The sequence below is a fragment of the Scomber scombrus genome, chromosome 1 (assembly GCF_963691925.1).
Source record: "Scomber scombrus chromosome 1, fScoSco1.1, whole genome shotgun sequence".
In the NCBI taxonomy this organism is placed as follows: domain Eukaryota; kingdom Metazoa; phylum Chordata; class Actinopteri; order Scombriformes; family Scombridae; genus Scomber; species Scomber scombrus.
In genome coordinates, this window is record NC_084970.1 from 28912876 (window position 1) to 29146134 (window position 233259).

At 37.8% G+C, this 233259-nt stretch overlaps 6 protein-coding genes across 8 annotated transcripts; 3 read left to right on the top strand and 3 right to left on the bottom strand.

The window, feature by feature from the left end:
* The first annotated feature begins 28166 nt into the window (after positions 1-28166).
* On the top strand, positions 28167-80689 carry itga11a (integrin, alpha 11a). Its single transcript, XM_062425119.1, has 30 exons — positions 28167-28189; positions 36688-36822; positions 49039-49151; positions 49636-49727; positions 50006-50120; positions 50267-50394; positions 50598-50746; positions 50849-50993; positions 51557-51722; positions 52421-52491; positions 54474-54618; positions 55551-55699; positions 59332-59475; positions 63475-63678; positions 64516-64646; positions 65966-66132; positions 68024-68163; positions 68933-69043; positions 69180-69265; positions 69407-69617; positions 69786-69884; positions 74172-74248; positions 74552-74635; positions 74940-75030; positions 75129-75246; positions 75871-75950; positions 76038-76148; positions 76326-76421; positions 77423-77536; positions 79389-80689. Exons 1-30 carry the CDS (start codon positions 28167-28169, stop codon positions 79464-79466), a joined length of 3573 nt encoding a protein of 1190 aa, XP_062281103.1. The 3' UTR covers positions 79467-80689.
* Positions 80690-85125: 4436 nt separating this feature from the next.
* LOC133978115 (relaxin-3 receptor 1-like) lies at positions 85126-86271 on the bottom strand. The gene has a single exon (XM_062416472.1). The coding sequence runs from the start codon at positions 86269-86271 to the stop codon at positions 85126-85128; it is 1146 nt and encodes a 381-aa protein (XP_062272456.1).
* A 1898-nt stretch (positions 86272-88169) lies between these two features.
* Positions 88170-170822, top strand: LOC133978106 (A disintegrin and metalloproteinase with thrombospondin motifs 7). The gene is made up of 24 exons (XM_062416460.1): positions 88170-88290; positions 90968-91335; positions 101637-101820; positions 103479-103678; positions 108716-108799; positions 111500-111624; positions 112632-112781; positions 113764-113907; positions 123685-123829; positions 131950-132042; positions 132709-132854; positions 135887-136056; positions 136166-136299; positions 137379-137499; positions 138242-138486; positions 138897-139041; positions 143146-143272; positions 147187-147400; positions 148373-150130; positions 150551-150703; positions 151947-152120; positions 153399-153545; positions 155412-155574; positions 170492-170822. The coding sequence occupies exons 1-24, from the start codon at positions 88170-88172 to the stop codon at positions 170635-170637; spliced, it is 5457 nt and encodes a 1818-aa protein (XP_062272444.1). The 3' UTR covers positions 170638-170822.
* Positions 170823-175373: 4551 nt separating this feature from the next.
* calml4a (calmodulin-like 4a) lies at positions 175374-180669 on the bottom strand. The gene is made up of 5 exons (XM_062416956.1): positions 180619-180669; positions 180482-180512; positions 179960-180100; positions 178834-179022; positions 175374-176220 (listed from the first exon to the last, which is right to left on the bottom strand). Exons 1-5 carry the CDS (start codon positions 180619-180621, stop codon positions 176123-176125), a joined length of 462 nt encoding a protein of 153 aa, XP_062272940.1. The 5' UTR covers positions 180622-180669; the 3' UTR covers positions 175374-176122.
* A 908-nt stretch (positions 180670-181577) lies between these two features.
* LOC133978125 (ceroid-lipofuscinosis neuronal protein 6-like) lies at positions 181578-198073 on the bottom strand. 2 transcript variants are annotated; one of them, XM_062416483.1, is made up of 8 exons: positions 198009-198073; positions 192517-192631; positions 192303-192401; positions 189392-189580; positions 185229-185284; positions 183713-183835; positions 182389-182674; positions 181578-182297 (listed from the first exon to the last, which is right to left on the bottom strand). In XM_062416483.1, exons 1-7 carry the CDS (start codon positions 198071-198073, stop codon positions 182404-182406), a joined length of 918 nt encoding a protein of 305 aa, XP_062272467.1. In that variant the 3' UTR covers positions 181578-182297; positions 182389-182403. The 2 variants fall into 2 exon arrangements, with proteins under 2 accessions (XP_062272467.1, XP_062272474.1); XM_062416490.1 differs by having other exon boundaries at positions 181578-182300.
* Positions 198074-202788: 4715 nt separating this feature from the next.
* chrna7a (cholinergic receptor, nicotinic, alpha 7a (neuronal)) lies at positions 202789-230523 on the top strand. 2 transcript variants are annotated; one of them, XM_062425132.1, is made up of 10 exons: positions 202789-202911; positions 209177-209316; positions 210330-210374; positions 211000-211109; positions 212880-212959; positions 216779-216946; positions 217412-217606; positions 220934-221020; positions 221249-221358; positions 229422-230523. In XM_062425132.1, the coding sequence occupies exons 1-10, from the start codon at positions 202857-202859 to the stop codon at positions 229857-229859; spliced, it is 1428 nt and encodes a 475-aa protein (XP_062281116.1). In that variant the 5' UTR covers positions 202789-202856; the 3' UTR covers positions 229860-230523. The 2 variants fall into 2 exon arrangements, with proteins under 2 accessions (XP_062281116.1, XP_062281124.1); XM_062425140.1 differs by lacking the exons at positions 202789-202911; positions 209177-209316 and having other exon boundaries at positions 210341-210400.
* The last annotated feature ends 2736 nt before the right edge of the window (positions 230524-233259 follow it).

The window sequence follows — 233259 nt, forward strand, 5'->3', positions numbered from 1 at the left end:
CTCCCCATCTTGGTCACTTCTCTCCTCCTTGAGCGTTCCTCTGTCCTTCTCCCAACCCCCTTCCCCAGTCCTGGCACACTGCTGTTTCTGTGGTATCCAACCAAAAACAACTGGACCATTGCTTTCCAATCAAGGGCGAATTCAAAAGAACAGTCCAAATGGTCTGTACAACTTTTTTTAAAGCCAGCAGCTTGCCAGTTTGCTTCATGGCACATCTGAATAGTTTGATACATGCTCAGAAATTGGTTTGAATATGAAGCAGAATTCAGTCCCTCTGTGCCTTTATTATCCAAAGTCTCTGACTGGAGGTTGTTTGGCAGACGGAGGGCTTGGTGACCTCAGCCTTCTGGAGAGGTCAGTTTTTTCTACAGAGAAGTCCCGCTGCGGTCATTATGCCTCTCCCTTGAGTCCTATGGACTGAGAGCAAAACTAAAACAGACAGGAAGGTAACTCAGGGCAACGATCAATGCTAAAGCTAGCCTCTGTTGCCCCCTGTGCTGTCGGAGGACACTGAAGTGGGTTTTTATTGAAAAAACTGAAGGCTGCGGCTGACTGTATGGGTTTCGTCTTCCTACTTTTATGTAAGACAGCAGCTGTGACCTGAAGGGTTTCATTCAGCTACTCTGAGATGAAGTCGAATAGCCCTGAGAATGTAGACACTCACATTCACATAGTTTTAGGTCAAAAGATGGTATAAATGCACACTTCTTTTGCTGGTATCACAAGATCTCTAATACACTGTACTGATTTAGTAGTAATCGAAGTTTTCCACCCACCTACACATAATGTGCCTGCCAACTCACATTTGTGCCCTCCCAACCATGTCCACACACTCATACACACACAGACAAACATGCAATCACAAAGCAGATGAGAACAGAGTGTCCAGATATAGTAATAATAATCCCATGCTGTGTCCCTGATGTGCTAGCTGTGTTGGCAGTTTTCTGCTACACCACTGAGAGCAGCATGCTGTATGCAGCAATAAGCATCGCATGCAAAACACACATTATCTTATTTCCATTTCTACTCATTTCACATTACAGCAAAAGGATTCGGACTATCAATATTCATCGGATTAGCAATGGTAAAGCTCATTACTATCAGCAGCATTACCATACAATGATAAGGCAGCTTTGATAAACATAAAGTAAGACAAATTTACTGTACTACTGCTTACTTGAGCTACCACCTTAAGTCTGAAGTGTTGCATGGTTGTAATTTTCGGAGATAACAAAATTAATAATAAATCACTACAGTATACTTTTAATATTGTTCAGCAGTGTGTAAACATAATGTGATTTGTTGGGATTAAGCATGCACCACCAGTTTGGCCTTCTAAGAAAAGAAGAACAAAACAGATTTTCTGTGCCTATGTTTTATGGTTTCAGAAAACAAGTATAGACAAAATAAATATTCATCCTGTTCCTCCATCTCCTTAGCATTCCCTCAGCAGCAAGTCTTTGTCCCAGCACTGTGGCAGCATATCCTGTTTTATTTGGCATAGCTACAAACAGAATACTCTTTCTGCTCATAAACCTACACACTATAATAACATTATCAAGCAATTTAATGAAGAAGGTTTTAACAAATCACATTACATTTTCAATTTCAGGTATTAGGATATTTGGTAGTGGTATACAGTCCTGGATAAACCTCCAGGCCCAAAAAAATAATTGCCAGTAGACCAAAGTGTCTGTCTTAAAAAGCTAAAGAGCTTATGTTCTTGTCCCACAGACGACTCAACCCAGTAATAGTGTGTTTGAAAGCAAAGACCATGGACTTAAACATGCATTGACCTATTTTCAATGTCAGCATTTTGTCACAGAATAAATGTTTGTCTGTGGATCTGTTTATAGACAGTGAGAAACTAATTTCTATTCTCTTCCTAAGCATTTCCCAATTGTATGTATTGGTGGTTGGCAGGATCTTTTCAAGTCCCACAGAATAGTATGTTTCTATGACTTTCCAAGGCAGGCGACTTGGACAAGTACTTGTACCTTCTACCATCTGCATATGTTGAGGTTTACATTCATCACTGTTGACAATTATTCTAATTAGTAATGTGTGCACATCTGCTTGTCTGCTGGGCAAAAATAACTCTTGGATACATCTGTTTACTGAGAGGACAATAGAATATGTTAAGTTGCCAGTTTGAGACTAATGCAGTCGAAGACAACAGCCCATTTATTTAGGTTAGAATATTCATTGTTTGTTGAAACTGCCCGTTTTACAAAGCCTGTTCAAGGTGGGAATGCTACGTCTTTATTCCACCTCGCTGTTCTGTATAAAAGGTAGACTTGCCAATGGGGGGCCCAGAGCAGCTCTACCAATAACCTGGCTACGGATGTAGTTACAGAGCTGGATCAACGTCTGTGTAAAAGGGGCAGCCAGCATGGTGGGACAGGGAGCTGACGCTGTTGTGTTAACATGTCACGCCTTGTTGGCATGCTATGTAAAAGCTCACTCAGGGGCAGCATTATGCCGAATTAGTTTGGTTCAGTGTAAAAAAGCAAAGGCAGCTTAATGACGGATCTTCTTTACAGCTATAATTCGGGATATTTGTATAAAGAGCCATTGGAGCGGTGTTGATACATCATTATGGGCATCTTGGAAGTGGTAGTTTTTGGTGCTGTTATTTTGTGTAAGTCTACCCTCATTGACAGAGGTTAAACAAAATACTAGAAACACCTCTCAAAAGAGACAAACACCAAGAATTCATTTGTATGTAGGATGCACAGTATGTCCTGAATTACTGGGACACTCGAACAGAGTAGAGTCATTATTAATATTGTTTCCTACACTTTTTCCTACTATGACAAATCAGAAATGTCTGGGGTGAAAAACTCCTATTAAACTTTTATTTGAGTGTGCAGATCTTCAAAGTGGTAATACTCCTCTTATAAATGTACTAGTATGGTGTTTAGTTCAGTGAAAGTTCTTAGTCAACACAAACACTACATGAACATTAGTCTTCATTAAAAACACAATACATCAATGTCAAACTTACAGAAATGTAAAGCTTTGAGGTTTGGCCAGGTATTACAGATCTTGGTCTGATACATAGTAGGTAATGCAAAAGACTGTCTCTCCAGAATATTTGTCAGTCTGTATTTGTGTGCTGAGGGGTAGAGGTCTGTTTAGCAACGTCAGCATCTGAGCTCTTGTCCTTTTTCCCTCCCAAGGTGACTTCTCTGCTGTTGGCAGGCAGAGCTGTGAAAACAGCTCCCTAGACACTCTCTCTCCCTGCTTCTCCCACACACCGATCATCTTTTAGATAACACTGGGAAATGTGCTCTCATACCTTTTATTTATTTATTTTTACAGATGTCAAAGCACATTTTTGTCTTCCTTTTGTCTTCAATCCTTCCTCTGATTCTCATTTCCAAAATGGCAGATGAGAATAAAAATGCAATCAAAATTTAAAAAAACAAAACAAAACATGGTATTCATGTATTCATTAATATTTTCCTCGCTGCTTTTGGCCTTGTCTACAGTCAAAATTAGGCTTTGGCTCAATGCCAACGCTTGAGCACCTGACCTTTTCCTCTTTCAGTTCTCGTAGTGGAGAATGCCTACCTACGCAGCAGCACACACACCTCCCACACAATCCCTTTCATACACAGGCAGGAAAATTGTAGTTTCAGAGCAATCGTCTGTGAATTGTATGACTCTGTATTAGAGACTAATTGCCGGAATGAAATAAAAGACACCTTTCTGAATTACGATAACTTTGTGTGGAACTTACAAGTAATGATCATAATTGTTAGTAAATAGGCCATTGTCCTGTATCTACAGTAGGTCAGCTATTTTGGTCCAAGTTAATTCTCTTCATGGGAGTAGGTGTGCTAATTTCCTCTATGTCTCTTCCTGCCTCTCTGTCTCTCTCTCTCTTTCTCTGTCTTTCTCTCACTCACACCTCTTTTTCTGTTAATTAATTAAGAGGATTCAAGCGGCTGCCGCAGCCTTAAGCATAGACAGCAGTCACCAATATACACTTGGATGCACACAAACACCCACCCAAGCGGACTGACCAACCTACTTTAAGATCAGCTTGTGACTGCTACACACACATACACAAACACTTATTCAAACACATTTGTTGTTGTCACTGACTGACAATCACTCCCTGGAGACTTACCAAAACCATAACCATATGATTTACCCTTATCCTTACACTTAAGTTTAACCAAACACTAAATCTTAACCCAACAGTTAAGTGGTTTGCCTAATGGTGACCAGATTTTCATCCACAATGAAGGGACTAGTCCCAATGATGCAACACTTTTAACAGACTTTTGTTCCTAAAATTGGACTCAATCACAGAGTAGATATTGACATTGCTAAATCCGACACACTCAGATTGTGTTTTCCATGTGAACTATTGAGAAATCCAGTGTAAGCCAGCATTTGCATATTTCAATGGTTATCTTTCTGTTGATTGGTATTATAAACGACAGATGATTTCTTGCTGCAGCTTCTAGCATTGAAATAAAAAAGACAGTGTGGACCTGCTTATCAGCTTTATATTCTCTGTGATACAAAACATTTTAAGAAACCAAACATGTCAAATATCACACAAACACAATGGTTCTCAAAATGTGCATATGTACAGTACAATAAGTGAGTTTTAAAGGGAGCCTTTTATAAGACCTTAGCACAAAAAAAAAAACTGTTCAGATGCCAGGCCTGATATTTAATTTCTTCTATGAATAACAAGTAGTATATATTGATTAAGCAGATAAAAGGCAAATAATACAACAGCTAGAACAATCTGGTAAGTTCAGAAAATCACTTTACTGTAATGGAGCCTTTAAAACCAGGAAAAAACATACTAGTACCATATCATATTATAATATTCAAAATCCATTACAATATCTAGTCTCATAATATCAATATATTATCCAGCCACTAATACCAAGTCTCATTTTAATGAAGTTTGTACAGATGGACAGACAGAGAGAACAACTTCTTCCTTCCTCATGCCCAGAATGAATTGTTGCCAGCCTGTAGTACAGCGCAGATTAGATGCTGTAATCACAGAATAACATTTTGGTCTCATCATAACACTGTTTTTTTTAACAGGAAGACATTCATACTAACACACATGAACACACGTCCTCAGGCAGCAGCATCATGATAACCTTGCTCTACCCGGCAACTCTAACACTACTCTCAAAAACTCATCTTCACTCCTACACTAACAAAAATGCACACACACATGAATAATGTCTTGAATAACCTTCAGAGACTCCTCTAATTCCGAGCGTAAATCATGGGTGACATCCTGAAAGTTGTTACCCATCCAAAGCGGTCTTACCTTTGTGACAGTCATGCAGAATCAGTGGGTGAGGAGCAGGCCAGTGTCCCCTTCAAGCATAAAGCAACGCCGCAGGAGTGGCAGAGTGATGAGGAGGAGAGGAGGGCAGCTCTGCTGAATATGCAGAGAGAGAGAAAAGAGGAGGGGACAGACAGGTTAGTGTGTCTGGCTCAGTAAGTACAGAAATGGCTGATTGCTGCTGCAGTGAAGTAATGGCTGGCAGTCAGCGTGCCGGTTGGTTACTACAACAGGGAAAAGCTCCCCGCTAGGATACACCCCTCTTTCCTCTCTCACCACACGCACACACACGGACACACACACACTGGTGATGCACACAAGTCTGTCTGCTCTACTCTCTCTCTCTCTTCCTCTTGCTGTCTCTCTCTCTCTCTCTCTATCTCTCTCTCTCTCTCTCTCTTCCTCTTGCTGTCTCTTTCTCTCTATATGATTAGTGATGGGCTAATACAGCTTATTGATGAGCCGGCAGGGCTGCAGGAGGAGGCGGGGAGCAGTGCTGCCTGGGACAGGAGAAGAGAGGACTGCAGAAACCGAGAGGAAGGAGGGAGGGAGGGAGGGAGGGAGGGAGGGAGGGAGGGAGGGAGGGAGGGAGGGAGTTGGACGCTGTGCCGCAGTCTGCTGCTCAGGCATAGAGCTAGCTGCACGTCATCTGGTGTATATGACTGTGTGTGTGTGTGCAAATGACACAGGCATTGATGAGAGATGACATGAACACATTTGATTTTTGCACCACACATTCAAAATTTAAAAGTTAGAAATCTGTACTTATAAAGACACTCTTTGAGCCCGTTTATCTTCTTAGCCTTTACCAAATCCCGACATGTATGCTTTATCGGTAACTCTGACCTAGAGTCAGACGAAACTTCAATATTGTTGTTTATTGACTGTTAGTGTAATTAATTTGTGATATGATCATATTGTGTTATTCGGATTCTGATTCCAATGAAAATGCAATCAAAAGTGAACACATTTAGTTATTAGAATCTGTGTTGAAAACAGTTAATTACAATAAACATAAGTTTGATTTAATGTTTAATACATTTGCCAAACTGTCAGCCCTAGGTACAGTATACCCAAAATTTAATGCTAATGCTAATTGTAGTTGTGCACTCACATCCTCTTAATTTTTGAGGACTTTTATTACTTTTTTTTTGTTTTGTAAGGACACGAGTGTAGTAGCACAGAAGCAGCCGCCCACCCTCACAGAGTAACACATCTTTGTCATACTAATTGTCTAAATCGAGGGATGCTAGAGACAGGCCAAGATTCCAGTTCAGTTACCATGGTTTAACTTCCCATTGCTGTGTGAGACTCTTCTGTAGTGGCTACAACCCACAATACTGGCTTTGTTTTGTGCATCTACATGTACATGTTTGAGTGTGTGTGTTTATGTGCGTGTGCACGTGAACTGTAAGTGTCTGTACTCTCCAATAGTATAGAGACAGTCATTAAGACAAAAACACTGAATGACAAGACAAACGATCATTACTATTTTCTCTTTTTATTCACAATCACCCACGCTGTCATTCAGTGGTCACTATGCTCTTCAGTCTCAGTCTTTAGGAGTGTCATCTGAGCCTCCACTCTCAGCATTTCCTGTCTGGAACAATAGTATTTCCTGTGTCTGTGTGCATGTTAGGGGTGGAGGGACAGGGTCTTCAAAATCTGTATTAGAAACTTTCTATAATACAATACTCTCACTGAAGTCGGGCTATAGTAAAACTCAGTATGTCTTATTGCTTACAATATCTGAAATGCTATTCTCATAGGCCATACTTCATTGTAGGTTATACCCATCATAAGAGATTCATGTGTTTGTGTCCTACGATAAGTGAACTGACGAACTTAGAAGCGCTTTCTTCTCTCAAGCCTTTTCATTTGAACTTCAAACCACATTCAGTCATAAGTTGGTCATTTCTATAATCTGAATATGATCTAGTGTGAAACTTACGTGTCGTGCCATGGCATTAATAGAAGTTCAACTCTTCAGAGTCTTGAAAGTACGTAATCTTTCCAATTTACACCATTGCAGAGATGTGGGAGTAAAAAGACCTCATCTGCTGGGTGGAGGTGGCAAATAGAGGGACCTGCAGACACTGAGGAGCCAACATGTCTCATACGTTCCACCAGAGGTCTGAGTGCTCCTGTGGTGGGAGGAGAAAACATTTTTTATTTGTATTTGCAGTAAAAGTCAATATGCATGGATGTCAACACTATTCATTTTATAAGATAAAATAATGTAGACAAAATAAGTCACTGTCTGGCTTAGCTGTATGCCTAACAGCCACGGTTCCCTTCTGTTCCAGTAAATGATGGAAAGTCTGTTTTGCATTATGAATTTCATTTCCTTATTGTTTACTATTCAGAGCCCTGACAGCTTTGTGACCTGGGGCAATCCACCATTATTAACAGTTTGCCGCCCTCTTGTGTTGAGATCATATTATTACCTCCAAATTGTTTGGCTCAAACACAACCAATGTATTTGACTTTTAAATATTTAATGACTTATTTTGAACTAGAGTTGTAAATTAAAGGGTGCATACATGTTCTATAATTGTGGATTTTTCAAATGAATTAATTATTCATGAGCTGTAAGTTTCAATTCTACAAAATAAAGAGGTAAAACAAAATTACTCTCTATGGAACCCAGGAACAAGTATAGTATAATGTGGAGTCTATTAAATAAAAAAGCAAAATATTGTCATCATTATATTAGGCTATTTATACATCAAATATAACAACAATCAAAGGAAATGCATTAGTACACAGACACATTTCATGAAAACAATAAGTTAGAGAAAAACATTGATGGAAAACTGATCTCAAGAAAACCCGACCTTTGCAGTTTTCTAATAAAATGGCTAAAGACAATTTCCATCCATTTGGAACATGATAACTTAAACTTTACCAGGAAAATAAGCTTTGTACCAAGTTAATGTGTAGCTACTAAATGTGTACTAAGGGATATGCTGATTAACAAAATAATATAAATAGCCAACATGAGCAGTAAGATGCCTCATTAACATTCATTTGGATATAAAACTAAAATAATAATTAGAGAAGAATTATTAAGTCAACTAAATAATCTAAAAATAGCTGTAAGACTGTAAGTCTACATAAATATATTTATACAGCTGCCACCTTTTTTAATCAATAATTTGTAGCCACGTTTTTATAGACCAACATATCAATTAGTCAGTTCATTGAAAACCATAATCTCCATGACATCGTGGTAATACTAGGGCTAACACTAGCCAATCACATTGCGTGACAGTGGCAATGTCATAACAAAATTCTCCAGGTGCATGGCGTGGTTTCTGTCTAAAGGACACTTGGCGAAAATTGACAATTGACTTTCCATAAATTAGCCTTGACGGGTTAACGTTTAGAAAATGTTCCTGTAGGTTGTTTGACCATAATGGAAGACATTTATAGACTCTGCTTGAATTTTATGGACGCTAACAAGCAACTCTACTGTCTAGAAAGATGGAGACCGGAAGTGACATTTATCCTGGTGATGTTGATGACAAGTGCCACATGTACAAAACATATGGAGATATCTTCAAAGCAGAGGTATGTGTTGTCAAAAGACATGCACTGTGTTTTTTCCTGTTTAGGTTCAACTTTAAAGGTTGGTTCAACTTTAGCTCTCTAATATAATCAGATATAATTACAGAAGAAGAAGGGCCAACAACACAATCTGACATTCAATATGCTTTTAATTTATCAAGCTTGCAAAAAGAAAAAAAAAGCTAAGATTTTAAATGGTATTCATTTTTAATTTTTCCTAGATTTTTGGGATTAGTAGGAGTAAGTACAACAACTAAGCATTGTCTTTGAACAGGAAGTCATTTTTGAAAAAAATAATGTCCTCATATTTTACTGTAGGCTTTAACATAATCCACCAGTGTATAAAACTATTTCCTGACATTTCCCTTTGCACGAATGATAATACAATCCCAATGTCCTCAAATTAGTACTTCCTGATTAGCCATGGCCGTATAGCTACCATTGAGGACACCGAGGTCATGTCCTCGGTATTTTTTTCTTGAAGTTTTGTTTAATTGTGAAGTGAAAATAGCCGACGAGACAATTATCCTTGCATCAACGGACTGTCATGTGACACGTACTTGAAGATTCCGCTGTCATGTCAAAACGAAAGTATCCGGCTATAGCCAGCGGTGGAGTGAAGCCTTGAAATCGCCAGAAATATGTTGTCTACATTTGTGAATGGGACTTGACCCGATTTTGCAAACTGTTCATTCATTGGATGAGCCCTTTTCTCCCTTTCCCAGCAGGCCGTGCTCCATTCCACATTTTAAGAACAAACAAAGAAAATAATATATTGCAGTTATAATTTTTAAATATACAACCATGGAAGTTGTAGAATACTGAAATAGGAGTTGATTTAAGTTGCACAATTGGAAATGATAAGAAAGAATTGGACCACAAGAATGACCATGACTGAGAAATGCACAGCAAGAAAGCAGTATAAAAACATTATGGATAAAGCCAAACAGTCATATAAATTGTGGTCTTATTTTTGACCTCGGTATTTGAAAAATCCTGGCTACGGCCTTGGATACGGTTTTGTACTTGGTCCACTTTTGTCTGGGGATCAGCTTTTGATTGACTTGGTCAAGATGCCTCGTTTTGACACTGATTAATGTATTGTGCTTTTGCTACCACTAGGTGGCACAAAAAAGTGTGTACGAGCCATAGACTGTATATAAAAACAGGACGAACAGGACAACAGGTCAAAGTTAAGCAGAATTAAGTATACGGTCCAGAAAACCTAAAATGTAATGTCCCCATGAAGACTCAGGTTCACAGGAGGTTATATCAACTTTGCTGTAAGGTTTAATGACATCGCCTACCATAAATACATTCATTTTTATATTTCAGCAAATCATACATCAGTCAAGCATGAGCTGTTTATAATCATAACAGGATTGAGGGGATATGATTAACATTTTCATAAATTAGGTGACAGAAAAAAACACAATTTTTTTGTTCAAACAAATTTGCTTTACCCATGACTCCCCTGTTAAATCTGAAAGTATTTAATTGTCTATGTGTGCATTTCATATCTTAACTTGCACTTAAAGCTGCATAAACTCACTCAAACCATTTCTATCTTAAATTTTTCCGAAAAGTGAAATTCAAAGATTCATTGAGTTTTTTCCAGGTACCATCTGAGGAATCAGACAGTTAAGGGCAGTTCAGGTTTTGCCTTAAGTTGAACTATCCATATTTACACATTTATGAAGATTATTTCCTGTTATCACTTAATTCTCAGGCTGGCTTAGCACTCCTTCGCACACAAACAAGGCTACAACTGAAAGCCTGTAATTATCTGTTTATAATGGCTGTCAAAACATCACTGACTTTGTTATGGTGATTTATTGGATTCAAGAAATAATCAAGCAGAACTGTATTGAATAAAAAACATGAATTTTATGTTGAACTGCATTTTTAAAAATTAACTCCAGCAAAGGCAAGACACTTCACAATTACCACTTTTCCCTTCCCCATGTATAACTTGTACACAGGAAAATACATACAGAAAAATAGCTCTAAACAATAGGCTGTGCTGTTCATGCCTTTTTGCACAGTTCTGCTAAAACTGATCTATCGTTCTGTTTTAAAAACCTGAAATCTGTCCCTCTAAATCTTTACCTACACTTGTAATAGCACTCTCCACAGCTGATTCATCCTAAAACTGCAGCAGTCAGATATTTTTGGGAGCAGTAAGATGTGCAATTATATGTCTGGAAGCTTTGACATCTGCCAATTGACCTTACTGTCTCTAATATATTTTTTTACATGGATTTGCTCCATTGTTTTATTAATCCTGATGATTAGTACTACAGTGGAATCCCTATTGACTAATTTTTTCACTGTCTAAAATGGGAGCCAGCAATATGTTGTAAGGCATTGTTTAGTACATCTATACTCAGCAGACTGTTACAAAAGACAAAACAGATTCCTCTAATGTAACCATCCACTGTACCACTGACTCTTTGACAAGGATGTGCAAACCACCAGAAAAGTTAAGAAACTTACCTAGGAACCCTGAGCTTTGGCCCCTTGACTGACTCACATTCAGAAACCACATTATAATAACAGTAAATGGAGTGACTTATCTTGCAGACTATAGGCTGCTTGCATATGCACTTTAAAAACCGCAAAGTAAAAACAATTCTGCACTTGAGATTAAGCTGAAAAACAGGCCTGTTACGTCCCATGCAGCATCACAGAAACTGACCAATTTAACTGTACCATTATTTAGTGGGTAATTGGTTGACATTAAATGTCCCACCTAAAATAAGAGAAAACAATAGCCCTGAGTACACAAAACATAACTATTACTATCTTACTATCCTAATTTGTCATAATTAGAAAAATGAATGAATATGTTTTGGTTTGCTGTACTATCTTTAAATCCAGATATTCTTGAATTTGCCTTTATGGGCAGAGGCGATAAGCCCAAACTACAAGTCTGCTGGTGTACTGGTAGTGGAAATCACTAGAAATCCAAAACACACAACTTTTACAACAAGCCATTAACTGCTGTTTTAAAACATTGAGCTTTTCACCAAATTCAAATTAAAAACAACAAAATATGTCCTTGACTGAAGCCTATCCACAGGTGACGCTGTGTCTCCATGTCCTGGAACACTCAGGCATACTTACAACCACATTGCTCTTTTGCTCTGTCACAAATTCTAGTATTTCTATTTTATTTTTCTGTTTTGTTGGACAGCTGACAGTAGAGGGAGAATGAGATAATGAAGAAGAATGACGAGGGGAGAAGGGAGACGATGATGCACAACAAAGGTATGTGATTAGATTTGAATCCAGATCTACAGTATATGGCATGAACCACAACCAACTCGATCACCAGAATGGCCAAGTTTTTATTTATAGTAATGAGAAGTCCCCCCTCCCACCCCACCTCTCCTCTCTCTCTTCCACCCTGACTCAGCCCCCCCACCACCACCATCAGATCCTTTAACACTGGCTTACCACCGCATGATTTCCCCTCACAGAAATTGTTGCTCTAGTGGAACATTTAATGTACAGGGGCTCAAATTCCGGCTTCCCCAGTGCACAGCACAGTGTTCCAGCCAGCCACAGTCTGCACACAAACCACTTCCTCTATCTGAAGAACAGTGAGGAAAAAGAAGAAGAAGAAGAGAGGAGGGAGACAAGTAAGACCATGAAAAAATGGATAAAGGCAAGCAAAGTAGCTGAGAAGAGGTTGACAGAAATAGGAAGTGTGAGAGCAAGTGGGAGTGTTTGAGGGTCAGGTCAATCAGTTTTGTGTATTTTTTAGAAGAGGAGACTCCAGCACCCTTGCAAGTGTGTGCCTCTTTGGGTAGGGAACACATAACTCAACCATGAGTAGACAATTCCACAATTTATCCACTCACGCACGTATCGCTCTAGTCTTGCCTTCTTTTTAAGTCATTTTCCACTGTTTTTTAATTCGTCTAAGTCCCCTCTCCAGCTACGTTTCCCATCCCAGAGCCTCTCATCTGCTCTATTTTTTCACCTGCCGGCCATTGGGGCAGATTTATGAAGTCCTCTGTTGGAAAAAAAGCCTCCATCCCTCTTAGCCCCCACTGGACCCTCTCACACCGACACCCATGTCGGTGTGAGAGATGCTTCTGAACTTAATGCTGTTATATTGTTGTTTTAATTTTTAAAATATTGCATAACCTTTTTCATTGCTTTTGTAATGGCCTTGGTAACCCTGTGTTGTTGAGTTATACATAGTTAGATAAAGGTAATAGATAATGCAATTTAGATGTTTTAAGGAGGGGCATATACCAATGAAGTGGGGTTTAGTGTTGTTCCCATATGGAAAGGACCCAAACTGCCACACACGTACAGTATACATTCCTTCTTTATTTCTCTCTTTTTCACTCTATATCTGTTACTCTCCTTCTCTCAAAACAACACACTCACATTAAGTCAATGACAGCAGTACAAAGGCTTAACATGTGGTAGCACTTAAGCAGACCTTTGCAATCCAATAGACCTGAAATTAAGAAAAAATTACAGGAAATATAGCAAACAACTTCTTTGCAAATACGACAGGAGTAAGAGATAACCTTTGCTCCATATGCCTCATCAAGGTCTTATACAAGTATTCCCCGATTGTATGACATTACTAGAGGCTCGAAAGTTTTAAAAAAACAAAACACTGCTACCCTTCTCCATTTCACTCATTTTCTCTTTACAGCCAAGGGCTATATATTTGGCTCTAATAAAAGTCAGTAAGCAAGGCAACACACATTCTAAACTTATAATGCCCTGAGGATCATTCACTGAACTGATTGAGTGAGTCAGATTGGCTGACACTGTACATTTAAATATTCCTTTGGTCAGCTCTGTCCCCACCGATGAGTATTAAGTGCCTTTTATGTTCATTTGGTTTCCATTTGGGGCAAAATAGTTTGGTGCCACCCTGGAACTTGACACATATCCGACTTGTTTCTTTATATTTTATGGCTTTGCTGTGCCATAAAGGTGATGAGGCTGGGATATTTAGTCCATAGTCATTAAGATATTAAACTCATCCATGTGTAAAGACATAAAATGGATAAAATATGTGTTTTATTAATAGTCACCCTTGATTAATGATTTTGCGATCATGTAAATAATTCCTCTATATGATAGCTTCAGTGAAATCACCCTAACAGATTCAATTACTACCACAACTTGGATGAAAGATTTTCACAGTCCCACTTAAATTCTCCCTTTCTGTCCTCTTTTAGATCAAACACAAATTATGGAGCAGACTTGGTCTTTTTCGTTCTTTTTTCTAATTATGGTCATCTGAGCAAGATCTTTCAATCCCCCATTGAGACGATAGTATAACAAAAACAGACGTGTGCATTTGGTTGTGTGGTCTTCCTATCTCAAAAGCAGCAAGGACGGACAGGCTAGCCCTTAGTCAAGTGCTAAGTCCAATGCTCTTTATTCAATTAGCGCGGCTCCTGTCGTTGCTTACACAGCTTGTTGGAGAGCCTGAAGTTTTCACTCCCAGGCTTAGCACTAACAGGCCAGGGTTTATCATAAAAGCGATGGAATGCTATTGAACCCTCAGAACCAGAATTCTGCATCTCTGCTAGTGTGCTGCCAAAAGTGAAAGCAAAGACGCATGAATCATGTTTGCAAATGGCCACAAAGTCAGGTCAATTATTTGAAAACTCAAGTATGTCCAAATGTCTGATTGTACAAGATCTACTCCTGGGTGGTTCATATCAAATTTTTCTCTATGATCCTCAAGAACTGAGTGATTTGTCAAGATTTTTAAAATTTGTGTCTTCTCTTTGACTCCTTCTGTTTTCTGCTCAGTTGTTGCATTGTTTATAACAGACATACAGCTTGAATCCTAACTGCTTGGGATTGATTACATTCCAACTTTCTTCTTGATTGTGCCTGGTAATCAAACTTGGATTGCATGCAAAGGCTAATTAGTGCCAGCCGCCGGAAACCAGTGGCATATTTCTACCACATGGAACAAGTGACATAGTGTTGTTAAGTCCATACATTTTCCGTGATTGATTGTGACATGAATCAATTAAGATGTAATAACACACTGAGGTATTTGATCATATCAAAAACTCTTGGTAGGCATACATTCTTTTTCAAACTTCAGGTTTCTGTGAATTGATGGCTACAACAAAGATTTCTAAAACTCAAAAGTGTTTTTTGTCATCATGACTAAAATATCTGCAATTTGCTTTGCTTTATGAGTGTGTAGACAGAATTCTCTCTTGCTTCAGTATGTAGCAGCTAATATCTCATGCACAGTCACAACTGTGTGGCAACAGCTGGTGTTAAGAACAATACTTGAAGCTGTGAGAGAAAATATAACCACACTAATTAGGTGAGAGGCCTGCATTTATTTCTGGTTTGAAGACCAACACAATTATTTAACTGTTTAAATCTCTGTTCCCGGTCTGTGAAGGGCTTGCAAAATGCTGACTTTATTTGCATTTAAGATCTATTTGTTGGATCATGCTGTCATACAGGCAAACAACCTGATAAACTGTAAAAATGAGAGAATCCATATTTTTAAGTTATCTAAAGCAAATGAGTAGAGATATGAAGGCAGAACTGAAGTCTATCTAAAGTCATTACAGATACAGATCGACTTGGTGCTCATAAACTGTTTAACTGGACGGGGCTCCAGCTGTCAAAATCCACAGGGGGCATATTTACCCGTGCCTGGCAGAGGAAAGACGCCCAGCATGCGGAGACACTGCACAGTTCTGGATCTTGCTCCTGGACTTGTGCTGCCCTCATACAGTAAATCACAGAGCAGTAGGGGTCGTTGAAAAAAGTTTAAAAGTCTGAGTTGGTATTTCCAGCTAAACATTCTCATTCCTGGACACCAGCTGTTTGGCAGAGGTAAATGGGGCACCAGCCAGCTATATATTTTGGTGGTTTTTGGTAAAGGAATCTATGTTTAGTTTGCAGTGTGTCTAGCATATTTGGCAAAACGCTGCTGTATCTAAGACTGTTCAAATACTGCTAATAGTGGCAAAGCTTCAGAAGGGTTTCATTTTTATGATCTAGGACACACGCAATAGACTTTGTGAGCATCAGCAAATCTTTTCCCAAGCTTGAATTCAAAGCTTTCAGAGTTTTGTTTGTACTCATTCAAAACAAAATCTGACTTGTGTCATTTCCACTGAACACAGTATCCATTGACTATTATTAAATATAGCCAGGGATGTGTAATTTCTAAAATGTTATGTGTCGACTTTGGGACAGTTCACATAACTGTGATTGCTTTCCAATGCAACATGAAGTATAGCCAGTGTGCAGTCACCCCATCATGTTTGTTTACATGTGGTCTGCAGTCCTATATGACCCATTTAGGAAACAAATATTTCACATTCATTGGGAAACTAAAATGCATGCATGTTAGACACTTATCCAGAACTGGGTCATGGTGGCATTAGGCCAAGTAAGGAAACCCAGACATCCTTCACCAGGGCAATGCCCTCCAGCTCCGCCTGGGGTATCTCAAGGCACTCCCAGGCCAAAAAGAGATAAGTAGTCCCTCCAGTGTGTTCTGGGTCTGACCCTGGGTCTCCTCCCAGTTAGACGTTACGTGCCTCAGCTGGCTCCTTTCAGTGCAAAGGAGCAGCAGTTCTACTCTGAGCTTCCCCCAGATAAAAATAAAATAAAATAAAATAAAATAAAATAAAATAAAATAAAATAAAATAAAATAAAATAAAATAAAATAAAATAAAATAAAATAAAATAAAATAAAAATAAAAATAAAAATGATGATAATTGTATTGATATAGCACCTATCATACAAGAAATGCAGCTCAGAGTGCTTACCATCAGTTACAACACAAACCTTGTCACCATAGGTCAGGGTTGGAACTTAAACTGACTGGTTAATGGTTAATTGAGAGCTTTGACTTCTGGCTCAGCTTTTTCTTCACCACAATGGTCCGGTACAACACTCACATTACTGCTGCTGATGCTGCACCAATCTGTTTCTTTCTGTGTTTCTTTATATACAAAACTATCAATCGTGTCTTCATAGTTAAAAATGTATAAAACTAGTTTGTTCTTGAGAGCATGTAATGGCCAGAGACACTATTAATACCTGATTTATTTCACATTGTGCTATCATGTATACTAAGTATAAATAAAAAATAAAAATTAATGAATCCAGGGTGTAGTGTGAGAGCAGTGATCTTCTTTTCAGAAATGCCATGTTCACACTCAAACAAGATGTTAAGCACTACCACAGTCTGGGCTGTTGGCCCCTTAGCATCTGCACTCAGTGTTTTGGTAACATTTAAATTTTTATTTAAAATTCTCCCTTGTGTCCAGGGGCCTTTGACAATGGGGGCCTTGGCTGACCTAAGGGCAAGGCCCTTGGTGGTAAGAGGCCCCTGGCACCAGACCAATAGGCTTAGTCAGTTATTCATCCCCCCTGGTACATGCCACAAATACCTATTTCACAATATATATAAAAAAATTGAACATTCCTATGTTTTATGTCCAAAATGTTGTCCCCCACATTCATTCATGTCCCTTTAAAATTGTTGTAGAATCATAATTTAGCTAACCATCAATCATTAACTGCTATCATTGTCCCATTCATATTATAATCTGTATCACAAATATAATTTATTTTAATTTTAATCTATGCACGGAGAGCATTTTAGTTTATGCTGAGTTTTCATCAAGGCCTCCACTCTAATCTTGGCAGATGCCTTAAAGCACAATGTACAGAACAAACTATAACTGGATTAGAACAGATTTAGAGTAGACACCTTCTGCTTGCCAAATTAAATAGCTTTTGAAAATACAAACATAGTTACAGAAACTGAATCTGTCTTCTCCTGACCAAATTAACTGCCAACTCTGGTCTAAAAACAAACAGAAAGTTAAAACTCTTGTAGGAACAGTAGCAGCCTGGGTGTAAAACAACAGAAAATACCAACACACATAATCTTTGCCTTTGGAAATACCACACCACAAGATGTGTTGTATTAACCATTGATGTGTTGTCATAAGGATTTTATTTAATAGTCTGTGAGAGGGACTTAACTTGGTGTTTGAGTGGTCAACCTGCAACAGATAATTGCATATAAGCTTTGTGAAACCTAATAATTACAAGCAGAAAATTGTAGACAGTTTGGTTTTCCACTGAGATCCAAAAGGACAAAAAAGCCTAGTACAATCTTTCCATCTGTCTCACAATGAATGCAAATGCAAACGCAATGAAACAGGAGTGTGTGTTCTTCCATGATGAAGACATGACAGAGGCAGAAGTTTATGTTAGACCACAGGATGGTATGACCTAATTCTCTGTACGAGAACTTATGAGTTGTGAGCTGCCTGATTGGATATAGGAATGTGGTGAGTGACTGTAATTCATTTTTGATATATTTTTTGTATGTAGACCCTGGAAAGCAACTACAATAATGTGGCTTCTAAATGAATTGTTTTAATATCTGTCTCACACTCATCACTATGTTGTATTCATTATTAAGAAGCAGCCTAGGAAAGAAATCGTTACTGACATATAGCACATTACTATGTCCATGGAAGTAATATCATATGGGCAGCAAGGCTTTGTGTTTAAGCTGGGTGTCGAGAGACATGGCTTTGCCTTGAATCTGGATGTGTGAGCTTTGCGGCGTTCCTTTGTCGTCCATCTTGTTGCATGCGGCTTTAGTTTCCACATTACTCTATTTCCCACTATTGCTACTGGCACAACTCAACCTGTGCATTACTCTGCCAGAGATCTGGAAAAGTTAGAATGACTCACTCAAGCTCAGACAGAAACATTTACTTCTCTCATTTTCTGTATGTGGCTCTTTAATATGTTCATTTTTACTATATAGTGGGATTTTCCATAGGCATTCAACTACTAATAAGATTGTATCAGTTACTAAGTAAGTTTTTATCTTTGGGAAATTCACTACTACAGAACTCAACAGTGTGCTAGTAAGCCAAGTGAAGTTGGATATTGGTGAAAAACCCCATAGCTTTGAACCATTGGTAGATTCATGGTTCCTGTGATTATAGTTTCCCTCTCGAACTCCCTAAAATAATTTGGACCTCCATGGTGGGTCCAGTAGCAAATTTTGATGACTGAAGTAACATGCCAAATCTCTTAAATGCTGAGGAACATCCTCTGAGAATAGTGAAAGTTCCTAATAACAGTGCTGTTGATACTTCAGCCAAAGTTTTTGTTCTTCAATTTTCGTGTCAATGGCTTAAGTACGGTGATGCCGTCAGGGTTTTGGACACAAATGGAGAAAACTTTAGTCCTTTCCAACAAATACAGATTCATTGTAGTCTCAATACACATTAAGGATTGTGGGATTTGGGTGAATATTCATGGCAGGAAAGTTAAAGGTGCCTTTGAAGGTGATTTTTTGACCACTAGATGGCAGAACAACCCCTTAATAGACTGATAAAATTGATTAGCCTAAAGCTGCTCTGAATGTTTTTTCGCATTATCACCATCTTACAAAGTTGTATTGTCCAAAGGGTTTACCAACAGTTTGCTACTTAAACATTAAACAAACAGGGAAAAACATTACATCCATCTGAAATGTTTCTGTCCAATAATCACTCACCTTTTCCCTGGTTTGATCTCGACCAATTCTTTCAATGCCCCAAATTGTTCCCCATCCATTCAGTAACTTTATATACATTTTGGTGCTGCTCAGTTGTATACAGTCGGTACGTCAGACAGTTGTTTTGATATGGCGTCCAACTGATATTGAGGTGAGCAACATAGACTTATACTATGTTGGGTTTTTTTTCAACTCAATAATTAACATATTTGTCAGGAAATTCAGGTGCAGTGAGAAGATTTGCATTGGTGTATTGTGAATCAGTGGTAGGGATGTGTGATTAAAACCGAATAACCAAATAATTGTTCGCAGGGACTAACCTCAACCTTTGTGTCTTTTTTTTTCATTGAAAAACTTTTGAAGAATTGAATTGAGAATTGAATTGAGCTGTACAGCTATTGGAGAGGAATTTTCAATTTCAGCCACTGGGAGGAGCTCTAAACTTCTGTAAACCACCTCCACCTTGTGTTTAAGTTAAGCTTGATGCGAGTGAATTTTATTCCTGCCCATGGCTACTTTGACTTGGTAATAAGTTAACCTGCTAGCTAGCTGACTGGAGGGAATATGATGCACATTAAGCCACACAAAAGTCCAGTGTGGCAAACTTTAAGAAAGTAAAGGATAATCTGTCAGGTGTGGAATATGTGGAACAAAGTTGAGCTATCATGGTTCCACATAGACAATGCTGACTCATCTGAAAAAGCATCCATCTGCTGTGACGGCTACTGAGGGAGACGGACCTAACAGCAATCACCAAACTAATTTGTCAACATTCGTAACAGCTACTCGTAAGTGTGACAAAAGTCACAATGAGAAAACTAACATTATGTCTCTCATGGCTAACATGATTGTAAAGGATATGCTCATGCACATCCCTTGTCAGTGTTCTCTGTCAGGAGTGAAATTGCCTTTAAAAGACCCTTAAGTTGCCAACTCTGTGGCCACAAGATGCAAGCTCCACATATTCTCAAACTGAATAGTGGTGACAAGGGAAAGCCTTAAATTCGCTGTAGAAGTGTAGTCAATACATTTTAGGAGATCATATTTATCCAAAGATATGGTTCACCAAGAGAAAGTGCCCAAAGCTCAGAATCATGTCTGCACGTCTGTTCTAGGCTAAGTGAACTTGTTTATGGTAACTTTTTGTCTTCTATAAACAAATAATAAGGCAAAGAAAATAAATGATGGGTGTATGGAACTCTTGGTCAGGTGTGTATTTTTCAGCCAGGTCTGCGCATCTACCCCACAGTTTTTAGAAGCTCAGCATATAACCCCATTTCCGATTTTCAGTTCCAAAAAGATACCACAGTGTCTTGCACATAATGATATGTGGGATATATTACACATTTCCATTTCAGCTTAGCTATGGGTAGACAGTCTTTGAAGCTCACAGTCATGGATCCGAGTTTGAGTTTACATCTATGATAGACTGCTCTAAATTCCATCTTTAGAAAACATTTGCAGAACAAATAGAGCAGAGAAAGAGTTACGGTTCATTCCACACACACGCAAACATGCTCACAGAACCTTATGTTTATTTACTCTAAACAGTATCATCTTGCTTATAGGTGGAGTATACACATCATTTTCCTACAACAGAGGAATTGTCCCAATCCAAATGCATACTCATAAGATACAGTAACAGCAAAAATGACTGCTAGATACACTATAACCCTAAGAAGTAATTAAGAAAACACAGTCGGCATTCTGTAGAGTAGCAGTATTTCAGCATGGTGGCCTAAAAAACACTGAATTCCTCCCAGCCTGCATTCTGTCACTCAAGTTCCCCTTATCCAAATCCACTCGCATTGCTTTGATTTGTATTGCCTCAACATTGGTCGACCATCTCCTCTCATTCCTGAAAGATGATTTCATTCATTTGGTGAAACAAAAGTCTTGGTTTTAAATCTGAAGCCATAATTAAAATAATCAATGATATCATTTAACAGTATTTTTTAATTGTAAGACAGAACTAGTAACCTTTCCAGCAGTTGAAAATAATGAGGTACTTTTAATCAAGTCCTTAAATTAAGTACACTTACTTGAGTATTTACATTTTGTTAGACTTTATATTGTTACTTCACAAGATTTCAAAGGGAAACACCATTTTCTGTACTTCACCACAGTTACCTGAAAAAACTAATTACTATCAAGCATACAAACAATATCCAGCATATTGTATTGTTATAGACTTCCAGTAATACTCTGTCATGTATGTAGTTGCAAAAATTAGCTCTACTGGCAGAAGCTACAACATTAATGGATTGATTTGATTTTTTGTTACTATAATTATATTTTAGTACATCATTTACTTTTTATTTTAAGATTTGAATGCCAGATGTATAGTATTTAATTACTTAAGTAACAGATGTGATTCCTATTGCTGGGCATTTGTCCAGTTTGCCTACGTTCACATTAAAAAGAGTGAATAGCCATATCAGAATACAAACATGTTAGCCTGTAATATTAAACTGACAAACCATTCACTTTTTCTGTGTGGTTAATAGAAGGTCTTGTTTGGTTCATGTATTTTACAGCACATAATGTTTGACAGACAGCTCTGCAAGAGCTTCCTGTAGATGACCGCCCACTTTCTCCAGGTTAATGCTTTATGCAGGGCTACTCGCTGGAACTCACAGCATATGATATCGGTCCAAAAGCAAGCTGCTGGAACAGCAGCATGTTTCAAAAAGCTCCTTGGAGGACTTTGTGTGTGTGCTGTATTGCTATAAAAGCATTGTTTTATCCTACCCCTGCCTTACTTGGCTGTGATTTGTGGAAAGTGACATCTCCACGGACAATAAGCTTCCGCACAAAGAGTTGAATGTTTGAAGAAGGGTTTCCAAGAAATATTATAGACAGCAAGAAGAGAACTAGAGATGACTTCAGACAGCAGGGTATGGGACTGTGAGCAGGAAGTCTGAATATAGAACATCTGGTATCAGTAGATGGCAGTCTTCTCACCAAGATCTGAGAATCTGAATCTGCCCTCCCAACTGGATAATCTTTTATGATTAAGAGAGTGATCACTCCTTATTGTTTTGTTGCTTCAGATCCCATGCACTTCTCAGGAAGTCACTCCTCTTGAGACAGACATGGATATGGTTTTCACTCTTCACAACAAAAGCCTTTTTGCATACTTGGCTTTGAAATCGAAAATCGACTGCATAGCATTAATTACTGCTGGTTTGGATTTATTATTTGCATTCATATTTTTGTACAGCTAAAACTGAAGGTGGCTTTTTTCTTTATTTTGCAATTGTATTACATTTGTGCTATTTGAGTTGTTGTGATTGATACACAGCACCATGCATCAATGGTGGACTGACCATTAGCCCGAAGGCCCATTATTCCAAAACCCCAGTAGTCAGAAAAATGTCCCATTGGACCAAAAGCCCACAAGACCAATGATCCATTATCCTGAAAACAAACGCCCACTGGTCCAAAGGCACATTACTCCGAAAATACTCACTCTGGAGTTACTGGAGTTCAGTGGCGGTCGGCCCTGTCCATGGTGCTGGTGCTGGCGGAAGGCGGTGGATGCACTGCCATTATTAGGCTAGCTTTGTTGTCTTTTGCCCTTAATATCTTAGTGTATATTGATGTGGGTAAGTGTTAGTATGTTTTTTGTGGAGCAACAGGCCCAGCAGTGGGCTCCTGTTTTGTTTTCAGGATAACAGGCTGTCAGACTAATGGGCTTTTGGTCCAATGGGACATTTTTCAAACTATTGGGGTTTCAGAATAATGGACCATCGGACCAATGGCTCCACCCACTTTTTCTGCATTTTACAGTTTGCAGTTGTTTGCAAACAAATTACAAATTTATAACCTGGGAAAGTGACAATGGTTGTGTATGTCAGTCTGCGTTGATGTTTTTTTCTACTTCATAGTGGAAAAAACTTTATTAAGACAGTTTTAAGGGTTTTCAAACTCATGTGGTTTAGTCTGGTTGAATCGGACCCCTTTGTACAATTCACTTGGGCAGTTCTGAATAATAATCATACTCAGGTATAGACAAAAAACTGCACTAAGATCCTTTAGAAGGGGTCTTGGTATGGTCTCAAATTAATTCAGCAGCGGTGTGTTTGTAGTGGATACGTGATCAGGCCTTGATTTGACTCAGCAAGAAATATTCTCTCTTTATTCACAGTGCGCATGGCATATATGTGGATGAGCTAAATCAAGAGTTTCTAGCAGGTAAGCAGAGAATGAATGCATACTAAATGAATTTAGACAGACAGGACCTTTTTCAGAACCCTTTTGGTTTGTTTACATTATTGCTCCCTTCCCAGCCACATCTAAACGATGAAAGAACCATCTCACATGATGCATTTTGGTTTCCTTGATTGTTTTTCTGTGTGAAAAGAAACCGAACCGAAGGGAAAGTGCAACTTATCCACTGATTGTGACCAAAGCAAACAAACTATAGGTTTGAAAATCACCCTAAAGACCTACTAATCTGTCTTGAAAACTTTAATTAGCATGCACCCTGGGTTACAGTGAAAAATGTGGTGTCTCCCAGTTGTCAAAATGCAACTTCAAAAGGTGTGTCTACCCAGGGATAAATAAGATTCCAGATACACTGAATAACTTTAAACACATTTTTTAAAGAAGTACAGTTAGATTTACTGTAAATATAGCCTGCAGAACTGTCACGGGCCTTCAAAAACCTGCATCTTTCAACTCCTACATTAGCTGTTGAACTAATGCTTTAAGTGATGATGCCTTGAAAAGAAGCAGTTCAGACGCAGTTGAGCAAAGTCCCCAAAGACCAGGCTTGGAGGTCTCAAACTTGACAACATTATAATGGGTGATAGATACTAAGTCTCAACATGAGGCACGCACCCAGCCTGAACTCAGATGTGGGTTAGCTATTTGCTTCTTTTCGTCTGATCCCAGAGGACTTGTCCTGTGTCTGAGTAAAGCTCCCGTTCTAGCCTGAGGAGACAGCAATATATCGCACACAAACAGATAATCTGGGGGTGATTGAGGTAATTGCTTGCAGTTGTGGCATGGTGTTGAAGAGGGCCCTGAATAGGTGAGGTAACTGTGGTTCCTGTTCAGTATTGATTTCAGGCTGCACTTCACAGCAGGGCTCTGTATAGCTTATATGGTTAAGAGAAGGGAAAAAGAATAAGATTTCAAAACCTAATTTTTCACACTCCGTTTAGTTCCCTTTTGGTCCCCTTCCCCCCAGTTCCCTATTCCTCCCAGTGAACTAAATATCTACATGGCAATTTCGGTTTGCAGTAAAGCATTGGGAAGAATTGCTCACTACCCCCCTCTGGTCTTGAAACACTGACAAATAGAGCCCCCCTCTTTAAACTGCACTGGCACACTGCCTTCATTCAGAGCACCAGACCTTAATCTTAATTGTAGGTTCCTCTCCAATATGTCATTTGTCTTGCAAGCTGACAGCGGGAGATTCTTGAGGTATGAGCTTGTACCCACAATACTGGTTAAAACAATTCTTGTTATGAAACTTTTTCGTGTTTATGGAGAAGTTTTCATGTTTTAATGATTGCCAAACCCCTATAACTTCTTGATTTCCCCACCAATTTGGAAATGTTTTATTCTCCTGGAGTTTGATGGGCAATGAATGCTGCCTTTTAAAATGTCTCTTGTCTTGTTAGTCTGCTTGAGGAAACCAATGCTTGTGATGTAACCGTAATCTTGCTTTTCCTTTAGGGAGGTATGTCAGCAGGGGGAGCAACATAATGTCAATGTCATGCCGATGCTTTCACAGTTTTTACAGAGGAAAAGTCGTAACATCAAATACAGACATTTATCTCGCCATGGAAAATCACATACTGTACTTTCAACCCACCTTATTCTATAACTCAATTCAAGAAGCCTGACCACTGATATTTACATCAGCAGTGCTATGTGGACGTATGCAGGCACCAGCAGTAGGTACAGAACTTAATTTCCTGACTAGAAAGAAGAAACAAGGGAGCCAGCAGTCTACAGAGTAGAGAAGTGATGAGGGGGGAAAAACCCAATGAGTTTTTAAGCACCCTTAATGAAAGCAAGTCTTGATTCTTTTTATTTTTTTGAAGGCTCAGTATCCTAAGCTGTTTAAGCACAAACACAGGCTTGATTTGTGTGATCTGTGGTTACTCTGTTGAAAAGAAAAAAAAGTGACTGCGATTGCAAACCAAGAGGAAGAGCCTGTTATAGCCACAGATGTGTTTTTCTCCATTTGACAGATTTTCAGATAGACAGCTGCTCACAGGCTGGATATAAGATCTGTATTTTTGACAAACTGACTGTGGATTATTTCCGTGATGAGTTTCACAGGCACTTCAGAGTCTCCGTTTGACTCCCTGTCTGCTCAGGATATGTGTTGTACTTGTTGAAAGATGTGCAAGGCACTTATTTTTGAAGGCTACTTCTCTCCAACTTCATTCATCACTTTGCCTCCTGGCTAATACATGATATTTTCCTATTGTGTCCTGTCATTTTAAAACGTAAGAAGCAAGACCTTCCTAGTTCACTACGTCCAATCAACTAAGCCACTTATCCTATAGAATCTATTGTATAGATTCTATAGGATAAGTGGCTTAGTTGACTTTTTAATAGTGATTGGCTGCTGAGTGGCAGCCAATTACTATTAAAAAATTTCCCCTGGATAATCAGAATCAAATCTGTCATGTCAGCAGGATTATTACAGAAAACTCTCAGTAATAAGTGACAGGATAAGTGGCAGGATTGGTTTTCTCACAGAAGAGGCAGCTGAGTGCAACCTATTTAATCAACAAATTACAAAATAAATATACATTCAACTTTAATAAGGAAACTGTTTTCTAAAATAACTTGGTGCAAATCATAAAGACAGCAAAACGAGTTTGAGTCTCTCCTGAAATGTAAATTCATCATCTTCCCTTGAAATAAATGTGGGATGCTGTATACTAAATTTTAAATTAGATTGCCATTACAGACATTGATATATTGACAATATGTGGTATATGTCAGTAGAATATTATGTAAAGATATACATTTTTTTCCCCAGAAATCCAAGTTGGACTCGTCTGCTGCTTTCAGTTAAAGATAGATAGTGGGGTGCCAATGTGATCAGATATTTGGCTGTTAATGGAAGTCATCACAATTCCAATTGTTATTGGGAACAATATTTTTATCGTTTTTGTTATTTTAAATTATATTTTTACTGAATTTGTTCTTTTTTTTTTTGAAGATGGTTAATTTTCATACAATATTCCATTCATAGCAGAAGATCAATAAATAGCCTATATCCATAAAATAAAGAACACCGATATTGACAATACAAGCAGTAATACCACTACTGGTAAGAGTAGCACTGTTGTTATAGTATTAATAGTGATGTAATACACACAAAATGATTATATTTATAATTAAGTTTAATATTAAATAACTCAGATTTGCGCTTGCATAAGTGGCACATTTCAAATATGAAACTAATTTTATTAGATTACTACACTGTCTCATATATTGCGGTATCATCCAAATATTACTGTGAGACTCTATGAGTTTAATATGCAAACACAGATGTTGATGTATTTTATTCCATTACACTGTAGTCTCTCCACCAAAGTAAAAATCATTTTCCAAACCAGTGTGTGAAAAAGAGAAAAGATGGGCATTAATGTGACACACAGTGGTTAAGTACAGAATTAGGAGATTTACCGGGTGACCACAAATGGATTTCAGGAAAGTTAATGTACACAAACGATGTCTTGTTACGTAAGTGGGATCATTATACGTTCTGTAGTTAGGACTGGATGGTTCAACTGCAAGGGTATGAGGTAACATACGAACCCCACATTTGCGTTCCACTGTTAATACGCGGGTTAGTTTGTGGTTGTGCCATGATGATAGCATTTGTGGTGCATAGCTTGAGTCTGACAAGACGTTTTAGGTTTGTAATGAGAAAACATTTGGCGGTGCTCCTTATCTACTGTATATTTCTTCAGATTCCTTGGTATCTTATGAAATTTAGGCATCTGCCCTTTCTATTCATGAGCCAGTAGGTTCAGTAATTATGTCCCATTTCTGTCAGAAGACTAATATTTATGTCTTGTTAAACTGATAAAATCATACATTAATCAGTTAAAGGATAATTTTCATGATACATAAAGTGTAAAATTCAACCCGCAAGATCCTCTTTACGTAAACTTTGGGATTTTCTGTTCAGTGAGGTCACAATTTCAGAGAATATGTTTAGGTGTCTAACCACTGTTAACAATGTGGCTTTATTTAATCAATTTCTATTGAATTTGTTCAACATTAACACAGTGTTTTTATAATCTGTTGATGAAATGATGTTCACTCCCATCTTAACAAATCAACATCATCATTTAAGTGGATCATCAAGAATATCCACTACAGAACTGTTTATTACAAAAAAACTTTGCCTAAGATAAGCCACTTTAAGGTATTCATGCAGTTAAAATGAGTTGAAGAAGTTTGCCAGATACAGAGTATTCCTGCATGCTGTGTCAGAGTGGACCTCCTTCTTCTCCTGCCACAGTCCCCTCCTACTTCCCCAAGATATAGGCAGCGCTTTAACTAGGAGTTTGAGTCAATCACAGTGGGATCTTTAACTGTGCCTGCCACTGGGTCTCTTAGCCTCAGCCCACCACACACACACACACTCACAGCAGTCATCACACACACTCAAACTCATGCACGCTTGCACCGGCAAACATATGGAGTACTACTGCTTCCTTCTGTTCTGGATATGCAGCCAGCAGTTAGGTAAGTGAAAGGTGTTTAAGCGTGTGTGTTTTTGAGGATGTGTTTATGTGTGTGTGTGCATCTTCGCATGTTGGTGTTATGCCGACTTTTGAATTTGACCATCTGTCTTTCTGCTTGATGTTTTGCAGTATAATAATGGCACTCTAATTGTTAGTTGTAACTTTGACCAGTTCCAACAGCTGGAAACTTTGAGACTGATGCTTTTAAAAGGTCGGCATAAATGGCTGGACTCAAGCACTTTCACAAAGCTACATTTGATAACTTCATAGAAAATTCGTTTGTTAATATTTAAAGAATTGGTCATCTGAATTTGCAGACATCTTCAGTACTTGGAGGAACAGCAATATCAAATGAATGAATGGCTGCTGAATGACATCATAGCTTGAAACCTTGACCCGTTATCATGGCAAGAGACAGGAAGGCAGAGCTTGGTGGCTGTACTGAATGATATGTTGTCTACTTCAGGTCTACAGAGGTGCTCTGTGTCTCATTGGGAGCAGGCATGTCGTCTGAAATGAATGTTGATGCTATCTTTTCACAGTCAAGTTTCCAGTGACTGTAGAGATGTTGGGGCTCAGCCAGAACTTTGGTCAATTACCAGTGAAATCACTGTAGCAGTGCCACATCTCAACAGGGCAAGATAGGAAGAGATAGAGAGGCAACAAAAGGAATAAAAAGCATTTATATGTATTTTGTTCAGTATGGGTCACATAAATTAATTTGCAAGTCAAACTTCAGTAGACATTTAAGCACTCGGTGCAGCTGAGATCTCTAAATGGTTCAGCTTTGAGTTCAGTATACTGTGAACTGTAACCACATTGTATAAACCCACTGTGTTGGCCTAACTTTCCATATAATACTCTGTATGTGGTCACCATAGATGTGTGTGAGCATTATTTTTTGCCAGGTTTTGCAACAATGAAGCATTATTCGCTACTTTTCTTTTAAGCTTCGTCTCTCCAATGTCAATCCTGAAGTCAAACCCTTGAGCTCTCCAAGACTGGAATTTTTAAAAACGTTTTCTTTTTTTTTCTCAATTTCAATATTTAGTTAATAATGCAAAAATAAAGCGTGACAGAGAGGAAATCTATTTTGTAAATATTTGGTTTGATCAAGGAATTAGTTGGAATCACTGACCTTATATCTGGAGTCTGAGAAAGACGTGATGTGGTGGGAGATGTTTTGACAGACACATAAGAGGGAGGATGTGTTTGAGTCTAGTGTTTATAGATTCCTAGAACTTATGATTTCTGTCAGATAACTTTAAGTATGGCCATCTCATTTCCACATACATAGCAAGCAAGAGGAAACAGAGCTGTCAGTTCTCAGCAATTGCAATTACTAGCTTGCTCTGTAGTATCCTTTGAATTTTCTCCTTTTAATAGATGTTCATCATGACCATTCTGTACAAGGATGGTCAAGTTGCCCCTAAGAATTGCCACAACAGCCTCCATGCTGATTTAGAAAGAGAAGAGACCCCTGTCTCCAGTATTTGTGCTTAGCAACATGGCCGTAGCTACCATTGAGGACACCGAGGTCATGTCCTCGGTATTTTTTTCTTGAAGTTTTGTTTCATTGTGAAGTGAAAATAGCCGACGAGACAATTATCCTTGCATCAACGGACCGTCACGTGACACGTACTTGCAGATACCGCTGCCATGTAAAAACGAAAGTAGTCGGCTATAGCCAGCGGTGGAGTGATGTCCCAACTTGTTTCCAATTTAACTGTTTTCCTTACCGAACAGCTCCAGCTGTGTTGCGCTTCCGTCAGCAGATTCTTCACAAATTCACAAATAAACACAGCATATTACTAGAGATTTTTAAGTCGCTGTTATATAGTGCTCACTTCCAGAAAAAATATTCGCTGCAGTATATGTGAACTGCCACTTGAAAATCACCAGATATATGTTGTCTACTTTTGTGAATTGGACTTGACCCGATTTTGCAAACTGTTCATTCATTGGATGAGCCCTTTTCTCCCTTTCCCAGCAGGCCGTGCTCCATTCCACATTTTAAGAACAAACAAAGAAAATAATATAATGCACTTATAATTTTTAAACATACAACCATGGAAGTTGTAGAATACTGAAATAGGAGTTGATTTAAGTTGCAAAATTGGAAGTGATGAGAAAAAACTGGACCACAAAAGTGACCATGACTGAGAAATGCACAGCAAGAAAGCGTTATAAATACATCATGGATTACAGTACACTTATATAAGTCGTGGTCTTAGTTTTGACCTCGGTATTTGAAAAATCCTAGCTACGGCCTTGCTTAGCAAAGCTAACTAGCTGTTGGCTTATAGCCTTATATTTAATGGACAGGCATGAGTGATTGATCTTCTCAACTAACTCTCAGCCAGCAACTCCAAGCGCATTTCCCATGGTTTTTGTTGAACCATACTTTTAAGAGGCACCTATTGAAATAAATAAAATCCCAGGGCTGTCATACAAAAGCACTAATTTGTAGAGTAATTGCTCCAATAACAAGAACCAATTTTTAGAGGTTTGAACCTTCCTCCTGGGACCTTAAGTGATTCCAGGTATTAACTGTACCTCTGCCAGCAAATCTGGGAGGAGGTTATGTTTCACACCTATGTGTTTTTATTTGTGATTGATTAAACTTGACCCTAGAATCAGTTTGGTATTGATCATAATGTGGGATTCCTTCATGTTGGTGGCATTTGTGCTATGTCAACTGCCTACTAATTGTGTCTGTGACAAGACTTCACTTTCAAAAGTCAGTCCTGCCTGTTGGCATTTAGTTAGACTAAATATATGGGTAGCAACAGATGTCCTGGGGCTGTTAGATTGTCTCCTTGAAATGATTTATTAAAGTGATTTATTGTTTTTATTACTGTGTTTTCAAAAATTATATTTATATTAATCAAGACAAGTTTTGTTTTACAACATTTATTAAATGTATTGGCTGTTGAGGTTTTAGTGTTACAGTTAGTTAATAATACCCTGACCAAAGGCAATTAATGCTTTGCCTCTGAATCAGTCGTCCTCATGTTATTTCTGTAATACCAAACTTATCGTTCACAAATTCCATGCCGATATCTTGACTTTGACATGTAATTGTATGTGGTTGCTGGTTGCAAGTGATACTGTATGGCACTGCCATAGAGATTCAGTTTGAATGCCTGGAGAGTCTTTTGGTGGCTTTGAGGGTTAACAGCTTGGTAAGCAGTGCCCAGTTGGCTGTTGTGTATGGGAAACATCTGGATTTAGATACCTCTTGCCTCCCAGAGTATTTACGTTGGCGTGAGATTATAGTGATATGAGGTGCCAAAATGTTTGAAAGTATATTGTCCACTGTTAAGTATCTTTACAGAGAAAACCATTGTAATGGAAACCCACAATGGATCTATGGAAAAACAGAACACTCAGATGCTTTTCAGATTTATTGTGGAGATCCTAGTCTGTTCTTATATTTTTAAAACTCATGCTACTGGATCCATAACACTAATCAGATGTAGTCATGATGCCATGCTTACACACTTGCATGGATATGGTGCCAGATTGGAAGTAATCATACACTAAAAACCAGAAAACAAATGGATATGTTTTCACAAATCCTGAACCATATTATGTTGCAGAAGAACTGCATCATGAGTACATGAGGATGCCTGTAAGTCAGCAGTTTGCACAGTGCACCCCTACTGCTGCCCTATGTCAGTGGGTCTGTGGTGAAGCTCCTGCAGCTTGGTATTGGGCCAAAGGCAGCAGCGGACTAATGTGGGTCGCACCGGCAGCCACTGGCCTGAGGTTTATTTATCTGGGCACGGAAGCCGGTACACAGGAAACCCAGCAAGACTCCGACCTTGCGTTAGAAGCTGCTGATATTGCTGGGAATATTAAATTGCTCTGCCACATTAGTAACTTGAAATGGAAACTGGATCATCTCCATTCTCATGCTTTCACCCTGACACTTTTCCCTGTCTCTGTCTTAGTTTTCACTCATTTCTTGATCAGACTTAAGCTCATCTGTGATTATATTTCAGGAAATTCATTTTCAACACCTAAAAGGCATCACTGCATTAAATCGGCTACAAAAAGTATTAATGCTTCAGTTGACTGATGAGAAAAACGTCCCCACTGCCCTCCATCTGTAAAATGATTTACGGTGCTACATATGGTGCCAAGAGTTACATCCTGATTTCTATTTATTTTTCATACAACTATCTTTTCACAACAATCTATTTTCAGTCACCCCTTTTATGATTCTACATAAACAGAAACTTTAGGAGGATGTTTGGTGGTAGGATCAAACAGCAGCTGAACATGTGAACCATTCATACAACAGGAAATGAGCAATGTGGAGAATGTGTCAATATTTACATGAAGAGTCTACATGGCAAAGATGGCCATTTATTTTAATGGAGGTTTTCATGGATCAGAACAAATGGCCTATAGTTGTGCCAATCAAGGTGTAATATACTCCGGGTCACTTGACAGACTTGATTCCTAAACATGACAACACAAGACTTATTTACAATGTGGCTGCCACTTAGAAAGTGTTCTGTGGTAAAATAGTGGGCTTGATGGTTTTAACACCGCTCACAGTCCCAAAACTGTCAACTTCACAAACTAAGGAATTCAGATATATTCAAATTTCTCAGGAACCACTTTTCTTTAAGGAATACAGCTGGTGTAAACATAATATCTCCTCTGCAGTTTACAATTGCACACCCAAGCAAAATATATCTCATCTGCTGTGTGACAAACTAAAGCTGAGTTGCAGCTGCAGTTTTATTCTACAATATTTAGTCTTTGGACACTAACAACTAGTAACTACAACTAACAACTGACAAGCAACATGTCAACGTTTTCATTAGATTTACTGAAATATGATTTAACTGCTTCTACAAAGTGTGGAATTATTATGTGGTTACAAAAACATAACTGTTCTTGAGTTGGAGGAGCACAATATGTTCTTGTTTACAATATTATTGTTAAGTGTACAGGAAGTTAATCTTGTACAAACCAGTCTAATGCCAAAAAAGTTCAACCATTAGTTATGTGGGTTACATTATCAACTTCTTAAAAATAGTATTTTGTCACCAGCTACTCTGCTATTTGTAAAAAAAAAAGTGATCCATCCAAATCCTCATCAGTCATTTTGTGAAGTGATACTTTCGGTGATATTTTCGGTGCAATGTGTTGTTCACTTTCACCTCAAGAGTTACATACTACATGAATGAATGACCCACTGATGTAGAACAGTAGAGAGGAAAATGCTATTTGCTCCTAAATGCAAATATATTTATTAGGGATGCTCGATATTGACTTTTCTGCCGATATCCGATATTCCGATATTGTCCGACTTTTAATTTCCGATACCGATATCACCCGATACCGATATTTGCAGGCTTTTTTACACCAAAACTATTAGGTAACAACATATCTCCTATTGTTGAATTAACACATTATGCCTAATTTTATTGTGAGGACCCACTGGATGCATACATAAATGCAACATGGCTTTCCAAATGTAAACACTGTCTGTGCAAAATAAGATAACAACTGACAACGAGGAGGTAAACCTTCTATTTGTGTGATCGTGTACATGGTGGTTGACGCTATGAACTTGTTAGCCACGGTTAGAGACCCACGAGTCTAGCGTGTTGTTGTTGTTAAATGTCATCAAGTGCGCGCCGGTAAACGTCCCATGCTGCGTTCATGCAGGCTCGGAAATGCTGAAGCCTACGGAACAAATATCGGTTATAAAAACCCGATACCGATATTTCCCGATATTACATTTTTAAGTAAATATCGGCCGATAATATCGGAGGGCCGATAATATCGGACATCCCTAATATTTATTGTAAATTATTTTGTAGAGAAATGATCAGGGAGCCTCCAAAGCAAAATCTTGCTGAGGGCCACCAAAAGCCTGAGACTGGTCCTGGATATGAAACCGAACCACTACACTGCAAAGCCTTGTATTTGACACATTTCTGAGCAGGGGTTCACCAATACACGATTAAATTACTTGCCCAACGCCTCCAACATTGTTTTTCTTGTTTTTTAATTTTTTTAAAAATATAAATAAAAATCTATTTAGTTCATTTCTGCATATGAGCACCCTCATTCATCAAATAAAAAATCTCTGATTTGTAAAGTATGAAGTGTGTTATCAATACTTAGACAATGGATAGTACAATTATAAACTAAAGTTTCTGCTTCGTGACTGTCTGCTGAAGCAGCAGAATCTCAGCACATAGTATCGGAGTGAGACATCTGTCCTCCCTCCTACTCTCTGCTGTAAACACACTTAGCTGTTACCGGTCAGATGCTCTCATGTCTCTCAGTGTCTCTTCACTGCACAATTGCCACACACTCAGCTATTCCTTAAAGGCACAACAATACTTAGTTTAGAAAAAATATTAAAATACTTTTTAAATCGCTGATACTTTGTCCGTGTGGGGGGTGAACTCTCGCCAGCCTTGCATTACACTGGCAGAAACCTTACACTGTGCCTGTGTCATCATGTTGACTTGGAGTTTTTATTTCTCCCAGAAAGCCAAAGTATTGTCTCCATCTAGCTGGCAGTGGCAAACCTTGATAGTTGTTGTTTTTCATGGAAAGCCAAGAACAGCAAGCAGCTCCTGTGAGGTGTGCTTAAAAGACTCAATTGTGACGTTGGGGAAATTTTTCGGACTTACAGTTCTTGGTATTACCAGACAGTTATGTAATGTGGGCAACTGTGGCTTTTTCGCAATATCTTGGCAATGCAGTTCAGTATTATTGGGATAAAAGTGAAAATATATACTATACTCACAATTAAAGGCATTACTGGAACAAAGCAAGAAGTTGTTCTTTGTGCACAACAGTTATACTGTATATGACAAGATTCTGACTATTTTGTGGTTTACACATTTTATATTATGATCCTGACTGGCACTATCACATACTTTTCTTGATTATGTACAACCATTCAGTTACAGAACTAAACCAATGTAAAATCATACTATTCACTCCTGTAGAACGTTTGTGAATTTGACCTCAGCTGTCATCTGATGTTGCTTAATTTGAATTTTACATGTTCAATTCTTCACCTACATTCAGCTGAATTTCCCCCAACAGAGAAAAAAAGGCTCACTTGACTTGACGTGACCCTAGAGCCTCACAGATGGGGAGAGAGCTGTGAGAGGGGATGTTTAGCGTGAGGACGAGGGATTGAATAAGCCCCACTGTGTATGGACAAGAGCCGCAGAGATGTAAGAAGGGGGAGTTTGTGGTGGTTAAAACCAGAAGCCTTTGTGCTCTCAGCTCAGCTGTGTGACAGAAACTGTGGAAAACACATGGTTTTTAAGGAATAATCTGCTTCAAAACTCCTTTAAAACCAAACCATGTGTCTCATTTAGCATTAAGTAAGCTTTATTTTCTCTCATACTTGATTTTTTTTAATGTATTTTTGTCCCCAATCAGAGTAGATTTTGACATGATCCTTGACTTTACAGTAGCAGCACTGATCAGAAATGCTTATGAAAGGTTTGGCAACTGGAGAAAACAAAGATCAGCAGTAGATTAAGTAGAAGAGAGAGATGGATCGAGAGGAAGTCTAAGTGGTAGACGATTACGTTTTTTCCCCTTCTCCTGTGCCAAAAGGAAAATCTCAGCACCTCAGTGTCCTCACACAATACAAAACTCTTCTGATGGAAAGTTAAAAGCCAAATGATGCTGTCAGCATTCATAAGCTGTATTTGGTATCTTGGTGATGTGCAAAATCCGAAAAACACCTTCTCTGATTGGTATGTTAATTAAAAGCAGACATTCTCTGGTATGGCTACCACTTGCTAAGCTGTCAAAGGATATGACAGACAGTTAAGCACACAGTTGGGAAAACACATTTGCTTTGATCACAGGTCTCATACCACCTTTTGTTTTTTTCTTGTCCCGCATCTTTTCTGGTTAGACTTCACATTAACTGCAACAATAAAACCTTGATGTCCTTGTTGAGTCTCTTTACCAGTCTTATAATTGCATTTGCAAGGTATTAGGTGCAGTTTTTTGTAGCTCCTGTGTTCTTATTGGAATGAAGCATAGTCTAAATATGTGGTCACATTGATCCTACGTTGTTTAACCAATCCTCAGCTATGAATGTGTAAGAAATGTCTGCAAGATGACTGTCAGTCAAACTTGTCAATAACAGACAGCTCAGCTGGTCTGCATATACAATTTATAACTGTCTCCTGTCTGTGTTTAGAGTGGAACAGGGAGTTAAACAGACACAAGACAGAGGAGGGATTATTTTAAGGATGAGTAAGGATGTCTTGTTGCACTTAGGCCAGATGTTACTGTCTAGTCAACCAATGAAAATCAATCAATGAAGATGTTCCATTCAGATACTAAAATGAGTTACTGAAAGCCAGAATTTTTGTGATTTGGCTAATATTACTGACCTCTGTACTTTGTCAAACTGATGGTAGAAGTATTAAGATCTTCTGCAGCCTCAATTGACAAGAATTGTCTTTTCTTTTCTAGGATTCCATGACTGCTTCAATATCGACACAAAAAGACACAGGATCATCAAAGGTCCGAAACAAGCCCAGTTTGGATACACTGTTCAGCAACATGTGGCTGCTGGGGGAGAAAAATGGTAAGTGGCTTATATGAAACATACACTACTTTTATGCAAAGTATTCAAAGACTCTGATGTTTTGCACCTGCCTACAGTGTGTGTTTTTGTAAAAACAGCTGAACTAATACTAACTAATGACATACATAATTCTAAATAAATTATTTTGAAGATCACTCATGGTCATGAATCTGACATCATTATAGGTCATATAAGCAAATTATTATCATTTTCAAGATAGTCAATCTATCATCCAACCTCAAATTGAATTCTCTGTGCAGGAGCTCTAGTGAAATTATGTGGAAGTCAAGTATCACTTGGATCTAATTTGCATTTTAGTTTTTCAGCAACTGGAATAACAATTGTTGTATTGACATGTTTATGGCTTCTTGCACCATGGTGACAACTTCTATTGCAGTGCTAAACTATTATCATCTATATTTATGAAGTAAGATATCAGTATGTTATATTGTAATGCATATTTTTAGTTTCTGTAAAACAGCCAGAATTTAACCAGGTGATCTATGGCTGAGATTGAGAGGTCAAGTACATAACAATTGTAAAACACAGTACTGACATGCTACAGTGCTGACAGACTGTCTGACTTGGCAATTAGACTATGGGATGTCTAAATGTTTTCCCCAGAAAGACAATGATCTACTGTACGTCTCCTGTGGTGTGTAAAGTTTCCTCCCATTAATTTGTGCTTGCAAAACAATCTGTAGTCCTGAGCTGGATATCACATTCATCATATTACCTCATAGCACAACCTGAATCCTGATGCACACTATTATTAGTCCAACTGGCACCGTGCGGTAGCCAAAAGTAGCTTCTGGCATCCCCAAAATGTCTATTGGCAAGCATTGTGGTGGCATAATGCCGAGTTTCAGCTGTGCCTCTGTGTGTGTGTGTGTGTGTGTGTGTGTGTGTGTGTGTGTGTGTGTGTGTGTGTGTGTGTGTGTGTGTGTGTGTGTGTGTGTGTGTGTGTGTGTGTGTGTGTGTGTGTGTAAATCATTAGTTCTCATTGTACACAGTATATTTATTAAATGTCTGTTTTTCACTTGTGACATCAATGGCGTCCAAACTGGCTTCACCAGAAAAATGATAGCATTGGTTGTTTGTTTAAATGCTTAACTAAAGATGAAAAAGTTCCATAAACTTAAAGGTATTAAGTTGAATCAGCAACCTCACATTATGAAATGTCACTGAGTTTAAAGATATAAGATATGTGACGATGTGTACCACGTGGTGCCGGGGAACTGAACCAGCCAAAGATGAATCAGGACAAGAATGTAGTTTTAGGCAAAACATTTCACTTTAATAAGTTGTGTGATGGAACTTTGGAGAACACAAAAGTAATCTGTGCAGTTTTTGTCGCAGTTGTTTTAAAAAACATAATTTAGGTAGTTGAGTGAAGTCTCAGGAGAACAGTAATTTAACTCATCATTTCAAGTTAAAAGAATTCCAGTCTTGAGGGTAGTAAGTAAAAAGGCCATTACTAAATACTGGCTTCAGCATTTAGTAACCCACTGCTGGCCTTTTTGTCCATTTTTTTTCAATTTGTTGTTGGACTTGTTTAATTGGACATTATTCCCTTAAACCTGCAGGGTGGAACTTTTAAATGAACATCTGTTACGTTCAAGCCCTTGCCAAACAATGATCATTAAGCTTATCACTGCCAGGGAAATCCCTCTGTATTTCACAGTATACAAGGTTTTTAAATCTGGGGTTGGTGACGACATTCCCACACTGACCAGATGAAAGCCTTCTGCACATGCTCTATGTACACAGCATGTCCACTACAGACTTCAATGCCCGAAAGGCTAACTTCCAGTTCCTCTGCTAATTTAAATGGGGATAAAGTAATTTAGTCTTGCAGTTCTTCTCAGCTTTCCAAATGTTAGTGGACTGAGTGATTGTGATGTTCAAAACAGTTTATTTTACAGTTGCAACAGTAGCAACAGAGTAGGCTACGAAGGAGCCTATGACATGAGCGTTTGTTAGCTGTTTTTATAATTACTCTCACTGCCAGAAGGGGGAGACAAAAGTCGCACACCCAAGCTTTTAAATAATCGTGCTATGGTATAATACTAATTCTTACACTGCTGCACTGGTAATACTATAGCAGCAGTGTTTATGGAGTAAACACCATACAGGGCTTACTGTCTCATGCTGATTATTTTTTACTATTCTTCCTGGCAAGTTATCCATCCTTCATCACCCTTAGGTAGCTTGGGATATGAGGCCTATCCTGCTGTATGTGTGGGAATAGAGAGGAAGTATTGTATTTGTATACCATGAGCTTCCAATGAAATCACTATATTCTGCTTAATGATAACATCTAAGATCACAGTTTCTGTCAGTAATCTCAAAGCTGATTAAAGAGCTGAGTGTATGCATGTGTGTGAATGAATGTTGTATTTTATGTTTGTGTGGACATTTAAGCCAGTTGTTACTCGTCAGTGGGCTGTTTTAGGGTTAACCTTAGAATCAGGCATAGCTTCAGTTTGCAGTAAGGGTTTGGCCTTTGGTGGTTAAAGGATTATAATTATTGTAATTATTTTGTTGTGAACAACAAACAGATCCTACTGACAAGTGTAGCCTGTGTAACCAAAGCCTGATATGGCTTATTCCTCTGTGCTGTAGATGTCCATTCAAAAAGTATTAAAAACACATCAATATTGCACTGGATGACCTCATTACAATGAACATGGGAACTGTAATTTATTTTTCAGTCAATCCCATAAACACCATGCAGCTGTCATAAATACTCACTAATAGTTCCCAATAAAAAGCACAATCTATTGTGACTGAGTAGCATTTGGCAAAAACTTCAGTTCCAGCAATTTTAGTTAATATTTAAGCCATTTAACAACGTACAAGTATACATTTGTGGTCTGTTTTTAAAGGTCTTGAATAGGTTTGGGGCTGGGAGCCACACACAGAGTTGGGAAGTCAGAGAGTATCAAGACGCAGCCCAATACATTTTTGGTTTTGGTCTTGTCATGGGATTTGGTAACAATAAGAAAAAAAAATTGAAAATCATCCATATCCCTACTGTCTTAAAGATTAGGAACTAAGTTCTTAGTTCACAGGAAGGGACAGTTACGTACTTGGACAGTGAAATGACACACTTGGTTTGTGAGTTGCCAGCTCACAAAATTTAAAACCTTCCTTTGTCACAGGACACTCATGTCAGTGACAATGTTGATTATGCAGTCAGGTCCAATTTCCATTTCTGCCAGAATTGAAAAGGTCTGATGAGGCTGACATCTGTGGAATAAAGCTCACCAGAGACACTGCTGCAACTGAGGTAAATGTCTGAGAACGAGGTGAAAACATTTACAGTGGAAGAATAGTGCAGCACACACTCAACGTACAGCCAAATGAAGCTGCAGGGATTGGGATTTTGGCATCTTTATTGAGTGTTCATACATCTTATATAAAAGTGTCTTTATTCAAGTAATAAAATAGTTGTATGATGGTGGAAAGTCTTCTACATTAATGATGCAATAAAAGCAAACACTTCTTCAAATGTGTCCTATATATGTGACATATTTAAAAAATATTACATAATCTTATATTATTATTGTGACCATAGTCTATATTGGCTGATTGTACCTACTATGACCAATTTCACTCCTTGGCTTCTACTTGTCTGTCTGCTCTGCAGATGGGTTAGTCATCCTCTGGATTTAGTTTAAAAGTGACTGTTTAGTCAGTGCAACAGAGTGCGTAGGTGTGGGTTTGTGAACACAGCTGCATGCGCATACTCAAGCAAGGCTCTGTATATTTGTGTGTGAGTCTGGGTGAGTGTGTGTCAGTCTGACAGCTCTCAGCTGGAGCAAAGAATGCTGCAGGATTTGAGGGGAGGTGAAAACACTTTATTATTGAATGTGAAAGAATTATTAAAAATAATAAAAAATAATGTCATTTTCAAATGAGTCTTAATTAGTTTTCATCTATACTGTATTTCTCTACTTTCAGTATTGATACTCTAAACAGACCAAAGCTCGGGGATGGTTGTATCCATTTCCTATTACGGTACACAGTCAGGGGTAGTTTGGCTAAAGTTTGTGAACATTCGCCTTATACCAGACAGTGGTAGTGTACTCCAATATTTTCTCATTTGAGTTATTATATATTATACTATTAATTGTAAAGGATGCACTGATATCTAAGCAGCATTTTTTAGCTCTTTAGGAAGTACTAACTTTAACTGTAATGCATATTTATAATTTACTCATATGTTTTTATGTAAAATTTTAATCTGCAGAGAGGGAAAAGTACAGGAACATTTAATTTCGCTTAATACCAAACATTAATTATAGATCCACTTCATCATAAACATTAAAGGCGGCAGTGTTACTTGAACTTGTATTGCACTTGTCTTACCATCACGTTCCCAGCCCTCAGAGTGCAGAGGAGAGGGCCGGGCTGTATGGTGCTCACACTCGTGGTCAGTTGGGGAGCAGCCCAGTGCTGCTGAAAGGCCAGGATGATGCCAGGATGTGGCAGGTGGTAGGATTTTGGAAAGTCTGGCTTGCCTTTCCTTGGTTCTGCCTGTGGTCTCTTCCCGGTAAAGGGGAGTTTTTCCTTGCTGCTGTCGCCAAGTGCTTGCTCATGGGGGAATGTTAGGTCTCTGTAAAATAAAGGGTACGGTCTAGACTTAGATAACCTGTGTTGTGATTTGACGCTATATAAATATTCAGTTGAATTGAACTGAATACTGATTCCTTTTCACTTCAACCACATTAAGTAATGTAATGATCTTCATGTTACATTGTTATGTACCCAGACTGGACCTATAAAAGTGAGAAGCTGGTAGAAATGAGTGTGTGGGATTTAGGCTGGACCAAATGTAGGAGTGGGGATGCAGGCTTTCCAGACTCTGACGTTCCAAAGCACACCGGGGCCCCAACCCGCTGCTTCTTATAAAGCGCTGTTTCCACGGCAACCCCAACTGATGCATAGCCTTGACGATCTGGTGTAGTGTTCAAGTTTTATTAAAATATATTTTCAGAGTAGGTGAAAACCTAAACAATCCAAACAATGGGATAACAAGAGGAAGTCAGACACCAGGTAATTTTTCTCTGCATCCTCTGATCCACTGGTGTTTTCAGTTTTCCTGATACTCCTAACCACACAAAAACCCAATCCGCTTTATCCAGTCATCAATCCAGTCGCTTTCAAGTTGATTGTGATTTATAAAGGGAAAATGTGCAAGCACATTTTTATATATCTGATTATTATTTTGTGCACGTGGTTTTCGGCTTTTGTGTGTTCATACAATTTTGTTACACATCCTATTCACTGTTTTAGACCTTTTCAATTCCACACATGTCATTTTCATGTTCATTAACTTGAAGGCTTGTGAAGGTTTTTTTTAATTTTTTCCTTAAGGTAAATGTGCTGATGGGGCAATTAGGGCAGAATCAGCAGTTCTTTTGTTTCAAAAGGATCAAAATGCATCTTTGAAGAGTCAGACTGCAAGTCTGTAGAAGAACATGTGCACACCAAGTGTCAGTATTTGTGCTGATTGGGTGGATTTGTGTTCACCCCAAGAGGACCTTTAAAAGTCTGCTTGTACAGTATATACTTATACTCTATACTTAGACTTTATAAATTAAGCTGTTTTTTGGTGATACACCTCTTTCAGTAAATTGCACTGGACATCATAAGTTGTCAATGACCATTTATGCCTTTTAACTTTCTAACCTCCTCTTTCCCCTCAAGTGGTTTCACCTCAACTGAGCTTTCAAGAGAATTTAAATTGTCACAATTACTGACGTTGCCTGTGAGCATCTGTGCCAAACTGCAGCGCTGTCAACTTTTCCAGAGTTGTGTGATTTCTCCAAACCCTCAGCCCTGTGTTTGAATAGGAACAGAATCACAGCTGGAAAGTGACGCTGTAAAAAAGTTTTTTATGACCCGAACCTGAAATAAGACAGGCATGCAGCTGAATTCAAAAGCCTTTCTTTGAAGACTAAATTAAGAAACTAGTGCTTATTGATTTAAGTGTGCTTGGACAAGTCGTTTACAGGCTCTTTCATGTATCTTAGATATTGAGACAGTATGTGGAAAAGAAAACTTATCTGACTTTTTCACTTCATATAAAGACAGTAAGCATGTGGTTTAAAAAAACACATTTTGTGAGATTTGAATACATTACATCATCATTCTTGACTTGAGATACATCAAGAGATTTAGACATCTTTGTCAGGTCAGTTGACAGTTTCTGTCTGCTGGTGGAGCTACCAAGTTGAGGAAAGGTCAGCATGTCAAGAATGTGTCATTTCCTCACATGTCTCCCCAGTATTCTGGTGCTCTAAACACTCTGCCAGAGTAGACCCTCAATGGAGACTTGAGGAGAGGCCATATCACCTCCAACTGGAAAAGAGCATGGGTCTTTAAACTGACGGGATACACAGACCAATATACTTGAGCCATGCACCTCAGAAGCCTCCCACTCTCTATTTCCACTGTTTATTTTTCTACACTTGTACCAGGTCTCCTCAGGAGACCTGACCTTTACTCCTCAGCTCAGTTACGAGTTGCACACCGCAGAGAACTGCAGGGAGTCTGTGAAGTCTTTCACCACTGGCCTTAAATAGGGTTCTCTTTATTTCGCTAATTTGCAAAGCTGCAAAGAAAAATGTTTTTACCCCTCCTGAGTGAGGTAGGAAAACATAATTTGGTCTATTGAATTTTAGTTTAGACACAACACTCACAATCATATGATTGTAATGTCTATGTTACGGGCTTTAAATCGAGTTTCTAAATGCAAAGGAGATGCCTCTTTTAGGACTGAGGAAAAACGCAGAAAAAATTACAGAAAAACAAGATGCTAACAGCTCTGTAAGACTGTACTTGATCTTAATGCTAACATCAGCATAAAATGTTCATAATGACAATGTTAGCATGCTGATGTTTACCATGTTCACCATCTTAGTAAAGGATGTTATCATACTAACATTTGCTAATTAACATTACATATAAAGTGAAGCTGAGGCTTCACTAGTTTTGAAGATATTTGGTCAAAAAACGAAATATTGGACAACTTTTGGAAATTTTACCTGATAAAGTCATTCCATGGAAGGTTAAGGGATCACCAAATTCAACTCAGTTCATTCTAAGGGGGACATGAAGGTGTGCAGCTAATTTCATGGTAATCCCTTCATTAGTTATTGAGATGTTTCAGTATAAAACAAAAATGTCAATGTCACACTGGCACTAAAGGAAAAAGGTTTCGCCCTTTGGGAACCATGAATGTCTGCACCCAATTTCATGGCAATCATTCCAGTTATTGAGATATTTCAGTCTGGACAAAAGTGGTCGAATGCCTAACTAACCAACAGACCAGCATTGCTCTTCTGCTTTTCCTACAGCCAAGCTGCTATCGTAGCTAAAATATATCTTAAACAGAAGCTCGATGTTCATGCTGAAAAAGGCCAACATGCTTTGTGGGACAGTAAATTAAAGCAACTAGCATATACTTGCATCATCTAAGTCATCTATTTGCCCTGTCACTGCCTGGTCAATACATCAAGTGAAACAGACATGCTAAGTAGATGTCTTTAGAAAATGATTGTGTGACTGTTGCATTTCCTTCGATTTATGAGGCAGCATTAACATTAGAGCACATATCCAGTTAATGCAGACAAATGGAATGTGATGAGCAAGCGTGACATCGGAGTAGCACACTCATGTTTGGGACGAGGGATGTGGTTTCACAGCGTATACATCTCCTGCTTCCAAATATGAAAAACATTATCACATTAATGACAGCCTGGGCTTAGAGATGGCGCTTCCTCAAACCCCAAAATCCTGTATTCCCCAGTAACCATGGTGGAAAATGTCCACGGATTCATTTTGGGTCAAGTTATTTCTTTCAGTGTCATTACCATTCTTGAAGTGATGATGCGCCGGGCCTGGCATTTGACCCTAATGAGCTCTGGAACATGATTGTTTGAACAGCTTCTGGTGAAATTCAGGAGTACCCAAGGCAGGCGTCCAAGTCGAAGGCAACAATGGTCCCTTTTCATCAAGGTAGCCATATCCTGACCTGAACTTGTGCTGCAGTGTCTCCTTTTGCCAAAGCACAGCAATAACTGAAGTAATAATCATGATATTAATAGCTATGAAAATATGAGCACGGTTGGAGCCTCTGCGGTGAAAATGATTTCCAGAGTCTGTGAGACTTTAAAGTTGGCTTCAAGAGCAATAACATTGCAGCTAACTTCCATATGACACACTCTTTGATGTGCAGTGATGGACTGTTTGAACAACATTTCCCCTTGTCCTCAGTTGCTGCTGTAAAATGTCAAATCATTACTGGTACTTCATTTTCTTTGTATGTGCCCTGAATATAACATACATCACAACTGTGCTAAAAGAAATTCCTGAATAAAGATGGCAGGCCACGTCACTGAACATGAAATCTGGGCCTTGGAAACAGTTGAAAAAACAAACTGACCACAAAGTCTGCCCCGTAGCATTTGATTGTATCACACAATCTTCCTCAACAGATGAAGTTTGCCCCAGTTTAACTTTTTAACCAGTAAAATTTTATGTATCCCTGAAATTGTAGGTAGCATCTCATCTCCTGGGTCAATCCAAAACAATCAAGTCTAGAAGTGTAAAAGCAATATAACCCGGACACCTTTGATTTCCACTGAAATCATATTATGTCATGCTAACCTCACATAACATTAAAGGAGGCTTTAAGTACACGCCTTTCCAACTAAATGTTACTAAACGTGTTGTCTTGGGAATTTGGAGCTGTTTAAAATCTCAGGGGATCCTGAGCCTGACCTAGAAATTCAAAAGCTGAAGATTTGTCTTTCTTTTATTGTTTGACTTTGACCTAGAAGTCTACACGGGGGAGGGGGGGTCGGCCGTGGTCTGCTTTTGCTATAAAGTGGTGTCAAGTGCCTTTCCTTTGGGGAACCACTGAACTGCAAGTTTCTCCGTTGCCAACTGCTTTCTCTGTGATTTTCACTTGGACTGCTCAGTTGTTTGAATTCATTGTTGACTTACAGCACTGTATTTATTGAAGCTTTTCCAGGAATGTGATTAGTTTAAGATACAGCTTGGCATTGAGCAGGTATTTGTTACTGAACATCATATTAAAAGCATAGAAAAATTCAGTTATAAAAAGACTATGCAGGGTTGAATGTTTCAAGTCGGGACACTTCAGTATCCTTATTGTCAATAACTATTCATCCTTACTATAGCACAGTTCACAATAATTTGACAACACTCAAATTAATTGAACCATCAGTTCACACACAAAAAAAGGATTGTAGTCCATTATTGTCTATGGAGGTTACTACGACCACTATAACTATGTCGGAGTAATCAAATATGTTGACACAATGATGGAGTTCATTTCATTAGTGAGGAAGCAGCGTAATTATGTGTACATCACACGTAGGTGCAAAACTTTTGAAACAGTTGACCTGATCCAAAAAGGATCAAACGCTGCCCATGCAAGGAAATTGTGGTTTGGAGTCAGTGTTCAGGCATGACTCTGTTCATCAATAATTTCACTATTACTGTCAGTAATAAGATTAGTACTGTGACTGATGTGTCAAAGACTAAAATATGAGTGGCTGAATCAAACCATTATGCATGAATCAGTTCTTCTATCTTCTCACAGACGCCATCTGAACACAACTTTTGCCCCATGAACGTTCAGCTCTGTGTTCTTTATACTGTAGTTTCTTCAGTCATTGAATGAGCACTCACTGCTGGTCCCTCATCATTTTTTTCTGAGGCGATTGGACATTTAACCTTGTGACTAGTGTCCTGGAGCTTTCCATTGTATCACACAATATTCGTCAACAAATGGAGCTTGACCTAGATTACATCTTTAATCAATACAACTTTCCGTATCCATGCAGCTTTATGCAGCAGCTTGTCTCCCAGGACAACAAATACAAACTGAATAAAATGACAAAGTTAAGGACAATCAACGATATCCTCAGGACACCTTTGACTTCCACTGAAATTGCACCGATCCAAAATCCACAGAAAAATCTGAATATGTCATGCTAATCTCACGTCACTTTTAGGGAGGCTCTGAGTACATGCCTTTCCAACTAAATGTTATCAGACTGTTTTCTTGGGAGTTTGGAGCCGTTTAAAATCTCAGGGGATCCTTAGCCTGACCTTGGAATCCAAAAGCTAAAGATTTTTCTACTAATTTACTATTTACCTTAAATTCATTTGAACTTACTCTGCTGTGTTATTATTGATTGTGGGGTTATATATTTTTTAAATGCCTGCCAGTATTATTGTATTTATGCAGGGTTAATACATGTGGATTGTACCTATATTTCTTCCATTTGAAACTTCCCCATTGAGCTAAGTGCAATCTGTCTGGTTCAAGTTATCTTTTGAGATATGTGAAATCCTGAGGCGAATGGACATTCAACCTTGTGATTCTACTACAGTCGCAAGATGTAGAAATGCTGATAAACAAACAGACATCACAAGACATAGGATGAAACCCTAAAGGTCTTTCATGACTGAGAATACAGAAATTATCAGTGATAAATGATAGCTGTAATCCTATTTGAGAACACAAAGAGTTCTTATCTCTGAAATTCTTTTGAATTATAGCTCCCTTTAAGGCCTTTATCCCCCTCATCACTCCAGAAGTAAATACTCCAGACTTTTTTTAAGATATTCCATCACATCAAGTCATCTAAAAACCTTTTAGTGACATTTATAAGACCACAATGACCCCTCAAAGGAAACCCACTGTGAAGTCAAGTGCAGGACTGCCTCCTCGCAGAGACGACGTCATGTGAAAAGAATGTCCAGCACTCCACACAGCTCTTTGAGGAAATCTGAACGCGATCCTATAGTGGTCTATGACCAAAAGATTCCTCCTGTTACATTTTATTGATCTGACAGCTTATATAACTATAACTATAATAGTTATTCCCCACTGAGCATTGCAACATGGATAGTTAGGACCACAGTTTAGAGCAAGGAATACAAGTCTGTTTTAAATTTTGATGGTAAAAGTGACTAAGAACACATATCCCTCTTGAACAATCACTATTAAGGTGCCCTTGTTTAGGGCCCTAAACGTAGCACCAACAAATAGTCATATATAACTATGCTACATTATAAGTGACATACATTGACCAAGTGGTTCTAATTGCCGAAACGTAACCACACTGTAACAATACATTAGTACCCATGGAAATATTGTAGAAATAAGCAGTTGTAATAATTTGGCACATTAGTAGTGAAATGATCAGGATACGTATTATATATTATGTTCTATTAGATACACAAACATTATTAAATGCCCTAATATTTTGTTAAAATATCACAATTTTTCAAGTCTGCCCTAAAACAATTGTCAGGTACCCAAATTAACACTAAAGCAGGTTCTGCTCGCTGTAATCATTCATCCTGTTCATACTGACTATTAAGAGATCCCTTATAATTCCCATAATGAACTTTCAATGTAAGTAATGGGGGACCAAATCTACAGCCATTCTTGCTTGTAAAAATGTATTTAAAAGTTTATTTGACCCTAATATGAAGCTTCAGTGGTCCAATTAGTCAATCAAGACAATATATTTCAAAGTTATAGTCTTTTTAGTGACAAATTCCCTCTTTTTGTTACTATCCCTCCACCGCAGCTCAACAGAGAAACACTGTCTGTCGCGACGAGAGGGATTTATATTCTACAAACTAAAACTCTAGAGGATATCCACTTTGACCTACTCAAATAGCTTAAGTGTTATACTATTTTTAGATAAAGTTTTAAATACATTTTTGCTAAAAACGAGGAGTGTGGATTTTGTCCCCCATCACTTACATTGTAAGTACATTTAGAAGTTGTGTTTTAAGACAGACTTGAAAACTAAAAACAGATGATTGATGAGATGACTCACAGGAGATTGCTGGTTATTCTGGTCATACTGTGTGCGAATCTGTGGAACTGTTTATGAAAGTCAGGCCAAGGACTGCTGAACATGATTAAGCATGCTTAGTTTACTTCCCTGGATAAATAAATGGTTAAAAATCTTCCAGGTGACTGTGTTGTTAGTGCAGGTGTTTTGTGTGGGTCACTGATGTTAATAGTCACAGTCATATTCCCTCAGAAAATTAGATACCAGGCAAAGAATTTCTCTTAAATTGAAGAAAACTTATTGTAATCTTGCTATTTTGCTCTGTCGATTCTGACTTTTGGATATTGTGTTTTTACAGGTTATTAGTGGGGGCTCCATATGAAATGAATGGTCCCTACCAGACTGGGGATGTATATAAATGTTCACTGAGCAAACGAACCAATGGAAATGGTTGCTCCAAGCTTAACCTAGGTATAGTATCCCACAACACCATTCAATAATTACTGCAAAATCACAACATAGACTACTGTACAAATGCATGTATAGTTGTTTTGATGTCTGCATGCTTTTCTATGTGTGTCTCAGCAAGCATGATGGTGGCATGTGTGAGACAGAAGTGGGTACCATACCAATCATTCCACATTTTACTGTTTTTTTAATGGGTGATGTACATTTCCACGTGTGCGTCGTACCACACACCTCACCGCACACTTCTTCATACCGGTTGCACATGTGTTGTGCCGGTTAGTTGGGCACATGAAGTTTTATCGAGTAAACGTTTCGATCTGTGGATGTAGACGCTGCTTTGGCTGGCCAGACAGCAATAACAAACCACCAAGTCCCAGATGGTGGAAGTTCTGTTTGGTCTCTGAAGGATAGAGCTCGTATTCATGTGTATACGAGTATATATGAACAACATCCAAGATCATCTCAGTGACATTCATTTTCCCTTAAGGAAGGATATCTCTGACCAATGTATCAGAGCGGAAGGACAAGATGAGGCTGGGAATGACGCTCACATCTAACCCTAAAGACAACAGCTTTGTGGTGAGAACATTTAAAAACTCATTGGATTTATCTTCTTTGGATTTAATAAACAGTAATAGTCTGTTCCTGCAGAAGTTAAGAACACATTCAGTAAAATAGCAATGGTCAAAATGGAAAATAAGACAATCCCACAAGATTGTTTTTTGATTACATGGTTGTCATGCTGCAGCTCTCCCTGTGGAAGTTCTCTGAGAGCATGAACTTAACTTTTTTGGATTCACAGTAATATAATGAGGTTGATAATGTTGCTTGTATAAATGCTCTCTTTTATATTGTAGGCTTGTGGGCCACTATGGTCCTACGAGTGTGGCAGCTCTTACTACAGCACTGGCATATGCTCCAGAGTCAATGCAAGCTTCAAGTTCTCCAGAACGATTGCACCCGCTTTTCAAAGTAAGCTTTAAAGTTTATTTCCTGTTTGAGAAAAAAATAATAATCATGGAGCTTTTAGTCACAGCAGGAGATTATTTACTCATTTATAATCGTCTGCTTTCTCCATTCTCTCTCATGATCATTTATCATCTCTGAATGTTTTTCAGGATGTGAGACATACATGGACATAGTGATTGTTCTGGATGGCTCAAACTCCATCTACCCTTGGTATGAAGTGCAGGCTTTTCTCATTAACATTCTTCAGAAGTTCTACATTGGACCAGGTCAAATACAGGTGTGTAAGATAAGAAAGAAGGGAATTCTAAAAAAAAGAAACATTTGGTAATGTTCCTTCACATGTTCCATCTGAATACTCAGCAAATTCTTTTGCAGGTTCATTTGGTTTTTGTTGTCTACTGTGCTCTGACTCTTTCATGTATAATCGTCACTTAAGTGTAGCTGTACCCATTGTGGTTATTATCGCTGTTTATCTTCCAGGTTGGAGTTGTTCAGTACGGTGAGAAGGTGGTCCATGAGTTCAAACTCAGCGACTACAAGTCAGTTGAGGAAGTGGTGAAGAGAGCGCACAATATCAACCAGCGTGGCGGAGAGGAGACCAACACAGCTCTTGGTATAAACGTAGCACGGTATGATATCTCCAGCCACATATCTGCACATGAGCATCATAACTCCACTGCTCCTCTGTTCTGTAATGTACTTTACTGAACATATATTGCATGTTATTGCAGTTCACAAGCTTTTAAACAAGGAGGTCGGCGTGGTGCCAAGAAAGTGATGATTGTGATAACTGACGGAGAGTCACATGACAGTCCAGATCTCCAGCAAGCCATTGAGGACAGTGAGAAGGATGGCATCACCCGTTATGCCATTGCTGTGAGTCTGCTAGATATATTATTCACCTGGGTTAGGGCTCACACTTTATACTTTATACACTTTAACTAAGTTTGCAGATGGCTACTAAATTTCCAGTGCAGCATTAAAACACCATAAACATTAATGAGGTGACCTCATGGAGTACAGTTGAAGCAGGTCTCCCAACAGCTAAGTTAAGAATGGAGCCAAAAACACTGTGAGAATTCCAACCATAAGCTCAGTGGAAGTGCAGTTAAAGGTGTAAATGGTCTGCTCCAGACCACATGATTCTTTGGTTTGTGCCACTGCTGGTGCTAGCAAATGACATACTTGACTCCATCCAGTGGCTTTAGTTGGCTATGAGCATCTAGGCAAAAACTCTGAAGTCATTTGGTTGCAAACCAACTGGAATCAGTTAAAGCTATGGCATTAGTGTAAAAAAAACAAAAAACCTCTAAAATGTTGTCAAAGAGTGCTAATTTTAACCTGTTAGAGGGTTATTAACATGCCAAAGCTAATGAAATTGGCCCCTCCTCATCCAGCTCACTCAGGAACCAACATATTGTTTACTCTTGTCTTCACAGGTCCTCGGCTACTACAACCGTAGAGGAATCAACCCTGAGGCGTTCCTTAATGAAATCAAATACATTGCCAGCGACCCGGATGACAAACACTTCTTTAATGTAACAGATGAGACAGCGCTGAAGGATATCGTGGATGCACTTGGAGAGCGCATCTTCAGTTTGGAAGGTGTTGCAAGGAATTAATTTTATTGAAGAAAAATTGTAACTGCTCCCACTGCTACTGTACATTAACATGACATTACATTTACTTTACTTTTACATGAAAAGATTTTTATCTTATTATCATTTTCATATTTTAACTTTAACCAAATGGGTTTCCATTGAATGCAACAAACATGAATAAGCTTTGATAATCTTAAAAATGCATGGTGGTCACTAGAACTAGAACAATTAACTTATTAATCGATTACACACAAACTATGTCTACTGTGCAGAATATTTAATAATCAGTTAAGGTAATTATAAAGCAACAATGCCAAATATTAGCTTGTCCCACCTGGTTTCAAATGTGGGGATTTACTGCTTTTCTCTGTTGTATATCATTTAAATTGAATACCTTTGAGCTTTGGACTTTTGGTTTGACAAAATTAGACATTTAAATACGTCACTTTGAGCTCTTAGAAATTCTGCTGGGCCGTTTTCTAGTCCTTTTCTCATGTTTTATACATTACTATTACATACGTTTTATTTATTACACAGTTAATCAAATGTAGAGATGAAATGATCATGACAGTGATCATTAATTGCTTTAAAAGTAGTGCTTAAAAAATGTCTCTTCTAAATATGAAACATTCACATTGTGACTCCAACTTAAGTGTCATGGCTCAGTGGTTCAGACTCTTACCGACTGTCTTGTTTACACAGGAACCAGTAAGAATGGGACAGCGTTTGGTCTCCAGATGTCTCAGGCTGGATTTTCCGCACACAACGTTGAGGTGAGCCTGACTTCTGCTACCACGTTATCTCATACCATCTGTCAACAACACACATTGTCTCAATTTCTAGCGCATCATAACTCCTCCCCAAAAACTACCATTTATCACTTTACAGTCCCCCCTGAGGTGCCTGCTGTGTGGGCCCCAGAGGTTTAGGTCATCCTGATTTAGGAGCCCATGACAGAAGAGACAGGCCTTTTTCCATTTCAACCATGCAGTGATGGGAAATAAGACACCACTTGTTCCCTAGGGAAACATATTAGAGAGGAGCTAAGACAGACTGAGACAGTTCTGCTGCAGAATACAGTGTTTTTTCTTTTACTTCCAAGAGGTTTATGATTGTATCTAAGAGCAGATAGTTGCAGGTGTGTTGGCTTTGAGGGTGACACAGCTGGAGGAGGAAGATAAGGCACATCTTTACTGTACCTGCTGTTCGTAACAATTAATTGATTTTCATTCCTCTCTCTCTGGCTCCATCCAGACATTTGGTTTTTGATTTTCCAGTTCCCCTTTCACTGTGTGATTTGTCAAGGGAGAAATAAATGTATCCCATTTATGATGAAAAATAAATATGCAGCAGAATTTGCAGCTGGGTGGCAGGAATGGCTGGAAATTTTGTCCACAAGGCCAGATTCCAGGGATGCTCAACAACACCAACCTGGGTGTTGAGAGTAGGATAAGTTTTTGGAAAGAATGTCAGGCTTTTAGAGTATAAAAACAGTCCTGAGGGCCCAGATGGTTTTGCTGAATGTGATTTGTGCCAACTCTGAAGGGTGCTTATGTCATATACTATCCAGACGTTTCATACATCTGCAAACAGAGCAATTTCTCCATCTGTAGTTTATTTCACTCACTGTAGCTAAACAATGCAAAAAAAATATCACTCTTAAAACTTCGCTCTGTGTTTGTTAAATTGTTACAGCTTATGGACTATTTGAGAAAATGATTCCCTTATTCTTCTTCAAGTACGATAAAGAGGTGACTTTCAAACCAAAGCGAGGCACATAGCAGTATAGCATATCTGTATGACCTACTGCAATAGAAATAGGTCACTGGTTGAGCTGTTTTGGGGTTTCATTCATTTGCCATGGAGACCATTTTGACCAAAACAGTTAACCACATAGGCATAGCGCTGCTGTCAGGGAGTGACGTATTGCAAACTTGGTGAGCACACAATTCCGTCTTTTAGGAAGGAATCGCAAGCCTTACAGCATATGCTCAAACACTGGAAAATGTGTTGTTGGCATATTGTGTACTGCAAAAGAAGAAAAAACTGAGCTCATTAAGTAGAGGTACCCTATAATTACAGTGTCAGAGATAAAAAAAAAAAAGTATGGTGAACCATGGAGGATAGAAAATACCTCCTCTCTCCCTCTTTGTGTCTACAGCTAATTACATATGCTGGTTTGTTTCCTTTGTTGAATGTCTAGTCATAAATACACAGTAATCAAGATTTAGCACGGATTTCATAATGAACTTCGAGGTGTTGTGTTGTAATTATGAACATTTTCTAGTGTAACTTTTGTGAGTCTACATGAAATAACTAATTCATGCATACAATCCAGCCAGTGGTTTTCAAAACCTAACTTTATAAGAAAAATCTCTTAAACACGGATGAGGAGATTTAAACAATTACTCTCTTATTGGGTTGTTACAAGAGCTTAACATGGGCCATCAATTTTGAAATATCTGAACATGTTCATGCTGTAGCAACATCTGCATAAAAGTGATCGGATGTGGTTAATTCAGTCCAAACATGTAGTTTGTGTTTATCACTGTTACCAGGATTAGGTTTTACCACACTATCATTAATCTGACTGAAACTACAGTAAAATGAGCCAAACACATACATAATGTTCTCCAAAATGATACGTTCCATGATTGTAGCATCATCATTATGCAATACAGCCAGTACAACCAGTTCATTCTCTATTACTCTATGTTCGTGAATGAAAATTAACTTTACTGCACTTTGCCTACAGGATGGGATTCTGGTGGGTGCTGTTGGGGCTTATGATTGGAACGGGGCAGTGCTGAAGGAAACACGCCAGGGGAAGGTGGTCCCTCCCAAGTCTTCCTACAGACTGGAGTTCCCTGAGGAGCTCAAAAACCATGGTGCCTACTTGGGTGAGTTATAGAGACATTTTTTTAATAGAGCGGAAAAATCAGAACTGGATTGTTATAGATGTGGTTAAAGAGAGGAGAACTGTACTGAAAGTTCTGAGTGTTTTGCTTGAAAACCTTTTAAGGACTTTCTCCCGTCATCACCCTTTAATATCTTTTTACATCCTCTTTTTTGGGTGTATGGCTGACCTAGTACAAGACCTGTGGTTTAGGACCAACTGTCCTAGCTGCAACCCATCTCTATAAAGTGCCCTACTGCTCCAGTGCTTCCCATCACATCCAGCACCATCTCACTTCACCACCACAGACCTCTGCTTTTACCATCAGTGGTTTTTCTCTGAGCTTATCCACCAGGCTGCCAATGCCGTTCTAGACTCAATAGTAATATGAGGTGGAAGCATAATTTTGGACAGGCACAGAGAAAGTTAAAGCTGGGGGAAAAAAGGGGGTATGAAGATGAGAGGCGAAGGTGGAAAAGTATACGGAGAGGGAGTGGAATTTTAAGTGGGGAAATACGAAATACAAGAAATAGAAGAAGAAATCTGAGAAACCTGAGAAACCAGAACATCCTGCTCTGGGAAACTGAATGCAGCTCATTGAGTTTTAACTCCTCAAATTGCAACATTTTACAATTTTTCCTTGAGTCATACAGATCACCACTAATGAAATTCAACCTAAATGTCAAAGTCATCACTCTAAGCACACGCCAACAGAGGAACAAACAGTATTGCCAGTGATTTAAAAAAAATCATTAGTACAATTTAACTACAGTACCAGTCAATCAATTCACTTAATCTACAGACTAATAGCCTATGAAATAAAGGATTACAAACATCACAAGTAATATCCTATATAGGTTACTCTTTAAATGTACTTTAGTGGGTTATTGTCTGTGAATAGCGGAAGAATTCATGTGTATGTTTTTATATGAACAGGTTATACCGTGACGTCAGTGGTGTCAGCCAGAAACGGCCGTCTACTTGTAGCAGGAGCTCCACGCTTTAACCACACTGGGAAAGTCATCATCTTCACCCTGAAGAACTCGGGCAACCTCACCATCCTTCACTCACTCAAAGGCCAGCAGGTAGCAACCAGCAATTTACTGACTTGTGAAAAAGTTTATTAGATATGCTTGTTACGCACTGACGCAGGCCTCATCTCAGCTTTGAAAGAATGCAGCAATACAACAAGGAATATATCATAAGACATTATTATATAATAGTACTCATATTACCGCTGATGAAAAACAGATAAATTAATAGCCCTAATTATTTATGCTATGAATTTAGCTGCATTTAGCAGGTTGTTCTGATGGTTTTTGCTTCTGGAAAAAGCAAGACAATCTCATTTAAACTTGCACAGTCTATGTGTCGCTTTCAGCCCATTAGCCTCTTGCATTGTAGCCTGCCACAGTTTTTTTTCTCCTTTTCATATAACTACCACAGGGTACCAGACCTATATCATTCAGAAACTGAAAAGTAAAATCTACTACGAGTAAGCAGCTAAACATAAATTCAACACTTACCCTTTTCATCATCTTACATAACGTGCATAAAAACCAGACCGTTACAACCGTGCCAGTATGCTTTCAGCCAAATGTTCAGATTAATCTCCTCTGATATTTTGGTACCCACTATTTCCTGTATAATTAACTTTTAGGGCACGAGTTTTATTCCAATTCTTTGTTTTTACAGATACTCCCAACAAACCAAATCAAATTCCTTTTCCACTCTCAAACTAATTACTATGGCTCTATTATTCCCCCACTATGGCTGTATTATTCCCCTTAAACACATGATCAATGACACCAGTCTAATATTATCTTGTGTCACGTACAGAGCCTGTTTGATCTGGATTCACTAGTCCTAGTATTACAGTATATATTCTAATCTTTTAGCCAATATTGAAGCATACCACTTATAGTCTATGTTGCGCTATTTCCTCCTTGGTAATCTCTGCCATTAAGGTTTTTTTTCTGTTCTTTGCCTATGGAGGGTAAATCTAGTGATTCTAGATATGTATTTATTTCCTGAGGGCTAGTTGTATTTGGTTCCTTATATCCTGTATGTCTCTGTTTTCATTTTCAAAAATGTGTTGGATATCCTCTATCTTATGGCATGCCTTTTTTTAGTTTTACGGTGCCAAATTTCATATATGGTGCTCTCTGCCTGTTTCTTCCTTAAACTTCATGCCAGAAGCTTCAGAGCCCTTGAGCCATAATATCTCTGCTTAGCGAATGTGACTTTTTTCTCTAATCCTTTCTCATATAGTTTATTTCCTTTTTGACATTTTTTATTTGATCTAATACATAGAGTTCCTTCCTTTCAATGTGTTCCATCTCTAAAACTTTCAGATTTTCTTGTAAATCAGACAGCTTTATATATCTTCCCTTTTTTCTATGTGATGTGAAGGCTATGAGCTTCCTTACGATCTTTGCAGCATCCCACAAAACACTTGGCGATACTTCTCCATTGCTGTTGTTACCCATATGATATTTTGGCACACATTCCTTGAATGTACTATCATTCAAGATACTTGTATTGAGTTGCCATAGCATGTTCTCTTCATATTGTCTAGATGCAGAGTTAAATAAACAGCTGAGTGGTATCTTTGACCCTTATCCTGCATCTTTGAGTCTGTGCCTGTTAAAGTGATAAGTGAAAAAACAGGAAGTTCTTGTATAAACTTGACTTGCTGCATAGGATACAAATTGTTTTTATGTTGGGTGGAAACCAACTGCTGTGTTACTGTGGGTTATTGTCCTACTGTTGAGAAAAACTCATAGTTTGGCTGGTGGTGGTGTTTGAAATCGTATTCCTTATCCCCGAAGAATTTTTCTAATCCGTGCTCCCGTCTTCCGTTTTGCTAGCATTTCTGCAAAGTAGATCGAAGTAGATTCTCCTGTCACTGTAGTAAATCCTTTACTTCTTCCATGCAGAGTGCAACCCCAGCTCTTTAGTTTTAAACTCTTGGTAAACTCTTAAGTATAGGACCACTGACCTGGGTTGCAACTTACTAGGTGGTTTTGGGCTGAGCACTTTGTGGCACCAGCGAGGAGTTCCTCTGATAACATTGTTGATAAATTGATGGATGTTGTTTTCCTTAGTTCCCTCTGGGATGCAATAAAAATGCATGTTGTTATACCTCCAGCGTGTTTCCAGGTCTGTTAGCTTCATCTGTAGACCTCTCCCTGGCTTGTAGTGGCTAGACTCATAGGTAAGTCTCTAAATGCTTCACTCATGGACTTCAGTAGGCAGAGATCTTCAATGTCTGGTGACATGAGTCTGACTAAGTGCCTCTTTGAAGTCTTCAGTCCACTCTTCGGTATTGGATCTTTGCCCCTTAGCCTCATCTACTCCATCAGTTGTACTTTCAAGATCAGTTACCATCTTGCCCAACTTCTGTTGAATTTCCTCTCTTATGTCAGCTGATTCGGTCTTGGAAATTGCCCACTTCAGACTTCATCTCTATGGCCATTGCTCTTATGTCTGCACAGATGGTGACGATGCTGCCTTCCATAACCCCACTTCTAGCTGTACATTAAACTCTCCATGTCCTCAGCCATGGCCCCCTCAGTCGCTATTTCATCACTCTTCTCCGCTCTCTCCCAGAATGCTTTTCCTTGCTGTTCTTGTATTTTTCCCCTTCCATTATTACTTAAGATAAAGTTTATAGGTTACTTGTATTTAAATTATTGGGGACTAAGTTCGATTGGGAGGGATTATTTATGCGGCCATGCACTTCAGCCTCTCTACCAGAAGTCTGAGAATTATTCCAATTCATGAACATATAAAATAAGACAAAATGGTTGGAAAAATTTTCATGACATGCAGTATTTTTCAGTGGAAAAGGATTTTACGTTTTGAAATGTAAGCTCAATAAAATGACTATTCCACTGCTACAGCCCAAATGACATAAACATGACACAGTGCACACACACAGTGTGATCTGACAGAAAGACTGATTCAATGTGTGTAATCTCGATTACTGTTTATGTTTGATTTAGTGATATAAATTATTATGGGGGGTGTTATATAACTCCAACATTAGGACAGTAAACTGCACGTCAAATCATCTGTTAGGCTTTAATATCACAATCTGAGTCTAAATTTATAAGCGATCATCATTTCAAGAGGATGTGGCGTTGTGTGTTAATGACCTCTACATTCATGGCTGGCAACTCTTCACAGGCTGCAAGCCTGAAGTGATCCTGCAGCAGCTTACATTGTACCTTGTCAGCAACAGCTCATCCAGAGCAGCAGATGTTTTTTTGCAGAAACCTTTCTTGATCTCTCAACTCATAAGAAAAGCGCTTTTATAGGCACATGTTTCTAATCTGAAAACCAATAGATGATGTTTCATCCAGTCTCTGATGCAGCCTCACTTTGTAAAGCTGCCACAGTCTAAGCATCTACTACCGTATCAGACCTCTGACCACTTGCATTTAAACAGTACAAGCCCACATTTGTTTACAATATTCAAGTTCAGACGCCACTCAAGCACAACAGTAAATCATCAAACCCAAACAACATGTGATTTAACAGACAGTGGGGAAGAAATCAGGAGTATCAAGTGACAAAGTAGCATTTGTTGTGGGATTTAAATTCATGAAATAAATGCACTCAAAATTGCACTCGTCAAAATGTTAAATGTTAGGGATTAAGATTAATAAATGTTGAAAATCTGTTTATGACATGCACATACATCTTTTTTTAGATTGGCTCCTACTATGGCAGTGAGATTGCACCTCTGGATATTGATGGAGACGGTGTGACTGATAACCTTTTGGTGGCAGCGCCCATGTTCTTCAATGGAGGCTTGGAGAAGGGAAAGGTCTACATCTACAGAGTGACAGAGCTGGTGGGTATAAACTCTACAACCTTTAACAAATACACAAAGGCAGGCCACATATTGTAAAGGTATTAATCAACCTTGGTCCAGGCAAATCTTTATTTTAGCGAACTGGCTGAACACCTGTTTAAACTCCAGACATTCCCAGTAATTTCTGAAACACCTCAGCAGAAGTGTTCTGTAATATACACAGAAGCAGACTCTGTTGCATTCCAGCTCCACAGTTAACACTCTGACATGCAGCAGGCAGACTTTTGATACATGAACTTGTCCAGATCAAATGTGAAGATCAAAACTTTGCCATGCCAGCGTGCAGACTTTATGTGATGTGTAGCATGAACTCAACAGGAAAGTATTCTACCCGTTCTAAACCCTTTTCCAGCAAGTCATTTGGAGGCGAGAACTTTCTTTAATAGAAGGAAATATCCCACTGTTCCAGGTCTGTCTTGCTCATTGGAATAATAAATGTCTTCAGCTGTTTTGAAGCCATTGATCAGGCACGTAGAAAGGTATTTAAATATCTAGTGTGTCCCAAACCACATCACAGGTGGTAGGCCATGCTTGCCAGTCAAAAACAAGTAGAAAGAAATCAGTCTGTGAATGTCATCACTAGGGCAACAGCGCCAAATGTGCAGAGTGATTAATGTTTATCATGTGGTTGATTTAGGTTGCTGTAGATGCTGCACGGGGATATCGTTCTGGAAAATAGTTTGAAAAATGTGTCACTGTGGTTATAGTGAATACTATAAATCCACAATGTGACTTTGCTAAGTTGACCACCAAAAAACTGCAAAAATGCACTTCCATTGGCACTGTTCATATGTGGTACTATGATTTTTTAGACATGCAAGTGGCATGGCCCAGGGATTAGCAATGTTGGCCAGTTGGTCAGTCCAAAGGTCAGTCGAGATTGAAATAACTCAACATCTACTGAATAGGTTTCTATTAAAGTTGGTACAGAATACATGGTTCCCAGGGTATGAATACTACTGACTTTGGTATAAAAATAGTTATTGATATTAGTGACTCATTTTTGGCAGTTAGACTCCATTAATGTGAAGCCTCTCATAAAGCATTTTTTGAAGATAGGAAAAAGGACAGGAGTCTAGTCTAGACACTGATAGTGGTGGAGTGAAGCCAGCAGGTTATGGACATCTTTGATCGAGTCTCCTTGGATATTACTGAGGTAATATTGGGAATGAGGAGGAGGTGGGTTATGTAGTAGTAGGTTTGGAAGACAGAATGGCAGATTTGCAGCAATATCAGGTATGGTGATGGAAATGTGAATGAAGGTATTTTGACAGTGTGAGAAATAGGAGGAAAAAACCCCACAGAGGAATAAAGACAGAACGCAAGGAAGAGGTCTTTTACGTTTGTTGAACTTTTGCCCAAGCTTCATATGGATTTATGTTACTAACAGTATGAATTTTAAAAACTTTGATGAGCTCCTGATGTTTCACCTAAAGCCATCACCAAGTCAAATTCGCAACTAGTTTAATGCTATGATGATTAATGACCTGCAAAACTAATGACATTCCCATCAAGTTCATCAATTTTCCTGTATCTCATTTATTTGTATCACTATGTTAGGATGCTTTTCCTTATCAAAAATGTATGGTATACCTGAGATGCAGACAAAACAAATGATGAAAATGATTGTAAGTATAGGATATGTAAATCTAATCAATGACACACGCTGATACTATTTTTCCTTCGAACTGTCGACTTAGACTAAAACGTAAAAAAAACTGCTCCAAAAACTCCAAATCTAAATAAACTTAGCTAAAATCTGGCAGCTAGTCAAAAATAAAATTCCATTCAGTGTCGAACACATATAGACGTTGCTCTTTAAACTTTCTCCTGAGACTCTGCAGGCTGGCTGTGACCCTTCATGGCCTCTGCACAAACCATATGTTTCAAATTTAAACACCACTGAATATATTTTTCCCCATTTCTCCATCAATCTCCCTCTTTGTCACATATGCACACATCAGGTAGCCGAGAAGTAAAAACTACCTTCCTAAATCAACTGCCTTCGCATTTATTCAACTGAAAAAACAGGTGATCTCATGTTTCGTCTGCTGACTCTAAATTATATTATGGACTGAAATGCCAAGTGGAGCAATGATATGCATGACTGCTGATCGACTCAGGTATTTGGCTCCAATTTGTCAGAATGCCTTCATTGAAAATGTTTCCAGTCAGTTAGTTGCTTTCAAAGACATCAACATTTTCCATCTGACACTTGCTAATAATAGAACTTCAAATAAATATAGTAAAGCTATACTGCATTCTTTAGTTCTTTTATGATCACGAGGTAGCATTCCTTGCTTTTTTGTTGACAGATACTTACGGATATTTGAGTTCAAACAGGCAGAATTAAAGGGTTATGTAGAAAACACAGTGCCTGATCCTAACATTATCTTTTGTTTGACCGAAAGAAAGATTAAAAAAAGACTTGTTTGTTACTTTTTCGCTGGATAAATTACAGCATGAGTAGCTGACTGAAGATGGTTTTGAGATAATTGAAACAACAAGCAGACCTGGATGGAGGGCTTAGAGAACAATATCTTCCTTGATCTCGTTAAAAGATGTCTAAATATATGGATGGCAGATCATTTGAAGAACAAATCAGCCCTTTGACTGAAAAACTGAGCTGTGCCAGAAGGCACAGATCAGCCTACTACTGCAGATAGGACACAGGGCTTTCTTTGACCAACGGATATGTGCTACTGTATTTTATAAATTGTCCTTTTTGACTTATGTGTCTGTTTCCAATAGAACTTCTGTTCTTGACAGCTTGTGTTGTGTTTGTGATTGTATTTATACTGTAGGAACAACATGTGCATACTGTAAAGGCTTTCTGTATCTTGCCTATGCATGTGCGTGTCACATTTCATGTGAAGTAAGATGGTGTTTGCATGCTGCATGGGATTTTCCATATATTGTCGTTATCTGTAATCTTTAACCCCTAAAGGGACACTTCAGAAAAAACACTTATGTGGAGTCTGATGGTTAGTCTGGCAGAGGTAAATGGAAGATGGGCGGAAGATGGTAAAAAAAAAAAAATGTATTGTCTGTTTTGTTGCAGTCACCTGATGTGACAGAGGTTAAAAGTTAAAAGGACATTTTTTAAAAGCATGAGTTAAGTTTGGCCAAAAGATGACATTGTTTTGATATGTTGATACAATGGAGCATTACACTTGGCACTCAACTTTACAAGTTTCTACTAAATATTGCTATATTGTTGTTGTTTTTTTTAATACTATGGGACATGGGAAATGACCATGCTGGATCACGTGACGAGTTAAAAAAATACATTTTTCAGATTGTTTAAATGAATCACAACAGAATTTGTGGTTGAAGTTTTGTTGAAAATCTGTTGAAAGAACATATTCAAGGATCCTACTGTATTTCCTTAACCCCATTGAAAAGCAGAGCAATTGTATGAGTACAATGTCATGCTAACATATATGCACTGTACATAAGCCAAAAAAACAGCATCCAGGTTGTAACATTTAATTTATAGTTCTCATGTCACTCATATACAGACGTACAGTGAGGGGGTCTAGGAGGAGAATCTAGTTCAGGAAATACATGAAAGTTTTTTTCTATCTCATGTTGTGGCCTTATAATGTTTTTGTTCACTGGCTGTTTGTTGCTGCTCAGTTTTTTGGGATGAGCAGCCAAATCTCCTGCACTGGGACTCCCCAGTCAACCTAATATGCATTCATCAACATCACTACCAAAGTATACAATCCCAAATTCTTGTGTCAAAACATTTCGACTATCCCCTATGGAGGGATTGTATTCAGATATTTATGAAGTAGGAACCAAAGGGAAAAACAAACACTCAGTATATATTTTGGCTATGTGTCCCATCATATTTGCATTAAATTGGTCATAAACATACATTAATAAGACATTCCCAAAAGTTAATAAAGGATAAATTCATGACTAAGACGACACAGGCTTTACAGTGACTAACAGTTTTCCTGTTTCTTTCAGAATCGTTTTATTCTTGAGGGCGCGTTGGAGATCCATAACGGCGGCCAGAACGCTCGCTTTGGTTCATCCCTCGCTCCCGTCCCGGATTTAAATGGTGACGGCTTCAATGACTTGGTGGTGGGAGCGCCGCTGGAAGACGATCACAAAGGAGCCATATATGTTTTCTTCAGTCAGCAGAACAGAATACTGCGCAAATACAAACAGGTAGGCTCAATGCAAAAGGTACAGTTAAAGGACCATGTCAAAATGTACTTACTATAACATTAATGCTAACTATTTTTCAAAGACTTGCTAAGTTTTTAAAAAACATTTTTCACTATCCATTTAGGCGTCTGTTTCAGTTCATGTCAGTATGTTAAACAAAAAATCAACTTACAGAGGCTTGAGCCTTGATTGACATAGGTATTCATCACAAAGAAGCATCTCTGCTTTACTGCCATATTTGTCGCCAGGGTTTGATATGCCTGCAGCATGCAATATTGTGAAATTTCTTTCCCTGAGCTCAAGTCTTAGATATTTCCCACAGGCAATTCGGCATACCATTGCGGAGCACAGAATTATAGTCTGCATGTTGAACTCCATTACCATGTAGACAAAATAAAACTTTAACAACCAAGAACACTGACAGAATTTTCGTAGAGCTGAATTACCTTTACTGAGCCAGTTTCAAGTTTTATTCCACCCATTTTATCCATTAACAGAGAGCAACAGCTGCATTAATCAATCTTAAGCTATAAACCATAAAATAGTTGCCAGTTGTATAAATAGAAATAGTGTAGTAGTAAGAATAGTGAGATGAGCTCACCACTGAAAGACCTCCAGTATATTTTAGTAAATGTTAGGAAATTTTCTAGGTGAATATCTTGGTTGTAAATTTAAAAATATGGTTCTCAATGCCAGTATTGTATTGCCAAAGATTGTTTTAACAATGTGTGTTAATTGCATTAATGACAGCTCTAATAATGTAACATTTCAAAATTTGTTGTAGTCTGCATTTACCTTCAGCTTGCTCTTACATTTGTTCGTCTGTCTCTGTTTCAGAGGATAGCAGCAGCAGACTTGGCCCCTGGCCTGCAGTACTTTGGCCGTAGTATCCATGGCGTGATGGACATGAATGATGATGGTTTAGTGGATCTGGCAGTAGGTTCCCTTGGTGCCGCTGTTCTCCTTTGGTTAGTATTTCACATTGTAAACTATTTCTCTAACCACACAGGCTCAGCTCTGGGCTGCTGTACTGTATGCATGCATTTTATAAGTTACTATAAGTAATTCCCTCTTATCGCTACTGTGATTAGTTCTCCTTTAACATTATAAAGTATAAAGCAGCTTGATAGTAATACCTCTTTAATGCAGAGCTCCTGCTTACAATAAAAAAAAGCTGTTAACTTCTCACCCTAGATATTCACAAATCACCTGAAAGTTTTGAGGAGGCAGAAATTTTAACCAATTAAGTTATATATTTAACTTGAACACAGACAATATTCAAGACATGTACAATGTCTTTTTACATTGTACACCACATTATTGCTTTTGTCTATATTGTACATATTATATATGACTCATTCTATTATATATATATATATATATATATACACTATTTAGTCTATTCTTACAGTATTTATCTAGTTATATCTGTAGGCTGTCACTATTATCATCTCAACCCAGATGCAGACAGGAGGAAAGCAGTTGGTAGGGAGCAAAACTGTTTTTATATCACCAAAGTAAAATGGCAGGCTAGAGGGGCTTAGGTGAGGGGAACTCTGGACACATGTGTGGCGATGGTCTCAGAATACTTGAATGGGGGAAAAAAAGAGTTAGACGGTGCAAACTGGAAGATTGGAAAACCTTTCATAATCTCTCACCTAAGAGGAGATTCAAAGCTTGAGTAGGTACTTTTCTACCATGAGTAGTACAACAATCTGGCACGGACTTGTAGTCTGTGCTGGTTTCTTATGGAGCTAGAGGGATTACTTGATTACAGGCAGGTGTTGTCTCAGGATGCACAGCAGGTTTGTGGAGAGCAGGAGAGAGGGAGAGAGGGAACGAACAGCACAACTCACCCACATAAAAGGCAGAAAATAAACAAAAATCCATTCACACAACAGGCAGGCTGGAGTAACAGAGGATTCGTGACATAGGCATTTGCTACTGTTGCATTATCTGATGGTAAATTGCATATCATTGCTCTTTTGCAACGGCAATAAAGTTTAATAAAAACTTAATTTAATTTCCTATTCCGGATAATCTTCAGACATAGTTGTCTTTTTATTTTGCCATCCTTTCCATGGACACCGATTGGAAAAAAGAAATGAAGTTTTTTGTAAACCTTTTTCGTAGTATAAACCTATTGTGTGCTGTAAGCTCACTTTAAGGTTGTAAAATCACAGTGTGAAATGAAAGTTACATAGAGAAAGCATCAGATTTTTTTAGAAATATTAAGTCTTGAGGGTTGTGAGTTGGATCCATCTTTAACACATTTATGCCCACACAGGTCACAGAGTGTTATCCGGATATATACCACTGTCCGGTTTGAGCCCAGTAAGATCAACATCTTTGTGAAGGACTGTCAGAGAGGTGGCAAAGACGTGACCTGTATGTCAGCCATTGTATGTTTCAACATCACTGCCAGGACAGCCATTCCTCCCACACAGGAAATTGGTAAGCCAGTGAAAATAATCCACTGTTGTGGAAGCATCTCAGAAAAAGTTTCCTCTTGTCTGTGGCTGATGTGAGGCATCTTTCCAAGATTAATAAAACCCCATTTCATCTATTGGAAAGCAGACCCTTTTACTTATTGCACACATTTTAAAATCTATAAATAGAACAAGACACTAAATATCCAGACATAATTCAGTCTTTTCATCTGGGATTAAATAAAAGCTTCCGACAAAAAGATGCTCACACTGCCAACTGTTCTATTGTCAAACCTTCAACAGGCCATTATTACTGATAGCTAAGATGCATTTTGGACTTGCAGCTGCAATATAGTTCAGCTTTTGTTTGGACTTTGGTACATGGTAGGAAGAAACATGGCTGTTTTTTTAGCTAGAAAAGGCATTCAGCCGTTTGAATGTATATCCTTCATGCCCTGGCTCAAACCAACATTTCAGCATGCGGCTTCCCGTAAAAGCTGTGATGGCTCCATCCATTCAGAGTGGCGCCAAAGCAAAACGTTTCTTTACTAGCATTAAGAGATTCTGATCTCACTGCTGTTTCTCTGCCAAAGCTAATCTTGCTGCCTCCAAAACTGGTATATCTGAGCCACTCCGGTGCTATCAAATGTTCATTTTATTATGTGAACGCTGGCTGGGATGTATCTACAAGTTTATCTCTGTTTTGTTCACTTTCCAAAAGATAATAGTTTCTGTGTAATTGTTGGTGTTGACAGCTCATAGACGACTCAATCCTGCAGAAGGGTTTTGTGCCACCGATAGCAGCCCACCTGCACACATGCACACAGTTTCTCCCCTCACAATTTGTTTTAAGAGACATGATGGCGGGGTCCAGTTTTACTTTGTATAGGGGGTGAGGAAGCAGAGGTGCAGGGGAGCATGTTCTTAGTTAACCTCTTGACCCTCTGACATCTTTATCAAATCTATTGGACGTGCCAAAACAGGGTTGAGGAGGAACAGAGGGACTTATCTTGTCTTCCATGGTTGCATAGAGTGGAACATGTTTATTTCATTTTCCTTTCATTGTCGTGTCTGGCCAGTAATGCGTGGCAGATGTACTAGTGTTTGTGAGCTCACTGTGGTCTGCTGTATAAAAGGGATCTATTTTTTCAGATTTTTTCTGAGTCAAGTTATAGGTATTTATGCAAATGTCTGTTTAGAGCATTTTAGAATGGTATTTAAACAAAATGATTCAACCAAATGATGCCCCTTTTTGCTCGCTGGATATCTTTCATATGTATTTAAGTGTAAAAAAGGATGACAAATGATGCTGTGTAGCCCAACAGCTCTTAAAGTAAGAAACCGTGAAAGTAGGAACTTCCATTGAATGTAGAGTTATCTAGTAACTACAAATGAACAGTTTATCTTATCCAAAAAGGAAAAAAAACTGCATTTTTGATTGATAACTGTAATTGGTGAAAAATGGAAAACAACTTCCTCTTTGGTGTCCATTATCTACCCAAATCTTTTTGAATACGGCATTATGATTACTGTCGCTCTTCTTGAATTCTCTAGTTGACCCCAAAACTGTATGCACATGTTCGGTCTCATTACATTTTTCCTCATGCCATGAAAACACGAGGCAGTAAATGGAAAGCTTCTCAAACAATGTGGCTTGGAAATGACTGAGTTGTGAAGCCAGAGGGTTTGGATACTTGTATATGTTGGTCACACATTTGTCATATGTTAAAAGTCAAGAGAATATTGCATTGCACAGCTACAGTGATGTCATTTACCATAGGTCGCCGCTGCCATTTGTCAATTAGTTTGCACTAAAATGAGTATAAGAATAGAAACCCATCTGTCTTACAAACATCTTAACCCAACAAGATCTTTTATGGTTTCACATAGGAATGTAATTTATTAACTCTTCTCAGGGATCAAATACAATGTCTCCATTGTGGAGCGACGTTTCAATCCTCGGGCCATAATGGACAACCCGAGCAAGCTGCAGTCTCAAAACCTGACCATTCTTCCTGGAGAACAAACCTGCGACCACATCTACTTCCACGTCATGGTGAGGCTCATTTATTCCAAAAAAAATGTGACATACACAGCCAAACCTTAACAAGAGCTTGCTTTTAATTTTATTTATTAATGTAATGCATTCCAGAGTTTTGAATATCATTAAAATGGTAGCATGGCTCAAAGATAGATAGATCAATAGATACTTTATTGTCTCCATGGGGGAAATTTTTCTTGGAGTTAGACCCATCAACACCAGCACACATAAGACAATAAACATACAAATGTACAATACAAAAGAAAACAATGCAAATAAAATCAAAATCATACCAATAGTGCAGAGTACAGTGCAGAAAAAATACAAACTAAAGCATCATTCTGTTAAGGTTTGTGTTAGGCCTATAGTACAGCTAGGACGGAAATGCCGAGGAATTCTCATTAGACTCTCTGGAAACCTTTAGTGTCATGTGAAGTGTTTTAGTTGTTTTTCTAATCTGATAAGAATATAATTCTGGCAGAATCACTGAATATTTTTGTGTAATAAACAAAAAGTGTCCAATGTTAAGATGATGAATTCCAGCGGAAAATACTTAAATCAGCTACCTCAGTCTCAACACATCAGCATTGCTGTCGATCATTCACATTGTTCAAAACCAACAAAGACTGAGATGAGAATCTTATAATCGTGTCTTCGGAGCGTTTCTGTTGTATGTACTTATATATATACAGTTTGAAAGCATAAAAACAACTTAAGGGTCATAGTTAAAGTGCTACAATAGAGTAAATACAGACTGATCTTTGTGTTTAATGTTTTATATTAGGAGACTACAGACTATGCGAGGCCCATAGTGTTTGCTGCACAAGTTGGGCTGCAGGATCCAAATCAGGGACCAGTTCTAGATGATAGCTGGCCAACTGTCGTAAGAACTGAGGTGAGAGTCGACTGACGGCTTATCGTGTCATTCTCACTCTAAAGTTATTGAAATGCGCCTACAATGCAATAAATACAATATGGAATGGAAGGTCTGGGTAGTTTCTTTCACTCATAAATCTTATCTCTTGCACTAGCTGCCCTTTTGGAACGGCTGCGATGAGGATGACCGTTGTATACCTGAACTAGCACTGCAAAGTATGACTGACCTGATGACTCGAAAGTAGGTACACACATACTTATCACAACACATAGCACACACAAGAGAATACACAGAAAACATTTAAACCCCAAGTAACCACTTAGCTCCTCTTTTTATTTATGATCTCCCTTTGTTTTCTCTTCCTCCCTCCCTGCCTCCTAGTCAGTTTTGTGCGCAGTCTGTACAGTCTCGAAGTGCTTTCTGCCGCAATGTAGACGAAGGAGAGATGGAGGGATCTCTGCGGGTTTTAGAGGGAAACAGGAGAAGGATGGTGGTGGACGTCCGATTGGAGAACAAAGGAGAAAATGCCTATAACACTTGGCTCAATATCACCTACTCACCCAATCTACGCTTCTCTAGCCTCATTGTCAAGGTATGAGAGAATTGTGAGACTCGTGAGGACAGATTTTTTTTCAAATTTTGTGAGAACATTTTATGTACAATACTTAAATTTAAGGAGTCTTAATTGGACCAGCAGACTGAGTTAAAAGCTGCATTAGCTGTAATAAAAATCCAAATTGTTGCTCTTCTTCTTGACCAGGACAACTCGGACATCAAGATAGAGTGTTACATTGAAGACAAACTGAGAAATGAGAAGATCTGCAATGTCAGCACTCCGTTTATGAGGGCCAAATCTCAGGTGAGAAGTGACAATGTGGATCACAGAGATATTTCACAAGAGAAAATGTATTTACAAGCCTAAAATATGATTGTGGAGTTAATCAGCTAATCAACAAAGGGAAACATCTAGACTTCAGTACATATGTTTTGCTTTTGTATTTATGTCCAAACATTAATGGATGGACTGGCAGATCATAAGGTTTTGCACTGACTCTGAAGCATTTTCTTTTATTTCATCTGACATTTTGTTCCTGGAAGGTTGCATTTTCTTTTGCAACAATTTAAAGTCCAAAAAGACCATATGGTTTTTGGGCAATAATAATCTTTTCTGTATTTATCCGACTAAATGGAAGCAGATGTTAAAGTTTATCTTTCCGACCATGAAAAAAATCAATCATATCTGAGTTTTGCTTGCACTTCTAACTAAAATAAAAAAATCTGTATTCAGTCTCACAGCCTGCATTGTGCTGCTTCTCAGCGCTTGAAAAAACATTGACGTGGACCATATTAGACCACAGGGGCCCAAAACACATGCTGCAGGCTTTAGATGACCATGACAGACCACACTGGTTAATGGAAGAACCACAAGCCAACCAGAGGAGCTCAGTTTAGTTCTGGTTTGTGTGATCCCTTCATTCTATAGTCTGACATAAAGATTTTCAGTGGCATTACTAAAAGTTGTCCTGTATTCAGGCTGCAAACTATAACTAATGCATATAGGAAGCAACCTTAATACCTTTACGATTCAATATATCATTATGACAGAAGTTTAAAATGCTTTCAGTGTCTTATCAAGTTAAAACAACACATCATAGATTAAGATTATTTACAGTCATGGCGTTTGGCCCACACAGAGCACAGTATGATGTGTTGTAGTTTTCCAGACCACTTAGATTGTTTTTCTTGAATAATCTCAAACCTGTAGACTCAAAGTTATTATACAGTCAGAGAAGGAAGTGTGAAATGAATGGATTTTTAATCAGAAAGATGATATGTTCTCATTGGCCAACAATTAAGAAGGCTGTATATTGACACAGTGCTGACATCTGTATGCACCTGTTATGTAAAATAAGATATTTAAAATACTGGTGTAGAACTGATATTTAAAGATTTAGTGGTGATACTTTGTTGTTTTTTTACTGTCAACAAATCCCCCACAAAGATGAATTGATTCAACTAACAAGTTAATGTCCTGTTTCGCCAAAGCCTACATATAGCATATTCCTCTGTGCCAAAGGCCTTCATTAAATCATCCTGCTGCTGTAGAAACTAACTAGAGCAATAAATCTGCAGCTGAAAATAGTTCCCAACAAATGCACTATTTACTCTTCGGTAATGTTTAATAAAAACTACAATGTTCAGCTGTTTTAGCCTATTTTTTTCTTTTTTAAAGAAAGTGTGTATTTATAGATTCATGTCTTCAGTAGGAACAAATTGGCTTGGAGCTGAGTGAGGAGACTGACTAACTCACTGTTGGTGTTTTGATGGCATTTCATTTATTGGCAACAAAAGGAAACATAAAATATCGCTAGCTGATCTCCTTTATGTCTTACTTGACAGTCCTCTAAATTGGTTTTTCATATGATAAAACCTAATGTTTACTTATTAGCAAGATACTCCATAGCCTTCCTCAGTGAAAGCTTTCCTAGGTTCATCACATGACCTACTTTAAGTATGAAACTTAAATCACCAGCTACATGGCCATATACCATTTACAACCACATGTTATGAGGTAATGATAGGCACAATTTCCATTAACTGTTGACAGCTGTAGGATATGGTCAAAAGCTAGTAAAGCCAGTAAGTGAACCTTTGAATGCATTATCACTGATGTGTGTTCCTGAGGTCAAGATTGAACCTCCACACTGAGGATTTTTCCTACTTAGTTTTCTGTAATGCAAGCTGTACCATAATACTGTTGTCTGAAAATGATTTTAAAGTGTTTTTAAAGCATATTCACACACATTAACTGCCCCTTATTAAGACATGAAAATCAGTAAAGTATCACCTTTTTTCCTCAATCTCATTCGATTATAATTACATTCTTAGTATCCATCTAAGTAAAAAGATAAATAGACCAGAGGAGCCTTCTTCTTTGGCCATTAAGAACATTTTCTCTCCCCTTTAGCCTAGTGCACCAGGTGAGACTGAGTGAAAGATACTGAAAGTTTCTCTTCTCATCTGTTACTGATTCTCACGTTCAATTCTGCTGTTTCTAAGCTTTTCCACAGGCTTGTAATGTCAGTGATATTTATGAGGGCCTGTGCTTTCCCGTGCATTTTACAGAAAGGTCTCTAGTTTTATTTTTAAGAGGGTGATGTTTGAATTAACTTTGATAGGGATGCAACTGATGGTACATTAAGTAGTTCAATTAAGATTTACTAAACAGAAAGCAGATTATAAATAAGCCATTTATCCCATTGATGTCTGAACAAATGTCTGCGCTGGTTTCCGTGCTGATACAAAGTCTGCTGACAAAGTCTGTGGGAATAAAGTACCGAAGGTGATTGAAAGAGTCTATGTAATGTCCTGACCACGTCATTATCACAAACAGCAGCCATCTCCTCGGCAACGACAACATCACCACATTTCTCTGTAATGCTCCCCAACAACTGAACCAAGAGGACTCTGGTCACCCTGTAAAACTCACTGAGTGATTCATACCCACTCATTCAGTCTGAACAGCGTCCAGAGCCACAAGGCTGATCTGCTCTGGTCGAAAGCCTTTTAAATATGTGGCACGGGGTTAAACAAGGCTGATTGTACACCGGTGCTGCTGCCAAACCAGCCCAAACCGCTGTTTTAGCTGAAGGGATATATGGACCTCAGGGCAAGCTTTTTAAAGTAGCCAGTTATCACTCTCGCTTTTACTTTTTACGGTTTCTTTTGACCTGTGGAAAACTAACATATACTACAGTATAAATTTGACTACCACAAAAAAAACATACTTTGTTTACAAGTTGATTGTAACAAATGTGGTTAGGGTTCTTGTGGATGTATGTAGAAATAACGATGGCTAGTTATTGCAATTAATTGTCTGAAGATTGACAGTGAATGTGGCTGAGGGACGGGGGCAGACGGCATCAACCCAGAGGAGGAAGAAAAGCTTCATGCTCTGCCTAAATTTCCATGTTCAACTATGCTGGCACACAAATTCCTCTAGCCACGGATCCATCATGTCTTCCAAACCCATACCACTTGCATGCGTGTGTGTGTTTGTGCATTTTTCTGTGTGTGTTTTCATTTAACTTTCTTCCTAATGAACATCATTTAGAGTCACCCAGTTCTTTTGAAAACAGGCTGGTAAAAAAAAAAAAAAAAGAGAGAGACATGAACTTTCTTTTCTAGGACAACCAACACAAAAGTGGACAGGGGTCATTTTTCATAGCTTGGACACCATAACATGAAAAGAGGTCATCGTTTATGTTTGTGCTATATCAGGGATGAGTCAGTCTATACGGAGGAGGGAAGCTACAGTAAACCTTGTAATGCATTCCTCGTTGGCCAGACGGAATCCGTCAGGATTTCATTATGGCATGAAGGACTGTAAACAACGCTCTGCTCTGCTGTGCTCAGTTTGCTTTCTGCTGCCAATCAACCCTCCTCTCCTCCCTCCTCCTCTCCTCTCTTTTCTTCTCCTCCCCTCTCCTTCCCTGCCTTTGCATGTAGACTTCGGTTCTCCCTCTGTTTTTGTTTAGGATTGCTCAATTGCTTCCATTTTCTCACAGCACTGGTTGCTTCCTCTGTTCCTCTCTGTCCTTTCTTCTCCTCCACCTCCCTGCTGATGTGTGTGTGTGTGTGTGTGTGTGTGTGTGTGTGTGTGTGTGTGTGTGTGTGTGTGTGTGTGTGTGTGTGTGTGTGTGTGTGTGTGTGCGTGTGAACATGTGTGTGTGTGTGTGAACATGTGTGTGTAGTCATGTTGATTTGTATTTAGGGCATTGTCCTAAAATAAGGGGAAATTCCCTGGCTCTCTTTAAGCAGTAGCAACTGTGCCGCAGTTTGCCTCCGGGTCAAAGCACAGGACTTATGGCAGGTTATTGCAGGCTTTACTCCTTAATCCATAATGCAGGACCTTTACTGTTGGAAAGGGGGTATACAGTAGCATATGGGGTCAAAAGAAGCTCTCGACCCATGTCTCAGTGTTCATGTCATAAAAATTTAGTGGTGATATACAGGTAATATTTGAAGACACGCTGGTTTTATCTTTCCCCTTTAATAAAGATTTGGTGTGTAAAAGATGAAATTATTTTACAGCCATGCAATTAATGAGTTATTATCTTCTAAACTTTATTGTTGTTTCCTATAGGTATCATTTCGTCTGGAGTTTGAGTTCAGCCGTACTGTCTTCTTAGAGCACGTCAGGATCATCTTGGAGGCCAGCAGGTGTGGAAACAAGTTTAAACCTTTATCTGTATTGTAAAAGTGTTCACATCTATTGTAAATAGGTTTTCTCACTGCATGTCAAGAGATCTGTCCCTAACTGTCATTATTATCCTTGTTAGTCTTAACAAGCAACATAGAAACCCCTGAAATAACAACCAAGCACCAGTTCTGCCTGGGAAAAAAAGAAGAACATGAACCTCTTGGCATCTCCTGAACCTCATTGAGAAATATTTGAACTGGCTTGTCCTTCTTATTTGAACTTCCTCTCATTCTTTGAATATTTTTGTCTTGTTCTGTTCACAGTGATGGCGAGGAAGTGAGCACAACTGACAATTTCAACGATATCTATTACTCACTGAGATATGAGGGGGACCTTCTATTCACGAGGTATGTCTTTTTGTTATAGCTTAACAAACAATGCATGCAGTTGCTGTACTGTATCACTTGTGGTGATTTTGGAAACCGTGAACTTGGGCATGCAAGCAGCTGGAACAAAGTAATTTAATGCCATCTGGGAAATGTTAAAAAAAGATAATTGTGGGAAAATAAGTTGCTGATAATGTAACTGAAATGGGGTTTTGTTATCATGTACTCCATTGCACAACAAATGAGCAAAGATAAAGCAAAGACAAGTGGAAGATAATTGCATCTAACTTATTACTTCTTCATTTTTTATTCTTTACTTCAAAAGGGATTCAAATCCGACTCGGTATGAGATCAAATCGGAATTGTCATTGGAGGAGCCGGGGATTATCGGTCCTCCTTTCAACTTCACTTTTCAGGTAAGAACTAACTGTATCATCACTGTGACTTTAATTTACTGCACAGTAAAACACAGCTGGGTAATAATTTACACAAGTTACTCCTTGCTGCCTCTCAGATCCAGAACCTTGGCTACTTTCCAGTAAAGGATCTGCAGCTCAACATTGAGATCCCAGAAATGACAAAAAATGGGAACCAGCTCCTGCAGATATCTGACTTTCATATTGACCAGGTGAGTGTCAGTGATTTAAAGTGAGTAAGTAACTAAGTTTTGAAAGAATGATAGGAGATTTTTCTTCAAGCTGTAAACCATAAAACAGACCCCTGCTAAATTCATTTCACTTGAGGCCACAGTTGTTGTTGGTCAGCTGAAGTCACATGAGCTCACCTTAAAGAGCTAGTTAGTGTAGTGTAAGCTAGTGTTACTGCTTGTAAAAGAGCTAGTATAGTAATTCTTGAACTCATCTAAATAGGACAGCTTTAGAGGTGTTGGTAGGCCTGTTTTTTTAGCTTTGGACAGAGGCAGGTTAGCCCCTCCGGATCTCATGTGGCGCCACTTCAAGTAGAAAATTGAGCCCCACAAGAGCAGCCCATTGTGGGGTGCATTACTAGCGTGAAATGCACGGCACGTGTGGCCCCCATAGTGTGGGGCCCAGGTGGTGCCCTAGCGGACAGCCCACACCCAGCCCAAAGTGTGACCCCGACTATTTAATGACACAAGATTGATATTTATCTTCTTGTATTTCCCAAAACATTTCAAATCCAGAACAGTATCAATGCTTGCTTTTGATTTAATTCCAACACACCTCAGACTGTTCATACTGACAGATACTTTTACTATCATGTCACACATCAGAGAGACGGAACACGCTGTTTACCTCCGCAGCATGTGGCACAGAGCCGAGCATCACCTGAGGACCTGTCACGCTTCTCCCGCTTGGTAAAGTACAAAGAAAGAAGCTTATTCCCAAAGCAATTTTTTAAAACACGTTCTAAGGTAACTTTTTTCCTGATTGTCTTCACACAGAACCGATCCAACACCTTAACTCTGCCAATCCAGTGCACTGTCAATGTGGCTTCCTACAGAGATATTGCCGTTAGAATCAGAGGAGCTCTACGAATAGATACCTTACACGCAGTGAGTATTAAATCCAAAATATGCATGTAGTGCAAATTTCCCCAGTTGTATAACAAGGCACATGTATTCAATCTCTTTGTTATTCTCCTTTGACCCTGTAGCAACAACATCTTTGTAGTATTTCAGCTGTGTGATATGCTTGCAAAAAATGACAGCATGTTGTGATTTCCTGTCCAGCTGAAGTTTAAAATCCTGGAGCTGGTAATCAGTGCATCGGTGGAGCTCCCCTCCTCCAGCCGCATGTTTCTACATGAAGAGAGGCCTGTCAGACATGTGAGTCAACAACAACTGATGCTATAAACTGCCTCTGCCCCGGGTTTGACCTGACTCAAATCTGAGCATCATCATTTGATCAGATTTAGGCCCTGCCTGATCCTTTTGTATCTTATCCATGTGTGAATACACAGTTTTTTGTTTAAGGAGCCCAGTCTTCAGAACTGATTCTAATGGGTTTATTCAGACAGTAAAAATATATCTAATGTTACTATTTTTATTTGTAAGACGTTAAACAAGAACATGTTTTGCTAGAGTTCCAACTTTGTGGTAAAATAGCAGTGGTTTCTAATTCAGTTTAGCACAGTATTGCACAACTGAAGCATTGCAGAGTCTCACAGTTAATGGTTGGTATTGGAGCACATGTGCTGTGTGGTGCTCAGGGACCGAAAGGACCAGCAGCACAACATGTAATGGTCTACTGTAATATACTAATCTTTGCTGCCATCTATTGGCCAGTACAAAGAGTCATACAGTGTCCTTTTTTGTGTTTTTGTTGATCAGTGCACACCAGGTGCTTTCAGATGAAGTAAGTAAATATAGATCTAAATATTTTGTGATTGTAAAAAAATGGAATGGATTTTGGATTTAATGTGATCCGGATGTCAGCATACCTGCATTGCCATTAGTGATTCATCATTCGTTTTCAGTCCTTTTTTAGACTAATTTAACAATTTTATTCTACTTATCTCTTGGAGTTTCATTACAAATTAAAATCAAAATGAGTGTCCATGTGCTGAGCATAACTATTGTAACAAACGTCTTTTTTTATCCAGTATAATCATCATAATTATTTCCTGTGAATGTCACCGTTGTGTTATCTTTAGTGTCTGTAGTCATTATAGACTATTATACAGTATACAATAGCACACTCAATTTATGTATCTATTATACACATTACACTGTCAAAGGTACAAAAAACTCTTTTAAACTGAATTCAGTGCGTATTTCAAAAATGAATTAGGTTTTATGGACTCATATCGTCTCATCTTGTTCAACAGATTATATTGGAGATCAGGAAGGAGGGAGATTACAGAATCCCGACCTGGATTATTGTTGGTAGCACGCTGGGAGGACTCTTATTGTTAGCCCTGCTCAGTCTGGCTCTATGGAAGGTAAGTCGTCATGCTGTTCACCATGCTGTGCACAATTATTAGTCATTAGGTAAAAAGAAAACAGGATCATTATATGTAATTACAGGAAGACCCACTTTATGTTCTTCTTGACCTGCAACCAATTGACTGTGTCTCTGTGCTGATGACTTTAGGTAGTAGAGTTGAGTAGGTAGTAGCATTTACCTTACTAATCATCTCTCTGCTACATTTGAAGTTATTTTAAGTTTTCATTGGTCTCATTTAAACATGAACTGTATAGGCACAGCAGTACCTTAGTGTAGGGCTACACTGCCATCCTCTGGTAGAGAATAAAATCATGCCTGTACACAGATTAAAGATTAAAACTCCCCAATCTGACTTTCACAATTTTCAGAAAATCCATTTGTCAAACATTTTTCTAACATTTGTCAAATGCCTTGAAAACTGCTCATATTGATAAAAACAGTTTTTACAATTTTATGACTACACCACATATCTTGAAAAGGGAATTTCGGCTAAACAATGTACAGAGAAAAACTGACAAAAAATGAAACATTTACTCCATGTGACTTTCCTATACGTGGACATGTTCTAGTTGGAGTACTAATGGTGTAATTATACTGACTATAGAGGCTCATTTTGAGGTAAAAGGTCAAACAGGTAATAAAGACAGCCTCACATTTATGGTCAACACAGGAGCCATTGAGTAAAACACAATCTCACTCCCCTCACACACACACACCCCGCACAGACACAGACACACACACACACACACACACACACACACACACACACACACACACACACACACACACACACACACACACACACACACACACACACGTTCACTCAGCTTTTGGCCATGTGTCACTTAGAAATTACTTTTTTGTGTCATGAACCGGTTCAGAGTCAGCGACAAAAAAGGAATCACTCATGAATAAGCTTCTAAAATAACATTTATTATCAACATTCATTCACTTCAGCTGTACAACAAGAGACCTACAAACAAAATTAACTCAAAGTAACAAGATAAAATATGCATGTTAAAAAGTATTTTATGTAGTCTGACCGGGGTTTATTTTGTAACATAGAAAGCCAGAACAGTTAACTTGAATGTACTCCAAAAACATTATATTAAAGGACTTTATTACATCATGGTGTAAACACAACTGTAGATCATTTTTCCAACCTGTTCCCACACTACCTCCAAAACTCTCCCATTTACATCACTGCTACCACAGATGGGCAAAAAAAAAGAATCAAAATAAATATAATATACAGATGTGTATTTTCTAAATATCTACGGATTTACACACACATACAGACATATAAACCCCTAATCTACATAGACCTATACTGTTTATTTAAAGATTTACAGTCTCTGCAGAGAAAAAAATCCCAAAGTAACCCTTTTTCTGTGGGTATGCATTAAGGTACACATGCACAACAGAAAGTATGTGTGTGTAAATATGTAAATGGCATGTCATCTTTCCTCTTAAAGCAAAGCAAAGCAAGTTTAATTGTGTTGCATCTTTTAAACACAGAGGAAGCTCAAAGTGCTTTACATAAGACAAATCTATTAAAGTATAATAACATGAATGAAAATTGACAAAAATAGTAGATAAAGAACACAGTTTATATGCTGTTGCAGTGTAGTGATTACTCTACCAAATTTAATCAAGTTAATTAATGTGCAATTGAAAAATGTAATGATTTGAAAGTGGTAAAAGATAACCATTTTATCAAGATGTTTCTTATCTGTTAAATTCAGTACCAAAAAGTTTGTTTTCTGAAGTTGTAAATGCTCTGAAATTCTCACAAATGTCATCATTTATTTATCTGTACTTGTTGTCTTAATTTCCCTTCTTTTCAGCTTGGCTTCTTCCGGAGACAGAAGCGGAGAGACGAGGACGAGCAAGAGGCAAACGGGAAAGTGGCAGAGGAGCGGTAACGCAGGCTGAGGGCCCCGATCAGACACCTTTTCCACAGGGGACCCGACACTCAGGGACCAACCCGCCTCCCCCTGTTCCCCAAGACCACAGTGGCACCGCGTAGACAGCTCCGCTTGATCGCTGAGGCAAGGCTTGTTCAGTGCACTGGATCTGCCCCACGCCACGACCCCCGGACCCCCCCGAGAGTCAGCACTGTCATATTCACTTAGCATTCCTGCACTGTTACGACATTAGGGCCTTCTTTGTCTATGTATTCCACTGCCCTTGATGTCGTCCCTTCACAGATCTCGGAGCTCTCGATTTCTCGGCTATGGGCTGGAGTTCTGGTGCTTTTTCTGGCCGCTTGAAAAGAAGATTAGAGGGAGCTTTGATCGATCTGTTCCAAGAATTTCAGGCTGCAATTCGCCTTTGAGGCATGCGTTAGCCAATCACTCTTTTGTCTCTTCCTGATGTGTATTTATTTAACTCTTATGATAAATTTTAAAATACATGAAAAACCTCAAGGGTGACTCGCCACCCAAAAGCTTACGCAAATGTAAAGATATTTTACTGTACATTGAATTCGATGTTTAAAAGATTTTATCTGCAACACGTTCAGTTGACTTGCATAATAATTTATGACAAAACAAAACTGAAAACTAAAGTCACCAGAGTACAAAGAAGATTCATGATGTTTTACTTTCAGAGACTTTTCTTGATCTTTTGCTACAGAGAAGAATCTTCTAAACATGCATCCTGCTCCTTGGAGTTCACTCTTTTTCTTTTGATATTTTCATCCTGGAAAACGTGAAGGATGATCTTTAAACATTTGATGCACTTTTACTTTGTACAAAATTAACTTGAATTTTGTAAATACTCAAGTACCTTTTTATACCCTTTCAAATATTATAATGGTTTTCAGTATTTCCACGTGGTTTATGGCATTACTTTGTAACATAAGCAACAAGGCAAAGGAAAACAAGTCAGCTTTGGGTTATTGAACTTGTTTTGAGACAGTTGCATGCCTTTTTAACATGCAATGCATCAGAACAAAAGGTTTGCATAAAATACTGCAGCCACCTGTTCAGGATATTTTTAACGAAGAAGAACTGTATCAAAATGATATTTAGATGCCATAAAAGTGAGTCCAGTAAACGCACATTGCTTACAGTGTGTCAACACCATCCTGGTGTTACCAATGAATGTCAGTTTGTACTGTTTGATAAGGTGTGAAGAGCTGTAATACGCCTACAAATAAAACATTGTATATGTCTACGAATGCAACACTTTTTAATGAAAAACCTGAATGATGAGTTTCACCTGCAGAAAGAAGGCCTGAAGAGGCACGAGTGCAACCGCGTTTGTGTCACTTAAAGGGTTACGTCAGCACTGCCACTCACAGTTTAAATCTTTAAAACCCTAGAAGTGAAAGGGAACTCTTGATCTTACATTTATAGTACTGCAACCAACACCATCCTTTTAGTAGACCCTCTCTGCCACAGCTTTTAAACTCCAAACCCCCAGTGTACACAGTATATGGTAAATGGCTGCATTTATATATCGCTTTTATTCCAGGGTGCTTTACAATGTTTCTGCTGCTCATTCACACTCACATTCAGGCACACAGATAGCAGCAAGCTACCACGCAATGTGCTGGCGGAACCATCGTGACCAATTTGGGGTTCAGTATCTTCCCTGAGGACACTTTGACATGTAGATATGAGTCAGGGGTCAAACGACAAGCTTATTAGTTGGACACTCCTGACTGAAAGAGTGAGAGAGAGGGCAAAATAGTTTTCTTTCATGTCTCCACTCCCACATACAACTAAAATAAAGTGGCTCTGCTGAATAAATGTGCATATTTACCTAAAAAAGACAGTTGCTCTTTGTGCACGATTTCTGTGATGTTCTGAATCTACCAGTGATTGGCAGTGTTTCTCTCATCACATTTTGCACAACTCCACTGCAAGCTGTAGAAAAATAATTAGGCAATTAGACTTGAATTTTCATTGAATTAGTGCATAGTTAAAAAGTGGATAATAAAGTTTCACTCAAAATTTGACAAAATAATTAAATCCAGGCTTTAGTAAAAAAAAAAAAAAAAAAAAAACTATACTGACTTGCTTGCCACATAGGTCCTGTCCTTATTTGAAAATCAGTTTATTATTTACAGCATCACAAAGAAAGAATTGCCTGAAAGCAGAAAGGTGATTTTGTAGCCACCCGCCAATCAAAGCTATTTAAACGACCAGTATGTAAGATTTAGGGGATCTACTGGAAATAATGGATTACAATATTGTATATTTTAATTAGTGTATAATCACCTGAGTATAAGAATCAAATGAGCCCTTTATATCCACATAGGGGATAGGTCATCTTCCACATGTTTGTACAGTAGCCCAGAACAGATAAACCAAACACCAGCTCTAGAGAGGAACCTTTGCGGACACCATATATTTTCCTGTATATATTGAATGGGAGGATTGAGAGTGAAGAGCATTCAGTTGAATGCAATCTGCAACATCACCACTAGAGGCCACTAAATCCTACACACTGGTCCTTTAAGAGCTAGAGGCTTTGTTGGGTCTGTGATGCCATCAATTACCTCTAAAAAATATAATCTTTCATCAAATGAGAATCATTGTAAGTGGTTGTTAGCAATGTTCCCTGACAAAACAAAAAACAAGTATGATAAATGCACACAGGCTCCCATGTGGGTTTGTATTTTGGTGGAAGTGCAATTTGTGTGGAGGTCTGATTAAGCCCACTGGCCACTGACAGTCCCACGGAAGAAACATATTGATCCCTGAGGGGGAAATTAGATTGTTGCACTCACAAAGACTGAAATTAAAGCAATTAATTCAAACATACAAAACACAGCAATTAATATAAAAAATTGTAAGGATATGTAAACATGCTCACGGAACAAATTGAACAAGGATGGGACGTACAGCATATAAAAGAGTATGAATTAATTTTTGTGCTCTGTTTGTTCAGAGATGTAATGCATAAAATGTAATGGTTTCTAGCTCCTGTAAATGTGGCTTCAAAGACATGAAATGTGTGTTGAATGTCACTCAAATGTGTTTGAAAATGAAATTAAGATAAACACAAATTGTTTAACCTAAATCAAACCAAAATGGAGCTGTAACTCAAATGACACACAAGATTTCTTCTATTTTTTTCTGCTGAGTGACGAAACCTTTGTAAACAGGAGTAATGCAGGACATACAGTTGCTGTGCAATAATTTATAAGGATTCTCACCATGACTATTTTGTAAATTAATTAGCATGAACAATTTCCTGATGTGTCATTGAAAGAAATACAGTAATGAAAATTCAGAATACCCCACTGTTTTAAGTTAGTAAAAATGCACTAACCATGCAGAGAAAAGACTGGAATACTTTCTCTAAGTTTAGTTGTGTGTACACAAATGTTTAAATGTTAAAATGTCACAAGTTAGTATAATCCTCCTTGTCTACATACTGTAAATTACATTAATCTGTTGCCAGAGCAATCAGACTTTCCCACCAGGGCAACTGGTATTCAACCCTCAAACCTTAAGTCTGTGTCTGTCACCCAAGAAACGGCTACTGCTGATGTAGCGGTGCAGCGTAAACAGGGTAACAAATGTCAGGGAGAGATCGTAGAGAAATGTTTTGAAGAAGGTTATACAGATGAGCATCACACTTTTGCAAATAAGACATCAACCTTTGATCCAATAATAAAATAAATAAAGTGTAGGGTGTCCACCACAATGTTTTAAAGGATAGGTTAAAACAAGTCATGCATCCAAATGAGCATTGAAAGAGGCTCCTCCAGTTCACACAGGCCATTAGAAGATCTTATAATGTAATGTAAGTGATGGAGGACAAAATCCACAATCCTCATTGTGTGCAGAGAAATAGATCCTTTAATGGTCAGTTTGAACAGCTTTATTACAGTAAGCAAAATCTGTTTTATTTTTGTTTTAAGACAAACTGTGAAGCTTTATTGTAGAGACTCAACACAGGCCTTTTAATCGTAGCCTTTTCCTCTATTAGTCATACTTCCGCTATATTAGAGGATATTTATTATGTGGTTCAAAAAATGTGATTGAATTTTCAAGCCACCAGGACATTTCATTTTGAATGAAGGTTGAACTTTATTGTAAGATTTAAATGCACGCCACCTCTTGTACAGCTGCTTTACTTTTTTGACATCAATATTTTAGCTCAAGGTCCCTTTTTCTGTTTTATTCCTGTAGCTTTCATATAAACCAGCAGTTTGAGTTTGAGCAAATTGCCCTTGTTGATCTGTGTTGAGAATTGTTTCGCTTTAGGTACTTTAGTATTATTGAAATCCACTGCAAATAAAAGGTGTTTTGAAGAGAGTATTAACCATAGTGGCTAAGGGTAAAGGCTTATTTCTGACATTTTGTGTTCACCACTGTACATTATCCCTGCAGCATCATGGACACAAAAATGAAGAGGGCCAAGAAAGAGGAAGAAAGGAAAGGAACAGACACTCACTGGCACATAAACCTTGTCTTAGCAGCCTGTAGCCAGGAGTCTCCTTCATCCTTGAGCTCGCCTGCGTTTTATTGGCAGAATCAACCCGAGGCAGACCTGAATCACTGCTAAATGCCAGGTCACAACTGGAACCTCTGCAGCCAGTATGAACCTCTCCACTAGCTGGGTTACCTGAGGAAGCTTGTGTGTAGAGCTGATGTTGAATATGAATTCTACATTAACAGAAGTGCGGGTGACACATGATGAAAAGGAGATGGTAAGTAAATGAACATAGACTCTCATAATTAATCCATTATTTGCATCCATCTGGGTGAGCAGTGTTTCTCAGTTTGTTTTTTGTTGCACAGGGCTGAAGTGTCAAACTTAATGAGAAATTGTTAAAATCCCCCCATATACTTTCAGAAATGCATCAGCTTAATCATTTTAGACCTTCCACATTCATGTTTTCAGTGATGAGAGAAACGTCCAGTTTATGTGACAATATATGAACTACACATGAGAATCCTCTATAATTGTATTACACCTACACGATGTCTACAGCCTAGGTTGGTGTTTAAAAGCAGGAAATAAAAGGGTTAAAAAACAAAACACTCAGTACCTCAGATAGAAAATGACTTTATTTACAGGTTTTACAAAATGTACAGTACATGAATAGAAAACACCATTGTGAGTCTATTTTAATCTCCACATCCATTGTAGTTGCTTTTACATGATATCATCCCACGATTATCTGGGAGTCTTCTGTAAGACGGCGCTCTAAAATGCAGCGTGTGACGGGGATGATTTTCTCCCGTGTCATATTTGACGCTGTCAGTCTTTTTTTCCTTCTCACGATCAAATCAAAGCAAGAGATACAATTAAACTAATATTACATTGGGCAATAGCTTGTAACTGCATTTCAAAAGAGAAAAGAAAGAAGAATACACGTTGGCTTATTCCTTCAACGGAATCAACAAGTCATTTTTGCAGAAATTAAATAAAAACTATACATTACACTTGCCATACATATCCAATGTCATGATGACAAACATTGTGTGTATCCGCCCATTGTGTGTATGCACGATGTGTTCAAATTTGGGACACTAGCGAAAGCATTACGCACGAGTAATGACAGTTACAGTTGGACAAGAAAGCAGCAGCTGTGGTCTATGTTACACCAGGCTGAAGTTATCGGGTGTATGGGATCATTTTGGAGCTTGATAAGCCTTTACGGTCTATAATGGACAGCTTGTACTCTCCATTGTCCATTATTTGGAGAGGCACGACTCCGTGAGTTTCTCCCTGCGTTACAGAGCGCGTCGCGCCTCCCTTGTTGGAGGATGGAGTGGAAACTCTCCAGAACAAACTGCTAAGCATCTTCCTGATCTCTGGCCTCATCAGGCAGTAAAGCACTGGGTTCAAGCAGCTGTTTGCATGCGCCAAACACACAGTAACAGGGAACACATACGTGTGCACCATGTAATATGACTTATCCCAGTTGACTGCGTTAAATTTGACCAAGACGCCCCAAAATGTGATGGCATGGTTTGGCATCCAGCAGAAGAAAAAAGACAAAACCACTATAGCGACAGATTTGGTGACTCTCGACCTCCGTTTCGGGTTGCTGCTGTCCATGCTCCTGCGTCTCACGAAGCGCAGAAGCATCAGATAGTTGACGGTGACTATAAGCATAGGGATGATAAAAGCTATCAAGATTTTCTGGATATGATAGAGGGCAAGCCAATCGTGCCCCTCTGGAAACTTGAGGAGGCAGAGTTTTTCTCCAGCGACCACAGTTACAGTGGAGAAGATAGTTGTCGGGGCTGTGGCGACGGTTGCAGCCACCCACAGCACCGCGCACACCAACTTCACACACCGTGACCTTCTGTGAGATTTTTTCTTCAAAGCAGAGGCAACAGATAAGTAACGAGTCACACTCATAGCAGTGAGAAAAAACACGCTGGCGTACATGTTCATCACGGTGACCGAGAGGATGATTTTGCACATGGCGTCTCCAAATGGCCAGCTGAAGTCCAGCGCGGTGTCCACAGCCCAGAAGGGTAGGGTCAGCACGAACTGGAAGTCCGTCACTGCCAAGTTAATGATGAAAAAATTGATGGTCGACCTCTTTCGTCCTTGTCGTAGCCTCATGAGGAAAAAGACGAGCAAGTTCCCCACTAAACCCACTGCGCAAACTACAGAGTACACCACAGAGATGAGTATCCTCAGGATGGGGGTGCCATCTGCCCCGACATCAATGTCTTCGAAACTGAATATCTCTTCACCGGGTGAACTTCGGTTCACTGCTCCACTGTGGTTAAATATTTCATCCATCTTTAAAGTTGAGAACTCGATTTCCTAATGTGCGCACAGGCTAGACCAAAGTGCAACCCAGATACCTCATGGCAAACTGTCCAAGCTTTTAATCCCCGTTCAATAAACAATCATGAATGTTCGACTTCATCACACCTCTGTTAATGAGAGCTGGCTCAGGTTCTGCTTTTATACAGGTGTGTCGCTCCGCTGCTGAGCCACGATTGGTCGGATGAGACGTGACAGACAGACTGGCCCACTCATATAAACACACATAAATCGTCTTGAATCCAGCAGCAAACCCAAGGTCTGGAATCTGGATTGTTGTTGGGGTTTCACAAGAATTTATGTTTATCTTCTCCAACCAGTCAACTCAGCCTGTGACGGAATGCACCATGCGTACAGCGTGCGTAAAATCCATCCAATGGAGTCCTTCATGACCTTTTATGATTATAATTAAATTAAAATATATTAATTAAGTTTTTACATCAAACATGGAGAAAAATGTGCTTATAACAAATAGAATATGTGGAGAAAGAATGAAACATTAAGAACAGACGACACAGGATTAAAAACGATTAAAAGTTGTTTTTTTAAGAAAGAAAGAAAGAAAGAACGAAAGAACGAAAGAAAGAAAGAAAGAAAGAAAAGAATACTGACTGTTTTTGAGTTACTTTCGAGTTACTTCAGACACAGGTCAACGTCGAGACAGATCAAGTAAACTACATTGTCATCCCTTTTACGCTGCTGTATTTATTTCAGTTTTGCAGTAAAATACAATTATTCTCTTCCATCTCTATTAGCATCATCACCAGGAACAGTGTGCATTTAAGCGTGGGTTATGGGTTAGGGGTTAGGTGAAAGTGTTGCACAAAAAAAAAAAATCAGGACTATTGTGACATGTCAGAATTGATGTGCATTTAAACTCATAGTGGATCCTCATGTATCACTCATGCATCTGTGGTCACAGTGCCTTCATTCTTCCACTAGAGGGGGCACTAAGCTTGGACAGATAAGGTAAAATAGAGACGTTCAGTGGACTGCCCATGTGGATGTTCTCAATAGACTTAATTCTACTTTTTGCTGTTTGATTTATAGTGTACAAACTAGGGCTACTAAATAAACAACTCTTAAAAAAAGAAAAGAAAAAAGAAATCAGTTAAAACAATCAAAGTTTACGACATTTAGATGACTGCATGCAGTTACAGTTTCCCCCAAAACAAATTCACATCAGGAATCTCACTGAACTTAATGTCCTCTAATAGTTTCTCCATGACTTTATGAAGGTTTTGTCTCACTGTCTCCACTGGAGAAGACTTGTCTATTTATTCAGTAAGCAGATATGTAGTAGTGCGCAAAACAAAACCTCTGATCTGTAATCATTTCTCTGACTCTGGGTGAAGGCAACAATATCAAAACTGGTCCTCATCTGACCCACTGAGACCCCAAAAGACCTCAGATTTGGATGCAACTGTCAATTGGATCGCAGCACCATATCCGATTTCTTGGAGTAGCATTCCCCTTTAAACCCCCAGTCCTACTGAAAGATAGCCCATTGTCTTAAGTCCACCCATCTGTGGGGGTGGCTCTGCGAAAGTTTGCAGGGGAAAGTTTTAAGCTGTCACTGGCTGTCGGGAGCAGACTGATGGAGGACAGACTGGACAGCTACTCGTAAGCAAACGTGAACACCGATATACAAACAAGCCAAAAAAGATTAAAAATGCAGCAAAAACGCCCCGTGGAGGCAGACTATGTTCAGGCCTAAATTGGAGAAGTTTTTTTGGGACTGTCACAGTTTAACCTGTCGCAACAAAGCGAAATGTGCTTCCAGCCCAAATGGAAATAATTTGAAATAACAATCGACGCGGTGCTAGAAAGGCATTAAATGTTTCTTAACTATAGGTTACCGTCCTGACAAAATGACCCGTTTTGACTGCGGGCTTCACGCTTTTGGACAAGGAGCTTCTCTCATTCACTTCTTCATCGCACTTCTGACGCTCCTGGAGAGCTTCAAAACGTTTGGATTATCACACGAACCAGGTTAGTCGTCTTTTACACATGTGAATTCACTGATTCATCAGTATTTTGCCACGTTCTCTGGTATTGTCTACTTTCATGTGCACGTTTGCTCCACAGCACATCTAATTCAGCCAGCAGCTCTCACTGTGGAGGGCAGGCCAGCTGTGACTTGTGTTTACTAAGGTTTGTGCTGACCATAGCAATTAAGTCCAAGGTTTTACAGCTTAGTCTTGGAGTTGGAAAGACCTTCTTTCCATTGTATCATCACAGGTTCAAGTCCCATCTTCCCTTCTGAAGTGCCTTTGAGCAAAGCGCACAATCTCAGTGCAGAGCTGCTGATGCTGACGCTGACCTCTGACCTCACCAGTGCAGGGCAGGAAACAGAATTTCAGTTTGGTAATGTCTAGGATGTGTTATTATTATTCTCATCATGGAGTTGGTTTCCATTCTAATAGAAGAACAGCTCATCAGCTGTCAGGCTCAGCTATCCTCACATCAGATGACTGATCCTGTCTTGTTTTGTATAATATACTCACCAGCCTCCACTCTCTGCACTTTCATCATCCCGGTCTTTTCTTTTAGTTCACGGCTTGGATGTTAAAAGTCAGGGCTCTCTTGAGATTAGAGAAACAAGCAGAGCAAGCAATCTGGATACACTCTGTTTCATCGGTATACATCAGCTGTGTGCACTTGAGAGAAAAATGAGTAGTATAGACAAGGATGTGTCACTGAGGGGGAGGCATTTGAGGGTTTTGGACAATTTGTTTGACAAAACAAGAAATTTGGTGACATCACTTTGTGCATATTTACTTTGAACTGACAATTCATTGATTAATTGAGAAAATATCCAGCAGATTAGTTGATAATGGAAATTATTGCTAGTTGCAACCCTGCTGATCACTGTGGCTTGGTTTTCTGAGGACCTCCTGACAGCCACCCCTAGTGATCCTAGACCCCACTTTGTGAAACACCTCCAAAGCCTAGCTCCTCATATCTACACAAAGCAGTTTGAAACGACTCCTCACACATGGAACTAGAAAGCTCTCAGCAGCACGTGCCTCCGTCAAGGCCACATAGTCCTCTTTGGTTAGTAAATATTTATAAATCTTTAAATGCCCGACCTGGATCTCCATGGAAAATACACACAATGAAAGCCAATCATGCTGATTGAATGATGGCAGCGATGTTCAGTGATTTGTTTTTTTGTTTGTTTTTTGCAATCAGTGAAATCCTTTTCAGGAATGCTACACTTTGTTGAAGGTTGACTTGTGTAAAATTTAAATAATTACAACTCATGGCCCCCTAACTAATAAACTGTAAAAGAAAACGTAAAAACCTTAAAACCTTGTCATACAGCTGTGTGAAATCGTTGTTTGCATTCTGCTCATAGTTGGTGATTGAGGTGAAGCTAATGACAGCATTATGGGGATTAAGGAGCAGGTCTTTGTGCATTGACAGATAACAGAAAGGCAGCGTGTCTGGAAATTATGATGCAACAAGGGTTGCTTAGTTATACTGGGAGCCATGTAAAATAAACAAGACAATATTGTAAAACAGCTTTTTTATGAACGTCTCATATTATTCTGATTTATTTATTTTTGTCAGATTCACTTTGGCCACATATGTTAATACTGTTTTCTTTATCTGCAAATATTATATTAATAGCCAAGGCAAGGCAAGGCAGCTTTATTTATATAGTGCATTTCATACCCAGGAGCAACTCAATGTGCTTTACATAACAGTAAGAACTGGTAACAAAGAACATAAAAACATACAATTTAAAAAATAAATAAATAAAACCCAATAAAAGTAAAAAAAACTGGAAACATTAAAACATACAATTTAAAAACAAGAAAGCCCCAAAATATAGAAAATAACATGGAAGATGAGGCCTAAAATTTTATTTGAATTTTATTAATTATTTTATTTAGCAATATTATAGAATATATTCCAGTTTTTGCATTCCGAATACATCGTAATGTTGGTTAAAAGGCAAAACTGTCCTACATTACATGTCCTACATTTTCCTGAGTCCCTGTTGCAACACCATCCTTTGTTCTTTCCACATATTTTGGTACTACACATGGTTCACAAATGTCACGTTAGTGAAAGACACATCACATTAAACTTTTTCCTCTGTGCGTGGGTGTACTGAATGTTTATACTAATAGAAAACGTGGATTCTTCAGCGTGACGAACTAAATAAAAAAGATGTGTAATGTTGCACAAAACTTAATCTCCTCTGAACTAAAACTGGAGATGAATGTATGGATTATAAACTGCTATAATTCCTCCTCCTAAAATACTTTTTTTCCCACACTCTTGCTCATAAAAGTGTATCTTTCTCACTCTGCCTTTCATGCTGCTGATTCAGCTATTTCAAATCGCAGGAAATTAAGTCTTTTTTTTCATCAGAGGGATGAGTTCCAACACTTATCAGTCCTGCTGCACATAAGACAAAAAAAGTTAAAAAAAAGGATAGAAGGCAAGAATCCAGTTTGAAGACATGTTTCTCTAACAGACACCATGTATGCTGCAGCTGTGTTCAAACATAAGAGTGACAGATGGGTTTGTTTAGATCTTCCCCAGTATTGTTTACTACTTTGCAGCCACTTTATTGTTTAATTTACCTCCTCTTTCCCATGATTTAGTAACCCATCTTCTTTTACATCTTTTCTTCCCACCATGGCTCTGGCAGAGAGGTTTTTGCGGGATCTGCCTATGTATGAAGTGGTTCATCCGAGCAGAGTGGATGCCAGAGGTCACTTCCTGTCCAACTTCCTGTCTCACCATGCTCGCCGTGTACAGCGTCGACAAGCCTCAGAGGAACCAGTGGACTTAGACCGTGTCTTCTACCAGTTGTGGCATGGCGGACACAGTCTGTACTTTAACCTCACTCTCAACCCACACCTGCTCGCTCCAGGCTTCCTGACGGAGAGGAGGTACGGTGGCCTGGATGGAGCCAAGATCCATCCTCCTGGATCTTCCCAGTGCCATTACTTAGGGGAAGTGTGGGATGAGAACAATGTTAAAGGGAATGCAGCCATAAGTACCTGTGATGGACTGGTGAGTGGATTATATACAAACCATTTGAAATTACTTTCTTCATCTCTGTTTGCAGTTGTATTCCAGTGCATTTAAAGTTGCATAGAAATGTGTCAGCTGCAACAGAGGGCTGCTTTTAAGGCTGAGTGAAGTGTGTTTAATGAGGAGTTATTACCAAAACTTTGCACACTGATCTTCAGACCCCAGATTTATTTGACAACTTAAGGTTCATGCTGCAAGCTATATGCCCTGGATGCATTTTTCACAAAACAGGTGCGTGTGAGTTTGCTGTTCAGAGTTCCCCCTCCCTTGCATAAAATCCCCTCCAGCCAAGAAATGTCTGACAATTCTTTGCAACTACAAATTTTCCCCCTGAAATTTGTGTCTTGAGGCACTGGAACATATACACACATATGTGAAAACACCTTGCTGTTGGCAGTGACGTTTATTGCACTTCCATAGTAACCATGTAATTGTGGCTGAAGAACAATATAATACTCCCAGCAGTACATCTGCACAAACACAGCAGGAATCCAAACTACAGTATAGTCCAAAACCTGCTCACCCGTATTCACAGACTGTTTGTTCAAAATGCAGTCAGCCATTTATGCTTTGCTCTGTGATGTGCGATCACGATGAAAAATATTTTTTAGACAGCTAATGCTTGGGCTCATTGGTGCATTTGAGATTTTTAAATTGACAACAGACCATTTTTAATCTTTGACAACGCACATAAATCATCACACATCACAGTGTCACAGTAATAAAGCACCAGATTATATCTGGTCCATGGCCATCAAAAGTTTTTCCATGCTGCATAAACACACATAAACTCTCCATTTCGTATTTTTTTTCTGAATTGGTAGATAGAGTATGCAGAATATGTAAATTATTTTGATCATCACTGAGTTTTTAAAAACCTAATACTCAATACAGATGGTTAGATGCAATGGAAGATCTCATTCCTAGATAAATCAAAACATCAGAATCCTGATGTCCAGATGAATCCTTTTACTTAAAAAATCTGAATATGATGCACAAAAATAATAATTTGACCAATCTGTTCAGCAAGAGTTTGAATGCAGAGATTTGTCTTCGCATTTAAAAAAAAAAAAAAACTAAAGTTAAGCAGCCCTTTTAAGCTGCCACAGCCCAGTGTGAGCAGCATTAGAGAATGCAAAAGTGTTCATAACAGACACAGTGATGTTCACGTTTATCTGACATTACATATAGTGTCTGCATGAACCAGTTTCACAGGCTTAATTTGAAAGGTTAAAGGATAGGATATAGATTCAGGCTTTTTAAACTTAGTACTTCTTAGTATTTCCTTAGGAAATGGGTCTTGGTCATTGTAATAATTTCTAGTCTCCACACGGACACTGAAGCTATTTCCTCAGAGTGTGACTACACTTTAAGAGATAAGGGACAAAATCTGCAGTCCTTGATCTGTGGAAAATTTGGCTGAAGCTATTATGAGGTGAACTTTGAGATATATTTTTCACAGAAAGAGGGCTGTGGGCCAGTGTTTTACAGTGTAGTCACGCTCCAGTGGAACAGCTTCAGTGTCAGTAAAGAGAGTTATAATTTGTTACAGTGACCAAGACCTATTTTCACATACATACGTGCACTTCAGTGTTGTATTCAGACAGCCTTGAAGAAAATCCAACCCTACCTTATCTTCTTAATAATTCATTTAATATTGATAATACTAATTTATGTTAGAAAGTAAAACCTTCCTGTGAGGCAACATTACAGATGAAATATTCACCTTTTCTGTTTACAGTCACTGTGCTTGACCATATTTAACTGTAAAGTGAACCCTGGTGCCAATTGTTGTTTTATTGCCCACTACACTTAAAGCAAATACACATTGCCTAACCGATTTAGCATTGCACTCCTAATGAATTATCAGACTTGTGATGGACAGTTATAAAAAAAGAACAGAATTGATGCAGCAGAGCCAGAAATTACATCTTTTTTTCTTTTTTTTGTCCATGCATTCTTGTTCCTTGTCAAAATCTGGCGGCTACATTACCCACAATGCAACTTTACTCAAGGCTCTTGACTGTAAAAATTCATGAGTGTTATGCTAGTATAGCGGTTAATGTAATCTTGAGCTGCTAGCCTCAAGCAGGGATGAGGAGTGGGCTACAGAGGTCTAGTAACTTCACCTCTTTCTAATGCCATGTTCCTAGATTTATAGTCTTTAACCCTGACTGACATCAATTTCACTTAGATCCCTCTAGGGCCACAAAAGGCTTTATACAACTTTTTTCTCACACGCAGTAGTACTCCACAAGCCCTGGATGTGTAAAATCATTTGAGTTCCCCTTTAAGAAGGAAAGGCACCATGAAGTGTTTGTTTGGGAAATGATCAGTAAAAAGTCTGTGCATGAATTCTGTTTTGCAATCTCTCACTTTTTTCCACAACAGTAAACCAGACATTGATATTATTAATTCAGTGGCTGCTTCCTAACACATTTTGTGCAGTCTTTGCTAAGCAATCTCAATCCTGTGAGGTATAGATTCAGTGAGAAGTTGGAAAGAAGCACTTGCTCAGCAGCGACGTCTCAGTACAAAGGAAACACAGCTCACTCTTGACACAATAAAGGAGATATGCATGGATTCATGTCGTTCAAGCCCTCTGCTTTGATTTGTCAGTCCACGATCTGGATGGTGGTCTTTGTTTTTTCACACTTTGTCCATGTAAACCTTGTTGATTCTTCGCATCATTTAAGTGTCAAATATTTTTATCTCAGCTGATATAAGTGGAACCAGACATAGTCTCCTGCTGCTGTAGTTCAACTATTTAAACATTTAATGTTTTATGTGCTCTGAAAGTCCTTCCTTTCTGATCACACATGTGTCTCTTCTTGGTTTTGGAAACTTCAACAAAACATTTTCACCAAAAAAAGCATCACTGACATCATACCTTTCCTTTTGAAATCTTTAAGCTGTAGCACAGCACACTAAACTTCCCAAACAAAAAGTCTGTTACTGAGAGACTGGAACCACCACATCTTGCACCAATTTATACCCAATTAAAGTCTTATAGATCACATGTTTTACCAAGTCTAATGTTTAGTTGAAAAGTAACTCAGTATCTTGACCCTGTTTGCATTCTGTATATTAAGCTGCAACTGCATGATTCACTTGAGTAGCTGGCTGTTGTACCAAGCAGGTTTGCATAACGAGGAGGTCGATCATCATTCGAACCACTGACTGTATATAAATACAGACGTTATGAAAGCTCCCCAAAAGTGAAGCCAAAACATCTCGATCGACCCCTAGTGGCTGGCTGCTGTATTGGTCATAAGTCCTGCCTCCTTCATGTTAGCAGATGGGACAGGAGCCAAACTGAAAAGTCAAAGTACATGTCAAATACATGTTTCCCAATGACGGTTTGTGTCGATTTAGGTAGTTCTTATCATGCAGATGTTTGTCCAAGTGCTCGTTTTTCTGATAAGTTTGTTTTTGGTCATTTGACAATATAAAAAGGGGCTGTGACATCAGGATGGACAGCTGTTCGCAAACCTCCCTCAGGTGATAGGACAGCTGAGGGGGCATGTCCTGTTATCCCAGTATGGCAGCTCCAGGAAAGGAGATATTTTGGCTTCACTTTTGCATAGAGACAGGAAGTGCGTCCATATTTCCGTATACCGCCAAGAATTAAAACTGTAGAATACAAGCATAATACACACTCAGTTTAACTCTCACCAGTTTTAAAAGACCAAAAGTAATTTGACCAATAAAGATAAACCTAATCAAAGTCATTCTTATTTCAAATTTGATTCAAAATCCTTTGCAGAGATTAACAGTCTGAAGTCTACAAAAGATCAAAAGACACATGGTATCCACATTAATGGTGTCCTGCCAGACCAGCAGTGCAGGCAGCTTCACGTTGTGCCTGTTTTGCTGACTTCTTTCCTTTATTTTAGTCTTTCAGCAAGTGAAACACATGATCAGTTGGATTGAAGTGAGGTGATCGACGTGGACAGTTCCTACCATTTTACTGTTTGGCCGTTAAAACACCTTGGCTGTTTTGGATTATTGTCCTAAAATTAGTATGTTTAGAGGTTACTCAAACACCCTTAAAGGGAGTCCACAGAGCCAAACCTATGAAAACTTTGTCACTGTCAACGTATTTAGAAACTGCACTGTAGAACATTTGCCAGCACTCTTGAAGATAATCCAGAGCTGTTTTGTCAAATTTAAGATGAGCATTAATGTTTTTTGTCGTCTGTAACTAATCACATTTTGCACTTGTACGTTTATGGTGTTAGAGCAATGAATACTGATGACAGATGAGAAGATAAAGGCCTGCAGATAATTTTTGTATTGTTTTTAGTGGGTTCTTTATGTCTCTTTATGATTGTATGTCCGACTGTTGGAGGCAATTAGGAAGAGATGAAATGTCCCCCTTTTTAAAATATTGTTTTGTGACCGTTGTGTCTGTTGGCCATCTTCATACGAAAAGCTGAAGAGAGGCAGTTTGCAATTTGGAGATGCTGGCTGTTGTATGAGATAAAGAAGCGTGATGAAGTGTTTGTGTTCATAACTAAAGCATGAGCACTAATCTCCAGTTTATTTATATTTTAAGTCATGATAAGTTATAAAAAATGTAATATTTGCTTGAAAACAATTGGTTATCTGTAATCCTTAGTGGGGACTGTCATGACCTGACACAAAATAACCAAATTAAAACAAATTAAATGCTGGTTTGGTACAATTAAACCAAAGGAGGTGATAACTAATTAAAGTATGGCATGTGGATGTCAGTGAAATCAGTAATATGTGTGAAGTTTTAACGATGTGAGCATTTAATGTGTGTGTGGGTGTGGGTGCAAAAAGCAAAAGAACTAATTAAATGCCCTAACAAACTAAACTAAAAGGAGATGTCTAAAAAGGGGAGAGCAAATAGAGAGAACGACGTGGCTTAAGTAACATCAGGACAAAGGGTCCAGTTGCACTAAGTAGTCACCTGCAGGGGAGAGGCACAGATTATAAACAGATACAAACTCCCAGATGACACCACAGGGGCTATCATAGGGACATTTACTGTGTACGTACTTATGTATATGTATATGTGCACAGGGATTTAGACCTAATTTATGTAGTAGAATATATTAAAACTCCATGAGTTAAAAAACTTCACATCAGTAACTTTATGTCTATTATTGTTCAATTAGTCATCATCAGTAATCATCAATGGTTTTCTTCTTCATTTGCATTAATAGTCTTAAAAGACACATTTTCTTGAATAAATGTGAGAGTGATTATAGACATATTCATGCACAGAATGAGAGGGAGTGTAAACACACAGCAGACACACACCCCTGTTAGTGGATCAGCATCCTCCCTTCACAGCTTTCTGTGACTGATTACAGACGAGGTTAGGAATCCACAGCTCATAGACCTAAATTGTTTTCCAAAGAAAATTCAGCCAAGTTTTTTTGTTCTGTCCTGTTGCAGTTTAAAATGCAGATGAAGTTCCCCAAAATAAGCATATTTGCATGGGAGCAACATATCTTTGTCAGGATGTACAGATCCTGAATCATACAGTGCAGTGTGTCATTAAGGCTTCTGCAAGTCTGCCAAGGAAACTGCAATATGTTAAATTAATATTTCTAATAATTATTAATAATTAGTCTGTGTTTTTTTATTGTCTTCAAAGTTATAATTAGAAAAATAATATTATTGTATGGCATTGGTAGTTATTTATGGATTGTATTTTTGTACTTTCTATTAAGTATGCAGCACTTCCAGGTATTAATACCTACACCCTGCTTTCATATAATGTTCTCCTAGACTTTGTTTTTTATAAAGTTGGCACAATAGCTGTCTATATGAGAGTGTACATGTTATCATATATTGGTAGGAAGTTGGAGCTGTTATTGTGAAAAGACACAAGAAGTGTTGTTGTCATTGAAGAAGTGTGTTGTAAACATGGCTGGAAAATACATTTTTTGCGTTTATGGAATATAGAGCTGCATTGATTAGTCGAATAATCAAGTGGTTGATTGAAAGAAAAATGAATCAATTTTAATAATCAATTATTCATTTTATTAATTTTCTTAATGAAAAATGACAAGCCTCTGAAATGTGAATTAGAAACTTATATTGTCATACATGATGGGAAAGTGAATATATTTGGGTTTGGGTGTCAAAGGACAAAACAAGAAATTTGAAGACGTCACCTCAGGCTTGAAGAAATTATAACATTTTCATTATTTTTTCATTATAATTTTTCTCTATTTCCTTCATGAACATTTAATTTTTATACCAAATTAAAACATGTAGTCAAATCCCAAAAAACCCTCCCCCTGCCATAGCTACATGTGGTCATTTTTAGATTGTTGGATAACATTTTATTTATGTTGAAATGTTATCAACGTTTAGTAAGACCCTACCACTACAAAAGAGTTGCAGTTTTGTTCTGTTTAGATTCCTTTTTTAAGTGGGACTTGACTTGACTTGACTTTGACTGAATGATTTTGGAAACAGCAACTTAATCCCACAGAACCGCTTTACATTTCTGGGTCTTTGTTGTGCAAATTCTCAGTATTGTATATTGAACATATCCAGCAGACACCTACCTGTGTTTCCTCTTAATCCAATCAGATTGCTAAATTGTATGGAAACATATTAGCAGCTATGTACCAAAACACCACACCTCCTATTTATTGTTTGTTCATGTGTGAAGCTTTTGATGTATGTGATGCACTACTACATCAGACAAAGACCCTCATCACGTTGTTAGTTTCCTACTGAGCATCAAGATTATTCATAATCAACCACGTACAAAGAAACATTGTAGCATTGTGCATTGTGCATTCTTTTTGAATTTGCATACTGTCTTTACAAACCAAAATTGTTTGATTTTCATGAAAACAAATTACACCGTATTCAAGCATCTGCAATTAGTACTGTCATTACATTTCAAGTGTCATTAAAGAGAAGCACTACATACATGTTGTCGTATAACAGAAGGCTAATATCTGACATCCTGTTGGGATGCACAGCTGCACTTTTGGTCCATACATGGACACGCACATGTGTGGACAAAACCGAAGTAGTACTTGTCTTATTCATCAAAGCGATCACTCTATCAACCAAAAAAGGTTGTTTTCACAGTCTAAATGTAAAAAAAACACACACAATCCAAAATGTCACGATATTTCTACTCTTTTTACGTGAAATATGGTGTAAATGAAATGTTTTTGGATTAAAAATAAGGGTTCCGCTAAAAAAAAAGTTTTGGCCAGTAATATCCAGGTAATACAAAGAGTTAGTATCAACCTGAAGCTTTGGTGTAGTGTTACTTTTCTGAACCACAAAAAAGTGCAGAAACTATTTTTTGCTGAAGATTTAGCTTAAATTTAAGCTGTATTTTATGTATGAGTACTTATAAATATGTATATTTCCATCAGAATATATTCCTTGAAGAGGTGGGCTGCCACATTGCTGCAGGGTTAGGGTCAGGCTAAAATTAAAATAACCTAAGAACTTAATGCAATACAATAAAATAAGTGCTCTACAGCTTTTTTTGATGACAATGGTGAAAAGGCAGCTTGACATTTACAGGTAGTTACAGAACACATAAAACTAACATAGCAAGCGTGACAGTAACTTAAAAAGGCAGAGGCAGTGCACGGCACATAATGGAAAACAACCTTGACAAGTCATTTTATGAACTGTGCACTGTCAGACACTTTGTAAGCCATCAAAAGAAAAGATCATTAATCAATCAATCAATCAACTTTATTTGTCACTGTACCGAAATACAACGAAATTACAGCAATCATCATCATCATTACCACCTGTTTGAGTAATTGAGTCAATTTTTAAGGAACAAATGTCAAAATTGTCAGATTCCAGCTTCTTTTACATTATCATCAGAATATTATCTGGTGTCTTTAGTCCTCTATGATAGTTAACCAAATATGTTATTTTTGGTCACATTTTAGGTTTTGGGAAAAGGTGATAAAGATTTTTCAAACATTGCTAAAGAACTAATTGAAAATAATAGATTCATTGATAATGAACAGTAAATGTCTTGTTTACATGTTACCCGGCTTATTGATGATCAAAGAAGGAATCATTTGAAGCAAATGATGAGAAAAAAAAGACATAAATTACTGTGGTATGTCAGGTTGTGCAAATACCACATGAGTACAAATCATTGGAAAAGAAAATCAGACAGTCTGTATCAATCAATCAAACGTTTTAATATAGCACCTTTCATACAGACTAGAGTAGTTCAAAGTGCTTAGCAACAGACAATCTGTAAGCCATTTAATGAAAAGATCATTACTCATGCTGTTTTTCACAGAATAAAAAGATACATTTACTAAAACAGCAAAAACAACAATTCAAAACAAGGCAAATAGAAAAAGACAGTAAACACATCTATTCCTACATGTATTTGGAAAGGTCCAGCTTATTTTACATTTTACGTTTACAGTTTTACATCTGAAGGGTCTGAGTTGTTTTCCTTCTCATAGCAGAGGTAAAGCAGGAGAGATGACACGTTGGTATTAAACACCAAGTCTTGTAGCTATATGAGCTACAGTTACATACATAGACTGAATGTCATTGGTTGCTGACACAAATCGCAGGATGTGAGCCTTGTCTGATTTCTGGTGTCTCCCATCTCTCAGGTTGTCTCTTCTTGGTGTCCTCTTGAGCCTCCCCGCCTGTGCACTTCCAGTTCACAGCCTGGCGCTGGTTTCAGTTAATTTAGGTTATTACATTCATACAGACAGAAACAAAGTAAAATAACTTAATAGATCAAGGCAAACTTTCAGTGGCGATCACAATTTGAACAAAAAGAGTTTGTTTCTTTACAGCAGCTGGTGTATCTGTTAGTCGATCCTACAGTACATAGCATTTTTAGAAGATGTTAATCCCAGTGTTTATAATTAATCATAATAATAAGTTTATTTGTACAGCTCCTTTCATACAAAGAAATGCAGCTCAAAGTGCTTCACAGGAAAATGACATAAAAACATATAAGAACTAACCCAAAACAGCATAGGATGGGAAATAAATTCCACCTGATAACATAAGTAGAAATAAGATCAAATAAAGTGAAAGTACAATGCATAAAATATGTGCTTCAGTGGTGGTAATTTGAGACTTAGTAAGTTAAAATTCAGAAAGTATTTTGCCCTGTGTGCACAATCCATAAATCGGCGCCATAAACTCCCTTTTCCCAACAGACACAGACTCACTGGTCTTGATCAAGTGAAATAAGCTTCTTTCAGCATCAGTTGCTCCATTAGAGGCAGTGTAAGGGCCCAGCTGAGGAGTGTGATTAATTACTAGGGATAAGCAGGAATGGGGGCTGCGCCTAAGCAATCTAAATGTGTGAGACTCTTTTCCCATTTGACTTTTCCCATGTGGTGCGCATATTGTCACACCAGCCCTGCTGTCTGGTCACTGGTGGGTCTCTGTGACTTTGAGACAGCTGAGGAAGAGGAAATAGGAGACTAAGGTTGGTGGGAATTAAATATAGGGCAAGGATGGACAACAAAAAAAGGAAAGAGCTAAAGGAATTTGGTTTTGGCACTGTGTCAACGCGGTACAGTAATTTTTGAGATATTTGACCCCCCCCCCCCCCCCCCCCCCCCCCCCCCCCCCCCTCGTCACAGCCGCACCCTGAACTACTGCTACTGTAGCTTCATGACTACCAGCAGGCACTTGACCCATTGAAGCTGAATTGCTCTGATGCCACTCGATGTCATCAATAGAAGAAATGTCAGCTGCAAACCCGGCTGTTTTCACTGTTTCACTGTAACTTGCTGATTTTGTTTTTGCATGCTCAGGAAAAGTCAGTATGAATATGAAATGTGTAAAACAGCTGAGACAAGCTACTGCATATTTTGTATGCAATTTTACAATTCAAAAAAATGTGGAGGAAAGATTTCTGTTTTGTGTTTTTTTGTATTAAACTAGCATATGTCATATTAATAACAGCTTGTCTGAGGACAGCAGATGGATTGGTAGGCTCAGCATGAAGCTAAGACAGCTGCAGAAGTGAAAACAGAGCTGCTTATTTTGATAATATATAATTTGAGATTTAAGATCAACCTGTATTGCCATAATTGAGAGGTTTCCGTCTGGGAATCCACTACCAGAAAATATCAGCTCCTTTAAAGGGACAGGCGCTTGTCGTTACATGCGCTTATGAAATATTAAACAGTTTTGGTAAAACAGTCCACATTTCAGCTCCTCTTGTGTTGATCCGAGAGTTAAAAAGAGTTAATGAAATACTTAAAGAAATGAAGAGAAAACTAACTTAAAGCTCTTCTTCTTCTCAGACAGGAATGTTCAAGTTGTCGGACGAAGAGTTTTTTATTCAGCCAATGGAAAAATCAAACCATGAGATATCTGCACCACAGGCACACGCCGTCTACAAACGGCATGCGTATCCCAGCTCCCGGAGTCCAAATGTGCTGCCCATCTCAGGGAAACAAGCTCTCAACGGTACCTGTGGAGTCACAAGTAAATACAATCCTCAAACACACACACAAATACAGTAGAAACGTTTTAAAATACCGGTTGCCATCTGTTTCTTGAAATTCCATAACAATATATATATAATTAGATAGCACAAAGGAGAATCATTCAGCATAAGTAGCCCACATTATGCCAAGTTTAATCCACTATAAGACTAGGCATACTTTGAGCTACTTAGGCTTATAGGGAACTGATCAGTGAATAATGAGAATGAAGCTGATGACTGATCACATTTTCTTTTCTTTGTCATGAGTTTGTCCCCAGATAATTATCTCCAGAGGTCAGAAGAATAAAAACATTCAAAGTTTTTAGTAGCTCATACATCAGCTGCTTCAGTTTCTGAGAAAGTTTAATTGGCCCTAAAAGAGAATTGAGCATTATAGAAAGATCAAGAAGATGTGCTTTGAGTTTGAATACATTATTAGAAATTTGCACAGTCATGTTAATTATGAAAAAATAATCTTTCCTGTCTCTTCCTGACATCAGTGCAGTGGTGTGTGTTTGACTTGTGGCAGTCTTAAGACTCTCAATGGACTGATCGGGCTCAGATATAGATCATCTTTATTTTTATGAGAACCAGCTGATGTGAAGAAAAGTTACAGAACAACAACCACTGCAGCATGAGTCATACAGTAGGTACAGAGAAGGTAGATAGGTGAGCTTAACCTCCATATATACAGCGTAGGTTAGCTCAGCATAAAGGCCATTTTCCAGCAAGATATTACAATAAAAAAGGAACAAAAGAAGAGCAACATGCAATAAACAAGGTATCAGCTCAGTCAAAGCAGTCACAGGAAGGCAGAGAGATGTATTGAAGGTACCGTGTTTTTAGGTTCCATGAGACCTCTGTAGGCTGTAATCATGGAGGATGTTGCACCTGTGAGTGTTTATCTGGTTAAAACAGACAATTAAACCATGCTTCATTGAGCTGGTAATCAAAATGCAGAAAGATTCTCCCACAAAGAGGTTGCTTTAATTTTTAAGCCACCTCCTAAATTATTTTCATTTATCATTTCTTATTTAAAGTTGCCCTCTACTCAAAAGTATGTTTTTCTTCTTGTTCCTCTAGTTTGATGTTTGAGCTTCACTGTGCAAAATAATTTATATACAGACTTTAATTCACCTCCTGAAAGTAGAAAGTTTCACTGTGCTCATTGAAAATCTGATTTCAGGGTGTGGGTTTACAAGCGTGATTACATCACAACTTGTTTGGAAGCTAATCATGCAACTTACACAAGTGTCATGTGGAAAGTTGAAGCCCCCAGTGCACAGAAACTGAGAATACACTTCTGAGTGAAGTAGGACACAGCTTGAGTCCCGAAGTTAAACTTTTAAAGTGACATATATTTGCATAATCATAGATTCTGAATTTTTTTAATGAGGGAGAAGGAATAGATGTCATTTTAAGGATTTCAGAGTGGTAATTATACTTTTTATGGACATTTCAGACACACATTAGTGTTCAAAGCAGAGTTAAAAAAAAAAAGTCTTAATGCATGTCCTGGGGGGTTTTAGGCCTCTATTTAGTCCACCAAGCAAGACAAAAGTAGATATACATAATCGAGCACATGTGGCATGTTAAAAGTCAAACCTGGTGTGCTACGTTGTTGTTCAGAATGTTTATTTCTATCTCCTAACTCCAGATTCCCATCAAAATTTTGAATACACCGAGAGACAGCGGGAGCAGTGGGAGCACCGTCAGCAGAGAAGGAAGAGGAGGATACATCCGCGTTCAGTCAGCAAAGAGAAGTGGGTGGAAACGCTGGTGGTGGCTGACCCAAAGATGGTGGAGTACCATGGGAGCAAAGCCGTGGAGAGCTATGTGCTTGCTGTCATGAACATTGTGAGTGTGTGACGTTCACGTTAACATAACAATCTCATGTATGACAATCTGTTTTGATTCTGGTTGAAGTGTAGTTTTTTTCGACACGTTTGATCCTCTCCAAGCTTTCACTAAAACACAGAAGAGTACAACATCTACACAATGACACTTACACAGTGTCTACATACGATGAGCAGCATAAGCAGAAAATTAGCAGCAGCAGCTCAAGTTCACTGTTTGCATGCACACAGGATGCATTTAGTATGGAGTGTAGCCAGGTAAAAATCAAGCATACTAAAATGTACTTGAAGGATATTGCAATATCAATAAGTACTTTTCAAAAACAGCATTTTGTTTGGCTGAAAAATATATTAAAAGTGTATTTTACTTTAAAGTGTAGCTTTTATTTTTTTAATTAGTTCTTCAGTGTAGTTGAAGAAGGTGCAATAAGCAATACTAATAAGGTGCTAATAAGCAACACAACTTTAAGTGCATATTATCGGATTCTTCCTAAGCACAAGACTAAACAATAGATACAAGTGTACACTTAGTCACTTTTTTAAAAGTATCCTTTAATCTGTTTAGATATAAACACAGTTAAGGTCTCCCATGTTTTGTCAGCACTCATAACCAAAAAAACAATCACTTTAGTTGCGTGTAAAAGAGAAGGTAAAAGACTGCAAAAAAATTTGTTTTGGGTCATGGTTACACATATATAGACAGTTGTATTAATTAAAAAAGTAGAAGAGTATCTCTTCTGTTAAACATGGCTAAAAACGCCCTGTTATTTGCTTTCTTGCCGAGAGTTGGACGAGAAGATGAATACCACTTTCATTAAACCAGGAGATGATTATCTTAGTTTTGCATAAAGACAGAAGCAGCAGGACACATCTAGTCTGACTCTTCCCAAAATAAAAAAGTATACAATTAGCAACACAACATGTTCCATCGCATTTGTTAACTCGACACAAAAAAACTAAAGTTGGATGTTACATGCTGGAACTATTTCTTGTCCAGATGCAGTGACTTCCTGGCATCCTGTCATAACATTGGGTTGCCAGGCAACTGTTTGTAAACGTTGGTAAGCTAGAGTGACACCAGTTTAAGGAGGATGACATTTTTTCAAATTTTTTCAGGTAATACTTTTGTCCCACTAACATATACACTTCAATATACATATACTTCATGTACATACACATATAGTTTTAGAAGAGTCTTCAGGTTGACATCTCCTTTAATTAATTAACTACTATTCATTAAAAACAGTTGGCTGTCAATTTTATTATGACACAAAGTGTATTTGTTCACCCCACTAAGAATCAGAAACATGATATGTGAAAATCACCTCATGTGTTTTGGATGATACTGATGTTTGAGATTAGATTATGTTTCAGTTTTTCCATCCTTGTGTCAGGTAACATAATGGATCTATTTAACTCTTCTAATCTTTCTTTTTTCAAGCACAGCTCCCTCTTCTTTTGTCAATCAATGTTATTATTACCTCCTAGTTTGGGGTTAAGTACACTGACTCCTTGCCTGTTATTGATTAGCACATAAGTGGGTTTTTCCAAAATACAGTATGTACAGCATACAGCAACTACTGAAAATACTGTCAGAGGACAGAATATCAGGAAAGGGAATTCACTGACAGAGAAGCTCACGGATTAACAGACAATAATACAAGGAGGAAGCTGCCATTATATCCCACATCCTCTTATGGTTCTTTTTTTGAGTCCTGCACACTCCAGCTTTGAACTCTGAAGTCCCAAACGATTATGTTTTGTGAAAACAATCTTCCACTGCATGAGGGGAAGCAACCTCTTACCCGTGTCCAAACAATAAGTAAGGGCATCATCTTCCTCAGCCACCAGCTGCTCCATTGTCTCATCGCTGACGCTGTATTGAAGTTGTCAGCTTCAGAAGAGGATCATGTTTTTTTCATTTTCATTCTGCTCTACTGTATGTTGATTTACACACACATGGGACAGCCAGGATAGTAAATCTCAGCAGAAACAAATGGAAGCCCTTTCCCAAAAATAACTCCTTTTACATGCTGATCTCTTGGTAATTTATTGTGTTTTCTCTGGGATTTTTATTACAGCTATATGTTAGAAGAAGCAGAACTATATTACATAAAGAAAGATGGAGTGTGAATTTAAAAAGCACATTTAATCCTAAGAACTAGGTGCAAGCAAGTGGGTTGACAGGAAATATGTACAATCAGCAGCACATTGTTGCAAAAAAAACCCCCATGAGCTTTAAATAGTCGCAGCTCTATTTTTATTCACACGAGAAACAATAGAGAAAAAAGAAACAAAACGAATGTTACTGAGAAGCTTTAAAAAGTTGTCGCGGAGCTGATTCAGCTACAATATGTGCACTACAAACTTCTGTGAATGAACACTAGTGTACTATGAGAAACAAGGACCACAAGAGGAGTTTTGATGAATTAGGTCTTTTATGTGTTTCAAAGCTTTTCAGTCTCAAGTGCCTCAGTTACACAACTTGCACAGAAGGTTTAGTGTGTTGATGGTTTGCCTGACATTAAGAAGAATGGAGTGAATGGAGTCTGACCAGTTAAAACGAGTGTTTCTTCTAGGACTCTGCGTCGTTATCATCATGAGTTATCATCAGACTCAAGTGGTTATTTATAAATACAAGCATTTTTATTGCCTAATGATGTGCTCTCTTGTGCTCCTTAGCATCAAACTGTTACAGTTCATCGAACTTAAAACATATTTCACTGAAAGTATTGCAGGATCATGTTGGCTTCAGTCAAGCAAAGAAGTCCCAAAGACATTTGTTGTGATTATTTTGTCGGTGTTCGAGACCCCTAAACTACCAGGACTTGCAGTAATCACTCCTCCTGTTCATACTGGCCATTTAAAGATCCTTCCCTAATCTGCTCTCAATGTGTAAGTGATGGCTGACAAAATGTACAGTCCTCGTTTTTGGGTAACAAATGGATTCCAAAACTGAAGCTAATATGAGGAACTCAACAAGTAACGTCTGAACTTGCCAAATCGAGTGGATATCTTCCAAAGGTTTAGTCTTTTTAGCACAAAATTGCCTCCCTTTGTTGATTTCCCTCCACTGCAGCTCAACAGGAAATATTTTTTTGTTGGCTGGATTAAGATCAGATTCTGCTTAAAGCTCATTGACAACTTTACAGACTTCCCTTTTCAAGCATCCTTATGCTGCAATTAGCAATTTATTTTGATTGTCAATTAATTTGCTGATTATTTTCTCAATTAATTATTTCGTCTATGAAGTGTCAAAAAATGTGAATAATTATAATTTCACATAGACAAGTGATTAATGTCTTCTTTTGTCTGAACTGTCCAAAATCCAGAGATATTCAGTTAACTATCATGTGTGACACAAAGTTTCAAATCCTCACATCCTAGATCAGACAACCAGCACATGTTTTGTATTTTACTTTTATAAAATGACTAAAACAATTATTAAATTATCAAAATAGTTGCCAGTTAATTTTTCTGACTTATTGCTTATTACTGTTAAGGTTTTTCCTCCAGCTCTACCCATGTCTTCCCTGTTTCAACTTTGTTTAGGGTTTCTGCGTTCTTTACTGCATTTCTTCTGATCAAATGCTGAATAAAAAATCATTTAAACCTGCTAGCTGTGCGCTCAGGAGTGAAAGAAGAGCGTGGGTTTTATTCCAATTTTCATGCTACATAATGAGAGGGCTGTTCCTACAGCATTTAATGAGACCTTTATGGTAAGGTATCAACAGAAGGAGCATGGTGCTGCTTTGAGAGACATCTCTGTTGAATTAATTAATAGTGATGCTCACCATCTTGCATCTCATCAGTGTGAAAGGTCTTCAGTGTTCATTTCTCAGTATGTTGACCTTGATCTTTCCCTGTTTCCCAGTAATCAACTCAGTACTGCTGTCTGCCCTTTATAAAGCACTCCTCTGCAGGTATAGTCACCCATGACATGTTGGCTTTAAAAAACTTAGTTAGTTAGTTTTCATTGAAATCTCTCAAAGACTCAGTGACTCAAACTTAAAGGTTAATTATGTACCATGTACTGACATTTTACAGATATATCATGGATTAAATTTACATAAAAACATAATAGATCAGTGTTCACCAACCTTGCTCTTGGTTTTTTCCTGCTTTATGTATCTCCCCTCTCTAACACATCTGATTTTGATTATTAACTTATTCTCAAACAGCCGAAGCTTGTCAAGGTTTTGATAACAAATGAATAATTAGAATCAGGTGGGTTAGAGTCGGGAGATACCTAAAACACCTCCAGGAGCCAGGTTGGTGAGTACTGTAATAGATTGTTAGCCCTTTAGGGGGTGCGTAGGCTGTTAAGTAAAAATTGGTCGAATAAAAGGGTACATTTAGAGAGAGGTTGCATTGTTATAAAAATGCTAGTTGAGCCATGTCTAATCTCTGCAGTCTGTTGTTGTTTCCTGTTTTCATCCCCAATAAATGGTCTGAATGACTCAGTTCATCTTGTCAATTGCTTGATGCATAAAACGAAATAATGACAGGACTCAGAATATCCAAATAGAGAACAAAATGTTTCTGAAAAGGAAATCATTTCATTCATTGTTTCTTTTTGAGAACATTTATAAATGTCTTTAAGCGTATGCACTGGCCCGGAAATGGAAATCCACTTGTCAAATAACTTACAAAGTCAGATTGGAGGGAAATAGCTCTGACATAATAGAAATGCAGCATTCTTTCTTTTCAAATATAAAAACCTAATTTAAGGTTCCGACTGTGAGGTTTTCTGCATTTAATTCCTGATCTCATAAGGAAGTTTTAAAATTAGTGTAATTTATAAATGTATTTTAGTCTTTGTAGTGGACTTATTATCTAAAGTGTACCACATGTAACTCATGGCAGACACTTACCTGCTTTTGGCTTCTCTATTTCATGGTCTAAAAATGTAGTACGAAGCTAATTATAAATCACCACCCTACAGGTTGTATACATTTTCTCATTATGATAATTTTGATAATTCTTAGATATCACACGACATCAGGATGTTTAATTTATTTATTTTATTGTGTTTCAGGTGGCAGGTCTCTACCAAGATGCAAGTATTGGAAATGCAATCAACATTGTAGTTGTTCGAGTCATCCTACTGGAGCAGGATGAGGTAAAATATTGTCCGTTTTTTAGTGGCATGGTAATGTGTGGTTTATTTTCAGAATCACTTAAACAAAAATGTGATGTGATGCAATGTAGAGTTGTTTGTTTGGATTGTGTGGAACATCTAATGCACATTTCAGAGTCTACATTAAACTCTACTGGAATATCTTTGCATAATTTACTGTTAAAAAAATCCTTGTTTGTCTTATACTGGCCCTTTATGCAGCCTGTCAGTTGAGCTTCTGAGTCTGTTTTTAATTCTTGTCTCTTGCCCAACTCCTGGAAGCTGCCCCTTAGCAGACTTCTGGCGGCTCGAGAGGCTATGTCAACAAACCATACAAGAAACTATATTAGTAGGATTCTTTTTATTGTCCTTTACTCGAAATGGAAACTCTCAAATACTTCCTTACATTTTCCAGCCCGAATCTGAACCAAAATATGCAAGTGGACAAAATGAACAATGCATGGAACAATCTTAGCAACAAAAGCCACAGAACAGACCATCATTTTTTGATATGTGCAAACAATCTGATGTCAGTTTGAGGAGAAAGTAGGGGTAACTTTGTAAATTAAGTGTGAAGAGCAGGCTGAAGCCCTGACTTTGACTTTTAGGGAGCATTTTTACATACGTTCATAGCAAGTTTTGGAACTTCAACATACAGTAGACATCATAATTGTAAAAAATAACAGAAAATTAAAGAAAGCATATGTTCACTTTAAATCCAATGCACCTCACATAGCCAAATGCTAAACTACATAGTAAAGCTGAAGCTGTTTTGTTCATTTGAGTTGCCTCCTCTGCTTCACTTGAGTGAAAAGCTAACATGACAAGCTAACGTTACTTTAACACAGTTGAGTTCTACTCAGCTGAATTTCACTAAGTCAACAAGAATCTTTAACTTTTGTCCACAATTTCTCCATCTGTGGAGTCGAAAATCAAAATGGCTTTTCTTTCTTCTCAGTTCTGGGTCCATTCAGCAGGTCTTGCTAACTTCTCCATTTCGTGTTAGTGAAGAAATCAGCAATTATCTAGTTTACTGAGGTCAACAGACATGCAATGGGTCAGATTGGCAGGGTTCTTTTTAATCTCCCACATCTGGACTACAAAGCAGAGCCTGTTGTTGAGATCTTTTCAAGGTTTCCAATGACTTAATGATGTCTTCTGATGTGGGCGAATGCTCTGTTTTGGTGCTGCTGGATCTTGGTGCAGCCTTTGATACTGTATCACAGTATCTTGATGAAAGGCTTAGGCAATGGATGGGTGTCTATTGGAGGGCCCTGGACGGATTTTTCTCCTATTACTCACATAGGAGTGTTTCTGTGCTGCTTGGTCCAAAAATGTCTTAAACTGCTGCTCTTTCCTGTGGTGTACCCCAGGGTTCTCTCTCGGGTCCCATACCATTTGCTTTGTGTATGCTTCCCTTGAGTCATAATATTTAGGAGTGTCTCTTATCACTGTTAGCATGATGAAATTCAGCTGTATGTCTCTTTTAATCCTGATGACACTGATAAACTCTCTGTTTTTACAAGTAGACAACGACATGACTGAGGTCTTTATCATCGCTTAAGATAGCATAACATCCAAGATTGCTCAATGTATTGGGTTGGGTTGACCAGATCCAGCAGGACGACTCACATCACACCCATCTTATCTTCTTTACACTGCCTTCCCATCAAGTTTAAGATTCATTTCAAGTTCCTTGTTATCACATATAGAGCCCTGCATGGCCAGGCACCCGTGTACATCTCTGACCTGATCCATCGTAGCACCACCACTAGTAGGTCACTTTGGTCTTCTGATGAGGGCTTACTGGCTGTCCCTTGCTTAAATATTTAAATATTTTTCTTACCACTTGTGACATTTGGAAAGGTTTTTTTAATATATTCAAAATGAATTATCTAAACATTTTTAGCTTTTGATATTTTGGATAATAAAACGAGCTGTCAAATTATCTTGCTCAAATATGTTGATTAAAGTATATGGCCTTGTGGTTTTGGTGTCAATTAAATTCATTCAATTAAAGTAATTTCCCTCCTAGATTAAAAAGAATAACTTTCTATGTCACATTGTATCTAAAAGTTTAAAAAAAATCTTAATGTTTCCAGGTCAGTTGTCACTGTCTCTGACCAGCAGGTATTTAATGAATGAAATCTTTACACATTATTGTTTGCATCGTGACTCATACTGAGGTTTTTCTAGTCAAAGAACATTTCTGCGTTTGCGGCATCGACAGCAATCAACACTTTCATTTCAATAATGTCTGTGTTTTCCCAAGCAGCAGCAACAGAGAAAACATTGTAGATTTGAATGGAGCAAACAAACTGGAAGCTAATACTGTATAAGTATAACAAAATAACTAAATTGACAACACTACAATATTTAAGGCTAAAATAATATGCACTTATGTACATCGCTACTTATTCTGATCATCAGTTGAACAAATAGAAAAGGATGCTGTTGCCTTACAGTTGTCTGAATAGCTGTTATTAGGGCCCAGCAGAAGATTGGATGATAAAAACAGTGATAGTGAAATTTAGCTGAACCTACGCAATCATTTTATAGCATTTACCATCAAATAGAACCTGTATTTTTCTCTTTGCAGTACAGCACAACAGACATTTTTTTCACTTATGGTGCAATTTCTGCAAAGTTTTTGTTCACTGTATGTTTTCTACCTTTCATTTCAATGTGACATGTGGTGAACAGGATGACTTAAAGATTACACACCACGCTGACAACAGCTTGCACAGCTTCTGTAAATGGCAGAAACGACTCAACATGAAAGGAGATGATCATCCCCTACACCATGATGTAGCAGTTCTGCTCACCAGGTAAAAAAATAAAAATAAAAAATAGGTGTCATTTCCCACAAGTGTGTGTGAACAGCCTAGGAAATAAATACTCTCTCTGTCCTCTTATTCCTCCTGGCTGATGAATCAATCAGTATATAAATCAATCTATGTGTCTGCTCGGATTTCCAGCCCTGCTTACCTCTTAGTGTTTGTCCTTACTTTTTTCTCTATTTTGTCTTTTCATTGACCTTTTCTGTTTGTTTCAACTTAATCAGATGTAAAGAAATGATTTGCAAACCAATTGCTAGTTGTATGACTGAGTGCTTTTCAGACTTAAAGTAGCCTAATAAAATTAAGAATGAGTTTAACTAAAAGCATCTAATAGATGAATCAATAATGTGGAAACAAATTACAGTTTTTATTTAATGAGATTTAGTTTATAATTAAGATCCCGATGGGAAAGAATGGCTGCATATATAAAAACACAGAATTATAATTGTTTTAATTTGAAAAAGTTGTTGCTGTATGTACAAATTGCCAGACTTAATCCATAACAGTATATGAGTTATAGTCTTTAATTTCGATGCCTTTTTCCCCTCAGCTTGTTAATTTCTGTTGAAAATACAGGCTACTGAAAAGCACTCAGTCATCCAACAAGCCATTGCTTTGCAAATCATTTCTTTACATCTGATTAATTAAGTTGAAACAAACAGAAAACGTCAATGAAAATGCTACTGACTAATGTATTACTGCTTAGGAAATTTTAACATTTACACAATTAATATAACTTCATAAATGATGGAATATCATTATAATTTATATTTGAATTTACATGAGTTAATTGTATGATGAGACTTAACTATTTTTTTAAAAGCTTACTCCCCTTTTCGTTTCCCACCTACAGTAGTCTCTCCTCTGTTTTTTCACTTTCCGTTGTATCACCTGCTCTTCATCACCTCACAACTCAGATCTTCAATGTGTCACCTTTTCATGTTGCTCTCTGTCTGAATCGAGTTGACCAACGCTCCCCTTTTCACTTTACACAGGAAAGACATCTGCACTGCCATCAACATGCCTTGCGAGACGCTGGGTCTGTCCCACGTGGCGGGGATGTGTCAGCAACATCGCAGTTGCAGCATCAGTGAGGACACCGGCCTCCCATTGGCCTTCACTGTAGCACACGAGCTTGGACACAAGTAAGTGACACACACACACACACACACACATTATATCACATAATTTGAATTGATATTTACATTTTCAAATAATCGAGAGAACAGAAAGTCATGTTTCCAATACCCCCATTTAACTCTGAGATAACTGAAAAGCAATGCTGTCATGTTAATAAGCTAATGAATATCAAGTTCAGTGAACCCTCAATATGAATTTTAAGTCAGACTTCAGCTATTGGATGGTAAAGTCAAGCCAGTTGCCTCGTAGAGAACATTTAAAAACAACAAATGTTGACTGAAGTAATTTACAGATAGATGAGCATTATAATCAAATAAAAGACAGAGACATAATCATGAGGTTCAAAAGAAAATGAGTAAAGAAAAAATAGACCACAGAAAGTTTTAATAAAATTCTAAAATAAAGCAAAATTGCAAATGGTGATAGTGACGATGAAGATGATGATGATGAAACTGCCCATGGGAACTTTTCCTCACTTTTGGCAATGATCTAGTTTTTTCTCTTATTTTGGTTTCTACTCCCTTTTAACCAATAGTTCACTCCATTCATTTGATATTATTGCACTTACAGTGTGAGTCTACTGTCTGAGTAATTCAGGTCATTTTCAGGTCTGTCTGGGTTAAATTTCACCACAGTCACAGAAGGAATGTGGTGACACAACACTGCATTGCTGTTGCTGTAATAAAAATTCTGAAATTACAAATCAGATTCTCTCTACTTTCTCTCTAGCACAGTTTAGTTGATCATGATGTGATACTTATTTCCTCCTTTCCTGTCACATTCGGGTCCTATCTATCTGAATGTGGAGCCACACACACTGCTGAACCAGATTATCTAAACTGAACTGTGTGCCTGCTGCTCATTAGTGCTGTTTCATCATAATTAATTCAGCCTCATAATTATCACTTTGGAAATGCATGCTTCAGGATTTTTGAAGTCACTCTCACTTTAATTGCCCTCTCTGTGGGATCTGTTTCTATGTCACAGCTTTGGGATTCAGCATGATGGCAACGGTAATGACTGTGAACCCGTTGGGAAACGACCTTTCGTCATGTCTCCACAGCTCCTGTACGGCACCTCGCTGCCCAGATGGTCACGCTGCAGTCGTCAGTATATCACCCGCTTTCTTGAGTGAGTGCCACATATGTATTACCTGTAGTACCACATTGCTTTCTGAAATATCTGAGCTTGTTGACGTTCAAGGTTTTGTGCGCCCACATCGTTCTGAATACATTCATGTAAAGTCAACCAATATATACAGTTTATGTACAGGAAGAAAGAAATAACGTCACGAGTCCTTTGTTAATGGGATCTGGGAGAAAATATTCTGTTGCAGCAAACAACATGATAGCGGATGTCACACTGGAGTATACATGATTTTGTTGATGTAATGACGTGTGGATTGAGATAGTTGAAAGATAATAACCAACAAGGTAAACATTGCACGAATTGTAATTGGTGACAGCAGATATATGAAGATTCAGCTTTTTAATTCTCATGCACTCTGATGCATTGATCTGATCAGATCCTGCTGATATTTTTCCTCAAATTTAAACTTTTAACTTTACTACATGGAACTAATTGGGAACAGTCTTATGTACTGTAGGGTAGCATGAGGCTGTAATTTCACAATACACAAACTATAAGTGGATACCTGAACACACCACCATTCTTTTTAGGCTTCACTAAATATAACCTAAAGACACACTGCCATGTTCAGCTCGTCTAACACCACATACAGTATATAGTTCCTGCTAAAGGATAAATGGTTTTGTACACACAGGAGCCCCTTTCAGACCACAAAGTTTTAGGATCTATGGAACCAGAAGAACTGATATTGGAAATCAAACTGGGAACAAGTGTTACCGTTTGCGTTTTCCACAGAAAACGGGGTATATTATGCAAATTACACTGATGAAGGCGGTTTTCAAACGACTTATGCATTTGAAATACACTATTCACACATGAGGAAACAACAGTACACTCATCCTGTGTCTTTTATTCACTGTTACGTGAGTGAATTTGAATTTGATGAGTGTTTGATGGTTATTTATGTCTTTAGAACATTGTGTTTTATATGTCTTGTCTCGCTTTGTTCTGTCTACCACTGCTCCCTCTATCTCATTTCACAACAGGCAAGTTTAGTCCCTCAAAAGTTTTTTCATCTCCAGGGAAACCAGCAGTAGTAACTCTCTAATACAGACCTCACAAACAGCACTGTGAGCAGCAATGATCATAGCCACCATGGCTTCACTTGTCCTCTGGGTGTCCATACCACAGACAACAACAACAATCGTAGGTTTATTGCATGCCACATTGTGTGAGATGTCAGATTGTGTGCTGAATTTATGGTTCATCTTAGCGCTGTGATATAAATAGTAAAAAGTTTCAGGAGATAGTAAAGTGAAGGAGCCTTAAGGGAAACGGCTGGAAATCTCAATCCAAACTATTCCCCTGTAACGTTTCTCCTCAGTGGTGGAACTGTTCAATTAGAAGGATCTCATTCCATCTTCAGAAATCACTTGAAGGCCTACCTCTTCTGAGAGTACTTGCTCTTCATATATGCTCTTTCTCCATCTCTCGATCCATCGCTCTCCCTCTCCAGAAAATAAGAAACTTGCTAGGCACTTATATGTTTACATCATGCACCTGCAAGCCCTGTGGCACTTGGCAGGTGGAACTTAGTGCTGAGGCAATTATTGTCAAAGGTCTCTCCTTGATCTACTCTATAGCTGGGAATGTACATGGCATTAATAATTGCACATGTGTACGTGAAAAGCTTTTCTCAGTCTAAAAACATGTCTGCATCTCTTCTTTGTGCCAATTTACCTATACATAGCTCAATTGTTTTCATCCTAAATATGTAATTGTAATGTATTCCCCCTCATTCATATTTTTTCAAATGAATGGTCATAGGGTTACATTTCTGCTTTTTGGTGACCACCCAGAATTCAGTTACATCTTTAACTCTTGGTTTTGGTGTCAAAGTAACATTATGACCTTAAAAACACATGAAAGTAACAGAATGACTGTATTGGGTGGAGGATTAAGGCCACTATTGGTTCCTTGAATTTGGTAATTGGAAGATTTGTTCATTTTTTAAAAAAAGTTTAGGAGTTTAAATACCACTTTGCCTACAGTCAGTATGGTTGTAAAAGCATATCATTTTATCTATAGTTAGTTTGTTAGTAATTTATCTATTGTGTCTACAACACACCAAAATACAGTTGAGTGAAAACATTTGTCAAACACAGACAAGAACAAAACTTTTGCATCACATTGCAATCAAAGAACTTTCTGTACCAGCCTCTAAATAAAATCGACCACACAAAAGGTTCCTTTCCTGAAATACAGCTCAAGTTTCTTAAAATCATTCATCAAGAAAAACTCATCAGAAATAAGGAACATTTTACTAAATATTGTAGCCCCCAAATTGTCATATAATGACGATGATGTCTAAACTGCCTGTTTCCATAATAATACAATGTAATGTACCTGAATGTAACTGTTCACGTGGAGACTTAACAAGGCTCCACACTGTAGTTGTTTTTCATCAGACAATATGCTCCTATATATATGCTCGTATCTATAACGGTATAGTGTGTGTGTGCATGTATGTATGTGTGTTTGTGTTCATGTCTCTATGTGTGTATGTGTGTGTGTGTGTGTGTGTGTGTGTGTGTGTGTGTGTGTGTGTGTGTGTGTGTCTCTGTTTGTGTGTGTATGTGTGTGTGTGTGTGTTCGCCTGTCTGTCACGTACACGGTGCCAAAATACACTAACTATACAGCTGCTACTGTCACTGACCAGCACTGTGATTCTGGCTTCAACAGGACATGTGTTGAATGTCTGAAATATTTCAACATAGTTGCCCCAGTTTCTCAGCTCAAAGCATCTGGAATTCATTTAGTGGGTGTTTAGCTACTTGACAGCATTGTAGCTTCTTGACTCCACTGTGGGGAAAAAGGGCCCAGCGGCAATATTTACACCCCGTGGGAGTTTTCAACACAAAGGCCAGTGGTTTGTGTGCTTGTATGTGCATGTCTGAGTGATGGTAATTAAAGAGAAGACAGACAGCAGTCTCAGCACTGAAAAGCACCATTTTCTACTATTTTCAAATAAAAGTTTGTGTAAAAACTGAATGGCTTGACTATTTTACGCAGGACTATAACTTTTAGCACGTAAGCATATTAGATTAGCAATAAAATTGTTACAGTCAATCCATTCAAAAGTTTGGATATATCATTTGGACCAATTGACTGTCTGCCCACATTCCCATGCTGAAAGCCAAGTTGCTACCATGACTAACAATGAGGATAGTTACATTTCTCTGATGGACATACCCTGTAAGAATACCATCACATAATGAAGATGTTAACTAGCTTTCACAGCCAAGAGCCAAAGCTGTATTTGGTACAGATATCCATGGCGACCAGTAGATAAACCAAGATGATGACTTTGGTGATTTCCTGAATGTCATCTAGCGCCACTGGAAGGTCAGAGCGTTCACTTATCAAGTGCAATATCTCAACATCTACCAGATGTATTGGTGATCTCTATGTCTGAGAACTTACAAGTACTGATTTGTGGTTTTAAGCAAAATATGTATCAACGATTTCCATTAAATTTCACGGCATAAAATATATATGTTTAATCTTTTATCGAGTACAGTACTTTGATAATTCCTACAAAACTAATGACATTCCCATCAGCCTCAGCTGTATTTTTTGTATTTAGAGCTGGTTATCAGATAAGCATGCCAATATGCAACATTTTAGATGGTGAACATGGTAATCATTAAGCTTGCTAGATGTCATCATGTCAGCATTATCATTGTGAACATGTTAGAGTGCTGACTTAAAGTCTTGTTTCCTTACGCAGCGATGGGTTTATAACTGCTAATAAGTCTGGAGGTGTCTCAGAGTGAATGGTAATTTTGACTGAACAGAACTGTTTAAACAATTTCAATCTGTTTACTGCTGAGAGAACACAACAGACAAACACGTTATGACAAAAAAAAGAAGCATTTTCGGTGGCTGAGGCAAGAAATGAGATTATGATAATAAGATGCATTTTCTTTCCGAGCCAGCCATCCTCGTGCCCTTGCTTGCCGTGCCCCTGTTATTGTTTGTGTCTTCTTTCGTCTTTTTTCTTCTTGTCTTTTGACTTCCAGCTAGGCACTAGATCTGCATTGATCATTTTCTTCACACACATCTATTATACAGACTACCGATATGTGTTTCGTTTTTTTCACTCTGTTTTCCCTCTTTCACTGACTGCAGGACAAGGCTGCTATTGTTGTTGGGCTTAGTTGTCCTGCAGGCTTCTACTGCTCATGCTGCTTCAGAGCTTTGGTCTGTAAGTGTCATTTTATGTGGAATGTTGAAGGTCACACAGCGCTGAGTGGTTTAGATATTATCTCACAGACAGACGTCACATAAACACTTTTTAATGTCCAGAGGAGAATTCCTACAGCAAAAGGCCACAGAGGCCAAGTTGCAAAAAAACAAGACAAAACAAAAGCCAACAATCTTACTTCATGTTCAGTTTAATTGCTGCACTGGGGGAAATCGGAAGCTGCTTAACAGCTCCAGCCAGGAGAGAAAATGCAATTTATCATATATTGATTGTGAATCCATTTTGAGGTGTATGTATGGATTCAGGAGACACACCATTAACGAGCATAAACAATTCCAGGAAAGCTGCCTTTGACAAAGGCTGCAGAAAAACTGTATTTGCCCTCTAAGCTTCCTTTCAGTAAAGCCCATGCAGTCCAGAGGCACTCATGGAGAACATTTTAATTGCTGTTGTTCAATAGTCAGTGTGAGGTCATCTCATATTAACGATATTTGGTAAGTGCTAAACAGTCAGCCTCTGTATCATTTAAATCTAATGTACTGTACACCTTCTTAATCTCTTGGTTTATACTTGAGGATAAAAGGTTTTTCTACTGATCTGTGATAGAAATTCAACCATACAAGTTTGAAATTTAAAAATTTAAAGATCCATTATGTTAAGTGGGTGGGACTAAATTGGACAAATTGTCTCCCTGGCAAGACTAACAGGGCGAAATGTAGTTGTTCATCTCCGGTTTATTCCTATGACTGCCTGAGCATCCGCAGTGAGATCACAATATGGCTTCACATATGAAAGATACTTGAATCCAGTTTGTTTTCAGTTTTTATGGATCAAAGAAAAAAAGAGAGACTAGTTTGCTCACAGATTTCACTATAATCTTTTACTGACACTGTTCACACATAACGAGCAGAAACATGCCGTGCATGTTATTTGCATCTTGTTAGCAGCCACACCGCCCACAGATTCAATCTCAGCTTCTCATGGTGCGTAGTCAGTTATTGCACTATGAAGTAGCAGAAGTCAAGAGTCACAGCATAACAAGGCCTGCCTTTAGACTTGTGGGAGCTCTCTTTATATTCATTTTCAACAAAGACCTAAAAAACCTAAAGAACATCTGCACACTTAACAGTGTCACCAGTACGCTCAACTTTTTCCACACAGCTGCGGAGCGCTCAGAGCCAAAACTTTATGTCAGCTTTATTCAGATTTGCTTTTTTTTCCATGCAATGAAACTTTCACTTTCATTTAATTCCAATTTTTTATCCTCAGGATATCAAGTGGCATTTTTTAAACAATTTTTTGAAACATTATCCCAGATAAACAACATTTTTATCAAATAGTCATACTCATTTGAGTATCATGAAACATATTAATTAATGACCACAGGCTCATCACAATCCCATCAGAGCTCTAATTATGGGGTTTTGGATGTAGGTTCATTTTCTAAGTGACAGTTCCAAGGGATCAAATGTTTCATCTGGAAATCAAAGAACTTTCCTCTTTGTTCTAGGTGAAATTAAACAATTTAACTTTGGAAGGCATTTGATACCAACACATCCTTAAAAGTGTAATTTTGTGTTCATACAATCTGTAAATGCATGCATTCTCTTTTTGTCAGTAGATTGTTCGTAAATTGTAAAGGCTTATTTTTACCCATTTCATCATTACCTATGAACTGATGTCCAGACAGCTGTGTCAGGAAACCTTACCCGTTATAGATAATTCAAATGTTACTGAGTTATTTTTTACCAAGTTACATCATTAGTGTGATATGTTAAGCCATAATGAGACACTTAATTAAGACCATAGCAGTACCCTGTACTGTGTTTTATCCTCTGGAAGACAGCAGCAGTGGTCATTTTGTTTTCTCCTCCATGTCAAGACACTTGTGTCAGTTCAGCTATTCATATTTTCGCTGTCAGCTTAACTTTGTTTCAGTTCTACGATACCGCAGCAGTAATGGATACATTGCTAGAGAACTTAAAACATAAATCAGCTGGCAGATTAGTCTGTAGACGAATAACTGATGTAAATGTACTCTGGGCTGTGCTGGGCAGCCACGGGGACGGTACAAACTGCACATCTCACATTATTAATCATATTGACACTGATGTAGAGGATTAGGCAGTATTTATACCTGATTGTGGACTAAATGACAATACATCCTGCTGCTAGTAGCATAAATAAACTTTAATTAACCAAATTTAAATTAAGGTGCATTCACTAGTCACATTTGTATTTGTGTAGTGCTTTTATTCAGTGTAGACCTACTGGCCAGTGGACCAACAGATTGATTCGTTCTGTAAAGTAACAGTAACTAAGTTAGTAGTAAACTGATCAGAAATAGGGTCAAATTATGTTTTTAAGATAAATTATTGACATGCCAACCTTTTCAACTGTAAAAATAAAAAAAAATAAAGGGATGTGTTTGGGACATCCTTGGCCCATGTGGGTTGTAGCTCAAGTGCTGTCTTCCTGCCCCACCTGCATGTACTTTAGCTACAATATTATTGTGGCAATGTTAGTCTGTCATCTGGTGGGTTTGGTTGGTCTGTCATGACTTTGGTCCAGACTGAAATATCTCAACAATTACTGAATGGACTGAAAATTTGGCAGTGATATACACGGTCCCCAGATGATGAAGCAACTTTGGCAATCCCCATGGCAACATTTCCTGTGGTGCTACAAGCAGGTTTAAATTTGTGGGTTTGAGTGAAATATCTCAATAACCTTTGGATGAATTGTCATTTGACTCTGCTAAAATACCGTGGTAAATATATAATCCAAACATCAGCATGTTAATTTAGTCATTGTGGAACAAGCAGAGTAGCTTCAACCCAACTATTAGACTTGGCAGAGCAAATGTGCCTTTGCATCCCCATTTTTTGATAATCCAATCTTGCTATTTTTCAATTTTGGCTAGTTCCGATCAATAATAGTTATATCTGGCCGTATCATATGTAGTATATTAATTAAAAATTACATTTGTAACATCCCGTTCTCACATAGTCTCTTACAGCAGGAGAGATGTAAAATATGTTACTGTTATATTACTGTTTTCTTAATATCTGGCCGGCTGGTTTTCAATCATAGTGCCTCACTCGGACAAGTCAAGGCTAAAGTCAGACAGTCAGATAGCTTGTTGGATGTCAAAGCTAAGACAGGCATCCAAGTCTGTCAGCCATGTAGTGTGTTATTGGAGTAGCTAGATTGCTAACATTAGCTAGCTAAAAGCTTGGCTAAGCTGATATACAGTAGGTCATGATGTTGTCTCTCTCATACACTCTCTCTCTCTCTCTCTCTATCTTCCTCTCTTTCTCCCTTCCCTCCCTAAGTTTATTCATTAAAACCAGTTCAGTGTATTAATAAGTATGTCGCTCTTAATGTAGAATAAAGTCACAGTGCACTCAGTGAAAGAGCAGCTTTTTTGGTCATGATTGAAGTCTATATATTGTAGGAAATGGCAAGGTAACCTATTAATTAAATAATAAACATTTCCTGCTATACCTCCATATCTGTCACTATGTGCCCCTGCCTTTACACTTGCTGTATTATATCTAGGCGCGTACGCTGAGCATGTTAGCATGCTGACATTTGCAATTTTCTTCAAGCGCCACAGTTCATAAGTACAGATTCACAGAGGCATTAGTGTGGCTGTCGACTCTTGCTTCTCCTATTTGTTGGAAATTAAAATGTAAATTGTTTCTAATTAAGTTCCTCTATCCCAGCTGACTGTATTTAATCCACTGCATTCTTAATTCAATGAATACTTTTGATGTGCTCTTGATTGGACTTTATTGCTTCTAATGATACTAAAGAAGCAATATGACTTCTATTTATTATAAAGGATTTATAGTTTGTCACACAATTTTTACTTTTTTTGTTTGTTTGTTTGTTTGTTATTACAGAACATGCAGAAACAATCCAAAAGAAAGTCCATAGACTAGTTTAAAGTATATTCTGGCTTTAGTGTAGAGACTATATCATGATTTAAAAGTATCCATCACTCTGTCTTGTATTTTCTGCTGCATGAAATGAATGAGTGGGCTTAATGATGAACAGGAAAGCTTGATATTTCATTATTGAAAGCATTATTGCTTGTACATATTTCCGCCATCCATTACTTAATATCTGAAATATAGTTTAAAAAAAGAAAATAAATCTATTGTGTCCTGTTGCATCCTGTCTCATCAGGAGAGGAAGAAGTAAAAGAGAGGGAATTTGGGATTATTACAGTTGTCTGTAATCAGTTTTGAGAAGTGTGCTTGCCGTGCATGTTTAATTGCCGTATTGTAAGTCCTCAGCTGCTCATGGAAAATTTGACAATTGACCATTAATTCATTCTTGCTCTGTCTTCTTTCTGCTTTTCAACAGTTTATTTTTAATTGTTTAAATTCCTTGTTTCTCCAGGGTGGTGTCAGAATAGAAGTCATCTTTTTCAGTTTTATCCAGGCCTCTATGTCAAGTAGTGTCGCATAAGAGATTAATACAAATCTGCACCCACTTCAGTAGTAAGATAGCGTTTCCTGACAGTTTTTTCTGGAATATCCTGTTGTATAAAACCATTGACAGTAAAAAACAACTCAGGAGATTTTGGCAGACAGGTTGTGGGTTATTACAAAGTCAAAAGTTTGCAAAGCAAAGATTCTTTTTGCATTTTTTCTTTTGGCAGACCAAATCCAGTCAATTAATTTGTATAGCCCAATATCACAAATCAAGCTCAGGGAGTTTTACTATCAGTTCAGCAATACAACGTCTTATTTTCTTAGACCTTCAGTGCATATAAGGAAAAAACCCTTTAGCAGGGAAAAAATGTGAAAAACCTCAGGAAGAGCAACAGAGGAGGGATCCCTCCTCCAGGACAGGCAGTAGGTGTTGTGAGTACCAGACCAGATTTTCTAAAAGCAAAATCTCAGAAATACAGTGTCAACAAACAGGATGAATTAGTTTCTTGACAGCTAGACTGTTAGTTTAGCAATTAATTATTAAAACTTCTCTGGTTACATTTTCAGTGCTTTTATTTTGTGTGTTATTGAATATACTACAAAAGATCTCAGGTATAGATTATAGATAATAGATTTACTGCTCTTATTTAGTGTTAAAGTGGTAAATCACCTTGTTGATGTTTAACTTAAGCACTAAGAGATCATTGTTCAAGGGTTGGTCTCTTATTCTTACCAGATTGTTGGGATGCTGCTGTTCGGACTTTCTTTTGATAATAATTTGCGTTTTTACTTTTAGTTTTTATTTAACAATGAAAATTTTTCCTGATCCTGTCTGCAAATACAGAGCTCCAATATTTATTCTAAATAAATCCTGTAGAATATTTCCTGGAAAAGACCCGCCTGTATTTAGGTCTTAAGAATAACACAGAATAACAGTCAGCTGTAGATAACATAGAAAATTATTATAACATTTTTGCAGATTGTTACTTATAAAAGAAACTTTGTGTGTGTGCCAAAGAGTCCTTTATGCTGTGTACTCAACAGACTGTTTTTTCTTTTTTAAACTTTTTTAACCATCCACCACCCTTCTTTTACATCCCATTACAGTCGTGGGTGGGGTTGGTGCCTTGACGATGCCCCTGTGAAGGATAAGCTGTCTGTAAACGCAGTGTTTCCTGGAGTTCTGTACAGTGCTGCGCATCAGTGTCGGCTGCAGTATGGATCTGGGTCCCTGCTCTGTGATGACATGGACGTAAGGCTCTTTAGTTCAACAAATACAATGAAAGCATTCTCTTGTTCTCATCTGTTTTTTCTTTTTCTGTGCTGTTTTCTCTTTTGTCTTGCTTTCCTTTGTTGTTTTGTTTTCTTCCCACGTATCCTTGCAACAGCTCCAGTTTGCTTTGTATTTGAACTGAAGTATGTCATTACAACATCTTTTCTCTTCATCCCTACAACATTTTCCATTCTTTCTGATCCCATTCTGTATTCAGTATGTTGTACTTGTTTCTCATATTCTCTGCTGTACAACATTATCACACAGCCTGAAACTAATGCTTTTGTTGTCATACAACAAAGTGTTAGTTGCTGTTATCTTGGAAAAATAACAATAAGGTCATTACCGTCATACCATTTTGAAAAAACACAACATCCTGATTTTAATTTATTGTGACAGTTATTAGAGTTATCAAGTTATCAAACTTTTCAATATCCTGCAGAAGTCCCTTTCCCTTGCTCTTCCTACAAAATGAACTATATGATTATATGATGATGTTTTGGGACTATAATACTTGACTGGATGGACAACATGTAAGCAGATAAAGTGCAGGAACAGCATCAGCAAAACTGTTGTACAGCTCCCACTGCATTTGCACTTTACTATATAGTCACCACTCACGTGGTGCTTATCGCTACTTATACACACATGCCGACTTGCCCCACGGTGAATTATGTCTCCAGGATTCCTGCCTCTTCAATAATGATGCAGGGCACAAATTATGTCTATTTGCAGTATTTTTACCAATCATAGCTGACTTGCTTAAAAATATCCAGCATACCAGCACCATAACAGTGATTGAGTTTCAGCAACACTTACTGTCAGTACATGGATTAAATATTCTAGGCAATTATTGCTTGACACAGAAGGATGATTAATATATCATTTTATCTGTGAAAACAATGCCAAGTTTCAAAGACATGACAAACAGCATGAAGGAGCAATAGCAGAAAATTACAAAAACATAATGAAAATTGTTCTATTACTGTATGTGCTATTTTTCCATGAGCAATTCTTAACAATATTATTTCAGATGGCACCTTAAAAGCTGAGTATGACCTTTTAAATCACAACAATCACATCTCACCAGTGAGGTCACCACAGCTAACACATCTTGTGTTTTATAAACCTAAACAGAATGGGAACTGAGGTCTCCAGTATTGCTGAATTTTGTGGTAATTGTAAGACAGTGTAAAAGACTGCATTCAGACTGCCAGTACATCATTGTTAGAGGTATGCAAGAGGCTACAGTTCTGCTGGTTAGTTAAAAAGAAAAAATATAATCTCTCATCCGTAGCCAGTAGAAATCTTGCTCTGCTTCATATTGAAGTCACTCTCAGCAGTTTTTTGAGGGCTACAGTATGTTCTTGTCACTTCCCACCTTGATTATAAAAAGCACCTTTTGATGATTTAGTAAGAATTTCATGACCGTTACTGATTGTTTAACTGAGGAAAATTGGCATTTTACTCAACAGTGCAATCATACTGAAGCAAAACCCTACTTTTGTGTGTTTTCCCAACAAACCAACTGAGCTACAAAGTGGGAGGAGCTGACTCAGGCACCACTGGATCTGGAAGTAAAAGTCACATTCATTTTACCCATACACAATGTTACGTTACTCACAGTTTTGGCATGTCTACAGCTTGGATCAGCATGAAACTCTCTTGGATCAAAACAAAAGATGAACAACTGCATTAGAAAATATCCGGTTCTTCGAAAGCTACAAGACTGTGTACATAATAATTTCAAGGCCAGTGTTAAATGTGACTGCCAAGGTGTATTTTGGCAAGAAAAAGCCAATCAAGCTTAATAGTGGGTCATGTGCGCCTCTTACTGCGGGCCTAAGCTAAAGATTATAGTGTTGAGAAAGCTGATTTTACAATCTGCAGCCTGAATCATTTCAGTTTTCATTTTTTCCCAAAATAACTGACAAAATGTGAGAAAGAAACTGGTGGTCATAATATAAACCGTTTTGATTGTTTAGAAGAGTTCTGAGTGTCTATGGTCTTTAAGATGAAATGGGAATATAAACTTTTAAACCCTATATGAGTTGAATCTCTTGAAATGTCTGCAGGCAGCGCAGCATGGCCACACAAACTGCCCTCCCTTTTTAGCACAGGAAACCCCCCTCTATTCATTCATCAAACCTAGATGAACATGAGCTGCATTTAAATTCACTGCCAAAGCAGAACTGACATCCTGCTGTGTAGCTGGCGGTGGTACACAACATGGGTCATGTGGTCATGTGTGGCATCAATCAATTACAGCAAGTCAGGCAAGTTTTAACAAGCAGATGATTAACAAGTTTGATCTCACAGCTCAGGTATGAGATTGTTTGAAGTACAGAATCAATGCTCACACATTCTTTAACACACTATTATATATAGATTTACTCCTTACGGAGAGTTTTTCCTGCATAATGTGTGTGTGAATTTGATTAAATCTTCTCTGTACCCAAAGATGTGTGCCTGAAGTGTTTGTAAGACCCCTGTGTGATATGGCTGGGAGCAGATATAAATAATTTATATATTGTACAGCTCATGGGGTGAGAGCAATAGGAGCGGCAGAAGATCAGATGGAGACCACACACGTATTTTTCCAGCAGCAATATACTTCAGTCAGAGCTGCCATATAATACAATTTGTTACCACATGTGCAGGTTTTGCAAGCAGCCCCCCCCCCCCCCCCCCCCCCCCCACCCAGTATAGAAAAACAATCGTGGGATGCGTACAGATATACAACACCATCAATGTTGTATATCATCTGTTTTAAAATCCACAAATTTAAGAAAAGCCGATCCACTCACAGCTTCCCCCTCACATAGTTTGTTGACTGAGAAATGTTGATGACAAGAGCTGTGTATCTTTTCGGGGGAGTTCGTTTTCCTTGTAAACATAGTTATGTTGACATTTGGTGGTTCTCACTGAAATGCATTGCGTGTGTCCTTGAGGCCCAGCAGACGTGTTGAATGCTTTTCCTTCCTCATGAGACATTTCCACAGCTGATTTTTATTTCAGTATAATTATTCCTGCATTCTTGTTTACATTATATGCCAGTCTTCTCCTTCCCTGTCATTTTCTAGCACATTGCTACATTTCTTAGCATTTTGTCAGTTGTCAACTATTAGCAAGAAACCAAGGATTATCATTTAGCTCCCCTTTCATCTGACAAACATGTGCAATTATTTAGGTAAACTTTTCTCAAAATCTTTCTCTTTTATCTACTGTTCTGTCCATCTACTTGTTTTAGTTTCATGGCTAGCTTCCACTCCACATTAAAGCTAGCTGGATTTATAGCATTAGCCATGTGCTAGTGCAAATGTAAGTCCTCATGGGTGCATTTTGATACAAATAAAACAGGAAATGGCACATAAATGTTTTCCTCCAGAGAGTAGAATAGCTTTATTGTCATTGCACAGAGTAGAACGAAATTGAGTAGCCTTCCTGACAGTACATTCACACATAAAAAAACGTGTTATTAAAATGGAAAAGAGTTCAAACTAGCTAAATGTATAAATAAAATGAACCTATTTGCTTTTACCGATAAAACAATAAGATATAAAACAATTTGTTTAAAATAGAAAAATAAGATACGATATTGCACTTAACCCTCCTGTTGTTCTCAGGTCAACACAACTCAAAAATGAGGTATAGTTTCATTTAAATTAGGCGTATTAACCATAATTTCCAAAAGAAAATGTGTAAAATCGGTGGAAATTAGCTGGAATGAAGATGAATAAAAAGATCTAACACAGAATTGGGTGATTTTATACCTTATGCTTTTCAAACAGTCAAACCAAAAACAGGAGGAAAAAAAGTTGCACAGTCAACAGAAAGACAACAGGAGGGATATTGCACATTTGAAGTGGCCCTATTTTAGTGCAGTTACGAATACAGTACATACTAAGGTGCAGTACACATCTGTGAAATGTTCCGTAAATGTAACTTTAAATATTGTAGTCACACAGGTCCCAAACATTCAGTGTTTGGCAGTGTTCAGTTCTCATATGGCTCTGGGGTAGAAGCCTTTCTTAAGTCTGTTTGTGCGTGGTTTGATGGACCTGAAGCATCAACCAGAGGACAGCCGATCAAACACATGATGCCCAGGGTGGGATGGGTCTTCCGGTATGTTGGCTGCTCTACTGAGGCATTGAAGCTGAGTAAGTCCTCTGAAGAGGTCAGTGAGCAGCTGATGATCTGGTGTGCGGTATTGATGACCCTCTCCTGCCTGCAGAGTGCCATTAATGATGAAAATCTACAATGGATAGCTTTTTAAGATTGATTATTTGTAATCAGAATATCTAAGAAATACAATGTATAGACTAGAAGTGTGCCGGTGTACTTATCTACAGACTCTGACTCTGTATTTAATAACTTTATTATTTTGCTGTGTTTGTGGTGTTTCTGGGCTTCAACATTTGGCCAACAAAAAGAGCAGACCATGCCAACATTATGATGAAAAAATGTGTGAGTGTAAATACAATCCAACACAAAAAACCTAACATGACAATCTAAACTGAAAGGCTTTTCATTTGAAACAAATTTCACTACATTTACTTCCTTTAGCAGACTGCCAAATGTTTTACTGTGTATCACATTACTTACTAAATTAATACATTAATTCTAGATAACAACCATCTGCTGATTAAGTGCAATCAGTCTTTCCTATTAATTGTGCATACACTATGCCATTGCTTTACACATATTTTATAGTCTTTCTGAATTAGCTTGCTTTGTTTTTTAAATGTACCTCTTAACCTGAGCTTGTTCCAGAAACTTCTACTAAATTACTACTTACATATTCACACAAAGCACAAACCAGGGATTAAATGCCTGCCATGATATGATTATGTCCTTAATAACAGCTTGCTGCCCTCGTGCACAGTGCTGCCCTTTAGCCATTGCCATCCTTCAGCCACTGCTGTCCACCCTAAACTGATCATTCTACAGCTTCAGGACACTGATTTAAGTGACTGGTTTTATACAATTTTAGATTTCAAGAGAGTTTAGAGTCAAAATGCCAAAAGCACTGTATATCAGAGAAAAAGACGGTAGCTTTCTGCTTTATTCATTTCATTGAGAGATGATCTTTTCTTTCGATTTTCAACTATGCCTTAAGGGTGGAAATCCATTTAAAACATTAGGCAAAAAAAATTGAACACTTGTTGTGGTCCCTTCATGCCTGGTCCATAGTTATTAATTGGTTAATGCATTAAACCCGTGCGATCAAACATCAATAACGTTTTACCCTTTGTTGTGTGAACCACCTGTCAATCACCCAAAACTCAAGACCAAAGCTCAATTTGATTACTTTTTCACAGTAAAATATTAACTCCTAATTCATCTCAGTGTAGTATTAAAGAGACTTAATGCAGGATTTTGCTTTTAAGTATTCAGAAATGCCCCAGAATATAATGCATTTTTTCTTGATAATGAACAGGACTGATAAAAAACAAAAATAATTTGGGTGCCCTGGTGGCCTAATGGTTAAGTCACAGACCACATAACCCCAACTTCCACGGTTCGTTGTATGTCATATCCCAACTCTATGCCCCAGCGCTTCCTGTCTCTCTCCACTGACTCCAATAAAGGCAAAAAAACAAAAAAGTAATCTTTTTTTTGATCCAGACAGAACATGCTTGTGTGTCTTGTGTAAAAGAATACAGACGTGAATCGTCACTTTCTATTCAGGCAATGCTCTTACGCCAAGTTTCACATTAAGCTTTAAACTTGAAGTTACATTGATAATAACTTATATAATCTTCCAGATCTACACTCCAGGAGCTATACTTCATCAGTACAGTACAGGCAGAGTGAGTAGCACTCCTGATTGTTTTGTGTCCTTGGTTTAAGGGATTATATAAATGTTTTGATACCTGGGTGGTCGGGGGATTATGGAGGGATTGTGTATTGATTTGGGTTTTTTTGCATGAGATGCAGCCTGAGGAGGATGTTAGGGCAAGCAAGGGGTGGCTCAGCTAGCCACCTGGAAGGCCAGGAAGAATCAGATATAGGTCATACAGTAGGTTTGGCACATGTGTTTTTTTTAGAAACCATCTTTATGTCAAAATTCCTGTGGAGTGTGTTTTTCTGTCACTGTGACCTTTCCATTTCCTTTAAAAGTTAATCTCTGCTTTGAGAATCGATATTGTATGTTTTCCCTGCCTTTATCTTTATGCTGTCTGTAACAAAAGCTGGACATTAATTATAATTTATTAATTGGAAAATAAGTTAAATACTGCACACACATCACTGGTAATTATTGCATTCTGAAAGTTCAAATGGTCAAATCATTTGCATTATTCTAATCTGCAGGATAAAGATTTGGACCAAAATGCAAAATGTCCTCTACATATTCATCAGAAATGTCAAGCAAAGCAACAAGAATGGGCCTAGATCATTGTACCAATCAGCCAGGGAACTCCTTGATAAACAGTGCTTTTGCCCTTTGGTGTTATCAGTCTGCACACACACATTTTAACAGTGTAGGAACAACGTGCAAGCCAGACCTTTTTTCTGTGAAGTCCTTTTAATACCTCAAGGATCTGATATTTCTATCGGACGGGGGAAAAAAAGGCAGCGCATATCTGCTTTACTGTTGTTGTTGTTGTTTTTAACTGTGATTAAATCAGGCACACAGTTTTGTCAAAAAATATTAGGAAAGTGACACATTTGTTGACTTGTACTCCAGCACATTTGATATGAAAACCATATGTTTAAAGGAACAGTTTCACATTTCAACTTTCTTGCTGTGAGTGAGAGGTTAATGTATGTAAAAATGCTTCCTGTGAGTCAAAAGCTGGGTCTTCAGTCCGCTCTGAATGTTTCCTAAATGGCCATCTGCCCCATAGTCTTTGTTTGCTAAGATTTTGGATAAGAGGTAGCACATCTCAAATATCGTAGTTAAGTAGGACAAAATACTGACATTTCACCTGTTTATTTGGCTCACATCACACTAGATAACCAATAGGCAACCAGCAGAGACTCCAGGAAGTCAATCTTCTCTCAATAAAACACCAACTTGGTCAGATTAAACATACAATATATATCATATTCATTTGGGAGCTTTAGAGGAGCTGGTCGATACTAGTCTAGCTGTCTTCCCCCTGCTTACAGTCTTAAAGCTAAGCTAAGTTAATTGGCTTCTATTCTAGTGGTAGCTTCACATTTAGTCTACACACGAGAGTGATAACAATCTGCTCTTAGGAAAAACAAAGATGTTTCCCAAAACGTTGAACTGCAGATTTATATTTGAGATTTTTGAATGTACAATTTACCTACAGAAATGTCTTTAAAAAGCAGCAATGTTGAACTAAAAACTAACTATCTGTTGCTACTGGATACTAGGATGAGACATGAGATTAGAATTCAGCAGAATTCGAGGCTGTCTGTTCCATGTGGAGGCTTCATTCAGATTTGTACGAGATGGGGATGTCAATAATCTTTGCTGGATAGGTCCTGCCTGTAGTCCATATCTGATCAGCTGTGTCTGAAGAGACAACACGGCACACAGAGCAAGAGCAAAAAGCGCAAACAAACATTGGGCTTTGCAAGGGTGGGTATGTTTTGTCCATCAGTATTAATGACATCACTCTGTACTTAGTCAGGCACATACTGTGAGCAAACCTGTGGAGGCCGGCCTTTATTGTCAGATGAGAAAATCAGACAAAGACCCATAGTGCTTAGTGAACGGCATTCATTACATTAAACTACAGCAGCTACAGCAATGAACTGGAGGATACCAACCATTTTTTATTTTACTTGTAATACCAAATATTAAAACTCAGCTTTTGATGGCATTTCATCACCGTTTATGCTGTGTATTATTCAATATTCACATTTTCATTTCATTTAAGTTCATATACGGTACAGCAGCCTTGTTTATAAGCCCTCACTGCTTCCTTGGCTCTTCTCCTTCGGCCGTTGAGAGCACTCAAGCCTTCACTGCGGCCTACTTTCTCTCTCCTATTGGTTATTTTCATTCTAGTACTTCCATTCTGTACTCGTTCAGTACTTAAAAGACTTACCAAGTAACACACAATAGCATGTTTGAAAGGCAGCGTGTAGAAATAAGATATTCTCTGTCTCTGCTTTCCTAGAACGTATGCAGCACTCTGTGGTGCACTGTGGGAACAACCTGCCACTCAAAGCTAGACGGGGCTGCAGATGGGACCAGTTGTGGCGAGGACAAGGTGGATCTTCAATTTCTTGAGCATAAGAGAAATGAGACATGGGGATTGTAATAAGGTCGCAGGTTGTTTTTTGTTTTTTTCAGGGAGGTGCATTAACATTTAGTGTTTTAGTTCATGGGGCTTATTCCTATTTGCAGTATTTATTTTTACAAGTTGCATGAGATTAAGATCATACCGGTCATCATTTGGGAGGGCTGGAGCAAGACCTCAGAGACCTCAGTTGAATATGACCCTGAATAAATGGAGGTTTTTCAGATTGTTATGTGGCCATACATTGTAGTATTTGACCTGTGATCACCTGTGTGAAGAGAGGGGTTTAAGTGATTCACTTATTACTGATCAGTTAATAAAACTTAAAGCAATACTGAAAGATAAGTAAAGATAAGTTATCTTTGTCATAATTTAAGGGATCCTATAAGGTTTACGTACTTTATGTATTTTCTTTTTAAAGAAAAAAATAGTAATGCATTGTATTCCTGTAATATACAATTTAGTTTAACAAAATACAATGGTGCACTCAGACAGAAAAAATACATTTACAGCAAAGTTGATGAGTCTCAGCCATAGGAGATAATGCTGCTTTCAATCCAAGAACAACAAGAGGATGAAGCTTACAGTACATGTTATTGTATTTGATAATGTAAACTGTGCTGTCTTTTTCACCAGTGGTGTATAAGTGGGGAGTGTGTATCAGTTGCACATCGCCCAGAGAGCGTAAACGGTGGCTGGGCGTCGTGGAGCGAGTGGTCGGCCTGTTCGAGGTCATGTGGTGCTGGAGTCCGGAGTGCCGAACGAGACTGTGATAACCCAGTGTAAGTTTCTTGTTTTCTTTTGACTCTTATTTTGTACTTATGGAAAATATAGATCAATGATGTGCAAATAACATGATTGAAGCACACAGACGAGTGGTTCCGAACCTTTTTAGCATGACATTCAACCGCAGGCAGAGCAGCTCAAATACACCTTCGTTAACACCACTCATCATGTTCCAAGTGTGTTCTTTTGAATTAATTATACACTGGATGTTATGTAACAACATTCATTTTGAACAAGTGGATGTTATTACAATAATTGTTTCCTACAAGACACAGTGATCCTTCAATTATCAGTGTTCAGGCCTGTTTCCTATTGTCTTTTTCAATAGGTTTGGTTAAGTTTGCATTTGTACTACCACTTGGAGAGTCAGAAACTGCATGTTTCAACCGTTTATCTATTTATCTAACTAATTCGACCTCTCACATACTTTCAATCACAATTTATGGTGTAAGGGTGTTACAACTGACTCAAGTCATTGACAAACTGAGGTATGTCTTGTGCAAACAGTCTGTCATAGCTGGTAGTTTACTGATTATTGTGTCAATGAATAGTACTAAAGATCACTCTCACGGCAACTTGTTATGCTATTAGTGTTAATTGTTGAATTTTGTTCTTGTCCAGAGCAGCTGAGCTACTTTACAATTTTCCCATGAACCCCCTGCAACTTCAGAAGTACTGCTAGGTGGGAATCACTGGTGTTGAAACCCCTAAATTAAAATGTTACCTTCTCTGGACGAGAAGAAGAAAATCATTATTACAATTATTTATTAAAATTGCACTGATACCAATGTATCCTTTAATATCCTATAAACATAACATGATATCAGTTGTGCCATTAAGAGTAATAAAACAGCTGAACCTTACTTAGATGACACCTTCAGTCTGTAATGTGTGAATTACTGTTTTTGTACAAACAGAAAGAGATGACCTATTTTCTGAAATACATGGCAGATATTTTTGACTGACATATGGCTGATGAGAGGGGCATCAGCTTGTAACTTAATTCACACTTTTCATCCACCTGTGGCCTGCAGTTGAGAGTAAGAATAATTTATGATGTACTCTACTGCAGAGTAAAGCCGAAGCAGTGTATCAGCAAAAGATAAGATATCACTGTACCAGTGTGTATATATTTTCCAAAAAATGCAGTGCAGTAATTAAACATTAAAGGTTTTAAGGCTGCATATTTTGTATTTGTATTTGACTTTGATTTGTATTACTTTTACCAAAAACGTTCATACTGTGTATTAACATAAAAATACAACAAAGTATATGAGTAACATATACGAGAAAACCACCAGAGCAGGGGCCTCCCTCTCTGTCTTTAAGAAGCACTTGAAGACCCAGCTCTTCAGAGAGTACCTCCTCTCTTAACTTACAATTACTTAGCACTCCTTAGCACTACTTAGCAGTATTTATTTATTGTCACACTAATGTCTCTGTTGCAATGTTGCTCGAATGTTATTCTCCACTTTGGATAAAAGCGTCTGCTAAATGACTAAACGTAAATGTAAATATGAGTCTTTATGGCATCAAGGGATTTTCATTGTTCTCAAATATTGTCCTTAAAATCCCCTTCTTGTTTAGACTGTGTTGGATCAATTAGAATACAGTCTCAGTAAATCCTGAAAACAAAAGTAAAGTGTGGCAGTTTATTTTTCTTCCAGGGTTCGCTCCTCAACAGAAGTTTTTGAATTCTAGACAGGAAGCCTATTAGATCAAACTACTGCCAATTACTGTATATCCTTTGATCATTTTAAGAAATATGCTAATCTTAAACTCTAAACTCTATATCTAAATGCCAAACCAGTAACCAGACTCCTTTGGTACTCATTGACCTCTCAGGGTTTCTGGTTCAGTAACTTGAGATACATCCACAGGGAAATATAAAGTGCCGTTTTGTAAATCTTCACTTGGACAGACAGCTTTTTCTCTTTGGGGGATTAACCTGTGGAACTCTTTACCCACAGAACTCAAAATGAATCATGACTGGGAATGTTTTAACTTAAACTGAAACAGTTTTTAAAAGAGGGATCAACCATGAAGTCATGAGTGATCTGATGCTTTTACGGTATCGTTTGTGAGTTGTTTTTTGTGCTGCTTTGTATGTGCTCTGTTGTTGAGTTTTGTGTTGTAATGTATAAATATGCATTTCTGAGTCTTTTGCATTTCCATATGCATTTACTGTTCAGTTTTATGTATTTTAAGCAATAGCAAATTAGCTTAAGTTATTAACGCTGTGGTATGTGGCATTAGTCCATGCTATATACGTGTCCATATACAAATAAACAGAAAGAAAGGAATAGTTGGTATCTAGTTGAATTACATTCAAGGTATAGGATCACAATTGTTCTAGTCTGCTGTGTCTTTTGCTGATTTTGCTCATTCCTCCTGTTGGCCATTATAAAATCCCCTCTGAATAAGCTTCCAGTGTAAGTGATGCATGACAAAATCTGCAGTCCTCGTTCCGTGCAAAACTGAGTTCAAAAACATTTTAATACAGGTTTGCACAAAATATAATTTGAGGCTTTTTTGCACCCAACAAAGACAGCTCATTTTGTCACCCATCCTGCACTTTGGAAGATGAGGAATGGATCATTTAATGGTCACTAACAAGCAACCTAAACCTGTTTCAGATCTGACTGTTTTAAACCAAAAAAGTATGAACCTATCCTTAAGGACTCAGTAATATTTGGGGATAATTAGTTTAGCCTTGACTCTGTTAGTTATATAATGCAGCTATTCATAAGTCTCACTGTTACCCTGCAAAGTGTGAATAATTGCTCGGAGCAAAAATGATATCTGATCATTACCGTGCTTTGTTTTGTCTTTTTTTCTTTTTTTAGAAAAACGTCAGCTCATGACCTTAATGAACCAAAGCTTTTCATTTTTTATTATGAACAAAATTTGCTCAAATACATATTTGGACTCTCTCCTTTTTTCAAAGCCATATCACAGCTAAATACTATTTACTGGTAAAGAAAAGTTAATGAGCAGCACTGAAATAACATATTTGACTGTTCTACAGTCCTAAGCACAGAGGGAAGTACTGTCTGGGAGAGAGACGGAGATACAAGATCTGTAACACCACACCATGTCTGCACGAGCAGCCCTCTTTCAGAGACATGCAGTGTAGTTACTTCAACACCAAGCCCTACAAGGGAAAGTTCTACAAGTGGGTATCTGTCATCAACAGAGGTGAGCAGATTTAACTGGATTCAGGTTAACAGGATTTAGGTGTTTTGTGTCCATTCTTAAAATAACTCTGTGTCTTCTGTCTGTTGGACCTCTCTCCACAAACGCTCAGTCAACCCCTGTGAACTGCACTGCCGTCCACTGAATGAACAGTTCTCTGATAAGATGCGTGATGCCGTAACTGATGGGACGCCATGCTTAGAAGGCAACAAAAGTCGAGATATGTGCATCAATGGCATCTGTAAGGTATCAACATTAAAACTACTGTTCCACATATTCTCTGATTTAAAAAAAAAAAAAAAAAAAGGATTGAATTTGTTCAGTTTTTTCAATTCAATTTCAATTTCAAAACAGGATTCATTAATTATTCAACTTGTATTTCTGTTTTATTGCAATTGTGCTGTGCTAGCGATGCAGTATATTTAGTTGACACTCATCTTGATTTCTCTGGCTAGTGTTGAACATTTGACATTCTGCATGAAAATGAGCTTGTTGATAAAAAAACGTCAGTGGCTGTTATCTCGCACGATAGCTATATACCCTGGGCCAAAATGCCAGTCACTGATACAGACACTATTGGATACAGAGTGGACAGCAATTACAGGGTTTTGGCTCTGATTTCATGACATTTTGTGACATTTTTGTCAAGCGCCTGCATGTTTTCTTCCTTTCTTGCCCCAGATTTTGTGTTTGGAGACTCCCATTGAATTTAAGGGCTATTCTGTCTGTTTAAAATCTACAGTACATATACATAGTTAAAAGAGTTTTACTCCTAAATAGGCCTCAGAAATGTTTCAGAAAACAATAAATATATTGATTTAGTTACTGTCTAGTCTCGACTATAAATCAGTTTGACATTGTAGCAGGTACCAATCCTACATTTAGTATTATGGTGTTGTGGAGCTGACCTGTTGTTTATTTGGAATATACATTGTGCCTTTAACTGCACCCAGTGGAAGCTGAGAAACAGTATGAGGTGTGACTGTAATCATAAAGCAGCACAGTATGGTACTGAAGATTACAGGGATTTTCACTTGTATCAGCTTGCCATATCAGAACAAGTCAAAGGCAAATGAAGCAAGGCGAGTCAGGTTTCTGATCCGTGCTATTTTTGTAGTTTTTCTGCAAAGTAATGCATGCACAAAGGCTTAACAAATGTGGAAGATGAACTGAAAAATGTGGCTTTGATCTGAATCCATTAAGAATGAAATTACAAAATACAACCCTCAAATTGCAGCATAATGTCCTTAATATAATTTAGCCTTTGTTGTGTAATTACTGTACATTTTATACTAAATCTATCATATATTGCATGTGTGTTACAGAATATAGGCTGTGACTATGTGATTGAATCCAGTGTTGTAGAGGATCGTTGTGGTGTGTGCAATGGTAATGGCTCCACCTGTACCACTGTGAGGAGAACCTTTGAGGAGACTGAAGGACTTGGTACGTTTCTGATTGATAATTTGGGAGTTTTGCCAGTTTAAGTCAAAGCGTCTTTGCCGCAATAGGAGAGATATGTGTCATTATATACTGATAAGATTGCATTATGTCTCTATTAGGTTTGATAAGGGACTTTTTCTAGGTCTAGATATGTGTTGATTGTATTTTCTCTGATACTATGGCCACGTGAAATACTTATTTCCCTGACCTAATAAGGTGTTAGGATGATGATTTAAACACAGCCTTTGGTTTATAGTCATGGTATAAGTGTAACAGCGCACTCTGAGGTGATGCTCCCCACCTCCACCTTGTCCATCATGATGTACACTCACCATGCACTTAATTAGGAACACCTGCACAATCTCATGCACTCCAATACAACAGCTCTGCCATAAATTCTACTTTTACGAGGCGTATATATTATCAGTGCTTGTTGATATTGTCAGAATGGAGCGGACAACACGTTAGGAACACTTTTCAATTTAATGCATTCCAGCACACCCCCACCACCCACTATGACTTCAATAATACACGTAAAGTAGAATTATCACCTTTCTGACAGTGTCAACAAAAACTGAACATGTGTAAGCTTCGAAAAGGTAGAATTTATGGCGGAGCTGTGGGAGAGTTGTATCGAATTACATTAGAGTCCACAGGTGTTCCTAATAAAGTGCTTGATGAGGGTATGTTGTGATCAGGACACAATGTTCTGCATTATCACTTAATAAAATGTATTGTCCTCAAGGCTATGTAGACATTGGACTGATCCCAGAGGGTGCGTGGGATATCCGGATTGAGGAGGTGGCTGAAGCTGGGAATTTCTTGGCACTACGAAGCGACACTCCTAACAAGTATTTTCTGAATGGTGGCTGGACTATCCAGTGGAATGGGGAGTACAAGGCAGCTGGGACAGTGTTCACCTATGAGAGGACTGGACATCTTGAAAACTTGACTTCACCTGGGCCTACCATGGAACCGCTGTGGATTCAGGTAGGACTAACAGAGAAAAAGGTTTGCTTAAATTACAGTTTTTAGAGTATTTAGTGTACTCAGCACACTGTCATTAGTGTAGGGACGAGCCTCCAGCCTTTCTGACACCGTTCCAACCCCAAACAGTCAACAATAAATTACAGACAGCAGCTTGATGACTCTGTGTTATTGTGTTATATGCACACACAGACTGTGTCTTGAATGAAGCTGTCCCATTTATCATTCTTTATTGCTCTAATTTGCTCAATCCTCACATATTTTCAACTGCAGTGGAAACACAAACGATGAAACTTCTTCTTTTATGTCCCTTAATTAGGTCCTGATTTAGTTTCTGGATCTTCTTAGTTCCTTATTGACTCTCTTTTTTGATGTTTTCCTGGATTTGTCAGCTTTTCTTTTGTTTGTTTCAGCTCCTCTTTCAGGAGACCAATCCAGGAGTGCGCTATGAGTACACCATCAATCAAAATGTGTTAGAAGACGACGACGACATTCCCGCCTCAGTTTTCTTCTGGAAATATGGTTCTTGGACTGAATGTAGTGTCACCTGTGGAACAGGTAAGAGAACAATTGAAGATTATAATGTAGATAGGTAGGTGGCTAGATAAAAGAGAGAGAGATTCATATCAGGCTGTTATCTATGGCTCAGACAGGAACAGGAAAGCTGTATTCCAAGCGCATTTTGAGTCTGACATTTGATCGATGACTTTTAATAAATCACATTGCGGCATATCTTCATTGCAGGACAAACACAAGCAGGTTTATGACATATTGTTTCTGTAATTACCTGACCTTGAAATTCATTTTGCCAGATTGGCATTTTTGGGCCTTGTGCAGAGCATATGGCTCAGAGTTTGAAGGAGAATTTCATCAAAACGAGATAATAGACGATGATGTGTTTGCTCTTTTGGTGAAAACTGGATGGTATCTTTTCAGTGCAGCATCACTCATTTGATAATGTGGTCATTATGTGCCACTTATTTAATAATAATGCCAAATAAAGCAATTATCTCCCATAAAAATATAAATTTCTTGACAGTTTTAATTTGGAAAGATTACAGTTCACACACAGCTATTAAAATCACTTTTCAACACAATAACCTTGTTGTTAGATTATTCAGGAGGTTACAAAACTAATCCTGAGCAAAAGTTCATAGCCCTGGTGGTATCATTATTACTTTATTATTATTAGTTTTTATTAAACAAGAACCATTCACAAAAAACATTAATCTCAAAATGAGAAGAGATGATTTATGCCAGATGTAGCTTTTAGCTAATTCCCATCTGCTATCAATGGGCAGGTAAACACAGAAAAATCACCAGATACTAAAAACATGTATTTACATGCAACACTATTACATAATCTCTATTACTCTTAACATTTATACAGACAAATCTGACAACGCATATCAACATGTTAATGCCAGCACATACATCCACGACAGCAATACGTTGTAATGGGTGAATGTATCCAGTACAATGATTATGTATTCTATACATAATTACACTGCACTACACACAGTCCATTCATATCATTCATGTATTCAATATAAAGTGGCAAGAAAAAAAGAAACACCTTCCCACATCCTTTTATCCTGTCACATTTTCATTTTCATCAACCCCTCTAGACTTCAGTTTTTGAAAAAATGCTTGACTTTTACCTGAATACTATTGTGTTGTGAATATACAAGCAAGACTTTAATGACTTAGTAAGTTGAAAAGGGAAAGGACTCCCTCCTGAGCATATTTACCAAACACTGACCCGGAATATGAAAGTGAGTTCTGAATGTATCATTAGATTTATACAGACTTTAATCTTTAGCTTTCAGCAGCATATGCAACAGAATTTTAAACTAAGTGATGACATTTTTCTGACCACGATGCTTCTTGAGAGTAGTTGTTGACGTCTGTTGTTAAGTTCAAGTTACGTACAGCTTGTACTGTTTTATCAAAGAGAAGGACATTCTCTAATGCAGTGCAATACAACCACTACTAAGCTGGACAGAAGGACATGTCAATAATTAATGATTAAAGTAACTTCACAAGTCAACTCTGAACATATTTAGTTTACACTGTCTACAAATCAGTTATAAGCTGTTTATCAAGCTGACACTTTCAGTGTACAGTTTGGTTCTCTCTCTGATCCAGCATAGGCTTCCTGAAGATCAATAAAGGACTTAACACTATAAATCGAAGTAAAAATTGAGTTAGTTTATCCTACTGGATGAATATAGGATCTGAAAGCATTTCTCATGTGGCTAAACAGTAAACCTTTTCTGAAACTAGCAGAGCATAAACTATGGTTTCAAAGTCAAAGACAGCAGTGAAATTCCTCAGTTAAAAGCTGATAAAAAAGGACTGATTATCACACACCAAACTGGAGTCTTTGATGTTGGTGTGGTTGATCTATTCACTTCACTTGCCGCTGACATGAATGTAACTGTACTGATTCTTTTATTGTCTTTTATTTAGACTGCTTCTATCAAAGACCTATTTAACACCACCACAAGTAGACACTGCTCTGAAATAAATTAATGCATCCTTTCAATATCTGATAATACAGAATCAGAATTAATGCACTTTGCACCTTCAAAATAACATGACTAGTAGGCTTTAAATCATTTCTAAAATAACAGCATTTTACAGTTCTTATAGACTACTACTTTGATACATGTCCTTAATTGGTAAAGTACTTTAAAAAGTAAGTGTTCTGTGCATACTATCTCACTGTCATGACTAACTTTAATAAAACGTTAATGTCATTAGTACCAACTGTGCTTTTCCTTCTGCTGTCTACTGTTTCTACTTCTTTTCTTTTCAGTGGAGAATTCAGCATTTGTAAATTAAAAAAGGGGAACTGTTTTTATGGATGTCCTGTTCTGTGTTTGTACATTCATATACAAGAATAATTGTTTTCAGGGAATTTAGGGGTTACCTCGAGATGCAACTTTAATCGTAGTGTACCAGTTGTCCAGTATGTTGTCCATTAAAGTAGCTTCACATGTCAACTCTAGACATATTTTGTTTGCACTGTCTACAAATCTCTATAAGGGATAAGGTTGGCAATTTTCTATTTTTCTTATTGTCAATAAATCTGATGTGCAGAGCCAAACAAACAATGAAGTACAGCTATTGTTGTGAGTATCCAAGGCCTGATATTGTTCATTCTTCTGTGCTGTAGACCTCTGCTGTTGTCAAAAAGCGAACATGTCAATGAGCCACTCCATTGCACCAGATGACATGTTCCTTCACACTGAAGATAATGTTTTCATTCTCAGGAGATTTTCCTTGTATTGCAAAGGATTGTGCTTTGGTAGCTTGAGATGCTATGGCGTGGAGGAATAACATATATCAGGCTTTGGCTACACACACAGTGCTTGTAATCAGGATCAACACATTGTTGGTTTGGCTCTGCATGCATAGACAATGGAAGCATATAAAAAAATCACCAAACAAATCCTTAAAGCGATTAAATGGCTTACAGGCTTTGTATTATTGCATTCAGCCAACTTATGTCAATTGGATTTCATTGGCATGGATTATTGAATAGCATTTATATATACAGTAAAGTATATACAACATTGAGCACTAACTTTGGTATCAAACTTTACCATTACAGCTCTGTAAAAAGCTGCCACACAAAAATGAGTCCAAATCTACTTCTGACCATAAACTAGAAAATCCATATTCTCCTCCACTTTTCCTCCAATGTAAAACAAATCTTAAAGGTTATTTCAATTACAGCACATCAAGGCACAATATCTCCCCAGTGTCCATGTGCCAGGAACAGGGTTCCATGCATGTTCAAACTGTATTACATAAAAATATCCACCTCAGTGTGACAACACAGAAAAGTATTTATTCAAGTGGCAGTTCAATTAAGCCAAGGGCCATGTAATCAACATGGCTGAGAGTGTTTTTATCAGCATCTTTCTAGTTTTTTTCTTTTTTTCCTTCTTCCTCCATCCAGTCAAAGGTCCTATCCTTTAAGAGATGCCTTTGAAGGTGTAAATTAGCTGCCAGATGCGCATTGTGAAAGCTCAGCAGGCTCAGAGTGGAGGGCACAAAGAGGTGAGAGGTGTCTCCAGCTCTGATGGGGTGGAAACCCCCTCAGGAGGGCGAGAGTAATGATGGAAAGCAGCATCACAACAAGGGATATATCTGTTGCAGCCTTAGGAGACAAGTCTTGTCATGTAATGCTTTGTGTAATGCTGTCTGATACCTGTACAGTATATGACACTTTTCTGTGTGCTAGATATTAAATATTCTGTCCAACCAGTCTCATTTTAGATGGAGGGGAGAAAATTGACTTGTGTTTATGTGATTAGAAAGCCATCCACAATAATTACCTTATTTCCTGCCTTTATGTTGCAAGTGTATTCAATAATCATTGTGAGTTTACTGAGTTTACTAAAAAAAAAAGTACATTCAACTGATAACCTCACTTTAGCACTGGAGTTTCCTCTATGTACAGTGTGGTTAGTGTGGTCAGGTATGCATTTGAGCTGTGTGTTCACTAATGTTATTTATAAGTGGCTCTTCACCATCACCTACTCATGTTATATCGAGGTACTGGGCTTTTATAATTCCCTTGCTGGGAGCTGTGTGTGCTTGTGCATGCTGGTTTACAAAATCTTATTTGTCATGTCTCTGGTATTTCAGGTGTTCAAAGGCAAATTGTTCACTGTGTCGAGAAGACAACTGGGATAGTAGAGGAGCACTTCTGTGACCCTTTAACCCGACCTGAAGACAACCAAACCAGCTGCAACAAGGAGCCATGTCCAGTCATGTGAGTTTACCCACTGGACATTATTTACAAAATGACACCTGCCCTGTTCACTGACAATGTGACACAACACACACACACACACACACACACACACACACACACACACACACACACACACACACACACACACACACACACACACACACACACACACACACACACACACACACACACACACAGCCCTTGTAGGTGGGAACACTTTGTAGAAATGAAACCAATGACATCACATAAACTATGCATAATCATAGATTCAATATTTTTCTACAGCAGAAACTTTGCATTCTTTAAAAATACAATTAGTGTTTCAATAAGAAAAATTCAAGTTGAATTTAGCCTTGGGATTATTACCTTAGTGTCTCCCAAGTCACTGGTCTGCTAATTATACCACTGTGACTACTCCATTGGCGCTTTTCCACTACACAGTTCCAGCACGACTCGCCTCGACTCGGCTCGCCTCGCCTCGGTACGGTTCCTTTTCCATTACAAAAAAGGACCTACTCAACGTGGGCGGGGTCGCCATAGCACGGCTCTGCAAAACTGCTGTGACCTCGTTTTATACACAACACAAAACACATAAACAATGGAGGACATTGAGGCAGTGGTGTACTTGCTGCTGTTTGTGGCTTTTTGTCACACACAAAGCAAGAAAATTGAACCGTATGGCTGTAACTATGGCTGTAACACTGCTGCCGGTATTTAAAAATGCCGGACGGCTCATGACTCTTCCAGCGACAACTCTTCTGACCAATCAGCGGCCAGCAGTGTGTCGACGTCACATTTTAGTACTGGCTTGGCTCGCTTGGAACCTCGCCAGAGCAGGTACTATAAAAGGACCAGGTACCAGGTACTTTCCCTAGTGGAAACGCAAAAAAAACCGAGGCGAGGCGAGGCGAGTCATGCTGGAACTGTGTAGTGGAAAAGCGCCACAAGCGATCGCAACATGCCACTGTGTCATTCTGTGGCTCTACAATTGCAGTTTTGGTCCCCCTCTATTCAAACATGAGTTTTGCTTATTGTTACTTTACTTGAATGTTTGAGCTTCACTATGCAGAATGATTTATGTGCAGAGTTTGACACTAGAAGGCTGTTTCCACATTCATCTGCTAAAGAGGGAAAGTTTCTCTATGCTCACCTTATATCTTTTAAGGTGTGGGTTTACAAGCATGAGTTGTGACATCACAATTAGCGTGGAGCCAATTGTTGTCCTAAATGAAACTTACAAACATGTGACGAGGAAACTGAAAAATCAACAGAGAAACATTTTGTGTCCAAGCAGTTAAATTTGTATTGAATTTCTGTGAGGGAAAACATATCAGACACAAAATATTATTCAAAGCAGTCTTAACACCCTTCAGCTGCACATTGAACCACATTAGGTAATCTAACTAAACAGCTCCTGTCAGCCAAAGACATTTTAGTATTGAAAAGTTTTTGACACAACTTAAAATTGTCTATAAATAGCATAAATATAGTCAATTCCTTACATGAGTGAAATTACTATGTAAATGAGTAAGTAAACTGCTAATTACTGCATGTAGTGATGAGGTCAAATTACATGAATAATATAAAATTAGATTAGATCATTTAAACCTCTTAAGTGCACCTTGCTCATAGATTATTCATCGTACAAAAGTGCACCAGAAAACATTTAAATTGCTTGTGTTATAGTTTCAGATTATTAAATGGCTTCTTTCAATCATGTAGTGGTGTCTACAAGTGCTATTTTTTAACCTACATTTTATTATAGGAGCATTACAGGGAACAGTGAATGAATGAAGATTGTCCCCCTCCCCCAAAAAAAGCCAAATATTTACACCATCACTCCTTGATTGTGTGTTTTTTAATTATTATTATTATTATTCAGTTTCCTATTTCTGCTTATTTTTAAAACAACAATGTAGTCACATCAGACTTTGTTCTTTTAGTTAGGGAGGAAGAGACAGGAGAAACAGGAGACGGCTCCCTGGTCTCAGCTGGTATTGTAGGTTGCTTAACTGAGATCAAAGAGTCAACACACAGTCTTATTTACGCCCACACACTTTGCTGCACCAAACTGCAGCTTGTTAGCTTGTAGTATCAGTAGTAAAACAGCTCAATTTCCTCTTTGAGTTTGACTATTTAGCATAGAGATCATTACCACTTCTGTTGCTACAGATGTTGCCAGTGAACAGAGGTTCAATTTCAAGCTCCTAGTCTACTCAGTCTGTGGATATAGAAATGAATGGTACAAAGACGATCTGTGTGTGTTTTTAATGCATCAACATTAAATGACTAAATAAAAAGTATTTAAAGGAAGGGTTCACAGTTTCCAGGTCTGTCTTAAAGCAATAGATAATAGAGATCCTCTGAGAGATCCCTCCGTAGTATTAATCATGTAAATATTTATAATGTAAGAAATGGGGGACAAAACCCACAGTTCTTGTTTTGTGCAAAACTGTATTTAAAAGTTTATCTGAAGCTAACATGAAGTGTCAGCCATCCAATCTGTCAAATCAAGTGGAAGTCTACCACATTTACAGTGTTTTTAGAATAAAATCCCCTCTTTGTCTTTCTCTGAACAGTGTTGTCCTTTTGAGCTGCAGTGGAAAGATAGTAACTAAAAAAAGGAACTTTGTATTATATAGATTATTGTACCTGACTTTTGTTTTAAGAAAACAAATTGTGAACCCGTCCACTACAAATTATTGAGCCTAATATGCAACAGTGGAAAGGCAAGCGAGATCACGTTCAAGATCAGATTTACTATAATTTCCACACATTTGTTAGCAGCTGGCTCAGTTGTAAATCAGGTGCAACAAGATGCTGATGGCTATATCTTATTTCCATAAAAACTTTTTCCCAATAAATTTATTTTGTAAGCAATAGCATTCCAGTATATTTGTGTTGTATGGTAAATACTGTTTTCCATTGTAGGTGGTGATCCACCATTTCCACTCAAAATTCAAGTGCACCTACAGTAGTTCCCAGAAACTCCCAGGAAAATGATTCATGCACTCATTGCACTGTACATGCTGTAAAAGAGCAGCTGGTGGTTATTTCTAGCAGCACATTGTACATAGACTATCCTGTTTTCATTGGAACATGATGTACATTACCACTCAGAGGTTTGGACACACCTTTTCATTCACTTGAAGAAGAAAGTGTCTCTAAACTTTTGACTGCGCTGTACATACAGTATGTACCTCCTGTTAGATTTAGATTCTTTATTGTCATTGTACAAAACATACAACACAAAAAATAGAAATTAGTAATGGGTAATTATTGCTGTGCAATTTTTTTGACACTATTTACTGTATGTATGTGTTTTTGTGTAGTGTTTTTTGAAAAATCGAAGTATATTTTGCAGTAAACCATGCACTGTGGGGCTGCTAATCAGATGACAACTACACCTACAAAATAACAAGCAGTGTTTCTCGTTTGTTGTTTGAATCATAAAACTTTAGTAATGCTGAGATTGGGAACAAACACAATCACCAACATAAAACATAAAGCGGTCTCAACCACTCACTCAGTCTGTCATCACCCTCTTACTCCTACACAGTGAGCATAACAAAACTTTTTATTTCTTTCTAGTTTTTTAGCTTTTTGATTGTAACCATGTAGTCCATCACTGAGTTGCTGAAAATGTGAGTTGGGTTGAGGCAGAACGTTTTGACAGTCAGAAGTTTCATCATTTATGTGAAGCAAAACTTGAGACATTAATAATGACCAGCAACCCTGTTAACCCCCTGAAGAAATAATATAGACATTGTGTGCTACGGGACAATAAAATTGAAATTCACTGAAATTTCACAACACAGACATCTAAAGCCATGAGTCATTGGTATTTGCAAAGCTGTGAAATACTGTCATTTTCTATAACAAGTGTACCATTAAATTGGAAATCTTCGCATCTTTTGTGTTTCTTTGTATAGATGGTGGGTTGGAGAGTGGCAGAAATGCTCATCAAGCTGTGGGAGTTCAGGCCTGGCTAAAAGAACAGTGCTTTGCATACAGGCAGTAAGTGTTGAGGAGCAGAAAGCCTTGCAGCCCAGTGAATGTGAACACATACCCAAACCTGAGTCACTATCCTCGTGCAACACACACATCCCCTGCCCATCCGACTGGACCACTGGCAGCTGGTCAAAGGTGAGCGTGGGTTGGAATATAAGGTTCAGGTTTGTTGGCAACTTTGCCAAAAAGAAGAGCTTTTTAAAAAAGAATGATGTGCATGTCACCAGAAAGTCTTACAAACTACTTTGACATTTTGTGAAAAGATCTCTCTGTGAAAGTCCTTCTTGAGATGATATTTTATGCTCCTCTCTTATTCTGCTCTTTTTATTCATATATTGAAGTTATTCATGATTGCTTATAGCTGGATTGGCCTCAAATTTACATGTAAATACTTGACGGCCATACTCTCTGTATTTTGTTTTATATCTGTTTTGCATTTCATTTTGTTTAGAAATGAATGAATTAGATGTTCACTCAAATCAAGGCATGATTTGCAGGCACATTTAGCATTTACAGCCTGAGGAAAGAAGAAAAGAAGTTGACCCTGGTCTGAACTCCATCCCTCTCCCACTGCGTCTTTGTACCTTGTTCTTTTTTAACCATACTAGCAGCGTGGCTAAAATTCATGATTCATGCCATAACATCCATAGTATGAATTAGCATGTAAATGTGCTAAGTTAAGATGCTTACTTATCCTAAGATGCTGAATGTACTGAACATCACCTGCAAAACATCAGTATGATAATTTTCTTCAAGTTAGCATGTTGATATTGACAGTCACATTAACACTACTGTACCTGCGTACAGCCTCACAGAGCCGCTAGCATGGCTATAGACACTTAGTTATGTTTCAGTCCAGGTTATGCCTTTGGTTGTGATTCGCAGGAGTTCCATAACACAGGGTAATTTGAGATGGTCAGATTTTCCATCACAGTTGTTAGGATTTGGATTGACGTGCACAATGAGCAGAATCACAGTAAATGTTTGCTTAAATGTGTACAGATTTTCAGCTTGCATTAACTAGATATATTATATATATATATATATTATAATTTATAATTTAAAAAACAAAACACAAAATATTTGCCTCTTTCTTTCTTTCTGCAGTGTTCACTGACTTGTGGAAGTGGAGTACGTCGACGTAATGTAACTTGCTCTAGAAACACAGGTGCTGAATGTGACCCACAGAAGAAACCTCTTACTGTCACTACTTGCTCTGTTCAGGACTGCCCACAGGTAGTGGATAATTTTGGAGGCATCGACTGGTCTGGAAGTGGCTGGTCAAGCAAAGAAGTGCTAAATGAAATTAACTCTATACCTGTTGCCAAACCACCTCCAAAACACAGCACCACCAGAGCCCAGCCAGTAAATCACAATGACTTAAATAAAGTTGCTGAAGGAGATTTTCACTACCATAATAACATAGAAAATATTGATAATTCTCTGGAGAATAATGTTGAAGTTGATGATTTTTACTACGACTATAACTTCATCAACTTCCATGAAGACTTGTCAGATGAGAGCGATGGACAAGATTCAAGGGACAGTCAGGAATTTGATGCTCCACAGGAGACCAAGCCAACCGGCAGTGTGAATGAAAATGTGTACATGGAAACAACAAGAGCTCCCACGGTGAATTCAACCGTTTCTACTGTTTCAGAGACCACTGCTCACACTTTGAAAACTTCAGAGCCACAGAAAACAAAGCTGGACGACGTGAAGGACAATGGAAACCCAGCAACAAAAGAATCCATGCAAACGAATTCAGAAAATTTGGATGACTTTCTTTCAGAAGATTATCTTCTGCCTGTGTCTACCACTCACTCACCACCATTGTCCACAACTAAGCATTTACAAAAAAAGAAACATAACGATCTGCAGTGGCCTGAAAACATTAGCACAATGCCTAGTCTGGCTTTCACAACAAAGGAGCCTGCACAGGATGTGAAATGGGGGCAAGATGGGGAAGAGGCTGAAAATAACACTGAGGAGGAAAATCATACCGAGGACTTCACTGTAGCTCCGAAACATGCTGCTCCTACTCCTGGACTTCAACCCACTAATAGTAGTATTGCACCAACAACAGTGACAGAGGATGATTTTGAGTACAGTTATTATGAAGAAAGTACTCAAGGACCCAATGTCTCTGCATCTCAAGAAGATGTAGAGAGTCCAGAGCCTGCAGAAACTACAGTTCAACTGGACGAAAGAGCTTCAGAAATACCTCAAACTAACAGTGAATCTGAAATATTTCCAACTACTGACTTTGATCAAACTCATTTAAGTACGACTAACGAGGGTAATTCATGGGTGTCTGACCATGATCTCAGTGTGACCTCACGTCTCACGTCTGAGAAATCCTCTCCTCTTCCTAACCCACATCTGCTAATCTCAGGTAACCAAGAGGCCTCAGATGACACCACATCATTAACTGGAACAGGATTCCTAACTCCTACAAACCTGGAGGGAATCACTCAATCTTCTCCAGCTGATTTCCAGCCAGCTACAACTGAGCAGACACTGACAAAACCTGCTGTAACTGGAAGAACTGGAATAGACTCCACATCCCAGTCCTCATTGCTTATTCTAAGTGATTTTGACTACAATGAAATAGTTCTTCCCCCGGTGGTGACTAGCAGTAAGAGTGATCCTAGCACTTCATACCAACTCCTTACAAGCACAGCAGCCACTCCTCAACCCAGCACTACACCAGCACATCACATAGAATCGCCAACACCTTCTGCACCCATTTTGCCTACCCATTCACCTACTCTGTGGCCACTTCCTCTGCCAAAATCAGGTCAAGCTCCACCCTTCACACAGGTCACTACAGTGGCCTACTGGGTCACCGGCAACTGGAGCTCGGTGAGTCCGCATGGATCTACACATTCTGTTTTTGTGCTTATTCTGTGGGAGAGGAACAAAGCTCAGCTTTGTCTCACTATTAATGTCTGTTTTTATAATGTAGACACAGTGTTTTTAACTGAATTCTTTGGAGAGACCATTTGAACCAGAGCAAATGCAGATAATGTCAGTTTATGTAATGAATTTTTATGGCACATTTGACAGATGTTTGCTTGTACTGGCATCCATGCAGTGTTGTACGTAATATTTTTTTTTTTTAAAGTTTGCCTATCATGAAAAAATGTTATGCCTGACCAACACACAAAAAACACTTCAGGATTTTGGATCATTTACATATTTATTAGTAAGGTGTCTTGTGCGTGATGGAGCTGTTTATGCATCCAACTTAATATAAATAGTGTTCCTACATTTCTTTGGCAGTGCTCCACCAGCTGTGGTCTGGGAGCTATCTGGAGGACTTTGGCCTGCAGCACTGGCTCAGACTCAGACTGCGATCCAGCCAAGAGGCCTGCACCAGCCCAACGATGTTACCTGCGCCCCTGCTCCATGTGGAAAGTTGGGGAATGGAGCAAGGTGAGACTACAACACCAGCCAAAAGTTGATACACACTTTCTCATTCTAGTGAATAGAAGAAAGGTGTGTAAAACGTTGGGCTGTTACTGTACTTGTTATAGTACCAAAATGGGCTGAAATGTGATGTGCTCATTGTTTTACTTGCTCAGTTTTTACTTTTTACCCAGGTATATAGGCAGATTTTGTGTATGCACTGCAAAATATATTGCCAAATTCCTATTATAACATGGATTTGGGTATTTATTAATTTTTTTATTGAGTTTTCACTACAATTAAGTTGCACAGCTGTGGGAATTGTAATGTTGGCTAGCACACCACTTTGGTCTGAAGCTGAAATATCTTAACAACCATTGGATGGATTGTGATGAATTTGGTCCAGAAATTTGTCCCTTAGTGACTTTTCCTCTGAATTTCTTTGAAAGCTATCAATACAACTGTTAAATAAATTACCATAAAGACAGTGATGTCAAAACAGTGTTTAACTTTGTTGATTCATTTTCCTCTAGCGCCACCCACAGGTCATAATTTCAGTTTGTTAAACATTTTGCTTTATGACCAAAGACTTGAAAAACTTCCACCAGCCTTTGTTATACTTTGTGTTTAGTGTTAATTAACAATTGTTGGCATACTAACACGCTAACGTAAGTTGGTGAGCAAGGCAAACATTATACGTTAAATATCAGCAAGTTAACATTATTTTGAGCATGCTGACATTAGTTTGAATTCAAAGCACTACTGTTTCTATCCTACAGAGCTGCTAGTATCTCTGTAGACTCTTAATAAATCTTAATGAAAACACCTGTAAGCTTCAGACTCATGAGAGGCAAGTCAGTGCCTGTTCTTTTGTGGTCCCAGGTTTTTAAAAATGAAATGACATGCCCTAAATATAACAAAGATAATCTCTCTAGGAAAAGTAAGATGGTTAGAAACAGAAGTACTTTGAGTATAAAAGCTGTCATAAAGGATTTTCTAGTAACAATTGTTTACAATAAATAGTCATGGAGGCCATAGGATTTTCTGATGTAATAAGTCAAAGGCAAATGGAACTGTTGCTTAACCCTAACCCATTGGAGGCATTTTGCTTCTATCCAAGGAGCTCAATTCAGTTTATTTAAGCCTCTTGGAAGAGGAAAGCAAAAGCCACACAGCAAATCCAGTAGCTTTAGACTCACTACTCCTGGATACACACAAACTCCACCAGCTCCTGCTGTTTGAATAACAATCATGCCATGTATTTTCCAAGTGCTCCAAGAATTGTGAAGGCGGTGTTAAGTCACGAGAGGTCCAGTGTTCTGACATGCGGGATCAAAGGGCCCTGCGACCTTTCCACTGCCGGGCAATGTCCTCCAGGCCACAAATCCAGCTGCCCTGTAACCTTCAGACATGTCTCAACTGGTACGCCTCCTCCTGGGGTCAGGTGAGTAACATAAAGCAAATGGCATTGTGAGTATTACTATGTGTATACTCTGGTTTCACCATCTAGTGAATCTGAATAGGATACAGGTTATGAAATGCATATCTGACAGCATACTAAAAGTTTCAAGTGTATTTGTCACTTTGCGATTCTTTGTTAGCCAATGTCATAGAAGGATGTTGGACTGGAGAAGTTTTACTCAATGCATGCCCGGTTGAATTTCATATAAAATGGTAGCGTTAATGATATTCCAGACCATACTGTACTGTACAATATGTTTTAATTGTTCTTTGTTGATTTCTTCCTCTATTTTGTTTCATCCTTTTAGTCCAGACTGAAATGAACTTGCAGAACCTTGAAACGGGGTAATCAGTTACTGTGAACACTTAATCATCATTTGATATGATGTTATTGTTGACTGGCTTGATGCATTGAAAAAGTTTCTGTTGAGGAGTGTTGCTATTTCCGAGCTCCAACAAGTATGACATTTCAGAACAATATGTGCTTTCAGCTGAATCACTGTGCAGCAATTACATAAAAGGACTTAATATGCACATATGATGAATTGTCTGTTTGACACAAGAGTCAAGTTTCTGCAAGTTGAACTGAAATTTGAAAAAGCCAGAGGTTGCCTGGAAAGTTCAGAAAATTCTTCCATTTTTAACTCCTGCAAAATATACTGTTATACTCCATGAAAGTCAAACAGTCTCAATATGTTATATACATTTTATCATATTTTCTCACATTTTATAGACAAAACGGTTCATCAAGAAAATTATTGGCAGATTAATCAATAATAATAATTGTTTGTCCCAAGCCAATATTGTAGCTACAGTCGATTGTTATCAAGAAGCTGTTAAATTATTTTTTGTGGAGTTTCAGTCAGACCATCATACCAGTTGCTAACACTGTCACACTGGTGCTAACAATAGCAGCATCAAAAACTTAAATTAGCTGAAATGAATATTTTTTCATAGATTAGTCCATCCATTTTCTGCTGCCTGTCCAGTTCCACATACAGTAGTGTTAATTAAATTAATTATATCATTAGGGATTATTGTTATACATTATAGTTTGCTTTTTTATTTTAGATAGTATGACGGGGAAACAGGTATTAAATTGCTCTCTGTGTGGTATTAAATTTGACTTGGTGAACTCTGCTGAAACCCTATTTGTTTCCTCTCAAATTCAAGCTTAGCAATCAGTCTGGTCAGGGCTCCATATTAAAACCTAAATACATTATTGCATATGTTTATCATTGTGTGTATGCTTGTTGTTCAGTGCTCTGAGGTGTGTGGGGGAGGTGAGCAGCAGCGTATAATCACCTGTCCAGAGGAGGATCGATGCGAGAGGGAGCTTCAGCCCAGCAACATTCAGTCGTGTAATAGCCAGCCTTGTGCTCAGTGGCTTACTGGATCATGGGGACAGGTATAATACACACACACACACACACACACACACACACACACACACACATGAAACAACTAAAAACAAAAAATAATGATCCAGCTTGACGTATGATTCATAGACCAGTTTTGCGAAGAACACAATTTCCCGTCATTGATTTAGACTTGAGTACAAAGGAGTGAAATTTTAGGGAGCTTAACTCTATAATTAATTCATACTGTCTATCCAACCATTCATTTTCTAAACCACTTGCTTTTACAGGGTCGCAAAATAATTCATACTGTGTTCTTTAATTCACTATGATTGAGGAAAATGGATAAGCCTGGTGATTTTCTTTATTTGTCTTATTGTCAACGAATCTCAATGAAACCAACAATGAATCAACCCTACTTACAAGTATTGTGTGTGTATCCAAAGCCTGATATATTGTATTCCTCTGTGCCGTACACCTCCGTTGTCGTCCAAAAAAAAAAACAGCAATGAGTCACTCCACTACACTGGGTGACATGCTCCTTCACCCAGACAACTACAGTTTCAGTAGTTCTTTTAGAAACTGCTCCAAAGATACAGCTGTCACATTAATGGCACAACAAGATAATGAAGTACTGTAAACAGAACAGTTCAGTGGCATCTGCTGTACAAGGAACCTCTCTCCTGAGACTGAAAATGTGATTGTTGTCATTAATCTTTTAGAATATGTCACACAGTGCAGCGGTGTGGCTCATTGATGTGTTTTTGATGGGTTTTGGACAACAACGGAGGTCTGTGGCAAAGAGGTTGTTGACTGTAAGGAAAACATAGAAAATCGCCTTATCTATTAATATAATGATATACTGTATTGTGTAATACTGTAGGTCACTTCATAGTGAGGCTGATGTTTTGTTTAAATTTGGACAAAGAAGGGATGATGAAAAGACTGGTAATTTGGGAGTAACAAAGGGAAAAGATAAATATGTATTGACTTTACGTAAAATAAAGAGATTGGGTGAAAGACTGTGGACAAAACTGTGACGTAGACCTGGATCTGCAGCAGAAAACAGATAGATAGACTCTGGGGAAATACATATGTCTCAGGAGTGTCCAGGCAATATACCCTTTCAATTGATTTACCCTACAACCTTTACCTTTTTGTGTCTAAATGTAGTATTGATTACTCTAATTGATTGGCAGTAGAAGAAAACCTACACATTCTGAAGTGTTTTTACCTCTGTCACATCAAGTTATTGGAGGCGGTTTATAAAAATGCACAGATGATTACATATTGCTTAACTGTGGGTAGCATTTTTTACTGCTAAAATCCATGACATCACTTATGATCAGTGTGGTAAATAAGAGATGCAGCTCACATTCATATAATAATCTCTTAATAACCTGACTCACACACTTGCCATTATGAATGCTTCTCCAAATTCAATTCCCGTATACCTCCACGTGACTCATGTCTATACTCAGGCATACAGACAGACCTTTTGATGCAGAGTCATTATAATCCTGGAACCATGTCAGCAGTGTCAAGCAACCCCCCAGAGTAAGAAAGTCTCTAATCTGCACACAGTCAAGTAAAAACGTGCCTGCAGCATCTTTTATATTATTATTTATTTATATACTGAGCACATGTGAACACAGGCATAATTTAGTGCTTATAATAACAGTTGCTGTCAAACTTTCCGTACTGCTTACAATCTGATGATAGCCAAAAATTCAATTATATCATGATAGATGAATAGAATTAAGAAATAAATCTGATTCTACTATCTAAAAATGAGAAGACTGGATGGGAATCATGACATAAAAGATCATAGCAGTATTATTGCATGTCTAGCATCATGGTAACATTAAAGTATGTTTAATTTAAAAAAAAAAAACTTTGTCAAATTCTCCCTGCAGTGCTCAGCCTCTTGTGGTGGCGGAGTGCAACGTCGACTCATCAAGTGTGTTAACACAAAGGCCGAGACAGAAGAAGAGGTGGATGCCACTGAGTGCAACCATGAGCCGCAGCCAGAAAACGTGCAGAAGTGTAACTTACAAGAATGTGAGAGCGCCCCCTCTGGTGAGTAAATTATGACGCGCCTCTCCAGACGGCACAAGTGAGTTGAGTGGGGGAATGTGGAGGGAGAGGTGAGAGCCTCAGTTTGCATTAATACTCATTCTTTGCTGTTTACAGATATATGGTTAGATAGTAATATATATTGGTTTAAAGGTATATAGTAAGATTACTCAGCTCAGTTCATTCTCCATTTATCTATAAATATTTAACTGATAAAATCAAGCAGTTACTGAGCATGAATCAGAATATCGTGTTAGCAGAGGACACCTGAGGATAGTGTGCCTTAAATTGAGGTTCAGTTTAAAACATTATGTTCAAAAGATGTTAACTTTTTTCCAGACTCATGTTGTGAAGCTGGAGAGATTTGTATTTTTTTCAGCAGCTGCTTTCACTGAACTATGAAATAGTAAATAATTGCTTTCCAACATGCACTGTCCAGACTGAAGAGAAGCAAACATTTTGTTTACTTACGCCACATACCAAAATCACCTTGAAGTTACACCTGTGAATCTAATGTGGTTGACTTATCACTGCTGTAACTATTAACTCACAAACCCTACACAGGATACATCTGTGTAGTAAATCGATAAATACAGAAATAAACAGATTAATTTAGTTTAGTCCCCCTCCATTTTAAAATGTTTTTCTTCTTGTTCCTAAGGTTGGATGTTTGAGCTTCACTGTGATGTCTGTTCAGAGTTTGACACTAAAAGGCTGTTTTTACATTCATTTGATAAAAGTGGAAAGTTTCTTTGTGCCATTGAATATCTGATTTTAAGGGGCGGGCCTATGAGTATAATGTGTCACATCACAACTAGTTTTGAAGCCAGTCCTGATCTAGTATTCAACTTACACAACTGTGAACCCGAAGCCTCCAGTGCACTGACATTGAAAATGGACTTTACAGTGAAGTAGGAGACATCTTGTGTCCAGCAGTTCAAATGAATGAATGGACTGGCCTTTTTGACTGTGCATTGATTTCATTAGCCTTTATTTTGTCTTGCATGCAGTAATTGTGCCGATCATTTATCTGATTGTTTATTATTATTATTATTATTACCAAACCCCCGGAAATCTTACATCCTCCTGTCAGATCAATCAATCCTACAGCTGCGTGTTATGAGTTTGATCGCGACACATGAAAAGAACATGGACCTTCATGTCAAGTGATTGCAGCTGGACTTTGATTATAGGGCATTTACACACTGTAATTTACACAAGAGAAATGTGACCTTAAAGCAATAAATTGAGGGTAAAATTTCCATTTCCGTTGATACTGGCTGTGTTCTGGGCTGCTTGTGGCGGAGCTGATTTGACAGTGACTGTGTATGCACGTCAATGGGAATATTGAGGGAAATGTCAAACTAGAGCAGTTACCGAGACCTTTAATATGAATTGCGGCTGTGATTCTTGAGAATGCCACCAAAAGGTATCCAAAATCAACACGGGGAACAAAATACACAGAAGTGTATAGATAAGGGATGTTCACATAGCAACCTCAATTTCTGAATGATTTAAACAAGTGAAGAGATAAAGATAAAAGGATTTAAAGAATGTATTATGTTTTTTAGATATTATAGGAGTGACTTGTGAAAACAAACTGTGGCTCAATATCAGCAGGATGCCTCTAATGTTTTGTACAATAATTATTTGTATACAGTATTTACAGTGTATACATTTATTTTAGGGCTAATCAAAATCAAACCGCTAGCTCTTTTGGCTGTATGAAGCACTATGCCTTTCCATAGTTGGTTGTCAATGGCAGCATTGATATCACTGGGAATCCACCAGCTCTTCCACTAATGATACCACACCAGAAGACCAGTGGAAAAACTGACTACAGTAGCCTCAAAGGTCCTCTTTGTTAACGAGGCACGCACAACAGTTTGAACCATAATGGTGGGGAAAAATTGGAGTAGATTAAGACATTTGCATTCAAAGCAGCTATTCACAGCATGAAGACTATAGGCTGCATATCTTCTTTTGCCTGTAAAATGTCATTCATGGCTTGACATTTTCATCTTTGGTTTTTGATTGTGTGAGACTCTGTCACACTGCAGCCCAAAGTAGTTTCTTTAACCTGCATCAGATCAAAGTTTATATCAGTCTTTGATGGCTATTTCTCTTTGAGGACGATGACTAGAAAGGGCTCATTTCTATACTGGAGCTGCATTTTTGCCCCAATAGGTACTAGTTATTTCAGGGCACAGGACATCTGCAGGGAGGAGTGGGTTTCTGCTGCTTTTAATCTTTGTTCAGGCTTGAAGCATAAAAGGTTCACTGTACAACATTAGAAGTTTTTCTCTGCAGATTGCGCAGCTTACTTTAATTAATAATCCACATTTTAAAAAATACATAACAAATAAAATCAGCAAGCTTTATATCTGTTCCTGTTGCAATACAACAAACAGAAATTGCACACAACAGGGCACAGGCCACAACAGTTCAACGGCATTTAATGTTTATATCAAATATGAAATCTTTGTGTTCCTCAGAGGGCAGCCTGTCAGAAACCAAAAGCCAGCTCCGCTGACATTTTGAAGGCATGGAGGTATAAAAGTGTTATCGTAAATACTTGAGGCGTGTGATAATGGCAGCAAACAGCTGGCCATGTTAGTGCTGTGCGTGACCCTCCGTCTCAGTTTATGTTTTTTTTAGGCGTCTATGCTTCTAAGCTGACAACATTGAAATAACAAGGAGATCAGGTGGTTGTGAATGTTGTTTTAGGTTTGGTTCCCCCTGTTGTCAACCGTGGGCAGTTTTCAGTTAATACCCAAAGACAGTAACTTGTGTTGTCAGCCCACAGAGTCTCTGGCTCTGCCTCACAGAAAATGGGAAATTCATGTCTTCAAATGTGAAATGTTTGAAATCACCTGTGCGTGGACATCGGATAAGATCATGTATGCTTTTTTTGTAGATATCTGGCACAAATCCATAGATTAAAAACAAGCAGACTGAATCCAAAAGGCTAAATTTCATAAAATGAAGATACCCTGCATGAGAATAAAATGATCACCCTGATTTTATGATGGTGTGAAAAATTCAACTTAAAATATAGTGTACAGAACTCCTCATGCACAGACAGTACAAACTACAAGAGTTTCATCATTTTACATCATATAAACTTCATTAGGAAAAATAAACTCCTGTAAACAACTAACTGAATAAACTTTATTTCCTTAGCAGAATAAACGTTGTCCTACAGCTGTGCCTCAACACCACTAAATGGGAAGGGTGAGTGTCAGGGGACATAGTGATATTTACAGTTGTACACAGTACACAGACAAGAACTCTAATCCTGTGTTTCATTCAGTCCATTAATGTTCAATAGTATTCAATATATAAATACAAAATGCCTCCTTTCTGAGGAGCTGGTTAATCAAATCACCCCATCTTGGACTGACTCACTCTATTTCAATGAATTTGAAGTAGCCGACCCATGGTTTTTCCCCTTGTAGTGCCTAGTAATCCATATTTTTTATTCCTAATGGCAACCTTACGCTCAGCAACTCTCAGTTTGAGATGACTCTTTGTGTGGCCTACATTAAACCACATGAGCTTTTCAAGATATAAATGACCTGTAATTCTTTTAAGTCATATTTCTTTCCTCCCTGGGGGTGATAACATGTCTTGGTATCAAATGTATTGGAACAGTGTGTGCACATTTTCCACATCTAATAATAATTTTCATACACTTGTTGAAAAAGCCAAATATTTTGAGCGTGGTTCTTATAAATAGACCTGACGACAATATCTCTGACATTTCTGCCTCTCTTGAAGCATAAACAAGGTCTAGAGGATGACAAATGATTCAGAAATTCAAGGATTTTCCAGTGTTTGTTTATAATCTGTTTGACTTGCATGAATGCCGTACAATAATCAGCCACAAACATTTTTCTATTTTCAATGTGTTTGTGTGGATCATTTAATACTTTCCCCCCTTTTATTCTATTAGCTTTTACCATAGCTTAATCTATAAGTTTCCGGTCATATCCCCTTTGTGTAAAACAATGAGAAATTTCTTTATCCTTAGTTTGATAATCTATTCATCTATTCTGCATCTATTCTTTACAACATATTCTTCTCAATCTCACAAATATACGTCTGTCTTCCCATAAACCCATGAACAAATTGGCATAATTAGGAGCGAATGATGCACCCATGCTCGTACCTTGACCTTGTAAGTAATACTTGATATCAAACATGAAGTAGTTAGATTTTAGTATAAGTGTAGTAAGTGATATAAGTATGGGAGCTTAGAGTTCAACTTTTCTATGTTCAAGGTACAGTAGAAGTCCATAGCTTCTAATCCACCATGATGTGAAATTTGGGATACAGACTCTCCACATCAAGAGACCAAAGAGGAGTTGTCAGGCATACAGATGTCCACCACCAATTTTAATGCATCTCTTGTGTTGGCCACATATGATGATAGTATCTTTACAATGTCTTTAAAGAAGTAGTCAACAAATTGGCTTAAAGGTTCAGACAACAAGCTATTGCTTGCTAAAATCGGTCTGCAGGGAAATGTTTTCCAAAATGTTAAGTATCTTTGGCAATAAGTGGAAAACAGGGGTGATGGGACGTTCTATTTTTAAAAATTCATATTGATCTTTAGTTATTCATTTGTTCTCCGATGCTTTGTTCAAAATTTCATCTCTCTCTCATGTATGTCTCCACAGGGGTTTGCAGCAACGCTCTATGAAAAGTGGTATTAACTGTCTTAACGTTTCAGTTACACAGTCCTTCGTGTTTTGTATTTCCAGAGTTTCTCCTTTATCAGCTAAATTTATAGCAATTTTTGGATTATTCTGCAATTCATTCAGAACTTTTCTTTCAAATACACCAATGTTATAGTAGATTGGGGGCACCAGGAGGTAGGTAAGAGGATTTTTTTCTTGAATTTGTTCAGAGAGTCTGTTATTCCCCCAGTTGCTGTATTTAATTTACTGTGGAAAAATGTTTTAAATGTAGCTGCCAAAAAAGAAAATGAATTTAAGAGCATATTATTCTGACTAACACCTACTTTGATGCAGAGCAGTAGAAAAAAAGTAGTAGTTTTTGGCCAGCTGCCTCACATGGGATCATATATTATACCATATATGGTATGTAGAGAAATATATCAAACGTTTTCTTTGCAAGGGAACACCAAAATAGAACGAGCCTGTCAAACAGCTACAAACAGCCTGACATTGATACCTGGTTGATTTAAAACAATTTTAAAAAAGAAAGAAAGAAAAAAGTGAAGTGAAGATCTGATTATACATTTGTGCATTAAACGTTATATTGTGTCTCTAAGGTTGATAATTATGTGTGCATCGTGATAATACTAACTTTTTGCTTTTGGTTTGATGGAATTAAGAATTAGAAATAAATCAATCTATAAACACTAAGGCTAGGACCTTAATTTGGATTAAATTGTATACATAAGTATGCATTTTCATGAATAGTTTTTAAGGAGTTTTTAATATGTTTCATTATATTCAAATATGTTGTTGTAGTTCTTTCTTTCTTTTTGTAGTTAAAGTTGTGTGCATTTTCCTCATTTGATATTTAAACTTTGTTCCCACTTAAGGCTTTGAAGGATATGAGTTCAAAGTAATTTGTGCTCATGTCTTTGAGAGTTGGCAAACATTTTGAAACAGATGTGTTTAGTAAAATATAAGGAAAGGGACCAATGAAGTGGGCTTTTTACTTTTGTGCATCTGCACCAACAGTTAGAGCACAACACCTCAAACCCAAAGTACAAGAAATGTCTGTCTCTTAATGTAATCCCAGACTGACTTGATGTTTATATCAGGTCTCTGTGGTGTTCATGTCATCTGTTGCAGGACACTTTTATCTTCATATCATTAAAAAAAGTCTCTTATGACTCTAGCTGTATATTTGGGGTCCTTGTCATTCTGCAGAATAACATTTGGACAGATCAGACCCCTCCCTGATGGTATTACATTATGGATAAAAATCTAAACATCTAAAGTGCCTAAACCTTTGCATGTGTGTATGTCTCTAAATTATGCAATTACAGCAACTAATTTAACTAAAATGTTGCCTAAGAAATTAATGTCTTGTATAATTTATAGTCAGCACAATTTACAGAGAAAGCAACAAGCAGTGGTGTTTTTAAAATTTGAAATATTACACAAGTAGATGTATTTTCAAACTTGCATTCAGCTACAGTGAATTCATCACCCTCTGCTGACACGCTAATTAATTACATTTACTTTGATGCAGAGTGACCCATATACTGGAGGGTCTGTGATACATTACAGCCTTAAATGAAGAATTACACCAGCTATATCTGACCTTGTGTTCTGTTTGCATTCTGATGAGTTCTGATTTTTCTTTTGATCTTATATCAGCACTCCTGCTGTTCACCCCACACCTGTAGGCAGATATTCATTCAAGGCCATTCTGATGCTGCACTTGAATAAAGAGCAATCAAGACTAATCAGTGACAGACCAGAAACGTGTCTTAAGGTTTACTTGAGACATAAAACATGATGGAAATGTGAAGTAATGGAGCAGAGGGTAACTGTATTATTTGTATATGAAATATACACATGTATAACTTTTCACTGCTGAGCTGTTTTTCTTAACAGCTAATCTAATTTTGGTGGACAGTGGTCAGGGAGAAAGGTTGATCAGATGTGACTTGGGCAACTGGCCAATTTTTGACATTTAATAAAAGTCTGGTCATGTACCAATATACTATGTCCCACAATGATATAATGACCAACATGATACACCAGTCGAATTGATGGCCAAGAATAAAACTGGTCTGTGCCGTGCATTCATACTTTTGTCAGATCCTGTAAGGCAAAAGCTGCTTCATGTAGCCTCCCATGAAACGTGGAGTGAACTGCAAGTAACTGTAATTCTTATTGAGAGTGTGAAACTCGTGCATGCTTGTGTAAGACCACGTGCAGCTTTATGAACCCCTCAACAGGTTTCCATTGTTGATTCCCGTCTAATATCTCTGGGCTGGTCTCTTTAAGGTTGGCGTTCTGAGCAGTAAGAGGATGAGACTGGCAGCAGACAAAGATGAAGTTGATTTGAGTTCATGCTTCACATGGACTGTGCATGTGTAGTCTTTTTTTTTTCTTTTTTTTAAATCAGGAAAAAAATGGCTTTCATCAGTGTTCACTCTGTTGCTGGTCCAGTTATAACCACAACATAACTGAGTCACTGAGCCCCCTGACCCTAAGCTCTGACCCCTGAAGAAATGTATGTATTTATTTCTTTATTTTGGTGTGCTGCATGCCTCTGACTGTAGTAAATGAGCATGCTTCAGTGTTTGTTTGATGCAACTCGGTCTTGGTCTCTAATATCGCCTACACGTTGTAGCTCTAAAGTTCAGTTAGGTTTCATTTTTTGAAACTGGTCAGCAATATATCTGACTAAATAAAGGCTTTTAATATTCTCTCCTTGCTCTTCCTAAAAGAGTGAAGAACATTTTCCTTTCTGTGGCCACTAGCCAAATTTCATTTTTGGCAGTTTTGGTGAATACTGTATGTCAGAGCCTACCACCTTCTGTCTGAAGCAGCTTAAATAAACCAGCAGGAAATTCATAGCCAAAGACCCTGGAAACAAATCATACAGTACCTCTTTGATTGGCATTAACTGCCTTGCATTATCTGCAGTGTGTCTTTCTCAAAGGACATCTTAAGTACTGTAAAACATCCTGCTCAGTTACATTGTGCATGCTGTATGTCTTGCCCTCAGAAACATTGTTTGTTTTTTTCTTACAACTTTAATCCTGATGTCAGCTAAATGCATTCATCACAAAGTGCCTGCAACATGTAATTGTGGTCATCTATTACAACATTTATATTTATGACTGACATTTATATGTTTACCATTTTTTCACATACAGTATATGTTACATCAAGATTTAGTCATAATGAAGCCCTGCTTGTACTGTATGGTGAAAAGAACATTTCCAAATAAGCTAAGTTTCCAAATAAAATAAACTTTGGAGTGTCACACACAAGAGTTCCCCTTTCCAGGGCTTGTCAGTGCTTCATTAGATTGTGCCTGTATAGACAGATAAAAGAGTCCACAGTCAGACTCAAACTGGGGATGTTGCGGTTTATGATCAGCGTCTTAACCTGGCTGTGGCTCAGGAGGTAAAGCGGATTGTCTACTAATGTCAGGGTTGGTGGTTCAATCCAAGGTTCCTCCTGTCCACATGTCCTGATAATCAGGCCAGCACCTTGCATGGTCTCCATCAGCGTGCGTTTGTGAATTGGTGAATGATTGGAAAAAACAAAACGAAACTGTAATGGTTTGGATAAAAATACTATATGAATGTAGCCATTAACTTCCAAGTCACGGATGTGCCTCAACACATGGAATAAAGCAAATCAATTAGATTCATTAAATGTAGTTATTAAAGTAATTAAATGATGTCAGTTTGGATTGGTTATAGTATTGTAAAGAATACTAAACATTTTATCTTCATATGTAAAATAAAGATGTGACTGGGTTTGGGAGAGGTCTCATTTTAGACTCACCTCTGCCTTATGCACATGACTGAGTCTGTCCTCTTAGTGTAATCTCAGCGTGCTGAATTATGCATACATATATGCTATTTAAACAATTTCCTTCCATGAAAGCAATACAGAAATGTAAATGCTGTAGCTCTAATGGAAATGTATTTCAGAGGTTCTGTCTGTCATCTTCAGGCTTACGTTGTTTTTTGGTTTTAAAAACACATTTTACAGGCCATTTGTTATGTTTTGCAACACTGTGACATATGTAAGCTATGATTTATGGTGACTGCAATCTTACATTGAAATTAGAATTCTGCATTCAGTGTACATATTGTCTGGGAAAGGCAAAAGGGAGAATGAAAGAAGGTCAAGTGGACGAATGACCTGCATTCAGTCTGAAGGTCTAGTATTCCCACAGCACAGAGGTACCGCTGGGACCTACTGAGCTACATCGTGTGGTCTTGGTTATGTTGGGAACATTTTGATGAAAAGGAATTACACCATCATTGTGCTAATGGTACTTTTTTATAAGATATATCCAAGGATTACTGAAAATCTAATTAAAATTGATAAATACATTGTTTGTACAATGACTGACTGACTCTAAAACATCAGCTGAGTGGAAAAATACAAATGCCAACATTTCTTATCAGTTAGATTTTTATTGGATGGTATTTAATCCTGGAAGCAAATCTTACTGTAAATGTTATTCATATAAAGGCAGTGTATACTTCAAAGTTTCCCTATATAAAGATTTGGTCTAAATAATCATTAGATTTGAAGATAGTAAGTCTCGTTCAGTGGTTTCAGCCTTCACAAATCGTGACATCATTGTGTGCAAAAATGATTAAGGACAGGTTCAAACATCAGGAAAGTGAGCATGTGGGTTCACCCTGCACTTCATCTGAAGACCTAATCATTGAAAACAGCTGTACTGTCAACCCACATGCAGCTCTGGAGGGACAGATACTTCACTGAAATGGTAAACCATTCATCCGTAAGCTCTTATCCAGGAGCATTCCCGTGAACTGGACTGAATATTACACCTCACAGAAACGGAAACAGCAGCAACATTTCCACCTCCTTCACTGGAAACGGGGGATTTTAGCCAGACACCGAAAGTAACTGAAATACGTGTTCTTACATTCATTGTTAAGTAGAAGTCCTCAAAGTTTGCAGGTCAGTGGAAATACGTGTGCAGTGTCAGTTCAATAAACATATTCCTCTATCTCCACAAGTGAAATGTCTACTTTCAGATTTGAGAGTTAGGCTTATACTATTGAAAGATTGTTGTTTTGTATGCAGTCCTGGTCATTTGGAGATTGTTTTCCAAGATTTTACTGCACTTGAAGAGCTACTCCAGACATATAAGACGTGCTACTTTCAATAATAATTTGAGTCTTTTGTGTCTGACTGTTTTTTTCCTCAAAAAGGGTTCAATACCGTATCATAAATTCTTAAAATCACATCTACTCCTTCTCACTCATTGAAAAACCCAGAATATACATTTTATTTCAGAATTTTAACTGCTGGACACATGATGTCTCCTATTTGATTGAAAAGTGAATTCTCAGTCTTTGTGCACTGGAGGCTTCAAGTTACCATATCACACGTGTGTAAGTTGTATATTGGGTTATGATGTCACAAATCATGCTTGAACGTACACATTTTAAACACATACTTAAGAGAAAATACTTAAGATATCAGAGCAACTTCAGAATATAGATTTGTATGAAATCAGCTCTATAGTATCAAACTCTGCATTTGCGTCATTCTGAACATTGAAACTTAAACACTGACCTCAAGGCCACAACATACATACTGTCAGTAATTCAACATCTCCTCACTCTGTTCATCATTCAGCTCATTTATTGTCCTGCATGTTCATTTACTTTGCTTTAATGAAGTGAAACAATTCAAAGCCATATCCGCTTAAGATTCTGATGCATAGGATTGGAGAGCGGCTGCCCAAGAACTGTTTTTCCCTCTATCACATCAACCAAGTATGATCATCTCATACAGTGAAAGAGAAGCGTACTGCGGAAGTCCCACGTCCCACTGTCCCCTTTCATTGTTTACTGTTTCTATATGGGGCATGCTGGAGTGAGGGGCTGAGGCAGGATGGGTGAGTGGGTCAAGGATAGCAAATGGGGGTGTATTGAAGAGGAGTAGCACACAGGAAATGCTATGTATTGAGTTGCAGCTGTGACCTTTGTACCCCTCTGATGTAATGGAGTCCATCGGATTTGGGTGACATTGGAAATGCAGCCTACTTTGTTTTGAGAATTGCTTTATACATGAGAAGCGGATTCAGCAGTGCAGGATGTATGGGCCATGTTGAATGGTGCAGCCTTGATAAGAGCACAGACTGAAGCAAGCAAACACTTTCCTTCAAAATGAAATATTCATTTGGAATTAATTAATTCTGATCATTTTGAGAATATTCAGACTTTCCTTTAAAGCCAGTATAAGATTACACTTCATTTTATTCCCCCAAAACTTGGTTTCATAACAAGATATTTCCATTAAATTGGCTGTCAATAATCATGATCTTCAGACGATGGATCCTATTGATTTTGATTAACTTCTTACGTTTCTTATATCACCTCCTATATTCTCAGGTCACATTATCAGTTTTGTACACAAGATATATCAAAAAATATTTGACTGATTTTGATTTAGGTGACAACTTGTGTTTTCTTTTAGCACTACCCACACGCTGACATTTGTGAAGATATAAATGGATGCTTCTCAAGGTCAAGGTAAACTTTATTATCCCATTAGGGAAACTTACACATTTCAAATAAAACACAGAAGTACACACACACACACACACACACACAAAGTATACAAAATAATAAAAGGTATGACAGTTTGTACTGGCCTTGGAGAGTACTACTTCAAATGTTAAAAAAACAAAAAAAGTGTTACTGTTGTGGCACCAGGGGGAGCTGTGTGAAATCTGACAAACTGTCTCATGGATGTTACTTTACGCATTGTTGGTCTGAGCTAAAAACCACAAGTTTGAAAATGAGCAAAATCTGGGGTAATGGAGTGAGAAAGAAGTGAGGTTAACGGACCTCTGTAGACCGCTCCTCATTTCTGCTTGAGTCTAGTGGTTTGAGGCTACATTACATACAAGCATAAAACAACTAGTATAGTTGAGTGAAACAAGTGGAATTGCTTTAAGGTGAATGTTGGGGCCAGGTTTTGAATTAATGGGAAATCTCAGGTTGTTGTTTTCTCTGGCTTTGAGCAAAAATATTAATCTGTGTAACAATCTTTTAGTGCCAGGGCGTACTGTTTGTGCCTGGAAATAGAAACCAAGTTAGATTTGTGATTGTTCGCATCGCATTTGCAACATCAGCCTTTGCAGCTTGTGTGCAGAGCATGCCTCTCCAACGTTGAAACATTCCTGTCATGTCGACTGAGTGCTGAGGATCAGTTCATCAGCTGTTATCTGTACTTTCAAACACTACTATCAGACATGATAAACTTCTCCCAAATTGTTTTGTGTTATTTCTGCTGTATTGTAACGTTGACAGTTGAAAGGGCGATGGTGTAACAAATATTCTAAGCTGCCAAGAAGTGCCAGAGCCTCTTAGTTACTTAGATTTCTTCCCATGCTAAAAGATATACTATATTTTTCACCAAATGTGTGAACACAATTTTCAAGTTCCTTTAAAGGAGGTTAGGACTACTTAAGAATTGAGTATTAACATCAACATTAAAACCCAGAGTTAATTAACCTTAACATTTTTTTAAGTGTCATTAATTACCATTTCACATCAGATAAATCCTTTCTTTTTTAATATTCCTTATAAACAGTCAACAGTTTGCCATACTTCATATGCAGACTGTGATGACAATGGAGACTCTTAATATGTAAAGATTCAATTTCAGTCAAAGTATTTTCAGTTGATTGTTGCAGCTGTCAGAGAACTCTGGGAAAAAAAATGTTTCTCCCCTCAAATGAGTAGCTGTCACCGACATTGAAAAGTACACGGAATTGCAATTTTCACAACCTTTATGGCTGACCTGTAATACTTGTGCTTCTTTTAAAGCCGTCAGCAATTGCCTCCGCCTTTCAGATATTAAATTCCAACAGGAAAGTGTGGGTTTTTGTTTTCTCTTTTGTTACTCTGCGAGTTCATCTGGAGGGGAAATTAAGCGACAGGTGGTAAAACTGACTTGATACCTGAAGGACCTCTGATTTCTGCCCACCTAACTGCTCTTGAATGAGAAGACATAAAAAGTGACATACATCAACATCAGGCTGTGAAACAGTGCATGTCTGATGAAGTGAAGTGATTCAATAGCAGCCCACTCCCAAATTTGCAGTCTGGACTGGTTTTTCAATTTCATGCTTCTGTTGTAACTGCTCTGACCTAAAAAAAAAAACAGGCGCCAAAGAGGCAAAAATCTTTGGATGATGGATACAAGTCTGTGTTCACAAATGTACAAGTACCATTTTTTTTTTTTTTTTTTTTTTTTTTTTTTTAGAGGTGTGCCCTCCAGCACTTAATGTTTTGACGAGTTGTCTTTGTATGTGGTAAAGGTGACATAAAGCCTAAAAACTTTTTAGAGGTTTTAGATTTTAGAGCACCTTGAGGTATAAATATGATTTAAATCTGCTGTCACTCCATAATGGATTTGACAGGCCTTGTTACACATGGACTAATACTAGACAATAACAATAATTGAGTCTAAAACAAAAGAGGGAGAGGGGTATGAGATGCTACAAGTTCCACTTCATTGTGGTTATATGGTATTCGCCCCAAATGTATGCATTCACTTGAATGACGTCATTAGTGCTGAAGGTTGTGTTTGATATATTCTGTTAATTTTAATTACCCATTTTAGCAGCAAAACTGTAGCGGGGAAATGAAAGTTTGTACAGACATTAATCGTCCCCGTAGGATGAATCCTAATAACTTTGTTGATCCCTTTTCCCCTTTTCCTCCAGTGTCCGGCATGTGGTTTTGAATGAAATATCTCAACCACTGTTGGATGGACTGCGTCAAATTAAGTACACACATTTGGGATATAATTAGATAACTAGGGTGGTACACTGACTTTTTATTTAGTACCACCATCATAGCGTTGTTTTAAGCTAAACCAGGCAGCTGTTTTCAATGACAAAACACTAAAAACTGACAGTACACTACCTGTCTTGCATGGATCAGCAAACAAAAGAAACTCACTACTGTAGCCAGTGAACATATGTGTGCATTTAGCTGTGAAAGAGCCATTTATTCACCTCAGGTGCTGGTAGTGTCAAATACGGAGCTAATAGGAGAGCGTGTATAAGACAAACACAACTCCAAATTAATGCTAATGTTGCTCCATGACAGCTGGATGTGTAAACAGATATAAATATAAGGTGATACTGCGTCAATGATGTGTTTACAACTTGTTTCCAATGCCCCCAAGTGGCCAAAAAAACATTTATTGTCAGTTTAAAGAACTACTAACATACATTTTCTATTATGGATATTTGTTTAGATTGTAAAGGTTTAAATTGCTTTTACATAGCCGGATATAGTCCCGCTTATGAATTTATTATGGCCTACAGTAATTCCATAAGTAACAGCAATTTGTTTCAGCAATGTATTACATACATTTACATCTTATTTTCTTGGAAGCATCTATACATTTTCACAGCAATGAATAACAGAATACACATATTCTCAGGAGCAGTATTATCTCCTGTACCAAAGTAATTGGACAGTGCTGCAGAAAACCCTTTTTCAATTTAACTTCAAAGAAAACCATTTGCAGTAGCTTGCAAGATCACGTGCACTGGTTGTGACTGGTAATACTGATTTGATCTCTATTTCTCTCAGGAAGCTCTTGTTTGTGCCTTTAAACATGGGGGGCATTTATTGATAATGATGAGTTTTTCCTGCATTACATCTCAATTATATTTTGCTGCTCAAATCTATCTGTAAAGAGCAAATCAAACATTAAAATAAAATCCAATCCAGTCACTCCCCCAAGGGCAGGGTACTGTTTCAGAATATTTTATCATTATATATATTTTTCATCCACTTGCTTTGTGAGTAATTTTAAGTGAATGCGTCAAACAACACAGAACAGAGGCTCATTCCACCAGTTGCATTTGTTATTTCAGCATCATCTTTAAGCTCTTAAAAGAAAGAAACCCTCAGCAGATCTCTGAGAATAAAAGAGCATCTGCAGCATGTGTGGGATCACTCACATCTGCCACTGTTCAACTTAAAGGGGATGTCTTATGATGATAAGAGGCTCAAAGCCCTCACATTTTGCTTATGATTCATATTGAAATGATGTAACAGTAACAAAAAAAAAATGCGCATGAGCTAGTCACGTCAGACTAAATGAATGCAAATCAGCCTATCTGTGTGTAACCTCCTACTCTCTCTCGCTCTCTGTCACCCAAACAGGAGCAGTTTGTGTCCGTGATCGACTCACATTTCGTTTCTGTCAGACTCTTCGCTGGCTGGGTCGTTGCCACTTGTCCAACGTGCAAGCACAGTGCTGCAGAACCTGCAGCCAGCGTTCCCGCTCTAGCAGCACATCACACCGCTGAGTTACAACAAAGCGAAACACTCCGGGGACCCCAGGTGAACTGCCAAGTGTGACTCATCAATACAACAGGCACAAAGTGATGAAATATTATTTTAAGTGAACAATGTGAACCCTTTCCTGATTTCTTCACCTCAACAGATTTATTATGAATCCGCCTTAGTCCAAAACGTTGCATATTTGTGCCGGTGAAATGATTATACATGGCTGAAATCCATTGGGAATACAACAAAACATAGCACCTCTGCTTTTGCAAAACGATGAGATTGTAAATATTTGTTTGCACTTTGTATATTATAGTTTTTGACATTTTATGAATCCAGGTTTCATTGTAACAGATATGGTGCTACAGAAAGTAGAGGGGTCTCTTATCAATGTAGCTGGCTTACTATGGCATTATTACCAATGTAGATGAACCACTCATTAATCTTTATGGTTGGTACAATGCTTTCATTTCATTTGACAGCAGCATAAACTGTACAGATTAAAACAGACAGGTATATAATTTTTGATGTGGTTTTGGATATAATGTGGTACAATTTTTGTGAGGCGAGAAATAAGTGGTGCATAAATGTTTCATGTGACATTTAGAAATAATTGACTGTTTGCTAAGCCCCGCTCCACTTATGGTGCAGACACACCAGTCTATTGATGGCTGACAAGTCAAAGGATCCTGTTAATTTTCTATCCGGCCACATGGTGCATGATGGATACGGCCCGGCACGGCTAGTTTAATGACCAACCGCTGTATCTGAATTTGCATAGGCTCGACTCGACCTCAACTCTATGCAAATGAGATCCGTCCAGCACAACACGCCTGCCTTGAATCAATATTCTGCTATTGCATTGCATATTTTTCACCTCAAATGCTTTCAGAAACACACTTAAGTGTACTGTTTGGTTGTAAAATGAGATAATTTGTAACACGACCACCATGTTAAAAACAAACCCAAACACCGCCCAACTCACAGTACCTCATTCATCACATCACCCACCTGCCAGAAAGTTCAGTGGTCCGGTGCGTCCAGATGCATCCTTGCCATTCCTGTGTGTCTGCACCATTAGTTACTGTAGCTATGGCTGTCAAGATTTTTCCTCTAGCACAGCACATATACAATTTACAGTGGTAATGTGGTTTACCAGCTAGAACATGTTGGAACAATGGGTCACTGATTTAAGTTTGAAAAAAACTGAAACTGAAAAATGACACTGGCAAATTTGATCAGCTGTAGCTAGCTAGCTGCCTCCTACAAGAGCACTGTATGTCCCAGGCACAGCGACGGCATCCTCAACAGATAGGCCATTCTTGTAATGTAGTGTAGAGCTGGTGTCATACAGATGATAAGGAAAAAATTAAAGATCAAACTATTTTTGCATTCTAATAACAGACGAATTAGTGGATTATTAGCTTATACATAAAGGCAGTATGTTTTTACTTTAAATACTATAAGAAAAAAGGCTTTGAGCATGTGAGGATGAGTCAAGTCACGCCGAATCACAACAGAAGTTATCTCAAGGCACTTTTCACATAGAGTGGGTCTAGACCGTCCTCTTTAATTTACAGAGACCCAACATTCCCCCATGAGCACTTAGTGACAATGGAAAAGGAAAAACTTCCCCTTTAACAGGAAGAGACGTCAAGCAGAGCCTGGTTCTGGGTTGGGTGACCATCTGCGTGGACCGGTTGGGTTGAGAGAGAAAGAGGGAGGGGGAGAGGGGAGAGAGAGGGACACAGAGAAGCAGAGCAACAACAACAATAATAGAAATATGACTAATAATAATAAAAGCAGTGGCGGTGGGAGTCATGCTGGACAGCAGTCGGACTCCAGACGAAGGTCTCCTGTGAGATGAGAAACCACAGAAACTCTGGGGAAGATGCCAAGTCAGTAACATTCATTATTGATGCATAAATACATACAGATAGAGAGGGAAAGGAAGAGAGAGGAGCTCAGTGTATCATGGGAAGTCCCCTGGTAGTCTAGGCCCATAGCAGTATAAATAGTTTTATCGATAAGGAACGTTTTAAGCCTACTCTGAAACGTAGAGAGGGTGTCTGACTCCCGGACCCAAACTGGAGGATGGTTCCACAAGAGAGGAGCCCGATACCTGAAGGCTCTGCCTCCCACTCTACTTTTGGGACTTTAGGAACCACAAGTAAGCCTGCATTCTGGGGGTGTTCCAGGGGGGGTAATAGGGTAGTATGAGCTCTTAAATATATGATGGAGCCTGACCATTAAGGGCTTTGTAGGTGAGGAGAACATATGTGATAAAGATCCTGACCAAATCACTAACATTGTAATATCATCCAGACCGCCTCCCACACTGTGGTAGTGAGTCTTCGGGTGATGAGAGGGGCTTTTTTTCTTTTAATGTAACCTGTAACCTCAAATAATGATATCATTATCTAATGATATGCTTACTCTTGGCCTTGGAAATAACACTGGGTTAGGTTACTACTGTAGATAACTGTAATTAACTGGATATATCAACATTTTGCAGCTTACATTAGAGCAGAAAAACATTTTTGTTATTATGTTTTTGGTTTTGGATAGGATTAAAAATGATGCCACCACACTCTGTATCTTCAGTGCGGCGTGTGTACCGCTGAAAGGAGAAATCCAAAGCACAAGTCCAGGGGAGGGGTTTAGCAAACAATCATTTACAGCAGCTTGTAATAAGTACTACAAATGAGTTTCATCAGTCACACTTTTGTAATGTGACACATTGGCTTCACCACACACATTTTTTAAAAGTCACAAAGCAAAATGTAAATGTGAAAAGTGGAGCGACAGAAAATACTTGGTGCTAGAGGCCACACAGGCTCCACACATTTCGGGTCAGGTATTGGCAGGCCCAGTGCCTCATCTACTTGAATATTTGGATAATTTGATGTCATTATTTGTAATAACCACTTGATTTGAATATCAGTCAAATTCATGTAAGAGTTATTCTATGTTGTTAAAATAGATGGAATCATTAGAGTAACGTCAGTGTTGTGTCACAGTAGTTTAGTGAGCTGTATTAAGGAATTAAATGTATACGGTATTTTATATTTTTGCAGGTCTGAATTTTTACTGCTATTTACTTCTAATGTTGGAGGATCTGTACTCTTATTGACACTTCACTTTGTATTTTATGCTCATTCCTGCACACAGAACTGTTTATAGCACTGACACATGTGTAGGCCGTCTTTCATTTCAGCAGGGATTGAAAAGCTTGTCAGTGCAGTGCAGCCTGGGTAGCTTACCCTCATCTATTTCTTGATGCTGTTCAATGCCAGAGGTAAAGAAAACAATTCTGAGGGGAAAAGCTTTTTGCTATATTAAATAAAAAAATCTATTCTTTCAGCAGAAGAAGAGGGAAAAATCAATGTTGTCTTTTGTACAATAAAATACTGTAAACTTCAATAAATTGCCTTTAGATCTTCCAATAAACAGCTGCTGTTTGTTGGAGAAATGGTTGGAATGTGGTTTTGCAGATGTAAGGAGTTTCAACTAAATCTCAAACATTACAAAACCTTTTGTTGACCAACAGGCAACTGTACAAACATAAATACATAAAGGGCTATCAGTGGCAGCAAAACATGATTTGCCTTCAAGGAAAAAGTTCCTGTTTTTTGATTGATAAGTTTTAAGGTGGTTCTTTTTAGAGTTTACAGGTGCTGGGAAGAAACAATTCAGGTAATATTCATATGCTGCCTTTTTCAATTTGATATCTCAAATAATAAACAATGGATTCATGATTTCAAGCAGAAGTAGACTAAAGCAGGACAAAGACTCTGCCTACACCACAGCTTACTTTTAAATGCTTCCAGCTGACCCTGGACGCATCTAATGGCTATATATATATATATATATATATATATATATATATATATATATATATATATATACTACTGTAGGGTATATATATATATATATATATATATATATATATATATATATATATATATATATATATATAGTGTGTGTGTGTACATTATGCTAACTAAGCACAATGAAAGGCAGAGGATGAAGCTACATGTCCCATACAGGATGTCAGCATCCTCCCCAATTGATGATCCATGTTATGATCCAACAGTATGTTTCCCTTTTACATCTGCTTTCTTGTTTATGGAAATGAAATTAATTTACCTACTAGTGCTGCATGCACAACATGAATACTCTAAAGAATGACACATCTGCCATGCCTGCTTACAGCTGTTTAACTGATCAGACAATTGGGAAGAGGTTTAGTGAAGGGTCAAGAGTATTTGTTATTGACAGATGTGGGAACTTCACCTAAGAACATATTCTTTCTTTTTCTCAATTTAGTTTTTTGATTTGATTTTTACATTTGATTATTGCAATGGTTTCCAAGCACACACTAAAGACTATAGCCTTACGTGCCCATATGTACAGTAGGCCTTAAATAGAAATGACACTCTGTAGCAGTATTTATCAAAGCACTCAGTTGACTGACTGCCATCTCATAACAAACTGTTGTAAACTCAATTTAAATGAACTGTTGATACTACAAGTACATGTCTTAGCGGAAATGTTATCAATTTAATAATCAGTATGTGTTATTATGTATGGATATTTATATTATACTGTGCTTTATACTACTAAATAAAACCTGTAAAACAGATGTTTTATTGCAGAGGTCTTTGTGGGTGAAAAAAACACAAAATTCACAAATGTAAATGTCAAAGAATCATTTATGAGAGACTTTTGATGACAGAGGAGCCGACACCCAGAAACAGATCACTTAGGGCTTAAAATAAGATTTCCAACAGTATCAGTCACTATGTTCATTTCAAACCCACAGGTCATGTCACACAACCAAAACATTTCAATGATGGCATTTTATAACAACGATGTGTGTAAAATTAACAATGACACATAAAAAGTAACAACACCATGAAGGTTTGAAATACTGCAAACACGCATACAGAGGAACACACAAAATATCAGAAGTGACATCCAGTTGAGATTGATTTGTTTAGGAGTCTGGTCAGGCATGTCAAAGGGTGTAAGGAGGAGAAAACTGACTGGTTAAATGTGAAATTAAATCACTTGTACTGCATTTTATCATTTTAAAAGAAGTGTCCTGAGATTCTGATGGTTTTTAAATTTACTCTGGATGAGGAACTTTGTTTTAGGTCATCCTCCTCTCTCTTCCTGCATTCCCTGTCTGTGTATCTGCTAAAACTATTAAACAAAGGCAAAATGCAAGGCAAATTATTTTTACAACTCAGTGTGGCTGCAGTACTTCCTATTTTCAGACACAAAGACAAGCTGGTGTTTATGGGCTGCATTAAATTAACTGATCGCTGAATTATCATGAGGAAAGAATATTTTCTGTCTCTCAGGAGAGAATCACCAATCTCAGGAATGGGTAGAATTAATGCAGTATGTCGTATCTGCAAGCTTAGATAACTGGGTTAAGTGTGTGTGCAGATGTGATTTCCCATAATGGCTGTTGCTTTAAGTATTCTTCCTGAAAAATTAGTAATCGACAGGTGGCAGCGTCACCATCTGGGTGAACTCTTCATAGTTGACTGTCCCGTTTGACTTGACGTTTGCCTCTTTAAACAGCTCATCCACTAGAGAGAAAAGACAGAGAAAGCAGCTTTATAGGTGAACTTGACGAAAGAGAGATAGATAGAGAGCACTGCCTGAAAACTCATTCGTCTCCCACGATGATTCAGAGGTATGAGGTAAACAGCAGTCAGAGTCAGGCACAGTCAGGCAGTCAGAAACTCCTCGTCTGTGGGAGTTTTTGACTGCCTGACAACTGCGCTTCATAGTTTAGAAATGGCAACATTCATAACCTGCACTAAAAACCTGTGTATACTGTCAGTGTAATAAGAGTTTTTATCATTTATACACTATGACCAGTACAAATCTAAAGAGTTTGCCTTATTATTGTGGATTTCTATTCAATTTAAAAGTTTGTACATGTTTTGAATATGATTAATTCAGCAATTAGTTAATTATTTTCCAAAAATGGTAACAAAAAGCCAAAAGTACTTGAGTGAAAGCACAGTGCTAAGTACTCAAGTGCTGTACCTAAGTAAAGTTCTGATGTACCTGTACTGTCCTTAAGTACTTCCATTGTATATGTTGTTTTATACATCTACTTCAATACATTTTTAGAGTGAAGTATTGTACATTTGTCTGCACTATATTTATTTGAGTTCTCTGTTCACTGGTTACTTTTCAGGTTGAGCAGTTTAGAAAGTATAATCCTTGTTAAAGATTAAATTACCCAACAGAGAAGCTCCACCTCAACCAGCTAAAACATTAAATGTTATTTAAATAACTGTGTTAGAAACAATAATTATATAACTGAACATCGTCAGTACTAGTGCACACAGGGACTGTTTTTTCTGAATGATCTTTTCTGTTAATACTTTTGTACTTTTAATTTTAAAAATTGAATGCAGGATTTGTGTCTCGCTACTTAAGTAAAAGGTCAAATTAATTTTGAATGTTGCTTTATTGAAGAGCCGTTTAGTTTAAAATCAAGCCAACAAAAGTCTTCTGAATCCTCAACAAACTGGAGTATTACAGCAGCAACCGAATGAGATCATCTTCATTATTATGCTTAGAAATGCTGCAGTTAGGATCTGGACAGCCTCAAAGAGCTATTGTCTCGTCTTTCAGTATAGTGGCATCACTGTCTGCCTCAGTAGTTTAGAAATCCCACAACTTGATGAAAGTCTCCCCAGGGGGAAACAGCTAATCTTCATTGAATGTAGCCTGAACTGCTTTATGTGCACAGCACCCATTCGGTGACAGTGTGCTGACAGTACTGTGAGTTAAATCTTTCTGTTGCTTTTAGTCTGGTAAATGTATGAGTATCTGTGCTTGGATTTTTTTTTTTAAACCACACCATCCAAATCAACCCCCAGAGATTTAACTGAATATATGAATCCCTGCAGGAGTTCATGCATCAAACTCTTATCTTCAAAAATGCTGGACAACCAATTTTTAATACTTTGGCTTTTCTCTCATCATAGTCGGTGTTGACACACCAAAAGTACAGAATCCAGTGTGTCCCTAAAGAGAAACTACTGTTGTAACCTCTCAGTATATAACTCTCAAAACCTCTGTAAGCGTGAACTGAATCGCTAATGAAAACTGGCTGCTGTTCTTGAATGATTTCATATCACCAAAAGTTCTCTCAAAATAATTGGTGTATGCTTCACTTTAGTTGTAGAGTAACAAATACACAAATAGCATATTTTCAAGGTACTACAAATGTGGCAAGAAAAGGCAAACTGCAAAGGATTTATGGAATAGCTTGTCATTCCCAGCGAGAAACTGAGTTCAGCTCTAAAGCCAGACTCGCTGCGGTCAGATTCACAGTGGATTGTTTTCTTTGTTTGGCTCACCGTGCCATGGGAAGATGCAGTAAATGGAAGGAAAAGAAAAAGCTCAAGTGTGCTGTATGAATCAGAGCAGTAGTGGCAGCCTGAGCTAGAAAACCATTATTTTGACTGAAAAATGCATTGATTTGTTTTTTTTTTTTCATTTCATAGTTCCAACCATCACTTACAGTCTTATCTAATGCAAACAGGTTAAAAATAAATGCCCCAAATCCCCAACCCATCCTTACAAATTCCACTTTTTAGCCATAGTAGTTTACTATTTGATATTCACTGCAGTCAGAAACATCAGGACAGACGTTTTTCATTGTTTTGGCTCTGCTCCGACACGCATTAAGGTTGAAAAAAGGTTGGCACATTGTAGCTCCTAATGCAGGTATAATTTAATGAGACATTAAGATTGACGTTTTGAGCCACTTGCTCTTGAAGAATCTTTGGGGCGTTCACATCCATATTGGGTTATTAGATTAACTTATGGCACTTTTTACTTTGAGGGATGAATTAAAAGTGATATTGTTGGTATAAATATCCTTAAATTAAAGCTGAGTAAGAATTTAAAATCCAGTGTGTCACAGAGCCAAAACTAATCTGTACAATAATCCTGAACCAAATATCTACGTTCTTACTTTGACTTAGAGAACAATAGCTAAAACTGCATACTGTGTATTATAAAAAGTAGTCAATACAAGTTTTTTGCTGTCAGCTTAGTATTTACACCGCAACTTAGTGGTTTTCTGTAGTCTTTGTGAAGAACAACTTACACATTGTGCAGATTCCCCTCTTGAGACTGCTCTTTTCTTAGAATCAGCATTTATAATACTTTACCTTCTTTGTGGGTAAGTTTCTCTCCTAACAATGTGAGCTTGGCTCGGAGCTCAGATGCCTGGATGTATCCTTTCTTCTGCTTGTCCGTCATCTTCAGGGCCTCCAGGATTTCTGCCTTGGGGTCTTCCTGTTGCATCTGTCTGTGCATCATGGTCAGGAACATGGAGAAGTCCAGCTCACCTTTCTTGTCTAAACACAAATGCAGCACAAATAAGATCCAAAGGCCTTATAATCATGATGATGAAACAAAAATGACTGAGTTTTGTTGAAATACATGTCTAAAAAGATCTAATGTTTCATTTTGACAATAATGGCATTATATTTAAACTGTGCAGTATGATCGACTGTGAGGGCCAGTAGGTGACAGAATACTGAAAATACTGAAAATTCAGTTCCCAAGAAGGGAATAAAAGGTATTAGATGTTGTACAGATTGTAAAGTCCCCCTTTACACAAATGTGTAATTTTTGGTGAAATAAAAAATAATAAATAAATAAAAACTACCTCACATTTTCTGTACAAGTAAATCTACAGATGTGTCCATGTTTTATCCCCACAGTCACTTTCTAATTTCTAATTGTTTTATTTTATAATTGACTTAACATGACACTGATACTCAACATTTTGTGATAACCTATTCATATCATTTAATGTGAATAAAACAGAAATAGCTATTTTAAATAAAGCTGCAACAATTAGTTGATAAAATGATTGAAAGAAAATTAATCAGCTACTATTTTGATAACTGATGAATCATTCAGGTCAATTTTTAAGTAGAAATGACAAACATTTGGTGCTTTAACTCATTGTCATTTTAGTAAATCGCATATTTTTGGAAATTTCTTTCTGATGTTTTTAAAACCATAAAACATCTTCTACAGATGAATCAATATTAAAAAATAATAGTTTGTTGCAGCCCTAGCTTTAAATTTAATAAAACACATGTGAACTCAATATTGAATACAGTTAAAAACACACTCTGATTCAAAGTTAACATATGCTAGAAAGAACTGAATGAAATGTCTCAATGTTTATGCTGCTCCTGCACAGTTACGTGTATAAAATCCATATAAGACTTTTCAGACCTGTTCTAACTTTTTGAGTTAGTTTTTGTGTTGTACTTTTACCGATTTTGTGAACTTGAAGATGTCTGTCAATTTCACCGAGCGTGGGGCTTGTACCCAGGCAGCGCATGACTGTGATCAGGTCCTTAGCGTCAATCTTTCCCTTTTGTTTCTTGTCATACAAGGAGAAGCACTCCTTGAATTCTGGGAAAAGGGACATGGGAAAAGTATTGAAATTCATCACTGTAGTTTACTTCATTATTATATTGAGTGAGAGCACTTTCAATATAGTTTATCCATCAAACAAAAGCAGATTGACTTATAATACACTGGAATTACTTTAAGGGAAGTAACAAGACTGAACAAGATCAGACTTTGATCTGATTTTGATATTTGCTCTTAAAACTTTACTTTGTTTCTATTTCACCATCTTTCACCAGGATTATTACATGATACATTTTTAGTAATTTTGTTTTAGTAAGTAATTATTAAAAAGAGGGATTGACAAAATGGTACATTTCAAACATCAATAAATCATGGTGACAGATAGATAGAAAACGACGTGGTGCTGTGGACTATTCTTACCATTGATTTGAACTGGTGTGAAGAATTTAGCCTGTAAGATGACAATAGTTTGTTGTAGGCAAGTTCAGAAAAAATGCTGTTACATAAGAAAATATATTTAAAAAAGGCTTAATGGAGAAAATAAATGTTGCTCTTACCATTTTTAGAGCTCCCTTGTGTCTTTCCAGGAAGCAGAGAGTTATCTGTAAACTGCGTCACTCCCCACCTGTCCCTCCACCTCTGTTTAAAGTCCACCACCTGTAAGCCTCCACGTAATTTAATATGTGTTGCTGTGGAAACACAGATATCAGATCCACAGCGCTGCTTTGTCCTTTCCCTTTACCCCTGACCCGTAACCCTTCCAATAAAAAGGAAGGACCATTTATTACCAGTCAACAACAGTTGTAAGTCTTCTCTACAGACAGTTGATTTTAAGCACATTCTGGGTCAAATAAGGTAAGGCCAACAAAACAAAAACAAAAAAATAAGAACCACCAATTAGAAGGTCAACTTAATAATTTTAATTAAGATATAACAACAAATATAAAATCTAACCAGTGGGGGAACCAGTTGCTAAATAGCAACTCAACAGTATTTTCCAAGCAACAAATAAGAACAGCACAAAACATCAAATACAAACACAAGAAAGATCTTCTCTCAAACATGTCGAAAAATGTAACAAGTCGTCAGTCATATTCTGGTTAATAAAAAATGAGCTTCCAAAAAGGTGGTTTTCTTCACTTTTGAATAATGTAATATAATGAACAACACTTATGAACAGCATGTCAAAATCATGCAATACAGAACAGTATGTTGAAAATGAGTGTGATAGCAGTGAGTGTATGTTGGCCATCGGCTGGGCGACAATACAGTGATACCTGTATGTCAATGTCCCATATAATAATACTGTAACCACAGTCCTGTATGTTGATACTGCATGGTAGTTTACACTTCTCATGTTTTAATGAACAACAGCCTAAATTTCACAAAAAAACCTGTCAAAGCATGTGACATTTAAATACCTGAGAAATGATACTTCTTTTTAGAAAAATACAGCTTTGAAAACAGTCCTCCATTCATTCAGTACTCTACTGAATGAATGGTACTAAAATGGCACTAAAATCCTGCTTCGACACATTTTAATAAAGTTACCTGTCTGTCCTATTGATGCTATTGTTCGCATAACAGTTCTTTCATGCTGTTGTTCGAGTGGTTCACTCGTTATTGAACTTTGTGCTCCTCACTTGAAAGGGGTGATATCTTTTATTTTGTCAATTGATTGGATTCTTTGGCAAAGTTCAACAAGGTAAGAATTTAGATTTTTTTCTATTTTCAGTGAATATATCTGATATTTACCTTTTGAATTTGTTTGCAAGAGGTCAACTCTTCTGTTCACTTGGCTGGTTAAGATGCAGTTGGCCTATTGAATTAACTGTCAGAGTTTATTGATGGGTAATGAAAAAAAAACTTGCTTGCTAAGGCGATCTCTTTCATATAACTAAGCAACATGGCATGACCGCAGGATTGTAACAGTAAAACAGGATACTTTTTTTTTTTTTTAATCATCAGAATAAAAAGTATAGTATTTTTCAAGTAGGAGCATGAGATGTGAGCAGAGAGCAGGTTTAGCTTTCTGTTAACCTGCTTTATGTCACATGCATGTGCTGACCTAGTTTATATCTCAGTCTCATCACAAGACCCGAGCAGTTTTAACAGATTAGATTGCATGTTTAAAGTCTGTGTGAATCAATGCAGAAAGAAACAGAGAAGACACATCCACATCAGCGACCTTCGTCATCCGTGTCTGAGTGCAGCTGATATTCCTGTCACAGGATATCTGCTGAAGAAAGAAAGGACAAGCAAATGTAAGTGTAAAGTAAAGCCGTTCACAAACAACACATTTTCTGCAAACACAGAGGGATACAAACCTGGACAGATGTGACTCAGTGGTTTTCCTTGATATGTAACGTGTAGTAGGACCAGGGTTCTGGCACATATATAAGTCCGGGGTACTTTTCGCGTAGCACCTGGTCATTCCACAGATAGACCACCCACAGTGCTACAAGAAGCACAGTGACAGAGAAACTACAGAACAAGAACAGGCCATTGCTGTCAAGGCTGAGGCCTTTACACTGTTGATGTATCACCATGACAACCATGGCAAGGAAGGTGATGAGGAAGAGTTCAGTGATTTGTCCTTCAGTGACTAGGTACCTTCAACAAATGAGAAAAAAGCAAACAGCGTCAGGAATTTACTCAGAAATATTAACATTTTATTTACAATACAAGTGCAACTAGTCATTCAATTCCTAAAAGCATATTTTTTCAATTTTGTGCCGTTTGTCAAAGCTATTCTCCTAAATTTAATATTCCTTAAGGCTGGTACACAGCATCCATGAAGACATCAGTGCTTGTTTACATCCCTACAAAAGCCATCTGGTGTTATTCATTTTGTCAGGGAACAAATACAATTTCCAAAAACATAAAAAATTGTCCCAGCTAGTTAACATGGCAACTTTAATTAGTTTTCTCAAACTTTCATTTTTATCATTATCCAAGTGACCTCAAGTTGTTTTGTATGATGTTGTTTACATTACAGCACAATGTGTTTACTGCTAATCACCTGACAAAGGGGAAAACTTAGGATGGACAATCGATACAACTAACAAAGTTGTCATCTATACATAAAAAAAAAAATAGGTCAAGTAAAACAAAAAAAATGTGGCTTATAATGCAGAAAGATTGGGGGGACTGTTCATTATGAAGACTGAATTAAATGGGCAATAACTTCACTGAATATTTACTAAATTCATTAGAAAATATACTGAAGGCCCTTAAGCCAAAGTCAGAACACAAATTTATGGAAAAAAGAGTTTCATAAGATCTAATTATACTAACTACTATATATTGTAAGAAACATGTCTTTAATGTTGAAGCAGCTGTTTATGGATGTAAACATTCAGCACACATCATTTAATCATTAATGTATGCAATGGTTAACACACCAAACACTGTGCATACTGTATGAAAAGGTGTTTGAGGCCATGTCATTATTTACTGTCAGTCCTTTTATTATTTTATTTTATTTATTTTCTTTAGACACGTCTTATCATTCAGGCTACTTCAAAGGCTGATGAATTGACTGAAAACGTTTTCTATTCCCTTTAACAAAACCCTGAAGTCACCAGTCGTCCAAACACTGCTGCTGTAATACAGAACAACGTTTTTCAAAGACGTGAGAAGGCCACTGACCAATAGTAGAGAGCACTGGGTCCCAGCAACAGCCAACCAGAGACAGGAAGCTTCTTCTGTTCTTTGGCGTTGGTGAAGCATCCAGTGAAGTAGATGAACAGAATGGTGAAGAAAGGAATATACCTGAAATAGGATGAAAGGCATGTTCTTATAACATGTACTATGGACTGATCACAGGTAGATTCACGCATGTCTTTGTAAGTGGGATGATGCAAACATTTGCTAAGAGGTGCAGTATGTGTTTATCCACAATTTAGTTAAAAATATCACCCTAAAAAGGAAAAATGTATTTTTCACTTTGATGATAATTCATGAAATGTTTTGGCGAGAAAAACCTTTTAACATTAATGAACTAATATGTTTTTCATCTGGAAGAATTACTGATAAATATTACATACCATACACGTATTAACACCTCATACACAGTTTCACTTAAGAGTTTAACTACCAACCTAAATCTGTGTTATAGGTACATCAAACTGCAGGTAACCATAGGAACAGTACTCACTGTAAGCCAAACTCTTCATGACCACTTAACTGTAAAACAAATCTAAACAAGGATTAAACTGACTGAAGTCCAAATATGAGTACACCAATAAATTCTGAGTTGTCCTGATAAAGAAAATGATGAACCTGTTGAATGAAACAACACCCTGCGACTTCTCATCGTGTACTATAACTTACGTAACACTTACATACTGTACCCTGCCCAAACTCTGGTGCTGAAAGTAAACACTGCAACATTGGCCCTGTAATAGTGTGATTAAGAAATGTGTCCCTGCAGGACAGAGGCTTGTTGCATAGTGCTGCCTTTTTTTCTTTCTTTCTTTCTATTTTCAACCAGTGCCTTTATTGTTGTTGTTTGTTTTTTTAGTTTTTTACAGCTTCTCACTTCTGCAACATTAATAATAAATCTCATTACCCTGCTAGGATTCAGTGACTTTAGTGATTTTTTTTAATTCTATCTTGTAGTCACAGTTTGTGATTTGTCTTTTTTGTTATTTTAATCATATAAATTTGATTATTATTTTCTCTCTTTGCACTGTAGTATTTTTCATTCATTTGTTTCGCCAGCTCAATCCGTCCTGTCCAGAGGTGCAATAATAAAACAACACACACAACAGATCACATCATTACACCCATGGCATCAGTATTGTCTAGCACAAACTAAAAATCCTGTTACAGGCAGACTGAGGATATTATAATTGTGCCACTTAACTGTCATACAACTGTCCAAATTTGTGAGAAAAGAAGGGATAGACACACACCCTCCTCTTACTGCTTATAATAAAACCCAATCCCTTTCTCTGTTGTCAAAATATACCCTGTTAAGAGACAAAGAAGATTATTTCCTTCCTTCTCTGCATGCAGTTATTTTCTAAAATGACACTACAGCCATTAAAATCGGATTCATTATTCAAACTTTGCTTTATACTGACACTGTATATTCTGCTATGTTCCACTCATTTCCTATCACTGTGTACACACAGCCCAGATAATTATCACAGACACGTACCACATTAAATGTCCCAGCTGTTCATCGTAGTAATACAGCAGCTCAAAGGAGTCAATCTGTGAAAGAAGAACAGAAAGCAAGAATCATTATCAGAAACTCATCACAGGATTATCAGGCACAGTGTACAATATGTTGCTCTGCACTGGTTGGTCAGCAGCGAGGTACAACACAGCCTTATACAACAGTGCCACCTACTGTTCCACTAACATTTAGTAGCAGGTGGTAAATTAGAGAGAAAAACCTGTATATGAGAGCAGAGAAACATCACGAATGCAGACGCTTGCATACCGTGAAAAATGGGTCACTGAATGGTTTGATGTGAAAATGATGTGAATCACATGCTGTCACATTTGCAGTCACCAGATAAGATGGAGCTGTCAAACAACATCAAAACATCGAATGAGAGAATATTTTTAGGGAAAATCATGTTTATCCTTCCAGTATGGTACAGAGACTTGGAGAATATATATATAAATACAGTTTGTACTATAATATTATAGTATAATAATTAAAAATCATTAATACACTAAAAAAATCGGTCTGAAATCCTTCTACAGTTACAATCTCTTCTTGGTGTTTAAAGCTTTATTATTTAGTTATGGGATTAAACTAAAACGATGTACACACTTGAACTGCCCTTGTCACACCCTAAGTTAGTTTGTGTTTTATTTTGGAACGTTGTTCTCCCCCTTGTGTATTTTGTTAGTTTTACTTCCTGTGTTTCCCCTTCCTTGGTTGATTTCCTCATGTGTTTCACCTGTCTTGTGTCTCTCACCTGTGTCCTGTTAGTGATTACTACGTCTATATAGGTTTTGGTTTTCTGTTCAGTCCTTGTCCAATCTCTGTGTTTGTGCTGTGGAGTTTTTGCCTGAGTTCTTTCGGCCTGTGTTTTTCTGTTGAGTTGTGTATTCCTGGTTTGGCCAATAAAGTGCCCTTTTTGTCCCGAGACTGTCTGCCTTTTTGGATCACTCCACGCTACTCATCGTGACAGCCCTCTCTGAGGTAAATCCTTATTCAAACCGTAATATGCTAATACATTTTACATATCAAGTCTCCTCAGGACCTCTGTAGGCAGCTTTATAGTGTAGTGTTTAATTTCATTTAAGAACTCCCATCAGTGACAGCACAGGGGAAAAAAGGTGCATTGCAAATACTTATTACTACTTCATGTCCATCAGTGCACATGATTTCTGGCAGTATTATGAGGGAACACACTGTATACCTCTACAGGCTCTACAGCTTCATAAACTATGTGATGAGTCTATACGTATCAAACAGAGACATCTGAACTAAAATAATAACCATTTCTAATAAGTAAAAATTTGATCAGACTAATCTCAAATTGTCAGATGGCAACTCTGATGTTTGTACAATAAAACATGCTTTATAGGGTCTTTATATTCATTTATATATCAGTTTTGATATATCAAAAACAGTATGGCGTAGATATGAGAGGTTAACATACTGCTGCTCACAGCAATTAATGTTTTAAAACCACAAAATAGCAGAAAAGATGCTTATTATATTTATATATTAAGTTTTATGTGCAGTCAGTGATACCATCCAAGGAGATAGAAATCTATCCAAATAGCAAGAGGTATGTAACTAGGGATGTTAAACATACTATGAACATAAACAGATTGCTTCAAGAACAAGGACACAAGATAACTGCAATGTGCAGAAAAAATAAGGAGCTATAATGAATGCTGAAGAGGTTACACAAGCCACAGCGGTAAAAGGCTTTTAAAAGCAACAATAACAAACACTTATGGGACACCCTATGAAGGGGTTGACTGCACTGTCAGCCACTCAGGAAGCATTAGTGGCAGACAATGAGTTTGCAAATGAAATGAACATTTTTTTAATCTTGGTTTGATGAAGGGAATAATTCAAATCATTCTCAATTCAGTCGCACCTGTGCAGTCATATAGAACTGATGTTTCTGCTTAGCAGGTGAACACAATCTTTAAAACATTTAATTTAGAGGAAGGCCACAGGTTCATTAAGCTTCACTGAGTTTGCACCTGTGTAGAAATCTATTTCTCATTGTTTTATAGACGCACACATAATTCTTGAAATGCAGGAGATATTGTACCTCTTCCAAAGAATGAATTTCCTAAGAAACACAGTGATTATCATCCTGCAGTATTAATCCCTACTGTGATGGAAACCTTTAAAAGAAGTGTGGTTTGGAGGCTCTCCAAGTCTGTTAAGTGCACCACTTTGAATACAAGTGAAATTATAGTGCAGAATAAGTATATTGATACATCTGATATCAAAACATCTACACAGGCTTAAAAGTACAACTCGGTCTCTCTTCTTAGATATCTTAGAAACCAGCCGCAGTGCTTATTAGCAAAGATGATTAAACTAGAGGTGAATCCTTTTCTGATTCAGTGGTACCATTCATTTCTTACAAATAGCCTGAGATGGTTCAACTTGCACTATTCACTCTCTTTTATCTCTGTACCTGAAATATTTGGCTTTTTAGCTGCTAAATGTTCGCAAGCTAATTGTTAACTGTGTCTGGGCTGAGCAGGTGGTGTACATTGAGTTTTTAGAGCTTATTCTCTGCTAAACTGCTAAACAGATAATTTCAGAGAGTTGATATTTTCATTTTTCTTGTTTTGTCCAACCAAAGCCCCAAAATCCAAAGATAATCTGCTGTAGGCCAAAGACAATCATTAAATCATCACATTTGAGAAGCTGAAAACAGCTATTATTTAGCATTTCTCCTGAAAAACCCCCCCCAAAACATTCAACAAGTGAACCAATGACACTCCGAGCATTATGTAAGAGATTACTGGATACAAGGACACATAATGTACCTGTCAGTGTGAATATCGTTGGCATTTTTTTCCCTTAAACACCATGGAAAGAGAAATCTGGTTTCCTCCTTTAGGTTAAGGGATTAAGAAAAACCTGAATAACACAGCATGGTTTCCGCTGGACAAACCTAATTTCTCGGTCTGATACCACATAGACATATCTGGTTTTCTAAAAAGGGTTTTTATGTGTATGCAGATGCTCAACAAAGCCCAACACAGAAAGAATCAGCAGTGCACTGAGCTGAAAAGATCTCAGGCAAGTCTCACAGCTGTGCTTTCCTGCAACCAAAACAATTAAATCTATAGTTTGACTCAACTTAAATGACTTTGTCTAAATAAGTAAGTGTTCAAAGTTCAGCAGGATATTTATATATGCACAGAGAGGAGGGGGCTGTGCGCTCAGAGCCTGTACTTTCGCTGTGCCGTCAGTACTCTTTTGGGGCGTTCAGACCAAAAGCGTCTGACGCGAATTGAGCAGCAAGTCTACATAGAAATATACAAGCGATTTTTCCGCGTCAGACGCTTTTGGTGTGAACGCAGCTTTAAAGCGTCAACCTCACATCACTAAACAGGTGTCTTATATAACATCAACTTTCAATACACTGAAAATATGACCATCTTGAGTTCAAAAATAAATTTGGGATTATAGAGGAGAAATATAATTTTATATAACTGCATGTAAGTGTTAATTTCAGAGTACTCAGGTTATTACATGTAAACATGTTTTATAACTTCTGGCCTTAACCTGATTTCTCACTATAATACCTTGTGTTCAAATTGGGCCAGTGCTGATAATCCTAACACGTAACAAACATGCATGAGTTAACCTGTAAGTCTTTATTTATCTTTATTTCATTTTATTGTATTTATGCATCTTGCTGACAGCCACATCACTGTCACAAGAATAGCACTTTGTTTTTAGTCAGGAAATCATGATCTGACAAAGAAAAAAAAATGCAATAGCAATGCAAGAGCAAAGAGAAAAATAAGCTTCACTCATCCAGGATCCAACAAGTATAACAATACAGAAATGTTTTGTGTGGTGTGTTCAGTTTCGCAAACAAGTCAAGACAAGCTCAGTTTTAATGTCACTGAACAGTCTCAGGAGAGTCGCAGTACACAAAACAGAAACAGTTTTTTGTTGTATTATGACATTATGACAGATGATAAGAAACTAACATACTGTGTGTATATATATATATATATATATATACCTGCATAGGGACTAGTACTTCTATCACAAAACATTCCCGGTGGATTACAGTATTCCCAGTATCCCAATCATGGCATAAAACTGTACTCTACTTGTGCCATCAAACAAAAAGCGAGTCTTACCAGCGAGGTGGGTTTGAGGTCTTTGATGATCGGGTTTTCTCTGACCGACAGGTGCAGCTGGTAGCCACTCAGGATGAGCCGGTGGTTGATGGAGTCTCCCACCAGGTGGATGCTGGCCCCCATGACGAAAGTGATGATACAGAGGTAGACTGCTGAGCGAGGCAGCGCCTGCGGACTGCGTTCAATCAACTGTAAGGAGCAGCAACACACACATACACACATATATATCTATAAATATATATATACATGTATACACGTTGCTCTGATTGATTTTAAGGCATTACACAATTTGGCCCTTGACTTGCTAAACTTATACAGCTAGGATTAGCAAGGCTTCTCAGAACCTGATTGCACCACACTCGAAATTCAAGACCCGTGAAGATCTAGCTTCTGTCGTCCTGGCTTCTACATCATGGAGCAGTCTCCATAACTGATCCAAGGTCGGATCAGTTTTAAATGTCATCTCAAAACCTATTTATTCTCCAAAGCATTTTATTGATACTTCCCTGCTCTGATTTGTTCTTATTCTTTAACATGCATTTCTTATCTTTATTATAAATATTTATTCAAATGCTTTTATTGTCCTTTCTACTTACATATTCTTCGTAAATGATATCTATTTTAGAGGACATACCTGCTTTTCATCTGCTGCAGTGTGCCTGTGCTTCACTTCCAAGAAATCACTTTAAACTGCATATATTATAATATGATGTCTTTTTCCTTGACTTTTCTGCTAAAGGGTGTATGCGTCTTGTCTTTGTCTGCTCAGCCATGGTGGCTACTTTATATCTGTTTATGCTGACTACCCTGCTCTTAACTTTATTTCACACAAAGTGTGTTAGTTTACCCATAAACATAAAGTCCTTCAACTGATTGCATCTGTCTTTTTCCTCACAATACTCCCAAAATTTGTAGCACCCAAGGAAAAACAAACTCATAGATAACAAGGCTGGCTTTTATTGTCTAAAAAAAAACTATCTCTTTTGCTTGTATTCTAGATATGTTTTCTTCTATTCAAAGTATTCACTTCTTGTCACTGCTACAGAAGTGACCCTAAACTGAACTGAACCCCAGAGAACTCCACGTCCCAGCCTCTGAAAAGCAGGCAAGTTTCTATTGGCTATTTACTTTGCTATTCTGTGAAAAGATGAGATTTGTGTCTGTTTACCTTCAGAAAAGTCAGTAACTGGAAAACAATATACAAACTTCTAGCAATGCCAATAGCTCAGTTAACACTGGATTTTCCCATCCATCGGCATTATGATCATACTGTACATGCATTGAAGAGACAGGTTAATTGCAAGCAAATAACATTCAATACTGATAAATCAGGAGCAGCAAATTTAGTATGAGCAGAAACTAACTTCTGATCCTTGTGGGGATATTATTTCATTATAGGGGCAAAAGTAACATTAAGCAGGGTAAAAGATAAGTTACATTGATATGAAAAAGCTTTATATCTTGTTCTCTTATACAGTTTATGAACCTTATGTTCATCATTTACAACATGTGACACAGCCTTGTACGGGAGGGAAATGGATTGCAGTACTTTGTGCTTTTGTGTCTCAAGGTGAATGTATTATGATAAATATAAGAAATGTATAGCAGGGACACTTTAAAATCTAAAAATGCAAACGCAAACGCAAGATGCATACTTTTTATTTGCTGTCATTCAGTCTTTGTGTATATAAAATATTTCTTATTCACAAGGTCGCATTACTGTACGTTTCTCTGCAGTGATGGAATAAGAGTGCACAGTGAACCATCAATCATATCAGGAATTTAAGACATTCAGCATAGTAAGCATGTATTGTAACAGTAAATGTCATTCATAATTGATAAGAGGTTCACTAGCTTCCTGCTGTTGTTTAGAAACCCAATTTTAAAGTAACTGATTGTGATACAAATATTTCTTACATATCTGAAATATTTACTTTTTAAAGCAAAGTGATTCTACTGATCTGTAAAATATATATATACATTTTTTTGTCACTTTAATGTGATAATGTTTCGTCCAAATTATGGGGTGCGTGCGTGTGTGATTTTTGGTTTTGCTTCTGCTTTGTTTTGCTTGCTTTTGTTGTGTAAAGTACTTTGTGCTACATTTTATTGAATCAATAGTGCTATATAAATAAAGTCTGATTGATTGATTGATAATCACTTTACGCTTCTCTGAAGACTAAGCAGCAACTACCACAGTTTAGGGCTAAAGCCAGTGGAGAAGTACCTTAAAGTGTAATGCCACCACATGACGCTAGATGCTGGCTCCAAATAAATCAATTACTCCCATTCGAAATGAGTTCTTCAATGGGTCATATGTTCTCAATTGCTAAATTTGTGCCCCTGTAATAAGTATGCTGGTGGTCATTTTGGAAAATGTTGCTCTGTTCGCTGCCCAGCTCTGGGACTCGCAGTCAGACTATAGTCACAATATTTCAGTGTTTAATGTTACTTGATTACGATACCTGTCCTGTCACCCAAATGTGCACTGCCGCTCATTGTCCCCCAGTATAGTAGAGTTCACTTTGGTCTGAGGTAGTGGGGCCTGTTTCCAGAGCATGAAAGGCAACATCCTGCACTCCTTATTTGTAAGGTCTTAGCTCCAAAGGGAAAAGATGGCACCAACCATAACAAGTCTGAACTTCAAACCAGCACCAATACAAACCAATGGGTGATATCACACCTCACTATAGCTATCTTCATATATAGTCTGGGGTTACAGCCAGTGGCTTTCAGTTTGATCATATGTTGTAAACTGCATCATTTTGAGACATCTATATCTGTATACAGTAGGTATATGCATCTACCTTTTATCATGATGTCTTCTATTTAGTCCAGCTGAAGAGTTTCAATAAGTGTACTTCTTTGTTCCTCCCCTACAGAAATACAAGGGCACTGTGTTCAGACTTACCTTGAGCATAAGAAATGGCGTTATGACATTGTAGGCCATGTGGAAATAGTCTCCAGCACTGGGCCTGTTCAGGGGGAACCATTCCAGAGGAAGGATGATCTAAACACAATACCAAGAAACTGTTTGTGCTCATTGCTGCAAGGAACATTTGATACATTTGATTTTCTTTTTTCACAACATATTTAAAACTACAGTAGGTATGGATCTTCCTTACCATCACAATAGGTCTTCCAAAGTCCAGTATCCAGTTCTGCAGAGTCAACCAGAACCACAGGTCAAAGTGGAAACGCCTTTTCTTCTGGTACGCATTTTCCTTCAAACCACGAGTGCTGTAAACAGACATTTTCAGTGACTGTGAGTCAGTGTTATAAAGCAACGTAAGATCCAGTTATAAAAACAAAGGGCATCACGGACATTGACCCTTTAATGGACATGTTGGAAATACTTAAAGTTTACTGTGGTGTTTACTACTGCAGTAAAGTCAGATTAAAATACCCAAATGCTTTTGCTGCTCTTTACTTTTCTACTTTATTACCACTTTAAGTTAGGTCAATATCTTTACAGAGAAAGGTAATCGAGCACTTTGTTTAAAATCGCACTTTGTAATGGAAATCTTAAAAATAATTTCTAGAAATACATTCACTTTTGCATCCACATACTTAAGCAGACTATGGTAAATATGTAAAATAAGGAAAGACCTAAATTACACAGTATGGTTTATAAGAAGTAGGGGTGCAGCGGTTCAACGGGCCCACAGTTCAGTTTTTATTTCGGTTTTTGTGTCACAGCTCTGGTTTCGGTTCGGTTAGCTTTTCATTACCATTTCCAGTGTTCTCTCTGTATTTTGTCTTATTTGCAAAAATAATATTCTGATTATTGATAATGCATGAAATCAACATAATTCTTTTAAAAGCGTTACTTAACCTAATTAAACAAGCGTAATACTTTATTACGCTTACATTATTATGTTTTGTCTTATTTGCAAAAATGTATTTTTAAAACAGTGCTAGTTTCACTACTATTTCACACAGAGGCGTCGTTGTTCTACAACATGAGGATGTGCACTCTCATTCGCCTGCCAGCATGTCAGTGGATCAGCATCCACATGACATGTTGTCTGCTGCTTTGTACGAGCTGACCTCCTGCTCAATGATTTGGGAAAAGGGCTTGGTCTGCTCCTCATCTTTGAAAGCTCTCATAATAGCTCTGCCATAGCCGTCTTCTTCTCAGGAGGTGATGAGTATTCTTTTTGTGGTTTCTGTGGGTGGCCAATCTCCCCCCCTGCTTCACTGCATTGATTCTGCGAGAAAGAATAAGTGACACGTAATTTATCATTTTGAGATTAACAACTGTGAAAAAGACTTTGGATGAATCATAATAACTGTAAACCTAACAGCTTTTCAGTCACCACAACAATACCTACTGTTCATGCTCCAGAATTTGTGTGACGAGATCCCCGTAGATTATGAGGGAGGAGGCTTGATCCAGGAAAAGGCAGGGATTTAAAAACCGGATCACGCTCTGTAGCTCTCTGAAGAAGGTCTTAAAGATAACGGTCTTTACACCTTTTTCCAGGTCTTGGGTTGATGGCTGTCTTTGCTTCTTTGATGGTTGCACTGTCCTCATGTATTGAGGTTGTGGATTTGAGCATCATTTTCTTCAAATGGGAGGATCGTTGACACGGGGGGTTATTTCAGGGCTCCTGAGGGCCGTTAATGTTCTCAGCAGTCAGTCAGTATGGTGATGTCCTTAACAGACCTCCTCAGAGGTCAATTAAGGGAGAGTGGATGGCAGGCTGCTGCTGCTCCACATGAGGTTTAAGCATATCATGTGTGGTATTTCACTAAGTTACAGACAGCCTCTGTGGTTGCAAAGCTTTTAGTTAATCTGTTTTATCTTGTATTTTACACCTGTTTTTATTTAGTTTCCCCTTTTATCCCTTTTTACCTGTTTCAATGTTTTTAGTTTTTATTTTTTAACCCATGCTGTTTATTTTAACTTGCTCTAGTTGTTTGCCCTTGTTTTATTGCTTTAAATGTAAAGCATTTTATGTATGAAAGGTGCTATGTAAATAAAGTTACTATCATTATTATTATTATTGTTATTGTTAGGTTGAGACATTATAGATTAGCTTATGTGTAGCATCTCCTCCTTGGATGACAAAACATGGTGAGCTGTGGTGCTTTGAGAAAAAGTCACCCCTCTCCCAGGAGGTGGGACATCGGACTGAGTGAGACTGCCCTCTACGCTGTAAGGTTTTGAACGGGGACAAGTCCATCAGCATCTTTTCTTAACATTCAGTGTTTTGTGCGTTGCCTGTGGTGACTGGGATTGTGATGTTGTGCCTAGCCAGCCTCCACTCATTCACTGCATTCATCAATTCATCAGCTAAGTATGTGCTTGTATGGCTCTCATACAAAGGATTTGTTTTTAACACTGTGCTTTTCATCTCCCAGCTCAAAATATGAACACTCATGGTCAGGTGACTCTGTCACCCTGGATGTCCGACCATCACTGATAAGAGGTGCGTAGGTGGTTTTGACCAGCTGGTTCTCAATTCACAAACTGTGTGTGGGAGGGTAAAGTATAATAGGACACAAGCTTTTTTTTTTTTTTACCAAATGCGGAATCCTCTGTCACCAACAACTATAAAAATGATTGTAAATATTTAGCTATGATCACTCCAACTCCTTCTGAAAGGCAGCGGGAAGGAGAGTTTGTTTCTTTTACTATAGAGTCGGACTCTTTCCTCGTTGCGTTCAGGGATAAGTTTAGGTGACGCATGTGTAGAAGCCCCATTATATTAGATGCTTACAGACGGCCTCTTTTTTTCTTTTTATTATTAATGACATTCCCTCCCTCCCTCATTATTGTATTCGATGCTGACTGAAAAAGATAACGATGCATCCTAAAAGCGTTTTCTCCTCTTGACTCTGAACTTCTGGTCCGTTTCCCTCCCTCCAGTTACACCTGCGTAACTCGTCATTGGTATACTGACAGTTCATTAGACAGCTACTCTCCGAAAAAGGGGATGGGGGGAAAAGAAAAGGAGAGGACAGTCCTGCATTCACACAACCAAACAACTTTTGTTTCCTGGACAATTTGACGTACACTGCACTTTTTACTGTGCAATATTAGTATTTCATGTATACTAATCATTTCAATTCAACTGTGCAATAACAGTATCGTCTCAGTACCAATATTAGTCTTGTAAATAACTTATTTAACTTATTTATTGTTTTTTTTATTATTTTCTTATTGATGCTCTTCTATTTTACTGTCCACTTTGCTGCTGTAATAATGCAAATTTCCCCATTGTTGGACTAATGAAGGAATATCTTATCTTTCATAATAGAACCAAAAAGCTGCGACTCACAGGCCGTGGTTTGTGTAGTGAAAGGTTGTTTTTGTTAACTCATACCTAATAAATACCATCATCACATTTAAATTGATGATTAAATTATGTTTGCCATTATGTAATTTATCCTGCTCTCTATTCAACTCACTGGTACACAGTTGCTCACTTTCCTTATATGTACAAAGACAGCAAATAGGATAAATGCAGCAGATTTCTTCAGCCCTGTCCGTCATGTCAACAGCAGCAGAGCCGATATGGACCGTTAATAGAGCTGTCGACCTCCACGCCCCCCCGCCTAAAACATCTCCTGTCATTCAAACATCCAGAAAGCATTCGAGGATGGAAATACTAAACCTTAACTAAGCCAGGCAGAGTTTTTGTGAAAGTCTCGTGTAACTTTCCTCATAAATTGCATCCTTTCCTTTTCTAGACCCGCTTCCTCCGCTAATCCACATCTCATTCCTTAATGGACACCTACATACATGAGGGTTTTTTTTACCAGAGACACAAATTGACTTCTGCACATAAACTACAATATATAAACTACAGCTGGCCTGTGTAGATAACATTACTGCATTTAATTCATGATTTGTATACATTGGCTCATCAATATAACCTAGACATTCACAATTTTAGATTTTCTTACTTTTCTTTTGTCTTTTTAATCTATTTTAAACAAGTTTTAGTCCAGTTGTCGAGTTGATTCCACATAGTGGTCTTTGCTGTTCCTGGGAACCTACAACATGCAATCAAAACAGCTCTCGATCATTTTGAAACAGGCCGTCCTTAACCCGCAAAGACATTATTTCCGCTCACTGTGTATACAAATGTTTGCAATTCCTAAAAACTTTTAAACCATATTTGTGTCTAACCCTTTCAATTAAAGCTGAAAGTCTGCACTTCCATCACATCTCGATTGTTTCATTTCAAATCAACTGTGGTGGTCTACAGAGCCAAAATTATGAAAAACTGTGTCACTGACCAAAACAGTTTTATTTCGTCTTTTAATCTCTTTTTAAGCGTAGTTTTAATCCATCTTTCATCAAACTTTATCTCTTTTATTTCATTTTGCTTTTGTTTTGTCGTTTTAATCTATTTTAACCTGGTTTCTACTCTACTTTACTCTCTCCAACTCTACTCCCTTTCTAAATATTTTATCATCCTTATTTTCTCTTGGTCTGAGTTTTTTTTATTGTTTCTTTGTTTTTGTTCTCTCATTGCTTTTATTCCTTTTCTATGTGTTTCTCTCTCTCTTAGTATCAGCTTGTCAATCACCTGTAACTCACTTTGAACTACACTAGCCTGTATGAAAGGTGCTATATAAATAAATGATTGATTAAGGGTCCAGTCATTTACAACTTTGCTTGCAAGCTCAGTTGGGTCATTGAGACCTGAAGAACCCCAGCAGTGAAAAGAAAGCCATGGACTGTCACTTGGTAGTGGCGAAGGCAGCCTGAAGTCAAGAGCAGTGGCGATTTTAGACCCTTTAGAGGTGCTCAAGCACCCCTAAATTTGATCCCAGCACCCCTAAAATTAAAGTATTGTATTTTTTTCTAAAAAATATATTTTATACAACTTTAATTATTTTGCGAGCCTGTCTGTTAGAGATGGGACAAACACTTATGCTACAGGTTCAAATGGTTTAATTTTAACAGATTTGGATCGTTCTGTCATTAATATTGTCTTTCTCTCAGGGTTCATTAACTATCTTACAGTCCTCTCTGTAGAAATCTGTGATTGTTTATTGTTAACCATTATTATTATTATACATTATAGTAGATCACTCTATGTATTAATATTTATTGTTGTAATTTACGTTATCTAGTGAAATGAGTAGTTTAGCAGGGGGTTTGACCACTTGCAGGGCATTGTATGTCACATTCTCATTAGGAGCTGAGCCCCCCTAAAGGTCTGATCCTTGAATCGTCCCTGCTATGGACTGTCACTTGGTAGCAGTGAAGGCAGCCTGAAGTCAAGAGAGAGGTTAAAAAACAAACAAACAGAAAACCACCAGCAGCTTCAACATCTATTTATATCAGTCTATATATAAATATACTACCACTGGAGTGTTTTTACAGTTCCTGTTTTTTTTTTATTCTAAACACAAGAAACAGGGAGGTTTTTAACTTATCTCCGTCCCTTTTTAAAAAAAAAAAAAAAAAAAAAAAAGGTTGACAAGCGAAGCAGTCAAATATAAAGATTGGTAACTTGGCAAGAGAAGGTTAGGAAAGCAACGGTTTCAACATACTTGTAGTTTCTGAATAAGCTATTTTGTCCTCATTTAAGGAAATACGGACAACACAAGAGAAAGTGAGTAAACTTCAGTCTAATGTTTAAAGATAACAAACCTATTCTGTGTTGCGACTTTCTGCGATTTTGACTCTTTGCCTCGACGTTTTCGTGTTGTCTGCATTTTCGGGCTCCTTTTTTTTTAAGCTACCGTCGGTCCAGCTAATAGTAGTCTTACTCACTGACCAAAGTTAACGGATTTAAACTACAGTGAAAACATCTTTCTGTCACTACACTTCAGTTTCACTTCCTTGTTACCGCCTGCGTGCTGCACGTAAGATCAATCCACCAATCAGAGCGCAGCAGAGGAATTTGAAAGGCATCGGGCAAAATTAACCCTCAGCAATGTTTTTCAGGCAAAGTCACCAAAACACACATTTTGCTAGGGTGGATTAGGGTAATATGGGACATTGACTAATGTGGGACAACTAGGCTCCAGTGCATTTATCTCTTCTTCTATTCAATTATTTTAAAGCTAACTAGTATATATACGTACTGTGTAAGTTATATTGTACTACTAGTTTTTTTAACAAAAAAATATGGGTATGCACTTTTCAGAAAGTTTGGGCAGATATAAGGTTGCTTAGCCTAAAAACTAGTGTCCCACATCACGATTTGGCATGAGGAATATTAATATAAGTGCCATGTTCCTTTTGAGTACAATATCCAAAAAATGTATTCTAATTAAACAAGGAAACATCTCAGGGATTTCATAATAATATTAGGTGTTGATATAATGTATTGGATTCATATGTAAATAAGGTAAACAAGTCAGAATGGGAAAACGTTTCCCACATTACCCTAATCTACCCTACTTAAAAACTAGTTTAAAAATAAATCCGTTTGTACCTTTTTTATTTTGCATATTTTACTTTATTGCTCTTATAGATTATCAATGTTTTATTTATATCTTAAATGGCTTTTAATTGTCTTAAATGTTCTTATGCCTCAGGGATTGCCATCTAAATTTCTTTATATTGTTGTCTGACCCTCAATATAATAATAATTAAGCTACTACAACTACTTATTCTGTCTTCAAACTAAACATGGTGAAGCAGCATTTAGCTAGTATTTAGTTATGCTGCACAAAACTTGAACAAGCTACCAACAGAACGGAAATCAGCCTCAAATGTGATTTTTTTTTTTTTTTTTTTTTTTTTTTTAATCCAAGTTTAAAATGTTTCTCTTTTCATGTGCTTATTATGATTGAGCTCTTTTAAAGCACTTTAAATTTAAATCTTTCATTTGCATTGTATCTTTTTTTAAATCATTTTAATGCAAATCATTATTTTATGCTGCACTCTCATATTTTATGCTCGATTTTAGTCTAGCTTTTTGTTTTCTCTCTCTCTATTTTGTATTTTTATTAGAATTGGGTTTTCTTTTTCTAATGTTTTAATGTTTCCACTTTTTACTGTTTAATATTTAGTTTTTATGTAAAGCAAATTGAGTTGCCCCATTGTATGAAATGTGTTATATAAATAAAGCTGCCTTGCCTTCAGATAATGAATTAATTGTTTGTTTGTTTTTTTTATTTTATTGCCATTCATACACATTAAGAGGCAATTGTAACTGTACAGAACAAAATCACCTTGATATTGGGCTTCTTTCCACACATATGGCTTACATACAAATAAAATAATGCTGCATAGGGTCAAAATAGACACCATAGGTCCATACATCACGTAAAGAATGAAAATCTTAACCAAAGTAGAGAATAACAGGTGTCTCTCTTCATAAATGTTTATTTGCTGTAGGTGGGCAGTCATATATTTCATCAGATAGATATGTCTGATTTGTTTGTACCCATTGCAAAGGGAGAGTAAATAGTGATATCCCCGGTAGAAAAGTCTGTTCAATAGATACCCACCCAATATCCATATTCCTGACCATCTACCCCGCCATTGCTCAAAGCTGGGCAGCTCAGTGATACAATTTTAGATTAGATACACCCAGACCTCCCTTCTCTTTTGTTGCCATCAATATCTTCAACCAGTTCTGTTGTTTTGGTTTCACGTGCTAAGGTTTTTAGGTATCTGTCTCTGAGATCTCTTTTGCCAATTTGTGTTGGCAGAATGAAACATTTTGCTGTTACCCTGACTAATCAACAGATCTCACTCTGAACATCACTTTAACTACTTTCTCACAAAAATGTAATCCCCAGTGAAAGATTTTTACCTTTCCAATCTGTTTAGTAGCCCTAAGCCCCAACCGGTTTTTCATTTATTTATTCAGAAGAATTGTTGTTAGGCTTACCAGGGAATGCTTTGTTTAGAAAAAGGTTTTAAAAAATACAGAGCAAGTAATTATAGCATATGTGTGACGTAAAGCCTTTTTGATCTAAGGTTTTGCAATTAAAGGATGCAATTAGTCCAACAAGAATGTGCCTCATGTTGTGGGCATTACTATCAATTATGTTTCAACCATCTGCTGCACGCATTTTATTTAGACCAAAGCTGGTCTTTATGTCAAACCCTCCAGTCTCAGACATATGAGCAAACATATGCAAACACAGCCTGCACTAATCCACATTTTGTATGCAGATTTCATCAATTCATAATTCAGCATAGAGTGGGCCCTACATTTCTACCTGTTTGACTTTCTAAGATTATAACTTCACATTCCTAATTGCCTCTCTGGCCATGAGGATTACATTTTATCTTTGTTTGGGAAAAACTGCACAGGCACAGGAAAGCAAAAAAATGCAAGAGGGGGAGTGTGTGAAAGAAATGACTCATTTTCTTATCCTGTAAAACATGATCGGTGCAGTGGTACGCTAAGAAGTCAGCCCAAACTTTACACAGCCTTTCTTATTTATGACAAGCCTTTTGCCATGAGCAACGCCCCCTTATTTATTTACTTTACACTGAAGCCATGTTGGCAGATCATACATAGTGGAGGTCCAGCTGAAGCTCAGAGTCCGGTGGGTTATTACTTTACAATCTCTTGACCTTATCAGATCAGGTCATCAGACACGACAACAGTTTGTAGTGGAAACTAAAGCTATAGCAATAATTGGTCTATTAATCAATCAGTTGATAGAAAGAATATTAATCTCCAACTTTTTTGATAATTGAGTACTTGTTTCAATCATTTTTCCAACAAAAAATGCCAAATGTTCTTTCATTTCAACTCTTTGTACTGATGTGACAGAAATTTGAGCATCTGAAGGTTTTGGACTGTTGGACTTGACAGAAACAAACAAATTGAAGACATCCCTCTGGGCTCTTAGAAACTGTGAGTGACATTTTTTCACATATTTTCAGTTTCATTGACTAAACATTTATCAAGAAAACAATGTGCATATGAACCGATAATGAAAACAACCATTAGTTGCTGCTCTAGTGGAAACTAGAAAACTAGAAAAAAATATGAGTCATGCTGTGTATGTAGAAAAATTCTGCATATGTCTGGGATTAAACTATCCAAAAGCTATTGTTAGGAAATGGTTATATCCATAGATCTACATTAGCAACAGTAAAGCCATATTACTGACAAGACTAGTCTGTATATTTCATACCCACTAATTCTTATCACGGTGGTGGCTCAGAATGAAATAATGTACAAAGTATAATAATATAGTAACTTCCATTTACCTTTAATTAGACCAAGCTATCTGACTCATAAAAGCATGATGAAATGTGTTTGGCAGTATAATCATCCTGCGACAACTGTAAATTTTGTAAATTCTGTTGGATTAGTTGGGTATTTATCTCTAATCTGTCCATATAGGGAAGCAAGAGCTGGAGGAGTGAGGGTGAACAGATGCACAACCCATGCACCACCCATGGGTGTATTTTAAAAAGAAATAATAAAATGTTTTTAAAAGTAACTGCTGAGGAACTGCAAAGGGAGAAATATAAATAATATAAAATGAAGACTCCCTGCATTAACTGCAATTTCAAACTACAGTTGTAATTTCCATTCAGTGACCAGCAGATGTCATCTTGCATGGATAAAGTGAATTTACTGTAGCTCAAGTGTGATGTTGCACAACTTTTTCCAGCATCCCTGTGCACCTGTTCAAAATCCTGAAACAAAAAGGAAGGAAGGAAAATTATCACAGGGAGGTGGCGCAGATATGCAGGATATTGTCCTGATTTAGTAACTAACTTCCTGGGACTCTGATCCTTCAGGACAATTTAGTCAAAAAAAAAAAAAGAACTAACACAGTATAATACAATACAGGAAGCATGTGTATGGATTTTATTCAAGTTTATGTTTCACAATATTAAAAAAGGCCAAATAGAATAGATACAAATTTAGCAATATGGAAGTGCTTTTTTTCTTTTTTTCCCTTTTGTACATTTAAAATACATTTGTGATTTTTCTCCTTATTTTGACTGGTATTTGAAATAAAAAGCTGAAAGCTGGTAAAAAATAAACTTTCTCACACTCATTTTAATACTGTGAGATTGGGCAATTTGACACAATGTCTAATTTTTATTAGACATTTTTCTAACTTAATGATGCTGACTGTTCTATACTCTGTGTGCTTTCTCTGTTATTTCCTTTGGACTGTGATGGACTAGTGAGGAACAACATTTCTTTTTTTATGTATGCCAGCAGACAACAAAAATATGACAAAGAAACCTTTATCTGTGTGATTCCTATTTAATACAGAAATACATCACTTTTTGAAGCATACTCATTCACTGTATGAACTGTATGTGCACTGTGTGTGTGTGAGAGAGAAAGAGTTTTTAGGCTTTCACCCAATGGGACAACACATCTCACCACTGTCCTGCCAAACCGCAGTTTGTTCATTAGGAGGAGGAGTTATTGAATACACACCCCCGACACCCCACTTGCACCCCCACACACACATAGACACACACACGTACATAATATCAGGTTTTGCGATGAACTGAGGAACATCTGTGCTTCAAATCGTCGCTGCCGTCAACATGGACTCACTGAAATGTCTCCTTTTCGTTGCAGTCGCCGCCTTCACAGTAAAAGGTACAGTTAAGTCCACATGTGCTTTAATTGCTAATTAACTGGCACAACTTACATTTTTAACTACAAGGGGGGGTCGCCTTTTTTTTGTTAGGTTTCATGTTTATAATGTAACTGTTCCGCTCTGGATTGATTTTGCAAGCTTCTTAATTGGATACCTGTTGTATACACAAAAAAAAAAATATATATATATATATATATATATATATTTTTTTTTTTTTTTTTTTTTTTTTTTTATGGTACTCAAGCGTTGACTTTTTCCGGTAACATTATGTTTCTTGAACGCTACTTAAGCCTAAACTGTACTTAGTTACAGTAGAGGGAAAGTTTAGCTAGATATTTAGATATTGAGCGCCCCCACATCTTTAATATTGGCTATTAAAGTATAGTAAACGTTTCTGAGTTACTGAAGCTGGATTTGGGCTAAAGCATATGAATTATTTCCATTTGATGGAAGGATGCACCCATAAAAAGTATGTTATTGTAAGTGGAAAAATGTTTCATCTAAAGCTGTTCAAGGTGAAATATGCTTTGGCGTGTTTGCAGTAATGTTACAGGTCTAACTGACTGTGGTGTAAACCCAAAGTATACATTGTGTGGTTTGTGTGGTCAGTAGGGGAGACTGGGGTTGGTTGTCAGACATTCACTAGATGTCGCTGTTAAAAGAAAGTTGGTACTAAAATGTTCACAATTTGGATGAGAGGTCACCTAAAAAGGTAATTTCAGGGGTAGGACTTGACACAGAGGTGAGAGGACTTTTAGTGTCAAAATTTAAATTTCCAGTACTTCTCTTCTAGGCTTTTACACAATGGATTTATAATACAACTATTACTATTAAAAATATGAAGTTTTTTTTCTTATCTATGCTCTAAAACAGTTGGGGATGCTTGTCACGTTCTCTTTGGGGTTGGTTGTCACATCTAGTCCTTTTTTTCTGTTAAGACAGAGAAATGGGCAATAATTTGTCAGTAAGACAAACAAGAGCTAGACTCCGCCAGATGTAGTGCTCAGGGCAGTCAGAGAAGTGAAGCAGCACAACGTTGTTATATAAGGATAAAAAATGCACTTATAGGAATGATTTTTCTTGATTATGTTCTCTCGATGATGGAGGTGTGTTATGTGGTTGCATTTCAAAGAACTTGAACTTAATTCATTTTTAAGATTGCCTCCATTTTTTCTCATCTTTCTCCATTAAAATAACATAGGGCCTCTCTTTGGATGCTCAGAGGACTGGTTAACTCTCCCTTTACACATTCAAAAAGCTTTATTACTGGGCTGGACTGGTAGGCATCAACTGGTAGTGCTTCAGAAACTGGTTGCATGAACTTGTTTTAGTTATTCACTTGGAAAACTGCGTTCTAACAATTTAAAATGTCAGCACAAATGGGAAAAGGTCTGTGGTCCCTTAGTGCAATACTAGATTCAGCTTGATTGCATCCATATGTAGACAGTTTTTTTTCTTTTCCTTATCTATTTTGTGTCTGTACCTCTTTTTATGAGTTATATTAGATGTATTGTTATGGATTTTTGTGGTTTAGACCCTTTCTTAATTACTTGAATCTCTCCCCAGGGTGTGTGCGTGTATGTTTTGTTTTTTTAAAGATTTATTTTATTTGACAGCAGGTGGCATGGAGGCTGACAGGAAACAGGGAAAGAGAGAGGGGAATGACCTGCAGTAAAGGTCCCTTGTTGTAATCGAATCAGGGATCCTGCCTTTATGTGGCATGCGGCTTAACCACTCAGCTACCAAGGTGCTCCTGTGTGTATGTTTAAGTTGGGTTTCGGGTTTTGATGTTTATGTGGTTGTATGTTGATTATCTGTCAATAAAAATAATAATCAAAAAGAAATAAAAGATAATAACATAGGGACAACCAACCCCATAGTGTGTGACTACCAACCAGGCGGGGAGTTCCGGTCCTCTGAAATGATGCAAACGCGGAAGTAACTTAAAACTGCATTCTATCAAAAGGCCACCAGGGGGCGACCGTTTTGGTGTCAAAAGGACTTCCGTCTCTATACAAGTCAATGGAGAATTCACCAACTTCTCACTTGATTTATAACCTCAGTAAACGTTTTCAAAAATGTGTTTATGGTCTCAATCGCTAGTTTAAAGCCTTCTTCAATGAAGTATGATGTTCATTTGTGAAATTTTGGCCTCCCTGATTTTATATTTGACGATAAAGCAGGGTATGCATTAGGGCGTGGCTACGTCGTGATTTACAGGTTGATTGGTTCACAGGTTCAGGAGGGCGCCTCATGCTCCTCCTGATGCCCATATAAGTAGAATCCGTGTGTTTTTTTTACCCGGCATGCACCAGAAATTTTCAAGATGGCGCTGCCCAGATCCGAAACTATCCGCTTCCAAGCAGCAGTCCACAAACCAATGGGTGACGTCACGGATGTTATGTCCATTTTATATACAGTCTATGCTACCAACCCTATGATGGGAATGGTTGTCACAAGTGCCCAAGACATATCAGTCCACATATTTTCTCTTTTCAGAGATTTCTCATTAGGGCTTTAAGTCCCCCTCCAATGTTTCACTTCCCCTGTGAACCTCTGCCAGACTAAAAAAAAAAACTTTTTTTTAATGCCAAAAATAAGGCCAAAAACCCAGTAATTCTTAATTCAGTAGTGTTTGGGTTCATCTCTGTGCAACACTGAAAACCCCTGTTATGTAACGTGAATCAACCTTTGTGTTGTGTTGCCTGGAAAACTCTTGGTAGCAAAGCGGCCCTGCCACCCCAGAGCAGTCAACCTAGATGAAACACTGCCCTCCACTAAAAAAAAAAAGAAAAACGTTTTTCTTCCTGTTGTTTCAGTTGGACAACAGAGCTTCAATATGCAGAATGATGTATGTTCATCTTCAGTGTGAAACTGACCATGTGTGGACCATTGACTGCTCAGACTTTAAGAGGTTGGAGCAACATTAAAATCACGGGGCAGAGGGCCACGACCCCATTGGTTCATCTTGTTCACTAATTTTCACCATGTTTTGTCCCATAGACTTATAGTTTGCATTGTGTAAATTGTTTGCTTCTCACAGCTTTTACTGATGAGGTGTGAGGTGTCTCATGATTAGTTTAAAGTGGAGACTTGCAGACAGTTTGTGAATGGCAGAAGAGGGGACAAACAAGTAAAATGGACAAACAGACATGTAGGACTGTTCATTAGGAGGACTCTACAGATTGGGAGTGAGTCCATCATTCAAGATCTTCTGTGTAAAGAGTGACTGAACAGAGACTATTCAATATTTCTGTTATATATGAGCTTCTTACCCAGCTGCATGTTCTCGATCTAAAAACAGTAATGCTAAGTTCTTGATTTAAAGATCCTCATTGTAAAGAGTGACCAGAAAAAGAAACAATGTTCCCCCTGTGTTGCAACATGCAGTATATTTCTGACATATATGACCTTACCCTGCTGCCTGTGTTTGGAATAAAAAAACATATATATAGTTTATAGCTTATATAGTTTTTAAGATATCTGATTTTAAAAATGGTAATTATCTCATGAGACGCTCAAGACATGCTTTGTCTCATCATTTTACTCAGATCTGTTCTGATTTTTGAATATTTTCGCTGTGGAAATTAATTTAATGATAATAATCCCTGAATTATCAGACTGCACTTCACAGGCAGTAACTAATTGAGGCTTCCCCTGAGAGTGAGCTGTAGAGAGGAAGATGGACAGAAGTTGAGTTAACACATACATCCACATCTCAATGTCTGAGCCCATCTCTGGGGTACTTAAAGCTCTGACATTATTAAGGCTGTTGAATTTGAGTAAGAGTTAGAAAGCATCTCTGCCAATTGGCTCACAGCTTGCTTTCAGCAACATATTGGCACTGATTCTACAGTCTATGAACTCTTCCGGATCCTTCCGAAAGATATTCCCTCATCTGGTGTTTTGATGGTGAGGGTGGAGAGTGCTGTCTAATATGTTAGTCCAAAGTCTCCTATAGGTGTTAATTGGGTTGAGATCTGGTGACATAGAAGGCCATAGCATATGATTCACATCATTTTCAAACTCATCAAATCATTCAATGACCCCCCGTGTCCTATGGAGAACTTTGTCATCCTGGAAGAGACCACTCCTATATCAGGATAGAAATGTTTCATCATAGTATAATCACTCACAACAACTGCCACAACAAATGCCCCACACAGCATAACAGTGTCACCAGTTCCCCTCACTATAGGGGTCAAGTATTCAGGCCTATCTTCTCTTCTTCTCTTGGTGTACTCCACACATGCATTCGCTCAACTGTCGAGAATATGATGATAATGACTCATCTGACCATATCACTATTTTCGACATCTCTGTAGACCAGTGTCTGTGGTTTTTGCACCATTGAATTCTCAAATGTGCATTCATCTTTGTAATGAGGGGTTTATGTACTGCAGGCCTATTATAATATCCCTCTCTATGTAATTTTCAACGGACTGTTCCTGCTGACACAGTCTGATCACGTCCTGCATTGACGATATGTATATTCCTTATACATATCGCACTAATGCACGAACATCACAGTCATCAAATGTATGCTGTTGACCACATTTCCAACCCTGTCTGTCTTTCCTCTCGCCATCTTGATACAAAGTCAGAATCAACTGGACCTGCTCATCATTTATATACAAGCAACAGAGAATGATCTGATGTTAATTGCTTAATTGTATCATGCAGTGCACCTGTGTAGAAGCATCTGCATTTGTTATGTTTTCCACTCATGGATTCAGGTTGTTCTTAATTTGTCACCCATATGTATGTTGTGGCAGGCAGTGCAAAATGAGAGACAGGAAGCCATTATCAGCAATGTCAACCTTTATTGACATACAACGCAGGGAACAGGATCTGAAAAACAAGGTGGCAAATACAGCTGTGGTCAAGAAATGTAACAGCTACCTCACCCCTCGGTAAAACTATAAACCAGTACAAGAATGACAATTACCAAGATAACCCATCTTGACAGACACTTTAGACACACTAACAAAAAGTAAAATTTGCATTTTGGAATATAAAACAGCAAACTTAACAATCTACTCAGTCCAGCTCTAAGCATGATGGGAAATGCTAAATTACAAATAGGTGCATAAACATAATAGTGTTTTAGAATTAATCCCTCATTTCCCATCATGCATAGTGCTTGACTAGTAGTAATAGTTTGTTAAAAAAAGTTTGTTATTGAAATGTTCCTAGTGGAGATCTGATGGCCAGTATTGAACTGGAATGTATGACACACATTTTTTGAACAATGGCACATATTAATGGCTTCTTGTTCTTCCTCATAGTAAAATTTGATTATGGTGGGATTGGAAGGGAGACGGGTCGCAGGGGGATTCAGCCATGAACAAAGACTGGCTTTCAGCTTTTTATGAAAGAAGACCAGATGCCAAATAGAGCAGAGGAATGAGGAGATGCCTACAGTCAACAAGCCCTGTGCCAAATCATTGGGAGAATGTTCTTTTCATAGGTGATTTAGGGTAATTGGGTTATGGCCATTGTAGCTGCAAAATGAGGTCCAAGTTCAAGATCTTTATTGCAACAGACTTGATTTATTTCTATGGAAAGAACTGAAAATATGTATGAATACAAAAGTACCACCAATGGAACAATGCCTCTCGCCCATGCCGTCTAATGCATGTCAGCCAGTCACTGTTTTTTTCTCCACTTCTGACATAGACCAGAACCTTTTACTCATTAATAGAAGCGGGAAATCATGCCTTATCCAGCGTAAACAAGAGCAGAATGTTCCTGTCACTTTGACACAATTGTATGCGCTAACTGTTAAAAATCATAAAGATACATATCAGAAATACATATTATATCCATAAATATATATTTTCTACCACACCATTAGTGAAGTGAATAGATGCTGCCAAAAATGCTCCATGACTCAAAAGGTGAGATGGGAGTGTGTTAAAATGAGGGGCAGGTTTGATTTCACATTGCACAGTTCAATTAATCTAGTCCAGGTATTGTATTTGAATGATTGCCTTGTCTGGGCTGCATATGTTTCACCACCCTAGAATTGGTTAATAAAACATCGATCACCAATTGTTCAGTACTGCGATATCTTACTCTTCTAATCTTGTGTTGGGAAAGTCTTAGCATCACATTTGTCTGTTCAGCCATGGTCACTGTTCCATGTAAATGAATAAAAAGAATTAATTGGCAATAAGTATGTCTAACAGTGTCTGTTACTAATTTTTTTCTGAAGTGATTATGAACGTTTACATACTGTTCAAGTTTCTACGTCTTTTGTAGTTTCTTTTCAAGGGCCAAACCAGCACAGACTGTACCATGACCTGATGAAAGACTACAACCCACTGGAAAGACCAGTCTCCGAAGACTCTCAGACTCTCACAGTTCAATTGGGTTTGAACCTCGTGCAGATCATAGATGTGGTGCGTAAATTGAGGCTCTTCACGGATAGCATGCATATGAACTGCACAAGGAAGGGGTTTTCACCCTTTCTTGGTTTGGTGCACATCACCATTATTGATTTTTTTTAATGTCTTCAGTTACTGAAAGTGAGAGACAAAGAATAAGATGCCATTTATGGAAACTGATATACTATATTTTACAACTATGTGTGTTCAAAATGTACTTTTATGCATTCATTTTAGATGTGGCACAAACATGGTTTCTGAGTTTCTTAGAATCCAAAACAACACTTCTCAGGAATGTCAGTAACATATAGAAACCAGATGTTTTGAATCTATGCGAAGTGAAACTTGAGTAGAAACAGCTGTTAATGGAACTTATTTAAACTGGACTCTCGTCACCCTCTTTGTCATACTTTCACACACTTTGTACAAGTGATGACCTGAGCACTCGTACTAAAGAAATGCCTGAGAAGTTAATGTGTCTTCTGAATCATTCTTGGCCAAGCAGAATATTGAGAAAGCAACTATCAGAAGCTCACTGAGATAGCAAAACCAATCAGTTACTATTATTAAATAACTACTAGTAAATATTGAACGGAAGTTCAAAAAATCTATTCTGTCTTTGTACTTGCTTTTTTTTGGTACTAAGAAGTCATCACTTCTCAACAGGAAAGTATTTTCCCATTAAAACAGCACTGAAGGATGAAGCTGCTCTGGATGTTAAAATCTTAGTCAGTTTTGAGTTGCAAGGATCTTCATTCATGACTTACTTCTGTAAAAGCTTGAAAAAAGGCCACACACTGCAGCTCCGCGCTGGCTCTAGCATTTGTGGTGTCCTATTAAATCTACCTGCAATGGGAGCTGCAGTGTGCAGACTTTTTCCTTGCTTTTACAGATTTTGTTATTTGGTCCAGCACCTGTTTTCTTACTACTTACCTGTGCAAGTCTACCACAAACTTTTCTGAGAGAAAACAAGAAATACATAAACAAAGTACCTGAATATTAACGCATACAATGTTTCTCGCCAACAGGATGAGAAGAAACAAACATTAACAACCAACCTTTGGGTGCAAATGGTAAGACTTTTCCCTTCAATTCACAGGTGGGCCTTTCCCCTTCAGTTTTTTTATTCCATTTCACTTTCTTTGGATTGCAAGAAATTTCAAGTCATGTCCCCTTCAGTTTGAGTTTTAATAACATTGGTGACCTATGTGTCTTTCCGTCGACTTCTATTTTTTAATCTGGCCTTCATAGCCTCTTCAGCTACAACCCACAGCTGATTTGCATGTTTTGTTTCACACTAACAATTTGAAATAAAAGTATAATACAATATTATTCAGTTCAAAATTTGGTAAAGTAAATTTATTCCTCACACTGTTTGATCTGCAAAAAATATTGGTTCACGTTCCTGGGAAATCTGCAAGTCTTAGTCCTCCCCAGATGCCACCTGCACAGAGATTGCGATCAGTCCTTGTAACAGATCACGGCATGACATTGCCTGAACCTGCCATCATTTATTTTGCCTGTTAGCATAAATGTCTTCTACCACTGCACAAACACACTGGTGTTAAATCCCAGCTTGAGATTTTTTTAAAACAAGGCTTACCAAAGCAGAGTCGTAGAGCCACACACAGATTTTCAGGATGTTGTGGACATGTGTGTGAAATATGAATACATTATGTCTCTGAATGTGTCCCACAGCTCTGGGATGATCATTACCTCAAGTGGAATGAATCTGATTATCCAGGTGTGGCCGACGTGAGATTTCCTGACCATCTCATCTGGAAGCCAGACATTCTGCTCTATAACAGGTAGGCATTATGAGGACAGAGTTGCTGGGTGCTGAACTGTAATTGGATATGCATGGTGTCAAATGCAGCATGCACATATTGTCCACTGCACAATACTACGGGGCATCTTGGAAGGATGATATATTTTTTTAGATTTTTGTGTCCTTGTTGCCTTTTCTGACATATGAAGGAATAATGTATTTTGGGATGCATCAAATGGTCTGGTAGTGCCATTAAAGTCAAAACGTGTTGGTCTGAATAACACAAAATATTACAATGCATAAAATCTTACAGCATTCTCTAAACATTATATGGCAATCACAGGTCCTGTATCATTTAACCCTACATATTACTCACATGGTACTCCAATATAACAGCTCTGCCATAAATTCTTCTTGTACCAAGCTTGTACATTTTCAGTTTTGGTTGACATTTTCATAAAGGTGATATGATATATATTCTAGAGGGTGGTGGTGTACTGGAGTGCATTATAGTTAAAAAAAAAAAAAGTTCCTGATATTTTGTCCACCCCATTAACATAAAACTCTGAAGAAGGAACGTTGTTGCTGAAATGACAGCTTATAGAATAAAGTCATTGCTGCATGACCATCAATGTGCTCCTGCCTCTTTGCTGCCTACAGCCTATATTATACCTTTGTGATTGTCAAGTACTTTTTTTTTGTTAAATCCTTTCAAACAAATCCGGAACAAAACAAAATACATATATCTTTGTGGCTGCATGTGAGAATATGCTGAAACATTCAGGCTCCTACTCCTGTTTCATGGAATCTTCAAGGCTTCGGACCCTGTATTGTCACATTACTTATTGAGGATATTTTGCAGAGAGAGACTCAGAAGTAGAAAATGAAAGATGGGTAAACTGAGCTATTACAAAAAAATAACCTTAAATCTCATTCCTGTTGGAACAACACACTCAGATATTTCAACTGATACAAGCTTGAAAGATATACTGTAGATAAAATTAATATTTTTCTTTGTTAGATTTGAGCAACTATTGAATCAGAAATGTTTTTGTGCTGCACTGATATGGCCTGTCCTGTGAGCTATAGGTTGGTTTTCAGACAAGAACACTACACTTCAAGGTTAGTTGTGCTCTGCAATTTAAATAAATGCAGTACAGACAGGAGTGCTTTGGTGCAATAAATCATTTAGAAAGATAAATAAACCTGTGCAAAAAGAGATGGGAGAGAGAGCATTTTATCATATGCCCTAAATGGGAAATGCTATCGGGATCACTATTAATCAATCATTAAAGGAAAGATCAGGACAATTCTTATTAGAGGCACTCTACTCTCCCATCAACTAATGAGGGAAAAGGCATTGTACTTCATTTGTCATTGTCATTGAGTAAAGCCTTAATTTGAGACTCTTTCAATTATTTTTTTCCCTTTTATTCCTTTTTTAAGCAAGTCTTTCAACTTCAGCTCAACCCTGCCTCAACCTCTTGGGAGTTCAATTAGAGGGAGTGATATTGTGGATAGCAGGGGAGAACGAGGGTAACCACTGAACAACCGTCTCCAGGGAAATGTTGCATTAGTTGTGCTGTGTACCTGCTGCATAATGAGTTGGAGAAATATTTGTATTATCCACCATGCCTGCTTCCCTAGCTGTTTGTGGCTCATCCAAATTTATGTTGCATCCCCATAATTAATAGTGGTTCTCGCAAATGTTGTAACAGTGCATGAATTTATGGGTGTTTTCCACTGAAGCTGTACTTTGGTTGCAGATAACACAGCAATAAATACTGATGTTGTCCCATGTTGTCCACAGTGCAGATCAAAGATTTGATGCTACTTTCAAAACCAACATTTTGGTGAAGTCCTCGGGTTCCTGTACCTACGTGCCTCCAGGTAAAATCCATAATCTCAGGTAGCCCTCACTCTTCAGTATCAGACAAAACCATGTTTACTCATCTGAAATGTGTCCTTCCTCAGCAATTTTTTCACACATAAAAATATATCAAAAGAGTGACAAATGTGGCTTGTTTTGTGGGGAACAGATCTACAGTTTAACTAATTAGCCTAACTTAACCATAACCAATACTTTATTCATTGCAACCTTTATTTAAGCTTCTCAGAAAACCTTTGAGGGCGACCCTCATTTACAATGGTGCAGAGGTTACACATGGATGCCTAACCAGTTAAAACAGCTACACACAGGCAGTGAGTCAGTTTTGATTAATCATCTAATTTTGTCCAAGAGGTATGGGAGTATTCAGTTTTAAGTCACATTGCAAGAGGATGCCTGAGTTTGCAGCATTAACACTAAAAGTAGTCTTTCCAAGTTCAGTCCTAGCACGAGGCACTGAGGGTTAGAAGTCGACCAGAGTTCCAGTGCAATAGAGATGTGATGTATAATGTTAGTTTTCCGGTCAGGACTTTAACGATATACAAATACCAGTGATTATTGCATCTTGCAGTCAGAGAAGGCCAGCTGACCTTATCGTAGAGGATACAGTGGTGACTACTGTAGCCATCACTGGTAATAAATCTAAGAGCTGAGTGATAAATTAAGTCTAAAAGCCGAAGTGTGGAGGCAGCGGCATTTCTGTAAATTGCATCCCCATTATCTATGGCTGTGAAGATAGTTGATTCAACAGTCATCTTCCTACAGATCAGGAGGAAGTTGGATTTATTCCTATAAATAAAGCCAATTGTTTTGTTTTAATTTGTCAGCAAGGTCTTATGGCTTGTGTTAATGAATGTGCCAGTGGTGGGACATGTAAGTTACAGTTATGGCTTTTTGGAAGCAAAGTGGAGAGAGTTCCTGACAACCTGATGGATAAAGCTGTTATACAATCTGGCAAAGCATGCTCTGAGGCATCTGGCATCCGGTATCTTCTCCCAGATGGCCTCCGTTTGTTGCTTTGAGGCCTAGGTTTGTGTTGTAAATGTTCAGGAGGGAGGGGAGAAAAGCACCAATGATATTCCCAGCTGTGTTCACAATGCGCTGCAAGTTCATATAGTTGGAGGCAGTGCAAGTCCCAAACCACATAGTGATGCAGCTGGTCAGAAATCTCTCCATGGGCCTCATTCACAAATGGTATACGCACAAATCTGTGCTTAAAAAGTGCGTATGAAAATTTTAAGCACAAATTGAGGATTCATCTATATGTTCTTACCTTGATTTGTTCTTACGCTGCAAACAAATTTATAACTGTCTCAGACCATGTGCTGAAATCATAAATCTCACTGTCTTAAAAAGTATCATGCAGTATATTACAACCATAATTATTTAAAAGTGTGAAATTGCTAATAATACACAATTTATTTGCCTATTATAAACTTAATAGCTTAGATATTGTAATCCATAATTCATCATCATAAATGTAATGAAATTATTAATATATTAAAGTTGTCCTGTTCCCACTTGACAGTAACAGTTGGAATGTAACACTGATTAATTTCCCCATTCAGATTTCTCTCTGCTTTCACTAAATCAAAGGCTGTTGTGGACAGAGAAATTTTTTTTTTAGGTTTTTGATTTTATAACAGTTTACTCACACTCTTTAGTAACTCCTACCATTATGCAGTACAAACATGAAAATTGTATATATATTATTCTGTATTTTTTTTTGGAGATTTCCATTTTGGTTTAAATTAGCTAGACTGCATCTGTTGCAGAGTTTTTATTAATGGGAGCTTTGAATTACCTCCCTAAAGATTTTAACAGAATCCTAAGGGGCTTGTTTTTTTAAAAACCATCACTAGCTTTTGTTGTTTTATATTGAGTTTGTTTTTTCTCTTGGTTCTCTTTTTTATTTAACGTCTTGGTAGATATCCACCCCAAAATGCAGGAAGTTGAGGAATAGTTCAAATATGCTTTTTAGTTTTCTTGTTGAGAGTTAAAAGAAATCTGATGGTTGGTTTCCCACTGATGGTTATTCTGTTTGGCCAAGAAAGGATCAGATGACAAAAATGAACTTTTCAGGCATTTCTTCAATTCGCTTGCACAGTGCACTCGGGTCATCACTTGTACAGACAAGGCTTTCAAAAGTATGAAAATGAGGGCTGGCAAAAGTCTAGTTCTTGTAAGTTCAACTCAACATCCGTTTCTTCTCAAGTTTCTTGCTGAACCCAACACTTGGCATAGATTCATAAAACATCTGGTCTCTATACGTTACAATTCTAGACATTCTTAAGTCAATAGAAATTGTTGACTTGACAATTGACATTCATGATGAGTCAAAATGTTCACAGTTATGCAGGCGGACAATACAATAGGAAGGCAATAAGAATTGAAAAAAATACGTTTTTATTGCCAGACTCTTGTTATAGGCAGATAAAGGCATTGCTGGCTTGAAACACAAGGGGCAAAAGCAACAGCTGCAAAAACCATTATACATTGACCACGACTATCACAACTAATCACAGAACAAGACACAGCTGGAGTGAGGCAGGCACTGGAAAAGGAGGGAAACACAAGGATTGATTGGTTGATGATGTAAACAACGGGGGTGCGGCAGGCAACAGACACTATCGTGATGTTGATCCTCTCACCTAACTCTAGCGTGGAATAGGCTAAGCACGTTTTCCAAAATGTCTAACTAATGCGTTAATGTCCCCGTGTTGTAGAAATGTGTTGTTCCAGAACAGTAATGTAACGTCAGATGCTCCAAACACATGGACGCATCACCATCTCGCTCTGTTTGTGTCAGACGCTTTGAGCCATGAGGCACTTTTCCTGATCAAACCCCTACTGACCCACTACCGCCAGAGTGGTCGTAAAAGATCTGTGATACTTACCATTAAACCATCAACCCATTTGTGTACACACATGCACACATAGAGATATATTAAGTGGAAGCCCATTCAAACAGACGGCCTTCCTGTCGCAGCTGGTTATTACTGCTCTCCCCTGGCAGGCTCTTCTTTCCCCTTTTTTCCCCTAGCACGCAAAAGCGCTGACCTGCTTTGCCTCAACATCTTTATCAATACCAACGTAAAAAGCTCCATCACCGAATCCCTTCTGGATTGATTGCCTCTGTCACAAGCAAATTGCTTCTGAACTTTTTCCAAATGAACCCTCATTGAATGCCATATTAGTGCAGAATTGTCATCTGCCGCTTGAGCTCAACACAGCTGCATTAAATGAGTAAAACTATACACAGATATGACTGAGATGGGCATCCCAAATCATTTCAAATTGCAAACACTTCTCCTTGCCACTGAGGTTCACTGCAGTAAACAGCCGTCGTTGTGTTTTTTCTGCTCCCCATCTCTATTCATTCCCTGCTGAAGTTTATCATTCATGGCTCTGAGATAGAGGAGAGACCTTGTTTACTACCGACGTCTCATATCTTTCTTAAATATGGATGGAAATTAGTATGGTGCCTGGCTCTCCCGGAGGGATTACTGCCCACTTTAATCTCATTGTCATGATGGATTTTTTACTCTTGTTAGTATGGATGGCACTAGGACATCATATAGTAAACTTCTTTTGCTGCCTCTCCTGCTGTCGGGCACTGTAATATATTTTTTCAATCTCCTTTTTATTTCAAAGTACTTGAATATGCTTTCTTACAGAGCTCTGAATTATCACACCATCAGTTTCTGTCTCTCTCTGTTTCTAAAATAGCTTTTTACAGGTAAATTATTATTATTAGTATGCATAAAAGCAACTCTGTCTATAATCTTTTGTCATTTTATGTTTCTCACCTCATCTGTAAGGGATCTTTAAGAGCACCTGCCACATCGATGTGCGCTGGTTCCCTTTTGATACACAGAGATGTGAACTGAAGTTTGGCTCTTGGACGTACAGTGGGTTGTCTGTGGACTTGAAGATGTTGGAGGCGGATTTATCTACCTATACGGCCAACGGAGAGTGGGATCTTGTGGGTAAGAGGATGATGTGAAGTCCATCAGTTTGACATTCAAAAGTGCATTACAAACGCAGGTTATAATACATAAAAGGATTGAAAACACACATAGCATGGGGCAGAGGGTAAAGCACTGGCAGCCTTGTTTGTGTAAACATCACTGCTCTTAAATATAGGTCTTTTAGGATTTAGGATTTATGTTGAACTTCTGTATCAGTTTATTCTGTGAATGGAAAATATGAACTGTAAATGGGAAAGAAGCTGCATCTATTGTGTGAAACAGTTAAACATAGTAAACCTGCAATAATAAATCCTAAAACCTTTCTGAAGCTTATGATGTCAAATCGACTTGACCACAGAAGAGCCCATTTTTGTACCGGATGCTCCTGTTATTATTGCTCCCTGTGTCAATGAAATGATAATGTCTTTGAAATTTCTCACTCCATTTCTGTCAGACTAGATTGTGCTTTGCTTTGTGTCACAGAGATGCCAGGAAAAAAGAACGATCGCAGCTATGCATGCTGTGCGGAACCATACCCCGACGTCACCTACACCGTGGTGCTGCGGAGACGGACCCTCTACTACGGCCACAATCTGCTCATCCCCTGTGTCCTGATCTCCATTCTGGCCCTGTTCGTCTTCCTGCTACCAGCTGACTCTGGGGAGAAGATCTCACTGGGTTAGGGAACTAAAGCACACACACAGGGTGACCAAGGTCCTTACCAATTGGGGACATGGCTTTTGCCCCCAGTTGGATAAGCCATCCCTAATTAACTAGTCTTTACTCTGAAATTGTCTCTGACATTGGTCAATGATAAAAACACACACACTCACACACTCGCTCAAACATAATGTAGATCATCTGTCTATGTCGCCTTCATTGCAGACAATTTAAAATAAGAGTGCAATCGCAATTTCTGGGAGGCTACACAATGCACAGTAGGATACTGTCGGCACACTATGTTTCCAGGGACTCTCATTTATTGTGAGATTTTTAAAGTACTGAATTTATCATTACTTACCAAAGAAGAAAATAGTGTCCTGATTCAGTTGTAATATAAATGTAACACCGTTTTTATTAACTACTAGAAAACTACAAATGTTCTGTACCATTGAGTGACCAGAAATGGAGCTATACCTTTACATTGTAATGCACTCAAATGAAAATGTCCAATAGTGCAATAAATGTTACTTTTGTGAGGCTTAAGTTTTTAAATAGTTGTTGCAGTTTGCCATTAAGCAGTTCATTTTGTTTTTTGTTGGTATTTTGTTGATTTATCGTTTTTTCTAAAACTCTATTCACTTATATATAGAAAAATCATAATTGAAATATGTTTTAATAGTAGAGAGGTCTCAGAGCTCCACCAAAAGAAAGAATTCAGAGGAGCCTTGGTTGATATGCCATGGCTCGGGCCACTCAGTGTAAATATTACATACTGGCACAAACTGTTGCAACAGCCGTGATAAGCAAAAAAAAGGCAGGCAAGTGACTGCAGAGCAGACAGTAAAATGCTTTCTAAAGTATACAAAGTATAACTATGCATGGCAGAGACTGAAGACTGAGTACTTTGATCTAATTCATAGAATATTACAATTATAAATGTAAGATTTTTGTTCTGGCATGCAGACTGTCTCTCTGACCTGCTGTAGTCTCTTCACTCAGAGTTTCATCAATACAGCTCACATACAGAGCCTAACTCACACACACACACACACACACACACACCAGATAGCCCTGTTCTGTCATTGCATTGGCAGATAACATCATGTTTAAGTAATATAATGATTAGGTATTCAGCTTATGACTCACTTGTCCAGCTTGTTTCTAGACACAGTTCAGCTGCTGAGAACCTGACAGAACTCGGGCCTGTATCGAGTCTAACTCACGTCTGACCCTTTAAATCGTTATTGGATTGATCACTGTTCTTCTCTTGTACTCCCAGAAATTATGTCAAAAATGTATTGAACCTTTTGCCTGCAAAGTTCTGCCGCTAACTATTCATTCTTTTTTGTTTTTTCACTTTAGATTTATATGTTTTTATCACATTGTGCGTTTTTTTAGATACATATTTTTTTCTTTTCTTGTCGCACCACTTTGGGCTGGGAGGAACAGCACTCATTTTTTTATGTGGCTTTTCAGGTACACAAGAAATTTACAATAAACTAAATATTGAATCTTATGTCACAAGTACAGTAAAAATGACACAACTATTGTAATGTAATTTTTAGAGCTGCAACGATTAGTTGATTATTTGATCGAAAGAAATTTAATTATTAACTATTTTGATAATTCATGTATAAATAATGAAAAGCAAAACTTTTAAACACTACCTGATTCTCAGATGTAAGAATTTGCTGCATTGTGGGGCCTTCCATTATAGTAATTGACAGATTCATCAATAATGAAAATGATTAAATTAGTTGTGGCCCTCATAATTTTATATCAAAAGGACATAATTCAAATAAATTGAAAACTAGTAAGATCATCAAATATAATCCTGTACAGCCCAAGTGGTTTCAATATTAATAAGCCAATCTTTCTATAATTCTTAAGTATATTTTTCCATCTACAGCCCATTTGTGTCCTGGGTAATCAGTAATTCTATGATAAACAGTGGTATTGTTTTCATTAATCCACTTCCTTTGTTGTCTTGGGTAGTCAGCTTATCATCAGGATTGAGGGATTGATTTAACTGTCAGTTGGCCAGGCAAACTGTTATCTCAGTAGCCACAGTATACTTGAATGTGTAAGTGTATTTCATGCATAAATTATACAGGCTGGGAGTAGACAGTATCTGTGAGTATTTGTGTGTGTGTGTACTCTACGTGTGAGTGCAAACTGTACTTTAGAGCCAGATGTGTGGGCTTGTGTATGTGTGTGTTTATGTGTTTGCATTTCCTCTGATGTTTTAATAGCTTATAGACAGATAAGGAATATGAGATGAGAGCTGCTTGTGTGAAGTATACTATGCTGTTGTAGATGTTAATGCTCCCCATTGCGACATAGTTTTGAAAGGTCTTAATAGTGTACTGCATACATCAAGCATCAAGCTTTATAAAGAGAGAGAGAGAGAGAGTGTGTGTGTGTGTGTGTGTGTGTGTGTGTGTGTGTGTGTGTGTGTGTGTGTGTGTGTGTGTGTGTGTGTGTGTGTGTGTGTGTGTGTGTGTGTGTGTGTGTGTGTGTGTGTGTACCAGGTATTCCTAATGTTGTGGGGACGTAAATCTGTTTAGACAGTCATGTTGTGGGGATTCAACTCCCTTTTGGGGACAAAAAGCAAGTCCCCTTGATGTAAATCTGTATCGTAATTTTAAGGTGACAACTTAGTTTAAAGTTACGGTAAATGTGGGGTTATATTAATGGTTAAGATTAGGCAAGTAGTTGTTATGGTTATGAATACATAAATCTTATATAATGTAATAATGCAAGAGTAGCTGGGTTTCTTGGATGATCCAACCTTAATGTCTGCTCATGTATACAGTATTTGTCTCTCTCTGTGTGAGGGACTGTGACATATGACTATCTTCAACAGCTGCATAACTGAGTGGATTTTTTGTGGATTGTACCTCACATTTTGCTACTGTGCATTGCTGTACTGTAGGAGCAGCAGCATAAAATTCATTTGAAACCAGGCTTACTTTGCATAATAATAGTGCATTACAAATGCATGGAATAAAATGGAGGATTTTATGCCAAATATGAATAAATATGAACAGAAAAGAACTAAGAACAATGCAACTTGATATACTTGAATGGAATAAAACAATGAGTGTTCGTAACACTAATTGAAAATCAGGGAATAGCCTACTTAATCTCTTTCATATTATTACAAAATATTTTTTAAGGATGGTGTGTTCGACTTCACATTTTTCACATAATGTTATATACAAGCCAACGTATGCAGTTTTTGAACATCAAAGATTCATGGGGTCCTTTCATTACTGTGTGATTTGAATGCATCACAGTCTGTGTTGTGAAGTGGTAACTGAGATTTGATCTCCTTCCCAGGAATTACTGTCCTGCTCTCCCTGGTGGTCTTCATGCTGATAGTTGCAGACATTATGCCTGCCACATCAGACTCAGTGCCTTTAATAGGTAAGCCAGGCTAAAGTTACAGTCCGTATGGATGTCAACTACTGCGTATGTGTAGTCATATTTCATCAAGGCTTCTCTTTTATCACAGTGTAATTATGCTTAAACAGCCATTCAGTATTTTGATTTTCTGTGAAGGGATTTGTGATGTCTTACTAGACACAGAAAAATTAAACTTTCTGCATTTTCATCATGTTTGAATTTTACCTGTATCTATCTTCTCTTTACCAGCTCAGTACTTTGCCGCCACTATGATCATTGTTGGTCTCTCAGTAATTGCTACAGTTTTCGTCTTACAATTTCACCACCATGACCCTAATGGAAGCAAGATGCCAACGTGGGTGAGTGTCTTTTCATCTAACATCTGTGTAGTCTTTAAAAAAAGTTATTTTCCTTTAGTCGCATATGTAAAGACTAACTTTTTAATGCAATTATAAGGAGAATGAGTATAGCTGTGGCTTAAATGACTTAAATACACCGGGATCAGGTGCACTGAGTTACTGCATATAGTCACCTGCAGGGGAGAGACACAGATGCACACTCCCAGATGACACCACAGGGGCCATCAAGAAAAAACACACACACTAACAACCTACCTGAAGGATGTAATTACATAATGAAAAGATATAGTGACAGAATGTTATAGCAAAAAGCATGTTACCTACGCATTAATATACCTTCTGCTGTGAAATCAAACCTTTTGAAGTTAAACTGTTCACCAAAAATGTTTATGGGTCCTGATACCTGATTTATAGGACACTTGACAACTAATCAGAAACTGCTATTAGGCATTGTATAATCACATTTCCATTGTGATTGGTCAGTTGATGAAGAGGGTTGTAGATTTGTGAAATGCCTCAATGCCTCCCTGAAAAGCTGATTCCTTACAACCCAGATTTCAAGGATGAAATCTGTTGTATAGTATCTGATAACTGGTTATATATTCTTTGAAAAATATGCAGACAAAAGCTCAGGAGGTGTCAAATGCAAAAAAATATGATGAATGTGTGCATGAATACAGGCAATAAATAGCACTAAACACAGAAAAGGCTTGATGCTCGCTGAGCGTGCCAAGCTTTCCTCTAGTCACACATGCTGCTATAAAGCTATATTCAATTTTGATTTGGTCTGTCAAGATTAATATGCATTTGTGTTTGGTTCTCTGTACGTCCAGCAGATATTGTTACAAGGTAGAAATGTGGAGAATTATGAAAATATTAAATTTAAATGACCAGGAAGTCACAACAAAAAGGGAGAACACACCATAACAAACATTTAAACAAAGAAACTTGATTACAGAAAATAACCAAATTGAAACAGATTTGAAGTGCCAATTAACCAGAGTTACAGATGATAATTAATTAAAGTATAGCATGTGGATGTCAGTGAAATCAGTACTATGTATGAGGTTATAATGATTTATGTGTGTGAACGTATGGGTGTGTGTGTGGGTGCAAAAAGCAAAATAACTAACTAAATGGCACAACAAACCAAACCAAGATTTCCAGGTGTCTGGAAAGGAGCGCAGAGCCTCCCTAACAAGACAGGGGTCCAGAGGCATCCCTGAAATACTAATGGTATTAATTATGAAAACCAATAAGAACGAAAAAAAAAAAAAAACCCACATGTAATAACGAGGCTGTTACTCAGGCAGCCCACTATGGCGCCAGAGACTACATTACACAACTGGAGCATGAGAAAGGGCATCCGCCACGATGTTATCCCTGTCCTTGGGCTGTAGAAACATAGTCCACCTCTTCAACCATCACTCAACCAACTCAATAAACAAAGAAAAGTAAAGGGGTTGTGGTAAGTGTAAACTACTTCTGGGCTACCTCCAGAACTGACATACACTTGAAAGTGCTGGAGGGCCCAGACTTAGCCCAACACCTCATTTCTAGTCTTTGATTAGCTGAGTTGGTATGCATTAAACTTCTTTGAAAAAGTAGCAGATCGACCTATTGACCCTCTCCCATTTCTGCAGCAAAACAGCACCTACCCCAACCTGCCCTCCCACAAGTGGTGGGTCAGCCAATTCAGCTGCTTTAAGTATGGTGAAGAGTTTCTGTTCATTTACATAAGCTGCAATGCATTGAGATGCGATTTTAAACTGTTCTAACTCAAATCAACTCAAAGACTGTCAAAAGTATCAACTTTTGCAGCTGAACAACTATACAACTGGGAAGCCAAGTGGACATACTCCATGTTTATTTGCTTATCACCTTTTCCCCAATTTCTGAACTTCTGGTGATACGCTTCGAGGACTAACTCATATGCATTTAACACAGATGCTTTCACTGCCTCATAATCCAATCCATCCTCTCCACATACAGCTGAGTCTGCCTCCTGGGCTCTCTCAGTGAAGATGCACTGAAGCATAAGCACTCTGTTTAAATCTGGCCAATTTTTTGCATCTGCAACATGCTTGAAAAGAGTGAAAAAATATCAGGGACATGCTCATTAAACTTCAGCACCAAACACAAATTAGCCACAACATCAATACCACGCGGTGCAGAGCCAATGAAATCACAATCCTCCGTATTAGACCCCACCTCCACAGAGAAAGCTTGCCTAATTCTGATTGACTGTAACTTGGACTGCTCCAACTCCAATTTAAGTTTCTCAGTGTTTTGCCACATTTTCTCCAACTGCCGAAGTTTCTCCAACTCAAATTTCTCCTCCCTATCCATATATCTCCCTAACTTCTCCTGTTCAAACTGCAAGACTGACTCAAAAGTCAAACCAGGTGTCTGAACAACTGCTGCAGGTACAGAAATTCACAAATGCCAAGTGATTGTCTCCAAAAACTCAGGGGGCCTTAATTACAAATACCGATACAGAAAAGTAATGAATTCACTACCAGAAAACCAAAACTAGGGCAATTGATGACCCTTGACAGATTGTTTCCCACTAACTGCCTAACCAAAACTTGCTAAAGCTCAACCCTAGTCTTTGTGGCACTTGTGGTGGGTACTTAAACTTGGAATTGATAGTAATAATAATAATTATATACAGGCAATGACTATAGCCTGACAGCCCGGAAGAGCAATCATCAACTGGCCACCTGCAGCTGTGAATATGTCCACAGAGACAACTGCTTTAGCCACTTTCCCACCACACTAGAAGAGAGAAAATAAACAGACATAATCCTTAGAGGGAAACGCCCTTCCACTTAATGGATAAATCTCTGTCCAATTGCGTAACAAAACAGTAACACCTGCCCTCTGAATGGTCCACAATATTCCCAACACGGTCAGAAAATATACAATGAGTCTCCCCAAAGACCCAAAACTTGAGCCAAAAAAACTCCGGTCACACAGTGTAAAGCCAAACCAAAGCACTCTCAGACTCTCTCAACTAATCAAGACGTGCAATCAACACCACACACTTTACAGAGACTAACACCAAAACCAACTTTTCAGCAAACTGACATTTTAGACAACCCCCCTTTTGTCTGACCTGGCTCAGGAGATCATAACAAGAAGGGCCATCACACCATAGTAAACATTTAGACAAAGAAACTTAATTAGACAAAATTAGACCACATTAAAACAGATTAGAGGTGGAAATTAAACCAAGTTAAAGATGCAATAAGTCATTAAAGTATGGCTTGTGAATGTCAGTGAAATCAGCGCTGTGTGAGGCTTGAATGATGTGTGCATGTAAATGTGTGGGTGGGAAAAACTAAATAACTAAATGGCACAACCAACCAAACCAAAAGAAGTGGCCTGTAATACAAAACAAGTTCGACATACCCAGGATATCTTTTTGTAAGCTGGCTTCACTGAGCCTAACACTGGCCATCCAGATAACCAGTACTACAAAGCTGGCTATCAACTCACACATTCAATGCCACGTTTCCATATCCAGCTACGCGTGTTTTCATGTGAAAGAGGCAGGATTGTTAAATACGAGCGACATCATCAGAACCATTGAATGAAGTATGTCATATGACATGAGATAAAAAGGTGATACCTGCAGAAAACTTCTGTTTTAGGGACAGCAAAAAGTCATCTTCAACAAAGTGTAAACGATAGTCTGTAATCATACAAAAGAAAAAGACACTAAAAAATAATTTCCACATATTAAAAGTAGGCTAAGACTTAAAATACATGTAGATAGAATATATATGACTTAAGTATACAGTGAGTATTTTATGCTGGATGATGAAGAAACCATTTTGAGTATGTTACATTACAGAAGCAACGAGTGAAAAAGTAGTTAATGACTGATGAAGTCTATCTGACCGAAATGTTGCATTTATAATAAGCCAATTAACAGTGTGTGGATTATTTGAGTAAAAGACAAACTTTCATTTTTATTTCCTATTATCATCACACAGTTGTCTCATGTTATTCTGAGCTGCAAGGCTGGAATAAGAGTGTAAAATCATCCACACTGTCAGCTTTCACTCCAAGGATAAAATAAACTTGACACAGTTAACATGCAGCTGAAATCATTATTATATGATGTGAGAAGCTCTGTTTTAAAACCAGAGTGGAAATAGAAAGTCTGGAACAATTAAATGTTTCTACTGACATACACAAATATATATTACTCTTTTTTTAGGCTACTTGCCACTTAATTCAAAACTCAGGACTTTTGTCCATGTCAGGATCCTGAAGCAATGATGACTCTTTTCCCAGTGATCTGACTGATCAGTGGGAGAAAAAAGATCAGTTAACCTACTCCGGAGCACCATAGGTTACCATAGTGACGTAAGAAGTGAACCATCATTGTAACCCTGACAACCCAGGTTTAAACCTAAAGTTACCTCCCTAACCCCAAATCCCCCTTTATAGTACAACCCTCAGGTGTCTGAAAGGGAGAACAGAGAGAGTGAGAATGACTACAGCTGTGGCTTAAATGACTTCAGGAAAATGGGCTCAGGTGCACTGAGTTACTGTATATAGTCACCTGCAAGGCAGAGACATACATTAGAAGCAGATGCACACTCCCAGTTGACACCACAGGGGCCATCACAAAAAAACCCACACAGAACAACCTGCCTGAGGATATAATAACATAATGGAAAGGTACAGTGACAGAATGTTACAGCATAAAGCACAGTGGTTACCTACACGTTAAAATACCTTCTGCTGTGATATCATACCTTTTTGAAGTTAAACTGTTCACCAAAAATGTTTAAATGTCCTGATATGATTCAAAGGGTTAGGGTCACTTGACACCAAACCAGGTGTCTGAACAACTGCTGCAGGTACAGAAATTCACAAATGCCAAGTGATTGTCTCCAAAAACTCAGGGGGCCTTAATTACAAATACCGATACAGAAAAGTAATGAATTCACTACCAGAAAACCAAAACTAGGGCAATTGATGACCCTTGACAGATTGTTTCCCACTAACTGCCTAACCAAAACTTGCTAAAGCTCAACCCTAGTCTTTGTGGCACTTGTGGTGGGTACTTAAACTTGGAATTGATAGTAATAATAATAATTATATACAGGCAATGACTATAGCCTGACAGCCCGGAAGAGCAACCATCAACTGGCCACCTGCAGCTGTGAATATGTCCACAGAGACAACTGCTTTAGCCACTTTCCCACCACACTAGAAGAGAGAAAATAAACAGACATAATCCTTAGAGGGAAACGCCCTTCCACTTAATGGATAAATCTCTGTCCAATTGCGTAACAAAACAGTAACACCTGCCCTCTGAATGGTCCACAATATTCCCAACACGGTCAGAAAATATACAATGAGTCTCCCCAAAGACCCAAAACTTGAGCCAAAAAAACTCCGGTCACACAGTGTAAAGCCAAACCAAAGCACTCTCAGACTCTCTCAACTAATCAAGACGTGCAATCAACACCACACACTTTACAGAGACTAACACCAAAACCAACTTTTCAGCAAACTGACATTTTAGACAACCCCCCTTTTGTCTGACCTGGCTCAGGAGATCATAACAAGAAGGGCCATCACACCATAGCAAACATTTAGACAAAGAAACTTAATTAGACAAAATTAGACCACATTAAAACAGATTAGAGGTGGAAATTAAACCAAGTTAAAGATGCAATAAGTCATTAAAGTATGGCTTGTGAATGTCAGTGAAATCAGCGCTGTGTGAGGCTTGAATGATGTGTGCATGTAAATGTGTGGGTGGGAAAAACTAAATAACTAAATGGCACAACCAACCAAACCAAAAGAAGTGGCCTGTAATACAAAACAAGTTCGACATACCCAGGATATCTTTTTGTAAGCTGGCTTCACTGAGCCTAACACTGGCCATCCAGATAACCAGTACTACAAAGCTGGCTATCAACTCACACATTCAATGCCACGTTTCCATATCCAGCTACGCGTGTTTTCATGTGAAAGAGGCAGGATTGTTAAATACGAGCGACATCATCAGAACCATTGAATGAAGTACGTCATATGACATGAGATAAAAAGGTGATACCTGCAGAAAACTTCTGTTTTAGGGACAGCAAAAAGTCATCTTCAACAAAGTGTAAACGATAGTCTGTAATCATACAAAAGAAAAAGACACTAAAAAATAATTTCCACATATTAAAAGTAGGCTAAGACTTAAAATACATGTAGATAGAATATATGACTTAAGTATACAGTGAGTATTTTATGCTGGATGATGAAGAAACCATTTTGAGTATGTTACATTACAGAAGCAACGAGTGAAAAAGTAGTTAATGACTGATGAGGTCTATCTGACCGAAATGTTGCATTTATAATAAGCCAATTAACAGTGTGTGGATTATTTGAGTAAAAGACAAACTTTCATTTTTATTTCCTATTATCATCACACAGTTGTCTCATGTTATTCTGAGCTGCAAGGCTGGAATCAGAGTGTAAAATCATCCACACTGTCAGCTTTCACTCCAAGGATAAAATAAACTTGACACAGTTAACATGCAGCTGAAATCATTATTATATGATGTGAGAAGCTCCGTTTTAAAACCAGAGTGGAAATAGAAAGTCTGGAACAATTAAATGTTTCTACTGACATACACAAATATATATTACTCTTTTTTTAGGCTACTTGCCACTTAATTCAAAACTCAGGACTTTTGTCCATGTCAGGATCCTGAAGCAATGATGACTCTTTTCCCAGTGATCTGACTGATCAGTGGGAGAAAAAAGATCAGTTAACCTACTCCGGAGCACCATAGGTTACCATAGTGACGTAAGAAGTGAACAATCATTGTAACCCTGACAACCCAGGTTTAAACCTAAAGTTACCTCCCTAACCCCAAATCCCCCTTTATAGTACAACCCTCAGGTGTCTGAAAGGGAGAACAGAGAGAGTGAGAATGACTACAGCTGTGGCTTAAATGACTTCAGGAAAATGGGCTCAGGTGCACTGAGTTACTGTATATAGTCACCTGCAAGGCAGAGACATACATTAGAAGCAGATGCACACTCCCAGTTGACACCACAGGGGCCATCACAAAAAAACCCACACAGAACAACCTGCCTGAGGATATAATAACATAATGAAAAGGTACAGTGACAGAATGTTACAGCATAAAGCACAGTGGTTACCTACACATTAATATACCTTCTGCTGTGAAATCATACCTTTTTGAAGTTAAACTGTTCACCAAAAATGTTTAAATGTCCTGATATGATTCAAAGGGTTAGGGTCACTTGACACCTAATCAGAAACTGCTATTAGGCATGGTATAATCAGCTTTCCATTGTGATTGGTCAGTAGATGAAGAGGTTTATAGACTTGTGAAATGCCTCCCTGAAACCTGAGTTGATTCCTTGTAACCCAAACTTGTAACCCAGATTTCAAGGATGAGAACTGGTTATTTATTCTTTGGAAAATATGCTCCCTGAGAGAGAGAGAGCGCCAAGCTTGAAACACGATGCAATCCAAAGTAGCTGCTGCCACCTTTTCTGTGTTCTTCATGCCATCTACTGCCCACCTGAAAGCCTTTTTCACCATTTTGTCATTGATCCTTACTGTATATATTCTTTGGAAAATCATTTAGTTTACTAATGAACTTGTGTCATTACTTTGGGGGCATTAGACAGTGAGGAATTAGTCTTAAAGGATAAGTTCACAATTTTTTAAGTCTGTCCTAAAACAATAGTCCGATGATCTATGTGTAAAGTGCCTTGTGATGACTTTTGTTGAGATATGGCACTATATAAATAAAGATTGATTAATTGATTACAACAGGAAAGAGATTACAATGCTCATATGGGCACCTAATTTAAGATAGACTTGAAATGTGTGAACCTATGGGCTATGAGTTATGGACTATGATTTAAAAAGGAGGTATTGTTAAAAAAGAATGTATTGACTTTAGGTCACTTCTCAAAAGGCACTGTTTTCAAGGATGCAGTTTTTAGTGTTGTCTCTAAAAGTGAATATGAGCATTAACCTTACTAATTATTGTTTACTCCCAAAGATCCGTGTCTTCCTCCTGAACTGGTGTGCCTGGTTCTTGCGCATGAAGCGCCCTGGTGAAGAACGGGTTCGTCCAGCCTGCCACAGCGGGGAAGGCAATGTTAGCGTCCCCACCTACGGTGCCAGCGTTGGCCTACAGAACATTCACTACTCCACAGCTGCCACCTCACCTGACTCTGGGGCACTTCTCCCCAAAAGTCAGAGTTCCTCATTGGAACCAGAGCTGGCCACGATCCTAGACGAAGTGCGCTATATCACCAAGCGCTTCCGTGACCAAGATGAGAATGAGTCCGTGTGCAGTGAGTGGAAATTTGCTGCAGCTGTTATTGACCGGCTCTGTCTTGTGGCTTTCTCGCTCTTAACTTTCCTCTGTACCATCGGGATTCTTATGTCAGCTCCAAACTTTGTTGAGGCCATTTCCAAAGACTTGGTCTCTTAAGGGCTTGATCAGAAAAAAAAGCAATATAAAATAGAAAATATAAATATAAACTCATGGGGCAGTAATTTTGATAAGTCTGTATGGGATGCATCACCATATTTTTAACCATACTAGAACAAAGTCTAACTGAGTACTAATTCAGGCAAAATGTATGTAATGCATAAATATTGTAATTGATCTATGCTTTACATTTTGTGGTGAAAATTATCAGTTTTTGCCTTTTTATACTGCACAGACGAATTGTGTATTAAAATCATAAAACATCTAAATTTGATCCCCTTGTACTGTTTTAACATGATTCTGTAAAATACTTATATTACAGAATTGTTTTAAGTGGTGTTATTTGTTAACCAGCAAAGAATGTATTTGTTGTTTGTTATGTTACGTGTGTGTTCATTACAATGAACTAAAATCGAATCCATGTATAAAACAATAAAGCTAGCTATGTATCTTGTATTGAAATGTATTTGTTGTATCACATTAATACTTGTATATTCAAAACAATTAAGTGATGTTATTTTTGTATTTCTAATAACACAAACTATTGTTGAATAGTGTTCTAAGTATAACAAAACACCTCAACAATTTTCTTACTTGATCTCACTTATTGTTTCTTTGTTATTCTTATTGTAACATTTTGTAATAATAAAAAATATCAAAAATATTTTCGTGTCAGTTCATTTTAATGTATTTTATTTTTGCTCTTCACTAGTCAACAGTTACACTGTAATGTCTCACAATTAAATGTATTTTTTGTATTTGAAAATGGGAAGGTATATCAAAAATGTTCCCCTGCTACAGCACTGTGTTTTTTATGCCAGTTTTTATAACCATACTGTGGCTCCAAATCATAACCTCAACCCTTTTATCCCATTTAAGATTGCTATCAAATTGAAACAGATAACAGAAGTAAAACAGACATAGCCAGTCAACAAAAGCCCAAATCTCATCTAGGTAACTAAACACAAAAGGACTGCAACACAACTTCTGTAGCATTGTGTGAAGAATACAGAGTCATCAGTTTTATCTAACTTTTCAAAAGTGTTAGACAAGAATACAAAAGAATGTGTGTGAATTACAGAAGGTCATTTTGGAGTAAATAAAAGACATTTCCCCCATTTACTACATGTTGAAAAATGTATTTCATTACTTTAAAAAAAATACTGAACAACTTTTTGGAATCTTTAAAACTCATTCAATGAATGTTACAGTTGACACAAGATATCATGAAAATGTTTGTTGGCAGTTTTACATGTTAAGTTACCAAAACTATGTTGGCCATGACAGAAAAAAAAAAATTAAAGGGAACATTATTAAAAATATACACTAAAATATTCTTTAACCAAACTGTTGAAACTGTCTTGTCAGGGACAAAAAGAATGCTTCATCAGATTAATGTTGGCCGTAACATAGGCTAATTTATTAATACTCAATTAACGTGCAAATAATTTAAATGTGTGTAGCTAGGCATACTTGATTAAATGTACTTCACTGGTTTCCAGTGGTGGGAGAAGTGCTCGTAAATGTACTTCAAATCTAAAAGATATTCCATTACAAGTAAAAGTCCTGCTTGAAAAAAAGTAAAGGTATAAAAACATTAGCAGCAAAATGTAGTTAAAGTATTACAGTAAAAGTAGTGTTTTGGTCCCTCTGACTGATATATCATCATATGTGACATAATTCGATTATTAATAGTGAAGCATCAGTGTTAGAGCAGCATGTTACTGTTGTAGCTGCTGGAGGTGGAGCTAGTTTACACTACTTTATATACAGTTAGCCAGTTTAGTCCAGTGGTTCCCAACATAGGGATCAGGTCCCTCCAAACTGTCATCAGATAAATCTGAGGGGTCGTGAGATGATTAATGGGAGAGGAAAGAAGAAAAAACAAAGTTCTGATACACAAATCTATTTTCAGTTTTTGGACGTTTTCTCTAATCTTTGATTTTTGCTGAAATATTGGATCATTTGAACATTTATTGAAATGAAACCATGTGAGAAGTTTAGAGGGAGAAATCACTATTTGGTGGAGCTGTTAACAACTCAGAGACTTCTGAAATGTCCCAGATGTTTAAGAATAAAACCAACAGACACAACAAGAAAGCTATTAGGCTCCATTATCAGGTTATTAATGATTCACTGATAATTTTTTATTTAACTGTGGTTTATGATAGTTTGGAACTCATTTACTACTTTGTCTTATTGTTTTTTTTTTGTCATATAATTTCTCATTTAATCAAGTGCATTACTTCATGGTGTCAGTTGCTTAGCAACAGCTTAGTCAAATATATACCCACATAATGGAGGTAAAATAAAGTCACTGTAAAGTTTCTAAATTTAAATCTATATCTCAAAGCTTTATCTGTGTTACTAAGCTGCCACCTAGTGACTGAGTTTAATAAACTCAGTTTAACAAGCACCCAATTTAACAACTGCACACTGCAGTGATTTGATGAGTCTGCGAATATCCGAAATTAGAAAATATTCTCTGATGCTCTGTGACAAAATAACAGCATCATCTGATTGATCATAGTTTGATTAGGGGCTAAAAACAACAGATCTATAAGAGCTCTGTTCTGTTCACCATATGTAGATGTATATATTGTAGATGTGGAAGAAGGCCTGGCTCCTACCAAATCACCAATAAAGTTGAGGAAATTTCTTTTAAACTCATTCATAAAGTCTATCCAGGTAAAAATGATCTTAAAAAGAAATTTCAAAGAGACAGTGATGTGAGTTGTAGTTTTTGATACGAATGTCCAGAAACTATTGTACATTTATTTTGGCATTTGGCCTATTTGTGAAGAAATTCTGGCAAAACTTTTCTGCTTTTATTGTTGAAAATTACAATTATTGCAGTGCTACAGGCTTTGTGATATTGAAATGACTTAGCTCTCCTTATTGAAGACTGAAACCTGCTCATTGCTGCCTGCAGCTTTAAGCTGTTTGAACCCGGGTATTCCTGCACTGTATTTACTGTTTATACATTTTTTCACTGTTTACTGTTTGAACATTGACACACTCCAGGTTAATGTTTTGTTTGTTTCATTTCATTCTCTTCAGTTTTCAATTTAAGTGGTGGCAGCTCTTCTCACTTAGAATATATTATGTATTGCAAATTTCTTTCTTTTTTTTTTAAATTATTTAATTTCTTTGTATATATATTTTTGATTGTTATGCAGCTGAACATTGGGGGAAATTCCTTGTATGTGCAAACCTACTTGAAAATAATTTTCTGATTCTGATCTTTTGTGGATGTAGTTCTTTCATCAGTGTTGTTTTTGCCATCAAAAACTGTGTAAAGTAATGATTTGATGAAATTTCATCAATTGTGTTGTAACCATTTCTAATAATGTAAAAATACATTAATAGAGCCCTGTTACCCATATTTGATACTGTTTTG

Coding starts and splice junctions, on each gene's coding strand:
- itga11a (XM_062425119.1), top strand. CDS start 28,167: ATGGAGTACTACTGCTTCCTTCT. Junction 52,492..54,473: donor TTTCCGCACACAACGTTGAG/GTGAGCCTGACT, acceptor CTTTGCCTACAG/GATGGGATTCTGGTGGGTGC. Junction 76,149..76,325: donor GAATAGATACCTTACACGCA/GTGAGTATTAAA, acceptor TTTCCTGTCCAG/CTGAAGTTTAAAATCCTGGA.
- LOC133978106 (XM_062416460.1), top strand. CDS start 88,170: ATGACCCGTTTTGACTGCGGGCTTCACGCTTTTGGACAAGGAGCTTCT. Junction 88,291..90,967: donor TGGATTATCACACGAACCAG/GTTAGTCGTCTT, acceptor TGGCTCTGGCAG/AGAGGTTTTTGCGGGATCTG. Junction 143,273..147,186: donor AAGGAGCCATGTCCAGTCAT/GTGAGTTTACCC, acceptor TTCTTTGTATAG/ATGGTGGGTTGGAGAGTGGC.
- LOC133978115 (XM_062416472.1), bottom strand. CDS start 86,271: ATGGATGAAATATTTAACCACAGTGGAGCAGTGAACCGAAGTTCACCC.
- chrna7a (XM_062425132.1), top strand. CDS start 202,857: ATGGACTCACTGAAATGTCTCCTTTTCGTTGCAGTCGCCGCCTTCACA. Junction 209,317..210,329: donor TCGTGCAGATCATAGATGTG/GTGCGTAAATTG, acceptor TCTCGCCAACAG/GATGAGAAGAAACAAACATT. Junction 210,375..210,999: donor CCAACCTTTGGGTGCAAATG/GTAAGACTTTTC, acceptor TGTGTCCCACAG/CTCTGGGATGATCATTACCT.
- LOC133978125 (XM_062416483.1), bottom strand. CDS start 198,073: ATGCAGACAACACGAAAACGTCGAGGCAAAGAGTCAAAATCGCAGAAA. Junction 192,402..192,516: donor TTGGAAGACCTATTGTGATG/GTAAGGAAGATC, acceptor TATTGTGTTTAG/ATCATCCTTCCTCTGGAATG. Junction 182,675..183,712: donor CCCAGTGCTCTCTACTATTG/GTCAGTGGCCTT, acceptor CATTTGTTGAAG/GTACCTAGTCACTGAAGGAC.
- calml4a (XM_062416956.1), bottom strand. Junction 179,023..179,959: donor TCTTCAAGTTCACAAAATCG/GTAAAAGTACAA, acceptor ATTTGTGTTTAG/ACAAGAAAGGTGAGCTGGAC. Junction 176,221..178,833: donor GAAACTTACCCACAAAGAAG/GTAAAGTATTAT, acceptor TTTTCTCTCTAG/TGGATGAGCTGTTTAAAGAG.